General features: G+C 30.2%; 21 protein-coding genes and 3 long non-coding RNA genes across 49 annotated transcripts; 9 read left to right on the top strand and 15 right to left on the bottom strand.

Moving 5' to 3' along the window:
- Positions 1-3,768: 3,768 nt before the first annotated feature.
- On the bottom strand, positions 3,769-9,884 carry eRF1 (eukaryotic release factor 1). 4 transcript variants are annotated; one of them, XM_088181709.1, is made up of 9 exons: positions 9,755-9,884; positions 7,694-7,869; positions 7,320-7,558; positions 7,021-7,251; positions 6,794-6,949; positions 6,621-6,721; positions 5,816-5,909; positions 5,593-5,740; positions 3,769-4,287 (listed from the first exon to the last, which is right to left on the bottom strand). In XM_088181709.1, exons 1-9 carry the CDS (start codon positions 9,838-9,840, stop codon positions 4,202-4,204), a joined length of 1,317 nt encoding a protein of 438 aa, XP_088037835.1. In that variant the 5' UTR covers positions 9,841-9,884; the 3' UTR covers positions 3,769-4,201. The 4 variants fall into 4 exon arrangements, with proteins under 4 accessions (XP_088037835.1, XP_088037836.1, XP_088037837.1 ...); XM_088181710.1 differs by having other exon boundaries at positions 3,769-5,441; XM_088181711.1 differs by having other exon boundaries at positions 7,320-7,602.
- A 2,862-nt stretch (positions 9,885-12,746) lies between these two features.
- On the top strand, positions 12,747-18,452 carry LOC148238050 (uncharacterized). 12 transcript variants are annotated; one of them, XM_088181260.1, is made up of 10 exons: positions 12,747-12,824; positions 14,635-14,997; positions 15,064-15,352; positions 15,416-15,531; positions 15,666-15,787; positions 16,481-16,647; positions 16,718-17,020; positions 17,085-17,267; positions 17,339-17,437; positions 17,498-18,452. In XM_088181260.1, the coding sequence occupies exons 3-10, from the start codon at positions 15,068-15,070 to the stop codon at positions 17,900-17,902; spliced, it is 1,680 nt and encodes a 559-aa protein (XP_088037386.1). In that variant the 5' UTR covers positions 12,747-12,824; positions 14,635-14,997; positions 15,064-15,067; the 3' UTR covers positions 17,903-18,452. The 12 variants fall into 12 exon arrangements, with proteins under 12 accessions (XP_088037386.1, XP_088037381.1, XP_088037390.1 ...); XM_088181255.1 differs by having other exon boundaries at positions 14,635-14,754; XM_088181259.1 differs by lacking the exon at positions 12,747-12,824 and adding an exon at positions 13,077-14,516.
- A 1,608-nt stretch (positions 18,453-20,060) lies between these two features.
- Positions 20,061-21,810, bottom strand: LOC148238051 (serine hydrolase-like protein). 2 transcript variants are annotated; one of them, XM_088181285.1, is made up of 7 exons: positions 21,742-21,810; positions 21,583-21,673; positions 21,366-21,520; positions 21,090-21,283; positions 20,925-21,022; positions 20,669-20,857; positions 20,061-20,604 (listed from the first exon to the last, which is right to left on the bottom strand). In XM_088181285.1, the coding sequence occupies exons 1-7, from the start codon at positions 21,794-21,796 to the stop codon at positions 20,439-20,441; spliced, it is 948 nt and encodes a 315-aa protein (XP_088037411.1). In that variant the 5' UTR covers positions 21,797-21,810; the 3' UTR covers positions 20,061-20,438. The 2 variants fall into 2 exon arrangements, with proteins under 2 accessions (XP_088037411.1, XP_088037410.1); XM_088181284.1 differs by having other exon boundaries at positions 21,342-21,520.
- A 36,568-nt stretch (positions 21,811-58,378) lies between these two features.
- Tapdelta (Translocon-associated protein delta) lies at positions 58,379-60,316 on the bottom strand. Its single transcript, XM_088181287.1, has 3 exons — positions 59,990-60,316; positions 59,762-59,921; positions 58,379-58,696 (listed from the first exon to the last, which is right to left on the bottom strand). The coding sequence occupies exons 1-3, from the start codon at positions 60,233-60,235 to the stop codon at positions 58,596-58,598; spliced, it is 507 nt and encodes a 168-aa protein (XP_088037413.1). The 5' UTR covers positions 60,236-60,316; the 3' UTR covers positions 58,379-58,595.
- A 1,079-nt stretch (positions 60,317-61,395) lies between these two features.
- LOC148238053 (nardilysin-like) lies at positions 61,396-67,216 on the top strand. The gene has a single exon (XM_088181249.1). The coding sequence runs from the start codon at positions 61,460-61,462 to the stop codon at positions 64,793-64,795; it is 3,336 nt and encodes a 1,111-aa protein (XP_088037375.1). The 5' UTR covers positions 61,396-61,459; the 3' UTR covers positions 64,796-67,216.
- Positions 67,217-69,323: 2,107 nt separating this feature from the next.
- LOC148238054 (uncharacterized) lies at positions 69,324-70,900 on the top strand. The gene is made up of 4 exons (XR_015808875.1): positions 69,324-69,409; positions 69,877-69,950; positions 70,090-70,180; positions 70,682-70,900. It is a non-coding gene; the product is annotated as an uncharacterized LOC148238054 (long non-coding RNA).
- Positions 70,901-71,515: 615 nt separating this feature from the next.
- Positions 71,516-73,430, top strand: LOC148238055 (uncharacterized). The gene is made up of 4 exons (XR_015808876.1): positions 71,516-71,602; positions 72,419-72,489; positions 72,608-72,722; positions 73,292-73,430. It is a non-coding gene; the product is annotated as an uncharacterized LOC148238055 (long non-coding RNA).
- A 4,169-nt stretch (positions 73,431-77,599) lies between these two features.
- On the top strand, positions 77,600-87,748 carry LOC148238056 (phenoloxidase-activating factor 2-like). Its single transcript, XM_088181274.1, has 8 exons — positions 77,600-77,650; positions 80,928-81,067; positions 81,136-81,256; positions 83,510-83,788; positions 84,927-85,168; positions 86,336-86,517; positions 87,148-87,312; positions 87,384-87,748. The coding sequence occupies exons 2-8, from the start codon at positions 80,929-80,931 to the stop codon at positions 87,543-87,545; spliced, it is 1,290 nt and encodes a 429-aa protein (XP_088037400.1). The 5' UTR covers positions 77,600-77,650; position 80,928; the 3' UTR covers positions 87,546-87,748.
- A 731-nt stretch (positions 87,749-88,479) lies between these two features.
- On the bottom strand, positions 88,480-91,361 carry LOC148238057 (tRNA (uracil-5-)-methyltransferase homolog A). The gene is made up of 11 exons (XM_088181252.1): positions 91,182-91,361; positions 90,935-91,105; positions 90,721-90,873; positions 90,336-90,656; positions 90,127-90,264; positions 89,635-89,750; positions 89,455-89,563; positions 89,270-89,392; positions 89,015-89,207; positions 88,729-88,949; positions 88,480-88,666 (listed from the first exon to the last, which is right to left on the bottom strand). Exons 1-11 carry the CDS (start codon positions 91,302-91,304, stop codon positions 88,490-88,492), a joined length of 1,845 nt encoding a protein of 614 aa, XP_088037378.1. The 5' UTR covers positions 91,305-91,361; the 3' UTR covers positions 88,480-88,489.
- Positions 91,362-92,938: 1,577 nt separating this feature from the next.
- LOC148238058 (cytochrome P450 6j1-like) lies at positions 92,939-98,500 on the bottom strand. The gene is made up of 9 exons (XM_088181271.1): positions 97,843-98,500; positions 97,642-97,771; positions 95,128-95,340; positions 94,870-95,063; positions 94,641-94,774; positions 94,207-94,301; positions 94,013-94,139; positions 93,292-93,558; positions 92,939-93,220 (listed from the first exon to the last, which is right to left on the bottom strand). The coding sequence occupies exons 1-9, from the start codon at positions 98,061-98,063 to the stop codon at positions 93,048-93,050; spliced, it is 1,554 nt and encodes a 517-aa protein (XP_088037397.1). The 5' UTR covers positions 98,064-98,500; the 3' UTR covers positions 92,939-93,047.
- Positions 98,501-99,191: 691 nt separating this feature from the next.
- LOC148238059 (cytochrome P450 6j1-like) lies at positions 99,192-103,248 on the bottom strand. Of its 2 annotated transcripts, XM_088181270.1 has the most exons (10): positions 102,556-103,248; positions 102,355-102,484; positions 101,400-101,612; positions 101,143-101,336; positions 100,914-101,047; positions 100,479-100,573; positions 100,285-100,411; positions 99,560-99,826; positions 99,283-99,488; positions 99,192-99,247 (listed from the first exon to the last, which is right to left on the bottom strand). In XM_088181270.1, exons 1-9 carry the CDS (start codon positions 102,774-102,776, stop codon positions 99,316-99,318), a joined length of 1,554 nt encoding a protein of 517 aa, XP_088037396.1. In that variant the 5' UTR covers positions 102,777-103,248; the 3' UTR covers positions 99,192-99,247; positions 99,283-99,315. The 2 variants fall into 2 exon arrangements, with proteins under 2 accessions (XP_088037396.1, XP_088037395.1); XM_088181269.1 differs by having other exon boundaries at positions 99,192-99,488.
- Positions 103,249-104,216: 968 nt separating this feature from the next.
- On the bottom strand, positions 104,217-108,988 carry LOC148238060 (cytochrome P450 6j1-like). Of its 2 annotated transcripts, XM_088181272.1 has the most exons (10): positions 108,947-108,988; positions 108,308-108,524; positions 107,782-107,911; positions 107,034-107,246; positions 106,784-106,971; positions 106,592-106,722; positions 105,001-105,095; positions 104,806-104,932; positions 104,475-104,741; positions 104,217-104,413 (listed from the first exon to the last, which is right to left on the bottom strand). In XM_088181272.1, exons 2-10 carry the CDS (start codon positions 108,487-108,489, stop codon positions 104,238-104,240), a joined length of 1,509 nt encoding a protein of 502 aa, XP_088037398.1. In that variant the 5' UTR covers positions 108,490-108,524; positions 108,947-108,988; the 3' UTR covers positions 104,217-104,237. The 2 variants fall into 2 exon arrangements, with proteins under 2 accessions (XP_088037398.1, XP_088037399.1); XM_088181273.1 differs by lacking the exon at positions 108,947-108,988 and having other exon boundaries at positions 108,308-108,519.
- Positions 108,989-110,430: 1,442 nt separating this feature from the next.
- On the bottom strand, positions 110,431-119,496 carry LOC148238061 (uncharacterized). The gene is made up of 20 exons (XM_088181379.1): positions 119,399-119,496; positions 119,293-119,329; positions 117,285-117,493; positions 117,090-117,219; positions 116,517-116,729; positions 116,260-116,447; positions 116,076-116,200; positions 115,335-115,429; positions 115,141-115,267; positions 114,805-115,071; positions 114,302-114,469; positions 113,909-114,074; positions 113,717-113,846; positions 113,436-113,648; positions 111,661-111,851; positions 111,459-111,595; positions 111,288-111,382; positions 111,098-111,224; positions 110,772-111,038; positions 110,431-110,708 (listed from the first exon to the last, which is right to left on the bottom strand). Exons 3-20 carry the CDS (start codon positions 117,464-117,466, stop codon positions 110,533-110,535), a joined length of 2,997 nt encoding a protein of 998 aa, XP_088037505.1. The 5' UTR covers positions 117,467-117,493; positions 119,293-119,329; positions 119,399-119,496; the 3' UTR covers positions 110,431-110,532.
- Positions 119,497-121,975: 2,479 nt separating this feature from the next.
- On the top strand, positions 121,976-128,656 carry Trp1 (translocation protein 1). 3 transcript variants are annotated; one of them, XM_088181283.1, is made up of 7 exons: positions 122,130-122,251; positions 122,314-122,365; positions 126,453-126,585; positions 126,654-127,098; positions 127,245-127,431; positions 127,582-127,736; positions 127,823-128,656. In XM_088181283.1, the coding sequence occupies exons 2-7, from the start codon at positions 122,333-122,335 to the stop codon at positions 127,959-127,961; spliced, it is 1,092 nt and encodes a 363-aa protein (XP_088037409.1). In that variant the 5' UTR covers positions 122,130-122,251; positions 122,314-122,332; the 3' UTR covers positions 127,962-128,656. The 3 variants fall into 3 exon arrangements, with proteins under 3 accessions (XP_088037407.1, XP_088037409.1, XP_088037408.1); XM_088181281.1 differs by lacking the exons at positions 122,130-122,251; positions 122,314-122,365 and adding an exon at positions 121,976-122,075; XM_088181282.1 differs by having other exon boundaries at positions 122,222-122,365.
- A 3,668-nt stretch (positions 128,657-132,324) lies between these two features.
- LOC148238063 (glycoprotein-N-acetylgalactosamine 3-beta-galactosyltransferase 1-like) lies at positions 132,325-141,674 on the bottom strand. 4 transcript variants are annotated; one of them, XM_088181277.1, is made up of 9 exons: positions 141,622-141,674; positions 141,394-141,453; positions 138,811-138,915; positions 135,875-135,977; positions 135,522-135,790; positions 135,312-135,450; positions 135,029-135,252; positions 134,809-134,966; positions 132,325-134,744 (listed from the first exon to the last, which is right to left on the bottom strand). In XM_088181277.1, the coding sequence occupies exons 3-9, from the start codon at positions 138,881-138,883 to the stop codon at positions 134,481-134,483; spliced, it is 1,230 nt and encodes a 409-aa protein (XP_088037403.1). In that variant the 5' UTR covers positions 138,884-138,915; positions 141,394-141,453; positions 141,622-141,674; the 3' UTR covers positions 132,325-134,480. The 4 variants fall into 4 exon arrangements, with proteins under 4 accessions (XP_088037403.1, XP_088037402.1, XP_088037405.1 ...); XM_088181276.1 differs by having other exon boundaries at positions 135,854-135,977; XM_088181279.1 differs by lacking the exon at positions 138,811-138,915.
- Positions 141,675-144,160: 2,486 nt separating this feature from the next.
- LOC148238064 (calpain-7-like) lies at positions 144,161-152,391 on the top strand. Of its 2 annotated transcripts, none has more exons than XM_088181250.1 (12): positions 144,161-144,297; positions 145,923-146,720; positions 146,783-146,925; positions 147,346-147,553; positions 147,621-147,931; positions 148,002-148,178; positions 149,673-149,819; positions 149,886-150,113; positions 150,375-150,619; positions 150,683-150,885; positions 150,955-151,160; positions 151,847-152,391. In XM_088181250.1, the coding sequence occupies exons 2-12, from the start codon at positions 146,513-146,515 to the stop codon at positions 152,222-152,224; spliced, it is 2,454 nt and encodes an 817-aa protein (XP_088037376.1). In that variant the 5' UTR covers positions 144,161-144,297; positions 145,923-146,512; the 3' UTR covers positions 152,225-152,391. The 2 variants fall into 2 exon arrangements, with proteins under 2 accessions (XP_088037376.1, XP_088037377.1); XM_088181251.1 differs by having other exon boundaries at positions 144,179-144,282.
- A 2,606-nt stretch (positions 152,392-154,997) lies between these two features.
- On the bottom strand, positions 154,998-156,843 carry LOC148238065 (putative serine hydrolase). The gene is made up of 2 exons (XM_088181286.1): positions 156,670-156,843; positions 154,998-156,564 (listed from the first exon to the last, which is right to left on the bottom strand). The coding sequence occupies exons 1-2, from the start codon at positions 156,704-156,706 to the stop codon at positions 155,669-155,671; spliced, it is 933 nt and encodes a 310-aa protein (XP_088037412.1). The 5' UTR covers positions 156,707-156,843; the 3' UTR covers positions 154,998-155,668.
- Positions 156,844-159,942: 3,099 nt separating this feature from the next.
- On the top strand, positions 159,943-163,929 carry LOC148238066 (uncharacterized). 3 transcript variants are annotated; one of them, XM_088181266.1, is made up of 8 exons: positions 159,943-160,118; positions 160,185-160,269; positions 160,339-160,412; positions 160,471-161,228; positions 161,293-161,396; positions 161,463-161,609; positions 161,803-161,911; positions 163,578-163,929. In XM_088181266.1, the coding sequence occupies exons 1-8, from the start codon at positions 159,983-159,985 to the stop codon at positions 163,755-163,757; spliced, it is 1,593 nt and encodes a 530-aa protein (XP_088037392.1). In that variant the 5' UTR covers positions 159,943-159,982; the 3' UTR covers positions 163,758-163,929. The 3 variants fall into 3 exon arrangements, with proteins under 3 accessions (XP_088037392.1, XP_088037393.1, XP_088037394.1); XM_088181267.1 differs by having other exon boundaries at positions 161,478-161,609; XM_088181268.1 differs by having other exon boundaries at positions 160,492-161,228.
- Positions 163,758-168,430, bottom strand: Hpd (4-hydroxyphenylpyruvate dioxygenase). Its single transcript, XM_088181280.1, has 10 exons — positions 168,395-168,430; positions 165,959-166,048; positions 165,636-165,740; positions 165,352-165,567; positions 165,185-165,285; positions 164,918-165,022; positions 164,641-164,728; positions 164,436-164,555; positions 164,094-164,333; positions 163,758-164,035 (listed from the first exon to the last, which is right to left on the bottom strand). The coding sequence occupies exons 1-10, from the start codon at positions 168,395-168,397 to the stop codon at positions 163,961-163,963; spliced, it is 1,143 nt and encodes a 380-aa protein (XP_088037406.1). The 5' UTR covers positions 168,398-168,430; the 3' UTR covers positions 163,758-163,960.
- Positions 168,431-170,644: 2,214 nt separating this feature from the next.
- LOC148238068 (uncharacterized) lies at positions 170,645-175,184 on the bottom strand. The gene is made up of 9 exons (XM_088181290.1): positions 175,062-175,184; positions 174,932-174,996; positions 174,821-174,866; positions 174,668-174,753; positions 174,549-174,602; positions 172,025-172,085; positions 171,795-171,860; positions 171,468-171,731; positions 170,645-171,005 (listed from the first exon to the last, which is right to left on the bottom strand). Coding segments are annotated over exons 1-9 (675 nt in total). The 5' UTR covers positions 175,093-175,184; the 3' UTR covers positions 170,645-171,003.
- A 1,717-nt stretch (positions 175,185-176,901) lies between these two features.
- Positions 176,902-191,015, bottom strand: LOC148238069 (uncharacterized). The gene is made up of 14 exons (XM_088181289.1): positions 190,815-191,015; positions 190,285-190,666; positions 187,476-187,727; positions 187,187-187,407; positions 185,778-186,012; positions 183,854-185,707; positions 183,568-183,785; positions 181,760-181,985; positions 179,321-181,689; positions 178,471-178,728; positions 178,278-178,389; positions 177,735-177,961; positions 177,421-177,666; positions 176,902-177,350 (listed from the first exon to the last, which is right to left on the bottom strand). The coding sequence occupies exons 1-14, from the start codon at positions 190,947-190,949 to the stop codon at positions 177,294-177,296; spliced, it is 6,792 nt and encodes a 2,263-aa protein (XP_088037415.1). The 5' UTR covers positions 190,950-191,015; the 3' UTR covers positions 176,902-177,293.
- A 3,017-nt stretch (positions 191,016-194,032) lies between these two features.
- Rpn6 (regulatory particle non-ATPase 6) lies at positions 194,033-196,321 on the bottom strand. Its single transcript, XM_088205201.1, has one exon. It carries the CDS (start codon positions 195,681-195,683, stop codon positions 194,424-194,426), a length of 1,260 nt encoding a protein of 419 aa, XP_088061327.1. The 5' UTR covers positions 195,684-196,321; the 3' UTR covers positions 194,033-194,423.
- Positions 196,322-197,279: 958 nt separating this feature from the next.
- Positions 197,280-199,890, top strand: LOC148238071 (dnaJ homolog subfamily C member 28). The gene is made up of 6 exons (XM_088181515.1): positions 197,280-197,338; positions 197,410-197,494; positions 197,567-197,791; positions 197,859-198,061; positions 198,131-198,278; positions 198,351-199,890. Exons 1-6 carry the CDS (start codon positions 197,334-197,336, stop codon positions 198,741-198,743), a joined length of 1,059 nt encoding a protein of 352 aa, XP_088037641.1. The 5' UTR covers positions 197,280-197,333; the 3' UTR covers positions 198,744-199,890.
- On the bottom strand, positions 199,884-202,210 carry LOC148238072 (uncharacterized). Its single transcript, XR_015808900.1, has 3 exons — positions 202,065-202,210; positions 201,031-201,214; positions 199,884-200,912 (listed from the first exon to the last, which is right to left on the bottom strand). It is a non-coding gene; the product is annotated as an uncharacterized LOC148238072 (long non-coding RNA).
- Positions 202,211-213,652: the final 11,442 nt, after the last annotated feature.

The following is a 213,652-nucleotide window of genomic DNA, read 5'->3' on the forward strand; positions in this document are numbered from 1 at the left end:
ATAAATTGGGTATGGTCGAAAACTTTAATTTTGTCAGCGCTACGCTTTTCGAGAGTCCTCGTAGGTTTTGAGGATACTGCACTAGGTTTCGGACGTTACGTTGTTTCCACGACGCTGGAATGCGGTGAGCAGCATGACTTGACAATTTCAAAAAATCATCATCGTGGCTGACAGATAAGATGTTGAAGTGATAGGTAATGCTCATCATATTCGAGACATATTTTTGGGGTGAAAAGACTATTGCTCAGTCACATGCGAACTGGTCACACGAACATTGGTCATAGGAATATTGTTCACGCTGATTATTGCCCACACGAATATTAGTCACAAATCGATCGCTCACAAGACACTTTTCAGAGTAGTAGTGAAATATGGCGGGAGGTAGAAAAACATATTTTCTATATAATAATTAAATACATTGCAATAATTTGATTTTGTTTATTTTTAAGCGATCAGCTATTATATAATTACGTTCATTGGTATATTTAATTTACCAATAAGCAGCTTACATAACGTTTTCATAATTAAAATTATCTATATGCTTTCAATTTTTGAATAAAAAATACCTAATTGCCACATTATTATTTAGCCCAAATAAAATTATTAAAAAAAAGTTTATAAATATTTATTAATATCTTTTTCAAGCAATTGATTTTTTTCGCTTTGTGTCCTATTAAGTTTAAAATTAAATAACTTAATACATATCGTATATATAAGAAAATAATAGAATTATTTAAAAAAAATAGTGTATGAATATTTGTTAATTTCTTGTTTAAATCAATTGATTTTTTTCTCTCTGTATCCTGTTAATTTTGTAATCGATTTTTGACCAATTTTCGTCGTAAGAAGTTGCCTAGTGAGCAATAATCCGCTTGACCAATTGCTATGTGAGCGATGATTACCATGATCAATAGTCATTATTGGATCTCCTTAGCTGCCAAACAATTTTATCCAAAAAAAATCTCACAATGTCATTTAGCTAGGTTAAAACAATAGTTACTTTAATTTGTAACTTATCCACTATAATATAAAATTTGAAAAAATACTGGAATTTGAAAATGTACCGAGGATTAATTGTGTAAAATTGAAATGTATTTTGATTTTTTCCCATAACATATTTTGCTTGTACTGAACCAATTTAACCAAATTGTCTATAATAAATATTTTGAGTAAAATTTTTTTCTGCAATATAATTAATAGTTAAAAAAATCACGTTTTGTTATGCAATAACAAAATATTTCATTATTTAAATTACACTATGTCAGTCATTAATCGTATTAAAGTTTTACTTGTAGATTTGTAAAATTGTACATATCACGACCAATTATCGGCTATGTCCGCAACTGTCAAATGTCATTTGACGTTAATGTTTACTCTAGTTACTGTAAATCGCTGTACTCAGGCAACCTAGCACATCTAAACATCCCAAAATGAACACAAATTTCCGAGATGACTTTTTTAGCTTGCACGGCTGAGTTTCATAATTATGATAAACCTAGCTATACATTATTCATAATAAAATAAACAAAAATGCAAAACCAAGTATCAACTAAAAATTGATTACATAAGTCCAATAATATATGGTGACCAGCGTCGTCCTTTGATGATTGTCTTTAAAATTTTTTTCGTCCTTTTGTCCTATGCGACCTTTTTTTACTTCCCGGAGCATTCCTAAATAAACAACAATTTCCGATTTGACCTTTTAGTTCTTTAATATTTACAAAATCTTACGACTATTGACCACTTCTGTGACTATTTAAATAATTTAGCATATTTTTGCGCACTTATTTAGCTTAGACATACCATTGATAGAGAAAAAATACTTGAAAACACCATATCTGCCGAAGAAGGATTAAAAGCCACATTTAAATATTTAGTAATGAAAAACCGTACCGCGATTTACCTCACTCTCCTGCCATTTCCACACATTGTACCCATGATTTGTGAAGCAATTTATGTTAACCCTTTAGATGCGAGATGCGGATAAATCCGAATCACCGTGCAGGGCTCTCAAGTGCGAGATGCGGATTTATCCCACTATAAAAATCTTAATACATGTGCATACAAAAAAATATTTCTAATATTATATTTTTTTTGTATTTTTTCAGATAAAACCAGGAAAATTGTTGCATTATTTTTCTTGTTTTATCTGGATTTTTTTTATAATTTCTTTATTCTTTATCAACTAATTTTTATTCAATGACTGTCAAAAACATTTTTTTCCTTTTCCCCTCTTTTTATCACGTTTTACTTTTTTAAATTCAATTCTGAAGGTGAATAAAGATGCAGCAGAGAATGACTATAAACATATAAAAAAATCACAATTATATCTTCAACATTTTTTTTAGTTGATAATTGACACATTTCCTGACTTTTTATGAAATTTATTAAAATTTTAATGCATTCTATGAATTAGTGACTATCTTTTTGTATTTTCTAAAGTCTGAAGAAGAATGGAAAGTTATTGCCGAGGGATTCGAAAATAAATGTTTATTCACATTTTTTGGGCGCTGTCTACGGAAAGCATAACCATATAACAATATAGAGAAGAGGATCGGATTACTATAACTATAGAGGATACAATAGCGTTGCTCTGACGGTCGTTTTCGCTAACGCTAATCTTAAATTTACAATAGCTGATATTGATGCTTTCGTGGACGAATTCCATACGATGGTGCATTAAATGTTTTGAGGTTTGGTTAACTACTACAATCAAGACAGTTAAAATTTCCTAAACCTGAAGAAAATGGACTACCTTTATAGGCAACGAAGTTTATGCTTTAAGGCGAGGTTTTTTGAAACCTATCCTTGAATCAGGATCATAACATTTTCAATTATTGTATAGGTTTAGCTAGAAAAATTGTCGCAGTGCTTTAGATATTCCAATCAAGAGATTCTGTGTTCTTCATGCATCATAACATTTGAAAAATGTTAAGGTGGTAATATTGGCGATGCGCGCTTTTTTTTTGAGAAAAGAGTACGTTAACAGAGATAGACTGCGAAAATCACGAAGGTAGTAAAAGGAATACATTTATAAGAAAAGAAGAAGTCAGATTGTTAAGCTTGGAAGAATATGTACAAAGCGATAATGGTAAAGAGGGCAATAAATCGAGAGAATTGTTTCCAAAATATTTTTAGAATAAGGAATTCATTCATTGATTGGAAAGTCTGATGGGTTCAAAGAAAAAGAAGCAACGCAAATATTTTTGCGACTGAGTATATTCAAGATTCGTCAGTAAGAAAAAAACAATATTGTCAAAATAATTAAAGATGATAATCTTTGGAGAAGTTCGAATCTCTTGATAAAAATCGAGAATTTATTATAAGAAAAAAGGATGTTGTTTCTTATAAAACTATTATAAAGTAATGTTACAATTCACAATTATAAAGAACATTTTACCACAGTTAGTGCTTTAAAATTGGCAGTGGTAACTGGATGGGATTCTATTTTATACTTTTTTGATAGCTCCCTGCATAACAAAATTTATTACATACTGAATATGCAAATGTGAATTATTTTTTTTGGTTGTCGGTTAAAAATTTGTAGAAATTAATCCATTAAGACAATTCTGCAAAGCTAAACAAAGTTTCAATATAATCATATGGTCTGGTCGTTGTGGAATATAGTACCTTTTATATTAGTAAGCTTTGGCCTCATCTGTCGAATAGTCATATAATCATTCAAAGGTTCTTTTTAAATATATTTATTTCAAACGATATTATATGAGAATAAAACGAATAAGAGCAAAAAATAATAAAAACACAAACTTAAATTGTATTTAAATATTTTATTTTGATAAAATGAAAAGTATCAATAAGCCGCATCAATGTTAATTACAACAGATGACTATTGAAAACTGTCCAATATAATTAGAGATCGACTCTATTTATATATATATATTTTTTTAAACATTGAACTAAAAAAAATTAAATTAATTTCCAATCATAACTGTTAAATTTATATTTTAAAATTGGTCCTAAAAAGCTTTTCGTTTGGTCGTAATACCGCAGTATATTAAATAAATGTTCAAAAAATTGATAACAATCAACATGTGCAAAAAATGTTATACAATGATCGAAACTGATGGTACTGTTAATAAAAATAACTAACGATCTAGTTAATTTCAAAGACCAATCGTTTACTATCAATGGAAATTATCGAAAAGTATATAAATCAAGGCTGGCCGGAACGGATAGTAAGTTAATACTCATCAATGTCGTACGTGTCGTAAATGTCTTCTTCGTCAAGTTGCATCGATTGAAAGTCGACTTTGTAGCGTAGTAGACCTGCAATTAGATTGAATAGATTAATATTTCACAGCAAATTATTACACAAAAAATGGGATTATGATAAAGTAAGGTAAAATCATTTAATAAAAAAAAAAACAACTAAAAATCTACTATATAACATTACAATAAATAAAATACCTTTGTGATGGTCCACTTTTTATTAAACTTTTGATTCTACACGGCACTCGTATGGGCAGTACATGTATGTTAAAATATATTGTAAGAAAAAAATCATTAAGGCACAATCGTTGCCTTAAATATTATAAATATTTATTCTGACGTACAAAAACTGATTCGACAGAGGCACACTATTATTTTATTAATATTAATTCTGTGTATATGTATGTAGTGTTATATGTTACTGTGACTATTTTTTAAACGGCAGTGCATTACAGGACCATTAAGATAAAAAATTAATTCATATTTAAAAAATAAGTTATTCATTAATTACTAAAAATAATATAAATTTAAAAAGTAGCAAATACTGAATATTTTTGAAATCAATCATAATCTTTATTAATAATAATATTAGCTTAAATTCAACACGACACAATATAAAAATTACATTAACTTATCATCATAAGTAAAGTAAAGAAACAGCACTTAAAAATATACATACCGTCAAGTGGACTAACTTGAGTCCAAAATCAAAGATACTCCACAATACGGTACATTCTTATAAGCCACATTTTATTGTGTGTTTATGTTTGTGTGCATTCGATAGTTTGTGTTAAATAATTGAAATGGGAAAATGTGAAAGAGAATAAGAAAGCATTATTCGTTAGAAAAATTAACTAAAAAGGCCATAAGGGTTGAAAATGTTTTAGTTTTATTGGATAGATTTAATAAGTTTAAAAATTAAAAAAATATAGTCAAATAATGAATGAGATGAAAGATTTAAAACTAAATCGAAAATTGACCAATATAAAAAGGAAAAAAGCTCTTTTTTATTCTTTATAAAATCGTTACATATCACTTGCACAATATATTAATTAATAATAATTAAATCAATGAAAATAGTCCAATCTCCGATAAAAAACACTCTCATGAAAACCATTCCAGCAAACGCATTTAATAATCGTCGAGATCGACATCGTCGAGGGGTTCGTCTAGTTGCAAAGATTGGAAATCGACTTTATAACGCAATATTCCTATTATTATAATTAAGAGTATTTATTTATTATTATTATTTAGTAAGAAATCCCGAGTCCAGCGCAGCATTAAAAATACAGAAAAAAAGATATCGTTAGTAAGTTCACAAGAAAAGTAAATTGCTGATAAATTTATCGACAATGTACTCACCGCCGATTCCTCCAAAGCCTCGGACAAATTGACTGCCCTCTTGACTCTTGTCGGAGATGATTTCTAACGTTGTGCCGAAAGCCTTGTAATTATTAGCTAGCCACTCGAGCAACGGTTGACATTCAACCAATTCTAATTCGACTCCACTCTGTAGTTGAATAAATAAGCAATGTAGTAACGATACACATAAAAAAACACAATATAATCAACTATGATTACACACCTCTTTATCAGTAAAATGTGATTTATCTTTTTCTTGTTCTGGAGTTAGATGTAGCACAGTTTCCATGCTTGTCGCATGAGATTTTAGCACGTATCTGAAAATAATATATATTTTTAATACATTATATTGCAACTTTAAGTAAAATACACAAGTACAATAGTGTTATCTGGACCAATTTTTTTAATTCCTACATACAAGCTTATTGCAAATACCAACGTCGTTTCTTGTCGCCTGCTGCATGACAACTGCACTTTCGCGAGAACAACGTGCAACAAAAAGTTAAAAATAAATAAGATAAGACAAATTTTTAATTGGTTTTAATTATTTTATTCATGGTTTTTAATCCGTAGATCACGTGTAATCAAATTGAAAACTAAAATGTATTATATTTTAATTTAAAAAAATAATAATGTTTAATAATAAATTTAATAGCATCTCAAATTTATGTCATCAGTGAGTTAGTAGAACAACTAATGTGTTCATTTAAATTTATTACATAATTATGGCTGCCAGTTCAATAAAAATTGGGTGTCATTTTACGATCTCCAGATGTGATTTCTATTCAAGGGGAAAAAATCGTGTTGAAAGCACAAGAAGCTTTGTCAAAAAAGGTAGATTCTAATCAGCGAACGCAACAGGTAGAAACTATTCGGCCCACAGTTAAGCGTTAACAAAAATTTATTGGAGCTTTTTTGTTAAAAATTCTATTTTACTATGAATGAACCAATTAACCCTTTTCTTTTAGAAGCTCATACATGACGTGACCTTCAGTGAAATATAAATTTGAAACATCAATAATACTTGCCTCTGAATGTCTAAATTTTCCCAACATATTAAAGTTTCGACCGAACCAAGCTCGAGCGCTCTTAGCGTATCTTCAACACCGAAGCAATACTTTCCAGTGTCCTATAAAAATATAAATTGACGAATTTTTAAAAGGTTAATATAGTCATTAGGTAAAATTGAAAATCAACCGACCTGCGATATTTCATCAAAGTATCTTCCTATGAGTTTCTTTTCTTGTATAAATTTAACATTCTGTAACGATTCGGCGGCTAATTCGATTGCTTGATTAAAACCGTTCTCTCCGCCGTAAGACACGTCAACGAGCTTAATTATTTTAGCTTGCAACCGCTGGAAAGGCGAAAATTTTATTAATATGCGTATGACAATGCGAATAAAACGATAGCTAAAAAAAGGCTTACGGGGTCGAACATGTCAGATTGGGAAAGCTCAGTTTTGAAGTCGGCCGAACCGGCGAGAATGAGGCCGCACACGTTAGGCTTATCCTGAACGATGAACAGCTGCGTGGTCACTTCGGCGACCTTCCGCACGTAGTTATGTCTCTTTTCCATTCGCAACCGGGCGAAACGTAAAGCGGACTGTCCTCCTCTTCCGTGCTTCTTCGGTAAATCTACAGTAAATTTATGCAGCACCTGAAGACGAACAACAATGTAAGTATGGTAAAAATATATCAATGATCGATGAAATTAAATCGACTCACCTCGCGAGTGTTTCCTTGCAACGTTCCGAACAGAGCGCCGTTACCGTCCATCACGATGAACCCGAACTTGTTGTCGTCGGCGAGCAGGGCGGTCAGCGCTTCAGTGTGGAATTTGTTGTCGCACAAGTAAAGCGAAGTGTTTATCGGCTTGAACGGTTCGAAGTCAATGTTGACTTTCTTTTCCTTGCCTTCTTCGGTAACAATGGTACCGCAATAAATAACTAGTCCATTAGGAGGCACTGCAAATTATTATCGTTATTATTATCATATACGACGCGGACATCTTCGATATGAAACAAAGCCGAAAATTTCCATGTTAAAAACACACGCATCCGAATCTATCGTCGCATTCGCGCGGAGATGACTGTAATCACCTTTCGTATAAAGTTTGAGCCTGTGCTGGACGGACGTGATGGCTCCGAGTACGGACAATCGATTAACGCGAGATTTGATATTTGAAGCTGTGCCAAACTCGTCGGCCAACATCTTGGAGACTCTGGATATTTGATCTTTTGGAGGAATGATAAGTGATATCATAGATGTGCCATTTCTAAAAAAAAGAGGAAAAAATATATTGAATCAATTTTTTTAAGGCATCAGAATTATATTAACAGCCTAGTCGTAATTATATTATTCAGGGTCAGAATAAAAATATTGGATGATCAAGTGAATTAATTTTTTTTTTATAACATTTATCAATTATTTATTTTAGAAATATCTTATAAAATATCTCGCTCGCACCTGAATTGTTGAACACCCCATAAATAACTCTCAGCGAATCGATTTAATTGTATGTAGGACAACAAAACAGGAATAACGAGAGAGCAGTATCGGAGAGACAATGTTGCAAGCCCAACCAAACAAGTTGGCCCTAAAATACCTTGATAATGACCTTCTATTATTATTCTGACCATCTGTCAACATAAAACTGACCGTAAGGTTAAAATACAGATCATATAACATAAATACTGTCTATTCTTTATAAATACTGACCGAAAAAAAATGATTTTGACTATCGGGCAAAATAATTCTTACCATTTAATATAAATTCTTATCCAAAAAAATATGAGCCGTTATTTCAATATTTCCGAACTTATTACAATACAATTAAGAAATCAGTCATTCAGCCTTTGAATTTGACACTTGCGATTATAGATTAAAATATAAATAAGGGCTTCGAGCCAGAACTGAATCGAAAATCAGAAAAGGACGTTATTAAAAAAAAAAGAAAAGATTTTTAGGAAGTAAAGAATAGGCAATAGACACATAGATTACTTATTTCTACAGATGTGGACATTAAATTCATATTGAATAACTTTAACCATGTATAAAGATTAGATAAAAAAAGAACATATTTTAGAAATTTGGGGGGAAAATAAAAAATACATATTCTTATTTATACAAAATTGCAATGGTGGTTTTAGGAGTTCCAGCAACACAAGTTAGTGTTGAAATAGTTTAAATGAAAATACACTGAAAGATATTTTAATAATTAGCGGTAACTACGAATTTGTATCGTTTAATAAATTATGTTATTATATTATTGTATCAATTCATGTATTTACTATGCTTATTATAAGAGAAAGAATAAAATGTTGTAGATTATGGTAGAGAATTTTTTTTAAAACAACCAGAACTGAACAAAGACCGAAATGAAAAAATTATCCTTCAACTAGAACTAAAACATAAGTAACCGATGGTTCAAGATGAAAAATGTTATAGTACAAAAATAACTTATAAAATACATTTTAGATGCTTGTAGTCGAGTTGCAAACCAGTTGTTTTTTATAATATTTATTTTTTAGCGTTTTGAAATTTGGATTAAACTGTTGCGATATTCGTAAGGTAATCGATCAAACGTAAACTACTCTCATTAGCACTTAAATAATATATTGCGAAACTGGAATTGCAAAATCATTTAATAATAACGCTGAGAACATTCATGGATATTTGGTTTACATTTGATCAAATCAAGGCTTATAAATTGAAATGTTGCCGAACAAGAGTTTGGGAATATTTTTATAGATAATTCCATTATCGGGGTCGTCAACCTTAAATGTCAAATTGAAACAAACGAATATTAGCATCTCGAAGTACTAGTGTTAAAATAAATGGCTCAATTTCGCACACTTAGGGCCAAACATATCAATGCAGTAAAATGACTCATACGTTTAATAAGATTGGATTTTTAAGTGGATTTTTTAATTTTATCGGACGACACATTGTGACAGCGGTTCTCAAATTTGAAATTATTTTATGGACTGGGAAGGTTCCGAGGCGAGAAGGCTCATCGTCAGGTCCGACGACGCCGGACAGTATCGGCGTATTGTAATGACACGCGACAAGGGCGTCCAGTGCTTCCAGTGCGCCAGAAAGAGAAAGCTGTCGGATCGCACGTGGCCGTCGAGGCGCGAACGGAATCGAGGCGTACTCACCCGCGGGCCATCTCCAAGCTCTTGATGAGCTTCTTGATCTTCCATATCTCGACATTGCGGTCGGCCGAGGTCTCCTCGTTGGACATGGCTCCTCCGCAGCGACCGCCGCCGACCGCGCCGCCCGTAAAATGGCCACGAATCGACGCGAGCTTCGCCTCGCTCGATAAAGCGCTAACCGCAGAAGGCTAACCTAAGAGCTATTAAAAACGACGCTATTTTTACAAATATTTATTACACCACTAGCTAAAATCAATGTTCAAAATACTATTTTTACATACTTAATCATTTTACAACAATTATCGAAATAGAGCGAAACGAATGTGTTCTATTAGAGAGTATAGAAAAGACTTTGAGCAGTCGGGAGTTACGACCCATTAGCAACTACGACCCATATCTAGACCGGCTTTTGCTTCAGAACACTGCGCTGACTAGACACGACCTCTTATCTGGGCTGTCACGAGTGACTGTTGATAGTCTCCAGTGCAAAACTGTTGATAGTCTTCAGCATCACAAATCAACTCAAGGAGACTAAAGAAAAGGTGAATGTACGGAAGGGGAGGGGCAGCGGTCAGTCGCGCTAAGCGTACGAATCACTCAAATTGCTTAAAGCACTAATTCTAGAGAAAGAGCACGTCTTTTTATTTTTTCTTTAGAAAAAAACAAATACAATTCTCTAAGATGGCGCAAAAGTGTCAGACATTGTACCTTTTTCAATTTTGTTTAAAAAGGCTTCGAGCTTTTATTTTTTTTTAAATATGGAAACGAAAGACTTAATGCATGAAATATTAAAATAGTAATAGTCAAATTTAATAAAATAATTCCAACAGAGAACTGACAATAAATTTTATCAAAAGTATTTCACTTCAGATTTTGTCGAAAAAGTATTGTTTCGCTTACGATGCACATACATGAAAATTAAGAGTTAATGTCAGATAAATATGATCAATGTTTTTAATTAATTACTGTTGTTTACAGTCACAAGAACAGTATTGTTATCGTTTAGTTTTGTGCATTGTTAACAATAAAAAATATGTGTATAATATATTTTGTGTTCAGCCAGTTTTAGTATTTATTTTGTTTTGAAACTTGAAATAGTGCAGGTGTGAAAACGTTCAATCGATTGTTTTTAATTTGTTCTCTCGGTTAGTAAAATTGGTTTTAATATCCTGTAAAGGACAAAGGTAATACTTTTTTCATGTATATTTTAATTAACTGTCGAGAGACTGAAATATTTTTAATCGGGCGTAGAACGAGACCATGCTGTGCCTTTTTATCATTGTTTATGCACACACACAAACGCATTTTCTACTCAGACTCGATGAAGTCAAGCACGCGCGGCTTCTCAAACGTTCGCAATAAAACACATTATATATTTTTTGTCATTTTTTCTTTTCAAATAATAATATTAAAAAATAGATAATAAAAAACATATCTATAAAAATTAAACCTAAATTACTTTAAATAAAACATACACATATAAGCATAAAACTACAAAATAATAAATTTAAAAAATTCTAAATTTCTAGCAATTCGAGCATTTTATTACTTTAATACAGTTTTGTAACAAACAAAACATGATACTGTTATTATAGGTAGATCTTCGGGGGCAAAAGTCTACACGAATAATTCTATCGCTGACTTTGGCGGTTTATGCAAATAAACGTTCTCCAGTCGTTTAATTACAGATTTTTTTACTAAATCTACCGATAGGAGGCGTATATAATACTTTCGACAGCATCGATTGTTGATTCGACACTCACATATTTTTGGAAAATTATCTTAAAGGCATTGAAAGCCATAATAACAATGAGCTCCATAAATATGATGAATGAACGCCGCCTTGTCGCTCGTACGCAAGAATATTCACATGTCATTTTGTCTCCTAAATCAACTTCGCCTTTTGTTCTTTTATAAAAATTAATCACCAGTGGTCGTTTGCTTTTGCTGCCTTTACTATCTGTACTAAAAACTTTTGTACCGAGCAAAAGACCGTGTGAAGTATTTTTTAAACATAAGACGTCTAGCACATGTTATTAGAAAACCAAACATGATATATAAAAAGTTTGGTTATCCGAGAAAAATTCTACACCTTCAAATTCGAGGTCCGATTCATCGGAATCATTATATCTTTCGGCTATTGCTATAAATTTAATTTAAACTAAAGTTGGTTTATATTAAAACTATTTAACGAAGTAAAAATATTAAATATACCTCGAAAAAAAATGAAAAGCGCAGGAATATTTTGCCATTTGATCTAACTTTCCCGATGATAGGCAAACAAATACTTACGCACGATTGAAACGCCGTCTGTTGCGTCTGTCAAAGCGAGTCAGAGCGTGAGGCAATTTGCCCTAGCTCTCCCGCTCTGTCACACGCACTTATGCATCTCACACACGCTCTTATGCATTTCACTCGCACACGCACTTATGCATCTCGCTCGCACACGTACAAGCGAATCCATGTGAAAGAAAAGGTGATCTACTTATTGTACGATATACTCACACATCTTTCTTTTGCGAAATTCTTTGATAAAGCGGTATATCATGGGCGCGTGAAAGTAAAGTCAGAGGAAATAATTTATGGATTTTAAATTGGAACTAATATCAGTGTACCAAGATTTGATCATTGAGTCACTCCAGAGAACGTAGTACTCTTTTTTGTTTATTTAAATTGAATGACTTATTTTATCAAAGACTACTCCAAATCGGTGACATCTATATTATTAATTATTGTGTGCAATTTAAATATATAATCAATAGGTGTCACTGCAGCTGGGGCCGGTTTTTTATAATAGCGCATTTTCTTTATTTATAAAAATTCGACTGCCGCTTCATATCATTTAAATAAAATGAGGGTATCTGGGTAAGCTAATAATATTAATGAAAATATGTTTTTCTCGTTCCATTTTTTATCAATTATTTATGGTTTTTGTAATATATTTTGCTTTTTATCGATTTTATAATATAAACGCATTCGCATAAACGAACGTCTCATAATAGTCTCTCTAGTGCTTGCGGTAGTATCTCTGATAAACATGACCTATGATGAAAATTGACATTTCGACCTTACGGTATGTTTGTTATTATTTATATTATTATTTTGGTATGTGTTATTTAATTATTATTTAGATAAAATTTGCGATAAAGCAAAAATATAAAATTACATAGCTCACATACCATACTCGTTTATATAGGGACTGTCGGCTAAATAGGACACTTTTAACAATGTGTCGTTTTTATCTTAGAAATTTGTGAATTTATTTACATTGAGCAAAAATGTTAGCATTTACTAAATAGTGTACGGATGAGTGGTAGCAAATCTCGTTGTTGCGGTTATCGAGCGTTGCAGACGGTCGTATAATGTCATAAAAAATTGTTGTAAGGTTAAGTCGGCTCAGAAGTGGCAAAGTCTACGCAGCGTGAAAAACGCGCATAAGTAGCATTCAAATCATGTGCGGGTTGATTTCTAACAATTAAGTTGTAGGAGAATTTAATATATTTTGCAATCCGCTGGTGCAAAAACGGTGATTCTTGTAAAAGCATATTTATATAGTTGCACAATAAAGATATTTTAAAATTTCTCTGGTCTCCACGCTCGTTTTAAATTTAGCTCATATATAATTAATCACTAGTTGTAAATAAGGATATTATTTGTATAATTATGAGTGTTCTTGCGCGCAAATCAATTGACGAGTTATTGTGTTATTTATTTACTTTTGATTTATTGGTTTTAAGGTTGTTCTATCCGTCGTTTATTTACGTGACTGTTGACGTCCGTTTCGCATGTTGTTTTATGGCGTTCGTAAATGTTTTTCGGTTTGACAGTCAGTCGACTTCGATTGATTTTACGAAACGGTTGGAATATGCCGATCTCATGAATTTTTTATTATTAAAATTTAGCCCATCGTGACCTGATGGCGGCCAATTGTCGAATGAATATTTCACCCCTTCGGGGGTTCCACAAAAGTCCAATCTGGGCCCTCTGCTCTTCATGCTTTTTATTATTGACATACATACGGCAGTTACAACTTCAAGTTTTCTTTTGTACGCAGGTGACTTAAAATTGTATAAATGCATTCGATCTGTTTCGGACTCTTTCTCTCTACAGAGTGACTTAGACTCTCTATGAAGATAAGCGTCCGTTAACCGTCTGCCCTTTAGTGTCAAAAAGTGACATACTGTGTCATTTTATCTATCCCGTTCGCCATCAGTTTATTCCAACGATCTCGGTGGGAACATTTTGACTAGAGAAACTTCCACTAAAGATCTCGGAATCATTTTTGAGAGCAAGTGGAGGTTCTCTCTACACATACACGATGTCTGTGATAAATCTTCCAAGATGCTCGTCTTTGTTATGAAGAATGGCTTTAGCTTTAACGATCGAATTTAGGAATTTTCAGAATTTTGTGGTTCTAGGACCAATAATTTTTCACAATCCGTAGTATAGTTCCGATGGCAATCGCAAATCATGAACTTTGCGCACGATTTCAGTGTAGGAAATTCTTCGTAGATTAAAGAGTTACGGAATAAATACTTGATTACAAGTACACACGTTTTTGAATAAGTATCTCAGAAGAAACCAGTCGACGTGTTCCAATACTCAACCGGGGCTATGAACGAATAATTTAGGAGCCTCTACAGTTACTAACTAAATTTTATTGACTTAATGTGAATAATCTATAAAATGAAAATATTCAAGTAGTTTTTACCTAATTTTATTCATAACACAATTTCACAATGGTCCTGTTCAGTTAACGATAATTGTGCGTATGCATTATATTTTATTTATATTTTGGTGTCATTGTAACTTTTTTTACACCTGCGCTTTATAATAAGATTTTGAACAAAGAACAGACTTTGTTTTTTATATTCTATTTTTAGAAGAGATTTTCATGCGTACATGACATTGTTCACGAGTAAATATTCGTAACTGGCAACACTGAACTGGATAGGTTAAATTTTGATCTGCGGCCACTGCCTCAGCTATCTCATGATACACAAGTGAGTTTAACTAAATCGCTCGAAAATATTCGAATAAACTTAAAAACCGATTCGCAAAAGCCACCACGCAGTTCGTTTCTTTCGCCTCACGTCACTGATCGTCAACGCTGTAGTGACATTTGATCAACAAATTCATTAGATAACTACACCTATGGAAAATTTCGCAACTGCATTTTCATTTCCTGGTGTATGTGATGCGCAATAAACGAACGTCGTCGTTTGCGAAGTTGTTACAATTGAACGGTGACATTTAACGATAATGTATTTGAATTAGACGCATTTATGTGATTAATTTTTTTCATTAATTAGATTCATGTGGGATTTCACCGCTAACAGATTCTCCTCTCAACTGAGGAGCTCTTTGCGGTACGCGCGATGGAGTCAACGCATAAAGAAACAAGTCGAGAACGGATTCAATTATTACAGAAGAGATTATGCTTCTCAGTTTATTTTGAAGAAGTTGAAGAACGTGTTGGACAAACACGGTCGGAAAGCGACTATTCTATCTGCCACGGGTATATATAACGCTTCCAAGGATCAGAACTCCTCCAATAATTTCGAATGGAAAAAATGTAACATCGAAGATCACGTCTTAGAGGTATTTTAAAATCCATATTTCAGATATCGAACATATCACCATATCTCACAAAACATATTTCAGGAACTTACTGACGAAATGACTGAATTGGAATCGTTGAAATTGGCTACCATATTATGCAGTGTTTGTAAAAAAAGATTGATTATCGACAAAGCTTTAAAAGGCAAAGAATATTGTAGGTTAGTGATTTGACATGAGTACTATTTTATATCAATCAATCAATGTATTATTTTAGATTTATAAGATATTACTATGTAAGATTATTTGTTACAAATGTTAATTTATTTTACAGAAATGTTTGATTGGTTTTTAGCTGTCCTGAAAATAAAGCTGTTCCTGATTCCAATTCAGGCTGGCACCCGTTCCTAGAAAAGGATGACATCATAATATGGAGGAAAGAAGAAACACCCGGAGAAGGATTGTATGCATATAAAGGTTTTTACAAATATAATTTTAATTGTTTATGTAGTTTTTTTTACTTCCAATAAATAATATTTTTCACAAATTTGAAAACAAAATAGATTTATTGCTAATTATCACTGACTGGCTTACTTTTGGCCCCTTAGAAACATCTGAAATGACATTCCTGTTCACTAGCAAACTCTCGAGAGAAATCGTCATATTAGAACACCCATTGATGAGGCTTTGAAAAACCATAAACATGAATCACTGCAACCAATACTTCTATAACCATTCGTTACCGCAGCACTGTACTTAAACTTTATTTTGCCCAACAAACCACAATTCAATTCGGTGACTGTTGCAATGGACTGGTGTCATTACTTGATTAAAAAGCATACTATATAACTCACGCTCTTCTGTACCTTCTAGTTTACTCTTTCACTTGCAACATGAATTTCAACGGGTTTCACCCCATCACTTAAAAGAAAAGAATATAAAAATGCTGCTACAATTTGGTGCACATTGCAAGTGCAGTGGCAGTTTTAAGCTACAAAATTGCATAACCGATTCGTACTATTGTCAACTTACAGGAGTCTTTTGAATTTTTGTTCTTTTAAGGTTTTCATGTGACTCACTTCTGTTTATGAATATAAAATTAAATTGATTAGCTAAGTTTTAAAGCATTTAATACTGTGTTTGCTATACAAATTATATTAATACTTTCAGTGTATGGTCGCTATAACGAAGTTACCGCCGAAGACTTTCTAGCGATGCACATTGATACAGATTACTGGCAGTCCTGGGACAATTCTGCTATGTCCGTTCGCATGCTAGAGAGCATAAACGGAATCGTCGAAGGTCAGTGCGTAATCCACTGGGAGATGATGTGGCCTGTCAGTAAATCGCAATTTTATCGATTATACGCTGAATCGTTCGTTTCATCTGTGTTTATAATGTTTCTAGAAATTTTTCGCCAACCGCGATTACGTGTACGTGAGGAGGTATGCATATATGGATTCGAAATTGGGTAAGAAGATACAGCCGCAAAGCTTGTACGAAATCGCTAAGAGGAACTTGAGCGAGGACGACAATAAGAAAGAAGAAATTGCGCCTATTGGAAATATCAATCAACAGGAGCAAAAAGTCTTGATTGTCGTTTCTTCGAGAGCTTGTGAACATCCAGACGCTCCCGAAGGCACGAATGCTTATCGTGTGAAGCGATATTGGAGTAATTTAGTAATTCAGCCATCTGAAAATATAGATAAGGTAGTACATATTAAGTTAAAATATCAAGATTTACTATCTACCTGTTTGTTAATTATCGTTTCAGCCTGGCATAGAGTTTACGTTGACGTATTTCGACGATCCAGGAGCGAATATTCCATCAGCTTTACAAACATGGGTCGCTGGATACGGAATGCCCGATTACCTTGCTCGGATGAGAAAAGCAGCTTCGTTGTACAGAAATGCGAAAAGAGATTCACAACCAAAGTCAATTTTTACCGTCATTCAGGTTATTTTCTATACCATTTACATTCTTATATTCATCCATATTTTTAATATCATTTTCTTATAATATTACAGGAACTTCAACAAGAGCTTTACATACCATTAAATGACACAAATATGCCTTTGATAGATGATAACGATGTTAATATTAAAACTATTGAAGTAGAAGAAAAAGTTAGTTCAATAATATATACGTAATAAATATTTAATTTATTAACTAATTTTTTTTCATAGTCTCTGAGTAGTACGGACGAGTTCCTTTTGTTAATCACTGGAGAAGATAACGATACCAAAGATAGTAACGTGGAACAAGAATCTATAAATATAACCGCCAAAACTGATTGCGCCGATGATAATAAAATAAATCAAGATTCTTTGATGGTCGAGAATGTTTTACACCAGAATCAAATCAGTTCAGAAAACGCTTCTAACGAATCCAGCGATTCAAAAGTGGAAGAATCAATTAAATCGAGCGAATCAGATAGAAACAATAATGATTCTAGTTCGAATGTTGAACAAGACAAAGCAGTTGCAGAGAATGAGAACTCAACGATAGAAGCTCATGAAAAAGGAACGAATCAGAACCAAGCGAATAATTATAAATATTGGCATTTATGGCCACTGTACTATTTCGCTTAATCAACGGTAATGAGATTAGCGCTTAGGTTATTCATAGTAGAGCCTTAAAGAAATTTACTAAAGTTCAATCATTGCCTATTTATTAATAATGAATATTATTTGTATATATAATATGATACTACTGCTTGCAAGGTATATCAAGTATTATAATTATGCGTAGGGACCTCATTTTATTATATGTCGTTTTTTTTTAAAAACTTCAATTTAAACTATAGATTTAACCGTTATAAACACAGTGCACTATATTAACAAGCACAAAAGTGATTTTTTATATGAATATATTATTACACATTAGTGTGTGTGTGCTAAAGGTTTATGGATTAATGGAATAGTGTATCAATTATGTGCAATAATCATTAAAATATATAAACTATTGAAAATGTTATTTTTTATGAGATATATTTTGTATATAATGTAAATCTGTTACGTATTTATAACATGAAATGATGGATATTTCAATGTACATATTTTTATTACAAATGTAAATACACTTTAAATTTTTGTATACATTTATTATTTAAATTAAATAATAAATAGATTTCGCATAGAATTATTTTTGTTATTTCTAAAAGCTTATATGTGGAATATCAGAGGCGAACGAAGAAAATTTGTAGATGGTAATTTTTACGAGTTTGCGACTGATCACTACTGTAAATCATCAACAACCAGCTAGATATTCATTTAAAAAAATGAATGGCGTTAGAATTTTTTTTTCATTCATCCTGCGATCGAATTCCGGATAATTATATCACTACCATAATTTTGTACAAAGATACAATGACTCAATTCTAATGTAAATTTAGAAACTGCTTTCAGTTGCAACATTAGTTTTTCCCCTAAAAGATCTCGTTTTTAAGATTTAAATGATTTTTTAGAAAAAATCTTATCATTTTTAAGCACATTTGCTTGAATAAAATTTATTGCAATAAATTTGATTTAACGAATTTTTATTAAATAATCATATTTTATTTCTTTACAATTATTATATCAGTAGTTATTTGCACACTGCTTTAATGCTATTTTATATAATAAACGTCAACGAAATATGGGTTTTTCTTAATACTTTTTTCTCTTTTTCATATGGATTTCATTGAAAAAATCGTCCTGAGTCATTTGGTTTATAGTAAATTAGATTTTCGCGACACTCAATTACTCCAAAATCATGATCTTTCGCCAAAAAATTAATATCTAGATGGTATTAATTTGTGATCATTACCCGTATATTATCAGAAGACTGATAACAATATATATGCATAGAACACAAATGTATGTGATTTTATAATAATTACCATTTTGATTTGTACTTTTTTATGTTCAGAATATGTATAAAAATTACACATGCAAAAAAGTACGCCAACGACAAAGGATATCGTTCAAAAGCACTCAAATAGCTGAGTCACTAAAATAGTGCATTTAAACTTCGTCCATTAAAAGCTCCTAAAGGGGAGGATTGCGCTTTAAATAACCCATCCGCTGCACCTGCGACTTACAGCTAATACAAAATGGCATCAACAGAATGAATTCGCTAAAAGTGAACCGTCATATTAGACAAAAAAATACCATAAATGAATGCACTTTACAAATTCCATTAAAAATAAAAGGCATAGAGAAGGCCATTTACAAACTATTTTTTTAGATAAAATTTCGTTGCAAATTCAATTTATGGCTCCATCAGCTTTAGTCGGGCTTTAGCAGCCATTCAGCTTCTGATCTTATTGAGATTTCAACCTTAATATTCGATGTATGAATATATTCGGTTTTATTCTAATATTTGGGCAGCTATTCCGATTAGCTTTTTATGAAATATTTTGCAAATTATGATAAACTTGACTAAAGTGTATTGGAGAAGAAATAATACGAGAATATGTATTCCTGGATTCTAAACAAATTGAAACAATCAAGATAGTAAATTATTTGGTATAAAATAACTCTGGAATTGTATTACAAAAAATTGGAAAATATAAAAATAATTAAATTTTGCAAGATGATATTTTCAAACATGAGAAAAATAAACTAATGCTATTGTTAGATATAAAAATCAATTGTCATGATAAGGCGATTTGTATTAATAGCTGACTCTGTTAATAAAACCTTGGTAGATAAGAATTTAGACATTGTTCCTAAGAGTAGCTAAAGGGTTAAATAAAAGTAGTTTATATTAGTAATTAAGATTTATTAGCCACATCCAATTTAATAATATAACATTTTTGTTCATTTAAAAATATATAAAAAAATAATTCAATAACTGTGGTAAATAAAATAATATTTTAATAACATTTACAAATATAAAATTCAGTAATATATTGTCATAAATAACATTGATTGCATCTAAAACCCATCTACCGTGTGCAATTTTAACTATCACCACATATTCTATAATTATTACCTATTAATTTTATATGCATTTTATGCATAACATTTGATCACACAATAACGTTATTATATAACTTGTTAATTTTATAATAAAAAAGTATTGATCTACAAAACTTGAAAATATTCAATATTTGTTCTTGCGCCGATAAAATTAATTTTTGTTCTATAACTTGGATCCTTTCTTTTTATAGGTGTTCATAATAAAATTGACCGTCTTTATATTATCATTTCTACTGCCATATTCGCCGTTTAAAAATGGCACAATATAGCCGCCAATCACTTTAGGTTCGTTCATATGAACATCGTGGCATCCTTCAACTAATACAACTCTAAAATAGTCAATAAAATCAAGTTATATAAAGTGTTTTTAATAGAATTATAAATTGTAACTACCTGTAATTAGGATTGGTTGCTAAATATCTTTCTAGCAGATGTGTTTTAACTTCATGAATTCTTTTATTGACAGATTCTGTCGCAAAAATATGCATGTGTGGCACGTTTATTTTTCCAAAGAGTTCTAATTGAAATTCTGTTGTCAATATAGGTATGCCAATTACTTTATAGCGCTGATCCCAACAGAACCTATTTACAAATATATTTATTTATATATTTTGCCTTTTGTACATATTATTATATTATTGTATGATACCTAAATAATCCATTTTCAGCTGGTATAAGAGTTCTTTGTAAAACGCATTCTCCTGCTTCTTTAGTTAATTTTCTAGTTTTTATAACATTGCTTAAAGCCTGATACATCATGTAATATATAAAATAACAATTTAATAATTTAAATAACATTTTTTTTATAATTTACCTCATCGTACGTGTATAATGGATTCTTAGCAGGTCCGGCGTTATATTTTTTATAATTACTTGGTTCGTAAAAATTACCATATGACATCATATACCAAAAGTTAAATGACTCGGGTTCCATAGGCGGATATGCCAAGTGATCCAAGGAAATAAATTTCACTATGTGATCAGTATAAACAGCATTGAATAGCAATCCTGTAAATTATGTTTTTGATTATTATTATAAAATAATTATTTTTTATAAAAATCTCACCTAATTGTGAGCCCATAGAATGACCTATGAATGTAAATTTATCTAAATTGAAATGGTCTATTGTCATTTTTATCGCCGGTAGGAAATCTAATATATGCAACGGTTGGCCGCTTGGCAATGGAGAAGATTTTCCACATCCTGGCAGTTCAATCATATAAATACGGAATTTTTTCGGAATGCTAAATAATAAATTGTATTGTAAAGTGAGTCAATAGAACAATTAACAAAATCGGCATATTACTATTTAATAAGTGGGAAAAATGTTCCGGCAGAGTCTAGATTTCCATGGAGCATAACCACGGGTTCTCCATCTTTTTGTCCTCGACACAATACTAAAATCAATAAACAATGATTGAATGCTTGTGATGAAATTATAATATGGTCATTTTTCAAAATTTACCTGCTATTTTACCCCATGGCATTTCAACAAAAAACTCTTCTAGTTCGTTGTTCATGTCGATTTATTGTTAGTCACAATCATGTGGAATTTGAACGATATCTGTCAAAATTGAGTTTGACGTCACGAAGCGATGGTCTAATCTTCAATATATTTGACCATAAAACGCATTTATATAAACACGTTCTTTAATTGTAAAAAATAAAATAAAACTATTTAATTTATTTATTAGTTATTTTCTAACCGTATACATTCTATTCGATATTAAAAAATATTTTATACATTTTATGATCCTCTGAAAATAAAATACTATATTTATTCATAAAGTAGTATTTTTTTATGAAAAGAATTCTCAAAATTAGTAGCAAATATTATATTATTTCTTAACAACAGTTTTTTAGTGTTTAAGTGAATTTTATTTATCATAAATAATTCGTGCGTAACCAGCAAACGTATATACAGCAAAAGCCAAAGCTTTTTTTATTTAGCTTGTTTTTTTAAAATATGGTTAAATATAATATTTATATAATTTAAACCTTTTTTTAATACTAATGTACGAGTATTGGCTTAATGGATAAGTATTTAAGTCAGTATTATTAATTTATGTTATTAGAGTAGAGTGCGGAAATTATAAGACCAATAATTTTGTTTCAAAATTGTTGGCACGACAAAATCATTGTTTGAAACGCTTTTATACATATACACTAAGAATTAATTTAGACTGCAACTAATGCCTACGCGTCAAAAATATGTAAAGTAGAGAGTTGCTAGAAACTCGATTAGAACTAAGATTTTATCACTCATTGATACGAAAACAGTGTTCTTTTCGGTAAGTATAAACAGAATTGGCCATAATAATGGGGCACCCCTTAAAATGGTGTGTAACTCTTTACAAGTCTAACCGACATATTTTATCAGGTAGGTTTAACAATAATTTTGAGAACTATACTATCAGAGGACTTCGGCTCACCCGTGAAAATGGAGAGACGTTATAATCCCGGAATGAACAGATGCTTAGCTTTACTATTAATTATGGCAATAGTTTGAAAATATAACAAATCCTAGAATTATAGCTTCGTATTATAAAAAAAAACAGTGAATCAACACCGAACAAACATAAATATTTAATTTGAAATTTCATTAGTGTTTGAATATATAATATATACGTACATAACAATAGAATACGTTTTTACGAGTGTGTCTCTATTGGAGGTGAGTGCGTTTTTCATTGTATTTTTTAGTAGAAAGAAATCTGCTTGTCTGTTACATTGTTCAAATATCATATAAAAGTTGCACGGCTGGGTACCATGCGAATACATCACCAGGTCTTTTGGCCGTAGAGTGTTAAAAATATTTAAATACATTTTTATTTTATAAGTACGTGATTCACAGTTTGATGGTAATTGATTTCACTATTACGAATATATAATATGTGGGATATATCTGTAAAAATCATTTCAATGCAGTGTATGTAAACACTGCATTGAAATGATTTTTACCCGAATTTTGAACCTATGGAGTTTTGGATATCGATTTTTTGAACTATTTTAGTAAATATATTATTAATAACATCTTAGGTGAAAGCGTTAAATGAATACGTTACGGTAAATACGCAGTTTAACGTGTGTTTTTGTTATATGAAGTTAAAATGACGAAACGCACAAATTTGTGCACACGGTATTCAATGTGTTAAATATTTAAATTTTTCAGCAATTCAACAAGCGCAGCGTCATCGCACACAGTACTGCACTTAATTCCGTGAAAAGGTATGCTTAGATATTTTTACGCTATATAAATACATACACACATGATACCAAACATATTCGTGTAATTATTAGTAAATTATTATAGGAGGTTTTTGCAACTTTTCCTCTACTTAAACACAGATAGCATACTCAAATATAACAAATTGTACATAGGAAATACTTTATATTTCACACTTAAATTTAATTGTATATCTAATGCAATTATTAACAATATTATGATAAATAATAAAATAGTATTTTTTAAATTATTAGCAAGTACCTAGGGCAAAAATAAAAAGTATAAAGTTTATTTATTTATGGTTTCTATTTCTTTTGTAGATTATCTCTTAAAATACACTAAAAAAATGGGAAAATATATTTGGTTTACGATAATATAATAACAAAATAGCGTACATTATGACTAATAGGTTCATATGTACTTATACTAAACACAATAATTTATTAAAATACTAAATTAACCCAACGTCTTGGCTCATTTCTGACCATAGATATGGAAATTTTCGATATACAGACATACATATGTATATCATATGTGTGGGTTTAATAATATATGAATTTTCTTACAGATTAAACGATTAAAACATTAATCGTTTAATTAACAAAAATATATTATATAATATCCGTACTCAACCGACATTCACAATATAGTTTAGTTGTCTAAAATAAATGAAAAAATCTCTGGCGGGCCATATACCTACTCTATAACTGTACGCATTCCTTGCAAGTCGAGTCGATAATTATTTGTCAATTTAATGAAACAATACAGAACAAATCTAATGATAAATTCAAAATCAGCGTTTCATTTTAGTACAAAATATATATATATCGTACGTATGGGGATGGGGAGCCATACTTTCATATGTACCTAATAATTAGTAAATAATAATGTGTTCATTGGCTAATCATTTTAATCGTCATTACTCTCTGGCACATAAAATACTAATTTAACCGCCTATATCTCGTGAAATTTATTCTTTGTAAATTTCTCACAATTTACATATATTTTGTATACATAATTCCTAAAATATTCATTTTTGCGCTCTTATGACGTGCTCTCTTTTGTCAAACGCTCATATGACTGTCTGCGAATTTGACGCACGCTATTTTGTTACAGCGCTACTTTGGTAAGCGCTCTTATGACGCAGCGCTTATAATGCAGCGCTCTTTTGACGCACACTCATTTGTCCGCGCTCATTTGTGACGTTGCCAATTAATAGATTTAGTTTTTACCAATAGTAAAATAGTTCAATGTAAAGTGAAAACAACTTCAAGAATTACTGATTATATTATTTTATATATTTGTATAGAAAAATATAATGTAATTACAGTAAAAAAAAGAATGATAAAATTAAAAAATAAATTTTATCAAGTTAAGATTAGAACTAAATAATGTGTCTGGAATGTATTATAGATAACATGGGTGTTAATATGATATGAAAAAATATTTATAATGATATTGTAGATAGTAAAAAGTCAATATAATTTTGAAACTGAATATCGATACAACCCAAAACTGTGGTTTAATAATGATGTTATAAATGAAAAATATTTCAGATAAAAAAAAGAAAACGAGTAGAATATTAAGTCTGGAATGAAAAATGGAAAACATACCAATAATGTAGAAATTTAATAAGCTAAACAAAAATGCTTTGAAAAGTCGATAGATGAAATAAAAAATGACCCAAAAAAAAAACTGTGGAAAAGTTTATCCTTAACGACATAATAAATATGGAGATTGATGGAAATATATATGAATATCCTCATATAATATTACAAAATATGAATACATACTACATTTAGAGTATAGAAGAGATTGTGAATTCAATACCTCAGTTTAATAAATTAGTACAATACAATAATGATACATATAGTGTAAAATTTAGTGAATTTAAATCAGTATCTTTGGAAGAAATTCACAACATAATTTGTAAAATAAAAAAAAGGAATCAGTACTGATGAATTAAATGTAAATATAATGAAATAAACTTGGAAAGCACTAGGAACTAAATTACATTATTTAGTAAATAAAGCATTCTCCGAAGGAGAAATACCCGATAATTTTAAGATTGCTACTATTAAATCAATACCTAAAATAGTAATAAGGTTGATGAAATGAGACCAATTATCATGTTTCCTTGTATAGGCGATGGAAGTAGTAATAAAATAATTAGAGCATTTCGTTATTTCTCAAAACATTTTATGTGAACAACAATCCGAATTCAGAGAAAAATGTTCCACTGAGACCGCATTAATTGGTTATAAATGATTGGTTGTTATCCAAATAGCATTGTTCATCGTAGAATTCGGAAATATCACGCCCATTTTACTTCATGAAAATCCAAAAACATTAGCTATGACTCAGCCATAAAATTTTTGCGTTGAAAAGTGGAGCAATGTATTTAAATTCCAGTTGGTAAAATTGACGATGCTTTACTGAGTTATTCTTAATTTTTTCAATTGTCGTAACAACAACTAACATTAAAGAACAAAATTAATACATATGCGCATTAGTTTTCGTGGTGCAAAAAGCTATGGGAAATATAAGTCCCAAACATTTATTTCGAATGATTTGGCAGTCATCTTTATATTTGTTTAAAATATAGTTATAAGTTTGATTGAATCGATTTTGTAGTGATTTTTAAAGCTATGAGTGATAGTTTTAGTCTTTTTCTCAGTGAATTGTCATTGGGTTAAATTAAGATTTTTAAATTTGTTTTTAATTTCATTTTTTGATTCATTAAGATGCTTTTCCACTATTTTTTTGAGATAATTTTGTGACAGTTGTCTTGTTTGCTTTTTATTTAATTTAATTTTCTTATTAATTGACAGTTTAATTTTCTGTCTGTAGGAGGTCTATATTATTTATTTTATGTTATATTATCAAGCTGTGTTATAATTCTACTCTCTCCTATGACATGTTTGGCTCATTTTTAACTTTTATATTAGATGTCTCTTATATGTATTTGGATTAGACCTAAACATGCGATTATAGTTGTAAAAGCAATATTGAATAGATAAACTAGCAGTGTTTGTCGATTTACACACGCTTCTTCATAAACCGAACACGACTAAGGGGGTCTTTGCAAAAAGCGTGACGGCATTAAAAACCGAGAGAGATACGCTTATCAATAAAGAGTAAATCCAATAAAAATGTTTCATGTGACGTTTGTACGGCCGACAAAGGGCCCACGCCGAGGGCACGTGTCCTCGAGAGGGCGCCCACAAAGGAGTAAAGCATATTGCATTTTTAATAGGGGAATATTTGGCATTCCTGTGTTTCGATTAGCGCGCCTCGTCCCCCTCTCGCCCCATTGTTATCGGAGCGGAATAACTTTTGCTATATTTATTTATTGCCAATTTGTCACTCGCCAACTATGAAAGGGAGGATCATTATCCTCGACCGGTCGCGTCCTCGCTAGCTATGCGGATAGGGGTTGACCAGAACAGACTATGACTGAGCATATTGAAAAAAATGCCCTAATGGACGACGGCAATGTAAATTAATTTTGTAATTACACGTGTTTCGTGACGGGGACGATCAATCATAAATAAAAATTTAATTAATACAGTACAGATTATAGATGTAGATGTAAGACGCGGATCTCCCGCGGGAGTGAGACTATGACTCTGATAAACCGAAATAACAATGAAAAGTTATTAATATTACATTTTACATATACGATTATAGTATTATACAAGTTTGTTTATAAGGAATGTCAAATTTACATTTTGCCTTTATTTTTGACGATATAGAACAGTTGTGTAGTGTTAAATTAAAAAGTGCTGGAACGCTAATTTTCACCTAACTCCCCCTAATATATATGATTTTCAGAGTAATGAAAATTTAAAATGTGCCAATATTTTAGGATAAATTGATTAATGATAAATAAAATATTATATTGTTGGGCCTAATTATTAATTATAGCAAAGAGTAGGCGGCACTCTGCTAACATTGACGTGACAACGGTGTAGGGCAACACTTTCCTTAGCGGATCTCGGTGGGGCCTCGTACCTTAAACTATCATTTTGTGTACCATTTTATTTACACGGACTGACTCAGCGTGATTTTTTAAGTCACGCAGTAGTAGGAACGCATGCTAAGTGAGCAGGTCGCTTTATTAAAAAATAATTGTGAGTTTTACAGACTGACTACTGCGACCTGCTCACTCAGTATGCGCTCATACTACTGCGAGACTTAAAACCCCACATTAAACCGGTTCGTGTAAATAAATTTGTACACAAAATGCTAGTTTGAAGGGGTTTTTTTTTTGGTATACGCTTCGACGCAACTCTTGTTATTCGTATACAAGCATGATTTATAAGAATTAAAAAAATCCAATAATTAAAATATAATAGTAAATAATTTGTCAACTTCACGGATTATTGAGAAAGGATAATTATTGAAAAACAAGCTTGAATACGAATCACAAGAGTCGCGTCGAAGCATATACTAAAAAAACATCGCTTTAAACTACCATTTTGTGTACAAATTTATTAACACGAACCGGTTAAGTGTGCCTTTTTGAGTCACGCCGAAGCAGGAGCGATAATATAATAAATATAAAGTCGGCGCCGTCATTGTAGAAAAGCTCATTACCGAGTTTTCCCGAGCTTTTGACGTGAATTTTTGCCTTCTGAGAAGTGATAATTGTTTTTGCGCCCTCCGATTGACTGTAGTAAACTGTAATATCGAAGTAATCGAGATGCGACGCCTGTCTTTACTCCCCTGAGAGATGACTTGGCTTAGTTTGTATTTTGGACTTGACTTAATGAAAATTCTAAAATTATAATAAGTTGGGTTTGGTTAATTCGCGCTGGTTAGGTTTGGGTTTGAACAGCAAATTGACGTTTCGCAACTATCAAATTGGGTTTCATATATATTTTAGAGCGTCTATCAGCTAAATTATATTTTTTCTAATAGAAATAAAAATCTACTGGGAAAAATGTATTTGCAATTTACTAGTGAAAATATAACTTTACCAAAAATACATATTCATTGTAACATTTATACATCGCATGTATGGAAAAGTTGAAACCAAATAATTTTATCAGCACCTGCCAAATAAATTATTTTTTCATTGGTAAAAATATATACATATCTACCGGTGGAAATGTATTTCAAAAAGATTTTAATGAAATGAAATATTTTAAAAATATTTTCGGAATAGATTCGAGACTGTTTTCTGTAGATTTGCTTTGAGGTATAACCCTGGAATCTCTGGCTTAGAACCAGGGACGTCATTTCAGACTTTTTTAGGGGGGGGGGGCAAAAGTGGTCCAGTCAGTGGTCGTATTTTTAATATTTAAATTTTATTAAGATTCATAGTATTTTAATAAATGACTGCCCCTAAGTGACGCGTCTGCTGCCGGCGACTATTCAATTAAGCTAAAATAAAGTGTACCAGATCTTTTTAAAATCGTACCGGAATGCGTTCCGTTTATGGAAACGAGTTTCGGCTCCACTACAGTACTGATAATATAATTATGGTCGCAGAAATTTGTTCTTTCAATGTCATATTTATCTGCAGAAATAGAAAAAAAGTCGCAGGGGGTTATATCTGGTGAATTCGGTGGTTGCGGCATCACGTCGATGTAGTTTTTTGACAAAATTCATGAATTGAGCCGGTACGTTATCGTGGTGCAAAATCCTGAAGTAGTTTTTTCAACAATTCTGGCCGTTTTTCGGATTGACTCACGCGAACGACGTAAACTTGCAAATTATTATGGTTATTTGTTCATTACCGTATAACTCAGTGATAAAATACTCAGTATAATAATCGAAGAAAACATCGCTTTTCTTTCGAACTTGACGTACTTTTTTAGTCCTGGTTTTTATGGCACTTCCATTGAAACGATCAGATACTTTTTTCAATGTCATAATCGTTTATTGCCAGATAATTGATGAAAATTTAACAGTTTTGGAACACATTTGGTTGCTACTTATTTTGTGCTCAAAATATTAGTCAAAATTACTTCGTATGAGTCATATGAGATGCTTCTTTAGAAATCTCACCTATAAGGTTTGGCGATTACAAAGCACAATATTCTTAATTTATTTCATATTTTCATTTGTGATTGATAAACTACTTAACAGTCTTTTTTGTGATCTTTGATGACTTTTCGTAACGTTTGTACAAAATTACATTATAAATAGATAAACACCTTGTATATAGACCATGACGAAGTATTTTTTAGGTAATAAACAATTTTAATATGTACCACTAGATATTAACTATAATTATAGATATTTAATATGTGTATTTAAATGCACATTTTATCGTTGTTCGTGCAACGTTTTTAATTGTTTAGCACTATTAAATGGACAGTACATGATATAATTTATGATAACAATCACAATATTTTAGAAATTTTGAACTGAGGCTGATATTTCAATAAAGCGAGATTTGTCATAAAGACATGTTAAAAGCTTGTTAAAAGCACAAACGATGGTTGGTGTTAAATACGAAGAAACGTAGAGCATTTAAAATGCAATGAAATGGTATGATAGATACCAAGTAGCCTTTAGATTCACATTCAACAAAAATTACATCATTGCTAATTCTAATGATTTTTGAATCATCAACATAATACCCCATATGGGGTAAAAATAAAATTCTTGGAGGTAATGAGGATGCAATGGACATAAATAAAAATACATATAATGTTAAAGGAAATGTTTTCGAGTTCATTATTTTGACGTTACTATAATAATCCGCCTTGCAGTCAGAAAATATCAGTGAAAAGTTAAAACTCTTTTAAATACTGTCTTTTTCACTCTTCAGATGACATCAACTAGAAAAATAATATAGAAAGAAGAGTTCTCGATTACGTTTACACAAATAGAAGAATGGAATAATGAAACTACAATGTGTTGTCTGTTTGAAAGTAATGATCGCTGAATCTTAAAAAAAGAGTAAATTGAAGAAAAATCTATGTTCCAAATCGCGGGAACACTTTTCAAATTTGGAATTGCCTGCATCAAAGGTTAGCTTTGAAGTGGCCTGGTTGATTGCTTGAACAAGAAACCATATACTATTATGCGAGGAATTGGTTAAACTAGCTTTGAAAGAAGCAGAGATTGTGTGGTCAGAAAGAAGCCATGAAACTAAATTCAGTGCTCCTGTCTGAAAAAGTTGTAATAAAAGCAATTCTGCTGTTATTGTATCAAATATTAAACAATATTGTATCTTCAAAACCTAAAGTAAAAATGCTTTCAAAGGAATCCTTTTGTTTCATAATGAGAATATAAATTAATTTTGTATTTGCTATATTTATAATTGTATTATCCGTATAAATAAATTAAGTAAAGTTTTTATTTTAATAATATATGATTTTTCTTCTTTTTACATCAATAAGGTTACGCTGTTGTAAATAAATAAAATTGCCACATTTTTATATGCTATGTTCAATAAAATATCTTTGAATCTCATTAGGATAGCTCGATTATTTAATGTAAAATGGTTTTCATAGAATCTTATATCGTAGGTAAATTTATCTCAAAACAAACTGATAAAGTTTAGGTTAATAATAAAATAGAGCAAGTAATGAAATAAGTGTAAGCATTGATAGGGGGATTAACGCTAAATAAATGGCATGTAATATTGTTTGTATTTTATTTATACCTAATATTGTCACCCTCGTTGCTCTTTTTAAAGCACCAGCACATGTATGTAGTGTGGGGCGTTTGTGATTGTCAAAACGAGACACTTATAAATGGAACGCTTTGTAAATTTATTGACGTGGGTGCCCTTAAAATGGGGGGCGAAAAAATCCCAATAAACCGAAACGAGCCGAATGAGAATTTATATTTTTGTGTTATTCATGTTTTATAGCTGCTGCCATTTTATCATTATGTTTTAAACTATAACAATAATAATACATACATACTTCATAAAATTGATTGATTGGTATATACATATATTTGAGTTTAAATATTAAAAAAAATCAGCTTAAAAATTGGTAAATAAATACTATAGGGTATAATATTTTTAAGAAAATCTTCTTAGTGGTTAAAGGTGTTTTAGGGTAAATTATTAGTTCGTATATCGTCTGTTAGTTCATTTATGCTGTAACCACGTGTATCATAATTAACAATTATAACTGTATAATAAATAAAAAAACCTTTTATATGTTAGAAAACATACAATTTATTTTTTTATTTTACATATGAATATGTGTGTAATAGATTTTTTACTTGGTGTAATTTTAGAGAGAGTAGAATCATATTGGAGGTACAGAACTAGGTTCTAGACTATCACAATCTGTTGGATCTAGGTCATTACATGTAGAGTTTGACGTAGTTATATAATTTCCAGTTGAGGTAGAGAAATCGGTACATTCAGAAGTTGTCGTATCTTGGTCAATACATATAGTGTTTGACGTAGTTATATCATTTCCAGATGAGGTTGAGAAATCGGTACATTCAGAAGTTGTTGTATCTTGGTCAATACATACAGTGTTTGACGTAGTTATGTCATTTCCAGATGAGGTTGAGAAATCTGTACATTCATAAGTTGTTGTATCTTGGTCAGTACATATAGTATCTGTCGTAGTTATATCATCTTTAGGTGTAGTTGAGAAATCGGTACATTCAGAAGTTGTTGTATCTTGGTCAATACATATAGTGCTAGACGTAGTTATATCATTTCCAGATGAGGTTGAGAAATCGGTACATTCAGAAGTTGTTGTATCTTGGTCAATACATATAGTGCTAGACGTAGTTGTATAATTTTCAGATAAGGTTGAGAAATCTGTACATTCATAAGTTGTTGTATCTTGGTCAGTACATATAGTATCTGTCGTAGTTATATTATCTTCAGGTGTAGTTGAATCTGTATATTCACAAGTGGTTGTATCTTGGGTATTACATGTAGTGTATTCCGTAGTAACATCGTTTTCAGATGGAGTTGTGGATTGGTTTGAGGAATCTGTACCACCATTACAAGTGGTTGTATCTTGGTTATTACATGTAGTGTGTGCCGTAGTTACATTGTTTCCAGATAAAGTTGTAGATTGGTTTGAGGAATCTGTACCACCATTACAAGTGGTTGTAGTTTGGTTATTACATGTAGTGTGTTCCGTAGTTACATTGTTTCCAGATAAAGTTGTAGATTGGTTTGAGGAATCTGTACCACCATTACAAGTGGTTGTAGTTTGGTTATTACGTATAGTGTATGCCGTAGTTACATTGTTTCCAGATGAAGTTAGAGATTGGCTTGGGTAAGCTACAGCAGTACACGACGTTGTATTTCGGAAATTACACGTTGTATGCGATGTCGTTGGACCTTCAGTTGTGTAAATTGTTGTCCTGGTTGTTGCTTTTTGATGACAGGTGGTGGCTTTGGCCACAGTTGTACGTACAGGTGGTTGAATTGTTATATTTATATGTCGTGAATTATTTTTCCCTCTGTGTTTGATAGTATATGAATTTGAAAAGTCCAATAAGAGAGTATTGATTACAATACATATCCATAAAATTTGACGCATGCTAAAATAATTAATAAATATTAAAAATTATGTTTTTTTTATGCAGTTTTAAATTGTAATATTCTTACGTGCAATGTGCAACCAATGCCTGCAATGTCAAATAATAACAAAATTATTAATATAAACAAGCATTATATACATTGATTAAGTTTTATGCGTTGTTCACGAATAAAGCATAAATAATAAAAACTTTATGTTTAATTAGTATTTTTATCGAAACGTTGAAAATAAAATGACGTATTTTAAATAATAGGAATGGCAACCTGATCCCTCTCTGGTGAGGGGAACGCGAGGTATTTCTATTAATCTGGCGGCATAGAATCAAAAGAGGTACCTCTGTCCCTCCTCAGTGCTACCGACGTACCCATCCCAATATTCCACCTCCTGTTTCACCAAGCCAACTTTCCTAATGCGAACAAGGCATAAACGGTGCGTTAAATTTTAAAATACGAAATAAATAATATATTTTCATTAACAAGGTATATAAAATATATATATATATAATATACTTTATATACATATATTCAATACCGGTATTACAGAAAGAAAATCAGTAAATACCGTTATTGACATCATTATTATTTTAATTAATTGCTAATAAAAAAGACCAAAAAAATTTAAAAAATTTTCACAATGTTTATTGATTAACAAATCCAAAGCAACTATTGTTTCGATACATTAAATGTTTAATTAAAGCATTTTCCATTTTAATTTTTTCTACGACCCAGCACGAATAATTATATAGATTTTATTGTTTGATTATAAATTGTTTTTTATTACATGACAACTATACCTAAATGACGTGTTTATATCTTTAAACTTTGTTTAGTCCGCAAATCTGTCGTCCATTAATTATTGTTAAAATCAGGCAATACCGGTATTGACAATATTATTACCCCGGCAAGTATTGTTTCGATATATTACATATTTTAATTAAAATACTTTTGTTTTTTCGTATATAGTTGAATGTTAATACATGCTTGCGAATTTTGTGAATAAATCCAATTATTCAAGATTCAGAATATGTTCTTTGAAGATATTGAATTAATGTGACTATTTCTTTTTAGAAATATAATAAACAAGCAGGTCAAATTTCGACATAAGTTGCTGACATTTATGACAAATTATCCGTCTGACTATTTATGCATATTTCGTGTTTCAAACAATAAGAAGCTCTTAAAAATTTTCCTGGCATTCAGGTTCTTCTAAAAATACTTCATACGCTGACTCGTTATTATGTTGTCTAAGAGTACAAATAAAAATCAATAAAACGATTATGTACAAAAACCATTTTTTGCAGTTTATTACTCCACTTTCATTAATTTATTACATTGTAAAAAACAATATTTTCGAAAATACGAGAAAATATTTATTTTTTTGAACCTTGTAACTCTGATTGTTCTATTGAATTCTCTATAAAGCTGAAAGAAATTTCTTTCTCTAATTGTTGCGCCAATAATAAATTGTTATTTCTTCAATGGATTTTAATGATTTAATGAAGTCGCGAGGGTCCTTAGATTCGCTGAGCCATTAAATAATTTGCGAATAATTTCTTTTCCATTTTTACATATTTCTGCTATTAAATAATAAATCAAGAAGTAATTTTTTTGACCGGTGAAAGATTCTGGATTTTGCAAATATTTAATTAATGACATTAATGTCTGGTTTCTTCACTTATATAATTATTCTTTAATTGCCGGTTGAAATTTCGAGCTTAGTTCAAAAATTTATATTTTTCAATTGTTGTAACAAAAAAATTAAGGCTCCTTCAGCTGTCAATAATAATTTTGAGACAATTGGCAATAACAGCTGTTGTACTTTACAAATACGATGTACAAAAAACCTTTTCGAATTATCGAAAAAGAAAAATAGCACTAAATATCGTTATGCATTCTGCCGATTATAATGCGTAATTTCTTCTTATCGGAGTAGATTATCGAGATCACCAAAGCAAAGATAATGCTGCCAGCCGGTTAGAGTAATAGAAAATCATAAAAAATATTGGTTATTTAAATACTTTCGATCGTCCGAGGAAGTAAGCATATTTTAAAATATCTGGAAAGGTTTCTTATCTGAGTGTCTTCTTTTATTACTTAAGCAAAAATAATGCGTGTTCAAAACATTTTTTTGTCATTCCTAGACCCGCATGAACCCGCCTTTACTTATGAAGCGTTATAAAAAGTATTGAGTGTAAGCCTTTTAACATATTCATATCATACAAATTTAATTCTATTTAATAAAAAATGCTTCATAAAATTTCTCGAGAAATAAGAATTCTCGATTTGACATTTTTTCGAGAATTTCTCGAGAAATAATTCTCAAGAAGAAACACTAGCTCTAAGCAGTGGCGTAGCTAGGGTATGTACCGCCCAGGGCGATCCTTAAAATTGCCACCCCCCCCCCCCATACATTTTTTGCAGGGTTATAAAATCAGCATTTCTTAAAATAATAAAATTGGTTATTATTAAGATCTTGTTATTCGTGGATTTATATATGTTTTAGTGCATTCAGGGTTAATAACCACACTAGACGATCCCATCGCGAATATGCCGCCCCCAAGCAAGTGCCGCTCGGGGCGGCCCGCCCCCTCCGCCCCACCATAGGTACGCCACTGGCTCTAAGCCATATCGATATCGTTTTCAAGAAAAAAGATGTACGGATTTAAAAAAAATGGATTTTTTGTATTTTGTAAAATGCATTTCCTTTTGTAATACCGATAGTATCGAAGGTCGCATTTTTGTCCCAATGCCGGTATTACCGGTATTGAAATCCCTATATACATACCTTAATAATAATTTATTATAATTGGAATATATACAATATTTTTAAGTTAATGGTATTAAAAAAAATGTCGACGTTATTTAAAATTGTAAATACAATCGTACAAGCATACCTAAATATGATATTGATTTATTATTATTTGATTTAATAATAAATTGTTGATATTGCCGCCACTGCTCTTGTTTTCTACAAACCACTGCTTCGCCTTTTGGAATTCCATAACAGAGAGGCAGAGATATGGCGAATATCAAACGTTTTGTATTGCGGTGCAAAATATATTTTTCTTACTAAATATTGTAATACGCAATAAAATATTGAATTACAGTTCATTTTTTTGCATTTCCATACTTAAATAGTCATTGAATACGAGAAATATAAATACAGTCTGTAATTTTAATAGTTTAAAGGTAATACATGCGGTGAATATCATACATTACTTATAAAAAAATAGATGAGATAATTTTACTGACAGTCATGAACATTTTGTATACATATACATAAGACATATGCAAGGATTTATTATGTATAAATCGATATAACCCGTATATGTTTTATGGTTCATTATCACAATTCTTTTATAAAATTTTTAGCGAAAATTATAAACTCATATTAGATCATTAACTGCAAATTATCGATGCATTGTCAGAATTAATGATTGCAATACCGGTATCGGGACAAAAGGTGCCTTTCGGTAATACTTTTACTAGTAATTTTACAAAGTAAAATACCGATAGTACTGCAAATACATTTTTTTATAAATCCGTACAACTTATTTGTTGAAAACGATATATTCATGGCATAGAACTACAAAAACGACGATGCATATATTGCTTAAAAGCAGAAGCGGAGAATGAAACGATGCTCATTGTAGTTCATTAGTATCAGTGTTGGATATGAAAGTAGAATAATATTATCCCTTTTATTCTAGAGGGCCGAAATATCGTCCCACTATACGTATGCATATTTCGGCGCAATTAAAATATAATTTAACATGTTCAGTATTTTGTATGATATGTGCGACGTGTCAAAATTAAAGTAAGTACATATACTTTATCTCAGGCAAATCTAACGGTACTTAGCAGTTCACAGTAATTCTGTTTATTGTCTGTATAAATTAGTTTGTTATTGTTTGTAGGAATTAAAAGTATAAATTGTGCTTAAGTTAGGTGACAATAAATAATATTTTGTATGATATTTATGGAAACGTTTAAGATGCGCAGCCTCCGTACATAGCTCTGGCCCGGTAGCGTACAAATGTTGCCATATAATTAAAGCTATTGAAGCTCCCTCGCTTTGGGGTAATTTATTCACGTGTACATTTCCCCCGTTATTGTTGTTTGACAAAGTGAGCAAAACTCATAAAAATAAGCGACAATGTAAATTAAATTTATATAACGCAAATACAAAGAGTCGTAAATGAAAATTATTTACATTTATCCATATTGAAATATTTCAGTGTTTTCGGGCACAAACGTTGAAACGTAATAATGTATATGTACCTACGTATATTTATATGGTTTTGTGTTTTAATATGAAAATTCTAAATGAATCTGCTATCATAATATTATTATAATGTTATGAGCAGTAAAATGGTATGCTAACTAATTCAATATCACTATAAAAATACTTAATTGTCAATTTTAATTAGATGGAAGTACATTTATATGTGTTATTGATCAGACTTGATATATTTGTAGATTTTATTAACGGGGCTTCTCTGAATACGATCGCTCTAAGTTAAATAGAATACATAAAGCAATTTTATATTATGGTAATAAAAAATCCCATTTAAACATAGTTTTATAAGAAAAATTTTCTTCATCATTCATTAATTAAATTGTGTAGCTGTTGCTTGTATTTTTTGCATCGAGAAAATCATTCAAAGATATATGGTGAAATGTATAGCAATATATTTTTTTTGAGTGTAGCAAGACAATATATTATTTCTGTAATATCTAAACTGTACTGTAATATTAATAAAAAGTAATCACATATCAGATTAATAACATAAAAAATATGTTTTTCGTTTTGCGGACAAATAAAACATCTCTTTTTAAAATTATAGTAACACTCAATATTAGGGCAATTAAATGAAATGTTTGATTTTATTAAAAATCCGATTTTTTACTAGGCAGAATTTTTTTTTGTGTCAAAGTACAGTTTAAGATAAAAAATAATATACTTGATTAATGTACAGTTATAAAAATATTGAAATTTTCTTAAAAAATAAATTTTCTGTCGGCTGAAACATTCGTTAATTTAATTTTTACAGATAACAGTATAATTGCAGTTTCTATAGAACAAAAATTAGGTTATAAAAAAATCTTGTAAAAAACTTTGTCACATATACGTGTTAAAAGCGTCATAAACAAATATGTTATTAGTCTTCCTAGCTCGCCAAAAAGTACAATTGTTATGTTCTGAAGTTTCGAGTCATTAGTATCCTCAAATGCTGTTTTGGTAATATTGATAATGCGAAAAGGCCAATGTTTCAAAGGTCAATTTGAATGATCATGCAACGATTATTGTAAGAAAACGACGGAAATAAACAATTTTTATTCCGTCCAAAGCAAACAAACAATCTCCATGTCGATCAAGCGTATAAGTATTCAAGCATACATACATACTGATCACTCACATTCATTCAAAATTCACACACGCGAGCTCATTCAAATTTGCACCAAGCGGTGTTACGCCAAACATGGACTGAGAAGGCAGCCGCTTCTCCTTTCTTCAATAACCCTGATCCAACTTTGACTTCCAAAATCTAAAGACCACTGGACACAAGACACAGATAAGGCTTGATTTAAAAATTGTTGCTCAATAATAATAAGCAACAAATTCATAACTTTTCTGTTTATATAAAAATAAACATAATGATTTATTTATTTAAAATTCATATTAAATAAATAAATTTTACTGACCTAAATAAAACATTTATAGATTTAAAAAATTATATGTTATAAATATTTAACATTATCAAAAAACAGTATTTTCATAATGAAAATACAGGTATTTAAAAAATTCATATAGTGATATCATATTATTTACTTAATAAATATAACATTTAAATCTAATAATAAAAATAATTATTATGACATATATTCGTATTTTTTTATTACTTTATGTTAATTTTTTTGGTATTATTTTATATTAGGAGCTTTGGGCTATGACACGCTGTATATTCTTATATAGTTGTTTAGTGCTAAGCATTTCTTATTACTACTAAAGAGTTCTGTAGACTTCGTTTCGTCGAGGATATCTAACTCGCTTATGGTAGTCATCCAGCTTCTTAATACGCTGTCACTGTACGTTGATCTGTTATATATCATATTTTTTCAATATATGTACTTTTATCTGATTCCTACAGAGCATTTTAAATATGAAATAATAGACAAACTAATACTTTATTTAGATTTTCATTCTAATTTGCAAACAGAATTTAAATTTATTAATAACCTACGTATATTATAATTCACTATTTCGGCTCTGTGCTCCGTTCAGGTGGGCTGAGATATAACGGCGGGCGGTTATGCCGCCTATCCAGAGAGGAGAAGCACAATAAGCCTCTCTAATGGATCTCGCCATTCGCATCATCAGCTCGACTTACCATTACCTTTATTATTATTATGCTATAACTAACAAAATTTGTCAAAACGAACGAAATTTATTAAAACGGCTCTATTCTGGGCGACGTCGTATTAGGAGGTTTGAGGTCTTAATTCTTATAACATATATTACTACTATACACGTTTGGACGTTCATTTCGTTCCTATTGTAAATTATCTCCATCTATATATTTATTAGGTGTGTATTATGTACATTATAAAAATAATTTAGTATTAAAGGGCATGAGAAATCCGAAATAGTTTGTTTGGAAACATTAAAGCTTGTGCGCTCAGGTAGTTTATTGCAAAATTTTGAGGTAAAGCAGGTTCACCATCGCACAAAGGTACGATGAAACTTTGGCGCAATATGAAAGCTAAACTTTAATTGAATTGCGAATATTACAAAGTATGCATGTATGCGCGATCAACTTTGGAATTACCACAAAATGTACTACACACGTGTACATATATATTATTATATATTAATAAAAATCTATCTCTATATTTAGATAGATCTTACTCATAAGAAGGTATGGAGTTGTTATTGTTTTATTTAATATGAGTTTAAATCTTTAACATGATTATCATTAGATAATGTGTAAGTCTGTGAATCGGTAACATGTATTATGTAACATATGTTATAGTGAATGTATCAGTGAAGATATATTTACACTAGTATAAATATAATTTCACTAACTCAACCATTTAAAATGTATCAAATCAGTCAAATTATATTTTCGCTAGTATATAAATATGTATCTACCAGTGAAAATGTATTCGGATACGATTTCACTGAAACACTATTGAAAATAATACATATACATATTTTATTAATTATGAACATCACAAAAAATATGATCAGGATAATTTATTTTATGTTTATAATATATAATACATACACATGCATAAATATATAATAATTATTACATACATACAAATATAAGTTAGTAACTTTTGCAAATGAAGTTCAATTGAAGTAAAAAAAAGGAAATTTATGGTTATTTTAAACATAGACTAATTTTTACCCTATTATTAAATTGCAATACTCTTTGCGTAAAGCGAAAAATTTGGATGTTTTACTAATAAAGTATTATTTTTTTTGTTTATATACTTATAAATTTCCATTTTTCAAATAGTCGAACCCAGGGCTATATAAATAAATTATATATATATAGTGACTAATGCCTAAAATACCGTTGCTTAAATCTTGTATGGACTCAAATGTTTTTAAATTTCTATCGTGTCTGGGAGATCAAAATTAGTGATTATTATACTATATTATTAACGATAGATTATCACAGAAAAGGGTTTCCTAGATTTTCATAATCTCACATATGAATAAAAAATAAAATCGAGCTAGGTCGTGCAAAGTAACATAATATATTAATTATAAGTTGTAATAATTAATTAAATTCTAGGCATTGATATTTACTATTTTTTTATTATTTTTAATACATATATTAGAGCTTTATTAACTCATTATTAGAGAATCTTTAATACCAGATATGTACGAACTAGCTCAATTTTAATTAATCATCACGATATTCATCCGTGAGATTAGGAAAATCTAGGTAAACCTAATATGTAATTATAATTATATAAAAATCACTAATTCCGATCTCCAAAACACGATAGAAATTTAAAAACACTAATGTCCGTATAGAATTTGAACCGTGGTCTTTCAGTTTAATAGTCAGAGATTTATACCATTCGTCTATCGTACTGTTATTTCAGTCTGGTATCTCGCTACTAGTTCTTGATTGAGTTTACCCCGTTGTAACGCATTGGGCTAACGCGTGTTATGTTACAACGGAAGCATATTACAGATAACGACATTCAATTATATAAAAACTGCAAATTCTACCTGTTATTTTTTTAATTATTCCTAAATATTGACTAATTATATGCTTAAGGGTAAATCACTTATGAATACCACTTTTGCATTCAATAAAGATATACACACAAATGTTGCACTAGAACTGCTCAAATATATATTTCCAATTATTTATTTAAATAAGTAGTTTTCAATTTTTTAATAAGTTAGTACTTAAATCGATCAAAGATTTTATTTTTTAATTAGTTAATACATCACTATTAAATAGTTTTACGTTGACTTTTTATTTTTTATACATAGATTTATTTTTACTCGGTTAGCTTTGTTGATTTAATTTGAATTTCAATATGTATGATAAACGTAACCGCATAATAAGCAATATTAGCTCATGCCGTACATATTAAATTAATTAAACACATATTTGTATTTGTATAATAGTAAGAAATAATTACTCATTATCTTAGTTTATAAAATATGTAAGAAAGCAAAAAAACATTTCACTCGACAATTATTTGGCAAAATATAATAATAAATTTTTCAATGTACATATAAATTATTATTTAATAATTATTTGTTAAATTTTGTATGTCCAACGACCATAATGGTTTTTAAAGGGCCACCCGGGAGACTCATGCTACTCTAAAATGGATAGTTTTAGAGTTTGAGAATAATAAATATTCTCTGCTATGTTTTTTTTTATTAGATGCCGCAATTCTGACGCAATTCAAGCATTTGGAGCAATGTTTTATTATTTATGCTATTTATATTATTAATTACTAGTATCTGTAAGTTATATTTTTGTGAAACAATTTTATGGATATCTTCCTCGAAGATTGAAGCCGAAAGTCTTTGAAGCGCAGCCTCTGGAGATGGAGGCTCTGGGTGTGCCAGAGTACATTAATAGCGTCCCAGTTGGACTCTGTAACTGTATAATTAAATTTTGTGGAAAATTTTTGATTTTAACATAGTTATGTTGATGGTAAGAGAGCAAAATCGTTTAATTGCGCATGAAGCTTCGTAATTTATTGTCACTAAGTATTCTTTTAACGAATTTGCTAACGAAATATGTTATAGTTTGGGTTTTGTACTATATCTTTGTCTTAGATAGATCTTTTAGTGCGGTTTAATTTATTATACATAAAGGTGTCCCAAAATTAACGCAAGATTTGAATTTGCCGTCATTTGTGCAGTAAATGTTGGCAACACTGAAAAAAATTTGACAGCTGAGAGTTTAGGGTTAGTAAAAATGGAGCGTTACATGTTACAGCAACGTGTTTCCATTATTGAACAATATCTCAAAAATAATGAAAGTTTGGCGGCCGCAATTCGAAAATTTAATACAAAATATGGTCGGAATAGTGTTTTAAGTTCGTCAACTGCGAAGAAATTAATTAAGACTGGATCAGTTGGAGACGCTGAACACACTGGTCGTCCAAAAATAAGTCTTTCAAATGTCAATATCGAAGCAGTGCGTGAGAGTGTTGGTGAAAATTCCGGAACATCAATTCGGCATCGTGGACAAGAATTGCAAATTTCAAGAAGCTCTTTACAGCATATACTCATAAAATATCTGTGTCTCCATGCTTACAAAATTCAATTCAACTGAAGCCTAATGACCATGCACAGCGAAGAGAGTTCGTTGAATTTAATTTCGATCGTTAATTTTGGAACACTCTATATATATTTTAAATATATTTTTATCTTCTTACATGGACGCCATTAATTAAGCATTTAATCTGCCTGTAATAGGCTCACGATTTACTAGTTTGCTAGTCCAACTCTGTTTGCTACATACATATATGGATATTTATATATAATATATATGTAGGGAAAATTTGTTAATTTAAATAAAATTATAATAATGTTTATTATTTAATTTTTAAAATAAAAATGTTTCATTCTGTGTATTAAAAAACTCAAGTTTTTACTATCAAAAATATTATGTAACACAATAAAACAATTTATATCATATAAAAACACAATGTTATCGCTGTTCGTGTTTTTGTTGTTTATGTGTAACATAAATGAGTATAACTTATTATTAATAGTATTTTATTAAATGAATGCAAAGACTTTTAAAGATTGTAAGGAAATTTATATTTATACTAGTTTATCGTATGTTTTTAAGAATTAAAAAGGTAGTCTCGTCAATACAGGTATGTAACAACCCTTTGCCGAAACGACCCTAATTGGATTATGTCCATCGGGGGTCGGTCAGTAATAAGCCATAGCAAGATTTACCAACTGATATGAACCGGTCAGTGTTCATTATTAGGCTAATGAGTATTAATCCCATCAGCCCATTAATTTTAATCTTTGAAAATCTAAAGCTTTTAGTATAATGCATAACTGAAAATTCAGGTTAAAATATAGTTGATACATATTTTAAACGGTACTAATAAAAATATAAATGTTTCGTATAATATAGTTTTGTATAAAATAAAATTATCTTCACGAAAGAAGTTTTTAAGTTAATGGATCGATTTAGATGTTTTAAGATAATATGAATGATCCTAGTGTTTATATCCAAAGCAAAAACAGCAATTGATCTACTAATAATATTATAAATATATTTTTTTGAGTCACTAAAACCTTTAATTTTATTTGTTATAATATTTTTAGTAATTTATATTGCATATTTATCCAAAAAGGTTTACTAATCTCGTTTGTCAATATACGATATATTGTATAAATGATTTCTTAAAAATTGTTATTTATTTTTAAATATTTTGGGATTTAAATTAATTAAATTAATGTGGCTATAAAAATAAATATAATCAATATTTATTTTTTATTATGAATAACATTATACAAAAAAGTGTTATTTAACATTTCATAGTATATCAACTAAAAATATATTCATATTTTTTTAATCTTCCGTTTTAACCTGACAGGTGTGGGCTCAATGTGTTAAAACGGAGTAAATCTCTTCAAATTGAGTAAATCAATTAGACATAATGAATATCTACAAATAAGTGTTTAAAAATCACCAGTTTTTCAGTTTATGAATCGGTGACATCTATATAATTAATTATAAATTATTATTTGTACTATAATCTTAATTTAATATTTTAATTCGAGTCTGCTGCCATGACTCGAACCTGTGGCCTCTGGTTTTCCAGTCAAAATCGTACGGACTACGTTATTTCCACATTTATAGATACATACATACAAATTATTATGTTAAATTATAACACAAAATATTAAGCAACCACACCTTAAATATATGTATGAACACTCATGAAATACTTCCCACATATTATTTTCAGCTCCTCATAGTTATCGCTAAAAACATTGAGAAATTGGATAGCTCGTGCAAAAGGAGCGCTGATATCATGACCGCGACGGTAAGAATAAGGGATGCGACCGCGACTCAGCTAAAATCGCCGAGCATTGATGGATTATTGACATCAACTCCCAGCAACTTAAAGTGTTTTATTGTGTATACATTACGCTTAGAATGCAATTATTTAAAGTATGTATTAAAAAAAGACATGTTCTTAATGTTTGTGTTGTTTTTTTGTGAAATACACGTTATTCGTATTTATTCGTATAGATTGTTCATCAAGCTGATTTTAATTTCGGTAAATATGCGCCCCAGCAATAAAATTTTTGACTTTAAATAGCACAGAAAAAAATATTAACTAAAAATATTTTTACTACATATTCTGGAGAAATGATTAATTTTTAATGCAACATTAAAATTAGGACTTTTGATGTCAAACTAGTTTGGACTACATTGTTTGTAAACCCTGCTTCACAGTTTTCAACAATATAATGTATGTTGTTGAAAACGGTATCGCTTTATCATTTACAATTGTATTTGAAAGCCTTTAAGGCTCTTGACGCCCAAAAAGTGACATATCTGCCTTTGTTATGAAATTCAACACGTGCTTTATTGCTGGAACGTAGTTCAAGGATCTTGGTTAAAGTATAACTTATTAAATAGTATTATTTTGTTGCCTTTTGAGATTTTATTTATACTTTAACCCCTGCACTAAAGGTATCTCGAGAAGAGGATCCAAAACCTCCATATGTGCTGAAAGATGAACAATTCAATAAAAACATATTATATTGTAAAGTGATGCTATACAACTAGGAGCAAAGCGCTGGTGAATCTGGAGACGAAAATTAGTTAATAAAGCTAGTATGCACAAATATACTTTTATATAATTATTATTTTGTACAATGATTGTAATAATGTCGATGGTGCAAAATCGATTGTGCAAGTTGTATGTGCAATCCTGCGATGAAGACGTCTGCGTTGGGGTAGTGGGTGGGGCCACGGAGCTCCGCCCTCGCGTGGAAAAAAGGCCGCCGATTGGCTAGATGCGGCACCCTCTGAGCCCACCATGGCGGTCGAGCTTTCTAACAAATCTCCACTTTTCCGTTCGCTTTATGGCCGCGTGCTTTTGCCTAATGAGAATTGTTATCTGCCGAGAAGAGCGGCGCGAAAAAATATTTTTTTAATAGTAAAGTTTCAGGAAAATTTTAAAAACACGAATGCTATTACTAATTTTAAGCTCTTTTTAAAGAAATGCACGTGGAAGATAAAAGTAATTGAGAAACACTTAGTCTACTATTTAGTTTTATCCTAATTTTATTCAGAAATACTGGGTTCTTAATTACGGATGTAAAATAAATATTATCACATTCGTTTGTTTTCCAAACACAATTCTTTTGAATTGGTTCACATCAGTATAATTTCAATGAGGGTGTCTGCGATTATATCTCTAGTTTAAATAACAGAGCTACCAAGTCCAAACATGGCATCAAAATCGCTCCGAAGCAAACCAATAATTGCACACAGCGACAATTGTTATAGTTGTATTATTATGTTTATATGATCATAGGTTCTTAAATTAGGCAATATCATCACCGGTCGTCGATGAACGAATCTAGATGGGCAATGTTGCTTCCGAGGGAATTTGACGGGTGATGGAGGAGCCATGGAGGGTGACAGAGAAGTGGTCAAAAAGATAGAATCGGTAGTGAGCTCGAAACAAACGCTGAAAAATTATCAATAAAAATGAAGGTACGCTCAAATGTAATAAATAATTTACTTAATACAGGTAAAGGAATTTAACCATATCTACCAGAAATACCGTTTAACTGAAAACCGTTAATGTATTCTCAACCATGTATATTGTTTTCAATTCCAGTAAGAAAATTTTCATTCAGTCAAAGGAATTTTCTTTTCTTATTAGAAAATGCATTTTTGCAGAGAGTGATTATTTCAGCCAAAAAAATATTTTTAATATTATATTAAAAATAATGTTGAATTTCAACTACAAAGTTCAATGTAGCAATCTGAGTACCATTATGCTATGTAGAGAGATTTTAATATGTATTCCAAATTTTAATTGTTTTTAGGACGCCAATGGTGTCTAATGGGACCACAATCAGCCAGAGGGTAGACTCGTCCGCTGAGTGGCTGCCGGCGATGACGCCCAAATCACAGTGATATCAGCCCCAAGCCAGATTCCCGTCGCTCCACCTGGAATCTGGTATGTGCTTCAGGAGTACTGAACCAACCGTTCGCGAGCACTCCTAATTTTCGAACATTTGAATGTCTTTAGTATGAATCGATAATAGGCCTAGTTCAACAAAATTGAATAATATTTTCCATATTTCGCATAAAAAATATACTGTAATATATGTATTTGCAAAAAGAAGATAAAAAAAAAGAAAAAAAATATGAAAAAACTGTACTAAGAAAAAATTTTTCTATGCAAAATCACCTAATCATACATAAAAATATAAAACAAATTTTGCGTACTTTATATTTGACTCCTATGTGTTTTTCAGTTGCATATCAGTTTGTAAGTAAGCATTTCCTTCACCATTGATAAAGTCACATTGGATATACGGCAGTTTGCCCGATCTTGCACCGATTGGCTCTTATATGGGTGTAGTTTCAAGACAATTTAAGTCGATATTTGTATCGCTATATCAGCAGAACGCTTGTGAGTCGACAAGCCCGGATCTTTTCGTAGAGACTCGTCAGACTCTTCGCTTTTTTTGCTGGCCGCCCGATTTTCTTTTTATTTAAATTTATATAAATTAACACTCAGACATTGATTCGATTTAAAAATTACAAAGAAATTGTTATTTTTGTAAAAACGCGCATTGTTCCCTCCGTGAATCGATCCATTGTGACTAAATTTCCAAGGAGCAAACTCCCGCGCGCTATCGATTTAAAAAGTGCAAAAACTTACGGCCGAACTCGTACAACGATTTTATCAACCATATATTAATTTAAAAAATATTCTTTTAAAAAATTCTAACTCTAAGGGGTGTGACTTCGCAGCCAGAAAGACGCGGAAATCGGATGTAATTTTTTAGTGAAACTTACATATATTGCAAGTTACTATGATGGGCGAGATCATTTTCTTCTAGCGGTGGTGGAGAAGCTGGCGTAGGGGTGATGCCAGTGGAAGATCCTTAGAAGTATTGTGGTTGTGGCAGCGACAGTGTAGTTAAGATCAAATGGTTTCACAAGTATTAAAAAAGTCAGACGAAAAAGGTTACAACACGAAAAAGATATAGTCCATCCAAGATGTTAACGCTCATCATCGTTGTGTTGGAAATAAGAGTGCGTGTACGCATGCATTCATATATATAGTTTTCCGCGAATTTATTTACACCGGTAGGAGAACGTTACCAATACTAAATCAGTGCTGTTTTAAGAGTTGGGTGACCATACGTTGGAAATCGAATTAAAATTTTTAATGTGTTATATTTTTATTATAAATTATTGTTATAATGTGTAATTTTTTAATCAATAAAACAATTATATATTCTATTGGTATTTTTTAAAATATTATATTAAACAGATATTCAACTTGAGAGAAATAAACAAAATAAGTAAGAAAATGATATTTTACATTTTCATCAACAAATTAAATTAAAAAAGGAAAAAATAATTGTACGTGTACCCAGTGGTCACCCAATTATATTTTTCACCAATACTGTGTCGATGTTCACATCTTGGACGGACTATACATCTTTTGTTACTGTTTCTAAGTTGTTGTTAAGCATTCATTTTTAGTAGTTATGACGATAAAAATAACAAAAATGTTGAACTGAAAAATAAAATTAACATCTTACTATTTTTTATCTATAAACGACGCGAGGGAGGAAAGCGTAATTCAATTGAATCAACGGTTAGATTTCAACCGAATTGTGAAAAGCTCCCTTGTCGATCGTTGGCCATCTCTGGGGGCGGCTCCGCCCAAACCTTCGCGTCTCCCACTCCAAAGTCCCATTACGGCAACATTCATTCCTCGGACGCGACTCAATTAATTCGTGTGCGACGGGAATGTAAACAGGCCTTTGTCCATCTTAATGATCTAATCGGTCGGTGCAGAGACTCTATAATCGAATCTAATCGAGTGACATCGACGTGTTTCGGTTTCGCGTGTGCTCGCCAATAATATGTGCTACGGTGATAATAATTGTGATTTCCTGTGGGATTATGCGTTTCGTCGAAAGTTATCGGTGTACTGATTCGGCTTAATTTGATCGAGTAAATATGTGAGTACTTCACGTGTATGTGTTTTTAGTAATTAATCTTCAACTTATTTATTGATTTATTTGTATGTCGATAAATCTGAGCGAAAAAAAGTTGTAAAATTGCATAAAAATATGAAATGAGTATTTTTTTATTAACGAGATAAATAAGCGTAGATTTAAAATAATAATATTTACAGAAAAGTAAAAATGAAAAGTTATTTAATTAATTTACGTCTGTGGATTGATAAATTTAAACATTTACTAAGACCACTGTACTGTTAAACTAATTATATACTATACAAAATCTATATTTAATAATATAATATCTTTCTTTTGATTTCAAAGGTAATAAATACGTTTGCTTAAAAAAACAAAGCAAAATTAAATACAAAGAGTTAATCTTAATTAGAACGAATGTTGATTATTTTTGCCTCTTAATTTTGTTTGGTTTGAATAAAAAATTATTAAAGAAAAAACTTTAAGGTTTAATAAATCGATTGTACATATGTAAGAAAAAAGTATATATACATCCAAATTGATAAATATTTCGATAGTCTCAAAAAAATTGAGCAAGTAACTTTTAAACAACAATAAATAATTTAAATTTTATTCCGCTTTTTTTTAATATTTTTAACCGTAAATATGTTTATATTTACTGCAAAACATGTCTAGTTCTAATATTTATTTAATTATTTAAATAAAAAAATATTAGTTTTCTCATTATTATTTGCAATAATAATTGTAAGTAATTAATAATTTTTAGAGATTTGATATTTTTTTGGGTTGCTATTTATTTTTATTTTGGTAAAAATGAAAATAAAATTGGTTTTATTTCTTTGTTAGATAACTTTTTTTCTTAAAGTGGTCCATTTTGGAAAAGTTAGGTAATTTTTGCCAGATAATAATATCATTTTTTATATTTAAAATTACACAGTCAATGTTGCGCAATATCCTCATGAATTAATCAAAAGGACTGTAAAATGTTTTCGCATATGTATTTTTGTTGAAAGTGGAATAAATAAAGACGGAATAGCGTAGTCCGTAACGTCTCAGACTAGTAACTCTGAGGTTTCGGGTTCGAGCCTCGGCATCGGTGCTCGATTTTTTATGAATAAAAAAATCTGGCCTTAGCTACAGTGGCATCTATCGGTTATAAATTATATTACACATTATAATTTATGATAAGTAATATATGTAGATGCCACTAATTCTCAGACTTTCAGTCTGGTGGGTAATACTTACTTGTAGTTATTCATTAAATCTTACTGTAACCCATCGTTGCAAAAATTCAAAAATAAATAAATAAAAAAAGTGGAATAATTGATGAGTTTACTGCCTTACTTACCTCATATTCACCATACTTACTTCACTATGCTAAGTGTAAAGGAATAATAATATTGAAATATGAATAAGTTTGTTATTATCAGTTATCTTAAGTAATTTACTTTTCATATTTGTTTATTTATATATTCATTATAATATAACTACAAATATTTCTCATTCTAATAAACTCGATTATTCGTTTTCTTACATGTCTTTATTTAAAGTACTATTTTTTACATTAAAAAATACATTTTGGAAAAGGCAATTTTAATTTAAATATTAATTTAAAATTTATATATTTCATAATTTGTTATTATTGAAAGTGGTATAAGTCAGTTTGAAGCTGAATTGATTATTATTGCATGACAACATTTAATAAGTTCATGGTTTTAAAAACAATACCCGAATTGATTCATTTTTGCCAATATTTTTAGGTTGATTCAAACGCAGATCCTTAAATATCTCAATGTACTTCATATATACCATTTCTAATTTAACACACGTTAAAAAATCTGCATATTTAGTTTTATTTTACGATAAAAATATTATTTATTTCTATGTTTAGCTGAGTTTCTAAAATTGCATTATTATATAATACACATTTTAGCTATAACGAATAGTAGATTTTTCCACCGAGCCTTAGAGAGCAATTGTTCTAAAAAGGAATTATTTATATCATAATATTTATATATAAAAAAGCCTTATGATATCATCTTAATTTATGGTATTGTCTCTCAATAATATTTCGTAATTAAAACAGTAGATTTAATAATTATGCAAATCACTCCATAATATAAAAATAGATTTGTTAGCAATAATAAATATGGCTAATTTTAACTATTCAGAAACGAGATCCTTAAGGTATCGGTTAAAATCAGACAAATTTTACATTTTATTTTTGCATGCATGAACACAGAAAAAATATAACAACCAATTAGAGGCAAGTGTTTTGTCACGTGATCAGCTATTACTTGAGCTTAAATTTAATTTGTATGACGCCACTGGTAGTAATAACATATCTGAAGCTAGGGGTCCGAAGCGTTACGTATTTCTGGGAAGGCCCTATATATATACAAATATTCAGAGCCGTTCAAAACCCCTCCCCCCCATCCTCATTACACATAAAATATATTCTATTAAGGAAAGATATATGTATATTAATTTATCAAAAAAATATTTCTCAAAAATGCTAGGGACCCTCTCAAATCGAGGGTCCTGAGGTGAGCGCCTGAACATAGTAGAAAAATTAATTTATTTTTCAGATATAAACTCATTTGTAGGCTACCATCAAATTAAGAGATGTCACTCATTTTCTTAATTAAAATCTTATTGTAAAGGATTTTTAATTTAATTTATTATTACAAGTATATGAATATTATTTTCCATTACTTATGTAATAATTAGTGAATTATATTTAATTATAAAGGTTAAAATTGATTAATGTTCGGAAAGTGAAGATAAAAATTTAGTAAATTATTTATAATCGTGTGTGTATTAAATAGTCGGGTCAATTTATAATCTAACTTATGCTATCGAAATTCATTGCTTACTTGTTTATGTTTATGTAAATTACGTCATTAAAAAACAAATTTGGCATGAGTGAAACTTTATTTAATGTCACTGATAAATTCTTTAAAAAAATAATTTTAGTAGAATTTTAAATGACAAAAAGTGTATATATCAATTAGTGGCGTAGCTAGGGAATGTGCCGCCCAGGGCGATCTTTAAAATTGCCGCCCCCCACCCATACATTTTTTGCATTTCTTAAAATAATAAGTTGGTTATTATTAAGCTCTTGTTATTCGTGGATTTATATATGTCTTAGTGCACTCAGGGTTAAGAACCACACTAGACGATCCCATCGCGAATATGCCACCCCCAAGCAAGTGCCGCCCGGTGCGACCCGCCCCCATAGCTACGCCACTGATACCAATTATTAGACTATCAAAATCTTTTCGCGCGTTTATGCAATTAATGTACTTGTGATATTGAAGAGTCAAAACTGCTTATATTGAAATTATTTGAAATTTTATTCTAAATTATGATACCATATTAGTGTAATTTATATTTCGTTACATACCTTTCTTTGGGGGGGAGGGCTTGCGCTTTATTTTCGCATAAGATACGGTACTCTCCAGAGCCGGCCCTGATCATAAAATAAACAGAATGAAGCAGTGATTATGACGAAATGTGGATTCTTTAAAAACGGTTTAAAAATAGAGTTTTTTAACATTATCTGATATTTTTTTATAAATCATTTTAAATTTTAGCTGATGTATAAAATAAAATATTTTAATGGAAATTATTGCTACTTTTATATCAAATAATTACAGATTGTTTATGATTGATAGTGGCGATTTTTAAACGAAACCAATACCTCATATATAGTAGGAAAATATTAATATTTGTTTATTATCAAACAATGTACATGTAGGGTATCCCGTCCTTTGCACGTCGGGCAAAAGCGTCCCGACATAAATGCGCCGTCATATGCGCGCCTAACATTTGCGCGCTGACATTATCGCGAGTTGTCATTTGCGCGAATTAGAAAATAATAATAAAAAAAAAACATAATTTGTATAAAAATAAATATAAAATAAGGTATAGCTGCTGTCGATTAGAGGGCTAATGATGGAGAGGTATCGAACGGAATCCCAACTATGTATGTATTCTTAAATTAATTCGTCTTAAGATCATAATATCAACACTTACAGTCAATATTTACTTAAATATTATATGATTTTGGTTAGTTTATAGAAATATTTGGATATGTTCTAATGTAAATACGAATTTTCCTAAAAATCTGTTTTTTTGTCGTTATTATTGGATATCCATTAGTCGATGTAAATACTTAGATAATGTGTCAAGAGAAGTGAGTGCCGAAATGTGATTAATGCTATTAATAATTTCTTCTTCTATACTTTTTTCCTCTATACCAAAAATAATTTTCCCATGAGGATGCTGAAGGATATATTCGGCGTAATATCGAGACTATAATCATTAACGCGAAGATAAAACGTAAATATAAAAAATATGTATTTACATACATACAGATAAAACCTTAAAATTTTACATTTTACAAATCAAATTCAACATTTTACAAATCAGATTCAACAATCGGAAATGTTTTTTTAATATTTTTTTATGGATTCCGTAATTTAAATATATAGAAATAAGTATTAGTTATGGCAACATGAACGTCCATAAGACCAAGAAAGTGCATATTTTTTTGTTTAGATAGCGTATACGTTAATTTTTCTATATTAATTTAAAATAAAAATCATATCAAATATATCATCATTAGCCCTTTAATCGACAGTAGGTATACTTTATTTTATATTTATTTTTATACAAATTCTGTTTTCTTTTTTTATTTGTATTTTTTTAATTTGCGCAAATGACATCGCGCGATTATGTCGGCGCGCATATGACACTGTGCAATTATGACGGCGTGCTTATGTCGAGCTTACATTGTAGTTATTGATTACGATAAAAACTTGTATTTACTTAGAATCAAGATTTTTCCGCCTATTGATAGTAAAATCATGATTTTTAGACAGTGTGTTGTTTAGGAATGTAAATAACAAATCTTATGGTCTTAATTAAGGTGACCAGACATCCGCATTTGTGGTGGAATGTCCTCCTTTGTCCTCCCTTTACCCTTCTTTGTCCTCCTTAAACAAAACTGTCCGAGGTGGTTAACTTTTCTTTTGCTCCTGCAACTTTCCCAAATGAACAAAAAGTTCTAAAATGACATTTTTTTAGCTTCTGTGGCAATTCGTCCTTCTAAAACAAAAAAATAAATTTCTGCCAAAAACACGTTACTTTTTATGAATTTTCTTTAAGTTTAATAATGTAATTTAATGACGTAGCCTTGTCAGATTTTATAGATGATATGTAATCTACTGGCACCGCTCGAGGATATGAACCTGAGTCAGGTGAGCCAGCGTGAAAACTCGCGGGCGCTCTGCCCCGCGTCTCTGTGTCGCCTGCTGAGGGGCATAGCATCCGCCAGTAGCCCCCAGGCTACCCAGCCCCAAGCACCGCCGCCGGCTCCGACCACTCTGGCGGGCCAGTCCTTCACCATCGCCGCAATTTTGGGGCTCAAAGGGCAGAGGCACGATACTTACACAGGTAAAAAGCATAATTAAATTAAATTTAATTCACAGATTTAGGTTAAAAATTTTAATTTTGTATAAATTAGAATGCACTTCTGCCACAAACCAGCCGCTGAGGTCCAAGCCGAGGCCAATCACCAATGTCGTGCAGACTCAACAGCAGGCTGTACATCATAATTCCAAATCAAAGAGAGTAAGAAGAGTATATATATAACTTTAAGCTAACAATAACATTTTAAAGACCAGAACACACGCGTTGAGTAATTAATTCCAATGAAGATTTAGATTTAGGGCTTAAAACAAAGAAGATACATTTTCAATCATTCAACACTCCGTCTCAACCCGCTAATAAGCTTTACTAAAAGTTTACAGCGTTACTGCCACCATAACATTTTGAAATATAGCGGTACAATTTATGCAATTATGTTATGTAATATATACGTGCTATGTTGCTGTCGCTATGGTGATACATTATCGTATCGAATATCAATTTCAACTCAAAAATTCTAGTAGACTACTTTACTGCTTAAAGGGAGGAGTCCGACGTTCCTACCATTTCTCGATTATTTTACTAATGCAGATGATTCAAGACGGGACTAGAATCTTTGTTTTTGTCAAATCTAACTTTTATTCCATTAAAACACAAGGATGTAATTTGGGAAAGGCAGGTGGAGGCATTTGCCTCATTTTAAATTCGGCCAGAAAAATGCATGTCATTTAATGAAATACTATAAATATTAATGAAATCGAAATATTAAAAAAAAAAACGAACAATGACCTATATATTTTTTTAAACTATGTCCTTGTGTAATCATATCGGAATACATTTTCACCGGTAGATATACATTTTTACCGATGAAAATATAATTTATCTGGCTAGTAAAATGATATGATTTAAACTTTTCCATACGTAATATTTATATAGTCATTATTATTAATTTATATGTGATGTGCAAATGTTGCAGTGAATGTGAAGTTATATTTTCACTAGTGAAGTCCAAATACATTTTCACCAGAAGATATATTTATATTTCTATTAGCTAAAATATAATTTAAGTGATAGGCGCTAGTGAAATTATATGCTGCTCTAAAATGTCCATGATACTCAATTTGACGGTTGCGAAACGTGCATTTGTTGTTCAAACCCAAACTTAACCTAGTGATAGTTTTAAATGTATAGTTGTAAAACTTTTATTGGGTCAAATTTAAAATACAAATTAAGCCAAATCATCTCTCAGAAGTAAATAAGCAGTAGAAGAAGTACAGACAGATGTCGCATCTTGTATATTGCTCCATAGTTTCTCTGTACTTCGATTTAAAAAATATGATTACTATCCTTACCAATATTACTATGGATTTCTGATATAAGAACGTTGATCAAAATATATACAAACCGAAATATGACTAATAGGAGGAAGCAAAAACAATAATAACTTCTCAGAAGTCAAAAAATCACGTCAAAAGCAATAGGATAATTTATTTTTCCTTGAATTTGGCCAGAAAAATGCATGTCATTTAATAAAATATTATCGATCTTGATGAAATCAAAATATTAAAAAATCGACGTCCCTGTTAAAACAGATAAATATTATTTGAAATTGTGTAAATTTACAATGACTGCGTTCTGAAATTCGGTAAGTGTGTTTATTACCTAATCGGTGACAATATCCAGGGATGATCAGTTTTTGCTGGGGTACGGTCCTACGGGTCAAGTGCACATTCATTTTAGTCACAACTATAGATCCCGTTGATGTTCCGATTTTTAGTACATAGTATAATACTTTAAACTAGTCCTGACAGATTCAAGACTAAATATTTTATTTATTGACAAGACTCATATTTGTATTATAATATTTTATTTATTGACAAGAGGTTTTTTTTATATAAACTTTTGTTTATATACTATTGTAGATAGATATTTACAATTTGTTAAAAATAACATATTTTTTATTCATTTAGACCGAAGACTGATGATAATATATTATATTATTATATTTTCTTTATAGGTCTTTGTTTTTACTGTGTGGCTACTAATTGTGTCAGTAATAATAAAACTTTTTGTGATGGTTTAAAACATAAAAATGCTATAAAATAAATTTCATGTTTTAAGTTCACGAATAACTAATATTTTAATTGGTGTTTTTGCGCCACTCTGTATATTATTATTAAAACACGTTCATTTATAGCTTTTGAAAAGCAAAATGACAAAACTCGACTGCCGCAGTTCGTAGACCCAGAAAGCTAATTTTCAACACAGGTTACATTGACATCTATCGACAATTTACAAGTATGAATAATGGCTTAAAGTATAAATTTGCTAACTCTACTTTTGGGTGAAAATGATTTAACAATGTCGTCTTGTACCTTTAATCAAAATAGACAGATTCAATAAAATTGCTATCTCCAAAATCTCTAATTAAACACTACAAACATTAATCTATAAACTTGAGATATTGTTTTATTTTCCTGTTGTCAAGTTGTTAAATATAGTTAGCAATTTTACACTTTAAGCCATTGATATAGTCATGCTATTAATAATACTCTATATTATATTTGTATTGGTGTTGATTTGCATTATCAAGATTAGGGCAAGTCATTAATTAAATACTAAATCACTCAATACGTGAATTCTGGCTTACTATGAAAAGAATTCGGAAATGAGAAAATACACCAACTCGCCCGAAATTAGCTTTATCTAGTTTCTTCTAAGGGAAAGTATTGATTTTAAAGGTGAGAACGATCTTCACTCCCGAACAACTTGAAAGACTCGAAGCTGAATTCGAGAGGCAACAGTACATGGTTGGGCCTGAAAGACTATATCTGGCTCATGCTCTTCAATTGACAGAAGCGCAGGTTTTTATATGAATTTATTTATTTAATAATTTAGTGTGAATATTTAATTAATATAATACATAATAAAAACAATTATGTACAACATCTTTAAATAAAGATAAGATAAATCGATTTATATATGTAAATACAATTTTATGCAAATTCCAGCTACATATATCTTTATTATTTTTAAGATACTTTCAATTATATTTTTAAAATTTACTTATTACCTTAACAAAATATAAAAATTATTTCAATTTAATTTTTAAGTTTAGGTTCTACATTATTATTATAAATAGATATTTTCTATATAAATAATGTTGCAAAAAATGATCAACATGTTTTACAAATTAGCTTTTCTTATTGCTGTGATGAATCTATATATTACTTTACAAAGCTTTATGATAGCACAGGTTTTCGTTATTTTTTTCAAAGTTTTTAAATTTGGGTATATATATAATATACGAGCTTGTTAATGACGTAATCTGTAATTCATCTTCTTGGAAGTTGGGTGACTGCTTAGCTAAGTTAAAAGCGACGTACTCCGACAAATATGGTTATAATCAGAACGTGACTATTGAAAAATATTCTTGGAAGTTATATATATATACGTAATATCATATTTTCAGATTAATATTTATATGATTGTTGAAACTTTAATATAATACATACCTAAATCTGTGTGTAACCTATGAATTTAGTCGCGAATGAAGTAATGATTATTTTATTAATGGTTTTAAACATGACTGAAATTATGTTTTTGTTTATATATGTGTGCCGACAAGTTCACGAATATTAATATATATTTAATTAAAATCTTTTCGATGTTTTTTAATGTAGCATTTTCGTCTGATTATTATGAGTTTTTAATTATTTATAGGTAAAAGTATGGTTTCAAAATAGACGTATAAAATGGAGAAAACAACACTTGGAAATCACACAGCAAAGGCTGGCTTTGGCTAGGAGGCAGCAGCTGACTGAGCAAATCGAAGGCGGTTCTAGTAGCTGCAGTCTACCCGAAACGTCATAAATGAGAAACAATTGTATTAAGAGATGCAATTTTACTTTCTACATACAATAGCATTGTTATAAATGTTACTATTAGTGAAGACTGTTTGTTAAGTTAATGTTGATTTTTTTCTCGACGTCTTAATATTAGAAGAAAAATCGTCTCAATTTATCATAATTGATTTTTAAAATACGAATAAAAATTGTAACCATTATTCATCTTGTATATTTTCATTTTTAATAATGTAAGTTGTACAGTACGATAATTGTCTTGTATGTTTTGTTATTTGTGTAATGTACATATTGTTGTAGAAAAATAAACATGTGACATATCAGATTGTTTTAATTGAAATGAAATACCAGCGTTGATTTATTTTTTTATTTTAAATAAAAATCTTAACAATAATAATTTAAAAAATATTATCACATCAAATTGTTGCAGGAAAATTTGTGACGAATTTGTTCTTCATAAATTTAAAACATCATAAAAAATTTGATACTTCTTTGTGACTCGGATTTTAACTGCAAAATTTTAATGCAATACTAAACAAAGTAAATTATTGCGATATCGAGTGACATATTATCATTATGATAACAATCGGCTCTTGTTTGTTAAGGCAACGTATGCTATAGCCACGGCGAGGACTCCAGCCATGATTTCAGAGTTGATCCAAGGTCCGTTATACCCTAAAACATTATAAATTTCATGTTATATACATATATTTGAATAAATGAGACAATTGTTTAATAATCCTACTAATTAATTTACAGCTAAAATGGACTTGAGAATATTAACACTTAATCAACGGGTTGTTTCTTCGCTGCCTGTGTTTTTGCAAAAATTTGGCAGCACAATAAGCTTTAGTTTTGGCGGGTAGATACTACAGTATCCGTCTTTAAACATCACAGGGAAAAAAGGTATACTACCTGTACCCTAGATTACTACCAACAAACTATATCGCTCTGTTAACTAGATAAAGATTTTATAGCAATATTACGAATAACAATAAGTGAGAATCAATTGAAGCATATCTTACCAATAGGACGCAAAATACAATTATCCTTTCTCAGAAGTAAGAAATCCACATCAAAAGCAATAAAATTGTGCAATCAGTTAAATTATATTTTCACTAGTAGAAATCTATTTGTAAAAATATAACTTCACTGAAAAATACACATTCACTGTAACATTTGTACATTGCATGTACAAATGTTAGTGTAATAATGATAAGAATGTAAATGTATATATAACTACATATGGAAAAGTTGAAATTATAATTTTACTAGCACCTGCCAGATAAATTATATTTTACTGGTAAAAATATATATCTACCGGTGATAATGTGTTCCAATATTATTTGATAAATTTAAATAAATATTTTCAGGATAGATTCGAGACTGTTTGTTTTATATTTTATTTGAGGGATAACCCAAAAATTTTTGGTTTAGTATCAGGGACGTCATTTCAGCTTTTTTCAGCGAGGGAAACAGGGGGAGGGGCAACAGTTCGCCAGTCATTAAGATTCTTAGTAATTCATTAAATGATATGCATTTTTCTGGTCAAATTCACAAACGACGTTCCTGCCTTAACCCCTTGTGTAGTGAGTTAATTTTACATATTTTTTAGCAGCTAGAAATAAATATTTTTTGTTATGTGACGAGCAAAGAATTCTATATATATATATTTTTAGTGGTGATTGGTTATGAAATTATCTACAATAGGTATTTTCATTGAAATGTAATTCATGTTACCTGTCGAGTGTGAAAGTACAACAGTGGCTAGGCTAGGAACGGAGGAGGCTTCTTGATCGGAACGCATAGCCTTCCTGAGAGCCGTGTAACCGGCTTCGTCGTAAAGATGAATCTCTCTATCGCCACTGGCCGCTTCGTTCAACTCTTCAGTCCAAGATACCTATGCGATTTATACCGGATTAGTGATATATTTTGAGAATTTTACGCATTTAATGAATGAAAGTTCACCTGATACTTCTGTCCGGGTACGCGGACGGCAGGGAGAGTACGGTCACCGACGCGAGCGTAGAGAGGGCCCGGGTCTCCGCCCTCGCAACGTACGCTAATCAACGCGACGAAAGGCACAGCGGCGATGACCGCGCTCTGTCGGCTGCTGTACGTTTCGGCGGTCGCCGTGGCCGAGGTGCATGACTGCGCCGAGCAGACGGCCGCGACGGCCACCAAAGCGAATACGTACAAATGGCAACGAGACATGCTTGCGACTGACACCGGTGACGGGGCGATGACGCGTCGGGAAAGGTTGCCAACGCACAATTTGTCGCTCGACGTAGAACGTAGCACGACAGTTTTTGACCATGTACGAATATTTTAGTTAAATTAAAAATCATCAATAGCAAACAATCAATGCAAAATATTTAAAAAATGACGTCTCTGTTGAAACAGATAATATTATTTGAAATTGTGTAAATTTGGCAACAATGACTGCGTTAACGCCATTTACGAAACCATAAAGAATATTGACAACACCACACTGCTGCAAACATGTGACGTACTTAGTATTCAGGGTCTGCTAGGTGTGCGCCGTACATCTGAAAAATCATCTAGAGCAGTGCTCTTCAACCTTTTTACATCCGCAGCCCGGCGAAAATGAGAAAAATATTTCGTGGACCGGCGTCAACCCTAAATAAAAACCAATATTGGATAGAATATTATTTATTTAATCTAATGCTATAAAATTAAAAAAAATTGTTAGTGAGACATCTGCTGCTCGTTTTTTTACAAGCAAATTTGATATTATTTCTTGCGGACCGGCGCCGGTCCGCGGACTACCAGGTTGAAGACCACTGATCTACAAGCATGAAGCGATATATTTGCGCATATGTAGTAGCATCATTAGGCGTTTGAATATCGTGTTATCGTGTACATTGTACAATATGTATTGGTATTGGGCAAGCCAGTACATACAATTGTATACATACTGTTAAGCCAATCAAATTGTTCCCAGATTTAACTATTTTTAAATTATTTCTCAATAACAGGCCACTCTTTTTTCATTTTGGCGTAAAAATAGTTTATTTTATTATTTATTATTATTATTTTATTTTATCCCAATAATAACTAATTGTGTTGAAAATATTTTAAATTCTCCATTTTCAAAAATAAGTCACGAGATTAATAAAACCTCTTCCAAATTTATCTGTGAAGTTCGATCCAGACTGTTCTGTTGGCCATGTTTATTATTCTCCAAAGAAAGTAGCATGTGATATAAAAGGTAGGTTTTCTGACCCTAATCATTCGTTCGACAAAATTGAAATCTTCTACTCTGTTTAGACAGCAAGCATTTTTTTTATCTTCCACCCAGAACAGGCTAATCAGAAAATCGTTATCGACAGGTGCTCAATTTTAACACCGGCAACACTCAAACGTCAAAAAATTTTCGCCTCGTGCGGTTTGCTCTTGTCGAAGGTAATAACGAGAATGAACGCCGGTTTTAAAACAGGCGGACGTAAAAACATCAGATTTCGAAAGAAACGCAAAGGGATGTCGAAGCTCGCCGTCATAGTGGACGTGGACGATCGAGTGACCGTTTTGGACACTCCGATCAAATCGCAATCCGACAAAAAGGTTTATCGTACGATACGCTTAGAAAACGGGCTCACCGCTTTGCTCGTGTCCGACCCTTCGACCGCCACAGCCAAGGGCGATCGAGAGAGATCCGCAGCGAGCGGGTCCGAAGATGACGAAGACGACGAATCCGAATCGGGCGAAGAGGAGTCGCAGGGCTCCGATGGCAGCGGCGATGGCGGATCCGACTCCGACGAAGAGCGCGGTAAATGTTCGAAGCAGCTGGGCGATAAAGTGGCTGCGTGCGCTTTGTGCGTCAAAATCGGCAGTTTCAGCGATCCGCCCGAAGTGCAAGGTTTGGCTCATTTCGTCGAACACATGGTTTTCATGGGCAGCAAGAAGTACCCGGTCGAGAACGACTTCGACGCTTTTATTCGCAAAAGGGGCGGTAACGATAACGCCCAAACCGACTGCGAACATACCACTTTCTATTTCGAGGTGGAGGAGAATCATTTCGGAGAAGCGATGGATCGCTTCGCGCAGTTCTTCGTCGCGCCTCTGATGAAAAAAGAAGCTATGCAAAGAGAGAGGGAAGCTATCGAGTCCGAGTTTTCGTTGGCCGTTCCGTCCGAGGAGAGCCGAAAAGAGCAGCTGATCTGCGAAACGTTTCCTCTCGGTCATCCCCTTCGAAGGTTCATGTGGGGCAATAATAAAAGCTTGACTTACCCGTTCGGTCCGACCGACGAGCAACTCTATAAATCGGCTCATAATTTTAGACAACGTTATTATAGCGCGCACAACATGACGGTGGCGGTTCAAGCGCGTCTACCGCTCGAAACTTTAGAGAAGTTCGTAATTAACACTTTCGGTCAGATTCCGACGAATAATCTCATGCCGGATGATATTTCTTCGCATTCCTTTTCGCTCGACGCCGTCAGTCCGCTCTTCAAATCGTTCTATTACGTGAAACCCGTGTTGCAGACGACGACTTTAACTCTGACTTGGTGTATGAAATCGTTTCAAAACGATTTCAAAAGTAAACCTAACGAATACGTATCGTGGATCGTCGGACATCAAGGAACCGGCAGTCTGATACAATATCTACGACGCAAAGTTTGGGCTTTGAATATATCTTCGGAAATATCAGGCGGTATCGAAAACACGTCTATCGTGAGCATGTTCAGCATATTGCTTATTTTAACTCGAGAAGGATTTAAAAACCTCGATCGAGTCTTGGATTCCGTTTTCGGCTATTTAAATATGTTGAAAAAAAACTGTCCCAACGAAAGAATATTCCAAGAGATGCGTAAGATCGAAGAGATTAACTTTAAATTCAAAGAAGACGCACAGCCTGCAGATAACGTCGAGTTTTTAGCCGAAAACATGCAGTATTTGCCTCCCGAATATTATATGACAGGACACCAACTATACTTCGAATACGATCCGGAAGGTATCAAATATGTGGTCCAACATATGTCGCCCGATTACGTCAATATAATGCTGCGATCCCAAAATTATCCCGAACCGATCGAATACGATCAAGCGGAAGAATGGTTCGGTACCAAATATAAGAGAATCTCGATCGAACCCGACGCGATAGAACGCTGGAAGAACATGGAACCGGACGGCGAATTCCATCTTCCCGAGCCGAACCCTTTCATACCGGATAATTTCGATTTGATCGAAGCGCCGCCCTGCATTTTGGAATTAAAGAAAACGAAACTAGAAAATATGTCCGATCTCGATCGGATTAGTCATCTCGACGACGAATTAAAATTGCAACTTTTGTATCCATCTTTGATAATAAAAACTAGAACGATGCAAGTGTGGCACAAGCCGGATTTCAGATTCGACTTGCCGCATACGTCAGTGGGGATTTTCTTCACGAGTCCTCTGATATCTCACTCGCCGAAATATATGTGTTTGCTCGATATATGGTGTGCGACGGTCAATCAAATGTTGACTGAAAAATTGTTCGCTGCCGAAATAACGGGTCTTTCGAAATCGCTCTACGTTCAAAACGTCGGTGTGACTTTGAAATTGTACGGCTACAGTCAAAAATTGCCTATCGTCTTAGACGAAGTGACGCAGATGTTTCTGAATTATAATTCAAAATTGACCGAGGAACTCTTCGTCGCTTTGAAAGAAGTTCAAATTAAATATTACACTAACACGATCATGAAACCGAGTAAACTCGCCAAAGATATAAGACTCTCGATGCTGATGAATATTCATTGGACGACTTTAGAAAAGTTAAAAGCGATTCAAGACGTGTCTTTCGAAGATCTGCAAGAGTTTGGCGAAAAGTTTACTCAAAAGATGTACATCAGGATGCTAATGCAAGGCAATTTATTGCGAGCGGAGGCTCTACAAATGTCTAAAATTGTCGAGAAAAATCTCAATTGCAGCGCTATACCCGAAGAAGAAAGATGCAAGTCGATCGTGCATCAACTACCGCTAGGGGAGAGACACTGCCGCTTGATGTCTTTTAACACCGGCGACGAAACCAGCGTTATAATAAATTATTATCAATTCGGCATAAGCGATACGAAAAGTATTTGCATCATGGAATTGTTGATGCTGATGATGGAAGAGCCTCTATTTGATACGTTGCGAACTAAAGAACAATTGGGTTACAACGTACATTGCTCGTTGAAATACACGGACGGAATCCTCGGCTTTACTATAACGGTCCACTTTCAAGCTAAGAAATTCCGACCCGAATACGTCGACTCCAGAATAGAAAAATTCTTGAAAGGCTTCTTAAAGGACGTTAAAAAGATGTCTAAAACGTCCTTCGCCGAATTTAAGATGTCGTTGATTAAGATTAAAAACAACGTAGACGTAGAGTTGAAAGACGAGATTGAGAGAAATTGGGAGGAGATAATGTCCAAAGAATATCAATTCGATAAGTTAATTACAGAAGTCAAATGCGTGCAGGCTTTAGATTTAAACGAAGTCAAAAGTTGGTTCGACGAACTGCTCAAATCTGGTCGCGGTACCAATTTCAGGAAGCTGTCGATTCAAATAGTGGGACACGAGACGAAAGAACCGCTAGGGCACGTAGACAAGAAGGCGAAGCTCGGCGACGAACTGCTGACCGCACTGAGGAACCGCGATTACGCCGTCGATTATCTCGAAGACCCCGACGCTAAAGTCGAATTCGTCAAAGACCCCACCGCGTTCTCTAATTCGATGATCTGTTTTCGCGAAGTCAAAGGCACCCTGCCTCCTCAATCGGACTCCTGATCTTCGTCGAACTTGACCGTCTTCTCCGAGTCGCTTTTACGCTTGGCGATAATCATATCTACGTTGCTGCTCTCTTATTTATCGGGATGTAGCTTGAGAATCAAGAGGGAGTAATTGATCATTTGCGACCGTTACGTGCTCATATCGTCGGCCTTGTGACGTTCGTCATTAAACATTGAGTTAAACCATTGTTAGTCGCAACAATACGAGCATGATTATATTTTGGAAAATGAGGAGTCAATTATTGTTATTATTTTTACAAACGTAACTACAAAGCTTTATTATACGTATCGATGAGTTTCAATTTTGTACTCAACGTTGAGTATTAAAATGTGTCAAAATGTGCCAATCAGGGTCAGACTGGCCATGAGACTTTCCTGTGTGGTCGCAGGAGAGTCTTATGGCCAGTCTGGGGGCCAACGCCTCCAATAAAATAACGTAATTTTTAACATATTTTCATGATATGTTGTATTGATTTTAACGGAATTGAATAAGGTTATCAAATTGTATGCCATTTTTGAACGTCCATATATTTGATCAAGAAAAAAGTGCCCGATATAATTTAGTAGAGCAAAAGTATGCAGATTTTGTACCTTTTGTTGCTTCAGAAAATCTTAAAATACAATCGCACAAAGGTTATGTCGGACACTTCTTACTTGAACGCTGTACGTTATTAGATTATTGTCGCTAATAACAAACTGATCACATTTTTAATCGAATCCTCACTGAGTCGTTATCATAAATTGGACTAACATTGTATAAGTTTGGTGCTAAACTATACAGGGGCCAAATGCTCAAAATTAACAACTTGTGTTTAACACAAAGTGTTTGTGATACGAATGTTAAACGAACGAGAACAGACTGTGGCTGTCTTCGTAGGTGCTCCGTCTCCGAACACGGTGACATTTCTGACTGCGATAGATTGTTTCGATACAAGCGGCCGACATTTTTCTCCCAAAGTATTTATTGTATGGTTATTACTGTGTGCTTTATCGGTATTTTAAAATATACATATATTATGTACACTTCAATACGCATATTGTATTAGAAGTATTTTGAATTCTTTAACTAATAATAATATTATTAAAACCAGTATTTCAAGGTTTATGATACAACTTTATAAATATATTAAAGGATTATTATTATATGTGATCAGTGAATAATATATTGCCTAATTAACAATTTAAATTGTAATCGATGTCGTAGATGTGCGCTTTTATGGATTTTGATCATATGTATGCATGTAGTAATATAATACATTAGTAGTTCTAATACATACTTATATCGACAGCCTCGAGTGTAAATTAGTTAACTCCACTTTACGGTGAAAACGGGCACTGCTCTTACTATTATGATACAGACGTATCACGACAGAATGTGTAGGTAGATGGATAAAATTAGGCTGTGAATAGAACAGGAGATTCAGATAAATCTAAAGTTGACAATTATGGAGTTAGCCAATTTATTTGTAAGGCCGTGTCGTTTTAGAGTAGTATATTATAAATGTATTAATTATCTGAATGTTCTTACATATGTATCTTAGCAATAGCTCATTTTGCTACTCCTACATTAAAAATATATTAAGTTCAATACACCCATTAGTATGAATCTCAAAACACCCATCAGTTATAAATGACAAATTTTGAGTTATTTTGTACGTTTTGTAACTCAGGGCATAAATATACACTACATATTAGAATTATCACTTTTATATATTAGCATACATTTATATAAAAAAATATGAAAATTTATTTATTTCAATCAAAGCTGACTAATGGAACATTTTGTAGTGCTAATTACATAGCGGACAGAGTATACTGCTTTTTGTTTTTCAAAACAATTATAATTTGATGCATATGTATTTCAATCCTCCCATTTTCTGATGTTTTGTGATGTGATTTAAATATTTAATTTTCTATTATTTACTAAATATTTTTATCGGTGTTGTGACTCGTAATCGGTGTTGTCATTAATTTAAAATGTTTCAATCGTTCATTATATAATTATTAAGTCATTACATACAATGATTGTTTGTAAAGGCATCGATTGTCTTTTGAAGTTGGGCATATATCAGAATGTAATAGTTGACATGGATTGTTATTTGACGATGGATTAAATCTAGTGAATATTAGAGATTAATTATTATTATATAGATGTCGTGTCCAATCATTATATCGGTGTTTTTTCCTCCAAATAATTGCTCATGGGGTAAGAATATGTTGAAAGGTTTGCAGATTAGCTTCATCTTTATTGTCAGTTTTCATCAGGTATGCCATGTGACAAATCAAAATGTATCCCGATTAATAAATAAAATAAAATAAATGTTGCATTTTTATTATAAAACACTATGTATGTATATATTTTAAGTTATTGTGGCGTTTTATTGTTATTTTTATTTAAATAAAAATATATATTTTTTTTTTATTAAAATAATTTTATTTCAGATTTACTCTTTTACCTTGTTTCCTGATTTATCATATCCTTTAACACTACTTAATTTGATTTTTGTGTTAAATTAATATTGATCATCTCTTAAAAGAAGGGCAATTTTAGACCCAATACCGGTATTGCAATCCCTAAGCATTCCAAGAAAAATGATACTATGCCCAGACAAATAATATAATTATAATATGCATGTAAATCTACACGTATGTAAATAAAATAAAACATAAGGTAAGGTCAAGACTGGTTTTGTTTTCAGTTGAAGCGATACGTTAATTGAAAATAAAAGGTTGTTTTCTCAGCTTAAGTATATAATATTCTGCTATTATATTTTATAATATGCGTATCATTACTGAATGCTTATGTTTAACAATGTGCGTGTATTACTGTAGGAAAATGAACTATTTATAAAATTTATTAATTATTATAATTAAATCCATTAAAAAGCAACAGATTGGACAAAAATATTGCGAAATTAACATATCATATTTTTTGGAAAAGTGCATCGATGGAAGTAATGAGTTTTGCATTCTATACTATATGTGTAATGATTAGGTGATGGGTAATGGGTGACTTATTAAGGTTTTTGTGTTTTTTAAGATGATATATGTATATGTTAGAGTTCAGAGAAATCATATTGGAATACATTTTCACCGGTAGATATACATTTCTACTAGTGAAAATATAATTTATCTGACATGTGCTAGTAAAATTACATTAAAATTAATAACTTTTACTTTACATTTATTTGGTTTAGTAATTTAAAAATATATAATACATTGTATTAATGTTTTTTTCAGACCGTAGTTATAGGATTGTAAAGAATATGTGGATATTTGCTGTAAAGCGAAATAAAGTGTTATTCTTTTTAATATGTATTTGTAATCATTAACCGAATTGTATACTACTATAATTAAATCTAAATACTTATGTTTATGTACGTAAGATTAGCATTTAATAAATTATAAAACTTTTAATATATATTTATTCCATTTTTTATAATTTAAAAATAAAAATATATATTTAGATAATAATTAATATCTCATACTATGGCCAATTTGCTTTAAATTATGTGTATACCATAAAATTTGAGATGGGTTAAACTGTTTTTTTATATTGCATTGTCAATTATTCGGAATGGGATTCTGAGAGGAACTCATTGTATAGATTCTTTCTTATGAAAACATAAATCTAACTATGTTTTTCTGTATATTGTAAAAATAGGAATATGTGGTTTAAGGTGAGGTTAGTTATTATAATTGAGTATACTTATATCTTATACAAAATGTAGAGTATAGCGTGGCTTATTCATAGAAATATTTTGAAAATATAGTAAACATATTTAAATCAATGTTATTTTTACACTTTTATAACATCTCAGAGATTCTAAAGTAATAGAAAAATATAGTTAATTTACAGCTTCAAATTGATAAACGACAAAGTAAATTTGTATTATGATATACATACATTAATGTCTATTGTGCATGTTTTTTGAAAAGGAACGAGCAAAAAACAAGTATAACCAACGTCTTGTCTCTAAATTTACGTTTACAACAAATAGGTTTCATTGCAGAGTTTTGATGAATCCCAATTTATAAGCAGTATTATTAGACTAACAACATTAGTCTGTGCTGTGGTAACACTGGTAACCCACTTGATTTCATAAAATATTAGAACTTATACAAATATTTTTATTAATATCTTATATTGTTATTTTTTATACATATTTCAAATATAAAAAACATTCGAATTAAACAAATATAAAAAAATATATGTTGTTATGGATACTTGTATATTATATTCATTAGACACCTCTTCAACGGAATATACATTGTTTAAGTATTACGCAATTTTTGACGTGATAAAATTTTCAACATTAGCTAAAACGTGCTTATTTTTTAAGAATATGGATATTATCTACGCGGTCAGCTTTTATGAATCTATAATTTAATTCCAAGAACTAAGTGGGGAAGGATAATATATATTGTAACGTTTTCCTTTTGAACTATAATTTCTGTAGGCTTTGGTAGTTGTCTGTTAGAATTTTTTATTATTTATGTAAAAAATATGCTGGTAAACAAGTTGTCGCTTTATATATTACATATAGCTTATATGAAAATCATTGCTACAGAAACCATCGAGTGAATCAAACGTCTCCAACAAACATTTCAAGTAGGAATTTATTTTTATTTGCTATTACTAAAAGTTTAAACAGTACACGTACAGTACTTATAAAATAAAATTAAAGATCCTTAGTTTTAGTTCAATACTATTTTGCACGTACTAAATATAAGACGCACATAACGTTAATGATTAATAAAATAAAATATTAAATTTAATACATTAAAATATTTTACTAATTTAATTAAATGATTTTTAAATGGGAGATGTAATATTTTAAAACTATTTTTAAAGAATTATATGTTTTATTTTATTGTTAAACGTATGCAATGTAACACGCATGTATTTATATAAATAAAATAAAACACAAGGTAAGGTCAGGACAGGTTTTAGTTTTCTGTTTGAACGATACGTTAATAGCAAAAAGTAAAATGTTTTCCTTACATTCTACGGATAAATAAATTATTTATAAATTAATTTACTCAAATATAGTATATCTTATAAATAATATTTTTCAGAATGCGTCTTATTACTGCATTATGTTTAGCAATGTGTATATATTACTGCTGTTCTACACCTATTACTACAAACGGTAATAACATGCACTAAAGTAATTTATTTATTAATACAATTTAACCCGTTATTCCTAAAGTTTTTCAATACGAACTTCTCTTTATGTTTCCTATTTATTGTAATATACTATTCATATACGAATATATTTATGCTTTTAGATAAGTGCACTTTTGATGATGGAACTAAAGGAGAATGCGTTCCTTACTATTTGTGTACCGATGATAACCCAGAAATACTTGTAGATATCAGGTATTTGTAATTCTTATAATTATATATTATATTACCTATGTGTAATATAAAGGTATTATACCTATGTGTAATATAAAGGTATAATTTTTATATTTTTGAATTTATTCGGATCCGTCTCGGACTGAAATTTGTTATGATTTTTTTATATCAGACATACTAGTTTGTAGAACTTAATTTTAGTAATTAAGTCAAACCGTGAAAGTAGTCTTAAACGTTCTTAGGAAATATTCGTAGGAAAATTTATTTTTTATAATTTAAAGCTCCAGGAATTGAAAGTTAAATTGTACCTTAAAAGTATAAAAAAATTGGGGTTAATTTTATAGATCAACAGTATTAGAAATAAATATATATTTTTTCAATATATAATTGCTTTAGTGTTATTTTATTTTAAATATAAGTTATAGCTTTATCTCTCTATATAAATATATACGTATATATTAGGTTGAATAATTTTCGAATAATAAATATATTGTGCTAATTGTCTTAATAATGTTCTTTCAGATTTGAGATGGACAAATGTGTAGACTATTTGGATATTTGCTGTAAAGTAAAATGAAATGTAATGATTTAATAAATATGTATGTATAAATTATATCTATATTTATATACGTAAATCTAAATACCCATGCAAAGCTTTATATAATTGTTGCATTTTATAAATTTACTAATAAATACTTATAACTATTAAGAACAAATAAATTACCATTAATTTGTTTTCAAGATTGATTATTTTAAATGATTTTTAAATTATAGTTAAGATATAAGTCTTCTGGGAACTGGGTAAGTAAATTTAAAATAATGTTAAATTGATGTAATAATATGATTCTATACAAAAATGCTAAGAATCTCACCATGAAATGTGCCTCAATATGTTATTTGTGCTAAATTCCTTCACAACCAACAGTTTTCTTGCATTTAGTCTTTGATACCTTTGATAACTTTATCAGGTAAATTAAAGTGTGACTTATTATACTGCTGTCTTTATAAAAAGCAACCTCCAAGTACACTGAAAAAATATGAAAATGAAGATAAATAAATATGTACACTATACAGCAGATTTGACTTACGCCTGTCAGGTTACAGCAGTAAAATAAAATATGTATTATATTTCGCCCCTTCTGTTTTTTTCCTCTCTAGTGATTTTAATACTGCTTTCCAAATCACCATTATTAATACTGTTCCATTGATATACTATATGTCGGTAGAATCTAGTCTTATATAATATAAAATTGCTGTTAATATGTCCTCTCAAAAGCCGAAAATATCAAGTCTTTCATGATTTTTGTTTATCAATATATTGTGGAGTTGTCTACTTAGGTCTCTGAGCCATCCAATGTTTTGTAATAATTATGTTACAATTATTATTGGACATGTCATTACTTCAAAAGCCACCAAAAGAAGAGAACGTTGTCAACAAACCAGGTAACATATTTTAATTTGCATAGATTCTCTATAGTCAGATTAAAAAATAATTATAAATATATTATTCATTTCGTTATGTTATACTGTAATTATGTTGCTTAATTTTTTATCAAAATGCCATAAAAAATAATTGATTTACATAAAAAAATACTGTACCATTATTTTTGTACCCATTAAACAATCAATTAAGAGTTCATAAAATATTATAAATTAACTAATTTTAAAAGTAAAAAGATTAAATTTAATTTTAGTATTATTTTGTAATGCTCAAAATTATATGTTAAGTTGCTTAATAGATGCGTGAGAATAACAAAAATAAATACTAGTAAAAAAGAAAAAAACATATAAAAGAGTGACAAGTGCTCATTTAGAAGCATCACGGACTGATCAGAAATGGAAGGTTATCAGAGAGCAGACCTATTTCGAGAGTCAGCAACAATTACTACAATATCACTACAACAAGGGCTGATATTTATAATATAATACTCATATGCCACTGCAATGACTAATTGATATTACACCCGATTGCCTGCTAAATATTTCGCATTCAACAATGCCGCCCGGCACTAACACCTTAATTACATCTATTTTGGTATAAATATTTACTTTTGCAATAAAATATTTATCAAACAGATGTCACATTAGAGCTCAAAGAAATCGCAATTGTTTTCCCAGCAACCTAATACTTTTTATAAATCCAATATATTAAATGAAATATTTAACTATTTATATTAGTATATGGTAATGAATCAAACCAGCGTTGCTTAGAATATTACATTATATTACATGGGATGTTATTAAAATTATTATTTACAGAATGCGCTTTATAACTGCATTTTTGTGCCTAATACTATGCGCATCCTACTGCTGCTCTTCTTCACTGAATGGTAACAAGAACAAGAACAGATAAATTCCTTGTTTATTTTAATTAAATAATATTATAGATAGTAAATGTACTATTTTATGGCCTTTTTGCTCTTATACTTATAAATATGTTTTTTTTAGTTAAGTGCATGACACCAGAAGAAAATAGTGGAGAGTGCGTCCCTTTTTATATGTGCAATGACACTTCCGAATATGACGCTTTCCATGACAGGGCGGATTTGACAGAAGTATTATTGTAAGTATTTGTTGGTAATCTTAAGCAGAAAAAATCTTATTCATCCTGTTAATATAAATTTATTTCAATACTTAGCTATATACAATATTTTTGTCCTCCTATCTGTCAACTAAAACTTATAAATAGCACATTTAAAACAAAAGTGGCAGCCAGAATAATGTGTGCAAATGTCATGTCGCTTTTGTTTGGGCTGAGTTCTTGTGACAGACAGACGCATGTATTTTACTTTTATAGTATATTCTATGATGATATTCTTTATACGCTGAAGTAGCTCATTATTCGAGAATTTTTCATACCTAATATCATTACAGTATTTATCCGTGAGTTTAGGAAAATCTAGGAAAACCTATTCGAAACCAGGTCTTTTAGATAATAGTCAATGTCTATTGTGATTATTTAGATAATATGGTGTTTTTTACACGTACTTTCAGTACTAGAGAATTAAAATTATTTTCTTAAGAAATCATCAACATGGACGTGCTAAATATTAATTATTGATGTCATATATATTTATATAAAATATGTATGTTTTAGGCATAATAATTTTATTAATAATTGCTTTTTTTTAGTAATTCAGCTTGTGAAGGTTTTCCATATTATTGTTGTAAACCAGGCGATATAATAAAACTAACGACATAATACTTTTTCATTTAAATATTAATTATGATATTATATTAAAAATGTAGTGTACTTATGAACACATTAGTGAAACAAATAAATCAATAAACTTTCATATAAATTGTTTTATTTTTTTTACTCATATATAATTTATATTTTTGAATAAGCAAACTAATCCATGAATAATGAACGAAGTTAGCTGCAAGTATAGTAGTGGTTTTAAATGTAGATAAATGTATTTATCAACTATTTAAATTAGATCTATAATAAATTTTCAGATTGTACACAATATTATTTTTAGCAGAATATTAAATAAATGTGAGATATGGAGAGGTAGATTTTTTTACTAAATATTATAGTAACCATTTATTTTTATTTGTAAGCATTAATTCAAAAGCCTTCAATTGAAGTAAGCGCCAAGGAAATAATAGGTATTTATATATGTATATGTATAATAAAATATATTTTTTAGAATATCGTGAAAATGATAGTAAAAAATATTTTAATCGAAATCTTAGAGATCCCACCACTGTGAGTTGTACCTGAAGTTTATGTATGATATATAAAGGTAAAAGTAAAAAGAAGACACATAAAGGTAAGACCGGTTTTGTTTTCAGTTTTTTATTCACTTATTGGAAAACTTAATTTAATCTTTTAATACCTCAGCTGGTACAGAGCCGGTTCGAAGAATATGCGTTTTAACAATATTTTTTTGCATCTTAAAAATAAAAAAATCTTTAAATAATAAGTTTTGAGTAGAAATTAAGTTATCTCTGTCGATTGCCTAATTTCTGTAAATTTGTTATAATTTTGAAGCAAAAGAAGACCCATTTAAAGTAATTAATATCTTTTTAGGAAAAGACGGATTCAAGACTGCAAAAATCATTCAATGTTTGCAGGCTGTTTTTAGTTAGTATGTTAAATAAAAAATAGCATGTACCGTTAGAAAACGGTAAAACGAGTTTTAAATAGTAATCTCAGGTGAGTAAAAATATTACAAACTGATCAGCTTCGATTAAAACTATTCAGCGACACGCTAACTTAATAGTATATTTTATTATAAGTTAATAGAAAAAGTAATGTTATATTCGCCTAATATTATTTTGCATAAAATATGACCGACAAATCTTAAGTGCATCTCATTGGCGGTTCGATTTAAAAGCCGCTGCTTTATAATGCAGTTACATAAAAATCATATAGACTGGATTTTTGTCGCATAATGTGCATCACTGCACCATCTATCGAGAAATAAAAATAAATACTGTGTGAAAGTCTCTTGATGAAGTAAAAAAAATGATAAATCAGTAGATACAGTAAATCATTAAAGGTTTTATAGGTATAATGAAATTACAAATTTGTTTATATCTCTAGAATAATTTCCGAATCCAATATGCTAATATGATATTATTTTTATATTAGGCAATTCCAAAATAAATGTCGTATATTTACGTTATCAGTCGTGCTTTGGCCTTTGATACCCGAGTACGTTTTTGTTACATCTATGTTGTTGCACATCTTGACACCACATTCCGATATTTAAAAAAAAATTGGGCCCCAAAATTAACGATGGTAGAATTTTAACTACGACCACTAAAAATTCCCTTATAAATTAAAGAAAGGTAATTTTATTTTAAGATTAACATAATTTAATACCCATACATTTCATGATTTTTGTATTAGAACACAAAATTACAGTCTTTAGTTTTTAAACCATATAAATTTTTAGATATCTTTGATTTTTATAACTAAAAATTATTTAATTAACAATTATGATGTAAATATCACTTTTGTACTTGCAAATAATTATAAATTAATGTAGTATGAGATTTAACGACACATATAGATAAATACAATCAATAAGTCTTGTATTTAAAAAAAAAATTATATATTAGTAGCTACACATTAATTATTATTAATTGTGTACTTCAATCAGTTACTTATGTATTCCAATATGTATATGAACATTGAAAATAAAATTATTCTGATTAATCTAATAAAAAATAAGAATTTAGAAAAAGCAGACATTGCTCTAAATACAATTTTGTCAAAAATTTTATATTTACCCATGAAATATGCTAATTTATTAAAACTCTTTGAAACAACTTCAAGTAATTTAATGAATTGATGAATAAAGACAATATTGTCTACTGTTTATGAGAATGATGAATTTTAGTTTTTTCCTTAAATGTGAATTTTTAATTGGTCTAATTGAAAATATGAGACTTACAACTTATGCAAACAAAAAAACAGCTTAACATGCTGAGCAACCAAGTGTTTTTTATTTTTTATTTATTACGTAAGTTCTTTAGAGAGCGGTTCAAAGACGAATCAAATGATCCCTGCTATTCGCCATTTTCCTTAAAAGCATAGTTAGGATTTCATAGAAGCACTCGTTCTTATTTTATACTTTTTACTTATGGTCCTTGAAACATCTTTTATTTTCTCACCAAAGCTTATCTAATAAAATATAATGACTTTTGCTTCAATATAAATACATTTCGTATAAGAATCGCGTTGTATAAATCCAGTCGTCATAATATCTTTGCGATGTATATTTCTTCCAGTCGTAACTGAAAATTTTCCGTTGCAAAATATATGTACATTACATCCTATTTAAAATCTAACTATCTTAAATGATTGATTTTATTTTGTATGTCAAAAAGTTTTTATACATTTTCATATCTAGAGCAGTTCTCAAGAAAAATGCAAAATTATGTCTTCTCATTTCTAAAGTTATTTAATGGTTTTCTCAATGTTAAAAACTAAATTTATTGTAATATTTTTAAAAAGTTTTCAACTACTACAATTTTATAGTAGGGTGTTTAATCTGCTGAATGTATAGCTATATTCAGAGCATGTAGCAAAAAAAGGGGCACTGATTTATGATTAAAACTCTGAAAACATTGCTTGACAATAAAGGTTTTATGATCGAATCCAGGAATTTTTTTTCGACTTCCTAGATATCATAAAGTTTTCCCCTTTATATATAGATCATAAAGGGGAAAACTATTATGTGATTGAAAATGACCGTTGATTAGACATGCATTAAATATTTTAAATTTATATTTTGAATACTAATTAAACATTGATTATTAATGTAAAAATTATGTACTAATATGTCTTTATATAATTCATGTTTTTACATTATTCGTCTTCATTTATTAATTAGCTTTATTGTTTTCGCCCGGGATAGATTTAGACTCATTTTAATTTATTCTATTCATCCTCTCATTACAAATTTATTTTAATATATGGCTAAATACAATATTTTTTATCTCTTGTTTGCCCGTATTGCAGTAGCACATAATTGGTCGTCAGGACGTCGCTGTTCAGTTTATTCAATGGTTTTATTGTCACGTATTGCGGTATAACACGTTATCGGTAGTAAGCTTGTCGCTGTTCAGCCCAAATTTTAACTTAAAATATGAAAATAACACAGTTGATCTAGAAATGGCAGCCAGAGTGACATATACAATTGTCACGTCGCTACTATTTACCGTTTGGAGGGAGTTCATGTGGTGACAATTGGTTTACAACTAGTCTGAGAATGGCTGGAAAACACCTTCTTTCTATATAAGCTGGAGGAAACTAACGATTATACGATGGCAGTTGTCAATTGTAAGCTTTTTTAAAGGTAAATTAGTAAAGCTTGTAAATTTGTAAGCATTCAAAATAAATTATGTATCGATTTTTCGAAAAATACAGACAATAAGTATTAATTAATAATTATCTTTATATTTTTTTATTTATGTGTAGATTGATACTTGTCTAAAGAAGAATTAGCGAAATTTTAGTTCTAAAAAAACATTAATTTAAATTTAATGCTAATTTTATATGTTTTAATAGTTATTTGTATGTGTGCAAATGTTTTTTACAAACGTGTTATTTAAAGGAAAATATTTTCATCCATTACCGTTGTCTTTAAACGCGATTTTTTTTCTAAAATTTACAAGGATACCAATTTGCCCCATGGATCTTAGCATCGAGATATTTTCTTATATAGTTTTTGATACAAAAAGAAAGTCAGTGACCGCATTGGAAAAAGTTAAATGTTAAACGAAATACTTTTGGTTTTTCCGACACTAGGCAACTTTTACAAAAGGCATAATTACACATAAATTTCAAGTTTTCCAGTAGATTTTTACAGGGCTTTCCTTAAGAACTCGCTTTTGCAAGGATTTAAGGTCATCGCCAGCTTAGCTCGTTATGATGGGTAGTCACATGACTTGCAGGCCATGATCGCCGAATGGCCAGCCACCATTATTATAGAGGCTATCGAGTGAGACGCACGTCGTCATCAAAGAGACCAGGTAAATTTTGATTAAATCTAAATCAAAGAATATTCATGAATTGTAATATATTTAAGTGAAATTTTAAAATTTTATTTCAATAATATTTATTAAGAAGAAACATATGGAATTCTTTATATTTTTTATAATTACATGTAGAATACATACTAATATATTGCTTAATATATATATTTAAAATCGTATTTACGTCTAACTATCAAATAATAAAAATAATACTACCCACAAAATCTAAAAAAATAACTACACAAACATGATGTCATGCACGAAAAGTAAATTTTATTATTTGTTTTTATGTATTTCAAAACTAGTTTAACATGTTGTCCAGATATTTCTGAGAAGTCATTTAAACGACACAGTGTATTATTACTTTGACTAATACATACAAAAATATTTCGCTATTGTGTTAGTGAAATATTCCTAAATAAAAAATGTAATGAAATAAATTTGTTTAGTTTATTAGAAAGTTTGTATGTGAAGTCTATAATCAAAATCAAAATATAGAACAAAATAACATTACATTATTTCACTTTAATATAGTTAATGAGTAGGTACTTATGGTTAAAATCTAGAATCAAAATATTTTCTTAGAGTTGTATGTATTAATGAGCTATATCCGATATTTTCTCTAGTCTATCGCTTATAATTATATAGTTGTTATGTTTTCAATGTCATATCTAATAAGAAAATGTATTTTTAAACCACAAATCTGAATCGTTGAAAAAATATTCAACCGGTGTTTTTTTTTGCTAATCAGCTTATATAACTACTAATAACGTAACCGTTGAAAAATCAACGGAGAATATATAATAGTAGTAAAAATTAACTAAGTAGTTTCTTTATTTATAATCCACAAAATCAAAAGAACAAATTAAATTTTTAAAATATTAATTTTATTTGTGATAAAATATTGTTTTATTTTTAAAATCATTCTGTGTTTATGTTACTATGTATATAAAATTAATTCATTTGATTTTTTATACATTCATATATTTGATCAGAAAAAAATATTAAAACTGTGCACGCTTTTATTTTTATATAACAATAAAAATGCTGCTTTATTGGGCTTTTAATGGTTGTCTCAGTCGATTCTGTGTAGCTATTCTTGGTACAAGTTCGACTGAACTTTCGTGAGAGAGTTAAGTCGAAAGTGAAGTGGTAGTTCCAAAGGAAGTAAATTAGTACGGCAGTAATCTGGTTTTTCTACCATTGGTAATTGTGGGAAAAAATATTTCATGCACTTTGTTATTGTTTGATATTTGAGCAACTCTTACTGCTCAGATACTGTTATTTAATGCCGTCCGGATACGAAGAATACGTTGTTTGTCACGACAACGAAAAAAAATCGGAGAGACATTCATGTATTAAGGCTGATTTACACTGGATGCCAGCGACTAGCACCGTGTAAACGCTTAACGCTAGTCATTGGAGAAGCCAGTGCGCCACTGGCATGCCAGCAGCTGGCAGCGTCAGCAGAACAAATATTTTTGTTTTGCTGGCACGCCAACTCCCCTTTCCACCACTCTACCGTACTGGCGCAAGGTTAGTAGCGCTTTTTCGCAATCACTTGCTGGTAAGACCCGCCAGTCAATTTCCAGCTGGCAGCATGTAAATCAGCCCTTAGTTTTATGAACCTTTTAGCAAGTCTTTCGCAATTAATTTTGCCGCCGATAATGGTGATAATAAATACATTTGCCATTTTAAAACCATTTATAACATATCTATTATATCACTTGCAACTAAATTAATAGCGTTCTGCGCTAATTGGTGTCTTTCTTATATTAATTACACAATTATAAATATAATTTTTACTTAAAGTAATAAAACAATGTTGCTTTTAAAATGTTCTAAATTTATTATCGTAACCTGAATCGATTGACTCTTACGCAGTTTATTTACTGTATTGTATATTTAAAAAGTTTACTTCTACTAAAACATATATTCATTATGGTTGCCTCTTTACAAGCGCATGATAATATGTGCGCGTACAGCGAAATATTCCTGGTAGCAATATAAGTAATATTTAGTAATGTTGAAATATAAAACGACTTTGTTTTAAAATTTAAAAGATTTAAACCTATAACGACTCTATAAAATAAATTGTCTTACATTTAATTGTTTAAAAAAAAAAATAATTAAAAAACTATTACTATAAAACGATTTACTTGATTGTGTAGTGACAAATTTTATATTATAACAGTAAAGTTCATATTTACAATGCATTCTTACACATTCATATGAATGTGTAACAATACATAGTAAGTTTTATTTTCAGTTTTTCTTAATTACTGAAAATCATATATATTTATTTATTCTTAAAAAATAAATTTTGAAAGTAATCATAAAAAATGTAATAAAAATATAATTGAGAAATACGGCTTATAGTTTAATTAATAATGTAATTGTTGTATCTGAAAAAGAATTTCAGCAAATGCCTCGCTGCGCTGCTTCATGTCTGTATTTTTTTTTATTGTGTACCATACAATTGCTTCTGAATATTGGTTTTTTAACTTTGATCACAAAATCATACAGTCACACTCAAAAACAATTATATGAAACTTTTCTAAATTTCTAAGAATTTATCGTTCAAAATAATAACAATATGCATGATGTAATCTTACGTCAAGGTTAGTTGGTATGCGAAATTCTTGAAGGACACTGCACTTCTATAAGTGGAGAATATAAAACCAGTGGCCATTTTATCTCTTCGTGACATACGTGAAAAAATTGTGTAATTCAAATACATAAATAAAATACAGGTCAAGGGACCATATCATTATTTTGGAAAATAATTTTATCGTAGCATCGTTACATGACGGAAAATTACGTGTCATTAAATTTATACTAATGGTTAGTAATAATAAGTAAACTATTAGCTCGGTTATGTCCTATTGTGAGAGCTTCATATTATATAAATTATTTTATTTTTTGGTTCATAAAATGAAAATCTACGAATTTATATAATATCAAGCAAGTTGAACCACGTAAATGCTAAATATATTTATATCCTTAGACTAAGACTATAATGTTTCATTTTTAAGCATTGTTTAATATAATCTGAATAGAGTACAATATAATCCATTTTGTGTTGTTGAGAATATAAATTGAGAGGATACGTATGAAAGAAAAAAGCTAAGGTCAAGACTATAACCGGTTTTTTGTCAGTCTGTATGATACGCTCATTGCAAAACGCGTATTGCGGTTAACATATATAATATAATATATCATTGAAAATATACGTTAATATTATATAAAATAGTAAATTGTAAACATTTTTCAGAATGCGTCAAATTATTACATATTTGTGTTTAACATTATGTATAAGTTATTGCTTTGCTCAAACCGACTTGGATTCGTTAGCAGCTAATCTGAACAGTAATACTCCAAAGCCTATTGCTAATTTCCAGCCAGCACCAATTGGTAATTATTGATGTTTTATGACTTTTGCATAACTGAATTCTTAAAATAAAATAATGTGTTACTTTCAGACGAGTCTCAAATTACGTCATGCCTTACTTCAGAAGGAGATGATGGAGAATGTGTACCCTATTATTTGTGTAATGACAACAATATTATCAACGTAGATGGCACTGGAATTATTGATATAAGGTATGTGTGTTTTAAACGATGACATTCAAAATACGTTGGGGTACATAAAAAAGTAATCAAATATTTAAACCTGATGATCCATTGTAATTTATAGATTTATAACTTTGCTGTTCTTATAAATTTAGTCGAAATAGTGCAGTATATTATTTATTTTTAATTAGAATCAACTTTTTAAAAACGCGTACCTTTAATAAACTATGAATCAGCAATTATATTAGCTGATTAAAATATATGCAACCCAACCCAACCCCTTTAATTTAATCCTCACACTGCATGAAAGAAAAAGTTCTCTTCCCTTCCGATATAAATGTATATTTATTTATGTATGAGAAACCGGACTATGATAATCAGGTTTCCCTAATGCATCATTTTTACACAGATAATTCATAAATATGTATGTATATGTTACAGTGAATGTGTATTACCTGTAGGCGCGTGTGATGAGATACTTTACATTTCGCTCGCTCACATGTTAAGTAACGAGAGTGAGTGAGAGATAAGGGCGTGCAGAACGTTATGTTCCGCACGCCCTTATCTCTCACTCTCGTTACTTGAATGTATCACACCGTACGCCTGATTACCAGTGAAGTTATATTTTCACTAGTTTCAGTGAAATCATATCCAAATACATTTTCATCAAAAGTTATATATTTTTTTAGCGAAAATATCATTTAAAAAAATGTAAAATTATGTGCTTCTCTAAGCTAATGAAAGTTTTAAAAATAACTATAGTTTTAGATCATTAATTAGGTCAAATTGGGTTTGGTTATGTTTTGTTTTGTACAGAAAATGAACGTTTTGCTACAGTCAAAATGAGTCTTATAATATTTTGCAAATATAAGGCGCTAGTGAAATTGTATGCTGCTCTAAACTGTCGTTGAAACTCAATATACTATAGAGAATATTACTTTACTGATAAATACACATAAACATCCATACAAATGTATATTTTACGTACGCTAATATTTAAATACACAATCATATACATAACTACAAATTTACATGATTTTTTTTAATAAAAAAATTGGTTATGCACACAAAAGAGATGTGACCCATTCCACATTAATTGTTACAGCTCTTCATAGCTACCGCCGAAAACATAAATCAAATGATATTCGTTTTAAAGTTTGCTTAGTTGTACTGTCAGACCCTGAAAATAAATTAAGCAAAGCAACCCCCTGCCTGAACCATACCAGTGGCAGGAAACATAGTGGACTTATCTTGTGTTCTTTTTATGAAGAACCACATTAAATCTTAACCCTGGGCAACGCTGAGTATGGATATGTAGTAAATATATAAAATTATGTTTCTTCTTCTGTCAGTTTGTCCTCGACTTTCTGCATCCAATTAGATATTTCTACCAAATTATTACATTACTACTTATAAATTCTGAATAATTAAGAAAAATTAAGATGGAATAAATTATAAAATGTAGTATGTATGGCAAATATTACAATCAAATTGATAGGAGAAAATATTGAGAAGAGAATGTTTTAAAATATGATTATTATGGTTGCCTTCTCAAGTGCGAATAGCACGAGATTGTGAGCGCATATGTCAAATAATATAAGAAAAAATACATTATTTTTTAAATTCGTATTCAATATATAATATGTACATATATACTAAATAATTTATTTTAACATATATAATGATAGTTGCTTTCTAAATTGGCCACAGGCAGATCTAGTTGATGTGCGTTGTAGCTATTGTACATAATTGTTCTCATAACGGAATTTTATTGAAACAATTATGTACAATAGATAAAAAAATTTAGTTATGTTTATTGCTAGTTATTGTTTTTTTAATTACTGTAGCTGTTAATGATCGATTGAGGGTCTAAATACGTAAGCAAAATCTACGTCACTTATAACTTAGAATGAAAATTATCGATAATATGTTTGTACAAAAAGTTTTATACTATAAAAATGTTATTTGTAAGCATTTTTATGGTTCCTCTAATAATTTATAAATACAAAATAATTTTATTTCATTATTATATTTATTTTGTATAGACGAACGAATTTATTAGACATGTTGATAAACATAATGGCTACCTCCAATTCAACTAAAACACGCCCTAAGTAAGGTTTGAGATACTACTATTTGTTTGAAATTTCACAGTTTTTTCACGTGTATTTTTATGGTATTAGTCACAAACTCACTTAAATAGTTGTATTTATTTGTTGTTTGATCTGAATAATCTACATATTTTTATACATTTATATTTCATGTATTCCATATTAATTTCAGGGCACCTGGTGATTGCAGTTATTTAGATACTTGCTGTAAACTAGGAAACAGAGCTATTGAACCGATAACCCCAAAACCTGTTACCAAATCACCGATTTTGGTTTCGACACCAACGCCTAAGCCAGATATAAATGAAAAATTTCCAGTAATCGATAAACCTGAACCACGAATCTTGAGATGCGGAGAGAGGAATCAAAACGGCGTTGGGCATAGGATAAAAGGGGATCTGGACAACGAAGCAGAATTCGGAGAATTTCCATGGATGGTTGCAGTATTGCAGTGAGTACAAAATAGTTATATAGTACATCCATATTATATAATTCTTTCAACATTTTTTTGGTAAAATAATTTTTATTTGCCAGCATATTAAATTGAACATAAAAGAAGTATTCATATTAAAATAAATTTCTGTCAAACTGAGCGACTCTCCTCGTGAATTAATTATTCTCATGGCTAAGGCCATGCGTATTGGAAACTAAAGACGCTTGAAATGAAAGGACAGATCGATATGAATCAATAGGATTCTGAGGATAAGCACATGATTGCTTTAAAATCACATATTTGAGCAATGCTTTCATAACCAACTGCATTCCATTGCATAATTTTGATTGTATCAATCAGTAGCATAATGGTACTACCAACCATACAGCTTATGTATGCTTTGGTAATCCAAAAGATTAAGGGAAATAATGAATTCAAACCACTAGATAATAGCTTCTTATTCATTGATTTTATTGTCAGTTAAATAAAATTAATAGATTGCATTTTATAACAGTGGAATATAATTAAAGTATACTATACAATATTTTTAAGAACATTGATTACTTTTAAACGGATAAGAAAATCACAGGCAATTATTTTTGATATTATTTTAACCAATAAACAAACATTTTATTCTAATAATTCTGGGTCCTCAATAGGCAATAGGGATTGTAATAATACCAGAATTTTCAATACCGGTATTACAATGAAACAAAACTCGCCAATTTATTCTAATTATACACATATATTACTTATTATTTTTTGTCAGTTACGATTATCTGAAAGTATGAGAAAGGTCATAAAAAATAAAATCATACTGCAACATATTTCTTTCAAAAACAGATTTATATATAAAATTTAAAAAATTAGTAATATTAGTATTATTTTACATTGAGTGTGTCAATGCGAATATAGATCCCAGGGTCGCAATGGCAGCAAGCCATTTTGATAAATTATAGTTTGGATTCCAAGTGAGATACTTAATGCTCGCTTTCCACTTTGTTAAATTATTTTACCAATACGATTGTATAAGTCATATTTATTCTGTTGATAGTCGTTAATGAAGAATTGTAAATTATTGTATAACTTTAATAAATTTTCCATAATCATTAACTTTTTCTTTGTAGTTTTTAAACAAACAAAAATTGCGTTTCAGGGAAGAGCAAGTAGTGAACAACAAATCCCAACAGTTGAACGTCTATCAATGTGGCGGATCTTTGATACACCCAAAAGTTGTGCTAACAGCAGCGCATTGTGTATCTGCTAAGAGCAAGTCCGGAGGAGAAATCAAACTGAAAGCAAGGGCGGGAGAATGGGACACGCAGACCAAAAAGGAACTGTTGCCATACCAAGATAGAAAAGTAATAAAAATCATAAAGCACGAGCATTTCTATGCTGGTGAGTAAAATTTCAAGTCAAAAAATAAAAGGGTCGTCTCGGTTCATTAGGTTCATTAATGCGGCTTTAGCTAAACTCTCGTTTATTCCAAGTCGAAAGTGAAGTGGTAGGTGAAACCAGATTATTTGTTACTGTCGAAAAACTGTGTAGCGATAGGTTAAAAATCACTCTTATGGAATATGTAATACGGAGATTCAACGTTTAGATGTTATTTCAGCTTTTTTCAGGGGGGGGGGCAAAAGTCGGCCAGTCAATGGTGTATTATTTTTAATATCTAGATTTGATTAAGATTAATAGTATTTCATTAAATTACAAGCATTTTTCTAACCAAATTCAAGGGGAAGGCAAATGCCTCCACATGCACAACAATATCGTGCCGTCGTCTTCGCAATGGAAACGCTCGGTTATTAGCGTTCATATTAGGACTTTTTATAATAATAATGCGACTTACAATAAGTGAGAATCGAATAAATCATATCTACACCCAATTATCCCATTTTTTTTATTACACTTAGATATTGAATGAGTTTAGTTTTTAGAAATATATATCTACTGGTGAAAATGTATTTAGATTTCACTAGTGAAAATATAACTTCACCGAAAAATACACATTCATTGTAACATGTAAATAAATAATGATAAGTATGTAAATGAAAAGTTGAAATCATATAACTTTATTAGCACCTGCCACATAAATTATATTTTCACTGGTAAAATATATATCTACCGATGAAAATGTATTCCGATATGACTAAAAATATATTAAAAGAAATATTTTCGGGATAAACTCGTGTCTAGCATCAGGGACGTCATTTCATATTTTTCCACGGGGGAGGGGGGGGGGCAAAAGTTGGCCAGTCAGTGATCGTTTTTTTAATATTTCGATTTCATTAAAATTCATAGTATTTCAATAAATGACATGCATTTTTCTGGGCTAATTCCCCCGCCTTACCTAAATGACGTTTCTACATTTTTGGTAGAGGTATGCACCAGCTCTCAGGTGTGTTCATTGGTCTTAAGTGTGTGCTTTCAAACTGTTAATGAATACCTTTTAATCGATCTTTCTGCTTAGAAAAAAAGTCCAAGGCTACTATTTCAAATATTTTAACTACTGATTTCGTCGCAAAAAGTACGGGTGGAAAATGCTAATATTTTTTTTAATTATAGGTGGCTTATTCAACGATATCGCCCTTTTGATTTTGGATTCCCCTGTTGAAGCCGCTGAAAATGTAGGACTGATTTGTTTGCCGCCCAAAAACGTAGAGCCAGAACTTAGTAGGTGCTTTGCATCCGGATGGGGAAAAGACACTTTTGGAAAAGTTGGAAAATATCAAGTCATCCTTAAAAAGGTAAATATGTATTTTATTTTTGTTTTAATAAAAACTTCTATAAAAATATTTTTTCAATACTACATATAACAATGAATCATATTATTAAAATATGATTCATTGTTAATAAAAAAATTATACTTTCTGGAAAAAGCACGAAGAACATTGAACATATACAAGTGGTCAGTGAAATCCTAATCACAGAAAAGTTTCGCGCAGCTGTTCACTTTGTATATGTTTAGTATGTCGGCAAATAATATTTAGCGATTATCAAATGCAGATATCATTTTTGTAATCGAAATCATATATAGGTGCTTTCTCCCTTCTCGGAAATATTTCAGATAAGCAAAAAATATAGTTATAGCACAATAGTACTAAATAAATTTCTAAAAAAATTCGCAAATGAGTATCATTAGAACTCGTTCAGGCATACAAACTTATTGCGCAGAGTTCTTTCTTCTTTTTAAAGGCTTTTTACACATTATACCTGAAATTTAATGTCTTCTGCACATCAAATGCTATTTTGTTTACTTATTTAAATTTTTTACACTTTAAAAAACATGCATTACATATTATTTTAGAGCTTTTTAATGCCGTTTCAAGCTTGTACCTTCTGACGTGCACTAAGTGTGAACTAAATTTTATTCACAGATTGAACTGCCAATAGTCGAACGTTCGAAATGTCAGAAGTCTTTGAGAAAGACTCGTCTGGGGACTCATTTTGAACTTCACAAATCGTTCATTTGCGCCGGTGGAGAAGTAGGCAAAGACACATGCAAAGGAGATGGAGGATCTCCCCTTGTTTGTCCAGTTCCGGTAAGATTTATCCACAATTTACAAGTTAACAATATTATAAATCTTTCTGTAAAATTGTATTTTATTTTCAGGGTATTCCGGGTATTTACTGGCAATCAGGAATAGTCGCATGGGGTATTGGATGTGGAGAGAATGGCACCCCTGGAGTGTACTCCCATGTGAGCTACCTGAGGGAATGGATAGATGAGCAGCTTATTTCCAATTCCATAGATATGAAACCGTACCGCCTATAATTATTAAATTTTACATTTATATATATTTAGTACCCTTATGGTATATGAGATTGATAATAATAATTGACGCCATTTATGGAGAATTAAGCATTTTATAAAGATTAGTTAAACATTATGATAATGAAGCATATTGTATTTTTAATAAGGACGATTTATCATTTTTATATCTATATATGACACAAATATACTTATTTTACATGAAATATTATTTGTAGAAATTTATTTAAAACAACACATTATATAATATTAACACAAAATATAAGTAAACCATAATAATTGAATAGAAGACTGCTTGGAGATATAAAAAATACTAAAAAGTTACTGGAGAGTATTCCGTATTGTGTGCTTTAGGGCTAATAGTAAGTGCGTAAACCCAAACTTGCCATCTCTCTCAATCATGAATAATGATAAAATGGATAGCTCTCGAACTGAATATGTTAACGCAAGTAGAAGATAAATATCGGAATGAATTATGGAACAAATAAACATTTATTAAAATTGATTTTGAAGATCAGTCAAAATTTTTATTTCAATTTAAAATAATCATCTGAAGGTTAAACGTTACTTTAAATAGAGAAGTTTTCTTGGGAATTTTGCATATTTTGCTCGTGTAATCCATTTTTTTAAAATTATGTCAACAAGTTATCTCTGATATTGATTCTAGTCCATCTGTCTCTATTAGTTGTTGTGCTTTCAATGTCACGTTTAATAGGAAAATGTATTTTTAATTCACACATCCGAATCATTAGAAAAACACAAAACCAGTATTTTTTGCTAATCAACGTATTTGTTCTAACTTTTGTCTCAAGACTAGTATTTTTTACAAATATTGTATAGCAGATGAATTAATTATTATAATCTATAAATAAAATTAGTAAGCTTTTAAAAATATTTTATTAAAAATTCAATATTTTTATAAAAATATTAACAATTATCTTAATTAATTAATGTTTGACTGTATCATTATTGTCCAACTCTTCCTTATCAGTTTTGATAACATCGATTGATGTTACATTTTCGTCTTCCGTTTTCGGTATAACATCCACTTCATTAGCATCAATTTTTGCAACTTCAGTTTTTAATTTATCAATATTTGCTGTTTCACTTACAGTTTCTGCTTTCTAAACATAATAAATCATTTTAATAATATGCATATAATGAAATCATCTAACAATTGAAATACCTTCATTCGTTCAAAGGATAAAACTAATTCAGTATGATTAGTATACGGAAACATATCCACAGCTACCGCTTTCGTCAAAATAAACGGATCCCCATGCATGGTCTTCGAAGGAGCTTTACCTAAATCTACAAAATTTTTCAAAGCCGCTGACGGATCGCACGAAATATAAACCAGCTTTTTGATATTCCTCATACGCCGCAATTGAACCACAGCTCTCATATCTGATTTATAAATGAAATATAAATTTTAAAATATTACTCTAAGTATATGATTATATTATACATACGTAAACCAGATCTTGGTGGATCAACAATAGCTACTATATCGTCATTTCTACTTCTGGCGACGACAGTCGAGAGTATATCTTCTGCTTTACCGGTGTAAAACTCAGCATTTTTGATGTCGTTAGCGATGGCGTTTGCTTTTGCATCGATGACAGCTTCAGGAACGATTTCTAGGCCCAATACTTGATCACAATGCTAAAACAATATGTAGTTAAAGATTATCAGTATTTTTTTGTGAATATTTAAATTATTTATACTTTGGCGAAGCATAATCCAATAGTTCCGGTACCGCAACATATATCAAATACTGTCGATTTTGCCTCTAAATGTGACATATCAATTGCAGTTTGATACAGAATTTCAGCTGCTTTAGTGTTGACCTGTTAATTTTTTTTTAATTATTACTTGATCTTGTATATATTTTTAACTAAATTATAATTACTTGAAAGAAAGCTTGCGGAGATATTCTAAACTTGAGTCCATGAATGACGTCGTAAATATGAGTTTCACCGTATAGATGATCCATTTTTGGTGGTGGTTCTCTCACATTGCTAGAAGTAAAATAGATTTGTATATAAAAATAATTAAAATAAGCTTCTTTATAGATAATTAAATAAAATACCCTTTATTTAAGCACACGAAATAAATTGATTGAATATTGCTTTTATCAACATTGTCATCAATAAGATATTTAACAATTGATTTTTTGAGTTCATCCAGTTGACTTTCTTCTAAATCCTTAAATAAATAAGATATGTTAAAAAGCAGTCATCGGCTTTATATACTAATCCAAGAAATGTTTTCTTAAATATTTAAGCATTTACATAACAAACTGAAGTCGTTAGTTTTCTTCCAAGATGTCTCATTTTTAAAATTTAGTCGATTTTGAAATTTTATTGAAAACACTCATTCAAGCGGCGCCGAAACATCATATTTTTAAATACTACTTTAAATACGACTCCTGCATTCAAAGAATTTTATTATTTTGAAAATAAACTCGACTATATTTTAAAAATAACATCTTTGGGGAGGGAGGGAATAATAATGTAACTGATTTAAGGATAGAATTTTATATTAGAATTAACCTAAAAAAGTGCGAATTAATTTTCAATACCTGTGGATTTATACTGATGATAAACATCAAATCATTGTTTAGCGCCGATTGCCTAACAGTCAATTGCTTCCAATGACCACTATGATCTTCTGGCGAATAAACCTTCAAATTACTCGAACGAATAAACCCTTGGAACAGCTATTTTTAATAACAAATGTTTTTATATTAAATGTATTATCAATATTACGTTAAAGTAGTCGAATAAATACCAAAACGGCTTTCTTCATCTCGGACGATATGTGACAAAGGTCTTCTACGGGAGCCACACCAATATGACCGCTAACATAAGTCGCAAGCCTGAAACCCACAGTTGGCAAGTTTGTCTCTAAATCAGTTCCTATTGTGAATTCGCACTTGTTTCTATAACCTTCAATCTTCTCAGCCGTTTTAATCGGTAAATAATCGCAAATAAGTCCATTGTATAATTTCTGCTTCTCCTTTATATAGCCTCTTAACGGGTGATTCACTTTCCAGATTTCTGAGCCGATTTTCACCAACACATCTCGCATTTTCTTTTGCTTCATTTCAATCTGAAATTCACAAGATTAATTTTTTTATTTAAAAATAAGTAACAAATATAATTAAAAATAATACTTGTTTATCATATGGCATCGTCCAAAGAGGCGTAGCAGTATCTTTAATCCTGTCTTCTTGAGGTCTTAAATCGATCTTTTTCGAATCTTTATTTTGATTGTCATTATCAAATTTTCTTTTTCTAACCAGTGGATCCGGAGCAGGCTTGGAGTTCTAATACATCGATAAAAATGTAGTCACATTCATATAAATTATAATTAAAATTCATACTTACGAAGCATTTTAAAGTGTTTCCTTTCCATTGATACCCGTCGAGTGCAGTTACAGCTTTTTTCCTTTCTTCATCATTGGGAAATGAAATAAACAACCAATTTCCATTTCTAAAAGGCGGCTTTACTTTGATGGGATTCAACGACAACTTCGTATTAAGCAATTTGCGAAATTCCTAATGTAAACAACAACACTAATCAGTAAGGTGCGTATATTTTTGAGGTTATGTCAATATAAAGCATGAGTCTTACGCTAATTCCAAAATACTTTGGCAAATTTTTCACTTCGACTTTAAAATTCTCGGAGGAGAAACCCCCAGTTTCTAAATATGAGAATTCATCTAAATCTTTCTTCGTCTCGTCTTCTGCAGCCATATCTATATCAAGCGGTTCAAATTGACAGATATGACACTTCGCGCTGCTGGAGAAGGTCTTAACAAATAACAAAACAGCCAAAATCTGTAATAAAATTTGATAAAATAAAAATTAGGGCTAATAAATTATTATAACTTATTCAAATACTGTAATAAAATTTAAATAAATTTACTTGACCATATTATTTGATTAAAACTGTATAATACTATTTTAAGGTCTATAAATCAAAGTAAATTACCTTCAAATACGGAGAAATTTATAATTTGGGGGTAATGAAGAGCCAATGTACACTCTGATCTCTTTTTATGCGGAAGATACGTTCCACAGAAAAACGCTGTGGAGTCGTTGGAATTTTTTCCCGACCAAGATATTTTAAGAGTTTTCTCTGCGCGTTTACCAACACACTAAAAATATAATTTTAAAAGAAATAATCTTCGAAGTTTTTATTTTATTTATTTTCTTGCTTTTTTCTAGTTATGCCATTATCATGTAGTATTTTTTGCCAACAATTTAAATAGTCAGAAATTTAATTTAATTTTAAAATTAAAAACTTTAGGTCAGAATAAAAATCAAATCTCAAACAGAATTTTTTTACAGACTGGTCATAATTATATAATATTATTCAAGGTCAGAATACATATCAAATGGTTAGAATAAAAATATCATATAGTCGGAATAAAATATAGGACGATCAGAATTAAAATAATAAATGGACGATAAGAATTAAAATATTATTCAGTGTAAGAATAAATAATTGGTTGTAATAAAAATAGCGAACGGTCAGAATAAAAATATAGGACGTAACATTGAGAAGCCCATGAATAACTCATAACGAATCTGCAACAAATCTATTTAATTGTATGTGGGAAGCGAAGGTATTTAGAGCGACGAAGGAAGCGCGAATAACGACAGAACGGCCGTGGAGAGCACGCTTGACTTATTGTGTTGATATCTGACAATTTTGCTAGCCCAGCCGAACAAGTTGGTCCTAAAATACTTTGATAGTGATAATTTTCTGCCGACATGCGAATGACTAATCGACCATTTGTACCTATCTTCAACATTACGGCAATAACAACACACTATTGTCAACTTCTTAAAAAAACGATTCTTAGCATTTAATATAAATTTTGACCAGTCTAATTTAAATTCAAAACATTTAATATGAATATCGAGCAATTAATATATTTTATAACCATCTAATATTTATTCTAGCCGCTTATATTCTGACCGAAAAAATAGAGGCTATGTAATTGTTTTAATCAGTTACGCAAATAAATCATCTACTTTATTTTCTTAATGTAATAAATCAATTATTGGAAAAATACCGACAAAATTACGCTTTTATATTTCGTTTAATTATCAGTACAAGAAATAAAAATTCTAAGATTTCTCTATACGACCAAACATCGTTATTAACCCATAAGAAATCAACAACTTTTAAGGAAATTTGAAAACAATTCATAAGGAAGGAAAGAATATATTTAGACGTTTTTGGCTCCCGTCAAATATATATTTATTTTTTTTATTTTAAAATATTTCTGTAAACTCATAACATGTAAAAAAAATTCGCCTACTTCAACGGGAAATTGGAAAATAGATATGAAAATAAAAATCCATTTGTTCTTATAATATATCAACGTAGTTAGTCATTTACTTTTTATTTATGTTAATAAAATTATATTATAATACATTTTTATTTATTTATTGAAAATAATTTTATAACTCGATATATTAAAATTATTACTCTTTTAACTCGTGGAAAGTGAGCCACAAGCCACCAATATTTCTATAAACAAATATACTTGGATCTATCTTAATTGGTTTTCCTACCATCTGCGGAGCCAATCTTATTTCGTATCTTTTTAGAATACCAGCTATTTGACACTTAATTTGGTTAGCCGCGAAACGGAACCCTGGAACAGGAAAATTGTTTTAAATGGAATAACTTAAAAAACCAGAATCAGTAATAATAATATTATTATACCTATACAAATGCGAGGACCTTCTCCGAATGGTAGGTTAGTAAACTTTGTAATGTTCCTTTTGTTTTCTTCGTTAAACCTTTCAGGGTCGAATTTATCTGGATTCGGAAAGTATTGTGGATCCATATGCAATCCATAAATTGGAACTGTGACTGGAGTGCCTAATTCAACTTTCAAGGGTTCAGATCCTGGATAGCTAGGAGGAAGGGTGTATTCTTTTGTGCAAATTCTTTGTAGTGACAATGCAGGCGGATATAAACGCATGGTTTCTAAAAGTTAATATAATTAAATTATTATAAATACAATTATAAATATAAAACGATTAGTATTGATGATCTCCCAGCATCACTATCTATAATGGAGACAGAAAGATATCCGGACCGATTCTATTTTGTTAAAGTACGGTCCATCAATTTATTCGTTTTGGCGCTATTGTTCCGTTAATGGATATCGGCGTGAATATGCACAACGATAACAACACTCCGAATCTTAATAAATTAGAGGGATGCAATTGTCTGTTCTTGTTGAATAATGATTATTAGACAAGAATAACACAGATTCGAACTATAAAGGCCCGGCTCCAAAGAATATCGAGAGAATCAGATTGCAACACATAACATTTCGGTACTATAGAGTACACTACGAAATTTTTTGAATATTAAAGCTGTGGAAATCTAGTCACCTATAGTAAGCCAACGTATCCAAAAACAATAGTTGTCTTACCAGCAAATACCATTTCCATGTAGGGCATTGCGTGTATCTCTTCATATGGTATATTGCCATTCTCGTTTTTATCGACATTTTTAATTTCTTCTCTAAGTTTTTGTTGAATATGAGAATTTGCTGCTATCTAGTATATTTATTTTTAGTTTTAGATATGTCACAAGACTCTTAATTATATAACGAATAAATCTTACCGCATATAATATAAAACCTGCTACACCAGCTGATGTCTCTGTTGCGTCTATCAAGAAGTTGAAAACAAGACCAGCCACTCTGTTTCGGGAAATAGCTAAAATTATACAATTTATGTTAATTATTCATAATTACATTTATGCTATTATAAATAATAAAGATACGCAATGCTAAGAATCAATATCAGACTTGTCCACTTAATATGTTAATCATGTGTCTGTATATGCAGAAATATAGAGCAAAAAAACAACAACTTGTACAGCTAAAACAGACAAGGAGCTAAATCAAATGAAGATATGCCCAAAACTAAAACAAACATTCCTAATACGTACATACAAAAATATAAATATTTTATTAACAATAGTTTACTGTATTTTACTAAAAAAAAGTAAGTATGAAATGTCTGATATCGACTATAGACAACATATATATTTACGTATGTTTGCTTTGTAGTCGTTGTAAAGAATTGAATCAAAGGGATTGTTCTTTTGTAAATCAGTGTGCTTTCTACTTTCCAAAATCTTCTGAGCAATTATTACTAATTCGTTTTCGGTTTCTTTTGAGACAAACCTGTGTAATATATTTAATACAATTTATATAAAATGTTATTTATTAAAAGGTTTGTTAATAAATAAGCGACCTGTCTACTACACTGTTGTACTCACTTAAGCTTAAAAATGCTGACCAAACCAGGAGCAAGTGTGTACAAGAGCGTCTTCATGCCTTCCCAAAAAGATGGAACGAAAAATGAATTGGTAATCTTAAAATAAACATTATCGCCATCTTTGGTATCGAATGAATTAATCTTCAGCCCAAAGACAGAGTTTACTATGACGTCAGTGAAAAATCTTGAAGAAAGCTGAATAATTCACATGTTATTATTAATCTATGACTAAACTTAAAATGGTTTTAAATTAGATTACCATTTTGACATCGAACGGAGGAGATTTTTTTTCTTCGTTGCATTTTTTTATATAATCTAGCATAACATCGCATTTTTGGTTGACTTGTTCATACATAGCTTTCAATTTGCTGCTGGTCAAACCTGCTGACCATTGACTTCTGTTTTTCTTCCATTCTTCACCGGTTTGTATGAAAAGATTTTCGCATAAGATTGGATCTAAATGTTTATCTACCTGAAAAGGAAATAAAACGATTAATCAAAAAACTTTTATGTATTTTGTTTTTAATTATGACATAACCACGTTTTATGGTTTCTTTACTATTTATGAGAGCAAATGAACAACTATTTGACCAATCGTACAAAATTAGCCAAATTTTATATTTTTTTATTGTAAGGTTACGTGATATTATATCAGTTATATAATATATCACGGTTATACAAATTAAAACAACCGACCAGAGGTCAATGTTTGGTCACATCAATGATACGCATACCATGGGTTCCAAAAAACTTGAAGTTGCAAAATTCAACGAAATTTATTTGACAATAAATATAAAACAACAATCTAATACAAGTAAAATAGCAAAATAAAATTATAATATCATCATTTATATTTATTTCTGTGACGCCAGCTGGACATGAGACATCCTCAATAATCGTCAGATTGAATGCCAAGCGACGTAACGCAGATCGCGTACTCTATCAGTCTTTTAGCGACTGCCGGATAGCTAACACGTGATGAGGATGAAGTATAGTATTACATATTTGGACATAAAAGAAGTCATGAATTCTTTGCATGAAACGCATACCTCTCATTAAATTCATATAAATAAAGTTAATATTAAAACCAACGTTTCATAAAATTTTGTAATAATAATAATAATAATAAACAAGCATAAGGGCAAATCTTACAAATAATTGCATTACAACTACATTGAAAATTAAAAAGCATCTATCCATCGGTCTAAAATAAAATCGAAAATAAAAATGGCGCACTACTGGTCACATGATTGCTCCTGAACTTCGATTAAATCAGTTATCTACTACTGTAGTCTTGATTACTTTATATTTGAGTTTATCTAAATACGATCCAATTCAATCATATCAAAAACTTGAAAAATTACCATTATTCTTAAAATGTATTTTATTCAATCAATTTTTTAATTATATTTTATTTAACAAAAAATAGGAAATATATCGAAATTTCAAAGAATATAATATTGAACGACGTTATAAAACAATTCACATGACTTGATAAGCTTTAATAATTATATAAAACTTGTAAATTTATTTCCAAGGTTATTAAAATTATATTTTTAGAAGCGATAAAGTATTTTTATATATAGTAAAAGATGGTTTCATTGATAAAGCAAATAATCTAATAAAGTAGTAATTATTTATTCATAGCTGTTATTATTTATTTTAGTTCCTAGAGAACTGATGGAAGTAATGCACTTATTATTGAACTGATTTTGGAGAATATATTTATAATAAGCTATGTTTCATATTTTTATAATAACAAGAAAGTTAATACTTCGTTAATACAAAGTATGAACTTTCACTAAAAAATTGTTGTGGAATATTTACAGAAAATTTAGTGAAATCTTAAAGCAATCACTAAATTATTCATCAGAGGGCCATGTAGCAAAACTAAAACTAGAAAACGTTTTAAAATCAATTGTATTTATGGTATAAAGATATAATTGGCAGTCTACTTTATTTCTCAGTGATATTTGGAAAAAAATGTATTATATTATGTTACAACGAGCTTCGCTGGCTATTCTGCTACAAAGTTTGTTTATATGGCAAGAATAGGCTTATATCACAAAACTTTCTTATGCTTTGAAGATACAATTTAAATGAACAAGTCAAATGGTAAATCAAGTGTATCAGTTAAAACTTTGACTTTGAATTATTTCGTTTAAATACGTGATAATCTTTACAATAACTCCTTTCATCTGAAATTTAATTTCATATCAATAAATATTTTGTTGTTAAATAATGAATATAAAATCAAGTTTACAGATTAAAATTGTAAAGAAGATTTTACGATTCATCGTTTAATCTCAATGTTGATAATACTGATGCAGATATAAAAAATGATTGAATCACTGTGTTATTTTGTGTATTGAAAAATTGTAAAACAATTTACTTATCGAATATGTGCAATTATATATAATCAGAGAATTGGAAGGAAATCGTCTTTCTTCCTCTTTTTATAGCTCCTTGACTAATAATGGATGATTTGTTAAGGAATTGATAACGTCTTGTGTTTCATGATCTGGCAATAATGGAATATTTAGGCATAATATGTTTATTTCTATTTGTACAAAAATCTTTTAATATTGCAACTATTTGTATTAATAGCAGCCCGAAAATATTATAGTTATTAGACAAGACTATCTAAGTTTATTAAGAAATTATCTTAGTGACAGAACTTGTGTAATAATCATCAAAAATTTTCCATAACGAGAGTATTTATACATTTTTTAATTGCTAATGTTTATAATTATATTATTTCCATAACTCTTACCTCAAAATCATTATTAGCAAAATATTGAAAATCTTTTACTAAGATGTTCCTGATCAATTCCGGATCTCTCAATATAATCGCAGGCTGTCCCAGTTTGAAGTATCCAATGTAGGAAGCATCTGAGAATTTCCTAAAACATTTGTAAATACTCAATGATTTCATATATATATTATGTTTTATAAATTATAACACAATATGTACTTGTATAGATCAGAGAATAGTACACCGAAGTGCTTCCGACCAGTCATAATATCCCAGAAATTTCCCCAAAAGAATTTCGGTGTTTCGTGTTGAACTTTTCTTTTCGTCCAGTAGCCATTGTTGCGAGAGTTGTAAATGTAAAACAAAAACAACAAAGCACAAACAAACAGAACCGTGAACCACATTTCGTCAACACCACTGCCGTTAGGCAATTGATGCATTTGCTGGCAGATCTCAACTTGATTGTCTCCATTGATTATAATCGAATAGATTATTTTTTATCATGGCCTTGTCTATAATCATGGTTATAATTCGCTTTCTATACATACTTAGTACTTATTTTTATTACTATTATGTCACTACATATATAGTTTCAATAGAGCCAGGGTGACAGTCCAATTGATTCGCAGAGAAGAATCGATTTTGATAGCGATATCGTTTCTTATTTTATTTTATTTCTAATATTTACAGTTCAATTATTATAGTAAAAAAATGTATGTTTACTAATATTGAAGTAATGTAAAGTAATATGAACATAATTATAATTATTCCTTAATTCAATACACGTAAATATGTTCACTGTACAGGTGTTTATTTATAATCGAAATATTATGTAACTATTCTAATCAATTTTTCAATATGTTGATTAATATTTATCTATAAAACAAAGCTTGTTTGTTAGTTATATAAATTATATATAAAGATTATATTGAATGTTTGAATTTTGAAGTTCAAATTAATAAGATAAGATGTGTAAAAATATATATTTTCTTACAGAATAAACATCAAATGGTTAGAATAAAAATATCAATAGCCAGAATTAAAATATAGGACGATCAGAAATAAAGTAATAAATGGGGTCCTAATTATATTATTTAGGGTCAGAATAAATATTATTTGTTTAGAATAAAAATATTGGACGATCAGAATTAAAATATGAGACGATCATATGAATTTAGAAAAATATTATAACATTAATATAATATCTCGCTTGTACCAAATCTGTTGGACAGGTTAGGTGCGAGCGAGTGGTATCGAGCGATCGTTGGGCAGAAGATTGAGCACCCCATTATAACTTTCAATCAATCTATTTAATTGTATGTAGGACGCAAAGGTATTCAGAGCGACGAATGAAGCGGGAATAACGACAAAGCGGCGACAGAGAGCACGCTTGGCTTGGCCCTAACACATTGATAATGATAATGAAAATGAATTGCCGCATTGTAAATGACAAATCGACCAGTTTTACCAATCTTCAGCCTTACAGCAACACCAACATACCAACTAACTGAATAAAATGATTCTGATTCAACGGGAAATTGTTGAATAAAGATAAAAATAAAAAAACATTTGTTCTTAGATGATATCAACGTAGTTAGTCATTTACTTTATATTTATGTTAATAAAATTATATTATAATTTATTTTTATTTATTTTTTGAAAATAACTGCAAAACTCAATATATTAAAAATATTACTCTTTTAACTCATGGAAAGTGAGCCACAAACCACCGGTATTTCTATAAACAAGTATATTTGGATCTATCTCGATTGGTTTTCCTACCATCTGCGGCGCCAATCTCATTTCGTATCTCTTCAGAATACCAGCTATTTGACACTTAATCTGGTTAGCCGCGAAACGGAACCCTGGAACAGAAAAATTGTTTTAAATGAAATAACTTAAAAAACAAGAATCAGTAATAAAAATATTATTATACCTATACAAATGCGAGGACCTTCTCCGAACGGTAGGTTAGTAAACTTTGTAATGTTCCTTTTGTTTTCTTCGTTAAACCTTTCAGGGTCGAATTTATCTGGATTCGGAAAGTATTGTGGATCCATATGCAATCCATAAATTGGAACTGTGACTGGAGTGCCTAATTCAACTTTCAAGGGTTCAGATCCTGGATAGCTAGGAGGAAGGGTGTATTCTTTTGTGCAAATTCTTTGTAGTGCCAATGCAGGCGGATATAAACGCATAGTTTCTAAAAGTTAATATAATTAAATTATTATAAATACAAGTATAAATATAAAACGATTAGTATTGACATCTCCCAGCATCACTATCTATAATTGAGACAGAAAGATATCCGGACCGATTCTATTTTGTTAAAGTACGGTCCATCAATTTATTCGTTTTGGCACTATTGATTCCGTTAATGGACATCGGCGAAAATATGCATAACGATAACAACACTCCGATTTTTAATGAATTCAAAGGACTTAAATATATTGTCTGTTCTTGTTTAATAATGATTATTAGACAATAATAACACAGAGACGAACCAAAAAGGCCCGGCTCCAAAGAATATCGAGAGAATCAGATTGCAACACATTTCAGTATCTAGTACTAAAATGTTATGCGTTGGTCTTGAATATTAAAGCTTTGGAAATCTAGTCACCTATAGTAAACCAACGTATCCAAAAACAATAGTTGTCTTACCAGCGAATACCATTTCCATGTAAGGCATTGCGTGTATCTCTTCATATGGTATATTGCCATTCTCGTTTTTATCGGCATTTTTAATTTCTTCTCTAAGTTTTTGTTGAATATGAGGATTTGCTGCTATCTAGTATATTTATTTTTCATTATAGATATGTCACAAAACTCTTAATATTATAACGAATAAATCTTACCGCATATAATATAAAACCTGCTACACCAGCTGATGTCTCTGTTGCATCTATCAAGAAGTTGAAAACAAGACCAGCCACTCTGTTTCGGGAAATTGCTAAAATTATACAATTTATGTTAATTATTCATAATGTATTTATGCTATTATTTTAAAAGATACGCGATGTTAAGAATCAATATGAAACTTGTCCACTTAGTATGTTAATCATGTGTCTATATATGCAGAAATATAGAGCAAATATACAAATACTTATACACTTAAGACGGACATGGAGCAAAATGAAATAAAGATATGTACAATACTAAAACAAATGTTACTAATACATATGATCAGTCAAAAATATAAATATTTTATGAACAATAGTTTACTGTATTTTACTAAAAAATAAGTAAGTATGAAACGTCTGATATCGACTATAGACAACATATATATTTACGTGTGTTTGATTTGATTTCGTTATAAAGAATTGAATCAAATGGATTGTTCTTTTGTAAATCAGTGTGCTTTCTACTTTCCATAATCTTCTGAGCAATTATCACTAATTCGTTTTCGGTTTCTTTTGAAACAAACCTGTGAAATATATTTAGTACAATTTATATAAAATAATATTTATTATAAGGGTGGTAAATAAATAAGCAACCTGTCTACTACACTGTGGTACTCACTTAAGCTTAAAAAGTCTGACCAAACCAGGAGCAAGTGTGTACAAGAGCGTCTTCATGCCTTCCCAAAAAGATGGAATGAAAAATGAATTGGCAATCTTAAAATAAACATTATCGCCATCTTTGGTATCGAATGAATTGATCTTCAGTCCAAAAACAGAGTTTACTATGACGTCAGTGAAAAATCTTGAAGAAAGCTGAATAATTTACATGTTATTATTAATCTATGAATAAACTAAAATGGTTTTAAATTAGATTACCATTTTGACATCGAACGGGGGAGATTTTTTTTCTTCGTTGCATTTTTTTATATAATCTAGCATGACATCGCATTTTTGGTTGACTTGTTCATACATAGCTTTCAATTTGCTGCTGGTCAAACCTGCTGACCATTGACTTCTATTTTTCTTCCATTCTTCGCCGGTTTGTATAAAAAGATTTTCGCATATGATTGGATCTAAATGTTTATCTACCTGAAAAGGAATTATAGCCATCAATCAAAAGACTTTTATGTATTTTGTATTTAATTATGACATAACCAGGCATATCCACATTTTATAGTTTCTTTACTATTTATGAAAGCAAATAAACAACTAATAGACTAATCGTACAAAATCAGCCAAAATTATTTTATATTTTCTTATTGTAAGTTGACGAGATTTTATAACAGTAATATAGAAAGGTTATGCAAATTAAAATTGTTATTATTTATTTTAGTAACTGGGTAAATGATGAAAGTAATACCCTTAGTATGGCACTGATTTTAGAGAACATATTTATCAAGTTAGTATAAAAGCAAGTTTACAGATACAAGTTATAAAGAAGATTTTTCGATTCATCGTTTAATCTCAATATCGATAATGCTGATGCAGATATATAACTATTATTTGAATCACTGTGCTATTTTGTGTTTTGAAGATTTGATAAGGAATTGATAACGTCTTGTGTTTCATGAATCTGGCAATAATGGAATATTTAGGCATAATATGTTAATTTCTATTTGTAAAAAACATCTTTTAATATTGCAACTATTTGTATTAATAGCAGCTTGAAAATATTATAGTTATTAGACAAGACCATCTAAGTTTATTAAGAAATTATTTTAGTGACAGAACTTGTGTAATAATCAACAAGAATTTTCCATAGCGAGAGTATTTATACTTTTTTTAATTGCTAATGTTTATAATTATATTGTATTATTTCCATAACTCTTACCTCAAAATCATTATTAGCAAAAGATTGAAAATCTTTTACTAAGATGTTCCTGATCAATTCCGGATCTCTCAATATAATCGCTGGCTGTCCCAGTTTGAAGTATCCAATGTAAGAAGCGTCGGAGAATTTTCTAAAACATTTGTAAATACTCAATGATTTAATAAATTTATTATGTTTTATAAATTATAACACAATATGTACTTGTATAGATCTGAGTATAGTACACCGAAGTGCTTTCGACCCGTCATAACGTCCCAGAAATTTCCCCAAAAGAATTTCGGTGTTTCGTGAAGAACTTTTCTTTTCGTCCAGTAGCCATTGTTGCGAGAGTTGTAAATGTAAAACAAAAACAACAAAGCACAAACAAACAGAAACGAGAACCACATTTTGTCAACACCACTGCCGTTAGGCAATTGAAGCATTTGCTGGCAGATCTCAACTAGATTGTCTCCATTGATTATGATTGAATAGATTACCTTTTATCAGGGCCTTGTCTATGTTCATGGTTATAATTCGTTTTCTATACTTACTTAGTGCTTATTTTTATTACTATTATGTCACTACATATATCGTTTCAATAGAGCCAGGGTGACAGTCCAATTGATTCGTAGAGAAGAATCGATTTTGATTTTCATAAAGTACCACAGCGATTTCGTAATATATATGTGTATTTATATCACAAACCTTCTTCATGATTTTTTATTATTTTTATCTGCGAATTCTATAGTCGCGATCTCGTCCCTTTACTGTCATCGCAGCCAGCATGTTTGCGCTCGTCGCACCATCAACCAAACAATCAATTTGTGCAGAAATAGATACATTTTTATATAATCATTATATTATATCATTGGTTTGCCCTATTCTTCTAATAGTGCTATGTCCGTGTTGGGACATCTGAAATTTGCAACAATACCATTTCAACATTTATTTTTATAAAATGCAGGAAATAATAATTAATTACGAAATAATATTTACCCGATTTATCAATACAAAGACAACCCAGAAAATATAAAACTGTTTTTTTTTAAATTATGTAAAAAAAACACTAAAAGATGTTAAAGAGGTTTAATTAATGGCTACATGAGAAATTCATAATGCAGTATTCGTTTCATTTTATTCAAAATAAAATGTCATAAATAAGCAAAAGAAAACGAGACAAAACTTTTTATTATTATCTGAAGTTCAGGTAGTAAAAAGTAATGTGCTAAGTATGTACGAATAAATCCGAATACGGCTCTTATCTCAAGTTTAATATAAAAAAATAGAGAGTCATCTAATTAAATCTTTAAATTTAGTTTTTACTGTATATTATAATTCATTAATTACATGATTTTTTATGAAAATGAATTCAGCACTTAAAGAGCTAAGTTAGTTTAGTGAAAATCAAAATAGAACCCAGTTTCATATTTTTTTACAAATTTAAAAATGTTGTTGCCAGTAGACAGTAATACGAATTCAACTATATTTATTGTAGGAAGGTATTAATTATAAACTGTTCTTTCTGTTTAACCAGAAGGTTTATATCATATATACGAAGTCTTTATACACATGTGTTTTTATATACTATGTAGCTTTTGTAAATTGTTATTTGGCAAGTATATACATATATATTTATTTTTGTATTTATGAATTACGTTTACTATTCAATATTTTTTATGCAAAGAACCGCAACCCTTTAGTAGTAATATTCATAAAAAAAATATTACAAACATTATTTATCGTGCATCAAATTAGAATACATAATAGCGAGTTCAAGAGTCGAGGTCATATTAATTGATGAATTACAATTGATCCTTAACAAGCATGAAGCAGTCAAGCTGGTTGCTATAAATAAACAAATAAAGGCATAAAAATAACAAAAATTTATATAGTTATATAGTATTTTATTTAAGTTTCCTATTATAGAACGTAAGCCACAATCCACCGAGGTTTCTTAAAATAATTATGTTAGGATCGAGTTTCATGGGTTTTCCCTCAAATTTAGGAGGTATTTTCACTTCAAAATTTCTAATCAAAGCTGCCATGCCAGTTTTTGTTTGATTTAATGCCAAACGGGTACCTGAAATTGTACAATATATAAATAAATTATTTATTATGAATTTCATAAACTATTTCTTTACCTAAACAAGATCTCGGTCCTTCACCGAATGGCATATAGGTACACTTAGGAATATGTTGCTTATTTTCCTTGCTGAATCTTTCAGGATCGAACTTCTCTGGATTCGGAAAGTATTCTGGATCATTTTGCAAGGAATATTGCGAAATAATGAGAGTCATTCCAACGGGAACTTCAACTGGATCGTCGCCGGGGTGAATCGGTGGTAGTTTGTAAGGTTTTCTGCATATTCTTTGCGTGGTCATTAGCGGCGGATACATTCTTAGAGTTTCTAAAAATCGCGTTAATCAAAATTCGATTTAAATGATTCCATTATAAATTGTTTAAGCACTTACCAGACAAAACCATGTCTAAATATGGCAATTCGTGTATTACATCGTACGTCAGTATTCCTCCATTTGCTTCAGCTGCTTTGTCTATTTCGTCCCTTAATTTGTTTTGAATATCAGGATTTTTTGCTAACTGAAGTTTTAAATCTATCATTACTTCACCATAATGTTAATAATTAATGCAAATAATCAATAACTAACCAATGTTAACATATAGCCAGCTGCACCCGAAGAAGTTTCGGTTCCATCTAATAAGAAACCAAATAGTATTCCAGCCATGTCCAGCACTGATACCTCTAAAAAATAATAATAAAATAATTCAACAAACAAACCCTTGTTAGAAATCGTCATATTTTAACTACCATGACCCACACGTAAGCAATGACCAATACAGACTTGAAAACCATAAACATTAATCAGGTTAAATAAAACTTTTATAACCGCCTGTGACCAATAAACAATGTATTGTTCTCGTCGAAACAATGTCTTTATCAACAAACATTATTCTTATTTGTGATTTTTATGCCCATCGGGAAGTAACCATAATGGTTTCGTTAATAGATTGCCACTCGGAAGTAATACTGCTTCCTTAGATAGGCGGAGGGGGGGAGGTTATATATGACCTAATTGTGAGAGTATATATAAAAAAGTTGTTATGTACTTCTTCACTAAACAAGAGAGAGAGAGAACATACAAATTCTTCAATACCCTGCTCTTTGCATAAGTACGATTTCTTTTTATACTTTTAACTTCTACTTTTCGCAACTACAGCACCTCTCCTAATATATAAATACGATTTGGATGCTTTAAGTGTAAGGAGTTGCATTGTTAGACCCTGATAAAAATGTAATGAGCCCAGCACAACTATCCTAATTTGATTATACCCTGCCTAATCAAAATATTGAACACGTCGTTTTAACTTCAAATTTATGACACTCATATGTAATTATTAAAAAAAATATAATAAATCAATGTAACTGAGAGACAGAATTTCTTAATTTTTTTAGTATAATCATACTAAAAAAATGGTAGCCTTCTATTGATACATGCTCAAAAGAAGGCTACAATTTATTAAGAGTGCATACGCTACTATTTATAGAAAACTATGTATAATTAGATTAATAATACATATACATACACTTGCATCACAGTTATAAAGTGGAGTCTCTCTGGTCTCTGGTTCTTTAAATCAAATTGGCGTGTCCTGGGGCTTCGAGTGAACGAGTGCAAATAAATATGACGCTTATCCGAGAGTAAGTTATGTGAAGAAGTGTGACATATTTTTTACTGGACCTTAGATTCATCTTAGATGAATGGAAGAGAACTGAAAAGAGGATAATTTATGACCAATAGCGTTATGGTTTAGCTCCGCTCCATTACATTGCTTGGTAAAAGCGTAAGGTGTCCAGGTGGCTATTTGTGGGCCACCATTTAATAATGATAAATTATATGTAATATATAGTGCGAAGCTTATAAAAAATGGTTAAAAGAGTTTTTATATTGTAGTAGTTTATGGCTTTCAAAAGTCTGCGTGTTCAAAAGAAACTTGAGAATTCTTAAAAACAGTTTCTTAGTCAATTATTTTGTTGTTCTAGCTTTCTACAGGTTATATTTGCCTACCATATCTTAAGAATTGCATTCTGATATATGTATATCATACTAAATAATCAAATGTTTGTCATTAAAAGTTAATTCCAGACAACTATGACGTATTATCTAATTTATGATGATAAAACCGATTGTTATAGTTATATTTTATAATACACTATTGCTTTATACGAATTTGACTAACCCTCTTTTTTTTCGCCATGCAAAATGAGAGCATCCATAGGATTCTTCTTGTCGAAGCCCTTAGTCCTTCTGTTCTCTAGAATTTCTTTGGCCAACACCATCAACTCGCCATCCGTATGCTTAGGCACAAATCTATTATAAATATAAAAGTTACAATCTTCTCTCTCTTTTAATGTAAATTAAATACACTCACCTAAATTTTAATATCCTTCCAAGCCAAGGCACCACGAGAATAGTTATGCGAACTATTCCATTGAAAAACGAAGACGTAAAGAGCGATTTAGTTATATTGTTATAGGGATTACTCGGATTCTTGAATGAGTTAATATCGATACCAATGATAGATCCAACTATAACGTCCGTAAAGAACTTAACTGCTAACTGAAATTGTATATATATATTGTTTGGTAACACTCAAATCCTTAAAACTTTATATTCTGTACTTCTCTTGGCTCCAGAGGTTCTTCAGGATGAGCTTTGATGTGAGCTTTTATAAAGTCCACCATAACTTCGCATTTTACTTCCATGCACTCGTACATGCCTTTGATTTTGCTTGTGGTCATGCTGTGTGACCAGGCAGCTCGACTTTTCTTCCATATTTCACCAGTTTGGATAAACGGATTCAATGCCCAAATTCGATCGAGATCATTGTTTATCTAAAATTAATAAATACTTTTAAAATGTATTATTATTTAAGTGTAATATATGTATATACATCTATAACATAATAACAACAGTACTTCCAGAAATAGAGATCGCCATACTTAAGTGGACGTTTAAGAAACCTTCATGAAAACGTGTTTAAGGACTACTCTCGTTTGAGTTTTGATAGTATAAAATCACTCAAGCCTCAATCTTTAATTCGGAGCAAGCAATGGAAACGCACTTATAATATTATTTCTTATCGATGTATAATATTATATATATATATATATATATATATATATATATATATATATATATATATATATATATATATATATATATATATATATATATATATATATATATATATATATATATATATATATATATATATATATATATATATATATATATATATATTTATTTAATTAAATCATGCTATATTATTGCAATGTTACACTATCTGCAATTGCTTTGGGTTTAAATACTATGACATATCTATTATATTAGTAGTAGCTATGAATATTATAGTATGTAAATACTTACTCGAAAATCATTATCAGGGAAACTCAAAAAATTTTCCACAATTATTTTCTTGACTAGCTCTGGGTCTCTTATTATAATTGCTGGTTCATTGAGTTTAAAGAATCCAAAATACGGATAGCCCTTAAATTTTCTGTAAAAAACAAAACAATGTATAGACAAGAAGAAAACGAGTTTATTTAACATTGAGAATACACGTTTTGTTTTTTTTCTTCTTTTGTTTTTATTGTCCCAACAAATTTAAGTAAAAACTAAAACATATATTAATGTTATATATATATTATATAAAATATTTGGGTTAAGTCTTATCCCGAATAATTAATTATATTATTTAATCATGTGGTGTTTATTGTTACCTTGTTGTAACGCATTAGGCAATTGCATATCATTATTATATTTTTTATATATATATATATATTTTAAATCACGAGGTTTTACTAATATTTTTTACATTTGATTAATGAGTTAAAACAATATTGGTTTTAAAATAATTAATATTAAAATTTATATTAATAACAGTTACATTTACCTATACAATTCAGAATATAGAACTCCTATGTGCTTGGGTCCGATTATAGAATCCATGAGGTTTCCGAAGAGAAACAATGGTTTCTTGAAGGGCACATTTCTCTTTTCCCAATAGTTACTTTTCCATGTTAAATAATAATATGCTACTATTGCCAGTATTGGTACCAACAGCACGTGTAACATAATGAAGCAATAACAAAGTAATGTGGAATGATCGACTGAAATGGAGTAGTTGGACTAATAAAGTTTTTATTATTAAAATAAACTAATTAGTTATTTTATATTAATAAAATTTCTATGATATTTAGTAAACGTGAATCAGTAGATCACTTCTAGTTGATTTAAATTTCTTTTGATTTTTCTTAAATTTTTATGCATTTTTTTTTATAATTTTGCAAATACTATTCAGCAGGTATAATTTATGCTGCAATTTAACTGAAATTTTATCAAACTTTTAGTGAATCTGCTTATTTGATCTTTAAAAATCAATAGGCAGATTTTTAAAATAAATATTTATTCTTTGAACTACCTACTTTAAAAATACAGAAACATTGTTTTGTTTACATTCCAAGCCTAAACTCGAATCTTATCTGCGTGTCGAAATGACCTTTTTATCAAAATATAATGGAACAATAATGACCTTTGAATGACGTTGATCTATTCAGTTCAACATGTACTTCTGTTATATATTAAATAAATAATAATCAATAAGATTTACAATTAATTCTGCGTAGTCATTAGTAATTTTATCATTTTTTTACGACAACAATACTGATAAAAAAGATTAAGTTAATATACTGTTTAGTTTTCTGATATTTTTATACAAATATAGCTTATCTTTTAAAAATATTATTAACACAATAATTGTACAACTCGATGGGTCAATAACATGGGAACCTATCTACAATATTTTTAACATACATAACATAAAATTATTTATTTTTATAAAGTTTTTTAAGAGATCTTTGTGTTATATAGTATGATTGTTTATTACGAATAAAGCTGTGTATTAAACTCCAATTTCTTATAATTTTTTTATCTTATAATATAATTGTTTTATCATAAAATAAATATTCATTATTTATTTTACTTATCATAAAATAAATATTCAACTTTTTTTTAATAAATATTCAATAATACAATTAAAATATATTTTTAATCACATTACTCACTTCTATGCATTTATATTAGTATAAAAATGCAAAATTGTTTATTTTATTTTATAAACTGTAGATATTTTAATTTCATATAAGTATTTAATCTAAAATTTATCTGTAAGTAAAAAGCTTGATTTGCGATTTCAATATAATAAAGACCTAAATCATGAAGTTGCAAAAAAATATTATTTATAGGTTTTAAATTTATCTAAATATATTTATTAATAATTTAAATATTTTATTTATATGTAAAAATAATAAAATAATTTTATTTATATTTTATTTTTATTTTATAAATATAATAATATTGTGTTTGATTTTACTTTTTCTAAATGTATTTTTATTGCACAATTAATAAAAATAAGGTGTCAGTGTCGGGCGGCGAGGTCGAATGCGGAAGAGTCCAGACAGATCGAAGCGAGTTTGTAATCTTTATATATGGAACGCTGTTCAAACGAGTGTGTGTCCTAGTTATTTTGAACAACTTTTCTGCACAGTGAGCGATTTTTTTCGACCAAAGAACGCTTCTGTTATCCATAAATGCATGTTTCTTTTACGTGAATTAATAAAATCTATGTCATCGTACTGTTCAAGTCTTTGTCTTGAACATGTATTGTTCAATGGTGATAAACGGTTATATATATATATTGACCACTAAGAGCTTATCACATGAATTATACAATATTATACATACATCCATATTTATAATCGTAATACTGTAATAATATAACTGGACTTGAACATGTGATCGTTTTAATAAATAAGTTCTGAAGATTTTTTCAGTTCTGGCTTGTTGAGACTCGAGGTGCTCGCTATCAACTGTGGCACAACTCTAACATGACACGATACAATTGAGAGTGATTGCAAATCGTTGAATTTGTTCAAGTCATCCGGGCACGTGTGATCCAGGTCACCTCGATTAATATCGAATAAGCATAAATTGATTGAAATTGAACTCATAATGGTATTAGGTATTGTAATGTATTTTATTTAAACAATATAATCATTGTTTTATATAATACACATTATAAAGTTAAACTATGATATGGATTTAGTGAATAACTAATAATTAATCAGAGTTTCTCTCATGAAAAGTTACCCATAAATCTCCTAAGTTTCTTTTAGGAAGAACATATGGGTCGGTCACAATTGGTTTACCGACCATATGCGGTGCTAATTTGATATCGAAGTTCTTCACCAACGCAATAGTCATAATTTTCAAATTATTAACCGCCATTTTTGTTCCTAAAATATAATATTTTAGATTAATAACTTTATCAGATTAAATATATTTATAGAATATTTTACCAAGACATATCCTTGGGCCTTCGCCGAATGGCATGTAAGTGTATTTTCTATGATGTTCCTTGTTTTCTTCGCTATATCTTTCAGGAATGAATTTTTCAGGCTCTGGATAATATTTTGGATCCATATGTAGGGCATATACAGGAACAATGACGCTCATACCTTTGGGCACTTTTACTGGATCTGCTCCTGGACATGGAGGTCTCAATGTATATGGCTTTGTGCAGATTCTTTGTAAGCCTAACAATGGTGGATGATGCCTCAACGTTTCTATAATAATATATTAATTACATCATATTTAATTATTTTTACAAGAATAAGAAACTTACCGCAAAGAACCATTTCTAAATAAGGCATATTATGACGAACAACATCGTAAGTCAAATTTTCATGTTCTTCATAAGTCTTTTTTATTTCTTGTCTTACTTTTTCTTGAACGTCTGGGTACGTAGCTAACTATGATTTAAACACAGTAAGATTTATATATTTTATATTAAAGGAATAAAGAATAAAACTTACAGTGTGTAAAAGAAATCCTGCTATTCCTGAAGATGTCTCAGTTGCATCTAATAAGAATCCAAAAAGGGCTCGCGCCATTTCTAAATCTGTTATAGCTAGAATTTTTATGTTTAAGGCTATGAAAATAAATATATTTGTTACCACTATTTAATAATAATGATTATCACAGACCTTCTCCTTCTTTTCTTATTTTATTTATTAAAACTACATCTAAAGAATTGTTCTTATTGAAACCGTTATTCTTTCTAATTTCCAATACATCCCTGGCGACTGACATCAAATTGTCTTCCATTTCTTGAGTAACGAATCTGTAATAATACAGTATTTAAAAATAGTATATGTATTTAAAGGATTTACATATTTCACTACATACCTAAATCTTAACAGTTTTCCAACCCATGGTATAACCATAAAAGTGAAAGTCACAAGACAAGCGTAGTAAGATGACTCAAATATGGACGTACTAATGTTGAAGTATTTGTTTTTGGGATTTTTGAAGGTGTCTAAGTTTTTAACTCCAAATATTCCATCCACTACTGAATCTGTGAAGAATTTTGCAGACATCTGAAATATAAAAAATACTTTTTTATGCTATACATACTTTTTTATTAAAAAATAATGATTATATTGTCAGGACCACCCTTAACCGCTGTGAATAAATTAATCGTGTAGAACTTGCTAAACGGATTTTATAAAAATAATTTATTAATGTCACTTGGATTTTCTTCTCGTCGGCGTTTATTTATTGTAAATGTTTTGTTGCAATATGACGTACGTTAGCCCAATACGTTGTAACAGGGTAAGAATTACTAATTAAGTAGTAGAATGCTTGACTAAAATCAAAATGTGGGACATGTGACTATATATTTTACGTTGTTTTTTTATCCGCTTTTATAGGGCGTTACTAATAGAATTGCCAGTCATAGGGTTTCAAACCGTTGACAGTCATTTTATTTATACGGGCAACACTGAAACGTCATTACCGCTACCTGACATCCGCCACAAAATAATGTAATCAGGGACATAAATTTCCTGATTATAAACTATAATCATAGCTGACAAATAATATATGCCACTATGAGCAACCTAATTAAAAAATATTTTATTTATTCATAACGATGTTCATCCGTGATTTTATGAAAATCTAAGGAAAACCTAATCTGTGATGATTGGTCGGAAGTATAATTTTTAATAAATCATAATATTGCTAGCCCAGACACGATAGAAATTTAAAAATGGGATTCGAACCCAAGTCTTTCAGGTATTAGTCACCGACTTATATCAGGTATGCGCCTATCGTGCTGTGCATGCAAATATATTGCGTATCAGATCGTACCTTCATTAAACGCTATATATTACTATTTTTAAAAGCACAAAACTATTGACAATTGATTAGGGCCGGAGTAATTTGAAAAAAAGTACTCTAAAACAGGTACTAGAGCCCGGATTATACATTACATAAAAATACGACGTTCGAATTTTTCACGATTACAGTCTAACAGCAGCTTGATTTGACAAAAAATATTAGTTCTCGAATCATCAAGATAGACTTTCCCCCTAGTTGAAGAGTATATACCCCAGAACACGACCGTACGAAGTCACTTTCTTAGGAAACTTTATCCAGAACTACTACTTCGCTTCCGACCTGAAATAAATAATTGTTTAGCCAAATCCGCACCATGTGGAACTACTCCAAATCGATTAAACCCACCCCTAAAATCTTAAAAAATCAGCCACTTTTCACTTCAATCGTTTGACCTAATGTCTGACCAGCTGAAACAGTAACCCGAAATCTAAGAATTCAACTCGATCTTCGATACGATTTCAAGACTACGTGTACTACGACTACTAATATTTTTTTTCATAATAATTAAATTAACATAAAAAATTTAAAAAAATAACTTATAGGAAAAGATCATCCTTTTAAAATCACATAAACGTTATGCTTATTTACATTGAATTTATGCTTATATGATAAAGAATATAACTTACATAGATTATCAATGTATGCCACATATACTTATATTATAAATCCTAATAAATAATGTACATTCTCATCTAAGTTTTTTTTTCAATTAATAATAAAAATTATTTATGTTTTAAAATTTCAGATGAAAAATAATATATATGTATATATATTATAAATACTTCTCTAGGTTCCAATGGCACATCAGGATTATCTCTGAAATGTTCCTTAATGCGTTCCACCATAATATCACTCTTCTTCAATACAGTATCAAACAATCCTTTAATTCTGGAAGTAGTTGTAGTATGAGTCCAAATTTTCCTAGTTTTCGACCATTCTTCACCAGTTTGGATGAAAGCATTTGCGGCCCAGATATGATCGATCTTTTCATTGACCTAAAACACGTTAACATTATTTATAATAGCAAAAATGCAAATTCTCCATAAAAATATGTAATACGAACCAAAAAATCGTTATCAGCAAAGCTATCGAAATCTTTGATAAGCACATCTCTCACCAAATCCGGATCCCTGATTATAATCGCTGGTTGATGCAACTTGTAATATCCAATGTATGGTGCATCTTGGAATTTTCTAATATATGGAAAAAATGAATTTTTAGACAATTGTATGTCGAGTATCAAATATCATATTACCTATACAAATCGACGTATTTCATCCAGATGTGAGTATGTCCTGTTAACACATCCTTAAAATTTCCCAGAAAAAATACAGGCTTTTCAAAATGAACTTTCCTTTTCTTCCAATAGTCCATGTTCCATTTTAGATAAATATATGTAAATATTCCCAAAGTGATACATAAGAGGATTGGATACATTTTTTAATAATAATATACGCGACTTGTGTGTATAGTGTTTAATTATGAAATGAAGATAAGAAAGAGTAACGTAAAAATAAAGGTGAAATAATGATAAGAAAAATAATAACGATAAAGAAGATAATAATTATTTTATTGACCAACCAATTTTTTAATACTTATTTATATTAGATATTCCGGAAAAAATCTTTTGCTTATTTTTGTCATGTTTAATGTCTTCTATGAAACGTCACCCATAAACCAATAGAATTCCTCATTACTAGAATGTTTGGATATATATCTAGTGCTTTTCCCGTCATTTTATCTGACATTCTCACTTCGTAGTTCCTAATTAGTGATACTACGCTTATTTTAATATTGTTCATTGCCAAGCGCGAACCTAAAATCAACATTAATATATAAATAACATATCTAATACAATTAAAAATATATAAGGAACTCAGACCAGATTATTATTTAGTATTTTAAAATCACCTAAATATAAAGTTATTTATAGCTATGATATTAACTAACACTATATTAAAAATATTCTTTAGAGTTAATTATTCTTTATTAAATTAAGAAATATCCTTTTGTGGTTGGTAATTAATTTGAATTAAACTAAATAAAATCTTATTGTGATAGGCTCCAACCACATTAGTCACCATAACGACCACTTGAACAACGAAAAAAGAAGGCAATTTAAAATATCAATTAATCTTAAGTATGTTTCACCTAAGCATATTCTTGGTCCATCTCCAAACGGCAAGTACGAAAACTTTTTAATATTGGGTTTGTTTTCTGAATTGAATCTTTCCGGGTCAAATTTTTGAGGTTCCGGAAAATATTCTGCATCATGATGGAGTCCATATACCGGAATTACAACTGTCATACCGACGGGTATTTGTACTGGTTTATCTCCTGGGTGAATTGGCGGTAGATCGTATGGTTTCGTGCAAATTCGGTGGAAAGATAGCAGAGGAGGATTCAAGCGAAGAGTTTCTGTATAAAAAAAGCATATGCATATATAATAAAGTGTATAAAAATATTATTCAATCTATAAACACTAACCAGAAAAAATCATGTCCAAATATGGCAGTTGATGAACTACATCATATGTTATCTTTCCGCTCTTATTTTCATAAGCTTCGTCAATTTCTGATCGCAGTCTTTGTTGAACATCAGGGTGTTCAGCTAACTGCATATGTACATACCTATTTATAAGTATTATTAAAAAAAATATTATTGTTATTTGTTCGTCATACCGCTAGCATGATATATCCTGCCACTCCAGAGCTTGTCTCAGATCCATCTAATAGAAATCCTAGAACTATGGAAGCTATTTCTTCTTCAGTTATTTCTGTATAAAATTTTATGGAAAATGCTTAAAAATATTTATATAAATATAATATTATTGTGTTTTTAAATTAAACTTTTAGTGGCAATGAACGCATACAAACACATACAGCATCTTAATCACAATTCTCAGTTCTTATTTAGTATTTTACGGTGAAATTTTTATTTAATATTTCTGCAAATAAAATGAGTAAATTACCACCATGTAGTGTTGTTTTCAATGACAATAATTATTTTTTTAAATTACTTCCTAATTTAGGGATCTGATTTTTAAACATATGTTTTAGAATGGTGAGAGTCGTGTGGCTTTATTAAGTAATTTTCATAAAAAAGTGAAGTTACTACAATTATAATGGAATTCTATTCATATTAATTAAACATACGTATTTCTCGTCGATAACAAATTATATTTTATATTATCAGAATTATTACAATTACTTTTAACTATAACTTATCATCATTGAAAATGAGATATGCAGAGTATATATATGTATGATAAATATGCCACTAAAATTTACTATAAACATAAATTAAGAACTAGTTACATAATATTTAAAAAGATCTGTTTAATTGATAAATACCTTTAATCTATAAATGTAATTATGAATATTGATTAATATTATTTACTTTACGCTATATTGCTAACATACCTTTGTCGTTTTGTAATAATATTGCATCCATCGGACTATTGCTATTAAATCCCTGTTGCTCCTTGATCTTTTTGATACTCTTTCCCAATTCCATCAAATCATTTACCATTTGCTTAGGAATAAATCTAATAAAAAAAAAATTCTCGTTATAAATTTTCTATACTAAAATATGATTAATAAATACCTTAATCTGAGAATTTTTCCAACTTTCGGCGCTATTAATATCAACAGAGTCATGAAAGCTTCCCAAAAGTTAGGACAGAATAAATTCTTGCTTATTTTGTAAAAGGGATTGTTCGGATTCTTGAACGAGTCTACTTGTATACCGAAAATAGTTCCAACAATATTATCGTTAAATAGTTTTGTGAATAACTAAAAGAATTATGTCATTGAATTTATTTTTGAGTATAACTCTTCTACATTATATTTATTAATTCTTACATCTTTTCCTTCTAGTGCCTGATGATCGCTATTTCTGTTGTGCTCATCAATATATTCCATCATACTATCGCATTTTTTTAAGATGAATTCGAACATCGCTTTAATTTTGCTTGTAGTCAAACTATAAGTCCAGGCACTTCGAGTTTTTTTCCAAGTTTCACCGGTGTCGATGAATGGATTTTTGCTCCATAATGTGTCCAAAGAAGTGTTAATCTATGAGTAAGAAAACAAAAACTATAAACCTCACATTGTTTCTTCTTGTCATAAAAGTTGTTTGACTTATTTATTATTATAGTTACTAGACTTTATCAACTAGAAAATTTATGATGTATGACTCATTTTACAGATCCATACTCAAGGGAGTTAAATTTGTTTAAGCTTCCTTAATGAATAGTAATTTACAGTAAAATATAAAATAAATATGTTTTTACAGTATTCGACTATCATTGTTCGATTCTGAGACACTATTTATATGGAACACAAAAAGAATAACCACGTTTTCCAATCGTTGATTATAAATGTAAAGCTGCATGCTTTTTTCCTGTCAAACGACAAATACGACATATGACAAACCTGCAAATCATTATCTGCAAAATGAGCGAAGTCTTTTAGCATGATTTTTTTCATCAAATCCAAATCATTTATAATCACTCCAGGTGTGGTTAGCTTGAAATATCCACAATATGGATATTGTTTATATTTCCTGAAGAATAATATATATTATGTAGTATTTACAATATTTTATAACACTCTAATTAGCATTTGTACCTGTACATATCGTGGTACATAAGTCCATAGTGTTTCGGTTGGAAAATGACCTCCTTAAAACTTCCAAATAGTAAAGTTGGTTCATCGTGAGGTACACCCCTTTCTTTCCAATATCCATTATTCCAAGTTAGATAAAAGTAAAGCACCGTGGCCAATAATACCAAAATAATTAACGACAACATGTTTTACCATCTCCCTGCACTGGACTACTGAAATTATTGTTTGCAAACGCATTCATTTTATCTAATTAATTAGCCTAGATTTTAGTTATATAAATAAATAAATTTTAACATTAACCTAATAAATAATGCAAAATATTGTTTTACATAAGTGCATACATGCATGATAATTAAATTAAAAATATAAATTCATTAATAAAATATATGTTTATTTTAATATCTACTTATTTTTGTATTACTAATAAAGTAAAATATATTTTTTATAATTACGAATCTGAACATTTTGACAGGTTTCTCTAATGAATCATGATATCTAATTTATTAGCATCTCTCCAGAAAATCAAGGGAGTATTTCTATGAAAGTTCTACTTAAGTCTTAAATTTTCGGGGACATTTTGTGTTAATTGAAACATCAAGTTTTGAGCTCGCTTATTTTTATTTCTTAAAGTGAATTTGCAAGGAAATAAAGACATTTTATTTCTACTGTTTTATTCGTAATAAAATAATTTTTATCCTCATTAAATTTAATTTATTATGGAAAGATATTAAGATAAACTTTCTTAAAAATATTTTAATCAGAAAAACTATCGATAACCTTTGATTTCTTATATCTTTATATAAAAAAGTATTGTTTTATTTTTTAATGTATTAGAAAGATAATATTTGTGTCGCCAATACTATTGATATTTGTGTCGCCAATACTATTGATAACCTTTGATTTAAGCCAATAAAATTCATTGTAATAATATATCTTTTAAATATTGTAAACTACTGTATATCAATCGCCCACTTTCTAGATCAGGTTTTTTAATTTTTAAATATTTCTATAATATATATTTATATTATTATAATATTATTCCTAAATTATTTGAAAGAATTATTTAATTGACTATTTTGAACAATTCATTAATTTACGTAAATTTACTATCTACGACGTTTATATACTGATAATGTTAATTGTAGTTTAACCTATGTATATAGAAAATACTTTTGTTGATAATTTATTTAATTTACTAAAAATCTATTTTTCAGATAGAAAAACATCTATAAAAATAAATGATAAATTATTTAAAAGAAGTTGGGTTATCTATTTTTAGAATATATTACCACTATATACATTTTTACTTTTTATTGCTTATGTAATTGACAAAGTTAAATTATTGCTTATTTCTTCATAAAGGCATCTAAAGCAAAATTTCTAATTAACTAAAAATAATTGGTTCTATTATTATATATAATACATACTTCTTGATACTATTCGAAGGATTAGGTGTGATATTTTACAATTTTTCATTAAGAGTATCTTGTAAATATAAATTAAGGCAAAATATCTAGTAACGTATTTTACTGTTTTCCATTAAAATATCAGGTCAAATTATAACTAACCATTTATTAAAAACACAGCATTTGATATAAATCATCCTTAAATAATTACTAAAATTACTCAAAATCCAGGGATAAATTTACTACAAGAATTACGATGATTTTTCCTTAAACACTGATTAATTTTTAACGAGAATTTTTTTAATTTTTGATTTTATGCTTTCCACGAAATTGATGAAAATATTTGTACTAATAATTTATAAGTTATGCTCATATAAGATTCAGTAATATAAAGGGTTATGTAACATTAAATGATTTTTACACCTACTTTCTTCAATATTATACAGTACACAATTGACACAAGTAATACAGATTTATATAAATATTATTTTTAATAATTATTCATAGTTATTATCAAATAAAAATCCAAATATTAAAACTCCATGCATTCAGATATAACATTAGTACTATAATATATAATAATAAAACAATGTTATCATACTTACTATTATTTACGTGAATTGTAAATTAAATTTTAACAAACTAAAAAAGTAAACCGTTTTTTAATAATTAGATACTAATCGCTAATCTACTATATATATTTATATTTACTAGTATCTCAATGTATAATTCTGATTTTTTTATGTATATAATATGTACATCAGTATCGATGCGAATATAATAACTATTGGAAAGCTGTAGTAAAAAAATGAATTACAAAACCCCCCCCCCTCTTCTTCATGATTAAAACAATAAAAAGTTATATCGCAAAATATATAATATAATAATAAAGTAATTATTTTCGTATTTTATTTTTATATTTCATATTTAATCTTAAGTCAATGATATACATACATATTTATAAGGATATATTGGAGTTAGAACAAATGGTAAAATATATGTATGTATGCAGGATGGAGCACCTTGCTTTATATGTTTTTCTTTATTTTTCTATTTTTTTGAGAAAGAAATTTCTTTTATAGAATCAAATTCTGTATTGAATTTGCCATGATCCGATAGAATTTGCTGCTAAAGCGAGAAATTGCCTAAGAAAATGTATTATTAGTTATTCGAAGTGAATTCAAAAAATTACGACAATATTTCATCTATGTTGATAATATCCTTATTAGACACATACACACTTCTTAAAATCCGCAAAATATTTGTGGAATGCACTATTTCATACATTTAGCAATTTAGCCTTTATCTCATCTATGGTTATTAAATGTTGTCCTTTCAATGTCCTCTTTATTTTAAGAACAGAACATTTTAGTGGCCAAACAGTGGCTGCGGCATCACGAATGTGTTGTTTTTAGCAAAAATAAATTGTGAGCTGGTACGTTATCATGGTCCAAACGCCAAAAGTTTTTTCGCCCATAGCTCCTCTCAATTCCTTAGGATTGTTTCACGAAAAAGGGGGTAAAACTGCAAGGTAATACTTCTAATAGACGACTAAGAATTAGTAGTGTACTATAAATATATAATCGAAGAAAACAGTAAGGAGAACTTAGACATTCGGTCGAACTTGCGGTGCTTATATGATATTGTCTCTTCAGAGCACTTCGGTTAAAACTGTGGGGGGTGGTTTTAAGTTTTAAGTCCAGATGAAAAATGCGGCAAAGGGAGCCATAAAAAAGCTCAAAAGCTGCAGATATCGACTAATTGACAATTAGACGCTATGATAATGTACATGCCTCACTCTATCTGCAATGCTTTTACTATATTATATTTTTTACTACGTTGCGAATTGTTCGCTCGGTAAGACGATGAAATCTAGCATAATCTTTCCGTATATTTTATACACAGTTCGTACAGAATTGTTATTTCTGTAGAACAATTGAACAATTATAACGCGTTGAGCGGTGGTTAAGCGATCCATTTCGTAAATGTGTTGGTGCAAAACAACATTTGACACTTTGAACACCCGTGATTATTAATAGGTGTCTGATTTACAGTGCTGCCAACTAAGAAACTTGATTTGGATCGACCTGTAGATGGAAGTGGTTAATACTTCTAATGGTTGTATTTTTTTAAATATAACCGCATTACAGATTTCATTAATATAGTTGACAAAGATTGCTAAAAGTTCTCGTAATTATGTAATGCATTATAAATTACGTGCAATGTGCACTTGCGAAAGAATTTATTTATTCTAAACTTCCCATAGTTACAAAGCAGGTGTTAGCTCAATGCGTTCAACTGTTTAAACACAATCAACACCTAAAGGTGAATAGTGAGACACCAGACTAAAACCAAAGACAAAGAGTAAATCAGTCACAATGCACGATCTAGTTTAATATTTATTATAATTATTCATCTGTGAGATTAGGAAATTTTAGAAAAACCTAATCTGTGATGATCAATCGGAGTTATAATTATATATCAATTACTAATTCAGATCTCCCAGACATGATAGTAAATTAAAAAAACACTAGAACTATATGAGATTCGAATCCAAGTCTTTCAGGTATTAATATTTGCCTTATACAACTGCCGTAATAGCAAATGGAACAAAAAAATCATCTATATTTTATAACATAATGTGCGTTATCCAAATGTGTTACAACTATGTAAACACAATAAACATTTATTACTAAATAGCGGTACATCAGACTAAAATTAGTCTGTAATTCAGTGGCATTTATTTTATTAAATATAAAATATTATTTCAGCTTACAATTGCTATATATCTACTTAGTTTCATATGCGATTCGAACCCAGGTCTTTCGGGTATTAGTCACCTACTATACCACTGGTCTATTTTGCAGATTATCTTGCTATAATTTAAAGCAGCGGCTTTTAACTTATTTTAAACGCAAAACCTTTTACAACCTGTTAAAAAAAATATGAACCATAGCTTTTTTTTATTAATTAAAAATGTATATATAGTTTTATTTTACTATTCTATCGAAATTAGTTAAATGTAAGCAACTGTATTTTGATATCAAAAGCTGCTTCTATAATTTGTTTTTGTCGCTTTGTGGAGCAAAAATCCAAATGAAACCATTACTCTTACAGTTTCAAAAAAAAAAATTTGATTTTGTTATGAGATTTGAAATTTTGCAGATTTATGAAAAGTACCGGCCCATGATAAGTGATAAGTGATGAATCTTTATTGACATTTTTCTAAATATTTTTAGAATAATTGTAAATTGGACATGGTCAGAAATTGATCAGTTACGTCCATGTACACACGTCGTGGTGTTTCGACCTAGCAGCTGTCGTCTGGATCCTCGGGGTTCGTTTGACAGCCATGGCGGACAAGCGCCGAGGTCGCAAGCGCAAAGAGGTAAATATTTTTCTTAACCACCCCCTTGATCGACTTCCTTTCATCGAACACAGCTGCGATACCGTTCTATTGCGTCGCGGCTTTTGTCTAACGGTAACCTGGTGTTTTGACGTTGACGATCGTACGTGGCCGGTTACGGTCTGTTTCGGTAATGATTCGGATCGTAAAAGCCTATGGTAATGAATGCATTATAACGCTATTAATTACGTGCATGAATGACACATTCGTTATAACTCAGTTTACGCTGGCGGTGGATTATGTCTTTGTTAGACCAAGCCAGGACTTTTCAGGTATACATCTTCAAATAATGCAATCGTGCCTTATTACCATGTAATTGTCTTAAAACAATAACTTATAGTTAGAGAAACGGAAATTTTATTTAATTTCGTCATTTTACCATATGTTCACATACATAGTTTAAGAAAAATCTAACAATTGTATATTATACATTAGCATTATTCCTGCTGTATAAATAACAAAGAGAACCGAAATTACAATTTAACATCACAAGTACAAATGACAGTCGGTAAGTAGCAACCTACTTTTTTGAATGAAACACACAAGGCACAGAAACTTTGATAAGTAAAACGGAAAAGTTTATACCCACGTATCAAAAATGTAACTTTTATAAATTAACGATAATTTCACTATTCTTTGGCGTAACAGTAGTCGTATCAATGATGCTATTCATTAACGGGATATTTTTGGTTTCGATATTTTTAGTGCAGTGGAGATAAAATAATCTCAGTTAAGCTATATTATGTTTTATGAGTTTCAACTTGGTAAAATCTGGTTCTAAAAATAATGTTCTGGGAATTTTGCCATTGAATATCTACGTAACGCAGGTTGTTATTGATGATATTATGGCTACCGTCAAAGCAGGTCTTAGATTAACGATACAGAAGTTAGCATAAAAGCTCAACGTGTCGCCTATGTCTGTTTACAGACATTTAAAAATTTAGGAAAGGTGTTAATTTGCAGAATATGGGTATCTCGCGCAGCGAAGCTTGATATGCTAATAATTAATAATTCTAGAACAAAGATTTTTTCAGTTGAATTGTTACAGTAAAAGGCAGTGGCTGGATGCTAATCAGCCCCCAAGAACAAGATTACACCACAATAAGATAATATTATTCATATGAAGGTTATTATTCGGAGTTATTGGATTGTAGGCAGTTACAACAGACACAGTATGCTCAGCGAATTCGTTAAAACTTTCCTTATAAATTAAAGAAGGGTAATACCAAGACAGTGCTCGTCCTCGTTTATCCGAGAAGACGATAGAAAAAATCAATGGATTTTTTTAGGAACTCCTTTCTCACCCACCGTATTCTTCAAACATTTCTCAACAATTTTTAAGTAGAAAAAAATATTTTACAATAACCCTTTGCGCTCGTAAGGTGATTGGCTTTATATTACTCGGATGGTGTGTCATGCGCACCATTTCAATTAATAAAATATAATATAATGTCGATTTTTGGGTATTTCCTATGCATGTTTTGGATGGGGGTTTTGCAGTTATGTAGACATCAGCTTCAAGAAGCATATCTTATCAAAAAAATATAATTTTTACCTGAATCAAGCTGGGAAGTGCTCATTTATTGCGATAAGTCGGAATTTTTTTGATGACTAAATTTAAAGGCAGATGTGCCGTAGCTTTCTTCCGAAGGCAAAAGTTGGCAATTGTCCTTTGGTAGACATGTGTCAGTGAAGATTTTATTGCCTATTGTGTTTTCGACAGTGTCTCGGGTGTCTGTAATTTGTGTCTAAGTAAGACTATATAGTGATTGTAATTTTGTTTTAATTGATTTATTTTTTTTATTTTTTATTGTGAAATTATTTTTTAAATATAGTGATTGTGATATATTATGTTTTGTAATGATAGTGATGGGGAGGATTTCATGTTTGATTTTTCATCTTCTAATGATGATAGTGAAGAAAGTGACGTCGAAATTAGGCCTGTTGCCGTGATTCGAAGATGGAGTACGGGCAATTTAAATAATAGCGACGAAGAAACGGTACCTCAAACTAATCGACCACATCAGAAAATTTGACAATAATAACTAGTAATGACAGTGTGCTTTATAAATACCAATATTTGCCACCAAATGATAAATGTCCTGGGCCGCAAGTTCCCGCAAACTGTATACAACCTATTGATTATTTTCAATTGTTTTACACTGATGAGTTGGTTGGTAAGAAAAATTAAAAAATAATATTTGTTCATATTTCTTTGTTTAATTTAAAATAAATCAACATCCCACATATTATACGTAGTGCCCTTTTTCATGCATCACTTTGTTTATTTTTATATAAAAATGCTATTTAAGCATTATTAGCTCGAATATATAAAATTACAAATAAATATGTACCATACAGCTACTCATTAAAAGTTTTGTCTTTTTATTTAAGAAATATATAAAATAATAACAATAACTGCAACATTTTATTTGACCTTCGATGGGACGTATTTTACTTTTTAAAAATATACCTGACTATTTATATAAACTAATAATTTATTGTTCATTTTCTTTGTCCACCTTTTCTATCGTAACCGCAAACAACGCAATCCCTATATTATACACAGGAATTATTATATGTAGATTGACCTGCTTTAATCATTGTTATGGATCAACTAAATGTCTTTCTCTTCTTGTTTCTAAGCCTTTTCTGTAACTTTCAACAAGCTGGATAATTAGCCTATTGAAAAATTGAAAATGTCTCGTCTGTTTCTCGTTGTATTTTATCTTATTATCTTTATATAAAATGTATGCATTTACAACCGCAACTTCTAAGCCCCAAAAAAAGAGCTTACACTATTATTTCAATGTTTTCCTTAGGGAACAGTATGAAGGAATATAGTGGTCTGCTTTATCGACAGGTCCCATATATTTTGTATAATTTAAGAATACTTCTGGTTTAACAATGTCTTTTTCTATTCCACCTCTTCTTACTCTTTTGACAATTTGAGATTAGTTAGAATGCCAAATGCTTAGCATTATGAATACTCTCTTATCTTTCCAAACAAGGGCCATAACATTATCACTTCCATATGCTATTATTTCGCCTTGTTTTAATTTTGACTTTTTGATGGTTGTTGGCAAATGTTTTTTATTCGTCATAATTGTCACTGTTTGTGTCTTCAACTTGAGCAATCCATCAGAAAGCGGATGGCTAGTATAAAATCGGTTGGTGCATATGTGATAACTTCTTGCCTCTGGAATTGTTTGCAATAAATTGCTATATAATTGCAAAACGATTTCCGATGTAAATTGCAGATTGGGTCTTGTCAGTTTTTCAGTTGTAAGTGACCCACAATATATATCAGGCGCAGGCGGTGAGATACTTTCCCTCTCGATCGCTCGCGTTAAGTGACAAGAGTGAGTGAGAGATAAGGGCATGCGTTCGACATGCCCTTATCTTATTTTCCGTCATGATTTTATTGCTTTTGCTGTGAATTTTCGACTTCTGAGAAGTGATAATTGTTTTTGCACCCTTCTATTGACCAAAATTCGATTTGAATATACTTCGACCAAGACTCATATCAGAAGTCCGTAGTAATATTGGTAAGGTTATCTATGATATTTTAAAAACATAGTGTAATATCAAAGTGCAGACAAACTATGGAGTGACATTTGTCTGTAAAATTTCTACTGCATATTTTCCCCTGAGAGATGAGCTATCTTTGTTTGTGTTTTGGACTTGACATAATGAAAGTTCTTTCATTAGGTTAGGTTTGGGTTGGAACAGAAACTTTCATTAGATTAAGCTTGCGTTTGAACAACAAATAGACGTTTCACAACTGGCAATTTGAGTTTCATAGATATTTTAGACCAGCATATAATCAGTAATATAATATTTTCGCAAGTGAAAATATAACTTCACTAAAAAATACACATTCACTGTAACGTTAATACATTGCTTGTAAATAAATAATGAAGTATGTAAATGTATATATTATTACATATGTTAAAGTCATATAATTTTATTAGCACCTGCCAGATAAATTATATTTTTACTGGTGAAAATATATATCTACCAGTGAAAATGTATTCCAATATGTCACTGAAATGACATATTTTAAAAAATATTTCCGGGATAGATTCGAGACTTTATTTAGATTTTCTTTAAGGGATAATATGAGAATTTGTTTTCATCTTCTGAAAATTCAATAATTTTGCTTTATTTTTAATTCGTTTTATAATACATTTCCTACCAAGTTGTTTTTATGTGCTAAGTATCAAAAATTCACATATTAAAAAATATTATCAATCGCCGCATTTTTACACATTTAAAATAATCAAATAAAATACTAAATAATACAATATTTTTATTTAAAAAATTATAATCACTTATTTAATATATTATCTTTTTCAGGAATTTTCTAGTCCTAACGATGAAAAGTCGAATAAAGCATCAAAAGAGGAGTATGCAATAGCTAAATGGCTGCGTGCCAATGTTCCGACAAAAAAGACAAAATGCCTAAATCACCACGTGCAGTACTTCACCGGTTAGTCACAGAGCCACTCGAATAAAACGACACTATAAATTTTTATTTTAAAAATATATAATTTCTAGGTTCAAAAGCCGTGGACGCACTTTTAACGTCTCAATGGGCTAAAAGCGATCCGCCGCTGTTCGTCGAGCGCACCGACATCACCGAGTTCCTTCACGAGATGCTGGTTCACAAATTTTTCCACAGAGCCAAGAAAGTGCCGGTTACCGAGCAGGAGTTGAAAGGGCGCAGTAAAAAGAAAGACGTCGAAAAGAAGGACGATACGAAGAAAAAAGAAGATTCGGTCGAGAGCCAGGGCGAGGGCAAAACTGAAACCAAAGAAAAAGAGCAGAAGAGAAAGCGCAAAATTCGCTTAGACATGCACATGGATCAAGTGTTTATCGACGGACCGGAGGCTTACGTCTGGATATACGATCCTATTCCGTTTTATTATTGGATTATTGGGGCTTTGTTAGTTTTAGGCGCAATCGGTGTATGTATGTTTCCACTTTGGCCCCCAGGAGTGAGGTGACTAATTTAAATTACTAATGTGCATTAGGAAAACTTGAGATACTGTAGCTTAATTGGAATAGTAACATTGTAATAATATTGTATCTCTAGCTTTCCTTTATGGATCAATATAAAGTTAACTAATGATGGTTATTAAATTTCAGAAAAGGAGTTTATTTCTTGAGCGTTGCTGCTGCTGGATTCCTCGTGTTAATTATAGCTTTAACTACACTGCGTGTGATAGTCTTCTGCTTGGTTTGGATACTCACGCTTTCTAGACATCATCTATGGCTCTTGCCAAATTTAACAGAAGATGTAGGATTCTTCGCTTCGTTCTGGCCTCTCTATCATGTAATTATAATTTTATTTTGTCTTACGACTAAAATGTTTATATAACTAACTTCCGTACGATTTATATATTCATAATAATTATTTTAACAAACATTCTTGAGACAAACGGAAGGATTGCAGTATAGATAATTATATTTTCTTCCATTTTAGTATGAATATAGAGGAAAAGACTCAAAGGCAAGCTTAACAGAAAAAGGCAAGAAGAAAAAGAAAAAGGAGAAATATTCCGATGATGAGGCCGAAGCTGAACCGCTGATTGATGAAAAATCTGACGGAAAATCGGAATCTCAAAAGGAAGGCGATGGGTAAATATTCTATTTACGTTTAGTGATTTAAAAGTAATGAACAAATAAAGTTCTATGGATTATAATTTTACATATATGTGTTTTAGTGAGGAAAAACAAGCACAAAGTGAAGATTCGGCTCAACCTCAACCCGATAACACGGAGAGCGAATCGGAGAGTAGCCAACGGTCGTCAACTGGAAAAGACTTTGAAATGGTGGATCCCGTAGACTACGAAACCTCATAATATTTCGAAAATGCGTGTTTATGAATTTCCAGTAGATAAATTTAAAGTTAAGATATTGTCGAGTGCATCATCATCTAACTGCGCTAACAAGATATATTGTTGATATTTTAATAGATATACTATTTATAGTTTTTATTGCTTTGACTAACAATTGATTTAATTTATTTTTATTTGTATTTGAAAAAATCAAAAATATTGTAGAGTTTTGAGATTAGCTCGGTGTTTGATGTTAGTGAATATAAATCACTATTATATCATATATTCGTGATGATGCACTCGCACTACTGATATATTATTTGCGGGTGCTTTTGCTTTTCTTGTATTTTTTATGATTAATAATGTAATAGGTCAATGTTAATTTATTTAATTCGATATGTGTAATTGGTGCTTTATGACTTGTATCTTCATACGTATTTGGAAAAATTCCACACAAGCATTTATTTTATCGGTTTGAGTATAAATTCATTTTTTAGCATTTTTTAAACAAAATATACTACCGCTTTTATTAAATTACAATTTTTGTAAAATTTATTGCACAGGAGAATATTATCGATACATATAAATATATGGTGTTATATTGTAATTCTTCAATATTAAAAAAATTGTGAAAGTAAAATTATCGGATATTCATAAATGTACGATGTATAAAAGATGGTTATGTAGTTTTTTTTTAATAAACGTTTTTGAAAGTATTACATTTTGTATTTTAATTAAATGTACAGACTGTAGTTAAATTTTTTTTTAAATTATCTCAGAATTATACAAACATATATGTTTTTATTATTTTATATTATTAAATTATTGCACTAGATACAATTCTACTAGTATCATGAAGCAAATCGAAATTTGTAACATTAGATGTTTATTTGATAATAGTTTTCAATAAAATTAAAATTTGTGATGTACCTTTAGAACAGCCAACCCAAATGATCTTGCGGGCCACTTTGGAAATGCATTATAACTCCGTGGGCCACATATGAAATTATATATCCCATAGACATTTTTTTGGAGTGAAAAATTGTCTAGTGTATTGGCCATTATAAAATAAATATATTTTGTAAAAGTGTGATGAATACTGCAGGGCCGCATGTGGCCCACGGGTCGCGGGTTGGCCACTCCTGCTTTAGAAATTCAAAGGCATGTACGTCATGCCCAAAATAGTTCTACATGTCTAATATATTTTCTATTTTTTGAAGCCATTTTAAATGACTTGATAAAATTTCCAGTATTTTATTACTTCTATCAATATATTACGGTAACTAGGACCTTAACCTTACCATTTTACCTAGAATTGTTAAATTACTGAAGTTCTTCGCAAAATATGTTAATCCATCGAAGGATTTTGTAAACAATTTTTTTACCAATCTGTACCAGCCGCTCAAAACTTAGATGTGTAAATTGTTATCCATGGTTCTCAATTTAAAAAGTTTTGTTTTTACATTTACATATATATATTTATTTTAAATAAATTAAGTTACTGCTTTTAATTCAACTCAATACTTAGACAATATATTTTAAAAGCATTAAATTCCGAATCTTGAAGTTGATGTTGACAAATCAATTGTCATATATTTATTATACTGTGCCCTATTATATGTCTATTACGTTGCGTGGATTAATTACACAAATGTTTTATTTAAATCGAGAGTAGTCCTTCAGTTGTACGATAGATTTTTGCAATACATTGTACATGCTGAATAATAACAATGTATATAATATTACAATGCAACTAATTATGCATCACATTATAGCTACTATGGAAAAATAGAGCAAACTATAATAAAGGCGATCCAACTTCAGTTTCTGAACTTTTAAAAAGAAAAACACAAATTTAAAGATATTTGTGTTTTTTTGAAAAAGCAGAAATGAAGTCCCTGATTCTAAACCAAAAATTTTCGAGTTATCACTAAAAAAATCTATCCCGAAAATATTTTTTTAAATATATAATTTCAGTGATGATACATATATCGGAATACATTTTCATTGGTAGACATATATTTTTACCAATGAAAATATAATTTATCTGGCAGGTGCTATAAAAATTACGATTACAACTTTTTCATACATAGTGTGGGGGTCTATTTATATACAATATATTTATTTAAGTTTTATTATGGCTAAAATTTGGCGACACTGGCGTAACGCACACACTTTCTCTTGGCGACTAGGCGGGCTCGTACGGCCTGTGCGGGCCCCACGCACCATACACTCACTCATTTATGTAAATAGCATGTAAATTTAAATCTTAAATAAAATACTACTGCAATGGCTTAGTCTGTCTAATTGCCACCTGTCGCCAAAATAATAATTGTAACATTTACGTAATTATCATTATTTATTTACATGCGATGTATAAATGTTACAGTGAATGTGTATTTTTCAGTGAAGTTACATTTTCACTAGTGTAGTTAAAATACATTTTTACCAGTATATATATATATTTCTACTAGCGAAAAAATAACTTAACTGATAGGCGTTAGTGAAATGATATGCCACTCTAAAATATTTATAATACTCTATTTTACAGTAGTTAAATCTCCTTTTTTTGTTCAAACCCAAACCTAACATAATATGAAAGTTCTAAAACCATAAGTCCTAAATATTTCTCTCAAGGGAAAATAAGCGAAAGAAGTACAGACAGATGTTGCATCTTGCATATTGTTCCATAGTTTGTCTGCACTTGGATATTACACTATGTTTTAAAAATATGACAGCTATCCTTACCAATATTACTATGGATTTCTGAAATAGGAGTGTTTGTCAAAGTATATTCAAACCAAATTTTGGTCAATAGGAGCGCGCAAAAACAATTATCACTACTCAGAAGTCAAAAATCTACGTCAAAAGCAATAAAATCGTATTGGCGCGACTTCACACGGATTCAATAAAAAAAAAATTTGTCAAATTATAAAATGTACTTTACACATCTGCAAAACAAATTGCGTTGACTCATACTTAAAGCTAATACCAGATAAGACAGCTATTTGCAGTTGTACACCGATGCAAAGTGTGTTAGAAAAACAAGTATAAATGCCATCAGCTGTTGTTAACAATAGACCACCTGTTAATACAATAGCTGTTATGCTGAAAAGCGTCAATTTTCCAAAGTTCTAATCAATCGCAGCTGCTGATATTTAACATATGTTTTATAAATGGAATTACGTTTCCAATATTCCGCTCCAGAGAGGACATTCGAACTTTGCCGGTTGAGCAACACTCCGAGTGGCAATTAGACACAGATTGAGCCGCTGCAGTAGTATTTTATTAAATATACGGTGCACGGGGCCCGCACCGCCAGAGTCGACAAGAGATGAGAGTCCGTCACGCCAGTGTTACCAGAGTGCCGCCAAGTTTTGGCTAAGTAAACCTAAATAAATACATATATAAATAAGCCCCCTACAAAACGAACCATCAATTTTAATTTCATGTTCGAGTCATCACCTTTAATTTAGTTGAGAATTGTGTTGTACACTGTAGAGGCTTGTTTAGACGCAGTAGTTTATTTCTAATTCGTTCAAAGCATTTGTTTTTACTTTGTTCATCCACACATCGGTGGAATCTACTGACTAATAGTTTTAGCTATTCTAAAGTGCTTTTGAAATGTACAAAACAGTAATTGATGGCTTAGTCAACCTTCCCAAGTATCGAAACGGTTTTGAAATGTTTTTTAACATTATCAATATGTAATGCAACTAGCGAGCGATCTTCCTCAGTTCTTAAACTTATTTAAGAAACAGTCTTGAACAATATAATTTGTAAAATCTTTCGATTATGTTTATAGAATTATTCGAATTTATTCGCTCAGAACCGAGCGTTTCCACTGCAATGGCGCTGACACGATTTTATTCCTTTTGACATGGATTTTTTACTTCTGAGAAGAGATAGTCGTTTTTTGTGCTTTCCAATTGGTTAAAATTCGGCTTAGATATGCTTCATTCGATTATCACTTGTTGTAAGTCGTTCTATTGGTATAGAAAGTATTAATATAAGCGCTAAATAACCAAGCGTTTCCACTGCGATGGCGATGGAACGATTTTATTACCTTTGATGTGGATTATAAACAGGGATCTCCTTGAATTTGGCAAGAAAAATGCATGTCATTTAATGAAATACTATGAATCTTAATGAAATGGGAATATTTAAAAAATACCACTTATTAGCCAACTCTTTCCCCCCTGGAAAAATCTAAAATGAGTTCCTGTTTAAATTGTCCTCTTTTTCAAATAAGGTTTTCATTAGAAAACATTCCTTTGGGAGTGATCATACTTTTACTTTATAATTCGATTACAATACACAGGAATCAAACCTCAGCATTATAACAAAAGTATTTATTCAATGTTTATCTACAAAATAAAACAACTGCTAAGTAAAAAAAATGTTTTATTAAAAAAAAAAAAACATTTTTTCTAGTATGACAAATGGCACGTTTCATTATACATTTACATAGTATATACATGTACATACTTATGTCTAAATGACTTTTATTTGGTATATGATTTTTATGCAATTACTTTGTAACATGGCAACTTTCAATAAATAATAAAAAAATCTTTATATTTTTATAACAAACATACAAATGCACACTCACACACACAAACAAAAATATATGATACAAAAATAAAGAATCGATAAAATATTGAGATTCTCTTGTTATATCACACATAAGGCATTATTATTATTTAACTATATTGATAAAACTATTGGATATAATATTGAAAAGTACAAAATATTGTTTTTAAGCTACCGCTGTAACATAATAGGCGTGGGCCCAAGTCGTTACCAACGTGTGTGTAACAATGCTCAGACAAATAATCAATTGTCTGACAAATAGTAACATCTGATTATTAAAAATTATTTATAATATAATTTCAATATTAAATAATGACTCCTGCTGGCTAGACCGGTATATATCTATAGCATAAATTTAAACGTAGTTCATTGGATCGCAATCCAGCTTGCTGGGAAAAATACTTACTAGATTGCCTAATCACTTTTTATCTAGATAAAAATGTAAAAAATCAAGGACTCTTGTTTACTAGAAAGTTACTAAGAGCATTGACAATTTTTGTTTTTAAAAACTATTGAGTAAAATATATCTGTTCAATTTTAAGTAATTAACTTATTTTCAAAGCGCTCAGAATCAGAACGTTATAAGGCAATCTTTTTTTGTATTTCTTTTGTTTATAAGTGTGATATAATACTATTTTTCTATAACCTCGCGATTTATACTACACATACGCACTTTCAATATCGAAGATAACAATTTTTATATTCAGAACTTTACATAAAAATAAAAAATTTAGAAGAAAATTTTTATCTTTCCAACTATCCTAGGATCAGGATCTGCAAAATGAGCTATATTTCAAAGCCCATATATAGATTTAGACTAGATTCAATTTTAAGAGCATTACTTTTATAGACTAGACAGATCTGTATTTTTGACGATAGACAAAGGCACCCGTTTGCAGCTTGGAAATCATAAAAATAATATTCATCATCACATTAAAGCACACGTAAAAAAATAATTAAGTATTAAATAAAGTAATGATTAAAACATGTATAAAAATGGTAATCATGTAACGTTAAACTAATGGCAACGCAAAACGATCACATGTTCATTATAGCGTATATATACATACATATAGTCAACTTTGGTATATTTTTATCTTGCCAAATTGCCAAAAAAAACTATAAAAATTTGGATGTTGCAAAACAAACGTCTAAACCTATTCAGTCCATTAAATCGGTTATGTGGTTTGTTTTTTTGTTTAAAAGCAATCAAAATGCCTAAATATTTTTACAAAAATAAAAATAAAAATTGAGCAAGTACTATTTGAAGCGAATCAAACTAATTTTTACAAAACTTAAATATCATAGAATGAGATTTATGAATATTTTAATATAAAGTATAATTTAATATTCATTTAATGATCATAATTTTGCGAGTTTTTCGAAAATATAGGGTGGTTCATAAGTTATTATTCCTTCCTTCTGTATTTTAAAATTGATTTGCTGATGTTTAGATAGTCATCTAAAAAGACTCGGCAAGCAAAGAATTTAAATATTTAACTTGTTAGTATATGAGATAATAACTAGTTTATAAATTGTTAAGTAAGCCCAATTTCCGCTTCCAATGCTGTCTTTTTGAGATGTTTTTCATAACATCTCCGACATACACCGGTTTTAAAGATGCTCAAATAAAATAGCAAATTATGAACCATACTGCATATTTCTAACATAAAATGTCATGAAAAAGCACAACTTAGAGTATAATATAAATATCATTAAAAAACTAAGCATATGGTTGTTTATCAAGACTCTTCCTGTATAAAAATTAATACTATATGAAAAGCTAGTACTCGTCGTATCTAAATTATACATTGCCTATTTATAGCAATATATAATATTTAAAGAATATTTTCTAATTAATAAACAGTAGTTATAGATCACATCCTTCTAATCGATAACGGCTATATTATCTGTAAATATATTAATTCAACTTAATAAATAATAAAGACTCTATCTCGAACCATTTTGGTTATTAATTATTATGCTTTTGCTATCGTCTGATCCTAAATCGCTCTTTTTCAATGCTTCAGTGGAGTCTTTGTTGACGTTGTTAGCGTCGCCGATTTCTTTATTTACTCCGTAAACTGTTGGCATATCCACTTTATAATTTATTCCAAACGGCTTCAAGTGATAGATCAGATAGTCCAATACGTACATCTGATTGGGAGATACGTAATGGAAAGAGACGGCGTTGTCCGAACAGCAATCTAAACCCTGAGATAAAACCGCAATCAGATCAACATTCATAATACATTGCATAAATCGATTAAATAAATACCTCATCAGTTTTATAGTAGATGTACTTCCAATACCAAAAGTCGTTGTTGACATGTCCTGGTATGAGATGATGTTCGGGGACGAACGGAAAGAACCTTCCACGACCCAAAGGATCGCGAGAATCACCAGCTATTACGCCTACGTTTTCTAAACATTTACCTGTTGAATAATAAGGGAATTATGAATCACTTGACTTATTAAAATAGTTTAAATTCAATTACCTATTTCAACATCTTCGGCTCCGTCACTGTCCGAGCGGCAAGCTTTTGGATTGTTGAGAGCCTTTTCGACGAATCTTTCGAGGGCGGCTTTGCTCAAAACATATCCAGCTCCTCCGCTCATATATCCTTGTCTGACGAATGGTTTAAAACGACAACCAAAATAAACAGGATCTTTGGAATTTTTGGGTGCTAGCATATAACGCAAGTTTTCGACTATCACATACCTTTAAAAAAAGTTGTTGGTACAATTAAAATAATTAAAAATAAAAATACATATACTTACGTATCGTCATCAGCTTTTAAAAACCAATCGGCATCGTCTCTGTGATTATTATAAATATATCTGAAAGCCTCTTTCGTCTTGGCCCAAAGATTGTTTCGCCCTTCTTTGACCGGTAAATCGACAGTCGGTAAATTATCATCTGAAGTTATTTACAAATCACTTGTTATTCAATCAGATGAATTTGGTTATTGATTAGATTGTATTAAATACCTTTAGCAGAGCTCATGAAGAGTAACTTATTGCACCGATTCCCCCATGTCTTTTTCACATGCATCGCTTTACTTTCATGATTGGTCGGATTGGTCATGATCCAGCAAAGCACGCGCACCTTCTGCGCCAGCTCGATGGCGACAGTCTTGTCTTCATTTTTGTGGAACTCTTCGTCTGAGTCGTGATGCCCGACGTCCTTCAAGGGTCCGGCTATGCCTTCTAGCTCTCCGCCTGTATGAGGGTCGCTTGGATGGCAATTATGATGATTGCTGTTGAGATAAGCAAAGATAAATAATAAACCTCTCGATCAAAAGTTGAAGATAATAGCTTACTTAGGAACGAAAGAATGAGACCTGTATTCTGACGTTATGAGGATCAGGTAAGCGAAGCTGAATCCGGAAAATACTCCAAACAGAAGCGTCACAATGCACTTACGCCCCAAAGATGGACGTGAAGCTAGAAATTTGAATCTATATTATAATTCTCGAAGCTTACAAAATATACATTTTACACAATTGACTAGATAAAGTTAAAGCCCCATTACGGTTTAAGAAATTTAAATCTACCAAAACTGTGCTATTGAATATAGTTTTAATGGCGAGAATTTGTTTATTACCAGAATCACTTGGATTCCTAATGATTGACAAGAATTGATTTGAAAGATGAATGCTTTTCTCATGATTAATTTTATGTCACAATGTCACGTATAAATCAGTACGTACACCCTTATGTGCTAATAAATTAAAAAGTGATAAAGCAACAAAACCAGGTACGAAAGCTTATTGTTGAATATTTTACCAAATGGCATGTCTGGTTCATGAGATAGATCACCAAGCTACGTGTAATTATTCATAACTTAACTCGATAGCATATAATTTTATCAATAAAAAATGGGAATTTTGTAGTTATGGTGTATATAAATAATACTCGAATGTAAATTATAAAGACATTAATCCAATAGCACATTATGTTCGTGATCCAATTAGATAATGATCTATATTCAACAGAAGCGGATAAAAACGAAGCAAACGCAAATTACAATTTATTTATAAAATAATATAAAAGTTTCATATTTTAAATCTAAATAAGATTTTTCTCATAGATAATATATGTACATATAATATATATGGAAATTCCAAAATACATTCCTTTTAACAAAAATATATTTTATATAAATACATACATCATGTACAGATGTATTATAGAATATCAAATTCAACCTCAAATGTGCCAAACTACAAATATCCATTAATTTCCTGAAAATATTTCTATGAACTTGTTTTTAAATAACTTGCTTATGTGTTTCTGTAAATATAAACTGCAATTCTTCAGGATTTATTGAAAAAATCTAGTGTCCTGGAAAGTAATGCATCTTTTAAAAAAAATTTAGCGACTTCCTTCAAGAATTTGAATTGGATTCGAGTATAATCCAAATTTGAAAAACAAATAAAATCATAGGGTATAAAAACCATCAGCTTATAGCACAAAATATAATAATAAAAAATTCAGAATGTTTTGGAAAATGATATAAAGGTTCAATGGCAATAAGATTTTGAACCAGAACATTGTTTATTATTTTACTGTATTTTTATGGTTTTTTAATCTAAATGAAATAAAAAATTAATCACCATAAAACTTCTCATAACAAAAAATTGCATTATATGATTTAATGCATTTTTGTATGTAAAAATCTACCAAATTTTTTCTGCCTTTTTCGTACGGATTTTTTTTATCACTTTACAGCTCTTTGTAGAACTGAAAAATTTCCCAGATAGTAATGATAAAAAATATTGTAATTTTTATTTTTAACCAAATTTGTAATATAATATTTAAAAAACCGCTATATTTTTTATAGTAATAAACAAATAATTAAAAATATATTGACTTGATAAGAAATAATATTTTCGATAAGACTCGTTATTTTATAATTACAATAATATAATATTTTTATGTTTTTCATTGTAGAGTTAAAACAATTGTATTTGTACTTGATAAAAAGTACAGAAGTTTAGCCAAAAAATAATTTATTCAACGTTAAAACTTTGTAATATTATATATTACATGTTGTAGATATTTAAACATAAATTTAACTCTTTTGCTTCTTGAAAGTAAATTTTTCACTGGCATACGAGAAACAGTTTTTTTACATATATGAGCAGTTTTGGATTAAATCTATTTTTATATTAGGAGATTCATTTAATATAATTGTTTACGTAATTAACTGAAAGAACTCAGTAACAATAAAAATATATAAATCTAAAATGAATTGACATTAAAAAGTACGTAAATGACTCTTTCAAACTCTGCAACAGAACTGATAAGCAAAATGGAATGTATCTAAATTTAATACGCATTTCTAAACACATGTTTGTCAACATAGCGTTAACACAGCAGCATGATCTAGAATTCCAGACGAATAATAAAGTTTAATAAAAATAATATTTTGTAACCATTTGAATAAATAAAAATATACATATGTATGTATATTACAAAAATATAAACATATAGCTTAAATTTATTTAAATTAAAAAGAGTACTCAATTTTTTTCCATATATAGTTTATGCTGTAAAACAAACATCATTAAAAAAAATGAATTTGATAAAACTTGTAAAATATATATTTTTTAATAACATGCGTATATGTGAATTTGCAAACATCGTTTATGATAGTAATTGTTTATTTTGTAATAAAATTACTGGTATATTTTTAATAGTTGTGAGAAGCACTCCTCTTTTCAATTTATCACACAATCAAAAATGCGTAAAGATTAGGCGTAAGTTATCCATCTAAACTGGTCATAAAATTAACATGACTATTATATTTTAGTGTACAATAGCTCACACATGGTTTTAATGCTTATAATTAGCATAGTTTATGACACGAAATGGACAATCATTAATTGATTTTCTTTTTTCTGATTAATAAATCAAGTTATTTTCTGGTATTTCTTTTTGAACGACTACTCTCCTCGTTAACATAAAGCTGTGTTCATAAAATTACACATTTATTGAAAAGAATTTAATTGAGTTAGTGACGTACAGCATTTAAAATAGTCTGGTGTTTTTGACGCTCCATTCATGACATAGCAACAATAAATTGACAATGAAAGAAGTATTCATTAATTGAAGCAGCTTGAAGCGAAAACGCAAATAGCTAGAAATCAATGTGATTCTGGGAAGAAATGCATTCCATCTTTATATGTACACTTGATAATCGTTGCCTCAATCACACATGAAACAAGCTTGACAATAAATCCAAATTTCTCAACCGCATAATATGTCTACCAACCTTTGAATTTAGTGATTTCAAGTATTTTATTGGATAACTTTTTTAATTCAATAACATTTCTGATGCCATTCATTGTAGGTAGTTAATAATTATTAAAAATCTGTTCTAAAAAATATAATATCATTATAAATATACACATATATTTAATGTTGCTGTAAAACTATTTATTTAGCGTCATAAAATAAGAAATACATAAAACATTTTTAATTATCTTGTAATTGATGTATAATACTGGCCAAAATAGAATGGATAATAAAAATAGAAAATAAACACGTAATGTTTAGAGAAAAAAAGTTTTTTTATTTTTTATAATAATATATAAATTAAACATTCTAACTTTCTCACAAGTAAATTCGTTTTATTTCAAGAGCAACTGATTAACTCGAATAAAAACATTTCATATAGTAATTTATTCACTTTAAAAGACATGGATATATATCATTCAATAAATCGAAACGATAAAACCAGCATGAAAATGGCAGTTAAAGCATAAAATTATATTTAATTTTAAAAAAAATAGCTCGTTAAATGAAACACAACTTCTATTATTACAATAATTAGCAGAAAATCAACATGATAAAGCAAAAATTGGAATAATTACGACAAGTGCATATTATGAAGGTAGAAATTTGCATATTGTAAGTAGATTAAATATTAAGTATTACATATTAACCTAAAATAATACAAATGATATATTATACTGACACGTATCCATTGTGGAGCCATTTGAGCGAATAATTGACATTGCTGGCATTTTAAGCGTCTATCAATGAGCATTATCAACATTCACAAAAAAAACTCAACATGAGATAAGAAACAACCAGTGTATGTAGATCTATACAGAAAGTATAAATAATATTCCTATTTAAATATATATATTTATATTGTTTTATTGTTGTACTAAGTTCATCATCCTTTTTAAAGTTAAAATTAATTTATTATCAGAAATTTTATCTAACATGTAGATAAACAGTCTCATAATGAATTACACAAAAACATGACAGCAAATGTGCCTATTAAAATGGTTAATAATGTTATTATCTAACGAAATATTGTATATACTATATGACTATCAGGCTTCAATTTCAATCCCCTGCTTTTTTTGCTGCTACTAATATAAATAATAAATTATGCTCGCAATAATTTAAAATTAAAAAATGAAAGATTTAGTGTTATCGACTCACTAATACATTAAAAATGTTTCTGATACTGTAAATTTCTTGCGATTAATGAATAACTTGTTTAATATCTTTATTTCAAGAAATTTCCACCAACTATAATTAAAAAATCCTGTCATTCAAGGAAGTTAGATATATTGAAACTTATATCTTCAAATAGAAAAACTGGTTTGCATTAAAAGTAGTTTAGTTTTTTATCAGAATTTTGTAATAGATAATAAATACATAAAGTATTCACCGCTACAAAAATATAGGATCATTTGAAAATGTTAATTAATAAAATTATTTTTATTTTAATTCGATTAAGTTTTTTTTGCAATATTCTTTGATAATTTATTGAATTTTTCAATACTCTATAGCACATTGAGATATGAAATATAAATATGTGTCGTTAAAATTTCAGACAGAAAAAACTGTGCAAATTTCATGACTCCAGAGTTCACCATACAAGAGTTTTTGCTGCTTCAAATTCTTGAAAACATATTTTCTACTTCATAAGATGAAGAATTTGATTAGTAATTACTGACCAAAAAAAAAACACGATTAATTCAATAGAGTGAAAATTATATTTTATTAATTGATTGCGCAACGAGTATATTTTGTAAATTATATCTATAAATGAAAATTTAATACATTATTCGCCAAACGAGTCAAATAGATTTAATCAGTTTTTGAAAATATAATATAAATCCAACTTCATTTACTTTTTTAGCCTAAGATCTAGCTGGTTGTTGGGATTTACATGGTAGTTGTCTTCAATGACATTAAAACGATCAAGGAACAGTGATGTATCAAAATCACTATTTGTAATTTTGATTTGCTTGTCTTTGAATACTAATCTGATTTTCTACTTCAACGCTTTAATATATTTAAACATTTATGTTTAATGATTATTTCAGGCTATTTCCAAAGATTATATTATATATAAATACAAAATATAATTTTTGTGTATTATTATTGAAGGCTAAATTTATTAATAAATTCACTTTTTGGTAAAATATTGTCTCTAATTTTAAATCTTCGCTTGTTTTTTTTGTGCTTTATATTGAACTATACATTATAGCTAAAAATAAAATTCCGACTGGCAACAGTAAAATATATAGTTTTGCTTATCATGTTAAATTAAACAGTTTAAGTATTACAATTAATTCGCTGTTAAATTTTGATAGTCGATCCATTTAATTAATATTTTATGTATGTTTAGACAAGCTATGATGACACGAGATTGTTTAATAAAAAATAAAATTGTTGAAGATTGGGCCACGTACTTATTATAAGGAATTACTAAATTAGTTTTTAAGATATTTTTACATCACGTTCCATATAAATCATTAACATACATGTAGAATTAGGAATCTACATGTACATTTCTCTTTAGGTATAATATAAAAATAGATAAACAAACCTCCAGTTTGCAGTACACCCATTTGATATACTCATTGAATTATTTATTTTACGATCGGTTCTGAAAATAATGAATTCCATTAAATAATAAATACATTTAATATGCGTTAAATTCACATAAAATAGTTCGATTATCAATAATTATATTTTTTTTTAATTTTATAAAGATACTTTCTAATTATATTGCAAATTAGGTAAGCTGACATTTGACAGCTACAGTGGTATTTACCTGACGGGAACCGAGATGCGAATGATCTCAATAGACAGTGGTGGTTCAAAGACAACTTTTATCGGCTATGACCGAAAAGCTTTTATAAACATGGTCGACAAGGTTTAAACCCTTCAAGAGCCGAGCGATATAACGCAATAAAAACAAAGTTATATATTCACAAATTAATAATCATTGTATTATATATTAAAATGACATAGTTACCTCCAATTGAAAAAAAAACAAATTGCATTTAAGTATGAATCAGTAATAAACTAAAATATAAATACGTTCATTGTTAATTTATAGCCGAGAAATATTTGGAAATAAAAATACAGTTCATTTAGTAGCCGTATATGTATTATTTGAAACACTGCTAATTTTCCGAAATTTAACATAGAATAACACAAAGGTAATAACATATATTAGGGATGTGTATACATTAAATTAATATTTCTAAAATTTAATGTGCCATTATTATTATATGGCCTAAATTTTGAACACGATACATATATTTTGAAAAATAAGGTTAACAAATAGCAAAACACAGTAATTTTCAGTATGGATTATTGTACCAGACATTTATTTATTTATTATTTATTTTATTAATTTATTTATCTAATATAGCTAATGTTTACATTAAACAAATTTAAAATAAACATACAAATATAACATAATATAAACACTTAATATTATAATTTATTTCTTAATGCACGAATATGTTTCTTTATTTCATTTAGGAAACCCGCTACATTTTTATTTTTTCGGATTGTTCTAGGAATATTTTTGTACAAATTCACACCTCCGTACATTATTCCCCTGGCCGTACTCATTTTATTATACATAACTACTCTTAAATTGTCTCTATTTTTAGTATTAAATCTATGTATATCTTTATTTATTATTATATACTTTACTAACATATTATTTTCTAACTTATATATAAAAACTCAAACATTCATCTTCAATGCTTCTTGCACATCCAAACAATTACAATCTATCAATCACATAAAACTGGTAATTTTTCAAACTACTCTCATTGCCCTATTTTGTAATTTTTGCGACATCGTTTTATCTAATGTAATAAACATATCTATATTGTTGCACAATAATTAAAATAGGGATATATATTATATTTATTAGTTATCATTTTGTTGCAATATTTATATTTTTGGAATTAAAGTATTTAGTAACCCTCTTACTGACCAGTTACACTCGCTCGTTTTGCGAAACCAGAAAATTTTATTTTGGTAACATCTCCATACTTATCTAATGTAATAAACATATCTATATCTATTATAATTTTCACCAATCGCCTCTGATTCATGCCTTATAATATATTAAAAATATGATTTTGTTAACAAAACATTTTTTTAGTTAAACATTTACAATTTTTCTTAGTTGTCATATCTTTGGAAGCAAGAAGTTCGTTCCCAGGCTCACCGTTTTCATTAAAATATATGTTTTAACTTCTCCCCTCGCATGATAGAAGTAGGTGAATCCTGCTGTAAACGCTAAATGTTTAACTTCTCTTCTCAAGAATACGTTGATTAACTTTCTGCATATCTGTGACTTTGACCAATAAACATCAAGGTTTATCTTCATAAGTATTTCTTTAACAATAAATACCATCGAACGCAATCTCAGCTTCATGACTGTCGGACGATAACTCTGGCGCACGAAGCTCTGTTGATACGCCTCGGCCGTTTGCCATATTACCAATGCTAGTTATATTCCAAATAAATCAGAATATTCTATGGTAATAAGGGGTAACCAATCACAAAAAATGTGTTAAAATAAGGGGTAACCAATCGCAAAAAATGTGTTAAAATTAGATTTTAGTTTTTTTCTTACTTATTTAATATCCCTAGTGAGGCTCTTATAGCTCTATTTGACTGATATAGCTCTTTATGACTGTAAATATATCGTTGTATCGTGACATGCTTAGCTCCAATGGTAATACGGTAACAATGTAATCAACATCAGCACTATTTATTTAATTGTAAACTATGTAATTATATAATATTATTTTATTTAAAAGTCAAAATGCGGTCTATGCAAGAATCGTAACCATGGCTCTAGGATTGATAGTCCAGTACATTACGGATTACAGCATCTCGGCCTTTCATATCATGTAAGTTTCTAATAATTCACCTACAAATAAAATTACGAACGATTAATCAGATATAATCTTTCGGAATTATATTAATTACTTTAGAATATCGCAGTACAAACAATAAGCAAGAACATTTTTTAAAGGAAAATTCCAACTCAACCATTATTTTTTTAACAATAACTTTGACTTTCAATAACGTTAATATAATAAGATTTTATTATATCCCTGATACCAATGTTTTAAACATTATATTACAAAATTATATTTTTGAACAATGTTCTTATCATTCACTGTTATTATGTCAATAAAAAAAAACGTTGAGCGCTCGAGTGTATAATTACATAGCTGTGAAAACATTTACTAAGTAAATATTTTTTACACTTGATCAAACAATATGATAATATTCACATCTATTTAATTTATTAAATTTGATACATATAGTACACTTTGAGAAATCCACACATAGTTATGTACATTATATTGTTAAAAATTTAAGATGTAGTTCAATTAATTTGATCAAACATTATTGGCATATTGCCATGCGGAGTGTTTCGATACCTCATATCGTCGCGCAGCAAAAAGTAAATCTCTTAATTCAACACGTTTTCATTCCTGTACTTTACGACCTAAATGCAGACCTAAAACGGAACAATAAGTAGCATATATTTATATACAGAAATGCGTTCAGATGATGAATGCCATAAAATATTCACGACCAAAATACGTACCAGCTTTTGAAGCAGTGATTTTGACATCAATAACAATGCGTTCGACATAAATAGCAATGCGTATCATTTAACATGTGCTGTTGAAGCGTTTGATCAACATATGTTTACGTATAATTAGTACTACAAAATAGTGTTTTATTATTTAATCATGTGATTGACTTTATGATGAAACACTGAAGTAGGTACTTTTATATCCGTCTTTTGTGACGCAATACGGTATAATATGTTGCACAATAGTGCTCGAAAACGTAAGTGGCATTGTTTCTATTATGAATCAATTACACCTTAGTGTTCCAGAGATGGCTTTTTAATATTTTTATGTAATACGCCATGAAATTATCGTATTTTTATAGTAAACTATATTTTAAAATATTTATCACTCATAAATATTTAAAAAAATTGTACTTATAACTGTTAGTTATACACTAAATAATACCGTTTGCGTATATAATAATCTACGCAATACTGATTTAAAAAAAAATTGATTACAAATAAATACAAAAAATTTCATTCACATATTTACCTTCTGTTGCTTATTTTGATAATTCTTATTAATTTATAATTATTGATTTGTGATGATATTGTATTCAATGTAATTAAATATTAAGATGGCTTAAATTTTATGAAAAATTATGCTTAAAATTTTAACTTAATTGTTTTATGATCTTAGTTACGATAAATCTAGTAAAAAAGTACTAGTGGCGAAATTATATTTAATGTATTGTATTTAAAAAAATATTTTTTACGCGTGATAGTTTATTAACAAGATGAGCAAAGAGTACAAATTTAGTCTCTTCGTAAGGCGCGGAATAACCTAAAGCCGGCCATCGGTGCACATTTTACAAGTTATCACTTATCTTTTTAAATATTGATTATTTTACAAAACATATCGTGCGTATTTGTATAATATACGTATGCGTTTGTATGTACATGTTAGTATTTTGGTGGACGGATGGTGGCGAGTGGCAATTACACACATATTGAACCGCTGTAGTCGTATTTCTATTAAAAGATTATAATAGTTTAGTTGTGCAGCTAATGCCAATGTTAACAAATGATAATTACAAGAATATAACTTGACAGTTGCGTAATTTAAACAAAGGGTAACCCGCAAGAATGACAACGACAAGTAACACAAGAGACTGACACTGAATGGATCACCACGGTAAACCCTCGTTATGTCCAGAGGAAAAAACAATCCTTTTAGATATAGAGTAATTCAAAAACAATGTGTCAAAGCATATAATTATTATCCTCTTAAGTAGAGAGAATTTATACAATATTGTGCATTATGGTTTACGCAAACAGTACGCCATCGGGCGACAGAAAAAATACCATTGATATTAAACCCTTATCTGACATTCAAAATGTGCTATTCTAGCAAATGTTACACTTTCAAAGTGTGGAAATATTTCGTTGGTCAAAAATATTAGTGCAACAATTGATTAACTGATATCTGCATTGTTGTGATTCGCTAGAGACCTACGCAACTAACGGGTGCAAAAGATCTGACTCTAGGAGAGACCAGACAGGCGGCAGGGGACCAGACGGTGACAAAACAATCGGGGAAACGACGCTCCTTCGAAGAGACGCTCCAGGCGCCACAGAGACGGCCCAGAGATACTCCTGCGACTAGAGATAGACCTGCGAGTCAAAACGAGCAACAAGAAACATCAGGACCATCCTAAGGACACCATTTCAGTGACGGCAATTTTTGGCCGTAATGAAGGAATGAATAAATATATAGATAGGTCCCCGCAGTACGTTTCAAAATGAGCTGATGTGAAGTATAAGTATTAAATGTTTGAATTATTTTTTATAAATGCACAAAGCATTCGGAAAACATATTTCCAATAAATAAATATAGTTTTACTTTATTTTCACACATAACACAAATCAATTATTTTTTGTACTGGCAATATTTTTAGAAACGTCATACAAAATGTCATTTTATCGTTTCCCTTAATGATTCATCATGAACCTGAGTCAATGTGATATCAATGTGCCCTGTAATTTATGAATGTGCAACGTTTATAAAGCAATATAAAGAATATATACTTTTAAAATCATGACGGAAGTTCAAGAAGCCATCAGATTTGCCAAATTGGCCGTAGAATGCGATTCAAAAGGAGAACATCAACGAGCCATAGAGCTTTATAACTACGCTGCTAATCTTTTACAATACGCGTCTTCTCAAAGTTCACCAACCGTTTCACAAAAATGGTCTGGAAAAGCTCAAGAATATCGAGAACGGGCGCAGCAATTGGCCAAACAAGGTATTGATTTTTAATCAATTTAAACGTAGGAATAATTTTATTATGAATTTTTATTTTATTAGATATGGAATGTCAAAATCTATTCGAGAAGAATATGGGACGCTGTTACTTCTTATTTGAACAAGCTTTAGATGCAGACAATTCCGGGTCAAAGAGTATTGCGATCGATTTATACGCGCAAGCTGTTGAATTGGGAATTTCGATTGTAAGTACGATTTGTAATTAAGTGTTGTTTATTTTTTACTGAATGAACAACCAACACAATAGACCAGTGGTATAAGTGAATCACTAATACTTGAAAATCACGGTTCAAATACCACATAAACCCTTTGGTTTTCTAATTTATATTGTGTGGAAGATCGGAATTAGTGATTAATATGTAAGTATAATTTCGATCGTTAGGATTTCATTGATTTTCCTAATCTTACATATGAATATCATAATGAATAATTAAAATAATATCAAGCTAGGTCGTGCATAGTGACTTCTATTGATTGTAAGCTGTATTTATAGTTTATAATTAATAAAATATTATATGTTTTCACCCTGTTGTAACGCATTGGGTTAACATATATTATATTGCAATGAAAGATTTACAGTAAATAAATAAATAAACATTTTATAGGAATGCCCAGATCAACAAACAAAGTCTAAATTAACAAGTGTCTTAAAAGAAGCTTTAGATCGAGCTGAAATTTTGAAAGGTATATCGCAACCAAGCCCTGAAACGCCTAGTCCTGTGGAAGAAGACACATTGGAGGATTTAACGAATTTAACTTTAAATTCGAAAATACAAAGACCAAAGGCTACAACTTCAGTGAGGTCGACATCTGGTAATTATTTTATTTATACAACATTTTATTCTAGTGTTTTGCAATATTAAGCTGAATCTGATTGTAGGTCATGTTATTCACCGAGGCAATAGTGCTCATTTGAAGGTTGCTCCGGGAGCTTCGATGTACACTAAAGAAGAAAAATTTGTCTTATGTCAAACGTCTCAGATAAATAATAATCAGTTTGTGCCTTTTATGGATATTGATATATCAGAGAACTTTAGATATGCAATACCGTTTACGGACAAGGACGGACTTTTAGCTCTGTCCGCTAAACAAAAACTAGAATTCGACAGATGGGTGAGACCTGACGAAATCAATAAAGACCCAAAACTTATCGTGGGATCGTATGTCGATTGTTTCAGTATTAAACAAACAGTTAGTTTGATTTTTATTCGATAATAGAAATAAAATAACTTGTTTATAATTATTTTTGTAACAACTTCAGATTGTCTCCGATTGTTCTTTTGTGGCATCGTTAGCCGTTTCGGCATTGTATGAAAAAAGATTCAAGAAAAGAGTCATAACGTCGATCATTTACCCCAAAAAAAGAAATGGCGAACCTGTGATCAATCCGTTTGGAAAATATATGATCAAAATACATCTTAACGGAGTCCCTAGAAAGGTATGATGATCTTTATTGTATATATTTTTAAGAATAGATTTTAAGTATTCAATACAAACTTTTTTTTAAAAGTGAGTATATTTCTATATAGTTTGTAGTGCTGCACATTAATCATTTGGAATTTATTTGACCTTTTGATAACAGTTCAACATCACAGGTTTTGTAAAAATATCATGTTTGTTATTTACTTTCCAAAAACAATACATTTCTGCAGCTTATCTTTCTTATCAATAGACGGAATCGGGTCCCCTCTTCTTAACAATATGCCGGTTTTTTAAACCAAATAGTTATACTATTTCCTTTTTATTTAAAATTGAAAAAAAATATATTTTATTAAAATTAAAACATACAACACTAAAATTAAAACATACACACTAAAAAAATATTTTTGATATATTTTGTACAAACAATTAAATTACATAAAATAAATGACTAAATACACTTTACATGATTATTCAATGATTTACATTTTATTTAAAACAATTAATTACATTTCTATTAACACAATTATTTACATTTTTATTCATCAATTATTTACATTCTTACACAATTATTAACATTTAATTTACAAATTATTTATACATATACATACGCGTATGCAAATTATTTCAAAATATTTTTTTTTGATTTGTTTAATGCAAACTTTTCAATCACTTTGCTTAAATCTATTTTCCTGGCTATATAATATTTAATTCACAAGATCGATAAGTCATTGAGCCGTTCTTGAGGCATTGAAATCCTCTGCCATGTTTTCAGCAGATTCCCTAATGCCGTCAAAGCAGTGACTGGAATTGTACAAAATAATTTTAGGGCAATACATTTATTAATTAAATTATTTTATTTATTAATCAACTCATTATAATAGAAGCGACCTGCGATGATGGACAGTAAGCGTGCATTTATTGCACCTTTAGTTTAATCCGCTACTGTGGATTTGATAATAATTGTGTGCTGTAATGACTTCAGTGTGCGAATCGAACTGCGTACATATGATTTATATTCTCAATATATGATATAATTGTTTAAAAATATAAAGGAGAAATAAGAAGGAACAATAAAAAATGCTGATTTAAATAAAATTTACTTACTGCAAATAAAATTTGTTATGTAAACCTGGATTTTGAAATTTGAACAAAATTTCTTGAAAGTCTTCTCTTCAGTATATTATATTTTTTAAAGTCAATAATAATATTAGATTTTTTAAATAATAATAATCAAAAGTAGCTTAAATTATTAATACTGAAATACCAGTATTTACTCTGAGGCAATGAGGTATTTATTACACTTAACTGGTATTGAAAACTAAGCTTGAATATACTATCCACGTCTCCAGTCATTTAACTTTTCAATGTTGTTGTAATGGACGAGTGACTTCTTTAATGCTGAAAGCTCTGACAATTTTTGCAAGAATGAGCGTGTTATCTATTTGTCGAATGCTATTTATGCCGTAGTATATTAAAAAAGGTTAAGTTTTGTATCTTTATTTTATTACAGATAATAATAGATGACTTACTTCCAGTCGGCAAATACAATCAGCTACTGTGTTCTTATTCAAGTAATAAAAACGAATTTTGGATATCACTTTTGGAAAAAGCTTACATGAAAGTAATGGATGGTTACGATTTTCCCGGATCGAATAGTGTTTGTAAAATTTTTAATTTGTTTTGTGTTTGTTGCAATCTATATTTATTTATTATAAACTTGTAGAACATCGATCTTCATGCTCTAACAGGCTGGATACCCGAAAGATGTGCCATAAGAAGAAACTCTCCCGATTTTAATTCGGAAGCTCTCTTCGATATGATCAGGACCAACTTGGAAAATGGAACTCTATTGGTGACAGTGGCTACAGCAGAACTTAGCGATGCCGAAGGCGATAGAACTGGTTTAGTACCAACGCACGCTTACGCTGTTCTAGACGTTCGAATTGTTAACGTTAGTATGTTTTGTACATCTTCTGATTAAAAATCTTGAGAGAGAAAGAAAACTTGCGAATGGAACCTGCGTAATGCTATATTTTGCCAAACAAACCTGCATATGGTGCGAAGATTAGGTTAGAGAAAGATCACTCTCTAATTATTATTCTATAGCTTTCATCATCGCTTTTTCTCGAATTATATATGTTTAGTAGAGTCCAAAGTCACATTCCATCTTATTTCTAATTGAAAAAATTGATCAACTACTTTTTTTTTGAAGGACGTTAAACTGTTTCAACTCAAAAATCCATGGTCGCATCTGAGATGGCGAGGAAACTACTCAGAGCTGGACATCAATCACTGGACTCCGCAACTCATGCAGACGCTCAATTACGATCCTAAAACGGCTGCTATGTTTGATAACGGAGTATTTTGGATCGATTACGAGAGCATACTGCACTTTTTTGACGTGTTTTACATTAATTGGAATCCCGAGAAGTTCCTACATACTTATTGCATTCATCAGTGAGTGTTGTAATGTTACATATATAATATATTGTAAATCTTATAAATATAATTAATTAATAGGTTATGGAACGCTGATTCTGGTCCAGTCAAAGATGCATACAATATCGGCGATAATCCTCAATTTTATCTCGATGTGCAAGGACAGGGTGATGTGTGGATCTTATTGACGAGGCACATCACTCAAATAGATGATTTTCGTGAAAATAAAGAATATATAGCTGTATTAGTTTATAAGAACAACGGTCGAAGAGTATACTATCCACGTAAGTTTATTTATCATAATTTTAATAATGTTATTAGTGTTATAAATAAAATATTATTTAACTTTACAGACGATCCTCCACCTTATATCGATGGAGTAAGAATTAACAGTCCGCATTACCTCTGCAAATTAAATGTGAAATCTAACAGTACAAATAGATATACGCTTGTAATATCGCAATATGAAAAAATGAGAACCATTTATTATACACTTAGAGCTTATGGTACATGTCCATTTACATTAAAAATGTTGCAACCTTTTCCAATGTCAGAGCAGGTAATATTTTATGTTGACTTAAAAAAATAGTTTTAGAATGCAGATATATCATATTTATACAGTTTTGTCATAGGTTTTTTTTAGTAAATTATTTAAAGCTTAGCTTCAATTACAACAGCAATATTTTTTGCTTACTGTTTACTAATGAGTGCTGTTCCCGAGGATTTTTTTAATCCCGGGAGTCGAGATTGAAAATTCGTAGAATCCCGGAAATTTTAATGTTTTAAAAATATCAAAAGTCACCTCAGACATTTTTATATTTTTTCTTCCCAGTTTTTAAAACGTGAATCTCGGGATTCAAGATTATAAATATTAGAACATTTCCTGAGAAAAACCCACTACTATTAACCAATAACCTAAACGGATTAACCTACGATTTTCTTCGCAACATATATTTTTTTCTCACAGCTCAACTTTAGATTTACAATTATGTTGAGCAAACTATTCTTTATTTTTTTATTCATTTGTATTATAACGCAAATGCTCTATTCGATTCTAGCATTTAGTTTTAAGTTATACTTACACATGAACATGATTCCTACCCCCGCTGCTGCCTTTGAATAAAATTATATAGGATTAACATTTCTTGAGATATCTGCATTAAAAAATAACTGAATTTTTGTCGTTCAACTTGTATATAAATAATTAGATAATTGTTATTTTAATAATAAAAAATTATATTATAGATCACTGGTGAATGGCGCGGAAAATCGGCTGGCGGTTGTGCTAACCACCCTAACACTCATCCGTTCAATCCAAAATATCTGGTAACGTTAGGAGAGTGCCATTCGGCAAATCACATGGTCTTGGATTTGCGAGGACCGAAGGATTACCAACTCTGTATAGAAGTCACCGTGAACACTTTGGATGACCCATCAGTTACGGCTCCGTTCCACTCGAAGTCATCGGGTCCTTATCGCTCAGGTTTTGTCGTTTTGGAACTACCGGACTTACCTTCCGGTAAATACAAGGTAGTGGTATCTACTTTTTATCCGATGCAAGAAGGTCCTTTCATATTGACCGTTAAATCGACAGCCAGTATCAAAGTAACGCCGATGGGATAAACTTTGCCTTATTGATCATCGATAATTTTTGTTGCTTGGCATTTTGCAACTAATTCGTCAGTAAATAAAATCGTCCAATGTATATAGTTACTAACGCTAAATAGCTTATTTGTAATATTTTATTATATATGTTTTGTTAATCTTTTAAATACATTTATATTACATAATATACAATGAGTTTTAATTGTATGTATTTTATATAAAGTACCAGAAATTCTCTTATCGTAACATTATTTAAATCTTGTATTGTAATTGTTTTTAATTTCTCTGAGATAAAGTATCGAGGTTGGTAGCTTATGCAGCTGGAGAATATGGATCAAATAACTGCAATGGCACTAAATTGGTTGTGAAAGTATTGAACACATAAGTGATTAAGGCAACGTTCTTGTGTTATTCCTAATGATTTTGTAGTCTTGAATTTGCCATAAAAAAATAGTGTTTTAACCTTTAGAAGTCTAAATGCATGTATGTCATTCCCAAAATGCTGAAATTTCCAGTATTTTATTTCATTAGTTACTCAGAGATACCTCTATCAATTATTACGGTAAAAAAAATTTAGTAATTCCTAATTTTACCTGGAATTGTCAAATTACTAAAACTCGTCATAAAATCTGTTAATCCATCGATGGATTTTAGAAACAATTTTTTGACCAGTCTATATTTTTTCTTCAAATAAATTAAATTACTGTTAGAATTACTATGATGGGCAAAATCGTTATTCTCCGAGCGGTGGTGGAGAAGCTGGTGCAGGGATGATGTCCGTGAAAGATCCTTAGGGGTCTTGTAGTGACAGTGTCTGGAGGCAGTTCCTCTTGCTGCGATGATCGTGTTCAGAAGTATCAGGTCGTATCTTCGCGTCTGTCGGTGGGGTGAACCTGCTAGTCTCTTCGAGTGTCTGCCTCGCGTTAATTTACTGTGACCAAAATGATCATCCATCAACAAGGAAACAAGACAATAGGTAAAGTTTACGCAAAAAAATGTTGGTATTTTAAGGTTAATTAATAATAAATTATTACTTACTGCAAAACAGATATTCTCAACCTTCCAAACAAGCCACATTCGTATTAGAAAATTCTTATATAAAAGAAAAGACCCGGACCTGCCAGATATTTTTACCTGAACCCGGCGGGTCCGAGTCCGAGTACCCGGATTCGAAAATCCCTAATTGTGAACTTAGTGTCCCTTGAAACTCTTGTGTTCCGAAATCACAATTTCACTTGTTTTGTTGGCAATGTACTTGTTATTATAGCTTTCTAGAGGTCAATTATGTTGAAATCACAAGCTTATAAAGAAAACTATGTATAATATATATAAAAGAAAGATTCGTTTAATTTATATTGAAAGGATATTTGGATAATAAATATACAGTATACGTGTTACAAAAATAATTTATTACAAATAAATCACACATTGTGTTACAAAAATATATTCAAATAGCATACTAAACTTTGGCTGTCACAAAGCAAAACGAATCAATTTTAACTGATATTTTTTACATTGCTTTTTAGAATGTTGAAGCAAAAGTGAATTTAAAATAATCAGTTACTTTGCTTTGGGACACCGATTTTATTATAAGCAAAAACGTGGCTTTAAGCATGATTTAATCATTTATTATACAATACTGAATTATTTGACATACTAAGCGTTCAACACTAATAATATATAAATATATTATATAATTAAACTAAAAAACACACTAAAATCTAGCACCAAATCAAATTTCACGTTTGTTACTACGTATTTAAAGTACATACAAAACCATCACCTGCTTTTTCATTATAAAGATTTGATCGGGTGTACAAATATTTTATTGAAAAACTTTCAATAAACATGTATGAAATGAACAAATTTATATCATTATATAATATAAATAATAGGAGTTTGAAATAGGAATGAAGCTTTGAGGTATATTTAATTTTGTAAACATAATACTCAAATGAAGGTGCCATGGAAAGAAGTGACTCATAACACAATTTGTTCATTTCTTTTGAATATTTACCATTGCTTTAATTTAGTATGTAGTACATATACAAAAATTATTGCATATAGCATTGGAATATTCCATAAATAGCTGTAACATTTCTCCTATATACTTTTTATTTTCGTTTCATGAAATATGTAGGAATATATAACCTTTTCTGTCAAAGAAACAATAGCCTCGTTGCACATAAACTGTAATAATTGCAGTTACGTAATCCTTTAAGGAAAAAGTCTACTTCTCGGTATTATAAAATAAACTAAAACGAATCCTTTCAAACCATGGAATCTTGTTCATAAATAAACGACACAAATAAATAATAAATAAATAACTTATCACTTTTAAATCACATAATTTGGTTTGAGTTCTAAATTACTAGATAGTGTAATGTTCGTAAGTTTTGTTACTACATGATATACAATAATTACAACCTATAGTTTGTCTATTATCTACCTAGCGTACACAGAAACAAAAGTGCAGGTCTTTGATATTTATACAAATTTATTACGTTACTCATTATGTCCCACAGCCGATAAGGATATCTTATCGATATTGGGTACTTTGCACCGTCATATTATTAAAAAAAAAAGTGTTACGTTTTATATTAACAATTTGCATGAAAGTCAATATCTGCGTGTATTGAACTCGCAAGGCCACAAATATTTGATCTACATTTTTTTAGCATATAGCGATTGTGTGTATCAAAAGATACATGATTTTCAACCTTGCTAATCATCACCGACAGGTAGAATAAACCAATTATATGTCTCGTCGAAACTCGGGACTATTTTTTATAGGGTTGTAAAAGGAAACTGGTTTTCGAAAGATACATTTTTATCTGTATGTGACATCTAGCAAGGTTGAATCTATCTTAAAATTTTAAAATAATTGTCTACTGCATGTAGTTCTCAAGGCAAGAACTGATATTTTGGTCAAAAATGAATTATAGTATCTATTAGAATAAATTTTGTTTTCTATCAAATATATAATTTACGACAAGAATAATTCTTGCTATAAATATATTTTGCTGGTTTTATTGAAAATCTGATCCCTACTAACTTAAGTGATAGGGGCACGGCAGGCCTACATAACCATATAAATAGCACGGTACCCTAAGCCGGACCTGACACACTCGATCAAAATACCTCTCAATGCTTGGACTACTAATTTGGTCCGAGGACTTTTTCAACCTCAGACTTCCATTCAGCATCTTCAAGAGGAATATACCAAGCTTTAAATCCAAAGATTCCAATCAAAAACATTGAGAAGCATGGATCTTAAAAATAAGAATTTGTTTAATAATTGTTTATCTAATATTAAACAAAAAACATTATGTAAAAATACATATCGTCAACATTGTTATAAATTATACAGGTCAATCTATAAATATTTAAATATACCAAAACTTAAATTATGTCAGTTTAAATGTTCTTGCCTTGAGGTTTTCGTATAAAATTGCTCAATTATTATCCTTTTAAAAAGCCAGTTATGATACTGGCGACCTTTTCAGGCTCGTTTAAGTGCACGTGATGAGTGCCTTCCACTTCATGATATGACAATTCGACCTTTTCTCTCAACCTATCTAAGACCATGTTGTAATAAGAAGGATTCTCCCATACCATTCCGGGATCGGCTTTAATATTCAAGACTTTACAAGTAATATTCGAGGCATACTCTAAAACATGATCGATACTGAACATACCCAAACGAGCGACCTTCAACCGAATGTCTCTAGTGAAAATATAATCAGATTTATTCGGAGCGAGTTTCATCCCGCGCTTCAAAAGTATCTTACACGCCTCGGGCGTGATGGAACCGCCGTAACCGGACATGGCAATTTCCAACATCTCGTTATAGCCATAACACGGGACTTTATTGTTGCCTAAATTTTCGTACTTCAGAAACGTATCTACGGCGTTTCCGGTGTTCAAAGCGATTTTTTTAATATCCCTCACCGAAGGACTGGCTATATCTAGACTAATGTACCTATCGACCTCGTCGGGGAATGTCGCTGCATATAAAAAGCTAATCGCGCCACCCAAAGAGTGGCCCATAAGCGTTATATTCTTCCAGTTATAAAATTTAACTATCCTCCGGAGCAGAACGACGCCATCCCAGAATAGATAATAAGGCATTCCTTCCGGGATCGGCGAAGAAAATCCGTGTCCGGGTAAATCTATCGCTAAAACGGCGATATCGAACGGTAATAGCGGAATCAAAGAGTCCCATGTGCCGGCGTTGTCTTGCCATCCGTGAAGGGCGAGGATCGGCTGCTTGTCTCTGGGGCCCCACCACTTGGCGCTGACATGGCCCCAAGGTACGGGAATTTCCAACTCGGCCGGTTCCCTAGTGTCGCCGTTATCTGTGACGCAATCATTTTATTGATTACATTTTTAGAACAATCGACTTTGGGTGTTAATTAGTTACGTGCAAGGTTAAACACACAAAGTAGTTAAAGGTTAAATACCTGTGGAAGAGAATAAACCGTTAGTCTTTTCGTTCATCTTGGCTTTTGGTACAAGACTAAACGGTTAATAAATGCGTCAATGAGCGTTTCTTAACGCAGACTAATGCGCCTTGGAGAGTTCTGCGAAACACTCGAACCTCATTGGTTTTAACAAAAATGACGGATGTAAATAGTGCTGCCATTAATGAAAATCACACTCATATAAATGTCATATTAAAATGTATTTAATTATTCAATCAATTACCGTTTGATTATTTGTAAATATAATTTTACAATAAGACAACAAAACAAAACTTTACAGGAGCTTCTGATATTTTTGATACCCTTTAAAATTTTAAATTATAGGCTCAGTTGTATTTAATATTTATTTATTTAAAAATATATCAAATAGAAACATTTTGCATTTAACACTTGTAAATTCATTGATTATTCCAGAATAACCTAAAATACGAGCAATTGCCTATTTTTTGTTTGTAAAAGTTTGTATTTCTTTTCAGAACACTACGGTCTTTCTCCTTCAGCTACAATCACAAAAATGCGAAGCACAATCAGAGACGTCATTTCACTTTTTTCAGGGGGTTGGGTGTTAATTAGACCTTCTCAGAAGGAAAAGTTCACGTCAGAAGCAATAAAATCGTGCCATCACCGTCGCAGTGGGAACGCTCGCTTATCTAGTATTTATATTAAGATTTTATTTAACAAAATCAAGACTAACATTAAGTAAGAATCGAATGAAGCACGTCTAAACAGAATTTTGACCAATAGATAAGCTCAAAAACAATTATCCCTTCTCAGAAGTCAAATATCCACGGCAAAAGCAATAAAATCGTGCCGTCGCTGTCACAGTGGGAACGCTCGTTACCGAGCATAACTATTATTTTACTTCTGAGAAGTGATAATTGTCTTTATACCCTATTCTTGCCCAAAATTCAGTTTGAATATACTTTAACCAACATTATTAAAGCAGTATGACAGCTATCATATTTTTAAAACATAGTGTAATATCCAAGTGCAGAAAAACTATGGAGCAATATGCAAAATGCAACATCTATCTGTATTTCTTCTTCCGCTTATTTTCCCCTGAGAGTTGAGCTGGGTTAGTTTGTATTTTTGGCTTGACTTAATGAAAATTGTTCCCCCCCCCCTCCCCCCCCCCCTCTCCCCCTCCCCTCCCCCTAAATGAAATCCCTGAGCATTATTGACGTATTATGATATTGAAAACATTTATAAACATACTATAGATAATATTTATACTTATGAATTGCAAACTTTTAATAAAATACAGCGACTCAATCTGTGTCTAATTGCCACCATTCATCCAGCAAAATAACATATTTTGGCAGAATTAATTTTTTAACATTTTATTCATTATCATTTTTTTAAAATCAATTTTCGTTTTAAACTATCTACTTCATTCATTTTTTATAAAACTTATTGCTATAACGTTTTTAAAAATTTTAACGAGAAATTTTATTTAAAATTATTTTTGAGAAAGAAACGTTGTATTATTTTTTACCAAATTTCATTATGCATTTAGGCATGTATTCATTTACATATAAACGTGTGAGGGAAATACACACGAGACATTTTGTGAGCCTGGGGCTTATTTTTAGCAGCAATTGGTTGTTACATTGGAATATTAAATTGCTTATTTCAATTGCACTCAATTACGTTAACTGAGAAAACGTGTCGTCTACAAAAAACAATCTTTGTATTGCTATTGTTAAATTATTTTAACCTGAACAATACAAGTGATAAATTTTGTCAAATAACGATTTTTATAAATTACAATAGTTGTAAAAATTGAATATAAATATGCTTAGTAACACATCCAGCAGCCCATTTAACATTACAATAAATTTAAATATATATTAAAAAACGAGAAAAACTTATTTTTTATTAATTTTCGCTGTTTTTATGAACAGCGATAAATCATTATTCATGAAATATACGCGTGTATCCGTATATTACTAATTCGATGATTTTGTCAGTCAAGGTTATATAAAATTATTATTTAGCATATATAATTTAATTTTCGGTTGCTTAGCTTATTAAAGAGACAAGTTTTAACTTGGAAGGTTTAATTTAAAGATATAGTGCGCCCTATACGCTGAAGTTTAGGATAAAACATCGAATATTAAGAATTTTTAGTCATTAAAATAATTTATCTACTAACAGTATTCTGTGCAATAAGGTAAGCCATTAGCATTACAGCCGACTGTCAACAAGCTCTCTTAAAATGTATTGTTTATGGATGTAGTAATAATTAATTACAAAAAATAACAACTAAACAAATACACAGCAATAATTTAAAGCAATAAGATAATCAAAGAACTGCGCGCTTGTACATAAAAAGATACAATACTGTGCCGAAAGAAGCTGGCCCCAAGATAACCATTGCGCCTGTGTTATAAAATAGAACTTTCCGCGGTTAGTCTCTAAGCTCATACTAAATCGCATTATACAATATCGATACAATTTTTTTTATTAAACGATAAAACGTGCTAAAATTTATTTAAATATATTTAATATTTTTTTACTATTTGCCTAAAAATTTAACTATAATTATTAATTTAAAGGCAAACACCGTAAATAAGTATGAAAGCGTTTAATAGTATTTAAAGGCGGCCGGTGAAGTGTTGTGTCTCGATGGTACGGTGTTTTGCGATCGTGCGACTGAGTCACGACGCTTCACCGACCGCCTCCGATAGTATCTAGGAATATTGCAATAAAAATATGGAACTGTATGCGAATGGGTCTGCGTTAGTCAGCCCAGCTCTCGTATCTTAGTAAGACACACACGCACCAAAAAACGCACTGAGTTTTGGGGACAAAGATAACATATACCGCACCACACTGATCACCAATGTACTCACGTAAAATTTTTGGGTTGTCAATTTAAAAATAGATACTTACAATTGTATAATTAAAGCTTTTTAATCTAAATTATTTCGACTCCCGTGGCCCCTAAAGACGAGCTGTCCCTAAGCATATGTATATGTATGTACATATATCTATGAAATGTTTCAATTGTGAGTAAAACCTGACGTGACAAATTGGGGAAACCTGTCAAGTCACAATTAATTAAAAAAAGCATATATAACATTTAATATTTTTTTAAAGTTTTGCTATTTAATTTTTAATATATTATTTTTATTTATATCATTATTCTGTATATTTTTCAATACGAAATAATTTATGTACATTAAATTGAAATGGCGTATTTTTTTGGTGTTATGGCCAATTGAACCTTTTATGAAGTATATTATAAACATAGTATTCGCGCCATGTGTCATTAGTCAGTGCTAGAACTATGTCATCTCCGAAAGATTGTTCCGAAAAGGCTTCACATTCTATTCTGTTCAATTGGGATATTATAGAAAACTGTAATGAGAAACACATGATCAACTGTGCTAAATATATTTCCAAGTTTATTTACGAATTCAACGGTAGTGATTCACAAAAGTTGGTATAAAAATATATTTCATGAGCTAATGTGCTAATTTTAATTTCAGGCATCACCAGAGCGTATCACCGCTTAACTCTGGAACGCGACAAAAGTGAAAAGATGTATTTGGATTTGATCAGAAACACAAAAAAGTATTTCAAGTTAATTTAGCTTATTAACTTATAACTTATGTATATTTGTGTGTATAAAATGTATTTTAGGTCTGTTAACTGCCAGAATTGTACTGCATTAGAACTTAAATTTGAAGAGCAAAAATCTAAATTAAAAACCATAAGTAATTAACTTTATATGTTTATTAATATTCGGTATATTTATAAATAATATAATTTTAGCAAACCTTTTGGAACAATTAGGTTCGGATGCATCTAGCAAAAATGAAGATAAAAATAAAAATTTTCCATTCGAGAAAGTTGTTACAAATGCTCCTATGTTTACTCAAATGGAAGATGATTTAAATCGGTCGCCCGTTAATATTGATTCAGCTGAAAAGTATTCCGAAGCAAAACGAAAAATGAAATCTAACGACCAGCGTGACGAAGAAAACGTAGAAAAATCTAATTTGCAAGATCCCCAAACGCCACAAAAGAGAGTGATTAAAAAAGCACGAAAAAAATCCTTGGATTCTTCAGATGATATTGAAGATCAATTAAGTCCAATATTAAAAAAAGGCAGGAGCAGTAAAAAGTCACTGCACGATAATGCGAATAGACCTACTCCTATGAAGAACTTAACAAACAAATTTAAGAGTGAAAATATATCTGGCTTGATTGAAGATGACGAAAGTATATTTGAGGAATCCAATCAGTCTATTTTGAACGATTCGGCCAACGAAAATGTCCGACATGATGCTAAAAATAAAATCGTAGTAAAAACAAACGATTCTTCAACAGACTGTTCTATTGGTTTGTTGCAAAGTCATACTAAGAGTACCAGAGATAAAAATTTAAAACAAGGTCGTTTAACATTCACAAAACCTAGGCCAAAACTTTCTCTCAATATTTCGCAAACTAAAAAGTTTGGCGGCGGGTTAAGAAACGCTTTAGATGAAAACAATGAAAATGTTATAAAAAAAGAGAAAGAAGAATTGCAAGTAAGAGTATGAAATTTCTTAATAAATTATTTTATTAATTATTGAATATTTATTTGATGTATAGACACAATATGACGCTGGATTAAACGAAGACGTCGATGAAATTATCGAAAGCCCGTCTTGCTTGAAATTAAATCCTTTGAAAAAGTACAATCTTGCAAAAGTTAGGTTTGTATTTTTTTATGATTTATGTAATAATTCCTATTTATTTGAGAGTATTCCAATTTTTTTTAGAATCAATGATGACAGTCATGCAAATAAATCTGAAGATGATGATGCTACTTTGTATATTCAACCAAATATTGAGGCTGAAGAAGAAAAAGCTGATACGGCTTTAGAAGATCTTAAAAAAATGCATATGAAAAAATCTTCAAAAACCTCGTAAGTATGATAAAATATTACGTAATTCACATTATTTGGAATAATATCATCGTTTCACTCGATATGTATAATATTATGCTTTCTATTTACGATAAGCAAATATGCGCTTGTTTATTGATAAGCCGTATAATATATATTGCTTCATAGTCGATTATCACATGTTTCTCAGATTTAAAATTAATCTTTCTTTCAGACCAATAGAGGTTAAGCCTAAAAGAGAATTGTTGTACAGAGAAGATCCAATACGGAAGAAAGATGATAAGAAAAAAGTCTCAGGATGGAGCTGTACTAAATGTGCCGAAGTAAGGTTTAGCCAAAATAAAAATTGATTGCATACCTTTTTTCAAATAAAACGTACAAAGTAGTATCGAATATTGAGTAAGGGAGGAGTCTAACATATCTCCTAGTTACCAATGCGGATGATCTAGGGGTCGAACTGGAATTTTTGTCTTTGTCTAATACATATTTAATTAGATTTTTTCGCCCATTGAAACGCACGGATTTCGTTCAATATTAAGTTAATCTGAAATTTTGCAATATCAAGCTTGCTTAAATGGTGAGTCACCATATCGTCATCAATATCCGGCGTTGATCTTTTTTTTAATTAGGGGTAAGTTCGGCCGTTTTAGATGCACATTAATTTGTATCGGGACTATTGATCTTTGTAATGAATCAGCGTGGCTATTGCTTGGGAAGGGCGAAGATAGTTTTGGTTCTTAATAAATTCAACAGAGACAAAACCATCACTCAGGTCTTCCTGTAGATTCAGGTGATTCTTAGATTTTACTTTTTTTAGCTACAAATTTTTCAATTTTTATATTAGTCACAATTTCGAAACAAGATGACGAATCAGACTAGCTGACAAACTCAGTAAATGTCAACTCTTATTTGTTGTCTCACATAAACTTGGAGGAATAGAAAAAAATACTTAGACCAATTACCTCATATTGTCAAACTCCGCCTCTCTCATGAAGTATGAATTTGTTTGCCGGGTGGCCCTTTATAAACGAAACCTTTGTGGCCACCAAGTCTTTAAAAATAATAAATTTTTTGAGCAAAACATGCCCATTGTTTCACTAATACTAAGTGATAATTAACGTTTAATGGTTTTCGAAAGTCTGTAATGGTCATTGTTTATGTCTTTTTTTTCTTACACTTTCCAGTAAATATACAGGAAAATCTTCAAATCGCAGATATGTATGCTGCTGTTTAGATTTTCGTCATATATGTCTAGATCTAGAGCTTTTTTATTCTATTCGAATCTGTCGCTTTTTCTTTTCACTATAAACATATATAGATGAATTCAAAGTTGTAGGTCATTATATTTTTAAATATTTTTTTACTGAGGTACAAATTTTCCAATTTTTTTATTAGTCACAATTTTGAAACAAGTCGGTGGATCAGGCTGTCTAATAAACTCAGCAAGTGTCAACCCTTGCATATGTTGTTTCATATAAACTTGGAGGAATGGAAAACAATTATTTAGACCAATTAAGCCATATTGTCTCTCTAATGTAGTATGCCTTCTCTAGTGTAGTATTAATTTGTTTCCGGGTGCTACTTTATAAACGAAACCTTTGTGCTCACCAAAAATCTTTAAAAATAATAAATATTTTTTGAGCAAATCAATGCCTATTATTTCACTTATACTTAGTGGTAATTAATGTTTAATAGTTTTCGAAAGTCCGTCATGGTCATCATTTACGTCTTCTTTCTTTTCTTATACTTCAGAATAAATTTACAGGAAAATCACAAATATGTACGTTATTCCTTAATTTTTTTACATATATGTCTCAATCTAGATATTTTCTATTCTATTCCAATCTGTCGTTTCTATTTTTCACTATGAACATATGTATATAGGTGAATTCAGAGTTATAGGTCGTTATATTTTGAAAGAATCTAATTTTAATTATTATTTTTAAACCACTTAATATTTTCTGAATAAGTATCATTTTATCATTCTAGTTTTATGAAGTTGCCTTCAAAGGAAATAGTGAGATGATCAAGAAAAAGATCAACCAATGCTCAAAGCACAGAGGAAAGTTCAATCCAGAGCGCCAGAACACACCGCCTGGATTTTGGGACATGAACATGCCACCAATTGAAGATACAGAAGCATTAAATCGTGCAAATAATAAAAGCTGATTTTTCATGATCTCTATGTATATATTTTATAGTTTTATTGTAGATAAAATATATTTTTGTTATGACATTAAGTACTATGCAAATTTATCAATTTACTTAATGTGTGTATATACCATTTAAATTGTTAAAATGTGTTTATTATTCTATAATATATGACGTATAATATTTGTAACACAATTTTCTTATTATTATAGCTAAAGCGATTAAAGATTTCCTCTCTTTCCTTGATCAGCTTCGATTGCTTCAAACAGTGACTTGAAATTTCCAGCACCAAAACCCTAAATATAAAATTTTAATTAAAAATCACATAAAAATGTATAAAGTTATAAAACATACATTATGGTTATTTCGTTGAATAACTTCCACAAATAATGTCGGCTTATCTTGCATATTCTTCGTAAATATCTGTAGAAGATATCCTTGATCATCAAAATCGATCAAAATGTTCAACTGTTCTAGAACGGCCAAATCTTCTATAACATTAACTGGACTGTCTTTCAATTTACTCTTCAAAATATCATAATATGTGCTTGGAATACTGAGGAATTCGAGTCCTCTAGCTTTCAAGTTCATGACCTAAAATGTTCAGAAAAATTGAATAATAATTGTACAGTCACTGCTTATTAAATAAAGTTTTTAAGATCGGAATTACAATTCCGATCGGTCAACAATATGTACCGATTCAATAATGTTCTTTGTATTCAGAGCAATGTGTTGAACTCCTGGTCCTCCATGATAATCAACATACTCTTGAATTTGACTCTTCTTTTTTCCTTTAGCGGGCTCATTGATCGGCAACTAATATACATTTCAATGTAAGTTGTAATAAATAATACAAATTTCACAATATAAATTCATATTCAGATTGTCTATAAATACTCACTTTAACGTTTTCTTCCCAGTTGCTCATCACAATCGACTTCAGGGCAGAATATTCAGTGAACACTTGACTGTCGTCTACAGACCAAAATCTTAAAAATTAATAAGCAATATGACATTAATTTAGGATATATCAGTAAGTCTGTTTCTAAACTAACTGGAAAACAAACACTTATCTCCTATTTTGGTCAAGTGTTGTAGAATAAGGTACAACTTAGAGTAAAACCAGGTGCGAAAGCTATTTATTAATAATTTATTTATGCCATAAATGATTCACATACCTATGAAACTGGAGCATTTTTTCGTACCACATTGCCGATTCTTCCATTTCTCCTTCCGGCATGTTGCTTACAATGTGATCTATGAAATTCAGTTTTCCAATTGGCCTAAAACAAGATAATGGTTGATAGAACAATTGGATATTATTTAGATGCATTAACATCCTTATTAAATAATAAATTATATAAATGAACAATTTCATAAGAGTATTAATTTATACATACGTAGACAATATTAAATATATGTACAAAAAAATATCTACAACTTACAGAATATCAACCAAAGGATCAGGCGTAGCTCGCATATATCCTGGCATGAATGTCCCACTATACTTTGATCTATCCACCAGTGTGTGCGTATTTTTGCCATACTAAAATTATCAATTACATTACAATACATCCATGTTTCAATACCATAATATAATTAACTGTATTACAGTTTTGATGACTGCCATCCGGACAACTCCGTATTCGTCCGACTCTTCCCAAATCTCTTTAATTACAACAGCACCTCTCTCTTTCGCATGCTCAACAATATGATCCAAATCTTCTACTTCAAAAGCCACATCTTTAACAGCGTCTCCGTGTATTGTTATGCTTTCGGTTATTTCATTGCTTTCGCTTTCATAAGACGATGTAAATAAAAATACAATCTGATTGAAGGGGTAATAAAAAATTAAGAATGTCTTTAGAAATCTGCATTATATAATTAGATACATACTTTATCTTGTCGAACAACATGAGTCACAGTATCTCTAGATCCTGTTTCGAGTCCTCGGTAAGCCAAAGGCTGGAATCCCAGTCTGGTCACGTAATAGCTGGCTGCCTAAAAATAATAATAATAACACTTATTAATATTTAAATGTAAAAGGGTAATAAAAATAGTGTAGAATAAACATGTTTACTGCAGATATAAACCATATTTACATATTATAATACATTAGACAACCAAGTATTAATGAACTGGTTTTAAGGAATTTAGAATGAGTAAACAGAATTATTAGTTTCAATGCTTTATCGTAAACAGTATTGTTTATGATTTACCTGCTTTGCATTCGAGACCCAAAAAGTGACATGGTCGAAGCTGAGAAACTTGCCGCTGGTCGGTTCGGGACCCTTGTCCGTGTAAGTAGTCTAAAAATAATAAACCATTGTGTTCATATTTATTTTATTTTTCATATGATTATTTATAAAATGTATTTACATGAATAATCTATTATGTAAATTTAATTAAGTTATTCTTATAATTTAAATCGGAATACTATTTAAGTTGTTTATGAATGAATGTCAGAAAAATTATCAAGTAAACAAGTTGTTTGTGATTTACAGTATATGTGGGCTATTTAACCATTTTCATTATATTTATATCAAAAGTGCTTAAATAAAAACCTTAAAAGTGTAACATAAATTTAAAACACCACCCTATTGCCCTTCATTGGCAGTAATGATTAGCGGCCGACAAGTAGCAGTACAAATTAGGCATACAACACGAAGGGACAATAGTATCTTAAAATGGCCGCTGAACCAAAGTGGAGCAGTGCTCTATAATTCCTTTTTTTAGTAGCAAAGGAGTATCACCCATTAAAATTCATTGATAAATGAGAGCTATCCATTTTATCATTATTCATAATTAAGAAAGAGATGGCAAGTTTGGGTTTACGCCCCTACTATTAGCTCTAAAGCATATGATACGGATATACGTTCGATATACTTATCATTACTTCGATTAATTGATAAATATACAAAAATTAGTAATGATTTTAATTTCTACTTTTTTATTCAGGAGTAATGATAAGTATATTGAACGTATATCCATCCCGTGTGCTTTAGAGCTAATAGTAGAGGCGTAAACCTAAGATTTCTCAATTATGAACAATAATGAAATGGATAGCCCTTGAACTGACTGTGTTAACGCAAATGGGGTACAGATAGTTACAAAGTGTCGTGAGCTACGTAAAAGTCTCTCTGTCGGTCACAAGGTCAGTCGAATTGAGAAACGAATAAGGAAATCAACAAGTCATAGATCAACAAACCACATCGTCCATGATGTTCTGCATTATCATAAAATTACTGAAGTAACTTAGAGTTACCTTTAGTACATAGGTTCGGGGCCCATAAAAAAATGCAACGAGTATCCGATTATAAACATATATATATAAAATATTTAAGATTTTTATTTTATTTGTACATATGAAACTATTTTGCTTTGCAGATTTTTGTATTATTAATAATTATAATGATTTTGCTAAATACATATTTCATAAGGTATCAATTGAAAGTATTTTATTGTGATTTCTAGACGAAATTTGGACTATATCATTGTTATGAATTTGTCTTTAATAGAAATAATAAAATTTAATTTATAATTTAAAACCATTGTTATTCGTCTAATGAGTTCCAATCCGATTAAAATATTATCTTTTATGCTGTTTTAAGGAAACCTATATTTACATTATTTGGGTAAAAATATTTTTAAAATCAATAATATCACCACCACGGTCACTAAGACGGAGGTGGTGCACAAAAAGATCTCGAGCTCAAGTTCTATTTAATATACATACATTTATAACTATAGTTTTTTGTAATATTTCTTTTATATTTTTGTTTCTATTATTATTGTGCGCGTAAACTGTTCTTCATAATCTACACCCCTCTTTGTATATGTATACACTTGACTGTATTTTTTGGAATCTCACTATCAGTGTGTTTAGAGCTCTATCATACAAGACCTTCTTGCAGATACTTTTTATATACTCAGCTGGGCCGGCAGACTATCTTTATGAATAATGATTATTTACGAATGGCGTTTATTGAGGATCATTTCTAAGTTTAACAAAATTATTTGTGAAAAGACGCTTCCACACGAAACGACGGAAAGATTCATTCTTTGGTATTGATTACCCCCTTATCTAAAAACAAATGTGCATCATGCTTGTGTTATTTTTTGTCAATTTTATGATATTTTTGCGTATTTATTCGATCCTTAAACATCAACTAGGAGGCACAAACGGATCTGGATCATGAAATGTTTTTGGTGGAAGAAAATAAAGTACCTTCCATTTTAATTAGTCGAAAATTCCTCATTTAGATAATAATGCGTGATGCAATTTCAGACTATGCATAAAAAAATGTAATTTATCATACGATAAATAATTTTTTTTTAATATATATTCAGTAAAATAAAATTATTAATATCTTGTAAATAAAATAATATAATTTTGAATTAATAAATATATAGTACTCTTTTATCACTTTGCATAAAATATTTAAAATTTATTAGAAATAATTTTATTTATCATTTAAAATCACATGTTTTATATTATATTATTTATCAACTTGCAAACGCAGATAAGGAATAAAAAAAATATTGTTAAAATAAATAAGCTAGCTATGCAAATAGCATAATAAACAATATCACAGTAATATAATTCACCACAGATAAATAAAATTTTATCAAAGATAAATATTTTATGAACTGACCATTTTCGGAGATGGATCAGCTGCAACCGCGAACTCAGCGTTGCTCGTGAATTGCGGTAGCTTTTATAACATTTGTCGAACAACCGCGACAACTGGAGGCTCGTCTTCTTTTGCATGCTCCAAGGTGGTCAAGAAAACTGTCCACCGCCAATATAGCATATCTTTGCATATTCCTATTCGTTTATAATAATTATTCACGCAGAAAACCTGTCTCTGCTGGAGATACAAAAATATCTGACTATCGACGTCGATAAAATTAGCATAAATATATTTTTCACAAAATGAAACACTTTGTTGCTAACCGTTACGATCATTCTATTACGAGATTGAGTTTTCATATTTTTTACCAATATTCCAAAAACTAAAAAACTGACGTACAGACACAATCATCATATAAATTTCAATGAATTCGATAGCTCCCAAATATGTCATTAATTTATCATTAATACAGTATTTTGTAAAGAAAAATGGATGCTATTTAACAGAAAGAGAGATTTTAATGCTCATTTCTTGTTATTGTAATGCATAAACAATTAGTTTTATGGAACAAAGTATTTTATAAATTGCTCATTTAAATTTTAAACTGTTCTCTATTTATTGAGTTGGTGCAAAAGTTGTTACGTGTTAGTGTAGGTATAAATAGTCATATCTTGTTTTGGAAACATATTTAGTCAACCAAGATAGGACACTTTGTGTCTAACAGGTTAGTTTCGATTCGTCTTCAGTCATGTAACATTTCCAAATTAAAATGACAATACATATTTTATTTTAAAATAAAGTTTGTAAATATTAAATTTTATTGAAATTCGTAGGTAAGTATCTTAATCGCTGACTAAGGCATACGACGCCAAATTCGCATTCCACTGGTCCTTCTTCGTGGTTATTCTTGACACTGAAACTACATAGGGCTATGGACTTCATGGTGTTTTATGTCGCGGTAATTATGTTAGAATTATATACTTAAAAAACTGTAAGATTATGACATTTATTGTTATCGCGAAGGCAAACTGAATCGAATGCAAATCGTTAGGAATAATTAAATCTTAAATTGAAATTTTTCAGTCAAGATCACTGCATTCACAACCAACAACCAACTGTTTTTCACTGTATAGTTTTAGTGCATTCATATTTTTTAGCAGCACAATAGAGGTACCAACCATTAGGGTTAATTTGTGCTATGGATCTATTTTTTAAGGGGCCAACTGAAGGAATCATATATGCATTAAAAACCCATAATAAAATCGAAGTTCCAACAGATATTATTTTTTGACTTATGTTAATTTAGAAATTCGAAGTAAAAGTATTCATATCGCTGGTGTAAAAATAATCAAATTGTTTCATTGGACATAAATAAACAAATTTTATATAGTGAGGACATAGATATAAATTATAATATATTTACGTTGTATCATATAATTTTCCATGACAATATTATGATTTAAAAAAAATTAGGTTATCATAATCAGAAATTGATTTAGAAAAAAAATACTTACATAATAACTTACTTAAAACTATTTTTAGTCTTACAACTATATTATTTAGCGAATACAAGGGAATTATATGGATATATGGTAATGAAAAATCAAGCGAGAGGAAAAAATAAAAGATGATTTACAATCAATCTACTGTAGCTTAAAACCATGTTTTATTAAATTCTTAATAACATTCCATTAAACATTGTTCACATTAACACAAACTTAAGAGCTAGTAAATATTATATATGTTTCATAATAATAATTAATATAATTCTCATATTCAATATATTTTGGTTAATTTTTTCGTTTACATTAGCACGAATTTTACAAACATACATTTAAATACACGTATACATTTAAATGCAAACATTGAATATATAAAAATGAGAACAAAGCTCTTAAGTACAATTTTTACATCATAATATGAAACTTTAATGGGGGAGGGGGTTCTAACAGAGATAAAGTTAATGATCAATAAATGTTTGGTTGCAATCGTGCAAACAAGTCATGAAGTTTAAAAAGCATGATTTTATACGCTAAAGAATTTATCAAAAATCTATGATTCATTACAAATATCAGCCAGTGATCGGAAAAAATCCCACAGTCATAATTGTACATAAAAAGAAGCCCACATAGAAATATAAAAAAAATTAAATATATTTATATTATATATTTTTATAACATTCATCTTTTAATAATCTTGTAATTTAGACAAAGAACTGGATGAAATTTAAAATAAGATAAAATACAAAAAGGGTTAATTAAATTTAAAGTATTTTTTTTATTTTTCTCGGTGGGATTTTACTGTGGGACTTTTTGAAGAGTATTAAATCATAGTTTTACGAGCGAGTGTCATAGTAGTAATTTTACGTTAATATATCGTCAGAGCCCCTAATATTTTAAATTATAGTTATAGTAATAGTCTAATAACAAATAGCAATCCTTATCAATCTCTTAGTATTTTACATTCCATCTTGATTTGCAATTCCTTCGCCAATGAGTAAAAGCAGCTGAATTAAACCTTAGCAAATATTGACTTAATTAAGTCTTAATACTCTCTTCTTTCATCACATTATTATTCAATCTTCTTTCATTACTGGTCCACTGAATCCTCATTAGGTACATTTGATATTTTTCTGGAAAAACATAAATAAAAATGTACATTACTTTGAATTAAATTTGTTGTGAAAATATAATAAAAATAATACTTGATGATATAAATAAAACAAGGTGGTTTTCAATCTTTTTTGACAAACCTTACGTAAATGTAAGCAAACCGTTACATAAATAATTATTGTATAGCTTGTACATTTAAATTTTTTTGCAAATTATATCGAAAGTTGAGCAAATCTGAATGCAACAGCAAATGGTGCATTAGTCGAGCTTTGAACAGAAAGGATTTGTAAAAAAAATGCATTTATACTTTTTATTCTCAACTTGCACGAACAACTAAATGCTACAAAATATTCAGTGTGTTTTTGAATGCTTTATCACATACGTCACTTTTAAAGTTGTAGAAACAATTTATTATACTCATTACGTTAAATGAAGCAGTTTGAGCCTACCACAAAAGATGAACGATTTCTGGCAATACTTACAGTTTAATTGTTCAATGTGAGATTCCATGTGGATAATGAGGCTCCTTTTACTATTAAATTTTTTTTGGCAGGTATCACATTTGACTAAACACCAATTAGGGTGTAATAGTTGATGCTGTTTCAGATTCTCTTGGTAGAGAAATAATTTGTTACAATGCTTGCATTTAAATTTTTCTCTGTCTTTGTAAAACTTCACGTATACTTCCTTTTTTGGCGTCTTTGACCCTGATACTGGCGATTTTTTGATTGGAACGTTATATTCTTCTAAAAAAATAATATACATATTATTAGTATTAATTAATAAAAACATATTCAATAAGTATATACCTATTTTTAGTGCAGATTTAACTTGCATACCCGTATTAATAGTATTGGAGTTAGAATGTTGCATTCCTAAAATAGTATCACATATTTATACTTGGAATAAGATTCATTTTTAATTTTTGCATCTAAAATCAATATACAGACATGTCTTTCCTTTAAAATCAGGCAATTTTTTAAATATAACATGTCTGATATTAATTCTATACGTCAGAATTACTGAATATTTGTATTACCTATATCGATTAAATCGTCTATTAGTTCAACATGCTTTGTCTTGGACTTTATATTTCCATGCTAGAAATTAACAAAAATTATAATGGTACTATATTTTTAAAATACATATACAGTAGACCCTCCAATAACATGGCAAATTGGGGACATGCTATTTGGGTGCCCGTTACTTTATGTGTGAGCGAACCAAAAGGAGAATATCTCACTACACGCACCTGATTTGTACTAACGTATTGCAAAAAATTGTATGAGCATTTTCTAGTCCCCCAACTACGCATGTCCTCAATTTACCGTGTTATTGGGGGTACTGGTAGCTCCAAAAGAATCCGTCTTGAATGTTTTTTATTCATTGTATGTATTAGTACTTAAAATAATTCAATTACTTTGTATTCTTAATTAATAGTAAAATCTGATGATAGTGTTTCTACAAACAAAACTTCAGTCTTATTGAGATAATCGGAAGTTTACATTATGTTTATGGCAACTATCAGTAAATCGCCACAGATCCATAATATTCTAGCAGATGAAGTGATGCAGTATGGTGACAAAATCTAGGACGGATTCGCACAACATTTTGATCTGCATTTTGATTATTCATCAGATTTACTGTTTGTCTTATTATCTTTCGTTTAATAAAATTTTTAGTATTTTGAAGCCAAAGGGTACATTTATATAGATAGTTAAATGTCAAAACGACAGTCTTAAATATAGTTTGACCCACATTAGCTCTGTTCTAACCCACCGACGATTGAAATTTAGGATGCCATTGAATTTCTATGTAAATATGTTTTTAAATATAAATAAAACATATTTTGTTATAAATAAAACGTCATTTCAGATTTTTCCAAGGCGGGTGGAAGGGGGGGGGGGCAAAAGTTGGCCAGTTAGTGGTCATTTTTTTATTATTTCCGTTTCATTCAGATTCATAGTATTTCATTAAATGACATGCATTTTTTGGCCAAATTCAAGGGGGTTTAGAATCCACGTCAAAAGCAATAAAATCGTGTTAAAATTATCTAGCGTTCATATTAAAACTTTTTAAATATTAAGTGAGAATCGTTGAAGCACAGCGAAACCAAATTTTGAGCGCAAAAAAACAATTATCCCTTCTCAGAAGCTAAATCGTGTCAGAGCCGTCACAGTGGGAACACTCGTTACCGAGCGTTCCCACTGTGACGGCTTCTAGCTATGGAGCAATATGTGAAATGCGACATCTATCTGTATTTCTTCTTCTGCTTATTTTACTTTAAAAAAATAAGTTGGCTTAGTTTGTATTTTAGTCTTGACCTAATGAAAGTTCTAAAACTATAATTAGTTTTAGAACTTTCATAAAGTTAGGTTTTGATTTGAACAGTAACTGCACGATTCGCAATTAACAAATTGAGTTTAATATACATTTTAGAGCAGCATATAATTTCACTAGCGCCTATCAGTTAATTCTATTTTCGTAGTAGAAATATATATCTGCTGGAGAAAATGTATTTGGACTTCATTAGTGAAAATATAACTTCACTGTGACATTTGCACATCACATGTAAATAAATAATGATAAGTATGTAAATGTATATATTATTACATATGGAAAAGTTGAAATCATATCATTTTACTAGCAACTGCCAAATAAATTATACTTTCACTGATAAAAATATATATCTACCAGTAAAACTATATTTCGATATGATTTTACAGAAATGACATGTTTAGAAAAATATTTTCGGGATAGATTTCAGACTGCTGTCTTTGAGGGATAACCTGAGAATTTCTGGTTTATTGTCAAATGTTCTTGTTATCTATGTGAAAATAGTTAGTGAGATTTCCATTAAAGCCCCCGGAATTGTGTTCAAGAGGAAGTGATAATATTTGTGCCAAGTCTTCTAAGATACTCTTTGTTATAAGAAACGCATTTCACTGTGATAATCCACCTGTGATTAGCGACCTTTATAACAGTTTAGACAGTAGCAATCTTTGAACATGATCTTTAAATTGGAACCCCAGCGAGAAGATAGAAATGCAGAAAAAATATTTGAGATAATTGTACATGAGGGAGTTTAGTTATTATTCTTTATTATTATTATTATTCTCAGCACTTTTTTTTATAAAGAGCTTTATTTAGGTTGTGACTCGCTGTGTTCTCGTAGAAAGTTATATACTTTCGTCAAATTACTGAAGGTGCTGTGCACATAATGTGTGAACATCCTCAAGCATCACGTTCAAAGCAACTTTTCATGTCGACGGGGACATCAGATATGACATGATATTGATATAAAATGCGTGTTGAAAAAATAAACGAAATAAATAGTAGTAAATCTGACCGGATACTTTTGAACCTACTTATATGTACATATCAGTGGCGGGCGGTGAAATACTTTCCCTCTCGATCGTTCGCGTGTCAAGTAACGAGAGTGAATGATAAATAAGGGCATGCTGACCGCATGCTCTTATCTCTCACTTACCGCGCAAGCGATTGAGAGGGAAATTATCTCACCGCCCGCACCTGGTACATATGTATACCGATGTTACAAATACCTTTACTTTGATCTTTTTCGATTTTATAACTCTAGAATTCTTCTTTTGTTTTCGCTAAAAAAATAAAATATTTGTAGCATAAACACAAATTAATAATTGAAAAAGTAAAATTATCATACCCGAATAAAAATATTCGGTCGTTGAAATGTCGAAACATCTTTGTCGTTGGTAATGGTACTGAGTACAATCTTATCCTGGTTTGCGTCTGAAATCATTTTATTAATAAAAAATGGGTTTTGATTACATTTTGTTAAAAACGGCAGTTTTCTAACCTATATCATTAGACGCTCCATTGTTATCTGTTTTGACGATTTCAGACTGCAATAAATATCGATGTTAAGGCGTGATTTTATAAGTATCTACGTGTATATTGTTTTACTTACTTGAGCCGCGTCATTCGTTTCAGCGGACGAAGCATTTTTCGTGTCTGGATATTCATTTGGCGGCTCTATAGCACGATTGCTTTGTTAACAAAAGTTATATATATTACAAATACAATTAAATATATTTTACCAGTTTTAACGAAATCTTGTAGAAACGACATGCTAGGAAACTGACGCTGAGACAGCTGCGCCCAACTTCTTATCCCACACAAACGTCAAGTGTCATGTTTTGGTCTAAGTCGACACTTTTCTGATCATCTTTTTATTGAGAAAAAATAAAATGAATTGCAATTAAAATGGGAAAAATAACAATATTTAGCCCCTCTAGCCCCTCATCCCACAAATTTAACCAATTTGTATATTTAATATTTTGTATTAATTGAGTTTGACTTTTAATAACAAAATTCTGACGTAGATTTTCCAATTAAATTAAAAAATCACTATTCTATAAAAAATAATAAACTAATAATTTTCAACCTTTTTTGTATATTTTCACATTTTCCAAAATTTAGTATTTTTACACCGATGAATCGAAAAGATACGCTTATCGACGATAGCAAGTCTCGTCTTTCTATTTAAGATTCTTAATAGAAAATACCCCCACCTCCAACCTCCCCCTCCCCACCAAATGACGTCCCTGAGTGCGCATATGTATTTATATTTAAAACTCATAATATAAACATAGTGCATAAGCTATAAAAATAATAACACAAAAAAATTTCAAGTTTAATATATAATGAGTGTGATTGTGTTTGTTTTATATCGCATAGTTTTCTGAAATCAGGTTTAACTGAAACAATGTATAATCGTAAATTTGAAACTTCTTGCATCATATTACGGTACTAGTTTAAAATAAATGTATAATACAAAAAAGTTCCCCTAATACTTGAGGGCATTTTCAGAAAGCTACTCACATTCTCTGTTACATCTGCTTAAAATTAAAAAATATTTTTTTCTTTAAATTAACCTTTGAAGCAGTATCAGTTTAAAGTAAATCAAATTAAATAAATTTGCCTAATAATATTTTTCTCCAAAATGATTTGAAATCAAATTGTTCAATTCTCTGGTTTGGAGAAATACTGATTTTAGTATTTTCAATAAATATTTATATTTTCGCTCGTTTCCCAGGAGAGACGAAGATATATGTGTAGCTTAGAAGTCATTAAGAATGGAAATTCAAACAGCTGGGTAAATACTTTTATCTTACCCCTGTATAAAAAAGCGAGTAGAATGAAAACTAAATATCTTTTCATTCAGAGCATTGAAAATTATCGAGTTTTTGGACTTCTGTAATCAATCACTTCCTAAGCTTTATTAACCACTTAACAGTTGGTTTTTGGTAAAAAAGAGTGTCCATAAATTGTCAGTTTTTTTTTAAAAAAAAAAAAAATTTAAGGGAAAATAATTACCGAGCAATATAAATAATTACCAAGTGATACGTTTCTAAGATCTCAAAAAAAAAAATCCAAAAAGTTACAATTTATTCAATATTTTTTTTTGTATGATAAATTTTAAAACATTCAATACACAACCCTACATCACAATCCGGGTAATAATATCTACTCTCTTTTTAAATTGATCAATTCTGTAAACAACACCCATGAAATTGTAGTCCCCAACAAGTTTCGGAATTCTTTTCGAATCTCCCCTTCTCTCGATTTCTACCATTTTTGGATTGTGTACTGTTGATAATAATTTTACGTCCTTTTTATCCTTCCACTTCATTATACAAAATTTCAAGGACAACCCCACCACTAAAATAAGTCAAAATATGATGAGCCCGAACGTCATTCAGGGAAATCACTAACAAACAAGTCAAAACAAGTTTAGCCCGAGCGTCGCTCAGGCTAGTCAATACACGATCTAACTCCGCGCCCGAGTCACGCTTGGGCAAAACTGCCAAGTGGTTAAGAATGGGTTTTAATTTATAAGTGTAATTTACAATTTGTGAGAGTAATAAAATAATAATATGATTATTTAAATTTATTTACTAAAATAGTAATACAAAAATATATGTTATGTATGTATATGACTTAATTTAATTAAGTAACAAGACCGATTATAATTAAAACACAGTTTAAAATAGTAAAATAAATTAAATCAGAAAATGAGCAATGTTATAGATCTAACCACAATTTGCATAAAGCAGTAACACAAATATTTACAAAAGTAGAAGCAGTCGTTGAGGCAAAACAACTTTAAAATGAGGATTAACTATTGGTAATTTATTCAACATAAACAACTGAGTTATTTTCTTATATCACCATCTTCTAATATCAGTTTTGATAATCAACAAAATAATTTGTTATGTATATCTTAAAGGAATGCATTTTGTACTATATTAATTAGGTTTTCTTTGTTTTTATCTCGGTTTCCTAAAGATACTGAGTCGTCTACTCTTCGGTGTTCCTAATGAATTCTGTAACATATTTAAATAGTTTTAAAATTTAAACATCTTATATGAAATGTATCAGTATAATTTTTCATACCTCATCTCGCGACGATTTCGAATTATTTCCCATGAACAGAGACTTAATCCGCGACGGCGTAGTCGGTTTCTTATTGTTTACATTGAATTCTTTCAACGGGTCTCTCAATTCGTTTCCTTGCATCGAGTTGCGTCCTCCATTTTTGCTCGGCGTCGGTGGTCCAGGTTTTTTATACGTCGTCTGTCCAGCTTCCTTCTTCGGCCGAGAATATTTTGTTGTAATACTATCGTCCAAATTCACGAAACCCTAAAACATATTTTTTATAATAAATAAACTATGCGTATAGTGCGTAACTACACAATGTAATAACAAACTTTGATATGATCCTCTTTGAGCGCTTGGAACTGCATCTCGGCCGGATAAGAACTCTTCAAATGCGGTAAGCATAAAGAATTGCGATATTGAAGCTCTGACAATCGATCCGGTTGATTGCTCGCTTTGCTATGCATTTTCATGTCGTAGTTTCCTGACTTTAATTCGTTGATATATCGATTATCGAAGAGCTCGCCTTCTTCGTCAGATACGTGCAGTCCGCCAGATTCTGTATTTAAAAAATTGAATAATGTTACTAAATAAATTTATACGTTTTATTTTATTCTGCAATATGACTATAATTTAATGGATTTGTAAAAAGGTATTACAAATTATATTTAAAATTCATTTTATTATAAATAATAATTTTTAATATGAATTCCTAAATATTCATAGCTAAAATATCTACATACTATTGTATATCACATAAAATTTCTCTTATCTGAGAATTTAATTATAAATAATTAAAACTTTCTTTAAAAAATATGGAATTGTAACTTTACATTAAATTAAACAAAGAAGTAATTCATTATTAATTATTTCACCTGTGTTCACATTTTCAGGAACTTTGAAGAGCCTTCTCTTCATATCTACTGAGTTTGGTGGTTTCATATCCTTGTTATTCAATTTAACAGCATCTCGCTTTGTCTGCGGCAACTGTAACATAAATAAATATATTCGTGACCTACTAAATTTTTATCTTGAGGTTATGTATACATAGTATTAAAAAATACATACACTGATAGTCGATGTGATGGAATTCAACGATTGACGCGAACCGTTCTTCTCCTTCAGTTGCATCTTCAACCAGTCCTTTTCGTTCTTCTCCATCAGCAGCTTTTCGCCAACTTTCCACAGCTCGGAGCTGAGCTGATTGACGTGCGACTCGTAATTTTTCAGCTTATCCGAATACTTTTTGCATTGCGCCTCCATATCTGCCAGTTCCTCTTTTTGCTTTTCGGAGTAAACGGTAATTTGTTCTTGATATAGTTGCTTCTATAAATTCATATAACATGAAAAGGGGATTTTAGAACAAAAATAATATTCATGGGAATAAAATATATTTATTATTAATAACATAAAAATAATTTACAATAAAATATATATAATAATAATATAAATTCTAGCTCGAACATCCATAACAACCAGACGAATCTCGATTTTATAAATATTGGAACAGTTTCCCAATAAACTTGGATAATTAAATAAAACAAATATAGAATTAACGGTAACGACACAATAAAGAAGCTCAAGCTTATATCTATTCAATATTTACATCTAAATAAAATCAAGACTAGATACAAATAATATCATCCAATGAAACCATGTTTTTCTGTCTCGTTATTAACGATGTAAATCCGTTTAAAAATATATATATAAAATATGACAAGAAACATATATTCCTAGAATGCGCTAGTAATAAACATAATATACTATGTTGTAAATATAAAATGGACATCTTTATAATAAAATCTACTTATAAATACGTTCAACATCCGTAAAAATCATTACCGTGAGTTAGTTTTTGAAAAGTGTACCACGCCACGTGACCGATGACTGCGATAATTATAAACGGCGAAATACTAACCATTCTCTGTTTCATCTTTGTGAGTTTTTCTTCGTATTCGCCTCTCAAATCGGCCACCAGGCGACTCGTCTCTTGAACCTCCGGTTGCTTATTCTGAAGCTTCTCATTATCGATCATCGCTAAATTGTACGCACTCTTCAAAGCTCTATTTTCATCACTCATTTTGCAGAGATCCGAATGCTGTTTTTTCAGCTCTTCAGACAACCTGATCTTCTCTTGTAACATATTATCGTAATCGACTAACGGTCTCACATTCTCTGTGTAAACTCTCATACTGACATCGTTTAATTTCTCATCCAATAGCCTAAGTTGTTCTTTCAATTGTTCATTTTCGGACAACAACTTCGTTTCGGAATCGCGACGGTAACATTGAACGTTTTTCATCTCGGCTATGTTCTCTTGCAACTTCCGCTTTCCATCTTCGATCAACTGTTTAAGACCAGCTACTTCGCCAGAAAGTGACTCAATCTGACTTTCCTTATTATTTACATCATTACTAATTCTTTCTATTTCAGAATTTTTACTGAAAATCTCTTCTTCGTACCGATGTATGTTTTTATTAAAGTTTTCGACTAGTGCTTGCAATTCTTTAATTTCAACGTTCTTAGTCTGGACGACAGATATTTGCATGTTTTTGATTTCGGATAATTCCTTCAAAAGAATTTCGGTTTCACCCGACTTCTTCAGAAGTGCATCTTTTAAATCTTGATCTTGTAACTGAGTTTTACATTCTTCCAGAGAAGCTTTCAAATCATTAGTTTCTTTAGTATATTCAAGAATTTCATTCTTATCAGACAATATCCGTAATTGTAAATTATTAATTTCTTCAAACTTTTGATGAAGCTCAGCTTCACATCTTTCAATAACGTCTAACTGAGAAGCCATAACCTTTTTGTAGTTGTCAATCTCATCCGTAAGACGTTTGCAATCAATTTGGCAAACATCAAATTCTCTCTGTTTCTCGTCAGTTAAAACCTTTTGTTTTATTATCTCACAACCCAAGTTTGCAACTTGCACAGAAAACTCTTCATTAGCATTATCATTATCGGCTACTTTTTGTTTTAAAGCAATCAAATCACTCTTAGCCTTTCCGTTTTCACAGTCTAATTTTTTTATAATACTTTCTTGATCAGAAACGAGATTCTTCATTTTAACAATTTCGGATTGTAACACTTCATTTTCAGATGACATATTCGCAAATGTTTGCTTGTCTGTATCTAATTTAGCTTTAAAAACACCCCATATTGAAACATAATCATTAGTACCATTTGTGATTATAAGATCTTCACATGCAATTATATTATTATTTAATAACTCAAATCCTAACATATGACTATTTAATTTTTCATTGACTTCTTCTATTTTAGAAGATAAAAATTCAGATTCAGTGATGCATTCGATATTTTTTTGTTCAGCCTTAAAGACATTATCTTTTACCATCTCATATTCGCATTGTAAGCTTTTCAATTCTGCTTCTGAAGAAAGTAACAAATTATTAATTTTCTTTGTATTTTTTTCCAAATTGGTAATTTCAGTTTCTTTAAAATTTACAGTGTCTTCATATTTTATCAATTGTGCATTGCTGTTGGTGACAATCAGTTCAAGTTTTTTATTTTCTTCATGCAACAAAGTAATCCTTTCACGCTCCTCTGATAATATATTATCTTTATCTTTGATATTATCTAATAATTGATCCTTCTCTTCAGACAAATTTTTGATCACTGATGTAAAATTGGTATTTATTCGATTTAGAGTATCGTTCAAATTTAAATTATCTTTCAATAGATAAGCGTTTTCTTCATTTTTGGCTAAAATCATTTCATCTGACTTCTCCAAGTCTTCTTGAAGTTCTTTCTGTCGATTCTCCAGTGAAAATTTATCCTGGCGTAACGAAACAATTTCCTGCTCTAAATTTAATTTATGATTTTCGCGATCTTTCAATACCTCATTATGGATTTTGATTAAATTGTCAATATAGTCGACCTTTTCGACTATTTCTCTACTAGCGTCATTAAGTTTTTCGAGATTATCGTCATGTGATTGTTGAAGATCTTTAATTTCCTGTGTCAACTTTTTAAAATCATTATTTTTACTTTTAAGCTGAGATACATACATGGTTATCTCATACGTATAATTAGCAATGATTGTCTTTATTCGTTTTTTTAACTGTTCGTTTTCTTGGTTTTTACACTTTTTATCTTTTTCAGAAGTGCCGAGTTTCTTTCTGGTCGATTCTAATACTTGTGTGAGTTCGTCAAATTCTTTTTTAAGAGAGTCCAATTCGAAAGTTAACTGCTTATTATTATTGATCTGTTCTTTTAGTTGGATATCTATAACTTTACTCAACGATTCCAGATTCGATTGAAAAGCTGAAATACACAATGAACTATTAGCATTATATATTTTTAAGAATTTAAATTATCATCTATTAGATCTTACAGGAATTAAGCATTCTTCCAATGGAGAATGTATCAGCGTCACATTCAATACTCGTGTCAACTCGATTTTCTTGTCTATATTCCTCCAGGCATCTTATCATATCGACAAGTATGATCTTCAATCGGGGGTTCTCAGATTTTGCTTCTTCCAATTGAGACAAATTTACGGCAGTTTCAGCTTCGATCGTTTGAGCACAATTCGAGATGTTCTTCTCAGCTTCGATCAACTATAATATGCACATTTTAGATAAGTTGTTAGTAATGTATTGATACTAAGTTTTTACAAGAGCAACTTGGGATATATTGTAAGTTCACATTAAAAAAATCCATTCATGAATAAAAATTTCTTTCAATTAGTAAAGATAAAATTTACAATGCTAGAAAACTATTTGAAGAACTACTCTGAAGTTTTAAAAATATCTATATGAATAGATTTACAATAAAAACAATAGTCATTTTCATAAAGGCCAGATATTATATTACAGTTTTTACTGCTCGATAAATTATAATGAAAAGTTGTAAAAGTAAATCATGGAAAAATAGTACAAAATTTTTTTTTTTTTTTAAATCATAATAGTGACTTCTCTTAGCATAAAAAATATTTAAGAAAGCTTATGCATGTGTGCCTCGCCGCCAAGTAAAATAATCAAAACGCGCACATATGCACACCTCGGCATCCATGTTTTAAAAAGATTCATAGTACACCAAAGCCTCGTATAAAACACGGTTGATGAATTGTGGCATATTTTTGTACAACACGTTTTATATAACACAGTTTCAGAAAAAAACAACAATTAAAAATGAATTAACATGTTTGATTTATACGCATATGGATCGCGCAATGACAAGATGAGAATTTAACAGATACACAAGCATGGAAAATATTTTCTATTCGAAATTGTATCGATATGGTCGCTGCATCCATTAAGGAAATAAATCAATCGACTTTATATTCTTGCTGGAAAAAGCTGTGGCTAGAAGAAGTCCCTGGAGAAAATGTTATACCACCAATAAAAGATGAATACCAAAGAATAATTAACATTTGTCGTGGTATTAGTGGAGAAGGATTTCATGATATGGATATTCAAGATATCGGAGAAATATTGGAAGGTCGACGTTGAATGAAGAAGAATTAATCGAAATGTTGGATGAAACTACCATAGTTAATGAATCAGAAAGCAGTTGCAGCGAAGTAGCTAAATGTTTCAAATTAAAAACAACAAATGATGGCTTGAAATTGGCTAATAAATTAGACCATTTTTTTATAGATAATGATCCTATAATGGAAAGAAGTTTAAAGTTCAAGAGGGGATTACAGCAAATCTTGGCCCCTTATAACGAAATACGTAAAGATTTATACGCTAAAAGTAGACAATCGCATATTACAGATTTTTTAAAGGGCAAATCCAAAAATACTCAAGAGTCCTCTGACGATGAAAACTTACAACCGATCTCAAAAAAGAGTCGAACATATAGAATTTGAAGTGATAGCGATGATGAATGAATGATCTATTATATGTTACATATTAAAGTTTTTTTCTTGGAACGTAAACCCTATTTTTGTATGAACTTCAAGCCTCGTATAACAATGCGTTTTTGGGGAACCATATGACCGTGTTATACAAGGCCTGGGTGTATTTTATTAAATGGCATACATTTTTCTAGCCAAATTCATGGGGGGGGGGGAAATGCCCCCCCCCCTAAATGACGTCCCCGAACAACTAAGAGATAAAAATTATTATGAAGAAATATTTCAAATTTAACTTCATTATCTCAAGTTGTCTGATTTTTACGGTAAAGAAATATTACTTTAGTCTTCATTGGGTCCCTTTCCTCTTCCACAGGCACTGCATTTGATAATCGGAGAACTTCAAGCTCATGCGATTTCGGCTGATCGCGATACATTTTATCTTTGTGTCTGCATTGACAGCTTCCATCTGCCTCACTGTCCTTTGTGTTCTCAGCAATTATAAGTAGCTCGGATTGCAAGCGATGAATCTCACCTACGTACGACTTTTGTAGATTCTCTAAAATAAAATAAAAATAATTTAGTACTGGTAATAATTAATTATAAATGCTGATATATTTATAATACCTAATTCTTCGATTCGAACAGATTGGTGGTGAAGTTTTTCTTGCGAGAAACAAACAGCAAATTTTCCCTGTTTCTCGTCAATTAAAGCCTTTTGTTTGATTATCTCACAATCAAAATTTGCAGTTTTCAAAGAAAACTCTTCAATATCATTATCATTATCGGCTACTTTTTGTTCTAAAGCAATCAAATCACTCTTAGCCCTTTTGTTTTCGCTTTCTGCCAGAGAAGCTTTCAAATCATTAGTTTCTTTAATATATTCAACAATTTCATTCTTATCAGACAATGTCCGTAATTGTAAAATATTAATTTCTTCAACCTTTTGATTAAGCTCAGCTTCACATCTTTCAATAACATCTAACTGAGAAACCATAACCTTTTTGTAATTGTCAATCTCATCCGTAAGACGCTTGCAATCAATTTGGCAAATATCAAATTCTCTCTGTTTCTCGTCAGTTAAAGCCTTTTGTTTGATTATCTCACAACCAAAGTTTGCAACTTTCACAGAAAACTCTTCAATTTCATTTTCATTATCGGCTAATTTTTGTTTTAAAGCAATCAAATCACTTTTAGCTCTTTCGTTTTCACAGTCTAAATTTTTTATAAAAGTCTCTTGATCAGAAATGTGATTCTTCATTTTAACAATTTCGGATTGTAAGCCTTCATTTTCAGATGACATATTCGCAAATGTTTGCTTGTCTGTATCCAATTTAGCTTTAAAAACATCCCATATTGAAACATAATCATTAGTACCATTTGTGATTATAAGATCTTCACATGCAATTATATTATTATTTAATAACTCAAATCCTAACATATGACTATTTAATTTTTCATTGACTTCTTCTATTTTAGATGATAAAAATTCAGATTCAGTGATGCATTCGATATTTTTTTGTTCAGCCTTAAAGGCATTATCTTTTACCATCTCATATTCGCATTGTAAGCTTTTCAATTCTTCTTGTGACGAAAGTAGCAAATTATTAATTTCCTTTATATTTTTTTCCAAATCGTTATTTTCAGTTTCTTTAATTTTTACAGTGTCTTCATATTTTATCAATTGTGCATTGCTGTTGGTGACAATCAGTTCAAGTTTTTTAATTTCTTCATTCAACAAAGTATTCCTTTCACGCTCCTCTGATAATATATTATCTTTATCTTTGATATTATCTAATAATTGATCCTTCTCTTCAGACAAATTTTTGATCTCTGACATTAAATTGGAATTTTCTTGTTTTCGAATATCGTTCAGATTTAAATTATCTTTCAACAGATTAGCAATCTCCTCATTTCTGGCTAAAATCATTTTATCTGATTTTTCCAAGTCTTCTTGAAGTTCTTGCTGTCGATTCTCCAACAAAAATTTATCCTGGCGTAACAAAACAATTTCCTGCTCTAAATTTAACCTATGATTTTCGCGATCTTTCAATACCTCATTATGGCTTTTGATTAAATTGTCAATATAGTCTACCTTTTCGACTATTTCTTTACTAGCGTCATCAAGTTTTTCGAGATTATCGTCATATGATTGTTGAAGATCTTTTATTTCCTGTGTCAACTTTTTAATATCATTATTTTTACTGTCAAGCTTGAATTTATACGTGTTTATCTCATTCGTTGTACTAGCGGTGATTGTCTTTATTTGTTCCTTTAACTGTTCGTTATGTTGGTTCTTATGCTTTTTATCTTTTTCAGAAGTGCCGAGTTTCTTTCTGGTCGATTCTAATACTTGTGTGAGTTCGTCAAATTCTTTTTTAAGAGAGTCCAATTCGAAAGTTAACTGCTTATTATTATTAATCTGTTCTTTTAGTTGGATATCTATAACTTTACTCAACGATTCTGGATTCGATTGAAAAGCTGAAATACACAATGAACTATTAGCATTATATTTTCTTAGGAATTTAAAATATCATCTATTAGATCTCACAGGAATTAAGCATTCTTCCAATGGAAAATGTATCATCGTCACATTCAATACTCGTGTCAACTCGATTTTCTTGTCTATATTCTTCCAGGAATCTCGTTTTATCAGCAAGGGTGATCTTCAATCGAGAGTTCTCAGATTTTGCTTCTTCCAATTGAGACTTTAACAAATTTAGGGTAGTTTCAGCTTCTATCGTTTGAGCACACCAATTCGAAATATTCTTCTCAGCTTCGTTCAACTATAAAATACACATTTTAGATAAGTTTTTAGTAATGTATTGATAATAAGTTTTTACAAGAGCAACTTGGGATATAAGTTAATATGAAAATATCCATTCGTGAATAAAAAATTGTATATAATCATAAAATCTATAATGTTTGAAAACTATTTTAAAGCTTTAAAAATATCTATTATATATAAATAGATTTAAAAAAAAACAATAGAGAAAATTATCTATACTTCTCACAATCTTTGATTAACATCGGATAAGACCTCCGAAAGCTCGGCAATAGAAACTGTTGCATAACCCAGGATTTGTAGCAATATGCACAATGAAAAATCTTTTTTACAGCCCGCGGGCAAATGGCTGACATTATCATAAATATTTACATAAATGTTGAAGATGACTAATAACAATGACTGAGAATCAGATGAATATCTAAACTGAATTTTAACCAATAGAAAAGCGCAAAAAATAATTATCTCTCATAAGTCAAAAATTTATGTCAAAAGCAATAAAATCGTGCAATCATCGTCGCAGTGGGAAAGCTCGGTACTGAGCGTTCCTACTGCGATTTCATTATTGTTTTTGTGCCCTCCTATTGACCAAAATTCGGTTTGAATAAACTTTGACCAATACTTTCATATCAAAAGTCCGTAGTAATATCGGTAAAAATAATTGTCATATTTTTAAAACATAGTGTAATATTCAAGTGCAGAATAACTATAGACCAATATGCGAGATCTGTCTGTACTTATTCTTCCGCTTATTTTACTCTGAGGAATGAGTTGGCTTAGTTTGTATTCTGAACTTAATCTAACTGTAACTAGTTTTAGAACTTTTTTACTACGTATGGAAAAGTTGCAATTATTTCATTTTACTAGCACCTGCCAGACAAATTATATTTTCACTGGTAAAAATATATATCTACCAGTGAAAATGTATTCCAATATGATTTCACTAAAATGACATATTTTTTTAATAGATTTAACTGTTTTATTTAGATTATATTTGAGGGATAGCTTGAAATTTTCTGATTAAAATCAGGGACGTCATTTCAGCTTTTTTCAAGAGGAGACCTCCAAAATGACGTCCCTGAAAAGCTAGTAGATAAAACTTATAAGGAAGCAATAATTTAAAATTTAACTTCATTATCCCAAATTGTCCGATTTTTACGGTAATAAAATATTACTTTAGTTTTCATTGAGTCCCTTTCCTCTTCCACAGTTACTGCATTTGACACTAATCGGAGAACTTCAAGCTCATGCGATTTCAGCTGATCGCGATATATTTTATCTTTGTGTCTGCATTGGCAACATCCGTCTGCCTCGCTGTCCTTTGCGTTCTCAGCAATTATAAGTAACTCATCTTGCAAGCGATGAATCTCACCTACGTACGACTTTTGTAAATTCTCTATAATGAAATAAAAATAATTTAGTACTGCTTATAATTAATTATAAATGCTGATATATTTATAATACCTAATTCTTCGATTCGAACGCATTGTCGGTGAAGTTCTTCTTGCAAGAAATCACGATCGAATCGTTCAGCGCCCAATTCGGCTTCCAGCTGGAACACCTTCCTCGATCTGTGAGTGTTCGGAGTTGACATCGGTTGAGGGGAAGCTATTGAAGATATAGACAGAGATCCAGATAAAGCTAGACTACTCTTCATCGGTGTCGATATAGACAAATTAGTACTGGATTCGTCCAAGAATAGCTCGGATGAAGATGCTGCAAGTTAAAATATATATATTTATCTTCAATATATAGAAAAAATCACAACTTAAAAAATAGTTCATTTTAGCATTTTTATATGAAACAACCGGAACTGGTCAATTGTTATAAATCATATAGAAATCGCTAGACAGATATATTAAAAAAGCTGAAATGACTGCCTTTATTCTTAACAGAAAACACTCGGGTTATCCTTTAAAAACAATTTAACAAAAGTCTCGAATCGATCTAGAAAATATTTTTTTAAATATATCATATCAGTGAAATCATATCATGATACATTTTCACTGGTAGATATATATTTTTACCAGTGAAAATATAATTTATCTGGCAGGTGCTGGTAATATTATATGATTTCAACTTCTCCATATGCAGTAATATATATATTTACAGAAAAGTTATATTTTCACTAACGAAGTCCAAATAAAATTTTACCAGTAGATATATATTTCAACTAGCGAAAATGTAATTTAGCTGATAGGTGCTAATGAAATTATATGCGGTTTTAAAATGTATATGAAACTTAATTTGTTAATTACAAAATGTCCGCTTATTGTTCAAACCAAAACCTAACCTTATGAAAGTTTTAAAACTAATTGTAGTTTTAGAACTTTCATTAGGTCAAGTCCAAAATACGAACAACTCATCTGTTAAGAGAAAATAAGCAGAGGAAGAAGTACAGATAGATGTCATATCTCGCATATTGCTCTATAGTTAGTCTGCACTTGGATATTACTCTATTTTAAAAATTTCATAGCTATCCTTACCAATATTATTACGGACTTCTGATATGAGAGTATTGGTCAAAGTGAATTCAAACCGAATTTTGGTCAATAGGAGGGCGCAAATACAGTTCACTTCTCAGAAGCCAAAAATTCGATTCAACGACACGAATTTATTGCTTTTGATGTGGATTTTTGACTTCTGAGAAGAGATAATTGTTTTTCGCGCCCTCCTATTGGTCAAAATTCTAGGTTATATAACCGATTTGGCCAGAAAAATACATATCATTTAATGAAATACTATGAATCTTAATGAAATCAAAATAATAAAAAATACCGACCACTGACTGGTCAACTTTTGTCCCCCCCCCTCCCCTGGAAAAATCTGAAATGACGTCTCTGTTACAAGTTAAGAAGTTGGTATGATCTGACATGAAGGACGCGGAAAAAGAAATTAGCATTATTGGAATAGTTTCAATGATAAAGCGAACACTAAGAAAAAATGGGAATCCACAATTGAAGTCCTACAATCGGAATCAATCACACCTATTAATATATCTTCTAGGAAATAGTATTATAAGTTCACATCATAAATCAATATTGCACAAAAAAAAATATGAAAAAAGTGGCAATATTTCTGATAAATAGACATTATAACAAAATTTAATGAAAAAATAATAGAGCAAGTAGCCAAAAATCTTATGAAAACGAAATTGTCATAAACAACTCTTCACAGGTTGTTTGACTGTGTAATAGATAAGTGGAATGAAAGAAGCAATACGTCATTATCCTATTGTTGAAGAAAAGAGAAAAACAAAATGATAAAACACACAATATCAAATAATATGACCCCTTGTTTATTTAACCCTTTGAATAGTGAGTTAATTTGAGGGCAATTTAAATGAGCAATATGTACAATAATTGTTTTATAAAACGAGTTGCTTGTGCAATAATACTTATGAATAACTCCTTTTCCGAAGAAAAAATTCGAAGATTTACCTTACATTAATGCATAAACAATTTCGTTTTATGGAACAAAGTATCTATTTAAATGCACGTATATCTCAAAATGATTCCCTATTGAATAGCACCCAGTTAATTTTACGTATTTTTCCAAAATGATTTATGTACAATTATTTTATATTGCATTTATAGTAAATTACAGAAAAAAATAAGTGATTCTCAACGTTTTATTTTTTGACTAGTTTTACTACTTTTTTGTATATTATGATTTAATAACTTATTTTAACACTTCTATTGTTAAATTAAATTTCGTTCATTTATTTTTCATATTTTTTATATACTATTCGGCTTTTGTGGAATTGTTTTTATTTAAATTCAGAGGCTCTCAATATCTTTAATAAAATTAATAAATATTTTTTTATGTTAATTTACTTCGTACTAGTTTAATTTATGGTTATTTTGAAAAATAAATCATTTATATTCAATCAAATAAAAAAATAAATATTATACATGAAATATAGAACTCTCTGGGGTACGTCAAAACAGTGAAAGATCGACCAACGTACATGTACGACGATAGTGCTCAAAGGGTTAAAGATGCATATAAGAAGTTTGAGATTTTTTTAATAAGGAAAATAGCACACCATACCAAGAAAACATGTCACCTTAAAATATATCAAGAAGAAATGAGTACTCTATTTATTCAATATAAATAGCAATAGACTTTTAAATGTAAAAACTAAGTCATTTTAATTATTATTAAAAAAATGAACTTATGCTAAATATGAACAATATTCAAGAATTTTGGATGTTATTTATGTTGTAAGGGGTTTTTCTTAACTAGCTATATATAAATAATATAAAACAACCTCTGATGGAGTTCATCAAATTTCTCTCAGTGATGTTTACATGCTTCATTAGACTGTTGATGAATTGCATTATCGCTCTTTGATCTTGTTGTTCCAAATTTTGGCACATGGTACCTCTGATCGCGAGGTCTTTGATTTTAACGCAAGAAAAGTGGAGCAAAAGTGACGTAATCAATATGATGTCTTCGACGTTTTCAATGAATGGTACTCCATCGATGCGTTTGAAGTAAGGATATTCTCTTTTGAGGAAGTATTTGACGACGGCGACATAATTGTCTTGCTTGTCGTGAGTCGGATCAAGATATTTTATGATATCAGTGAGTGTTTTGCAATCTATCAGCTCGGATAGATCGTCGACGTTGGCGTTCAGGACACAATTCACCTAAAAGTCGTATAAGATTATTATCAGATAAATTCTTAAATTTTAACAATTGAAATAGTATTTTATATCTCTAATTTGAACGTTACGCTGTAATAATTATACAAATTTAAAGTTAGTCTTTGGTGTTTTGTCAGTTTTAGTTAGTTACCCAATTAAGGAGGGTGTGGCTCCAGCTGCCGGCCATAGCCGGACCGAGAAGTAGCCAGCTAAAGGGGTAAAGCGCTGACGAACGGACTCCGGATGACCGTTTGCGTTCGAACGGCCGCCGACCGTTACATGTCATAGCTCGCGGCGCAACCTTTTCGCCAGTGCGTCTAAATTTTGACAATAGTGCGCTAAAATTCGACCAACGAATAAAAATAACATTCTCAAGTTACGCCCGAATATATCCAATGACTTTATTGTTTAAATTATTAGTCGCAAATACAAAATCAGCGGTTACAATTATTATTTAATAATTATTAAGGAATAATATAACTGAATGGAATTGAAATAGCTCGTAGTCTTCACTCAACAAACGCATGCATTAATATTATTTTATATCAGGTAATACACACTTATTTTACTTAAAGTTTTCTTTAAATATAATGACGTTAATTACGAATAATATATCAAACCATTTTGCACTGCGTGCAATTTCATATATTTTAAATTTTTTTATTATTATTTATTTACGTAACTTTGCATGACCAACAAATAACTCATTTTGTGGTTACAATTTGATACATTACAATTATAAATTTAATATAATAAGTACACTTAAATTATTTATTATTAAATTTTAAAAGAACTAATAAGAAAAATAAGAAGCACGTTAAACGAAAACAAGATTATAATTATATATTAATATGTCATGTCATTAAAAAAATAGTTTTTAATTTCTTTGCAATTAATAAATCACTAAAGGTTTTAAATGCAATATATTTTAAAAAATTTGTGCCAAACTTTACAAAAAATGCTTGAGGGATGTGTGAATCATCGGCAGATCTAATTTAATGATTATGTAGTTGTTTTCTGAACTTAAATTTAGTATTTATTATCAATTTTCCCTCTATCATTTTTTTATTACCATTATTAGTTAATATTTTGGTAAATTAGTTATAGGCAAAATTTTAGTTTTTATATACATATGTCTTTCGTATGAGCAGCAAAAGACAAATTTAACAAATTTTTTCTAGCGCTATTTTGAATAGCCTGAAATGATTTTAATTTAAATTTACTTATAAATCCCGAAACGCAAGATTATGAATATGTGCATAATAAATGTTTAATCTAGTTTTATACGATAATATATTTTGAAAATATGAAATTTTTGACATTGGTAATATATTCTTTATTATATAATCAATATGATTACAAAAATTAAAAACTTTAGACTTAATAATTATATATTATCACTTTTCGTTATAAGAGAATTATTTACAGTGATTGTAATATCAAAACTATCATTTATTACAATTACTTGTTGTCTAGTGTTTAAATAGCTTTTTAATCAATTTTGCATTGGTAATATTATTCCAATATGCTACAATTATTCTAATAATATGTAATGATCTGCTATGTCAAAAGCTTTTTTAACTCTGAATAATGCTGAAGTTTTATTTTTATCGTTTAAGTTTTGTTGTAATTCATTAAATCAAAAGCTGCATATTTTTTATTTTATTTGTTTCTAAATCCGTATTGTAAATGTGATAAAAAATTATGTATTTAAAAACTCATTTGTTTTATTGGCTAGAATTGATTAAATTTTTTTTTGATAGAGCTGGTAAAATATATCTATAAACTTGAGCCATATTTATGATTATACATCAATGTTTATCTGTATTTGATCTGATAGAAATGTTCCAATTAAGATGAAATATTTATTAAATTCATCGGCTATTTTTTTTATCAGTAGTTAAATCTCCAAAAATATTTGGAATTACTTTTTTTCATTTTTATTTTCTGGAGTATTTTTGATAACTATTTTAATATTTTCCCAAATTTTATTATAGTAATTTATCTTTATTTCTCTCGATAAGCAGTTACAGCATTTCTAGCTAGATTTTTTCTGGGCTAAGATAATACTAGGTTCTTGCTTCCATTTGTGATGACATATATTCCTATTTTTAATCAAGTTCTCTAGATACTCATCAAACCATGGAACGTTGCCTATATTTTTAACTGAAATTTTTGTCAAGGTTTTATATCTACATGTACTTGTAGCAGGTTTAATTTTATTTACAAAATTATTAGTCTTCACTGACATTTTCTAATATTATTTCGATATTCTATTATGCTCATTTGTAGCATTGTTGATATTATAATATTTTCCTATTAAATTAAAATTTGACATATGATCTATAATATCAATGAATTGGTATTAGTACTAATCCTTGTGTATAAGGATTTTGTTTAAAATGTTGAAATTATAAGATTTTATCATTGTTACATAATCACTAATGTTGTATGTCTCATAAAATTACTTTTTATTATTTGACATATTTTTTAATAAACTTAAAAAAATCATTATGTACACAATTTGGAGCCTTATAAGCAATGTAAATGTTTAACGGCGATCGATTTATTTATGTGATTTTGATTCCGAGGGTAGTGAATAAGTTATTATTATCTTCATTAATAATTTTATAATTAACATAATTATTTATATAAAAACAAAATTCTCTGCTCGTTTTAAGTCTTGATGCAGAGACAGATCGATAACCTTCTATAATAATATATGTAGTATTCTTCACCATCATTGATCCGTGTCTCCGTAACCACCATAATGTGTTTAATTTTTGAATTATGTATTGTATATCTTCAATTTTGTTTTTAATGCTACGTACATCGAGGTAGGTAATATGGAGATACGAATCATTAATAGTGAACTCAGTTATATAGTTCAACTTATACATCAGCGTTAAAATTTGTTTCTAGACATTTATTAAAGTTACTTCTAGAAGAAACCAATAAAACTGTTTTTATTAATTTTAAAATCTTTTTATGTTGTTTAAGTAAGTAGTCATTTTTATTATCAATAATCGAATCCAGTATTGTAAGATTTCGATTACTTGACGTGTCACTGCTAATAAAAGATTCTCAAATTTTACAATGAATTGCAAGAAATGTAATTTGGCACGGTTCCAAATATCATCGTAACAAAAGAATATCATCGTTAAATAAAAAACGCCATATATAAATATTAATTGTATTTGTTAACAGTCAAATATGTTTACAAATGGTTGACAAATTTATATATAAAAAAAACATTCAAGACGTTTAAATTTTCCTATATCGCTTTGTGTTGTATTATTTAGAAAATGAATTCGCTAAATTCCCGAGGCACCGTATGAAAGAATATTTAGTTGTCAATTTAAAACTACATTTTAAATCGTTAGCGTTTATTGTTTCGAGTATACAGTAACATTCATAAAAATATATTCCAGCCGCATTTGTTAGTAACGAATATCGAAGCTGTGTATTTTTTAATAGCAGATTGAAACGGATCGTCTGTATTTATGACAGGTATCGCAGGAAGACCTTTGTTCCATTATCGTTGACGAATTTCATATGGACCGGCCGTTACGAATTGAACGAAGCGCCGACCGATGTATATATGTATGTATATATATATATATATATATATACATACATACATACATATAGAACGATATATACACACAAAAAGTAATAAAAATGACCGCATCCTATATAAAAAATGAAAATTTCGCGTCGATATATGAATCTTTACACTTCGTAATTATATAGTCCTTTCCTATGATAGTTTCTTCGCTTTTTGATATAACGTATCTACCACTTTGCTCATGTGATGGATGGTCTCGAGGGCGGTTTCGTACATCTTGTCGACCGGCGTCTCTTCGAACACGATCAAGACCCCTTCGCCTTGATCTAGGATGCCGTGGAACTTCTTATCTAGGATCATCTGCGACAGTTTCTTCTCGACTCTGGGAACGGGCAGTTCGATCCGTTCGCTGATGTATTCCACTTGGACGCGGCTGTACGGTTCGATGATCCGACACAAGTTCTGCTCTAGCATGGTGTCGTAGAGCGAGCCCAGATGAGCGCGCACAATCACGTCGTCTTCCAACTCCTTCTTGTATTTGACGAGGCAAGCTTGGAAGTCGGCGAGGGAGCGACGGTGGGACGCTTTCGCGACATCCTTCATGGCTTCGATGTCCGCTCCGGCGTATTTGAGCGCCAGCTTGCCGCCGGTTATCTGATGGACGTCGTCCGGCTGGCTCAACATGATCTTGGAGAGGAGCATGTACTTGAGGGCGGTGAGAGCCTTGGCGCTGTCGACGCTGTCGTATCCCTCGAAGGCTTCGTAGAAATAAGAGTAAGCCGTTTTGAAATCGCGCTCGTCCGCGGCGTGCAGGATGCCGGCCTGCAAGTCCAGCGCCGCCTGGACCTTCGGCGGGCAGTAGATGGCGTTCGCCGTGGTGCGGGCCGAAGTCAGAGCGGCGCGAGCTTTGCTGGCGTTGCTCAGTGCGTGGTACGTCTTGCTCTCGAGCAGCTGGACTTCGACCAGGAGGTTCTTGTCGTCGAGCTTCTTCAGTTCTTTCAGCAGAGCGGCTCCGAGCTGAAGGGCTTCCGAGTACATGCCGGTGTTGAAGTAGAGAGCGACGAGGCGAGCCTCGAGCGCCTGCCGCAGGAAGGTTCGCTTCTCGTCCTTGGCCCAGTCGATGCACTCCTTGCAGAGCTGTACTTCGCTACCGACGCCGGCTTCCAGGTCGAGGAAGTAATCGACGAGCTGGCGCACCAACTTGGCGGCCTTGGCCCTGCTGACGACGGCCAGGAAGGGCCTCGCCGAGCGGATGAGCTCGGCCAGCTCCTGGGCGCGGCGCTCCCGCCGGTAGAGCTCCGCCCTCGCCAGCAACTCCTCTTCTTGCCGGCGAAGCAGCTCCTCGGGCTTCTCGTCCTCCGCGATTCGCATCTCCTTGCTCGGCTCGCTGTCGCGCTCCATAGGCCCCGTAGGCGCCTGCCTCATCACGTCCACGGAAACCGCTCCGGCCATGCCGACTTTTCGATCTCTTCACGCGCAGCAACCGCCAGTCATCCAGCGACGGCTCAGTGTTGCCATGACGCGTGCGCAGTCATCGTCCTCGTCGACCGGCGAGCGGCCATGTCCGCTTTCGAATATTACAATTAACTTTTGCACCAACTGTACAAAACTTTTTCATTAATTGATATCAATTTTCCTAGTCAAAAGCACTAACGTTCATATAAGAACTTATGATGACTAAGAATCGAATAAAGCATATCTAAACCGAATTTTGACCAATAGAAGTACTCTCCAATAACAATAACAATAAATCATTCTCAAAAATCCACGTCAAAAGCAACAAAAACGTGTCAGCATCGCTGCTCGATACCGAGCGTTCTCACTGCAAGGTCGACGGTACGATTTTATTGATTTTGACGTGAATTTTTCACTTTTCAAAAGTGATTATTGTTATTTAACAAAATTCTTTTTGAATATACTTTGACCAATACTCTCACGTCAGAAGTCCTAACGTTTTGGATTTACTTTGACACTTTGACTTTCACAACGTCTGATATTTTTGCGCGCTATTTCGAAATTTGTTAATATGTGAGGTGAACCTATTCATGCCATATTTTTTTTAAACAATATGGTTCAATAAATTAAAGTGATTTACAGCCTTAACTTTTACTAAATAACCATAATATTAGGCGCAAAAGTTTATGGCAGATTTAGATGCCCAATGAGTACTTGCGATTTTCTTGATGACTTCTATAGAAGACACTTATTCTCTTGCTGTAAAAATCAATGAATGTGTTACTGTTATTACATGCGGATGATTTAAAAATTAGGTGGGAAATTATTATATACACATTTTGTAAAGAAGACAATTCAAAATTTATATTGTTTTCATAGTAAGAATGATTGCAAATAGTAAAATATGATTTGATACATATTTATTATTTTTTAATTAAAATTTAGAATCATGACCAAAATTAAAAGAGAACTTTATCTATATATGATGTTTATTTTTTATCTGGTATTTGCAATTATGCGTAACCATTCTTAATTTTTTTAACATCTGAAATTGGTGAAAAGTTGACAAAACGCGTCCCGTTGAAATCAAACGAGTCTTTTTTAAGAAAACTAGGACTGAATTGTTCTATAGACAAATTATGCCTCAGCTGTAAGTACAAAACAAATAGAGAAACTACAAAATCACGATAATATAAACGTATATAACGTTAAAAGTATATGTTTTACATGTTAGAATATGAAAGGAAACGGTGGACGAATCACCACCGCCGATGTCTATCCGTCAACCAAAAGAATACGCCGCCGACACGTTAGAGTTATCAGAGTGCAGCTAAGTTTTGCCCATAATGAAATAAATATATAAATAAAAAATAATAAAGTTCTTTTTTATAAATCTTTAATATGTAAGTATGATTTTCAAATATCCATATATTTGCTGTTTATTTTCTCAATGTATAATATTTTTAAAAGGCAGTTTTTTTATTTCAAATTGTAAGATTATGTTGTCTGACTTTTTATCTGGATTTAAATTGTAATTAATTTATTACTGGATATTAATTAAAATTATTTAAATGAATTTTTGACATGACGATATTTTTCTTACTTGGCAACATTTCATTATCGTACAAACGTCAAATTGAAAGGCATATGAAGTACGTAATATTTTATTTACTTGATTTCCAAAAATACATAAAAACATGAAAATAAACCAATTGAATTACAGCAATCTAAGTGCAATACGTGTTAATATCTTCGACTGTATAATAAAGAGACATCTATCTCAAAAGGAATATTTTAACAAAATCAAGGTTACATAATGTTAACATATATTATCAATTACTAATGATAATTATTTAAAAAACAAAGTATTTTCTATTTAGAAATGTTACGAGGTTTTGAAAATCGAAGAGAACAGCGACCAAGAAACAGTCAGAAAAGCATACATAGAACTCGTAAAAATATATCATCCCGATTCAGGCTCACCTGAGGCTAATATAGATAAATTTCAAGAAATTGAATCGGCGTTTAGAATACTGAATAAGAAAAATTCTCAAGATAGATGGAACGTTGATGAGCAGAAAAGAGTCGAAGAATTTGATATAAAAGTATTTATTTTTTATTTTTTGTGTTGTTTCAAATTATTTTGCAATATTTTATTTATTCATTTTAAAGCATACAGCACCACAACACAGGCAATATTTATCTTATGAAGGTACAGGCAGCGGAACTCCGGCCCAACGCGAAAGACAATGGCAAAAGGCGAGGGCTTCACGTGCAGCACAAAATGTCATGGAACATCGTATTTCTAAATCATTGGCATCCGATCATGCTTTATTAGATAAAACAACAAAACAGAAGCATGCCATTAAAACGAAGTATTGCTAATTATTTTTTATGAATATGTATAGGCTATCTATTTTTACTATAAATAATTATATTTATAGATATGGGTATGACCGGTTGGTCGAAGATCTCATTCAGGAGGCAATGTCAAAAGGAGAATTTGATAATTTGAAAGGAACAGGCAAACCTTTGCCGTCAAATCAAAATTTAAATCCTTACGTCGATTTTGTCACCCATAAAATTAATCAAGTATATTATATATGTATCTACATACATACATATATTATTAATAATAAATTTATATAAATTATTATTTTTTAGGTTCTCATAGATAATGGATTCACACCTGAATGGATTACTCTTCAGAAGGATATAAAGAATGATATCATTTCCGTACGTAAATCGTTGTTAGATGAACGATCTAAATTAGGTCCATTGCCTTTCGACTTTATGGAGGAAAAAAGATGGTCAAAACATGTCGAAAAAATGATCGAATTTGTTGCTGTTTTAAATAAGAAAATCAATCATTTTAATCTTGTAGTTCCTATACTTAATAAGCAAATGATGTTAGTCTCTTTAGAAAAAGAAGCTCAAAAAGCGCTGGAGAGTCAAGTACCTGATACTTCAAAGAGTAAAATAAAAGTAAAAGAAAATACAATTAAGGACATTAAAGATAATAGTATTTTTGATTTTATAATGTCTAAACTAAAATAAAAATTGAATTATGCTGTATTATAATAAGATATACTTATAAAGTATTAAAATATTCATATTCTTGTTAATAATTCATATTCATATGTAATCTAAAATAGTACCCAGCAAAGAAAGAATGATTTTCTGAAAAAATAAATAAAAAAGAGAACGAGTAAATAGATACCCAGGTGGATGGCTTTGGCCAGGAACTGGAAAAATAAATATTAGACACTGTATGATTTTCTGAATCTATCTAAATCATTTAGAACGTGGCATAGTGCTCTAGATATTATTGGCATAATTGTATTTAATTTGCACGAAATGCATGATTTTTATAATGCTAATTATAATATATAAAGTTTTATATTTATCAGTTCTGATTTTAAAATAAATATTAAATGATCCTAATTTATTGACAATAGTGTTTAACAAAACACTAATATTTGATAGTTAAATTTTACCATGATAGAAGCATTCATTTAAAGCAAATTATGACTTATTTGTTGTCATGGCCAAAACAAGGCGAATTGTGAATTAATATCGCTTAAAGCAAAAATACAGAATGCAATAAATCAATGGGATTCTACTTTTAGAATTCCATTGATTTTCTTTAAAAACTAATCTTGTTCTCATGCAATCAAAGCACTCCACTGTTCAATTTTGCTGGACTAGAGTTTCTCATCAGCTCAATCGATGTTGAGAGTTAAATCTATTTATATTCAGGAAATATAGAAACAACTAAAACTACTATAAGTGTATTTTTCGTTTTTAAGATATATACTAAATACATATTTTTTATTAAAGTTACGTTCTGAATAAATTACATTGACATGTGTAGAAAGACGTTCTGTAAAAAATAAATTTATATTGTGATTTTTAGAATTAAAGTACAGATATAATTTTTTGCAAAAATATGTATATTAAAAAAAAATTAATTCATGCGATCATACAATTAAAACAATAAGACAATTATGCCCCACAAGGTTGAAAAGGTTACTGACACCTTAAGTATTGTGTTTGCAACAAAGTAAAAAATTACAATAAATTTGAAAAACCTATTTAAAGTTAAGATCACACCACTGTAAATGATTAAAGTAGCAAAAAAATGCACTGCTCGAACGGTTGTTAAATTCTGGTAATTAAAAAATAAAACTACTTTGATTGTTGAGACCACTGTTTTATTGTATAATGTTATAGGAGGATTTTAATGAGGAAACACTCTGTTCCAGTCAGCGGACAAACTATATATTAGAGGTGCCTACATTTTTAGCCCCCGAGGGTAGTGGCAGAACATCTTATTTTACCCGTCTCTCCAAGAAATATTAAAAATGTATATGTAAATAAAATTATGAATTGTATATAATAAAAGCATCATGGTATGATCTTTCTTCAGATCACTTTCCTGTTATAGTTGACTAAAATTAAATCAAAAAGTCCACCGAATCATTAATAATTATTATTATTTGTTCAAAAATATAACCTATGAGCCATAACCATTAAATCTCATTAATATTTAAAAATGATGTAGGCGAAAACCTGAAACAATTTAACGTAAGTATTTAACAAGCTGCTGGGACCCCCTTGAATTTGGCCAGAAAAATGCAAATCATTTAATAAAATACCACTAGTCTGAATAAAATGAAAATATTAAAAAAAATACTACCGACTGGCCAACTTCTCCCCCTCCCCCTGGAAAAATCTGAAATGTCGTCCCTGAATTCGAGGCAAAGAACATATACAGCAAAGGAAGATAGGTTACAAAAAAATAAAAATCTGAGTTTTTACGCAGATTTTTATTTTTTTGTAATCTATCTATTTTTATTTTTTGTGTCAGTGTGATAAAATATTTTTATTATTACTTTACAATAACAATATGTACGCGAAAATATTACTTAACAATTCTTTATAATAGTACATAACTTAAAACGGGTTAACATTTTTAATATTTCTTTTCGTCGCTGCTGTATTTTAATCTAACCTGTTGTTTCCTTAGAATTCGTTCTAAATTATTATTATTAGTCATGTCCAGCAGTTGACTGATTTTCTCGGAATCCTAAGGGTTGTCTCGATTGATTCAGCGTGGTTCTGCTTTGTGCGATTTCGGCTTCTCTCTCATATAATCCAAGTTGGAAGCGAAGTTGAAGTTCCAATGATTTTTTTTATGAAACTTCCGAACGGAAGTGTATTTCTCTGTTAAATTTTAAATAATACGTATATATTTAAAAAAACATTTTTTGCCCATTTTGTATAGATATAACAGCAATGGTTACGCGTTGGGATATTTAAACTTAAAGAGAATGCTCGCTACCTGATTAGTGACGATATCCGGGGTTGATCATTTTTTTATATTAAAGTAAGGTCCAACGAATTAAAGTGCAAATTCATTTGCGTCAGCTGCTTTATTGTTCTGCGTTTAGATTTGAAGACCGCTCCAAATTTTAGTAAATTTGAGGCACAAAAATCCATCAGTTTTATGCCCCTTTTACCAGGTCCTGCAAAAGTGATTTTGACATAATGATTATCGGTTGACCTGACACCTAAATTGTCTTTTAATTTATTGTCAACTTTGAGGTTCAATTGAAATATGCAAAGAGAATATTTTTTCACAAATTGTTAAATGGACAAATACATTGGCAACATCTAGTGTACACCATAAAAATTTAGTTATCGATTTATATTTTTTTTACATGATAAGTTTTTTAATTCTGTCTGAATATTTATAAATATTAAACATATTTTTATAATAAACAAAACAGATTTTTATAATCATTAAAAAAATCAGTTTATGATATATAAATAACGTTTTAAGTTGAACTTTAAACTGTGATAATATTGTGTCTAGACTCGAACCATAAATAATTTTGTATGTGATTTGAATTTTAATTACTGTTTATACTACTTGTTAAAAGTATTAAAATAAAATAAAAATTCCTAATCATTTATTTCTGATTCTTCAGTCAACAAAACATATTTTTAAATCATCATGTATACCTACATACACTTACTTTTATTTTCTAGCATCAGGGTCAAATCTGGCATGTTCATTACCACATCTGTCAATTGACTTAAATATTAAATGCAATCTTGCCCAGACCTTGATATTTTAATAAATTCTTTAAGCTTCCAACTCACACAATTATTCATAACAGTTTTTCTTATATTATTTATTGACACGGTGGATTAGATTAGTGTTGTTCATTAAGATCATATTGTTCGATCAAGGCCGCTCGGTTTGGATTGAATTTGCATTTATATGGTTGTTCTAATATGGGCGTGTGTGTTCTCAAACGTACTATTTGAATATATATGTATATTTTTCAGGAAAATGTTTGAGGAACTTACTCGTTTATATTTGAACATGTGTGCACACGCCAAAACTATGTGTCAATTGGATAACACATTCTAACTGTGAACTTTAAACCACAGCTGAAATACACACGTGTGGGAAGCAGATCTCAATTACATTGTGATTAATTTATTCGATGCTTGTTCATTATAACGAAGCAAGGAGCTTTATTTTTTCAAGGTGATGATACATCAGAATTTTTGCGTGAGTGAAGTGTTACGTGCCAAAACAATATTTATGTCAAAGCAATTAATTTATATTTAGAATGTTTCAGGTTTCATAGGTCGTTATTTTTAGTATATATTTCAAAACAATTTATTTAAAACTTTTCATACAACACAAATTATTATTATGCGATACTAAGTAATATAATTTGGCCATGACCAAAATATTTTGTCCAATATCAGAAAATATGTTAATGATAATAAATACTCTTTTGGCTTCAGTTCCATAAACATGTCTAAAGCAAAACATATGTTCCATTCAATAGTATATGATAGATTGAACATTGTATATGATAGATTGAACCAAAAATTGCCGTTAAACAATATTTAGTTTTAAATTTTCCTTTGAATGCTTAATAATTTCTGAACGAATTTGTCGTATTTTTGCTTAGTAGTAGGTTAAAAAAACATTGTATTAAATGGTCAAAATTTAAATCAACTATGGATCAGTATTAAAATCATATATCACTTAGAAATTTATTAAAAACCTGGTCATAGTTATATTATTCAGGGTTAAAATAAAAATAGCATACTATAAAAATATAGGATAATTAGAACTAAAATAATTTATGGTCATAATTATATTGTTGAGGGTCAGAATAAATGTCAAATGGTTGGAATAATAATAACATACGGTCAGAATATAAATATTGTATCAGAATTAAAATATAGGACGATCATGTGAATAAAAAATATATCATAACATTTATAAATATAAATGGGCAATCAATTATTGATTGTAGAAATATCTTATAAAATATCTCGCTGGCACCAAAACTGTTGGACAGTATTCAGAGCGACGAACGAAGCAGGAATAACAATAGAACGGCGGCAGAGAGCACGCATGGCTTGTTATATTGACATTTGACAAAAACCTGCGAGCACAACCAAACAAGTTACCCCTAATACACCTTATTAATGATAAGGATACAGAAATAAATGTTTAATTTAAAAAAATATATTAATAGAAGGTTGGAATGGGATCAGCAACACTATGACTGGACACTTTGAGATTGAGCGAAAGTTATTGGTCCAAGGAATCTCATATTGCTATTTTTAAGTAATTATTATTTTTGTTACATAATTAAAGTGGCGTGACTTTATCAGAAATGAGAAATGGGGTGAATATGTTGGTAACGGTATATATTTTATTGCACAGGTTGTTGTATCTAATATATAAATGTAATTCAGGTGTCAGTATCTGACGGCGGTGTTCAGTGGCGTAGATAGAAAATTTGGACCCTTATGCAAAAATTACGCAAGGCCCCCCTGAACATGATTTTTTTTTAATATGAGATATAATGATTTTAATACATGTTTGTACATATGTACATTATATGGTAAATAAGATTTGTGTAATCACTAATAAGATTTTTAAATGATAAAATATTAATTGCTCATAATTATATAAAGAAATAAATTATTTGTTTTGGAAATATCTTATAAAATATCTCACTCGCAGAAAAACTTTTTGACAGTTTAAATGAATAACTCTCAACGAACCTATTTAATTGTAAGTAGGACGCGAAGGCGACGAACGAAGCGGGAATAACGAGAGATCGGTGGCTTTTTGTGTTGACATTTCACAATGCTGCGAATCCAAACAACAAGTTGGCTCTAAAACACCTTGCTAATTATAATGATAATGAACTGCTGACATGCAAATGACAGATCGACCAGTTGTGCCAATCTTCAGCGTTACAGCAATAACAACACTATACGATAACACTATGGGCAACCGAAAAAAGTTGATCCGACCATCTATAAAAATATTTTTTACCATTTAATATAAATTCTGACCAGTCCAATTAATATTCTAACCATTTAATATAAATTCCGACCAATTACTATAAATTCTGACCATCTAATATTTATTCTGGTCGCTTATATTCTGACTATAATATAAATTCTGACCCGAATAATACGAGCCGCTATGAAACGAGCTTCCAATAAATCGTCTATTTTTTGACAAATTTCTGTAAAATAAATGCATTTAGTATTAGATACAAAAATAAATTATTATCAGTAATATTGTTGATGATTTTCAATACAACGATTTATCTGTTATTAACTAATAACAATTGTGTAGTTTTTTTAAATTAAAGTGTGGTTGTGTTTGAGCCCGAATTCAGCACTACACTTAACTTCGCGATATGGAAGGGCTTGCGTATCGCGCCTATTCTCGTCGGTAAGAGAGATGAGCAAGAGAATCGTGCTGATTTTTAAAAATAGTATGTAAAAATAGCTTCATAATTTTATTATCTTGAATTATTGTGATATAAATCGTCTATTATGGCACTCTACCATTTTTGTCAAGGTTGTACAGTGATTTTAAAACAATTAATGCGTTTAATACCGTAAAAAATAAGTTAAACGTTTATTAGCGTCCGAGTTATAACTGGACACTTAAGCGTTTTTATGGCATTGAACAATTAGAATATCGTTATATTAGCATACAGTCAAACGGTATAAATTGAGGTCGTATCAATCGTCGGTGTTACATAAATTACTCAATGAAAAATGGACCAACAAACAAACAGTCGTATTCGAAAACGACCCAGAGGCTATTTCTTATGCTGAATGCAACGAGAGGTAAAAATATTTAAGACCTGCTGCTTTACGACAAACAATTACTGAAACAAGTTTGATAGAATTTTTTGTTCTCTTCGATACTGCGAAGAGAGAAAGCGCCATTTCGCCGGCGTTTTAATATATGCAACGAACCATTTAAAGTATAATTAATTCCAGAATTAGGTAACGAGAATCGAAGCTGACATTATCTTGAAAAAGACGTCGAACATTGTCGACAGTAAATTAACATAAAACGACAACATTAGCGGTGGTCGTTTTGGTGACACTCTACGAAAACATGATCAAACCTGTAAACATTCCAGTTTATGTGGACATTTTAAATTAATTGTGAACGAGTAAGACATGATTTTTGTATGCACATATTTGCAGGCGATTTGTAGAGTAAAGTCAATAGATAATTAACACCTAACCATGTTTTACTGCTCTTGGGAGCTTCTAAAACTAAATTAATACGAACGCGATGCTGTCATGTTTCATATTTATAAAGCTCACTATATTTATTTTGGTATATTAAAATATAAGTGAAAAGTATTGATTTATATAAAAAAAATTGATTTCAGAAATAGTATTTTATCTTTAGCATATAATTGGACTGTTAAATTAACTTGTATAACCTAAGTAACGTAATATTAAATCTAGGTTCGGTTTCTGTGGGTATTTCAACAACTTATATCAAGAATCGCAATTGAAATATTGTTTTCATTTAACTAAAATACTACGTTGCACGTTGAAGATCTGCGATGTTATTCTACATAAATAACAAATAATTAATGCTAAGGCCGTCTTACACACTTCTCGTTTACCTATATTAGTATCATTGCATAAAAGCAACTCATTTTTATAATCTAATAGATTCTCGACTAGAGCATCCATGTAATCGATTTTCTAAGTGTATCGTGCGTGCCACATTTAGCACATACAGTTTTTCTATTGTGCATTCTATATCATGCGGTAAGTGTAATGCTTATAATTGTTTTTACTTAATTAGGAACGCTACCGTGAAGTTCTTCACGATCATTAGAAAACAATGTGAGAAAATGCTACCGTATTGAGTGTTAAGATTTAGAATTAAAATATATTTTTCATTTAACTGGTTTTAATCGAATTATCGAATCTTTATAGAGAATTATTACAAATTTCTTAATCGCTTATAATTAATATGCTAGATGTAATAAATTGGATAAATAACATTGTATAAGTTTATTTATGATGATACTGCGAGAAAGTTGGACAAAAAAACTTGATTTGTAGATATGAAATTTGTAAATGAAACTCGGAGAAATTTACAATGACAATGTGTTTTATTAAACTACTTATTTATGCTTCAGATTTCTATTATGAAATATATAAATTTCAAGGATTTTTTTTAATACTGATTTGTAGTGCAATATATAATACATGTATATTATGATATCATAAGTATAATATGTTAGGAGTTGCACTTCCTACGTCGCAAATATTGTTTTTTTCTCAAATGTTCGCTGATGGGCTTAAAATTATTGCGAAAATAATTTTTGATATAATTTGACTAAAATAATTTTAGCAGATCCTTTCAAAGATATAATTTTTTAGTTCAATTCGGATAAAGCGAAATGATAAGAGTTCAATACGTCTTCTATTTGACGATATTTAGTATGTATGATATTAATTTATTTTTAATAACATACAAACATGCCATAGATGCCGAAAAAAGTGAAGTTTTCAGATCGAATATAATTTTATTAAATTCAATAAAGTTTGTAAGAAGCACGTCTATAAACGAAGGGTCATTAGATTCATTACAAACAGTGAGTATAAGGTTAAATAAGTAGGAATAAGAGAGCAACATAAGCTGTGAGTTTCACAAACCTAGACTAGACACAAAAGTCATTTGGTTCAACGAATCTAAATTTATTAAAGGTTTAAGCCACACCTGTTAAATAATGATATATTATGAATCTGATTATATCATTATTAAAAGGAAAGTGACATTGGTTAAATTAATTAAATGAAAGCTTGCTGTGTTCTTAACATTTTTTTGCTTACTCTGTATGCACCGTTACATTATTATTGAAATCCATTGACCAAGCACTTATGATCATAATTCTTTTTTAGATCTAAACCTAAGTCAAAGGTAGAATTTGTAGCAGGGATGTATTTTGCAAGGAAGGGGGCAGGTGAGAGCTTTTGACTCCCAAATAATTAATCAAGAAAAATGTATTTTATTTAGTGAAATACTATGAAGAAAATGACCGTTGGATGTGAATTATTGCCCCCCCCCCCTCTGAGAAAAGCTGAAATGACGTCCCTAATTTGTTATCCTTCAAAGAAAATCTAAAAAATAAAAATTTCATGTCGATCCCGAACCAATTTTTTTTTAAATATGTCGTTTAACTTCAGTGAAATTATATTGGAATACATGTCTGGCAGGTGCTAGTAAAATTATATGCTTTAAACTTTTCCATTTTTACATACTTATAATTATTTATTTACATGCGATATATAAATGATTTTTGAATTACAGTGTAGTTATATTTTCACTAGTGTCCAAATACATATCCACCAGTAAATATATATTTCTAATAGCGAAAATATAATTAAACTTGTAGGTGCTAGTGAAATTATAAGCTACTCTAAAATGTCTATGAAAGTCAATTTGACAGTTGCGAAAAGTTCATTTGCTGTTCAATTAAAATTATAGTTTTAGAACTTGTATTAAGTCAAGTCCAAAATACAAACAAAGCCAACTCATCTCTCAGTGGAAAATAAGCGGAAGAACAAGTATAGAAAGACATCTCGTATATTGCTCCATAGTTTGTCTGCATTTCGATATTACACTATATTTTTAAAATATGATAGCTATCATTATAGATATTAATACAAAATTCTGATAAAAGAGTGTTGGTCAAAGTATATTCAATCCAAATTTTGACCAATAGGAGAGCGCAAAAAACAATTATCCTTTCTCAGAAGTCAAAAATTCACGCCAAAAGCAATAAAATCGCGTAGACGCCGTTGCAGTGGGAACGCTCGGTGATGAGCATTATTCTCACTTAATATTATTATAAAAAGTTTTTAGATTAATACTGGATAACTGAGCGTTTCCTCTGCGCCGATACGATTTTATTACTTTTGACTTGGATTTTTAACTTTTGACGGCACGATTTTATAGCTTTTGACGTGGAATTTAAACATTGGCCCTCTTGAATTTGGCTAGAAAAATGCGTGTCATTTAATGAAATACTGTGAATGGACCACTGACTGGCCAGCTTTTGCCCTCTCCTGGAAAAAGTTGAAATGACGTCCCTGATTTGAACTACATTTTAAAAACTTGAGCTGCGTGAAGAAATGCAGATGTATTGGAGAAAGCTGCTTGTGAACATCTGTAAGTAATTAGTTTATAGAATGCCAAAAATAAATATTAGTAGCAGCTGTATTAAAACATACTGAATATTAAAATGTTTTAAATATCGCATTTTTATTTATATTTTATAAAATTATACAGATATAACTATATGTATTATTATGGTACATTATTATTTGTATCATTACGATTTTCATTGAGTAGCCGTAAATTTATAACAATAGTAATGAATCATTACTATTGTTATAAATTTACGGCTACTCGATAAAAATCGACATTTATCAGTCAGATAACTGACTTTATTGTTTGAAGTTATTTAACGGAATGCTCCCGAACAAAGAAGATTCCCTTATTTATATATTTATGCTAATTAGTAGTTACAATATCAAGAAAAGGAGAAATCGCGTTGCTTTACAGTCTAAAAATAGGTATACTGACCAAAACTCATACGAAGGGCGATGATCTACAAAGCAAGAATATAATATACATATATAACACTATACATAGGTATGTGTATATATAAGATATTATATATGTTTATGTATAGAAAATAAAGTTAAAACAATAGCTGTAAATTATCGAACAATAAAATACCAGTATCGTAATCTTCATAATATACGAACATTTTTTCAGTTCAAACAGTGCGTTGTTTCCGTACCGGTGTTGCCATGCCGTCAAATTTGTTTAGCGCACTTCGACGCGCGAAAAAAACAAACAAACACCAGCAACCCTGACATTAGACAAAGCACAATTTATGATGCAAACACCGTACACATACCATACCTACGTATTGCATAACGTGAAACGCGAATAATATGTTCATTATACTCATCAGTCTCTCTCAAAAAATGTTAAACGACGATTGATATTGACGGTCGAAAAAATATTCCACGTGTAGCTTCTCGACATTTAACATTTGCCAAGGCTACGAAACACGCACAGTCGTGATTCGGTTCAGCGGTTCTAAAAGTGCCTTCTGCGGTGTAAAAATAGAGGTTCACGAAAATGCGAAAATGGCCTTGTTTTTGGCGGTTGCGTCACGCATGCCATATCTCTCTATTTTACGAGTGGTTTTACTCACGTTAAGGCAAACTTGTTGTGAGGACGTTCCATTAATGCTGAGAAAACGTGTGGTTGTTGAGGTCTTTTTAACGCTTCACGAATTATAATCATTTTATTATTTAAATTAGTAAAAATAAAAATAAACATTTTACCTTGAGTACAGTTTCAATGATTAATTAAAATTACACAATTTTTACGATTCCCCTCACATTGATCGATAAAGCTTGCTCATTAATACATAAAATATGTATTTTTATTACAATCTATAAGAGTAGGAATATGAATAATATTGATGTGCGAATATACGATTATATATTATGAAAAAACTCAAGCTCAATTATAAAATCGTTTTCTTTATGACCTCTGTAATATGTTTTTTTCTTATAGTCTCTATACTGTTTCAGTAAGTTATAATCTGAGCTCTAGCGTCATAGATTTACAATATTTGCTGTAAATACTTAAAAAATTCATAATTTATGCTAATAATACAATTTAAATCCCAAACATTGTATCGAAGGTTGTTTTTGGGTCTTCGCCAGAGTTGAAGATCATCATCAAGATTATCTTTAGTTTAGGTTAATACGTGTTGTACTGTTTGGGCGCGCCTTAATTAGACGCAATTCAAGCCTTTTAAAGAATCTTTATCATAGCAGCAACAATTACATAACGAATTTTGGCTAATTAATGGTTGTATTATTATATATATTAATATTGTAGTTGTGGGAGGTCTCCATCCAAATGCGTAAACAAATGCCTAACGACACTTGCGAATGTAAAAAAAGATAACGGAATATAAAAATTGCATAATTCAAACGAAGGGCTAACCCGCATGAAGATAACGACAAATTAACACAGAGAAAAACAATCCTTTTGGACATAATGGAATGCATAGACAATGTGTCAAAGCACCTTTATTTATCACCCTCGTAATGAACACAGAATCCATACCCTTTTGTGCATTATAGATTACACAAAGAATTAGCCATCCGGCGAGAGGAAAAAACACCAAAAACACCCCTTTGCAATATCGTCTTTAGGACTATGTTCGTCTAGAAAATTGTACTCTTTCAAGGCGTGGACATATTTTATTAGTCGAATATACAAGCGCCATGATTGGTCAACTCATCTCTGCATTGCTGTGAATCACCGGAGACGTACTAAATCAACCACACAAAATATCTGACTCTGGAGAGAAAAGACAAAGACAAATCAGAATAGGACGGGGGAGACGACGCTTCTGCGAAGAAACGCTCCTGATGGCCCAGAGACAGTCCTGCAACTAGAAACAACCCTACGAGTCGAGACGAGCAACGCGAGATCGCACATGCCCATTCCGCGGACATTATTCATCCACCAGCGCTCGGAACAAACAATATACAACTCTCCAATATTTTGCTTTGGTATATGTACTATAACTGAATAAATAATTACCAGATTTCCGGCGTGTATATCTTGGCTGAAAAGTTTCATCACTTATAGTGATCTTCCACTAAGATTTATTGTTGCTGGAGTCCTAAATAGCGCAGCTCTAGATCTCCAGGTCCTGAAGGCTGCGCTACTTGATGCAGCATCCGAGGATTGCTGATCCTCTAGGACGGCAATTGCTTTTTTTGATCCCAAACAGGCGGAGGGCATAGATAAAAATATTTTATATTTTAATTAACTGTCCAATTTCTTGCCATATTTGGTACATTTTTTATCTTTTGTTATAACATTAGCAGTGGTGTAGTGGGACAGTGGTGTAGTGGTGTAGAGGTGTAGTGTACTTGAGCAGTGGTGTAGTGGTGTAGTGGGACCGGAACGACGTTCCTGTACTTTTTCCATGACCGAAACGCGTTCCGGTACGATTTGTTAGAAGATCTGGTAAAATTTACTTAAACTTAATTGAATAGTCACCGACAGAATATTTTTAAACAGCACACTGCACAAATCAATTTTAACGCAACAAATGAAATAATCATATTCGTCTCCGGGTTAATATAAACTGAAAAAGTAGTACTGAAAAAGGATTACTAAAAATATTTTTTCCTGTACTTATTTTTTTAGAACTACACCACTGGACGTGAGCCCAATGCGTTACAATAGGGTAAACTCAAAATAAAGTTAGTAAATCAGTAATGTCTAATTAAATATAAAATATAATTACAGGTTACAATCGTTAGATGTCTTTACTTTGCAGCTGGGGCCGGTTTGTTATTATTAAATAAAATCGCATAGATTATTTCTAGTATTTTCGAGATGTAACTAACATGTGACGCTCTCTCATAAAAAGACTTACAAACTGTCAAAGCTCTATCTAGCGATTTTTATACTTGCAACATATGAACGGTGAATTGTGGCAGTTTTTTTCCAAACTGATAACATGTGCTTCATGATATTGTATACATTTCTTAAGAGGCTAGAATTAATGATATTTACTTTCAATGAAGGTTAAATTATTGCAACATAAAGATAAGAAATAAACAATTATAAGTGTATGAAACTTTAAAAACATCTGAAAAATCAACGTACGAGAGTTATTTTTATTTTTTTTTACTGAAACTTAAATACATAGCCAAGAAGATAAAAAAATTAACAGCATCATATACTTTTTTCCTGATTATTGAGGAAACAAGAAAGAATGAGCATTACATGAATATACATTTATCATAAATAAGATATTTTAAGATTATCTATACGAGAGATTTCTATACTTTTTGGTGGATAAAAATAAGTAAATACATATCTTATTGCTATTTAATTCGAAAAAATTGATTCTATACATACATATGTACGTATTTGTGAATTTATTACACGGTGAAAAATTGCGACTTTTTATTAATAAACGATTACTTAATAGAAAAATATAAAATAAAAATATAACTTATTTTTAAAAACTATTGTATCAAATGTGTATTTCTACAGTACTTGTGCCTGTAGTAAAGATTTTAATATAATTTACAGCTCATTTACGGATATTTGTTTAATAATGATGGAGTAATATATTTTTTTATAATATTTGGGTCGTAATTGTATTCACTGTTCATATTACTTTGGTGTAATATGAACAGTGAATACAATTACGATCGAAGTGCGGCAACCATTTGAAGCTCCTGTTAACCCTTAATGTTGCATGTCTGCTTTGTAATGACATCTAGCTGCTTACCTGAAATGACCAGACATCCTCCTTTGAGGAGGATTGTCGTCCTCAAAAATGTTCCTTCTTTGCTCTCCTAGAATAAAAAAATCCAAAATGACCCTTTGTTTTGAGCTACCGTACCAATTTTTCCTCCTTAAATGTAATTCGGAGATGCCCTTTAAACAAAATTTTCAACATAACCCTTTTTTTATCTCCCATAGTAAATTGCCCTCTGCAAAGTAAATTTCGAGATAAATTTTGAACATAAAATTTCCGTGATGTTTTTTTTATTTTTAGTGTCCTCTAATCTGGTCACTTTCTAAGATTTTATTTCTTTTCATATAATTTAATATTTTTATTTCAAGCGATTATTGTGCCTGCTGGCAACATTTCATGGTTTAATTGTCAAAACTATGTATTTGATTCTTATGCTCTTTTAAATGATGTAAACATTTGTATGATAAAGCAAATGTTTTTGTTTTAATATGCAGATAAACAAAGATAATTCTATAATTGCAATATAAACACGAGATAAAAATATAGTTTTATAAAGAAAAAAATGACGTGATGTATACGTTCAAAACAAGTTGATAAATTACACACTTCAAATTAATGAATTGATTAATTTATTCTTATGTGTATTCATTGGGCTCGTTACCAACATTATTGTCCTACAGAAAAAATAATAGGCTTCCATTTTCTTGCCAATTGCTACGGAATAAAAAACACATATCTGAGTGACATTCTCCCATAAGTTTATTTGCCGTATAAAAATATCGTTCACGGCCGAACCGATAAATATATCAAAGAGCGAAAAACATATTTGCTAGATATAACGCGGAATTTTGTATTCGATACGTACAATGCACAAGAATAAAAAATGGCAAAACAATAATAAATACCCGTTCTATTTATATCTTACGACTTTGTTTACTAGCGAGCGAACGTGGGATGGCGCCAGGAAGTAGTTTTTTGGTTAGAATTTTCTTCACCGTTCGTTAGTATTATTCTAAAAAAAACACAAAGCATCACATTCAACGCAAAATAGCTCATTACGCTCTTAATTTGACGTTTAAAAGGTCATCCATTTTGAATTTAGGTCACAATAAAATATTTGTTGAGTATATACTTTTTTCAAGTGTAATCTTTTGTATGATTTATTAACATTTTTTTACGTTGACACATTTGGCCATAAAACGCCTTATTCGAATCGAGATAATAATGATTATTTAGAATTTATTTATA

This window comes from Plectrocnemia conspersa, unplaced genomic scaffold (assembly GCF_051122295.1).
Source record: "Plectrocnemia conspersa isolate PC_06_02 unplaced genomic scaffold, ASM5112229v1 ptg000002l, whole genome shotgun sequence".
Taxonomy (NCBI): domain Eukaryota; kingdom Metazoa; phylum Arthropoda; class Insecta; order Trichoptera; family Polycentropodidae; genus Plectrocnemia; species Plectrocnemia conspersa.

Excerpts from the sequence above, each read along its gene's own strand:
- LOC148238071 (XM_088181515.1), top strand. Across the intron at positions 197,792-197,858 it reads TCGAAGAATTTGATATAAAA|CATACAGCACCACAACACAG; the intron begins GTATTTATTTTT and ends TTCATTTTAAAG. Across the intron at positions 198,062-198,130 it reads AAGCATGCCATTAAAACGAA|ATATGGGTATGACCGGTTGG; the intron begins GTATTGCTAATT and ends TTATATTTATAG.
- LOC148238065 (XM_088181286.1), bottom strand. The coding sequence starts at position 156,706 with ATGAACGAAAAGACTAACGGTTTATTCTCTTCCACAG. Across the intron at positions 156,565-156,669 it reads CGGTTTATTCTCTTCCACAG|ATAACGGCGACACTAGGGAA; the intron begins GTATTTAACCTT and ends ATTGCGTCACAG.
- LOC148238060 (XM_088181272.1), bottom strand. The coding sequence starts at position 108,489 with ATGTTACACGTGCTGTTGGTACCAATACTGGCAATAGTAGCATATTAT. Across the intron at positions 107,912-108,307 it reads CTATATTCTGAATTGTATAG|AAAATTTAAGGGCTATCCGT; the intron begins GTAAATGTAACT and ends TGTTTTTTACAG. Across the intron at positions 107,247-107,781 it reads TCCCTGATAATGATTTTCGA|ATAAACAATGATCTCGATCG; the intron begins GTAAGTATTTAC and ends TATTAATTTTAG.
- Trp1 (XM_088181281.1), top strand. The coding sequence starts at position 122,040 with ATGGCGGACAAGCGCCGAGGTCGCAAGCGCAAAGAG. Across the intron at positions 127,099-127,244 it reads CTTTGGCCCCCAGGAGTGAG|AAAAGGAGTTTATTTCTTGA; the intron begins GTGACTAATTTA and ends ATTAAATTTCAG. Across the intron at positions 127,432-127,581 it reads CGTTCTGGCCTCTCTATCAT|TATGAATATAGAGGAAAAGA; the intron begins GTAATTATAATT and ends CTTCCATTTTAG.
- LOC148238051 (XM_088181284.1), bottom strand. The coding sequence starts at position 21,796 with ATGAACAACGAACTAGAAGAGTTTTTTGTTGAAATGCCATGGGGTAAA. Across the intron at positions 21,284-21,341 it reads TTCTATGGGCTCACAATTAG|GATTGCTATTCAATGCTGTT; the intron begins GTGAGATTTTTA and ends CATAATTTACAG. Across the intron at positions 21,023-21,089 it reads CATTATACACGTACGATGAG|GCTTTAAGCAATGTTATAAA; the intron begins GTAAATTATAAA and ends ATGATGTATCAG.
- LOC148238066 (XM_088181266.1), top strand. The coding sequence starts at position 159,983 with ATGTCATCTCCGAAAGATTGTTCCGAAAAGGCTTCACATTCTATTCTG. Across the intron at positions 160,119-160,184 it reads GTTTATTTACGAATTCAACG|GCATCACCAGAGCGTATCAC; the intron begins GTAGTGATTCAC and ends TTTTAATTTCAG. Across the intron at positions 161,229-161,292 it reads AAGAGAAAGAAGAATTGCAA|ACACAATATGACGCTGGATT; the intron begins GTAAGAGTATGA and ends TTTGATGTATAG.
- LOC148238068 (XM_088181290.1), bottom strand. The coding sequence starts at position 175,092 with ATGTCGTTTCTACAAGATTTCGTTAAAACTG. Across the intron at positions 174,997-175,061 it reads ACAAGATTTCGTTAAAACTG|AGCCGCCAAATGAATATCCA; the intron begins GTAAAATATATT and ends ATCGTGCTATAG. Across the intron at positions 172,086-174,548 it reads CGAAAAAGATCAAAGTAAAG|CATGGAAATATAAAGTCCAA; the intron begins GTATTTGTAACA and ends GTTAATTTCTAG.
- Rpn6 (XM_088205201.1), bottom strand. The coding sequence starts at position 195,683 with ATGGCCGGAGCGGTTTCCGTGGACGTGATGAGGCAGGCGCCTACGGGG.
- LOC148238058 (XM_088181271.1), bottom strand. The coding sequence starts at position 98,063 with ATGCATCAATTGCCTAACGGCAGTGGTGTTGACGAAATGTGGTTCACG. Across the intron at positions 95,064-95,127 it reads CTCCGTTCGATGTCAAAATG|CTTTCTTCAAGATTTTTCAC; the intron begins GTAATCTAATTT and ends TGAATTATTCAG. Across the intron at positions 93,559-94,012 it reads CATGGAAATGGTATTTGCTG|AAACCATGCGTTTATATCCG; the intron begins GTAAGACAACTA and ends ATTAACTTTTAG.
- Tapdelta (XM_088181287.1), bottom strand. The coding sequence starts at position 60,235 with ATGTCTCGTTGCCATTTGTACGTATTCGCTTTGGTGGCCGTCGCGGCC. Across the intron at positions 59,922-59,989 it reads TACCCGGACAGAAGTATCAG|GTATCTTGGACTGAAGAGTT; the intron begins GTGAACTTTCAT and ends TAAATCGCATAG. Across the intron at positions 58,697-59,761 it reads TGTACTTTCACACTCGACAG|GGTATAACGGACCTTGGATC; the intron begins GTAACATGAATT and ends ATAATGTTTTAG.
- LOC148238069 (XM_088181289.1), bottom strand. The coding sequence starts at position 190,949 with ATGACATGTAACGGTCGGCGGCCGTTCGAACGCAAACGGTCATCCGGA. Across the intron at positions 183,786-183,853 it reads TGTTCGAATCGAAGAATTAG|AGAATCTACAAAAGTCGTAC; the intron begins GTATTATAAATA and ends ATTTTATTTTAG. Across the intron at positions 177,667-177,734 it reads TCAAAGAGGATCATATCAAA|GGTTTCGTGAATTTGGACGA; the intron begins GTTTGTTATTAC and ends AATATGTTTTAG.
- LOC148238053 (XM_088181249.1), top strand. The coding sequence starts at position 61,460 with ATGAACGCCGGTTTTAAAACAGGCGGACGTAAAAACATCAGATTTCGA.
- LOC148238059 (XM_088181270.1), bottom strand. The coding sequence starts at position 102,776 with ATGCTTCAATTGCCTAACGGCAGTGGTGTTGACAAAATGTGGTTCTCG. Across the intron at positions 101,337-101,399 it reads CCCCGTTCGATGTCAAAATG|CTTTCTTCAAGATTTTTCAC; the intron begins GTAATCTAATTT and ends TAAATTATTCAG. Across the intron at positions 99,827-100,284 it reads CATGGAAATGGTATTCGCTG|AAACTATGCGTTTATATCCG; the intron begins GTAAGACAACTA and ends ATTAACTTTTAG.
- LOC148238064 (XM_088181250.1), top strand. The coding sequence starts at position 146,513 with ATGACGGAAGTTCAAGAAGCCATCAGATTTGCCAAATTGGCCGTAGAA. Across the intron at positions 150,620-150,682 it reads CATACTTATTGCATTCATCA|GTTATGGAACGCTGATTCTG; the intron begins GTGAGTGTTGTA and ends ATTAATTAATAG. Across the intron at positions 150,886-150,954 it reads TCGAAGAGTATACTATCCAC|ACGATCCTCCACCTTATATC; the intron begins GTAAGTTTATTT and ends TTAACTTTACAG.
- LOC148238056 (XM_088181274.1), top strand. The coding sequence starts at position 80,929 with ATGCGTCAAATTATTACATATTTGTGTTTAACATTATGTATAAGTTAT. Across the intron at positions 81,257-83,509 it reads ACTGGAATTATTGATATAAG|GGCACCTGGTGATTGCAGTT; the intron begins GTATGTGTGTTT and ends TATTAATTTCAG. Across the intron at positions 87,313-87,383 it reads CCCTTGTTTGTCCAGTTCCG|GGTATTCCGGGTATTTACTG; the intron begins GTAAGATTTATC and ends TTTTATTTTCAG.
- LOC148238063 (XM_088181276.1), bottom strand. The coding sequence starts at position 138,883 with ATGAATGGCATCAGAAATGTTATTGAATTAAAAAAGTTATCCAATAAA. Across the intron at positions 135,451-135,521 it reads CTTCATGAGCTCTGCTAAAG|ATGATAATTTACCGACTGTC; the intron begins GTATTTAATACA and ends AAATAACTTCAG. Across the intron at positions 134,745-134,808 it reads TCTACTATAAAACTGATGAG|GGTTTAGATTGCTGTTCGGA; the intron begins GTATTTATTTAA and ends GTTTTATCTCAG.
- LOC148238050 (XM_088181253.1), top strand. The coding sequence starts at position 12,796 with ATGATGAAAATTGACATTTCGACCTTACG. Across the intron at positions 16,648-16,717 it reads ACTGGGAGATGATGTGGCCT|AAATTTTTCGCCAACCGCGA; the intron begins GTCAGTAAATCG and ends TAATGTTTCTAG. Across the intron at positions 17,268-17,338 it reads CAATTTTTACCGTCATTCAG|GAACTTCAACAAGAGCTTTA; the intron begins GTTATTTTCTAT and ends ATAATATTACAG.
- LOC148238057 (XM_088181252.1), bottom strand. The coding sequence starts at position 91,304 with ATGGCTGCAGAAGACGAGACGAAGAAAGATTTAGATGAATTCTCATAT. Across the intron at positions 89,564-89,634 it reads TTCGTGTGCTTAAATAAAGG|CAATGTGAGAGAACCACCAC; the intron begins GTATTTTATTTA and ends TTTTACTTCTAG. Across the intron at positions 88,667-88,728 it reads TATCCTTTGAACGAATGAAG|AAAGCAGAAACTGTAAGTGA; the intron begins GTATTTCAATTG and ends TATTATGTTTAG.
- LOC148238061 (XM_088181379.1), bottom strand. The coding sequence starts at position 117,466 with ATGTTGTCGTTAATTATTTTGGTATTATTGGCCACGGTGCTTTACTTT. Across the intron at positions 117,220-117,284 it reads ATGTACCACGATATGTACAG|GAAATATAAACAATATCCAT; the intron begins GTACAAATGCTA and ends ATTATTCTTCAG. Across the intron at positions 115,430-116,075 it reads ATTATTACAAAACGACAAAG|AAATAACTGAAGAAGAAATA; the intron begins GTATGTTAGCAA and ends AATTTTATACAG.
- Hpd (XM_088181280.1), bottom strand. Across the intron at positions 165,023-165,184 it reads GATCCTTTGGTTGATATTCT|GCCAATTGGAAAACTGAATT; the intron begins GTAAGTTGTAGA and ends ATCTTGTTTTAG. Across the intron at positions 164,729-164,917 it reads AAAATGCTCCAGTTTCATAG|ATTTTGGTCTGTAGACGACA; the intron begins GTATGTGAATCA and ends TTAATTTTTAAG.
- eRF1 (XM_088181709.1), bottom strand. The coding sequence starts at position 9,840 with ATGTCCAACGAGGAGACCTCGGCCGACCGCAATGTCGAGATATGGAAG. Across the intron at positions 7,870-9,754 it reads AGCTTGGAGATGGCCCGCGG|AAATGGCACATCTATGATAT; the intron begins GTGAGTACGCCT and ends TCTTTTTTTTAG. Across the intron at positions 6,950-7,020 it reads AATCTGACATGTTCGACCCC|CGGTTGCAAGCTAAAATAAT; the intron begins GTAAGCCTTTTT and ends TCGCCTTTCCAG.